This window comes from Bombina bombina, chromosome 6 (genome assembly GCF_027579735.1).
Source record: "Bombina bombina isolate aBomBom1 chromosome 6, aBomBom1.pri, whole genome shotgun sequence".
NCBI classification, from domain to species: Eukaryota; Metazoa; Chordata; class Amphibia; order Anura; family Bombinatoridae; genus Bombina; species Bombina bombina.
The window spans coordinates 417,118,727-417,407,084 of NC_069504.1; positions in this window are offsets into that span (position 1 = coordinate 417,118,727).

Sequence of the window (288,358 nt, forward strand, 5' to 3'; positions counted from 1 at the left end):
GCCGTGGCCATGATAGGTCGCAATGCTAGGAACTGGCACACGCCTACATTACGAGTTTTGCATTACGGTTTTAACACTGAAAAAAAATGCCCATTTCAGCTTAAAAACCGCAACACAGCCATTACGAGTCTTGTTGGTATAGCTATACCGCAAGCATTTTAGCCTGTAACGCAACGTCAATCCCGCACTCAAAAAATTACGTTTTTGCATGGTATTTCCATAGTGTCGGTATTACAGGTTGTGCAGTGAGGCTAAAATGATCTGTGGATTTCTAAAATCAATGCCTTTCCTGTAATCTTTTATTCAAAAGGATGACATATCTCCTCTTTCATGCTGTTGTTTCGGTTGAGGCTCCGGGACCCTCATATTAAAAAGGCCTGAGCATAAATAAGTGTCACGGCTGTGTAATCAATTTTTTTTTCTAAATTCACGGTTGCAAATAATGATCTGTGGGTTTCTAAAATCAATGCCTTTACTGTAATCTTTTATTCAAAAGGATGACAGTACTACCAAAATACAGCCAATGAAGGGCCTTAGGAAGACTGAGCCAAGGTTGGATTGTAGTATTTGGTTAGGCTAATCATGATGGCCATGTAGACCACCACCACCGAGAGTCCTGGAAGTAACAGGGATGATGAGATGAAAGAGCTAAGAATAGTAGAACTTGAAACAACAGAGTTAGCCATGGGTGTTAGTGCAAAACCGCTTGGCTTTTTTTTGGCTTTGGGTGCGGCTATTCATGCAGGCCATATAGAGCTGACAACATTCAGTGTTGTATCAGCTATTAAACTAATAAGAACAGTACTACCAAAATACAGCCAATGAAGGGCCTTAGGAAGACTGGGCCAAGGTTGGATTGTAGTATTTGGTTAGGCTAATCATGATGGCCATGTAGACCACCACCACCGAGAGTCCTGGAAGTAACAGGGATGATGAGATGAAAGAGCTAAGAATAGTAGAACTTGAAACAACAGAGTTAGCCATGGGTGTTAGTGCAAAACCGCTTGGCTTTTTTTTGGCTTTGGGTGCGGCTATTCATGCAGGCCATATAGAGCTGACAACATTCGGTGTCGTATCAGCTATTAAACTAATAAGAACAGTACTACCAAAATACAGCCAATGAAGGGCCTTAGGAAGACTGAGCCAAGGTTGGATTGTAGTATTTGGTTAGGCTAATCATGATGGCCATGTAGACCACCATAGTAATAAGAACAGTACTACCAAAATACAGCCAAAGAAGGGCCTTAGGAAGACTGAGCCAAGGTTGGATTGTAGTATTTGGTTAGGCTAATCATGATGGCCATGTAGACCACCACCACCGAGAGTCCTGGAAGTAACAGGGATGATGAGATGAAAGAGCTAAGAATAGTAGAACTTGAAACAACAGAGTTAGCCATGGGTGTTAGTGCAAAACCGCTTGGCTTTTTTTGGGCTTTGGGTGCGGCTATTCATGCAGGCCATATAGAGCTGACAACATTCGGTGTCGTATCAGCTATTAAACTAATAAGAACAGTACTACCAAAATACAGCCAATGAAGGGCCTTAGGAAGACTGGGCCAAGGTTGGATTGTAGTATTTGGTTAGGCTAATCATGATGGCCATGTAGACCACCATAGTATTAAGAACAGTACTACCAAAATACAGCCAAAGAAGGGCCTTAGGAAGACTGAGCCAAGGTTGGATTGTAGTATTTGGTTAGGCTAATCATGATGGCCATGTAGACCACCACCACCGAGAGTCCTGGAAGTAACAGGGATGATGAGATGAAAGTGCTAAGAATAGTACTACTTGAAACAACAGAGTTAGCCATGGGTGTTAATCCAAGACCGCTTGGATTTATTTTTGTATTGGGTGCAGCTAATCATGCAGGCCATATAGAGCTGACAACATTCGGTGTTGTATCAGCTATAAAAATAATAAGAACTGTACTATCAAAATACAGACAATGAAGGGCCTATGAAGACTGAGCAAAGGTTGGATTGTAGTATTTTGTTCGGCTAATCATGATGGCCATGTAGACCGCCCGTAACAGGGATGAAAGTGCTAAGAATAGTACTAATTGAAACAACAGAGTTAGCCATGGGTGTTAGTCTAAGAACACTCGGCTTTTTTTTTGGGTTTGGGTGCAGATAATCATGAAGGACAGATAGACCTGCCACCATTTGGTGTTGTAACAGGTATGAAAATGCAAAGAACAGTACTACATAACACAACCTACTTACTATGGGTCCCAGAACATATGTTTGGTTGTTATATTTTGTAAGGGTAATCATGCAGGCCATATAGACCTCCACCGATAGGGTGAGTATGAGTAACAGCTATTAAAATGCGAAGGACATTACTAATTAACACAACATAGTTACCATGGGTCGCAGACCAAGAGCAGATGTCTTATTATTATATTTTGTATGGGTAATCATCCAGGCCGTATAGACCTCACCAAATAGGGGGAGTTACAGAGATTAAAGTGCTAAGAATGGTAGTACTTAAAACACAACCTCGTTAAAATAGGTAGCAGACCACATGTCTTATTATTATAATTTTTCAGGGTAATCTGGCAGGCCATATAGAACTCCCACGATAGGGGGGGGAACAGGGATTAAAGTGCTAAGAAAAGTACTAATTGACACAAGCTAGTTGGGTCCAAGAACGCATGTTTGATTATTAGAATTTATTAGGGTAATTATATATCTAACAAATATATCTATTTCTCTTCTATCGATTCTATCTAACTATCAATCTATGTATATCTATCTATCCTATCTATCACTATCAATCTATCTTCTGTCCGGGATGTTTTGAGACAGCCACTTTGGGAATGTTAGTTGATTTAGACCCATTATGGCTTAAAAGCAGACTCTGCATCAACTATGTAATTTTCCATGGGAGTTTTGCCAGGGATCCCCCTCCAGCATGCAACAGTCCAGGTGTTAGGACCCTGGAAACAACTTTTCCATCACTATTGTGGCCAGAAAGAGTCCTTGTAGGTTTTAAAGTTCGCCTGCCTATTGAATTCAATGGTGGTTCGCGCGTTCGCGAACAATACCGGAAGTTCGAGTCTGCGGTTCGCAAACCGAAAATTTTAGGTTCGCGACATCACTAATTAGATATTGTTTGCATGTAGGTGTAGGCTGTTTCTTGAACAAAAGTCATGTAAGCTCTTAAGAATTTGAGAAAGTTGCAGAGCATAATTCATTTATCTGGTGAGTTGAGATCCTTTACATTGCGATTCAGGGTATAAACAATCCTACAATATGGGAGGGAGAATCAGGGAAGAAAAAAAAAAAAGGGAGAAGGTCCCTAATATCTGGGAACTTATAGAATAGAGCAACCTCTATCACTCACACTTCTGAGTAGAGCAATAGCAAAAACTTCTAGTAATATCTCTGTTAACCAAATGACAGGATATCGAAGGCAATACAGCTTTCCATTTATATATTGCAAATCTTTAAACGTATAAGTGAGCATAAATTGTAAGTACACAGAAAACATGTATCAAAAAAGAAGAGTGGAAATAACAGTAAAACCTACTGTAACAGGGGGAACTTCCGGGCCGTGGCCATGATAGGTCGCAATGCTAGGAACTGGCACACGCCTACATTACGAGTTTTGCATTACGGTTTTAACACTGAAAAAAAAAATGCCCATTTCAGCTTAAAAACCGCAACACAGCCATTACGAGTCTTGTTGGTATAGCTATACCGCAAGCATTTTAGTCTGTAACGCAACGTCAATCCCGCACTCAAAAAATTACGTTTTTGCATGGTATTTCCATAGTGTCGGTATTACAGGTTGTGCAGTGAGGCTAAAATGTTTGCGTTCCAGCCTATACCGACACGATCCGTTCTGCTATCTGAGATTAGTAGTTATGAGTTTTGCGCAACAAAACTGTTACACAAAACTCATAGCTAAAATGTTACAAAGTAAACTAACACCCATAAACTACCTATTTACCCCTATTCCCCTGCCCTCCCACATCGCAAACACTATAATAAAGTTATTATCCCCTAATCTGCCGCTCCCGACATTGCCGCCACTAATGAAAATTATTAACCCCTATTCCGCAGCTCCCCAACATCGCCACCACTATAATAAAGTAATTAACCCCTATTCCCCCGCACCCCAACATTGCCGCCACTATGATAAAGCTATTAACCCCTATTCCGCTGCTCCCCGACATCGCTGCCACTAAATAGTTTATTAACTCCTAAACCTCTGGCCTCCCACATCACCGCCACAAAAAAAAAAAACTATTAACCCATAAACCGCCAGCCCCCCACATCGCAAAAATTACAAGATCCCTATCTTAAAAGAAATAAAAACTTACCTGGGAAATTAAAAAAGTTTAAACTATACATTAAACTAACATTACTATTATACTAACATTAAAATAACTACAAATTAAATAAAATAAATTACACATTAAAAAAACCTAACACTGCTAAAGAATGTAAATCTACAATTACAAAAAATTAAAAATACTAGATTACAAAAAATAACTAACACTAAATTACAAAAAACAACAAAAACTAAATTATGAAATATAACAAATGAAATTATCCAAAATAAAAACAATTACACCTAATCTAACGGCCCTATCAAAGCCCCCCAAATAAAAAAAAACCCTAGCCTACAATAAACTACCAATAGCCCATAAAAAAAGCCATTTGTAGGGCATTGCCCTAAAGAAATCAGCTCTTTTCCCTGTAAAAAAAATACAAAGACCCCCCAACAGTAAAACCCACCACCCAACCAACCTGTCAGGGTTTTTTCCTGCTTTGTTTGCCACGTGCTGCTGGCAGCCATTTTACTCACCTCTCTTACTTAATCTGGTGCAGAGTGTGTGATGCTGCTCATTTCCTGCATGCACTCTTATGGCCAGACTGGTGAACATCATCCATGTGGGACAGGTTGCTGTCTCAGAATTGTGATGTCATCACTTATTATTTAAAGGGCCTCAGTTTAGTATGCTTTGCCCTTGCGTTGTCTTAGACCTGTTTGTGAGTTCCTGTGTTCTAGTTCCTGTGTATTACCTGGCTGTCTGATGTCCCTTCTGGTTCCTGATACATAGCTGGTTCCTGACTCTGCTGTTCTCCTTGTTCCTGATTCTGGCTTGTCTGACTACTCGTTTTTGCTCCTGACTCGGTTCGTCTCACTACCAGCTCTGGCTTTGTCTCCTGACTTTTTATTATTTTTTGTTATTAATAAAGGTGTGATTATTTTTGCACTTCTCATCTCAGTCTGATTCCTAGCACCCTGACATTACTTAAGGGCCATGAATCCTGATGGTTCTAATAATCCACCTTTACCTACCATAATTTCCAGAGTGGATGAACAGGATCACCGCTTGGATCAATTTGCACTAGCCCTGCAAACCCTGCTTATTCACACTGCACATTTGGACCAGAGTGTTCCACAAGTTATGGCTGCTCCTGTTTCCGCTGCTGAACCTAGTCCTACCAGCAGCATGTCCAGTTCTGCACCTCTACCTCAGCGATATGGAGGTGATCATATTCAGTACAGAGGGTTTTTGAACAAGGTGGGCATTTACTTTGAGATGTTACCTCAGGCGTTTCCCTCTGACAGAGCTAAGGTGGGATTTCTCATCTCGTTACTCTCTGACACAGCTCTTGCCTGGGCTAATCCCTTGTGGGAGACTAATAAACCTGTGATTTCAAATTACCCTGAATTTGTGACCTCCTTTCGAAGGGTATTTGATGTTCTGGCTTGCTCCTCCTCTGCTGCTAAATGACTCATGTCCATTCAGCAAGGTACTAGATCCATTGCTTAGTATGCCATTGAGCTCCGTAAGCTTGCCACAGAGGTAGGTTCGAACAATGAAGCCCTTGTTGCCACCTTCTTTCATGGGCTCTGATGCGATTAAAGATGAACTTGCTACCAGAGATTTACCAGAGGATCTCGAGGCATTGGTGTCTTTTTTAATCCTAATTGACATCATACTAAGTGAGAGGCCCTCTTTCAAGGAGCGCTTGCAGAAGCCTCCTGTTCTGTTGTCTCCTACGTGTTTATTCCCACCCATTCCTCCCTCTCCTCCCATTGCCCCTGGCCCTGAGTCACCAGGTACTGCTGAGCCGATGCAGTTGGGATTCACACTTCTCTCCGCGGCGGAGAGGGCCTTTAGGAGGAAGGAGGGGCTCTGCCTCTATTGTGGGTTACAGGGCCACCTTTTAAAGTCTTGTCCTACACGACCGGGAAACGATTGCATCTAAGGTCCTGTCGGGGGCAGACCTTGGGTTGTTTATCCTCATCCCTGGAACCGCTAAAGGAGAAACCTTTGGTCATGGTTGTCCTTTCCTGGGTGGACTCCTCCATAGTCACCCAGGCTCTTGTTGACTCCAGTGCTGCGGGCTATTTCACTGACAGTGCTTTTGTATCAAAGCACTCCATTCCTGTATTGCCTCGGTCCATTCCGCTTGCTATTGAGGAGATTGATGGCAGGCCCCTTCAGCCCACACTTGTTACTCACAAAACTGCTCTGTTATCTTTGGCTGTTGGGGCTCTCCATTTTGAAACCCTCCAGTTCCAGGTGATAAACTCTCCACATTTTCCGGTTGTTCTGGGTTATCCCTGGCTCCAAAAGCACAATCCCAGTCTCGACTGGTGCTGGGCCGAAATTTTGTCATTGTCTCGGAAATGTATTTCCACTTGTCTTCAGAAACCAGTAAAAGTCTTGTGCACTTATTTGGTATCTCAATTGCCAGAGGAGTACCGAAAGTTCCTAGACATTTTTTGACAGGGTGCGTGCCGGTATGTTGCCTCCTCACTGGTCTTACGATTGTGCCATAGAGCTGCAACCCGGAGCCATTCCTCCTCGGGGCTGGGTTTACCATCTTTCTGTTGTGGAGAATTGTGCTATGGAGGATTATGTTGCTGATACTCTGTTGTGGGGGATCATCTGCAAATTCTGCTCTCCTGCAGGGGCTGGCTTCTTTTTTGTGAAGAAAAAGGGTTGAAAGTTAAGACCATGCATCGATTATAGGGGTCTTAATTGTCTTACAATTAAGAATGCTGACCCTATTCCACCCATTACTTAACTCTTTGACCTCCTCAAGGGAGCTACAGTCTTTTTTAAACTTGTTTGAGAGGAGCGTACAATCTCATTAGGATTAAGGAGGGCCACGAATGGAAAACAACATTTTACACCAGGAGCGGGCATTATGAGTATCTTGTAATGCCCTTTGGCATATGCAATGCTCCTGCTGTTTTTCAGGAATTTATTAATGATGTCCTACGAGATATGTTGCAACAGTGTGTTGTGGTGTACTTAGACGACACCTCATACACTCACCCACCCTTGAGGCTCATCTTTCTGATGTCACACGGGTACTTCAGAGACTACGTAAGAACTGCCTGTTTTGTAAACTCAAGAAATGTGAGTTCCATCAGACTCAAGTAACCTTCCTAGGTTATGTAATCAAGTTGCAGGGTTCTCCATGGATCCTGACAAGTTGTCTGCAGTTCTGCAGTGGTCTCGTCCAGTTGGTCTTCGGTCTATTCAACATTTTTTGGGCTTCGCCAATTACTATAGAAAGTTTACTAAAAACTTTTCTTTCTTGGTAAAACCTATCACAGACATGACTCATAAGAATGATCCACTCAATTGGTCACCTACAGCCTTTAAGGCCTTTGATAGTCTTAAGACTCAGAAATAATAAGGGAGGCGCTTAAAGCCAAAGGTATCAACACTTAAATAGACTATAGAGTAGTTATCCAAGTGGATAAATAACAACAACAATGCCAGCACATACGACGCGTTTTGCCCACCTGTGGGCTTTATCAAGACTATCTTGATAAAGCCCACAGGTGGGCGAAACGCGTCGTATGTGCTGGCATCCAACTGGACTTGGATAACTACTCTATCTTTGGAATCTCATTCAATAACCCGGGTTATATTATTGGAACAATTTCTCTCTTACAAGGAGCAAAGCCTCTGTGTTTGGATATACAGCTTTTTGACATCTACTTTATCACCTTGTTATCCAGTCCCCTGCGTGCTATCAGCACTAAGTGCAGGGCTCATCAAAGAGGACCGTGATCATAGCGCATAGAAGGGAGCGCAGGAATCGGCCTCTTCCTATAGCCGGAACTCCTTTCTGTGACATCAGACGCCAAAGTTGCAGTTAGCCCCGCTCGAGGTGAGGACCGGGCGAGGGGGAAAGATCTTCACTTGACGAATCTTTATCTGGTAAAGTACATGGTTTTGGCATAGAATTATCTTACATAGTAAGAGAGCTTTGGATTTCAAACTGACTTTACACCTCACATTTGGCAGCTACGGTTTACTTTTTAAGGCAGCTTGGTGGTATTATTCAGTAACGGACACTGACTACTGATTAGTTTCTTTGGAGATAAGACTTTAACGATTGTATTAATTACCACGTAGGCACTTCTGATTATTATTGTTTTAACATCTGTGGAATTTTTTATCAATCTTTTCATTTTAGATTATAGTTTTAATAACAGCTTTATTTAAGGTTGGGGAGACGTCCCTTTATATATGTATCACTGTTTATGTATATGCTTTTATTAAATTGTTTTTAAGTGTTGATACCTTTGGCTTTAAGCGCCTCCCTTATTATTTCTGTATCTTTTTCACTTCTATTTAGACATTTGCAGGGATTTGTCTTTTAAGGGGGTGTATGGTGATCATTTGTCCTAGCGCACCTTTCTACCTTTCTTATTGATTAGTCTTAAGACTGCCTTTGCTGCCGCTCCAGTTCTAGCTCATCCTAACCCTGTCCTGCCTTTCGTTCTTGAGGTCGATGTGTCTGAGACTGGAGTAGGTGCCCTCTTGTCTCAACATCCTACGTCTGACAGTTCCTTGCATAAGTGGGGTTTCTTCTCTAAGAAATTGTCTGCAGTGGAGTGCAATTATGAAATTGATGACAGGGAATTACTGGCCATAATTTTGACACTCAAGGAATGGAGGCATCTTCTGGAGGGTACTAGTGTACCAGTGCTCATTCTTACTGACCACAAGAATTTAACTTATATATACAAAGTAAAACGTTTGTCCCCCAGACAGGCCAGATGGGTGTTTTTTTGTCTTGGTTTAATTATGTGGTCTCCTACTTGCCTGGTAGTAAGAATGTTAGGGCTGATGCCCTCTCTCGACAATTTTCGCCTCTGTCCAAGGAGGAGTCTGTACCTACTCCAGTTATACCTCCTGACCATATTTTGTCTACCATAAGTACTAATTTGACTTCTCCCGTGGGCGAGGAGATCCTGGCTGCACAAACCAATGCACCTCCTGAGAAACCTAGTGGTAAGTGTTTTGTTCCTGAGAATCTTCTAACTAAACTTTTGCACACTTGCCACTATCCTAAAGCCGGGCAAAAACCAAATGATTTGGTCTGTCACTCAACAATTCTGGTCGCCAGGTCATCGGTCTGATGTTGCTGCTTATGTTGCCTCCTGCTCAGTCTGTGCACAGAATAACATTTCTCAACATCTTCCTGTGGGTCTTCTTCAACCTATTGCTAATGGTGAGGGTCCTTGGACACATTTTCCCATGAACATCATTGTCGAGCTCCCTGTTTCCAATGGCAATACTGGTGGTTGACCGTTTTTCTAAAATGTCACTTTGTATTCCCTTGAAAAAGCTGCCTACCACTCAGGAGCTTGCTGTAATGCTCGTGGGATACTCCTTTATCAGACCGAACTCGGCCAGTAGTCTTGTTATCCCGGCGTCGAGCCGGAATGATAGGGAATATCCCAGAGCAGAGAAAGATAAAGAGATGAGGAGAGCGCCACTCACCACAGGCAGGACAGTCCTCAGCAGTAACAGAAGCAGTCCAAAGATAAACCACTTGAAAATTTAGGCAGGCAGGGTTTGGCAACAGTAAAGCAGTCCAATGGCACACCACTAGTATGGCCAGGCAGGCAGGGTTTGGCAACAGTAAAGCAATCCAGCAGTTTAAGGGTTAAGGAAGGTAGAGTAGTCAGGCAGGCAGGTTCAGCAACAGCAAACAATCCAGCAGTTCAAGGGTTAAGGCAGGTAGAGTAGTCAGGCAGGCAGGTTCAGTAACGATAAGAGGCGCAGGAGAGAACGATCTGTCACACCCAGGAGCACACAAGACAACACCTATACTTGGGCAGTGACAGATTGTTCCTCCCAGATTCAAATAGGCACAGATTCGTGCCTCAGAGGTCCGCCCGGCATCTGGAGCGTGCGGCGATGACGTCAGTGCTGCATGCATCCAGAGCCGACACTGCCCCTGACAATGAGCAGAGAAGGAGACGCAGCGCCCCTAGCAATGGCTAGAGTGGCACGGCGTGACATAACCCCTCCACAAGGGTTGCCTCCGGGAACCAGAGTCAGCCTCAAAGGATGAGCAGCATGGAATCTGGAAATCAAAGAAGGAGCATGCACATCACAGGCAGGAACCCAGGAACGATCTGCCACGGAGTAACCCTTCCAATGTATCAGATACTGCAGTTGTCTGCACCTGTATCTGGAGTTCAGAATCTTAGCTACTTCATATTCAGGGTCACCACGAACCAAGAGCGGAGGAGGAGGAGCACAGAGCTGGGTATATCTGTTCTTGATGTACGGTTTAAGTAGTGAGATGTGGAAGACTGGATGTATGCGTAGGGTTTTTGGCAAGGCCACTTGGTAGGCAACAGGAGACAGTCTTTTCAGGACCTTGTAAGGACCGATAAACCTAGGCCCTAATTTGTGACAGGGTTGATGTAGACAAATGTGTCGAGTGGAGATCGAAACATGTTCACCCACTGGGATGGCACATACAGAAGCCCTATGACGATCAGCAAACTTCTTATATCTAGAGACAGCTGAACATAGCTGAGAGCGAATACATTGCCAATGTGTGGTGAGTTCTGTGATGTGTCAGTCTGTGGCAGTGACACCAGTGGATTGAGCTGGAAGAGGGAAGACACGAGGTTGATACCCTGCTGCGGCTTGAAATGGAGAACATTGAAGGGAAGAGTGCCAATGTGTGTTTCTTGCCAGCTCAGCTAGTGGTAGCAATTCAGACCAGTTGGTATGGCGAACGTTGACAAAGGCTCTAAGGTAGGCTTCAAGATCCTGGTTTGTTCTTTCAGTTAGTCCATTGGTCTGAGGATGGTAGCCAGATGACAAGGAAACAGTGGTTCCAATCAACTTACAAAAGGCTCATGGAATGCCATGGAATGCTCATGGAATGCCATGAAGTCGTACCACATGCAAGAGAAAAAGGGACGACAATTCCTGAGCAGAAGGTAGTTTGGTTAAGGGTATGAAGTGAGCCAGTTTGGAAAAACGGTCCAATACAACACAGATAACTGTATGGTGGTTGGAAGAAGGAAGGTCCACAATGAAGTCCATTGTAATGTGTGTCCAGGGTCGTTTGGGAATGGACAGTTGTTGGAGCAAGCCAAGAGGCAAGGATTGGGGATTCTTGTTGGCCGCACAAATTGCGCAGGCTTTTACATAATCCTGAGCATCAGATTTCATAGTAGGCCACCATACATGTTGGGAAAGACACTTGAAAGTCTTTGTTGAACCAGGATGTCCTGAGAGTTTGCTATCATGAGCCCAGGCTAGCACAGGGATGCCTAGGTTCAGAGGTACAAAGAGGATATCAGAGGCCATGGGGGCACTAGACTAGACTGAGCTCATTGCAATCTTTGCAGAAGGGAGGTATTGAGTTGAGCAACCACACAGGAGAGGGGTATAATGTGTTCGATAGAAGCTTCTGAGGAATCATTTGAGTGAGGGAACTGACGGGAAAGGGTGTCCGCCTTCTTGTTATTGGTCCCAGGAAGATAAGAGACCACAAGGTTAAAACGGGAAAAGAATAAGGCCCACATGACCTGTCAATGAGCAGTCTCTAGATAAGTCAGATTCTTGTGGTCAGTGAGAATCTGAATAGGATTGGCGGTGCCCTCTAACCAGTGATGCCATTCAGTCAAGGCCATCTTAATGGCTAAGAGTTCACGATTACCCACATCGTAGTTCCTTTCAGCAGGTGTAAAGTGTTTAGAAAAAAGGCTACAGGGTGTGACTATCTGCTAAAGTAAACTGTAGGTCAGGGTCAGGATGGCAAAGCACAGGAGCTGAACAAAAAGCCTTTTTCAGACAAGAGAAGGCGTTTATGGCCTCAGGAGGCCAGTGTTGACAATCTTTGTTCCATTTTTTCAATTCAGTGAGAGGAGCTACTGTTTGAGAAAAGTTCCTTGCGGTAATAATTGGAGAATCCCAAGAACCTCTGCAATTCCTTTAAAGAGGTAGGTTGTGGCCACTCCAGTACTGCAGTGAGTTTAGCAGGATCCATGGCAAAACCCTCCTTGGAGATTACATAACCAAGGAATTGGATTTGCTCTTGATCAAACTTTTATAGCTTGGCTACCAAGGAATTCTCTCCAAGGTGAAGAAGCACCTGTCTCAGGTGCCTATGATGCTCCTCTAAAGTGGAAGAGAAAACAAGGCTATCATCCAGATACACGATGACAGTGTGGTTGAGGAGGTCACGGAAGACATCGTTGACAAATGTCTGGAATACTGCAGGGGCGTTACACAACCCAAAGGGCATTACTAGGTATTGCTAATGACCTGATCTTGTGTTAAAGGCGGTCTTCCATTCGTGGCCTGGAAAGATGCAAATCAGATTGTATGCCCCACGTAAGTCCAATTTGGTGAAAAAGCGAGCATCCTGAAGTGAGTCATACAGTTCGGTGATCAATGGTATAGGATAGCGATTCTTGATGGTTATGTTGTTCAAAGCCCTGTAGTCAATGCAGGGTCTGAGCCCACCATCCTTCTTACTGACAAAAAAGAAACCAGCCCCAGCATGAGAGGATGAAGGGTGAATGAACCCTTTAGCTAGGTTCCTAGATTTACTCCTCCATGGATTTGGTTTCAGCCTTGGAGAGAGGATAAGTCCTCCCTTTAGGAAGTGGGGCTCCAGGAAAGAGGTTGATCTTGCAGGACGGTGGGGTGGCAGCACGTTGCCTGCTTTTTTCTCAAAGACATCTGCAAAGTCTGTGTATACTGAAGGAAGGTTTAAAGGAGTCTGTATACTGGCTATGGGAATACAGGGCAGAGGAGTGACTTTAGCAAGGCAGGAGTGGAAACAGGAGGTACCCCAGGAGGCCAGTTGTCCTTCAGCCCAGTCAAACTGTGGATTGTGTAACCTAAGCCAAGGAAGAACAAAGATAACAGGCTGTGCTGGGGAATGAATGACCTCAAATTGAAGCTGTTCAGAGTGGAGGACTCCCACAGTCAGGGTCAGGTGTTCTGACTCAAAATAGATCACGCCTGAACCAAGGGGGGTGCTATCCAGGGTGGTTATTTTGAGACAATGTCTTTTTTGCAGAAGAGGCAAACCAGCTTGTATCAAAAAACGGTGATCCAGGAAGTTTCCAGCTGCCCCTGAAACAATGAAAGCTTGAGTGTGGACAGTATTCTAAAGAAAGGTAAGGGTAACGGGTATCAGGATTTGAGAGGAGTAAGGGGGGATTTGTTGAGACCATGCTTAGAGGTACCCCAGCATTATCCCCTAAGCATTGGCTTTTCCTGGCCGAATGTCACAGTCCTTCAGTTGATGGGTGTTAGATCTACAATAAAAACATAGTCTCAGTCTTCTTCTTCTCTGTCTTTCAGACTCTGAAGGTTTGAAGGAGGAGAGATCCATGGGTTCCTCTACTGTGGTAACTGGAGTAGCTGATAGGGTAGCAGTTTCTGCCGAAACTGGGCAAAAAGGAGGTCGGGAGGGAAGGACCCTCCTAGTTCTATCTCTCTCAGCTTGCCTTTCCTGAAAGCGAGAGTCCAGATTGATACAAAGCGCTATAAAATCGTCCAAAGAAGAAGGAATATCATGATAGGTGAGTTCATCTTTGATGCGTTCATGGAGATCTCTCCTAAAGGCGGTCTTGAGAGCACTGCCATCCCAAGTGGTTTCCAGTGCCAAGGTGCGGAACTCAATGGCAAACTGTGCCACAGTTTTACTGCCTTGGCAGAGATCCAGGAGCAAATATTCTGCAGCAGAGGTACGGCCAGAAGTCCCAAACACAAAGGACAAAGCAGAAATGAGCTCATCAGCATCATGTAGGAGTGTAGTGTTCTGTTCCAGAAGGGGAGAGACCCAGGCTAGAGCTCTGTCTTTTAGCAAGCAACTGACAAAGGTGGTCTTGACTGATGAAAATGGTAGGTGTGAGGATCATTGCGGAAGTGCAGCTTGCATTGGTTTACAAAGCCCCTACAGTCAGTGGTACTGTTATACTTGTCAGGCAAGGGTATCAGGGGTATGCTTCCAGAAGTGGAGGAAGAAGCCACAGCACTGGGAGCAGGGGCTGGTGGTGTAGCAATAGGAGCGGCATCCCTTGCTGCAACTAGTAGGGAGAGTTGAGCAGTAATAGCCTATAGCTTGGAATCCATATTCTGCAACTGTGTGGTATGGGTTCCCAACATCTGTCCCTGGAGATAAACAGCTCATGCCACCTTATCTGGCTGCGTGGCCCAAGTATAATGTAATGCTCGTGGGATACTCCTCTATCAGACCGAACTCGGCCAGTAGTCTTGTTATCCCGGCATCGAGCCGGAATGATAGGGAATATCCCAGAGCAGAAAAAGATAAAGAGATGAGGAGAGCGGCACTCACCACAGGCAGGACAGTCCCCAGTGGTAAAAGGAGAAGTCCAAAGATAAACCACTTGAAAAGTCAGGCAGGCAGGGTTTGGCAACAGTAAATCAGTCCAATGGCACACCACTAGAATTTTCAGGCAGGCAGGGTTTGGCAACATTAAAGCAATCCAGCAGTTTAAGGGTTAAGGAAGGTAGAGTAGTAAGGCAGGCAGGTTCAGCAACAGCAAACAATCCAGCAGTTCAAGGGTTAAGGCAGGTAGAGTAGTCAGGCAGGCAGGGTCAGCAACAGCAAACAATCCAGCAGTTCAAGGGTTAAGGCAGGTAGAGTAGTCAGGCAGGCAGGTTTAGTAACGATAAGAGGCACAGGAGAGAACGATCTGTCACAACCAGGAGCACACAAGGCAACACCTATACTTGGGCAGTGACAGATTGTTCCTTCTGATTCAAATAGGCGCAGATTCGCGCCTCAGAGTTCCGCCCGGTATCTGGAGTGAGTGGCAATGATGTCAGAGCTGCACGCATCCAGAGTCGACACTGCCCCAGACAACGAGCAGAGAAGGAGACCCCGCGCCCCTAGCAATGGCTAGAGCAGCGCGGCGTGACAATTGCTTCAATTTTTGCCCGGGAGGTCTTCCGTTTACATGAGTTACACAAGGAGATAGTCTCGGACCGGGGTAGCCAATTTGTCTTCAGATTTTGCCATTCCTTTTGTGCTCAAATGGGGATCCAGCTTTCCTTCTCCTCGGCATATCACCCTCAATCCAATGGGGCTGCGGAATGGTCAAATCAAGCTCTGAAACAGTTCCTCCATTGCTATGTCTCAGATCACCACAAGAATTGGTCTGAGCTGTTACCTTGGGCAGAGTTCGCTCGTGATAGTGCTATCAATGCTTCCTCCCAGTTATCCCCATTCATGGTGAATTATGGGTTTCAACCATCCTTGTTGCCCGATTAATTCATGTCTCAGGGTATTCTGGCTTTGGAGGAGCATTTCCGGCAACTCCGTCCCACGTGGGTGCAGATTCAGTATTTCCTTCATCATTCTATGCAGCGTCAAAAGTTCCAGACTGATTGTAGGCGTCTGCCTGCGCCTTCCTACCAGGTTGGTGAGAAGGTTTGGCTGTCCTCCCGAACTTGAACCTTCATGTGCCTTCCAATAAACTAACTCCCCGTTATGTTGGTCCTTTTCGAATATGGGTCAATCCTTCTATAGAGTAAAGAGAACAACAGATTGGTCTTTGTCTCCCAATATAACTCCCTCAGCAATGAAGTTGTTAGGATTATTAGGAAACACTGGGCTATTGTGAAGGATTTAAATCCCCACATTAAAGAATTTGAGGAGCCCCCTATGTCGGCCTACAAGAGATGTAAGAATCTTAAGGATACATTGGTAAGAGCTGATATGGGCTCAGAGAAGGGTATGAGACAGACCTTTATTTCCACCCCTAAATGTGGGTATTTTCTATGTCTTGGGTGCTGCAATTGCAATAATGTGATCAAAGGTGATTGTTTTGTTCATCCGTTAACTGGAAGAAAGTTTAAGATCTCTGGCTTTTTTACCTGTAATTCAGATTTTGTGATATACTTGATTAAGTGTCCGTGCTCTAAGATATATATCGGTGAGTCGTCACGTAGGGACAGGGATAGGATGAACGAACACAAGTCTAATATTCACCGTAAGAATATGGATGCTCCTGTGTCCAACCATTTTCTGCAAGCAGGCCACACTATCTCACAACTTAGATTCCAAGTTATTGAACAGGTTAGGAAACCAAGGGGTCGATCCGATATAAATCGTCGCCCGCAAAAGCCGGCGACGCCAATATTTACGCTGATTTGGTATCCTATATACGGCGTAACCTAGAAGTTACGCGCGTATATTTCTGCCGTCGCCCGTAGTTTTTTGGGCCATAGGCAGGTATACCAAACCAGCGCAGTTTGGTATCCAATATGCAGCGTAAGGACTTACGTGGCGAAAATGGAGAAAACTTACTCCATTTTCACCTCGCCACAAAAAGCAGCCGTAAGAAGCCTTACGCTGACTATTGGAGCCCCGTAACTCCCTAAACTAACTAGAAAATAAACCTAACACCTAACGCATGCGCAATGTCTATCTCCCTGTCAACCGCGATCTGCTAAATAAATCCTAACACCTAACGCATGCGCAATGTCTATCTCCCTGTCAACCGCGATCCCCCCCCCGAAATCCCTAATAAAGTTATTACCCCCTAAACCGCCGCTCCCGGACCCCGCCGCCATCTACATAAACTAACCCCCTACCTGTGAGCCTCTAAAACCGCCGCCATCTACCTTATACTATCCCCTAATCTGGACCCCTTACACCGCGCCACCTATATCAAAAACTAAGTAACTACCCCGAATCTAATCCCCCTATACCGCCGCCAGCTATAGTAATATTATCTAACCCCTAATGTAAGCCCCTTACACCGCCGCCATCTCCTATATAAATGGATTAACCCCTAATTTAATCTACCTACCCCCGCCGCTCCAGTATATTATCTATATTAACCCCTAAGTAGATTATAGTTAATATACGGTATTACATTATATTATTAACTATATTAACCCTAATTATATTAGGGTTAATATAGTTAATATAGTTACTATAGTATTTATATTAACTCTATCTAACCCTAACACCCCTAACTAAATTTATATTAAATTAATCTAATTCATTTATAAACTAAAATATTCCTATTTAAATCTAAATACTTACCTATAAAATAAACCCTAAGATAGCTACAATATAATTAATAATTACATTGTAGCTATGTTAGGGTTAATATTTATTTTACAGGTAAATTGTTAATTATTTTAACTAGGTATAATAGATATTAAATAGTTATTAACTATTTAATATCTACCTAGTTAAAATAATTACCCAATTACCTGTAAAATAAATCCTAACCTAAGTTACAAATACACCTACACTATCAATAAATTTAATAAACTACAAACATCTATCTAAAAATACAATTAAATTAATTAAACTAAATTACAAAAAAAAACAAACACTAAATTACAAAAAATAAAAAAAAGATTACAAGATTTTTAAGCTAATTACACCTATTCTAAGCCCCCTAATAAAATTATAAACCCCCAAAATAAAAAAAATTCCCTGCCCTATTCTAAATTAAACAAATTTCAAAGCTCTTTACCTTACCAGCCCTTAAAAGGGCCTTTTTGGGGGCATGCCCCAAAGAATTCAGCTCTTTTGCATACAACAACATACAATCCCCCCCCCCCCATTACAACCCCACCACCCACATACCCCCTATTCTAAAACCCACCCAAACCCCCCTTAAAAAAGCCTAACACTACCCCCCTGAAGATCTCCCTACCTTGTCTTCACACCACACCGGGCCCGAACTCCTGATCCGATCCGGGCGATGTCTTCCTCCAAGCGGCAAAGAAGACTTCTTCCTCCGGCGATGTCTTCCCTCCAAGCGGCAAAGAAGAATTCTTCCTCCGGCGACGTCTTCCTCCAAGCCGGCAGCAAAGTCTTCTTCTTCCGGCGGCATCTTCAATCTTCTTTCTTCGCTCCGCCGCCGCGGAGCATCCCATCCCCGGGGCCGACAGCTGTACTACGAATGAGGTACCTTTAAATGACGTCATCCAAGATGGCGTCCACCGAATTCCGATTGGCTGATAGGATTCTATCAGCCAATCGGAATTAAGTTAGAAAAATCTGATTGGCTGATTGAATCAGCCCAATCAGATTCAAGTTCAATCCGATTGGCTGATCCGAACAGCCAATCAGATTGAGCTCGCCATTCTATTGGCTGATCGGAACAGCAATAGAACGCGAGCTCAATCTGATTGGCTGATTGGATCAGGCCAATCGGAATTGAACTTGAATCTGATTGGCTGATTCAATCAGCCAATCAGATTTTTTCTAACTTAATTCCGATTGGCTGATAGAAATCATATCAGCCATTCGGAATTCGGTGGACGCCATCTTGGATGACGTCATTTAAAGGTACCTCATTCGTAGTACAGCAGTCGGCCGGGATGGTTGCTCCGCGGCGGCGGAGCGCAAAGATAGAAGATTGAAGATGACGCCGGAAGAATGAAGACTTTACTGCCGCTTGGAGGAAGACTCAGCCGGAGGAAGAATTCTTCTTTGCGCGCTTGGAGGAAGACATCGCCGGAGGAAGAATTCTTCTTTGCCGCTTGGAGGAAGACATCGCCCGGATCGGATCAGGAGTTCGGCCCGGTGTGTTGAAGACAAGGTAGGGAGATCTTCAGGGGGGTAGTGTTAGGCTTTTTTAAGGGGGTTTTGGGTGGTTTTAGAATAAGGGGTATGTGGGGGTGGTGGGTTGTTAAATGGGGGGGTGAGGGATTGTATTTGTTTGTATGCAAAAGAGCTGAATTCTTGGGGGCATGCCCCACAAAAGGCCCTTTTAAGGGCTGGTAAGGTAAAGAGCTTTGAAATTTGTTTAATTTAGAATAGGGCAGGGAATTTTTTTTATTTTTGGGGGTTTATTATTTTATTAGGGGGCTTAGAATAGGTTGTAATTAGCCTTAAAAATCTTGTATCTTTTTTTTATTTTTTGTAATTTAGTGTTTGTTTTTTTTTGTAATTTAGTTTAGTTAATTTAATGTATTTTTAGATAGATGTTTGTAGTTTATTAAATTTTTTGATAGTGTAGGTGTATTATGTAACTTAGGTTAGGATTTATTTTTACAGGTAATTGGGTAATTATTTTAACTAGGGTAGATATTAAATAGTTAATAACTATTTAATATCTATTATACCTAGTTAAAATAATTAACAATTTACCTGTAAAATAAAATAGTAACCCTAACTGAGCTACAATGTAATTATTAATTATATTGTAGCTATCTTAGGGTTTATTTTATAGGTAAGTATTAGATTTAAATAGGATATTTTGGTTTATAAATTGAATTAGATTAATTTAATATAAATTTAGTTAGGGGTTGTTAGGGTTAGATAGAGTTAATATAGTTAATATTAAATACTATAGTAACTATTATTAACCCTAATATAATTAGGGTTAATATAGTTAATATATATAATGTGAATACCTATATTAACTATAATATACTTAGGGTTAATATAGATAATATAGCTGGCGGGGGGTAGGTAGATTAAATTTAGGGGTTAATCATTTTAATAGAGATGGCGGCGGTGTAAGGGGCTTACATTAGTGGGTTAATAATTTTAATATAGATGGCGGCGGTGTTAGAGGGCTCACTTTAGGGGGTTATAGATATAATATAGCTGGCGGCGGGGGTACGGGAGCGGCGGTTTAGGGGTTAATAACTTTATAGGTTGCGGCGGGGTACGGGAGCGGCGGTTTAGGGGTTAATAGCTTTTTTATTGTTAGGCTAGTGAGGGGGGATAGCGGATAGAGGGGTTAGACGTGTCGGGCTATGTTAGGGAGGGCGTGTTAGACAGTGCGGGCTATGCTTAGGAGGCGTGTTAGACAGTGCGGGTGTTTTAGACTTTAGTCAGGTTTTATAGGCGCCGGCAGATTCTAACGTGGCGCAAGTCACTGGCGACGCCAGAAATTTGTACTTGCGCAGATTTCTGGACATCGCTGGTTTGTCAGACTTACGGCACGTTAGCATCTGACGGCGACTTATATGGGATAGCTCGAGTTGCGAGCTGAAACTGCGGGCGACGCCGGTTCCCTCGCTTGCGCCGCAAACTGCGATCTATATCGGATTGCGCCCCAAGGCGTTGTGGTGATAGAAAAAAACTCCTAAAGTCTAGGGAAACATTTTGGATCTATATCCTCCAGTCCCTCATCCCATTGGGGATGAATAAGGAGATTGACTGGAATGTCACCTTATAAACATAATATGACAAGGGGTGAATAGGTTTATTTAGTTGCGGTGATGTGGGAAGCAGTGGTTTAGGGGTTAATAACTTTATTTAGTAGCGGCGATATCGGGGAGCGGCGGAATAGGGGTTAATAGCTTTATTATAGTGTCGGTAAAGTTGGAGTGCGGGGCAATAGGGGTTAATAACTTTATTATAGTGGGTGTGATGTCGGGGAGCAGCGGAATAGGGGTTAATAACTTTTATTAGTGGCGGTGATGTCGGGAGCGGCAGATTAGGGGTTAATAACTTTATTTTGGTGTCAGCGATGTTGGAGGTAGCAGATTAAGGGTGTTAAGACTTGGGGTTTATGTCAGGGTTTTAGGTTTAAACTTACATTTTTTTCCCCATAAACATCAACGGGGTTGCGTTATGGCGATTGCCAGTCCATGCTTCAGGTGTTAGTGTTTTTTCTAACATTAATGTCTAGGGGGAAAGCATGCCCAAACACGTCTAAGCAGCCCTTGGATTTTGTGCAGTATGGAGCTCATCGCCACAATATCGCACGTACAAGGCGGCTTTTTAGAAACTTATCATGGTAGTGCTATGGAGGGTGAAATAACACAACTTTTGTTGAGTTTGTTTCGCACCCTCTATAGCGCAAAACTTATAATCTAGGCGACAGTGTTTTAAACTAATCTTCTAAATATCTTCAGACACTAGAGTCAGCCATGCTCACTATTGGAGATTTTGCTTAAACTAAGGTAAATCCAGAATTTACTAAATATGTATAGCTTAGCTCCTGCATTCCGGCTTTTAATTGAGGCAAGTGTCAGAGAAGGAGAATTCCTCATCCAAACCCCCCTCGGGGTCTACATCCCTGGAACCGTCAAGTGAGCAGTGTTCTCGTGTTTGTCACTGCAAAATCCCTTTTACCCGCTGTAAATATTGAAGTGGCATCGTTATTATACCTTACAAGCATGGGGGACATCAGCACATTTATCCTGAAGCTATACAAGACCCGATTGCCTATATACCTAAGAGTTTTGGCGACATCGGACAATTTCCCTACCAGAGAGGAAGCTGAGACCTCCAGATAGCTGCCAAATCAGAAACCTATCCCTTCCAATACTGGACAAGATTCCCTGTGAAACCCCCAGCTATTGAAACTTCAGAAAGAATGAAAAAGAACCTCTCATCGAGGACAAAGGAGATTCATACATAAGACAAATATTATGGACTTTGTAGATGCTTTGCAAAACCTTTACTTTTTTCTGTGTGCTCCAATATACCGTTAAAAAACTGAGGTTATCAGGTGAGACCCATGAGTGGTCTCCTTTATTTTAGATGCCTTTTGTCATTATAATGTCTTCATGATATCCAAAAGTGGTCTCCTGAGTTTATTGAAAACGCACAAAATACTGCATGACATGCTAAGTTGTTTTGTAGCCTATTGATTTATTCTACACTGCTGTACTGTAACCTGTGTTGCATTTTGATATTACATTTGTATGCCTTATAAAAAAAATCCTTAATACAAAGAATAAAAAAAAAAAATACTGTAACAAATTGGTGAAGATAGACATATATCCCAGTGTTAAACTAGTAAACTTCCCAGGCGGCGGATATGTATATAAACTTTGTTAATACCGAGAAAAAGAATGGAAATAGTGAACAGAGCCCTAGCCCCTTAGCTAGGTAAAAAGGAAAAATGTAACATATTGAAAAAAAAAAAATAGGACACTTTTTCGGGCCATGTTAAGGAGCTAGCAATATAAAAACTTATGAAAACATAAAATTAATAGTACATATTTAGCATATCTTCTGGGAACTATGAAACAAACTTGCCATCTGGGGTGGGACCTGAGCACTGGGGGTTACATTGGTATATATAAGGTTGCTACTTTTACTTGAATGTTTCTATAGCCCTGATGAAAGCAGTTGTTACTGTGAAAACGGCTTGCTAGCTTAAGTACATTGTGTATTTATCAATAAACAACCGAATGTACTTTACGCTTACATTACCTTTATAAATCGAGTAGTTTGCTGTATTTAAAGACTGCACCTTTAAACTCGTCTCTTGCTGCTGGGAGTCACTAACAACGACGCCATGGGAACGGGAGGCGAGTTAGCCGGATGACTCTTTTAAGGATCTGGTTGGTACAACTTTGACAATTCTGTGTGGAGGTTTTACACTATGAGGCACCCTTCTCTGAATTTTCATACGCCTAGATTTAGAGTTTTGTCAGTAGTTTTTTCCAGTGCACCCTTAAACAACACTGGTATTTAGAGTTGTCTGAGTGGCTGCGTTAGGCTCCAAAAAGGGAGCGTTAGAGCATAATTTACCGCCACTTCAACCCTCAATACCAGCGTGCTTACGGTAGCGGCTAGCTGGAATAAATGTGCTTGTGCACGATTCCCCCATAGGAAACAATGGGGCAAAAAAAGCAGCGTTAAGCTCCTAACGCAGCCCCATTGTTTCCTATGGGGAAAGAGTTTCTAAGTCTGCCACCTAACACCCTAACATGTACCCCGAGTCTAAACACCCCTAACCTTACACCTTATTAACCCCTAATCTGCTGCCCCCCGCTATCGCTGACACCTGCATTACACAATTAAACCCCTAAATCTGCCGCTCCGTACACCGGCCCACAACCTACATTATACTATGTGCCCCTAATCTGCTGCCCTAACATCGCCGACTCCTATATTATATTTATTAACACCCTAATCTGCCCCCCCCCAACGTCGCCGCCACCTACCTACAATTATTAAACCCCTAATCTGCCGACAGGACCCTCACCGCTACTATATATACCAGTTATTAACACCTAATCTGCCCCTCACTCTCCCCGCCTCAATAACCCTATAATAAATAGTATTAACCCCTAATCTGCCCTCCCTAACACCGCTGACACCTAACTTCAAGTATTTACCCCTAATCCTGCCGACGGACACTCACCGCTACTCTATTAAATTTATTAACCCCTAAAGCTAAGTCTAACCCCTAACACTAACAACCCCTAAGTTAAATATACTTTTTATCTAACTAAATATAAATTAACTCTTATTAAAAAATTAATCCTAATTAAAGCTAAATACTTACCTGTAAAATAAAACCCTAATATATCTACCAATATAAATTATAATTATATTATAGCTATTTTAGGATTAATATTTATTTTAGGCAGGCAACTTTGTATTTATTTTAACCAGGTACAATAGCTATTAAATAGTTAATAACTATTTAATAGCTACCTAGTATTAAAATAATTACAACATTTCCTGTAAAATAAATCCTAACCTATGTTACAATTAAACCTAACATTACACTATCATTAAATAAATTAATAAACCTACCTACAATTATCTACAATTAAACCTAACACTACACTATCAATAAATTAATGAAATAAAAATACCTACAAATAATATACAATTAAATACACTAACTAAAGTACAAAAAATAAAAAGAACTAACGGCTAGATTTAGAGTTTTGTCGGTAACGACCCGAAAAGCTAACGCCCGGCTTTTTTCTTGGCCGCCACCATAAAAATAACTCTGGTATTGAGAGCTCCACATAAAGGCTGCGTAGGCTCCAAAAAAGGAGCGTTAGAGCATATTTAACGCAGCTTCAACTCTCGATACCAGAGTTGCTTACGGACGCGGCCAGCCTCAAAAACGTGCTCGTGCACGATTCCCCCATAGAAAACAATGGGGCTGTTTGAGCTGAAAAAAAAACCTAACACCTGCAAAAAACGCGCGTTCAGCTCCTAACGCAGCCCCATTGTTTGCTATGCGGAAACACTTCCTACGTCTGCACCCTAACACTCTTAACATGTACCCCGAGTCTAAACACCCCTAACCTTACACTTATATAACCCCTAATCTGCCGCCCCCCCGCTATCGCTGACCCCTGCATATTATTATTAACCCCCTAATCTGCCGCTCTGTAAACGCCCGCTACTTACATTATCCCTATGTACCCCCTAATCTGCTGCCCCTAACACGCGCCGACCCCTATATTATATTTATTAACCCCTAATCTGCCCCCCACAACGTCGCCTCCACCCTGCCTACACTTATTCACCCCTAATCTGCCGAGCGGACCCGCACCGCTACTATAAATAAAAGTTATTAACCCCTAATCCGCCTCACTAACCCTAAATAAACTAGTATTAACCCCCTAATCTGCCCCTCCCTAACATCGCCGACACCTAACTTCAATTATTCAACCCCTAATCTGCCGACTGGAGCTCACCGCTATTCTAATAAATGTATTAACCCCTAAAGCTAATCTAACCCTAACACTAACACGCCCCTAAATTAAATAATAATTTTAATCTAACGAAATTAATTAACTCTTATTAAATAAATTATTCCTATTTAAGATAAATACTTACCTGTAAAATAATCCTAATATAGCTACAATATAAATTAATAATTACACTTGTAGCTATTTTAGGATTAATATTTATTTTACAGGCAACTTTGTAATTATTTTAACAGGTACACATAGCTATTAAATAGTTAAGAACTATTTAATAGTTACCTAGTTAAAATAATTACAACAAAATTACCTGTAAAATAAATCCCTAACCTAAGTTACAATTAAACCTAACACTATACTATCATTAAATTAATTAATAAAATACCTACAATTACCTACAATTAAAACTAACACTACACTATCAATACATTAATTAAATACAATATCTACAAATAAGCTACAATGAAATAAACTAGCTAAAGTACAAAAATAAAAAAATATTTACAAACATAAGAAAAATATTACAAACAATTTTTAAACTAATTACACCTACTCTAAGCCCCCTAATAAAATAACAAAGACCCCCAAAATAAAAAATGCCCTACCCTATTCTAAATTACTAAAGTTCAAAGCTCTTTTACCTTACCAGCCCTGAACGGGCCCTTTGCGGGGCATGCCCCAAGAAGTTCAGCTCTTTTGCCTGTAAAAAAAAAAATACAATACCCCCCCAACATTACACCCACCACCCACATACCCTAAGTCTAACCCAAACCCCCCTTAAATTAAACCTAACACTAAGCCCCTGAAGATCATCCTACCTTGTCTTCACCTCACCAGGTATCACCGATCCGTCCTGGCTCCAAATTCTTCATCCAACCCAAGCGGGGGCCTGGCGATCCATCATCCGGTGGCTGAAGAGGTCCAGAAGAGGCTCCAAAGTCTTCATCCTATCTGGGAAGAAGAGGCGATCCGGACGGCAACCATCTGATCCAAGCGGCATTCTTCTATCTTCATCCGATGGACGACCCGGCTCCATCCTGAAGACCTCCACCGCCGGACCCATCTTTTTCCCGGCGACGTCAACTGAAGAATGACGTTCCTTTAAGGGACGTCATCCAAGGATGGCGTCCCTCGAATTCCGATTGGCTGATAGGATTCTATCAGCCAATCGGAAATTAAGGTAAGGTAAGGTAGGAATATTCTGATTGGCTGATGGAATGAAAGTGCACAATTAGTCGAAGTTCTTCTTGTAATTCTGTTCTATACTATTAATAATAATGGCTTACTTCAGGACTCAAATATGACTAAATTTTACAGTGGTATTTTGGACAGCATTCAATTGTAAATCTTAACTTTGAATATTTGTTTTAAGCAATTTAGTATATTTTTCTAACTTTGAATGTTATAGGAGCATGGAAAGGTATGCAAGTGAAAATGGATGGAGAGTCTGAAAGATCTAGAAAAAAGAGTTCCACAGAGCAAGTGCAATACTGTAAAATTAATGTAAGCAGACATGACTGCAGGAGATAATTAGTACACTGAAGAAGTTCTGGCTGAGCAAACAGTTGAATTTTTAGAAAGTAGGTAAAATATGAGGTGTTAGTCTTTGTAGGGGCTTTGTTAGATTAGTGGCAGAATGTTGGAAATTATTTTGAGGCAGCTGATACAAAATTATTCATGAGGTTGATGTAGCTAAGCCAGTATTGTCAGTAAGTTTTTTGAATGATCACAATTTTACCTGCCCTAAAACAACACAGTATGAGTAATTAATCTCCCAAATTTGTAATTCATAAACCAAATATGTAAGATTATGTACAAACAAAATGGTGATTTTGGGTCTTTGACTGAAACACCACAGGTAAAGGGTCTTGTTATTGTGTGTAGTGATGGTAACAATCTTGGCCAAAAGTTTTGAGAATGACACTAATATTAATTTTCACAAAGTCTTTTGCTTCAGTGTTTTTAGATATTTTTGTCAGATGTTACTATGGTATACTGAAGTATTATACAAAGCATTTCATACGTGTTAAAGGCTTCTATTGTTAATTACATTAAGTTTATGCAAAGAGGCCTACTTATCAAGCCGTCAACTATGCTGCATTTGCCGGCACCAATACTCTCGCCTGACATCGCCTAACATCGCGGCCACAGACCTGAATACGCTCTCTATATTTATTAAAAAAGCTGTCTAAAAGCCACACACCAAGTACGGGGCGATGAGCAGCGGACTGTTGTTAACTAAACAGTCATCAATCTTGCTGCTATTCGGCTTTTTCCCAGCTTTTTTATATGCTGTCACTAAAACACTGCCACTATACTAAAATGTTTACCCCTATCCCGCCGCTCCCGGACCCCGCCACAACTAAATAAAGTTATTAACCCCTATCCAGTTGCTCCTGGAGCCCACCGCAACTCTAATAAACTTATTAACCCCTATTCCACCACTCCCCAACACCGCCACAACTAACTAAATGTATTAATCCCTATCCCTGCACTCCCGGAGCCTACCGCAACTCTATAAAGGTATTAACCCCTATCCCTCCGTTCCCGGAGGCCACCCGCAACTAAATAAATGTATTAACCCTAAACCTCTGGCCTCCCACATCACTACCACTTACTAAACCTATTAACCCCTAAACCACCAGCAGCCCACATCATCATAAACTAAATAAACCTATTAACCCCTAAACCTAACAACCCGCTAACTTTACATTAAAATTACATCATCCCTATCTTATAATAAATTTAAACTTACCTTTAGATTTAAATTAAATTATATTAAACTATTAATTCATCTACACTAACTATTATACTAAAATTACATTAAACTATATTAAACTATTAATTAAAATGCACAGCTGAAATCTTTGCACAGGGTACTCACAATTTTGATGAGCACACCAATGTGCTTGTAGACGCGGGCTGGTTATTAGAGCTAACCAGCTAGCTCACTCCAGTCTCCACTCTCTCCAAACCGAACGTATGGTAGCAACAGGCTCAGGCTCACAATAAGGATGTAAGGGCAATGGTATTAAAAACAAAGTCCTTAATTACAGAGGGCTGTATACAACAGCGTTACACAGCAATCCTTAAAGCGAGCATATAGCAATATACTCTGTTTGTTATGCTATGCGTTTCTCAGCCTCTCCTGGCCGTTTCATCAGGCCATATTTTATATTACGCCTCACTACCATACAATTGCAGACTCCTCCCCTAAAGGGGAGCGTGGTTTCTAACCTATTAACATTAAGTAAGCCATAGGTGTGCACTACAGGCTAGTGCCACACCCTTATTCACAAAATGTATTGCCTTGGAATAGATGCTAAGATTGTTAAGTGGGTAGAATGATGGCTTAAAGATAGAGGACAGAGGGTTTCAAATAATGCAGTACATTTAAATGAGGCGTCAGTTACTAGTGGTGTTCCCCAAGGGTCAGTTATTGGGCCTGTTTTGTTTAACATGTTCCTAAGTGATATTGGAAGTGGGCTTAAGGGGAAGGTTTGCTTGTTTGCTGATGATACAAAAATTTGTAACAGGGTAGATGTTCCAGGAGGAGTTGATCAAATGAACTGTGATATTAATAAACTAGAGGACTGGTCAAATAAATGGGATCTGAAATTTAATATTACCAAGAGCCAAAAATTATATTATATTTTATAGGATCCAAAAACCCAAAGGCCCAATTATAGTCTCAATGGTACATTATGACTGTAATTAAAAGAAGAAAGGGATTTGGGGAATTATTATTTCAGATGATTTAAAATTTGGTACACAATGCCGCAGTGCAGCTAGCAAGGCCAGTCAAATGCTTGGTTGCATTGGAAGAGGTTTTAGTAGCATAAATAGCAAGGTTCTTATGCCACTTTACAGATCATTAGTTAGTCCAAATCTGGAATACTGTTTACAGTTATGGAGAACATATCTTCAGAAAGATATAAATAAACTAGAAGCTGTCCAAAGGAGGGCTACTAAAATGGTACATGGTCTAAAATATAAAACGTACAAAGAAAGACTCTATGATCTAAATATGTATAGTTTAGAGGATAGAAGGGAAAGAGGTGACATGCTAGAAACCTTCAAATATATGAAGGGACTTAATAAAATAGAAGCTGAAAGCATTTTTAACAAAAGAATAAATGCCAAAACAAGGGGTCACAATCTAAAGTTAGAGGGTAGTAGATTCAGGAGAAATTTGAGGAAGCATTTTTTTACAGAAAGGGTGGTGGATTCATGGAATAAACTTCCATTTGAGGTGGTAAACACAAAGACTGTAAAGGAATTAGATATGTGCATGGCGAAAAAATTTAGCTCGGTTTGGATCGATTCAGAATTTTTCGAATTTCGGTTCGGATCGATTCAAATTCGGAAATTTTTGAATCGATTCGGATTCGTTTAGGATTCATTCGGATTCGAAGAAATTCGGCTGGATTCGGTTTCAATTCGGTTCGGAAATTCGGAATTTCGGTAAGTGTTTAGGTGGGATTAGACTAGTATTATGTACTGCATATTAGGTGTAACCCATAGCAGAGTGATATAACCTAATATAGTGTACAATACTAGTGTAATCCATGGCCATCCGAATTTACCGCATAAATCCGAACTAATTCGGATTTATTTGGTAAATTCAGCAGTATTTTAATTCGGAAATTCGGTTCGATCTGAATCTCCGAATTTGCCGAATTTTCCGAATCGATCTGAAATGAATTGCACATATCTAAAAGGAATTTAAAAATGCCTGGGACATGCATAAGGCTATCCTAAGGAAAAAGTAACATGTAATATGGGTAGACTGGCCTTTTTTGTTCTTATCTACCGTCAAATTCTATGTTTCTATGTTTCTAGAGCTAATGGGATGCTCCCTGTTAACTGTTTAACTACTTGAAAAAAACGCTGAACTGAAACCTAAGCTTAAAACACATATCAAATAAAGATCCGCTAACCCTGATATATACATTGATATGACTAGACAGACTTATGTGTAAGAGTCTTAACTTTATCCATGTTATGATACATATTCAACAATCGTTGCCAATTTTAGTTGATACAGTGATATTGATTTTGTTACGTATCAATAATAAAGGGGATACATAAAAAGGTTATAAATATAAATAAAGATAGAAAAGTGCTTTAGTGCAGATACAAGTTTTATATGAATTACTTAATAGTAATAGTTTTGGTTAAAATTTGCTCTATCGATAAAAGTTAATACATAATATGTGTTAAAATAGAATGGTGCTATAAATATAAAGACATTTTATGTGAATAACTTGATAGTAGTAGTTTCGCTTATAATTATCACTATCAAAAGATGTGAGCACCTAATATGATAATATAACACAATTGCACTTCTAGTATTATACTCACACTTAAGTATATATTCGCACTTGACGTGTGCATGCATTAATAGATTCAACACCTAGATAATACTTAGATATTACATGTATTCATATTAGGTGCTTACATCTTTTGGTAGTGATAGTGATAATTTATTTTTTATTTTGTGTAACTTAGTTGTTTTTTGTTTGTAACTTTGTAATTTTTTTTTAAGTTTTTAAATATATGATATATTTAATTTAATTTGTAATTTAATGTAATTTTAGTATAACAGTTAGGGTAGTTTAATTATTAGTTTAATATAGTTTAATGTAATTTTAGTATAATAGTTAGTGTATATTAATTAATACTTTAATATAATTTAATTTAAATCTAAAGGTAAGTTTAAATTTATTATAAGATAGTGATGATGTAATTTTAATGTACAGTTAGCGGGTTGTTAGGTTTAGGGGTTAATAGGTTAATTTAGTTTATTGCGATGTGGGGGGCTGGCAGTTTAGGAGTTAATAGGTTTAGTAACATTATGTAGGAGGCGGCGGGGTCCGGGAGTGGCAGAATAGGGGTTAATAACATTATGAAGGTTGCGGCGGGGTCCGGGAGCGGCGGAATAGGGGTTAATAATATTATGTAGGTGGTGGCGATTTTGGGGTGGCAGATTAGGGGTGTTTAGACTCAGGGGTTATGTTAGGGTGTTAGGTGTAAACATAACTTTTATTCTCCCATAGGAATCAATGGGATATCGGATAGCAGCGAACATAAGCTTTCGCTGCTTTCAGACTCCCATTGATTCCTATGGCATCTGCGGCCTCCAGGGTGGCGGATTTAAAAGCAGGTACGCTGGGCTGGAATAGTAGCGAGCGTACCTGTTAGATATTTGTTAACTAGCAAAAGTTGTCAGATAGTGCCAAATTTGAATTTGGAACATCTGTAATGACATAAGCATCGATCTGTGTCAGACTGAGACTGGTGGATCGTAAGTTACGTCACAGATTTCAACTTTTGCCGGTCTGTAGGCTTTGATAAATGAGGCGAATCAAGCTCACTACAATTATGCTGTAGAATTCCAGTGTATTTGCGGTTGCCGGCTTGATAAATAGGCCTCAAAGAGTCAATATTTGCAGTGTTGAACCTTCTTTTTCAAGACCTCTGCAATTTGCCTGGCCACATCCTGACTGATGGCAGCCCATTCTTGCATAATCAATGCTTGGAGTTTGTCAGAATATGTGGGGGGGGGGGGGGTTGGTTTACCCGCCTCTTGAGGATAGACCACAAGTTCTCAATGGGATTGAGGTCTGGGAAGTTTCCTGGCCATGGACCCAAAATGTAGGTGTTTTGTTCCCCAAGCCAATTAGTTATCACTTTTGCCTTATGGCAAGGTGCTCCATCATGCTGGAAAATGCATTGTTTGTCACCAAACTGTCCTTGGATGTTTGGGAAAAGTTTCTCTTGGAGGATGTTTCTGAAACATTCTTTATTCATGGCTGTGTTCTTAGGCAGAATTATGAGTGAGCCAATTCCCTTGACTGAGAAGCAACCCCACACATGAATGGTCTCAGGATGCTTTACTGTTGGCATGACACATGACTGATGGTAGTTCTCACCTTTTCTTCTCTGGACATGTTTTTTTCCGGATGCCCCAAAGAATTGGAAAGGGGATTCTTTTGTACCTTTTGCAGAATATCAGTCCATCCCTGATGTTTTTCCTGGAGAGAAGTACAAATTGTCATCATAAAAACTGAGGTAGCAGACTATGTGAAAATGAATATTTGTGTCTTTCTGAAAACTTTTGTCCAGTTCTGTACAATAAACCAGTTGGATGACAATATCCTAGAAATTTGTGTGGCTATTTCTGTTATTTCAACAGGGACATTTTTATTACTGTAAAAGTGCCTTTTATTATTTATTTAATTTTAATTGCATGAACAGGTAGCAATTGTTTGATGATGATGTTTTACAGCATCATCCAGTATGGCATCAGGTAATTTAACTTTATTTTACCCATGTACCAAACTAATGTTACATTTGAAAAACATTTTGGTGTACTCAACAATAAGTTGAAAAGTGTTATCTGGGGTTTATCAAGTCTTTTTACCTGTGGAATTTAATAAGTTAAAAATTGCTTTGTAAATGTGTCATTCACTCTGTGGCCCTCTATGCATCGGCAAGCGATGGTGCCGATTGTTGGTGGGTGGGAGCCATTGCAGGGAGACGGGTGGGTGGCCCATCGCTGGGGGAAATGCATCAGAGGGGAGCGGGATCATGCGCAAGGGCACCGAGAGCATGCACGGATGCGGGTGTGTGCATGGGGGCAGGGTGGGAGCATGCATGGGGGTGGGAGCAAGTGGGACGGCTATACTATGGATCTTGGAGGGAGTGGGGGGTAGGTTTTAGAGTGGGGGCAACTACACTACAGAAAAATTTGGACTTTAAAAAAAAAAAAAAGAATTATATGGCAAACTGGGTACTGGCAGACACCTGCCAGTACCCAAGATAAGTGCAAATAAACACAAACACTGCAGAGATGTAACAATTGCCCTGGTCCCAAACGGCCAACAAATGGAAAAGTGCTCTGGTCACTTTAATAAACAAAGAAAATGGAGGATTGGGATTGGGTCGACATTGAAAATGGCTAATCTATAGCCATTAACATGGGAATAATAATCAAATGATAGATTGTGATTAACCCTTTTATAAACTGCAACATATTACTCTCATGCTGTCAAATTACAAAATATTGACAAACTTTTGCACTGAATTTTACAGAAGGTGAAAACTGTGGTAATATAGAATCAGAAAATAAAGAAATAGGGTTCTGGGAACCCTTTTGTTAACAATATTAATAAATGGAAAAACTATTCAGTTCAAGTCACATATTCTTTCCATAAACTTTCTAGACATTTGGTTCACTGGTCATTTTTTTCAGTGCTCAGCCATAAATAATTATGAGTTATCCAATTCTTATAATTTGATGTCCTCATTTCATAAGCCTAACTAAATCAGAAAGCATTCACCCTCTCCTAGCGTGTTAATTATTTCAAGACTACACATAAAAAATGTAATTACTCTAGTCTTGGGGAACCTTTGTAGATAAATTCTGTGATACTATTTTCATCTTATATAGAATATATGGCTGAACATGTCATTAAAATAGCTTTTTACTCTGCATCTATCAAAATTAAACTAGTTTAAAAAACATACTAGCATGTTTTTAGCTTAAAGTCACATACATTGTACCTAGTTATTTAAATGGTTTCCTTTTAGTGAATATTCATAGAAATATACCTGTCGGCTTTTTTTTTGGGTAGAGGCCTGGAGTGGATAGATATTCCAGATTTATACAGTACATGAGATAATTTAAATTTAATTATTCAGTCTGTGTATTTATACTGCAATTGGTTTAACCATAATGAGTATGTTCTGTGAATTTATATAAAATATTTCTTATTTGCATTTGTTGTTTCTGAATATTATCAAGCTGGATTACTATCACCTAGATTACAAGTTTTGCATGCTTTCCCCATAGACATCAATGGGAAGAAAGTGTTCGAAAAAAACTAACACCTGCGATCGCAGAATGAAAAGCTCCGTAACGCAACTCCATTGATGTCTATGGGGAAAAAAAGTTCAGTTTAAACCTAACACCCTAACGTAAACCCCATGTCTAAACACCCCTAATCTGCCACCCTCAATATCGCCGACACCTACATAAAGTTATTAACCCCTAATTTGCCGGTCCCGATATCGCCACCACTATAATAAAGTTATTAACCCCTAAACCTCCGGCATCCCACAATACTGCCACTAAATAAATATATTAACCCCTAAACCGCCAGCCCCCTACATTGTAAAAAACTAAATTAAACGATTAAACCCTAAACCTAAAAAACCCCTAACTTTAAATTAAAATTACAAGATCCCTATCTTAAAATAAATAAAAACTTATTTGGGAGATTAAAAAAACTAAATTTAAACTATAAATTAAACTAACATTACTATTATACTAAAATTAAAATAACTATCAATTAAATTACTCATTTAAAAAACATAACACTACTAAAAAAAAATTATCTACAGTTACAAAAAATTAAAAATACTAAATTACAAAAAATACTAAATTACGAAAAATAACAAACGATTTATCTAAAATAAAAACAATTACACCTAATCTTAATTGTAAAATAAAAAACCCTAGCCTACAATAAACTACCAATAGCCCTTAAAATGGCCTTTTGTAGGGCATTGCCCTAAAGAAATCAGCTCTTTTCCCTTAAAAAAAAATACAAAGACCCCCCAACAGTAAAAACCCACCACCCAACCAACCCCCCAAAATAAATAACCTAACTCTAACAAAAACCTAAGCTATCCATTGCCCTGAGAAGGGCATTTGTAAGGGCATTGCCCTTAAAAGGGCATTTAGCTCTTTTTCTTGCCCTTGAAAGGGCATTTAATTCAAATCAGCCAATGGGATAAGAGCTACTGAAATCCTATTTACTGTTCAATTCAGCCAATAGGATGAGAGCTTTTGAAATTCTATTGGCTGATTTGAATAGCCAATAGAATTTCAGTAGCTCTCATCCTATTGGCTGATTTGAATTTCTAAAATCAAATCAGCCAATAGGAATGCAAAGGACGCCATTTTGAAATGGCTCCCTTGCATTGAAGATTCAGTGTACGGCGGTGACCGTATGAAGAGGATGCTCCGTGCCGGATGTCTTCAGGATGGACCCGCTCTGCGCCGCTCAAATGAAGATAGAAGATGTTGCCTGGATGAAGTTAGGAGATGCCGCCTGGATGCATGAAGACCTCGCCACCTGGATGAAGACTTCTTGCCGCCTGGATGTCCGGACTTCAGAAACTGTAAGTGGATCATAGGAGTTAGTGTTAGGTTTTTTAAAAAAAATTTGGGTGTTTTTTTTTTTTAGATTAGGGTTTGGGATTTTCTTAAAAGAGCTGAATTCCCTTTTCAGGGCAAGAAAAAGAGCTGAATGCTCACGTTTTTTTGATAGATTAGGGTTTGGGCTTGTCTTAAAAGAGCTAAGGGCAATGTCCACACAAATGTCATTTTCAGGGCAATGGGTAGCTTAGGTTTTGTTAGAATTAGGTTTTTTAATTTGGGGGGTTGGTTGGGTGGTGGGTTTTACTGTTGGGGGGTCTTTCTATTTTTTTTTCAGGAAAAAGAGCTGATTTCTTTAGGGCAATTTCCTACAAAAGGCCCTTTTAAGGGCTATTGGCAGTTTATAGAAAATCTCAGAGTTCAGCTGATTTCCTTCATTACAAGTTCATTTTGAATTCCTACTATTCTGCCCTTAACCTCTATAAGCAACATTACTTCTCTACACTTATCTCTAATCTTTCTTCAAACCCAAAACATCTGTTCTCCACTTTCAATATTCTTCTCTGCCCACCCCCACCCCCTATTACAACTTCTCTGACAGCTCAAGACTTTGCCAGCCTCTTCAATAACAAAATCTACTCCATCAAAAACGAAATACGCTCTCAACATACTTCCATTCTCTCACTCTCTCAAATGCTCGCAATCAAACACAACCCACATAGCCAGAAAATGTTGCTCTTTCTCCCCTGTTACTGAGGAAGAAGTTTAAGCATTTATACTGACCTCTCACCTCACTACCTGTCCTCTTGACCCTATCCCCTCAAAGCTGCTCCCCTCCCTCTCTTCTACCCTTAACCCTATTCTCACACACATTTTCAACCTCTCCCTCAGCACCGGTATATTTCCCTCATGTCTGAAACATGCACTAGTCACACCTATCCTCAAAAAAACCTTCTCTTGATCCAGCCTCCCTATCCAACTACCACCCTATTTCCCTACTCCCTCTTACCTCAAAGCTTCTCGAAAAGCTAGTATATGCACGCCTATCCCATTTCCTTACGTTAAATTCATTCCTCAACCCACTTCAATCTGGATTTCATTCTCATCACTCCACAGAGACAGGAATCGTTAAGGTTACCAGCGACCTACTTATAGCAAAATCAAAAGGCCACTTCTTTCTGCTTATCCTCCTTGATCTGTCTGCAGCCTTTGATACTGTTGACCACCCTCTTTTGCTCCAAACCATCCAATCCTTTGGCATTTGTGACACAGCCCTCTTGTGGTTCTCTTCCTACCTGTCAAACCATACCTTTAGTGTAGCCTTCTCTGGGGCCTCCTCTGCCCCCCGTCACCACTTTCTGTTGGGGTACCGCAAGGCTCTGTCCTCGGTCCCCTTCTCTTCTCAATCTACACAACATCATTAGGTTCCCTAATAAAGTCCCACGGGTTCCAATATAATTTGTATGCAGATGACACCCAAATCTACTTCTCTGCACCAGACCTATCTCCTTCCTTGCTAACCCATGTCACTAACTGTCTTTCTCACATCTCTTTCTGGATGTCCTCTTACTACCTCAAGCTAAATCTCTCCAAAACCGAGCTCCTTATTTTCCCTCCTTCTTCCAAAATCTCCACCCCCAATCTCTCTATAACCATTGACAACTGCATCATTACCCCTACAACACATGCCTGATGTCTTGGGGTCACACTTGACTCAGATCTTTCTTGGACTTCTCACATTCAGTCCTTGGCTAAATCCTGCCGCTTCCACCTTAAAAACATCTCTAAAATTTGACATTTCCTTATACAAGACACAACTAAGATTTTAATCCACTCTCTCAATCTTTCCCACCTCGATTAGTGCAACTCTGTCCTCTCTGGTCTCCCCAGCTGCCGCCTAGCTCCTTTACAATCCATAATGAATGCCTCTGCCAGGCTCATCTTCCTTACATGTCGCTCTTCATCTGCTGCACCTCTCTGCCAATCCCTTCACTGGCTTCCTCTTGACTCCAGGATTAAACACAAAATTCTCAATCTGACATTCAAAGCCCTCAACTGCACTGCTCCCCCCTATATCTCAGACCTTGTCTCCAGATACTCTCCCTCCTGTCCCCTTTTCTCATGACCTCCTACTCTCCTCCTCTCTTGTTACCTCCTCACACTCCCGCTTACAGGACTTCTCCAGACTGGCTCCCATCTTGTGGAACTCTTTGCCTCACTCCACAACACTCTTCCCTTGTTTTAAAAACTTCAAGAGCTCCCTAAAGACTGTACTGTTCAGGGATTAATACAACCTACACTAACCTTTCTTTATACAGTTTCCTCTTCTCCATTGCTATCCCCTTGAACCCCCTTAGCATGTAAGATCACCTTCTTTAGAGCTGCAACAGTGCGACTCTTGACAGGGTCCTCTACCCGTCTGATCCCTATAAATGTTTCATTGTATTCCGCCTATGTTTATAGCGCTGTGGAATCTGATGGCGCTCTACAAATAACCAATAATAATAAAATAATAATTATTGTAGGCTAGGATTTTTTATTTTTATTTTGAGGGGACTTTTTTATTTTTATAGGGCTGATTAGGTGTAATTGTTTTTATTTTGGATAATTTTGTTTATTTTTCGTAATTTAGTATTTTTTTTCTTTTTTGTAATTTAGTATTTTTTTCTGTTTTGAAATTTAGTATTTTGAATTTTTGTAACTGTAGATTTAATTTTTTTAGTAGTGTTAGTTTTTTTTAATGAGTAATTTAATTTATTTAATTAATAGTTATTTTAATTTTAGTATAATAGTAATGTTCATTTAATTTATAGTTTAAACTTGGGATTTTTTCATTTCCCAGGTAAGTTTTTATTTATTTTAAGAAAGGGATCTTGTAATTTTAATTTAAAGTTAAGGGTTTTTTAGGTTTAGGGGTTAATAGTTTAATTTCGTTTTTTGTGATGTGGGGGCTGGTGGTTTAGGGGTTAATAGGTTTATTTAGTGGTATTGATGTGGGAGGCCAGATGTTTAGGGGTTAATTACTTTATTTAGTGGCAGCGATGTCGGGAACTGTGGAATAGGGGTTAATATCTTTATTATAGTGTGGGCGATGTTGGGGTGCTGGGGAATAGGGGTTAATAACTTTAGTAAAGTGGTGACGATGTCGGGGAGCAGCGGAATAGGGATTAATACATTTTATTAGTTGCAGCGATGTCGGGAGTGGCAGATTAGAGGTTAATAACTTTAAAATAGTGTTTGCGATGCGGGAGGGCCTCAGTTTAGAGGTTAATAGGTAGTTTATGGGTGTTAGTGTACTTTGTAACAGTTTAGTTATGAGTTTTGTGTAACAGTTTTGTTGCATAAAGCTCATAACTACTGGTCTCAGATGGAAGTACGGATCGTGTCGGTATAGGGTGTAACGCAAGCTTTTTAGCCTCACCGCAAAACTTGTAATGGCAGGGCTATGGAAATCCCATGCAAAAACTTTATTTTTTTGAGTGCAGGACTGCCATCTTGCAATCTAGGTGTATGTTAATTAACATTATTTTAATAATTATTTAAATACCTATTTGTAATTATTTCATGGGTGTGAGTTTTTATAACCAATACACTAGTATACATTAGATATGCAGTCTTTCACAGGGAAATTGAGATTCTGTTGTAGTCCCTTCAGCACAAAAGTCAAAGTAGCACTAGACAAAAAGTTAAGACATTTTCAGCTAGATTACGAGTCTTGCTCTAGCCTTAAAAAGCAGTGTTAAGGGGTCCTAACCAGTGTTGCCTCTAAGGCCAGTTTTGTGTGCGGCCCAGCAGTGAAACAGTTAATTAGGTAACCACACCCTGCAATTACCAATGCAGACTGTAAGGTATGGTTCTCTTATTAACTGTTTCACTTCTGGGCCGCACACAAAACTGACCTTAGAGGGAACACTGGTCCTAACGCTGCTTTTTAACGCCCGCTGGTATTACGAGTCAGGCAGGAAAGGGTCTACCACTCACTTTTTTCCGCGATTTTAGCATACCGCAAATCCCCTTCTTTTTAATGGGATTTGCCTAACGCCAGTATTACGATTGCTTTAAAAAGTGAGCGGTACACCCTCTACCTCCAAGACTCCTACCACATTTAAAAGTCAGTAGTTAGGAGTTTTATGGGCTAACGCCATAACATAAAGCTCTTAACTAAAGTGCTACAAAGTACACTAACACCCATAAACTACCTTTTAACCCCTAAACTGCGGCCCCCCCACATCGCAAACACTATAATAAAATTATTTAACCCCTAATCTGCCGTCCCTAACATCGCCGACACCTACCTACATTTATTAACCCCTAATCTGCCGACCCCAACGCCGCCGCTACTATATTAAATTTATTAACCCCTAAACCTAAGTCTAACCCTAACACCCCCTAACAAATATAATTTAAATTAAACTAAATAAATTTACTATTACTACTATTAAATAAATTAATCCTATTTAAAACTAAATACTTAACGATAAAATAAACCCTAAGCTAGCTACAATTTAACTAATAGTTACATTGTATCTAGCTTAGGATTTATATTTATTTTACAGGCAACTTTGTATTTATTTTAACTATGTACAATAGTTATTAAATAGTTATTAATTATTTAATAACTACCTAGCTAAAATAAGTACAAAATTACCTGTAAAATACACACTAAAATAAGTTACAATTACACCTAACACTACACTATAATTAAACTAATTACCTAAACTAACTACAATTAATTACAATTAAATTAAATAAACTAAATTACGAAGAAAAAACCCCACTAAATTACAGGGAGAAAAAAAGAATTACAAGAATTTTAAACTAATTACACCTAATCTAATGCCCCTAATAAAATAAACAAGCCCCCCAAAATAATAAAATCCCCTACCCTATACTAAATTACAAATAGCCCTTAAAAGGGCTTTTTGCGGGGCATTGCCCCAAAGTAATCAGCTCTTTTACCTGTAAAAAAAATACAATACCCCTCAACATTAAAACCCACCACCCACATACCCAACCCTACTCTAAAACCCACCCAATCCCCCCTTAAAAAACCTAACACTACCCCCTTGAAGATCCTCCTACCTTGAGACGTCTTCACCCAGCTGGGCACAAGTGGACCTCCAGAGGGGCAGAAGTCTTCATCCGTTCCGGGCCGAAGAGGACATCCAGACCGGGAGAACTCTTCATCCAGACGGCATCTTCTATCTTCTTCCATCCGGAGCGGAGCGGGTCCATCTTGAAGACATCCGACACGGAACATCCTCTTCCTTCTTGATCCGATAACTGAATGAAGGTTCCTTTAAGTGACATCATCCAAGATAGCGTCCCTTGAATTCTGATTGGCTGATAGAATCCTATCAGCCAATCGGAATTAAGGTAGGAAAAATCCTATTGGCTGATGCAATCAGCCAATAGGATTGACCTCGCATTCTATTGGCTGTTTGGAACAGCCAATAGAATGTGAGCTCAATCCTATTGGCTGATTGTATCAGCAAATCGGATTGAACTTCAATCCTATTGGCTGATTGCATCAGCCAATAGGATTTTTCCTACCTTAATTCCGAATGGCTGATAGGATTCAGCCAATCGGAATTCAAGGGATGCCATCTTGGATGACGTCACTTAAAGGAACCTTCATTCAGTCGTCGGATCAAGAAGGAAGAGGATGCTCCGCATCGGATGTCTTCAAGATGAACCCGCTCCGGATGGAAGAAGATAGAAGATGCCGCCAGGATGAAGAGTTCTGCCGGTCTGGATGTCCTCTTCTTCCCGGATCGGATGAAGACTTCTGCCCCTCTGGATGTCCACTTGTACCCGGCTGGGTGAAGATGGCTCAAGGTAGAGTGATCTTCAAGGGGGTAGTGTTTTTTAAAGGGGAGATTGGGTGGGTTTTAGAGTACGGTTGGGTGTGTGGGTGATGGGCTTTAATGTTGGGGGGGTATTGTATTTTTTTTACAGGTAAAAGAGCTGATTACTTTGGGGCAATGCCCAGCAAAAATCCCTTTTAAGGGCTATTTGTAATTTAGTATAGGGTAGGGAATTTTATTATTTTGGGGGGCTTTTTTATTTTAATAGGGGGATTAGATTAGGTGTAATTAGTTTAAAATTCGTGTAATTCTTTTTTTTTCTGTAATTTAGTGTTTTTTCCATAATTTAGTTTATTTAATTTAATTGTAATTAATTGTAGTTAGTTTAGGTAATTAGTTTAATTATAGTGTAGTGTTAGGTGTAATTGTAACTTAGGTTAGGGTTTATTTTACAGGTAATTTTGTACTTATTTTAGCTAGGTAGTTATTAAATAGTTAATAACTATTTAATAACTATTGTACATAGTTAAAATAAATACAAAGTTGCCTGTAAAATAAAAATAAACCCTAAGATGGCTATAATGTAATTATTAGTTATATTGTAGCTAGCTTAGGGTTTATTTTATTGGTAAGTATTTAGTTTTAAATAGGATTAATTTATTTAATTATGTAAAATTTATTTTGTTTAATTTAATTTTTATTTAAGTTTGGGGGTTATAGACTTATAGTAGCGGCGACGTTGGGGTCAGAAGATTAGAGATTAATAAATGTAATATAGTTGCGGCGACGTTGGGGGTGGCAGATTTGGGATTAATAAATATAATGTAGGTGTCGGCGATGTTAGGGGCAGCAGATTAGGGGTTCATAAGTATAATGTAGGTGGCGGTGGTGTCCGGAGCGGCAGATTAGGGGTTAATAATATAATGTAGGTGACAGCGATAGCGGGGACGGCAGATTAGGGGTTAATAAGTGTAAGGGTGTTTAGACTCGGGGTTCATGTTAGGGTGTTAGGTGCAGACGTTTATTTCCCCATAGGAAACAATGGGGCTGCGTTAGGAGCTGAACGCTGCTTTTTTGCAGGTGTTAGGTTTTATTTCAGCAAGCTCAGCCCTATTGTTTCCTATGGGGAAATCGTGCACAAGCACGTTTTGGCAGCTTATCACTACCGTAAGCAGCGCTGGTATTACAGTGAGATGTGGAGCTAAATTTTGCTCAATGCTCACTGTTCTGAGGCTAATGCCGGCTTGAAGAAAACCTGTAATACCAGCGTTGTTTAAAGTGAGCGGTAAGAAAAAAAGGAGCGTTAGCACCTCACAACCTTACCGGCAAAACTCGTAATCTAGCTGAATGTATTTCCAAAAATTAAAACTCGCTGTTAGTGAGCTGGAACTCCTGGAGGGCATAAAATGTGTCAGGTGATGTAACCAGGAGTTCCGACTCAATCATCAGACACTCTTGTGTTCAGTAACAGCAAGTTTTATATTTTGGAAACAAAACAATGTTTTACCTTTTTGGTGAGTGCAACTTTGACTTTTGTGCTGAAGGGACTACAACAGAATCACCATTTCCCTGTGAAAACTGCTTATCATATGTACACATACAACCGCTGTTGTAGCATTAACACAGCATGTTTTGCTGGATGGACACTAGCAGGTTTCTTCACCAAATAGGGATGTGAAAGATTAATTAGAAGAAGCAATACAATTTATCTTTTTTTGCTGAATATACACTAGTATACATTTATGGAAGCTCTCCTACTTTATTTATATCAGATTGAGATGATGACTTTTTTTTCTAAAATGTGCACCATTATGTGAAAAACTTTCTGTTTTAATTATACTGGAAACTAATGCAAAAGTCTATAGATGTATAGATCTTATGTTCATGTTCATATGATTATTGTACAAGACATAACAGTAATGTTCTCAGTAAACATGTTATATAAAAGATAAAATAGACGGAACTGCTGGTCTAGAGAAACAAATAAATATAGCAACCATTATTTTGACAGAAATTCTTTATAACAGGGTTGTTCGAACTCAGACCCACAGGCTACAATGCACTACATTGATTTTTTTCCTGTCCTCTACTTTACAATACTATATAGATTTTATGTTTGAACTATGGAAGAATTTTGCAGAGCTTTTCCTGGGATTATATGCAACCCCAAGTTGTTTATATTTCACGCATGCTCATATACTATAGTAAATAATTTGGGTAATAACAAAACAGATATAGTCATGTTCAAAATTCAAATTAATGTTTAAAGTATTTAAGGAAAACAAAGAAATACTGATTTCCTTCCATTACTTAAATTAGGAGGTAAAAATAGTGCTCTGGAGAGCCTTGCTAATCCCTGGCCCTTCTTCACAGAACCCTGAGTACACTAATTGGAGATTTTGCCCAGCGGATCCCTGAGGCAGCACTAAAGGCAAAGGTCCTTTAGCCAGGCACTGGGATCCTCCGCACTAAGCCTATTAGCGTTCTCTGGGGCTCTTTGAAAAGGGTTGGGATTAGCGCAGCTCTTCAGCACGCTAGAGGTAAGTATGTAACACTACAGGTGAAAAGGGAACATATACATTTGTTTAACAAAAATGAATGTAAATGTTCCAAGATGTTTGCCAAATAATAGCAACAGTTTCTATATATTCAATCCGAAAGATTCGGCCAAACTAAAATTTTTGATTGTGCTCATGTCTTATAATAGCCATAAAAACCTGTTAATATGTATCAATCAGAGTTAAAAACAAAACACAGCTAAAAACTCACAATCTGGTCCTCTCAACACGAACCAGATATGAATGCTAAAAACATAAAAAAGAGGTAATGCATAAAAATGCAAATCAGATATAAAGAATCACAGAGCAATAAAAATATAATATTTTGAATAGAATCAATTAAATTACACATATGTTTAACGCATAAAATATGACAATCTAATAAATGTCCTTAAAAATAAGGGCCTAGATTACGAGTTGTGCGTTAGGGTTAAAAAGCAGCGTTGGCCGGTCCCAACGCTGCTTTTTAACACCCGTTGGTATTACGAGTATTGCAGGGACAGGTGTACAGCACACTTTTTTGGCCAGACTCGGAAATACCACAAATCCACTTACGTCAATTGCGTATCCTATATTTTCAATGGGACTTGCATAGCGCCGGTATTACGAGTCTGACCAGAAGTGAGCGGTAGATCCTCTCCTGTCAAGCCTGGTACCGCATTTAAAAGTCATAGTTTTACACTACAACGCCGTAGCATAAAACTCTTAACTAAAGTGGTAAAAAGTACACTAACACCCATAAACTACCTATTAACCCCTAAACCAAGGCCCCCCCACATCGCAAACACTAAAATAAATATTTTAACCCCTAATCTGCCGAAACGGATATCACCGCCACTATAATAAACATATTAACCCCTAAACCGCCGCACTCCCGCATCACAAACACTAGTTAAATATTATTAACCCCTAATCTGCCATCCCTAACATTGCCGCCACCTACATACATTTATTAACCCCTAATCTGCCACCCCCAACGTCGCCGCAACTATACTAAAGTTATTAACCCCTAAACCTAAGTCTAACCCTAACACCCCCTAATTTAAATATAATTTAAATAAATCTAAATAAAATCACTACAATTCACTAAATTATTCCTATTTAAAACTAAATACTTACCTATAAAATGAACCCTAAGCTAGCTACAATATAACTAATAGTTACATTGTAGCTAGCTTAGGGTTTATTTTTATTTTACAGGCAACTTTGTATTTATTTTAACTAGGTACAATAGTTACTAAATAGTTATTAACTATTTAATAACTACCTAGCTAAAATAAATACAAATTTACCTGTAAAAAAAACCTAACCTATGTTACAATTACACCTAACACTACACTACAATTAAATTAATTACCTAAATTAAATACAATTAATAACAATTAAAAAATTGTATCTAAAGTACAAAAAAACCCCACTAAATTACAGAAAATAATGAACAAATTACAAGATTTTTAAACTAATAACACCTAATCTAATCCCCCTAACAAAATAAAAAAGCCCTACCCTACACTAAATTACAAATAGCCATTAAAAGGGCCTTTTGCAGGGTATTGCCCAGCTCTTTTACCTGTAAAATAAATTACAATTCCCCCCAACATTATTACCCACCACCCAATCCCCCCTTAAAAAAAACTAACACTAAACCCCTGAAGATTGGATGGATGAAGATAGAAGATGCCGTCTGGATGAAGACTTCTGCCCATCTGGAGGACCACTTTTGCAAGATTCATTGAGGATTTCTGCCCGGTTGGGGGAAGACATTTCCCGGTAGGGTGATCTTCATGGGGTTAGTGTTAGGTTTTTTAAGGGGGGATTGGGTGGGTTTTAGAGTAGGGTTGATTGTGTGGGTAGTGGGTTTTAATGTAAGGGGGGTGGAATTGTAATTTTTTCACATGTAAAAGAACTGATTACTTTGGGGCAATGCCCCGCAAAAGGCCCTTTTAAGGGCTATTTGTAATTTAGTGTAGGGTAGGGGTTTTTTATTTTTGGGGGGGCTTTTTTATTTTGTTAGGGGGATTAGATTAGGTGTAATTAGTTTAAAAAATGTGTATTTCTGTAATTTAGTGGGGGGTTTTTTCGTACTTTAGATAAAAAAAATTAATTGTAATTAATTGTATTTTAATTTAGGTAATTAATTTAATTATAGTGTAGTGTTAGGTGTAATTGTAAATTAGGTTAGGTTTTATTTTACAGGTACATTTGTCTTTATTTTAACTAGGTAGTTATTAAATAGTTAATAACTATTTAATAACTATTGTACCTAGTTAAAATACATACAAAGTTTCCTGTAAAATAAAAATAAACCCTAATATAGCTACAATGTAACTATTAGTTCTATTTTAGCTAGCTTATGGTTTATTTTATAGGTAAGTATTTAGTTTTAAATAGGAATAATTTAGTTAATTGTAGTAATTTTATTTAGATTTATTTAAATTATATTTAAGCTAGGGGGTGTTAGGGTTAGGGTTAGACTTTATTATAGTGGCGGCAACATTGGGGGCGGAAGACTAGGGGTTAATAAATGTAGGTAGGTTGCAGCGACATTTGGGGCGGCAGATTAGGGGTTAATAAACAAAATGTAGGTGTCGGCGATGTTGGGGGCGGCAGAGGCAGATTAGGGGTTCATAAATATAATGTAGGTGGCGGCGGTGTCCGGAGCAGATTAGGGGTTAATAAAATAATGCAGGTGTCGGAGATGTCAGGGGTGGCAGATTAGGGGTTAATAAGTGTAATATTAGGAGTGTTTAGACTCAGGGTTCATGTTAGGGTGTTAGGTGTAGACATAAAATGTATTTCCCCATAGGAATCAATGGGGCTGCGTTAGGAGCTTTACGTTGCTTTTTTACAGGTGTTAACTTTTTTTTCAGACGGCTCTTCCCCATTGATTCCTATGGGGAAATCGTGCACGAACACGTTTTACCAGCTCACCGCTTACGTAAGCAGCGCTGGTATTGAGGTGAAATGTGGAGCAAAATTTTGCTCTTCGCTCACTTTTTTGCAGCTAATGCTGGGTTTGTAAAAACCCGTAATACCAGTGTTGTCTGCAAGTGAGCGGTGAGCATAAACTGCTCACTAGCACTGCACAGCCTCTAACGCAAAACTCGTAATCTAGGCGAAGATTTGCAGAGATGTTAATAGAAAGGAAAAAATGTATCAAAGATCTAATTGCTCTTCACAGATCTTTTCAGCATAACAAACTGTGTATTAAATGTGCTACTTAAAAGTAGTTTAGTGTTTCATTATTAGTGTTTTAATATTAAGCCTTGAAAGATCCAATATGCAATCATTAAGCCTGGGTACCTTAGTAGGTCACTCATCCACCACAACTATCTCCAAAATTCCAAACTAGGTGTTCCCCACTAGTGATGTTGTGAATTGTTCGCTGGCAAATAGTTCCCGGCGAACATAGCTTGTTCGCGTTCGCAACGGCGGGCGAACATATGCGATGTTCGATCCGCCCCATATTCGTCATCATTGAGTAAACTTTGACCCTGTATCTCACAGTCTGCAGACACATTCCAGCCAATCAGCAACAGACCCTCCCTCCCAGACCCTCCTACCTCCTGTACAGCAGCCATTCATTCGGAAGCTGCATTCTTAGTGAAAGGAGGGACAGTGTAGCTGCTGCTGATTTAATAGGGAAATTGATAGCTAGGCTAGTGTATTCAGTGTCCACTACTGTCCTGAAGGACTCATCTGATCTCTGCTGTAAGGACAGCACCCCAAAAAGCCCTTTTTAGGGTTAGAACATCAGTCTGTTTTTTTGTTTTTTTTCCCTGTGTAATCTAATTGCAGTTGCCTGCCTGCCAAGCCACTTGCCCAGTGCCACCACTCATATCTGGTGTAACAGTAGTGTAAATTTAAAAAAAAAAACTTTTTGGACTGTGAAACATCAGTCTGCTAGTGTAATCTAAATGCAGTTGCCTGCCTGCCTGCCAGCGTGTGTGCCAGGCCCACTTGCCCAGTGCCACCACTCATATCTGGTGTAACAGTAGTGTTAATTTAAAAAAAAAAACTTTTTTGACTGTGAAACATCAGTCTGCTTGTGTAATCTAATTGCAGTTGCCTGCCTGCCAGCATGTGTGTCAGGCTCACAGCGTATACTGTGCACACTTGCTCAGTGCCACCACTCATATCTGGTGTAACAGTAGTGTAAATTTAAAAAAAAAAAACTTTTATGACTGTGAAACATCAGTCTGCTTGTGTAATCTAATTGCAGTTGCCTGCCTGCCAGCGTGTGTGCCAGGCCCACTTGCCCAGTGCCACCACTCATATCTGGTGTAACAGTAGTGTAAATTTAAAAAAACAAAACTTTTTTGACTGTGAAACATCAGTCTGCTTGTGTAATCTAATTGCAGTTGCCTGCCTGCCTGCCAGCGTGTGTGCCAGGCCCACTGTTCTAATCAGAGCCTCGGGTGCCACAACTGCCTCTGGGAACCTTACCATGGGTCCCAGACCGCACGTCTTGTAATTCTCTGTCTGGGAAATTATCTACCTATCAAATCTATCTATTTATCTATCAAATCTATCTATCTAATCTATCAAATGTATCTATTGCATCTTTTGATCTATCAATCTAATCTATGTATCTATCTATCAAATCTATCTCGTGGCCGGACTGTTATCTGACAGCCACTTGTGTTTTGGCCAAATGTCCATTGGCCAAATGTCCGTCGGCCAAATGTCTGTCGGCCAAATGTCTATCGGCTAAAAGTCCGGCCAAGATTGCATGCGCAGTGCCCCAAATTTGAAGTAGGAGGACCGACCAAGCATCTTTTTCCATCTCCCGGTTCCTAAAATCCATGCCATATACACGTCCCCTGATAGGGGACGTAACAGGGATTAAACTGATAGAAATAGTACTACTTAACACACCTTATAATAATGCAGAGAGAGGCAATGCAGAGAGAGGAGTCTGAAGAAGAGGAGTCAGAGGAGGAAGGTCGCTTTGAGGAGGTGGAAGACCAAACACAGCAGGCATCCCAGGGGGCTTGTTGTCACCTTTCGGGGACCCTTGGTGTTGTACGTGGCTGGGTGGAGGAAGAGACCTTCAATGACATCAGTGAGGACAAGGAACGGGACATGGCTAGCTTGGTATCCAACCTTGTGCAAATGGGGAGTTTGCGGTTGTGCAAATGGACTGTTTGCGGTTGTTTGCGGTGCGTTAAATGGGGAGTTTGGTCTGTCACTGTGAAGCGGGCGTAACCCTTACACTACCTGATCAATACAACATCATACCTGATGTTTTAAAGCACGTTATTCCAAACAATTTAGGAATGTTAGGTGATTTATGCCCTTTATGGATTAAAACCAGACTCTGCATCAACTATGTAATTTTCCGTGGGAGTTTTGCCATGGATCCCCCTCCGGCATGCCACAGCCCAGGTGTTAGTACCCTTGAAACAACTTTTCCATCACTATTGTGGCCAGGAAGAGTCCCTGTGGGTTTTAAAATTCGCCTGCCTATTGAAGTCAATGGCGGTTCGCCCGGTTCGCCCGTTCACGAACATTTGCGGTAGTTCGCGTTCGCCGTTCGCAGATGGAAAATTTTAAGTTCGCGACATCACTATTCCCCACTGCTCTTTCCGTTTCAGTGATGTTCTTAATATATATCACATCACGTGATATATATCATACAATAGGTTTTTTTTTTTCCTAGCTTAGTTTAAATCCAAATTTGAAGTTAATTTTTTAAGATGGATTTTTTTTATAGATATATATATATATATATATATATATATATATATACAGTATATATATATAGGTCAGATCACCATACACATCTTTCTGCCAGTTCCATAGCAGAATGGAAGGTCCTATTTTAGACTCTCTTTTGGTCCTCCACCACCAGAGGGTTTAATTGATCAGGGGATCATGTTTTGGTTGTGATGTCTTTATCAAGATTTATATCTATTTGTATTACTTACTGTATATGAACAATTGTATTAACTGGCACTGTGCAAGTAATGTGTGGAATTAAATTAGGTGCGCCCTACCTCTAATAATCACATATATCAATTTACAAAAAAGAGAGAAGAGGAGGTTTAAGAAGAAAAAAATGAATAGAGGTTTAAGGGGCACTATCATCCACTATAAAATATATAACTTTAGTAATTTTATCATTAAATAATCCAGGTTAGGAAGAATAATTTCGATTCGCGGCTTATAAGGAGTATTACAGAAATGATAATTATATTGATACAATTTGAAATCAGACTGCAATAACTGCAGTTGCACATATAATGGTTACCCTAGTAACTTAATATGTACATGCTAAACTGTAGAAAGTAAAAAATATAATACGATTATTTACACTCGTAAACCAGTTAGCTCATAGTGATACACATTCCAAGCATGCCCGGACGATAATCAGGATACCTCGGCGTCGGTCTGGAAGTGTATATACGGCTTACTAACACTGATTACTGACAAACAAACAAAAATTAGCACAAATGCATTTCAGCCAGTAAATAGACCTTTGTCAATGTGATGTCTTAATTTTGGCAATACCTCTGCATATACATATTAAGGTACTAGGGTAACCATTATATGTGCAGCTGCAGTTATTAAAATTGTATCAAATTGTATCAGTATAATCATCATTTCTGTAATACTCCTTATTAGCCGAGAATCAAAATTATTCTTCCTAACCTGGATTATTTTAATGATAAAATGAATAAAGATATATGTGTTATAGTGGATGATAGTGCCCCTTAAACCTCTATTGGTTTGTTTTTCTTCTTAAACCTCCTCTCTTTTTTGTATATTGATATTTGTATTACTTATCATAAAAGTGTCTCTTTCTCGTGATCTACCTTTATAATAATTTTGCTCTATTGATCAATGAGATAACATTTTTAAGTAAATCTACTTTAAAAAAAATTATATTTACTATCGAAATAAGAAATAGATGTACAATTATGCCTCATTCTTGTGAATTGATTTATTGTATTTTTTTTCCAATGTACATTGAGACACCTAGAATAAATGTTATTGTCAACTGGTTAGAAATAGGTTTTTGTTGCAATATTTCCAGTTTCAATCCGCTGTAATTCAATATGTAGAAAATTAATTCATAAATATCATTCCTGTAAATGAAATGTAAAAGGTAAACCCATATGGCTATTATAGAGGAGATTGTTTCGTATATTAAATCTTCATCTTATCCTGTATATAGATTGTGGTATCAGCGAGCTAAGTTGTTTGTCAGTGCTTTTTATCCCTTGTTCTGCTCTGATACTATAATAAGCTATTATAAATATTAGATTTTACTCTGTATCGAGTTTTTCCAAATCCTTTTATTATTTTGACTACTAGTTGCAGCTATATTTAAAATGAGTCACAAGAAACTGAACACAGTGATTCCAGTTTTTTACTTTATAATTAATTCTTGGTTTCAGCATCATCAATAAACTTCTTTAGTAGTTTAATTACAAGTCTACATTAATTTGTTATGTGATTGGAGTTTGATATTTCACTGTGACACTTACATTTTTATTTAACAGAAAATGTATTAAAAGAAAATATCAACTAACGCATTCATTGTATTAGTTGATTCATTGAGTTCCTGTTTTAACGACAGTTATGATGAATGATGGCATGCAGGAAAATGACTTACATAGTACATTAGCACAATGCCACTTATATTATTAGGCTTTGTACACAGGCTCCAACACGTTGGAACATACAGTTGTAACAGCAATTAGATTAAAATCAATCTTCACAATAGAATCTCAAAGGTTAGTTTATGTATATATGACAAAAATCAATTAAATGGGCATAAGTTCAAACAGGAAATTCTCTACTGTGTTAGATAATTATTTTGTTTCCCTTTTGAATGCATATAACTTTGTGTTTAAAGCCTGTAAAAGGGTTAATCACTAAGTTAAAGTCATCCCCAGAGCAGCAATGCCCTACTGGGACCTAGCTGAACACATCTGGTGAGCCAATGACAGAGGTTATGTGCATTGCTATCAATCACCAGCTAGATTCCAATAGTGCATTGCATCTCCTAAGCCTATCAATGTAGCTTTTTAAAGGGACACTGAACCCAAATTTTTTCTTTTGTAATTCAGAAAGAGCATGCAATTTTAAGCAACTTTCTAATTTACTCCTATTATCAATTTTTATTCGTTCTCTTGCTATCATTATTTGAAAAAGAAGGCATCTAAGCTTTTTTTTTGGTTTCAGTACTATGGACAGCACTTTTTTATTGGTGGATGAATGTATCCACCAATCAGCAAGGACAACCCAGGTTGTTCACCAAAAATGGGCCGGCATCTAAACTTACATTTTTGCATTTCAAATAAAGATATCAAGAGAATGAAGAAAATTTGATAATAGGAGTAAATTCGAAAGTTGCTTAAAATGTCATGCTTAATCTGAATCACAAAAGAAAAATTTTGGGTACAGTGTCCCTTTAATAAAGGATACTAAGTAAATGTGATAACAGTATTATATTGGAAAGCCTCTTAGCATTGTACGATCCATGAAAACCATTAAAGCTTAAAGGGACATGAAACCCAAGTTTTTTCTTTCATGATTTAGAAAGAGAATGCAATTTTAAACCACTTTCTCATTTACCTCTGTTATATAATTTGTCTCATTCTTTGATATCCTTTGCTGAAAAGCATATCTAGATAGGCTCAGGAGCTGCTGATTGGTGGATGCACATAAATACCTTATGTGATTGGCTTACCCATGTGCATTGGTATTTCTTCAATAAAGGATTTCTAAAGAATGAAGGAAATTAGATAATAGAAGTAAATTGGAGTGTTTTTTAAAATTGTATTCTCTGTCTGAATCATGAATAAAAAAAAATTGGGGTTTAGTGTCCCTTTAATTTGTTCTTTCATATTGCTTTAAGAACATATTTTATTCAACAAATTGTTAAAAAAATGTTTTTCTTGATAATGAGCAATTTAATCACACATCCACTATTAGAGTTATAGTTTATATGTTCTTCATTTAGAAACAAGTTGAGCAGTATTAGAAACCTATGATTAAACTCAATGCTAACATGTTTTACTGGAATACATACCTTCTAAAATGTTCTAATAAACAAATAAAGTTAATAAACAAACTTACAGTACATAAAAAATCTACAAATATAAATATTTTTGATTATCTCAAATATTGCCCATTTCACTTTGAAGTCAACTTTTGAGCTTTTTGGCATCATTTTCTACTGTTTTAATTAGTTAATCCAAGTTGCATATGCACTATAACCAGAACATCTGTTTTCTATCTTTCTTTTCATATTGGGTATTTATGAAAACAAATCTTTAAGAAATAGGTTTTTCTCAAGCCTATAACTGTGTTTTCTCAAGATCTTACAGACCAAGCAATATATAAGCAAATGTTAACAGTACTTGTGCAGAAACATAAACAATTAACAAAGTCATGGAAAAAGTCAAGATACCGAAAAGACCGAAAAGACAGTTAAAAAGTTTCAAAAAGGCAAGGCCGTTAAATTTTTAAAAACAAAATAGAAAAGTGTTCTCTGAAGGACTTGGGATAAAATTGACTTTACTTGTTTGTATTTTAAGTTCTCAATAAATTTAAATTATTTAAAAAACACATTTGCTTTAGTAAAGTTTCTAATACTATTTTTTACCTTATATATGCTATTTTTTACATTTCAAATAGGTCTGGAACTTGATTGGTTGATATTTCTTCTTTGATGGAGGTTTCAAATAATGCCCATGATGTTCAGATGATTGATTAACTATATACTACATACTGTTTTCTTGTGAAAAGGGGGATTAAAATAATCTGTTAAATTGCTTTGGTTTCTGTTTGGTGGTAAAAGAATTAAACACCTTTGTGGAGAACTATTATGATTAAGGCTTAAATATAGTTAAAAGTGATTTTAAACAAACTTCTAATTATTACAAATGTTATTAGTGCACATGAAAGTAAAACAAACTTATAATTGTAGGGGTATATATTATTTAAGTATGTTGCACAATTGTTAATAAACAAATGTAAACACATTTTGCTTCACATCTGGCAAAACCATTTTGTGTCTATATTGTTTATATTACATAATAGTATAGGTAAATTGTGCTTTTTATGTCCGAAAGATAAGCAAGGAACAAACTGTGAATTATTGTGCAAAACACATAATTTCACATGCATAAGTAACAGAAAGATCTTGTTTCAGTTTACAGTAGGCATAATGATTCCTGTACATCAAGTTGCAATTAAATATCTTAGAAATTCAGAGAAAGAGAAGACATTTGATGATCACTTATTCAAAAAAGGGAAGAAAAGCCCATCCTTAGAAATAAGGTAGTCCAATTTATTAGTTAAGTAATACATTTTCCTGATGGCTAAAGGTGTATCTAAATAGCATCAGCGATTATAGAGCGATTGATCAAACAGTTTCAAAAGACTGGCATGAATATTTCTCTTGAAAAAAGAGATGCCACTCTTACAAACATGTCATATGCTTCTTATATACTGTATATTAAGATATCTAAAAAAAATTAAAGAGACAGTCTATTCCAGAATTGAAATTGTTAAAAAGATAGATAAACCCTTTATTACCCATTCCCCACTTTGGCATAACCAACACTGTTATATTAATACACCTTTTACCTCTGTAATTACCTTGTATCTTTGCAGACTGCCCCCTTATTTCAGTTCTTTTGGCAGACTTGCATTTTAGCCAATCAGTGCTGACTCCTAGGCAACTGCACGGGAGTGAGCATAATGTTGACTGTATGGCACACATGAACTAGTGCTGTCTAGCTGTCAAAAACTGTCAAAATGCCATAACATAAGATGAAGCGTTCAAGGCTAGGTTTAGCTTTACTTTTTTGTTAATTATTTTCTGTAATTTAGTGTTTGTTTGTTTTTATACTTTAGCTAATTTAATTTAATTGAGTTAATTGTTGTTAATTTAGTTAAGTTATTTAATTATAGTGTAGTGTTAGGTGTTAGTGTAACTTAGGTTAGGTTTTATTTTACAGGTACTTTTGTATTTATTTTAGCTAGGTAGTTATTTAATAACTATCCTACCTAGGTAAAATAAATACAAACTTGCCTGTAAAATAAAAATAAACCCTAAGCTAGCTAAAATGTAACTATTAGTTATATTGTAGCTAGCTTAAGGTTTATTTTATAGGTAAGTATTTAGTTTTAAATAGGAATAATTTAGTTAATGATAGGAATTTTATTTAGACTTATTTACATTATATTTAAGTTAGGGGGTGTTAGGGTTAGACTTAGATTTAGGGGTTAATAACTTTAATATAGTGGCGGCGACTTTGGGGGCGGCAGATTAGGGGTTAATAAATGTAGGTAGGTGGCGTCGATGTTAGGTCTGGCAGATTAGGGGTTAATAATATTTAACTAATGTTTGCGAGGCGGGAATGTGGCGGTTTAGGGGTTAATATGTTTATTATAGTAGCGGCGACGTTGGGGGTGGAAGATTAGAGGTTAATAAGTGTAGGTAGGTGGCGGCCACATTGGGGGCGGCAGATTAGGGGTTAATAAATATAATGTAGGTGTCTGCGATGTTAGGGGCAGCAGATTAGGGGTTCATAAATATAATGTAGGTGGCGGCGGTGTCCGGAGCAGCAGATTAGGGGTTGATAAATATAATGCAGGTGTCGGCGATGTCGGGGGCAGCAGATTAGGGTTAATAAGTGTAAGATTAGGGGTGTTTAAACTCAGGGTTCATGTTAGGGTGTTAGGTGTAGACATAACTTTTTTTCCCCATAGGAATCAATGGGACTGCGTTAAGGAGTTTTACACTGCTTTTTTGCAGGTGTTAGACTTTTTCTCAGCCGGCTCTCCCCATTGATTCCTATGGGGAAATCGTGCACGAGCACATACGACTAGCTCACGCTGACTTAAGCAGCGCTAGTATTGGAGTGCGTTAGCAAAATTTTGCTCAACGCTCACTTCATGTCTTTTAACAGCGGGTTTCTGAAAACTCGTAATACCAGCGCTGCAGGTAAGTGAGCAGTGAGGGAAAACTGCTCGTTAGCACCGCATAGCCTCTAACACAAAACTCGTAATCTGGGCCTTATTTTCTAAAAGCTGATTTTTACTTATCTACATGGATGTACAAAATCATAAATTCCGGTTTAATAGAAAGATAAAATGAAACTAAATTTGAAAAAAAACTTTGTTTTCTGATTTAAAATAAATAAATAATAATAATAAATATTCTCTGATGTTTCCTACAGAGCCCGAGTTTTTTTTTTTATTGTGTGCACAATTAAATAAATTATGCACACAGCTTAGCAAAATGTGCCCACAATCTTTAATTATCCCCACATTTGAGTGGAACCTGTCCTGTGAAACCGCTGTATAGTCTTGCCCCACGTGTTGCAGCTCAGTTTTATGGTCTTGGCAATCTTCCTACAGTCTAGGCCATCTTTATGTAGAGCAACGATTCTTTTCTTCAGATACTCAGACAGTTCTTTGCCATGAGGTGCCATGTTGAACTTCCAGTGACCAGTATTAGAGAGTGTGAGAGCAATAACACAAAATTTAACACACCTGCTCCAAATTCACACCTGAGACCTGGCAACACTAATGAGTCACATGACACGGGGGAGGGAAAATTGCTATTTGGGCCCAATTTATACATTTCCACTTAGGGGTGTACTCACCTTTGTTGCCAACGGTTTAGACATTAATGGCTGTGTGTTGAGTTATTTTGAGGGGACAGCAAATTTACACTGTTATACAGGCTGTACACTCACTACTTTACATTGTAGCAAAGTATCATTTCTTTAGTGTTATCATATGAAAAGATATAATAAAATATTTACAAAAATGTGAGGGGTGTACTCACTTTTGTGAGATACTGTATGTAAGCGTGCTGCTGTGCATGAGTACTCACCAACGAGTCATCCATAAGGAAACTGTCCCCCTTCAAATTGTCACTAGACAGATGACCGCCTGAGTATGTGGGAGTCGTGACTAGACCAAGGAAACGCAGCAAATACATTTATAATGTGCATATGTGCATCGCACACAAACTGCACATCAACAGAATAAAAGTGTTTGCAGTTATGATATACCTTTTCCTGGGCCCTTGGAGCAAGCAGATCAATATGCCCCTAACATATTAGGTATGCCACCCATAATATAGAAGCCTTCTTGAGGTCTCTCTACCCATCCTTAGTGTGAGAGAATCCTATAAAAAGATGCACTTGTTGGCGATGTCATTTAGAAATGTTCCAAATACCACAGAGAAAGTGCTTTGAGACAAATCATTGAAATACCCCTCTGTGGACTGAAAGTTTACGGATGCCAACACATGCATACAGCAGAGCAACTTTGATATGCCAGGAATAACAGTGCTCATACATTCTCTCGGCTCCAATTCATCCTTTATGACATTGTATAGGCTAACAAGATATTGCCTATTGAGCCTATACATGTAATAAGTCTGGGCATCACTTATAGCATCCAAGGTGAGCCTCAACCTGTGCATTGGAGGTGCCTGCATCTGAGGCAAAGGCCTCCCTACACTTTACACATCGCCTGTGCTTCTGTCCGAGATGCCGGGCACGCATGAGTCTGTTGAACAAAATTTGTTCAACACCCCCAACACAATCTAATTGAGGATCCATATTTGCAAAGCAAATTAGCACTGATAAGCAAGATAGAGCAATCTGATACACACTATCAGTCATCAGGGACATTTTGGCAATGACGTTTGTGTGATTTATAGTGCAATAGTCTAAAGGGAGACCGTAAGTAATGAGTGTTGACAGTATGCAGCTGAAATGCATTGAAAAGATAGAAGCGTGATTGGTTTACCAGAGCTTTGGTCTCTGGTAAATGAGTCACGTGATAATCGAGATTGCGCTTGAGTGCAATGGTTTAAAACTAACTTGTAATACAAAGGTAATTTTACGCTCAATGATCCCCATAGAAAGTACCTAGTGCAAATGAACCGCAGTAACTTAAACATCACTCCACTTGTAATACAGATTTGAATGCAAAATATACCGTGCATTCAATTGCGCAAAGTTGCGATAAATTGCGCTCCCCATAATTTCTATCAGCACCATCAAGCATAAAATTACCTTTCGTATTACAAGTAGTCTAGGCCTATGTAATCATTTAATAAGCTGTTGTCTTCTTTCTTTTGCTTCTTTCATGCAACTTAATATAATCAGCGGCATAATTGGTGGTGTCAAATGTCATGCTATGAATAATATCTTTGATCTTTTAGGAACATTGTTTGCTTGGTTAATATTTAGGTTGATACTATTCATTAAGCATTTATTTTTGGACCATTAACTATTTTTATACATTTTTCTAATGTTACTTGTACTTTTTAAATCTTAAAATGTTGTAATATACTTCTTACTGTGTAAAACAATTATAGGCACTATTTTATATTTTAGACAATTCTTCTTCCCCAGTACATGAAATTAGACCATTAAGCATGTGTGTCTGCAATAAAGGTAATGTGTAATTGGTTTTTAACACTACATTTAAAACATAGCTTTTTTCAATGGCCCTAAATATTAAAGCTGTGAATTTCCAGAAGCGATGATACTAAGGTGTCAAGGAATCTAAATGTTTAATGCATTTAGAACACTTTGTAGTGATTTGCAAATGATCATTGCATTGACTGAAATGAAAACCAAATTATTTTATTTAAAATATGTCTTTTTTTTATGAGTGAGTGACGAGAATAATACATTTCTTCATCTGTTAAAAAACTATTATGGTGAATAATATAGTGATAAATGAGTAGCTTTTACATGTATATAAACACCCATTAAATAGTTTAAATTGGATATGAGAATTAATTTTACATTTAATTCTTCAATATAATGTGAATTTAAAACAGATTGCAGAGCATAGTTTACCATTATATTGAAGAATTAATTTAAAGTTTTAACTTATGTAATAGTTGTTAGGATCTAGAGTTAAAATGTTCCATTATTGAATTGCAATATCTCATAAGGGATTAAAGGCCCAAGTTTTCATTAACGGTGCAGCCATCACTTAACTTTATGTCTAACATAACTTAGCATAACTAAAATAAACACAAGAGACAGATTGTTGGTGAAAGACCACAAGTGATCGCGTTTATTAAACATGACAACAGATAACCAGACTGTTAACTGGGATGGCGGCAAATTGAGTCACTGGTCTACTCAATTTAAATAAGAGGTCAAGGCCCCAACCGGAGTGTGCGATGGAGGCTTGCAGGGAGTTCACGTGACCCTTCTACTCGAGAAGGACACTATAGGCACACACCTAGAGCTAGTAGGTCCTTCCTTTAAGCCAGGTCATCATTCCACCCCGTTAGTTGTCGTAAGGTGGAAACAAGGGGTAAAGACCTCCTGCTATCAGAGTTCACGTTCCCTTACCCCTAGTGGGGACCCCCACTGAGGACAGCCGCTCGAGCCGATTCCCAGCTGTGAGGGAATAAGTTAAGCACACAGGCTTACAAAGGCTAGCTCGATTAACCCTACCCCAGCCGTGTCGCCCCCTAAAGCAGCCCATATGGGAGCCGCAAGACCCAAGTCGCCATCCGCATTCTGAGGAGGGAGGGATAAACAGGAATCTTCAACCAGTGCAGCAGGAAAAAGAGAGACCTGCTACTTCCTGCTGCCTCCTTATAGAGGTAAGTCCAGGACCTCCCAATACCCTGTAACATTGTTGCAAACACTGCAGCACACCTCCCATTCCACAACCCTTAAGGCTGCGACAAGCCCATGATTGGCTCTATATTAACCTAAGGAATTAAAGGCCCAAGTTGTCATTAACAGTGCAGCCATTACTTAACTTAATTACTAACATAACTTAGCATAAGTAAAATTAACATAAGAGACAGATTGTGGATGAAGGACTGCAAGTGGTCAGATTTATTCAAGATGGGATGGCGGCACATTGATTCACTGGTCTACTCAAGTTAAACAAGTGGTCAAGGCCCCAACTGGAGTGTGCAACGTAGCCTCTCAGCACTCCACCCACTGCAATGACACTAAAGGGCTACAAGACTTGTAATAACATTTGCAATCTCTCAAACGTAAATGGTTCCCTCAGGTCGACCCTCCTGACCTCAACTCCAGCTGCCACTCCTCCAAATGTCTTGTGTATGTAGACCAAGTTGTCGGAGCCAGGGAAGCCTTCACCAGGTGCCAAATGGGACCCCAACCTCTGCCAGCTGCCAAAACAAAGTAGGACAATTAGACCCCCACTCTCTCCACCCGGTGCAAGTTCCCTAAAGACCTCCCTGTACAAGCGAGACAATGCATCAGCAATTACATTATCCACCCCTGGCACATGCTCTAAACTGAATGTTTGCCTCTAAGCATCTTAGAACTAAGAACCTCAAGTACCTGACCACCAAGAGAGAGGAAGCTGACAAACTGTTGATAGCATGCACTACACTCAAGTTGTCAGACCAAAAAAACACCTTACGGGGTGAAGCCCACGCACACCACTCGCCACCGAAATATGCTCCAAAGTTAATAGCTCCAGACACATCAGTGAACATTTCCAGGTCTTCATTAGACACTTCCCCATCATGCCAGAGCCGCTCACCATTAAAGTCCCTCAAAAATCTTTCCCAGACAGCCAGATCTTCTGCCATGTCCCATGATACCTTAATCCTAGCCCATGCATCCCTATGCATCTGCAGAGGTGCCTACAACCATCTAATGAAGACACAACCCATGGGAATTACCCTGCATGCAAAATTAAGCAATCCTAGTCCAGATTGCAAATCCCTCAACAAAACTGCGCAGCAGTGGCCACTCAAACCACCACCAGCAGATTGCCTACTTTGTCGTCCGGTAGACGACAGATCTGAGCTTCAGTATCTATCTCAATCCCTAAAAACGTTAACCTTGTGCAGGGGCCCTGAGTCTTGTCATCCGCCAGCGGTACACTAAATTTGAGACCTGAAGTAAAGTGTTAGGGCTAGAATAAATGTTTAACAAAACACATAGAACACATATTAAAATAAAGTATTACACAGACACACACAGAGAATATGGATTACTAAATAATTGTATAGAGACATACAAATGAAAAGCATGCCAAGCCCCTGTATTGTAATTCAGAAATCGCAACCTTTTAAAGTGAAAATTAATTGGTTTGTACACTTACATATCCACATTCACATATATGTTTATAATATATACACAGTTGTGCAGTCACACACAAAAGAAAATTTAAAAACACTCAACCGATGCCATATTTACTATCGATATAAGGGAGTCAACAAATATTTTTCATTTTTAGAAAGGCATCTAGTGAATTTAAAAATAAAAGATGTAATTGGGCTGAAAGTGACCTTACAGGAAATACATTGGTAGGCTTTTTTCCTTGTACTTCAAGTTCAGCAGCAAAATGAAAGTAGTTACTTCAAGAACAGGATAAAAGAATTTTAAAATTGAGGAAGTTTTAAGATGCACTGATCACAATGTTATATACAGTATATGATTAAATGTTCATGCAATTTAATTTACATAGGTCAAGCCAGTAGAGCTTTATGAGATACGAGAACACCTTTGGAATGTTGAACATAAAGGTATAAATGTATTTTCTTGAAAAAGAGCTGATTATCTTGGGGCAATGCCCTGCAAAAAGCCATTTAGGGCTACTGGTAGTTTATTCTTAGAGTAGGGGGTGTTTTTATTTTGGGAGGTCTTTTATTTTCATAGGGATTAGGTTTAATTGTGTTAAATTTGGTAATATGTTTTTTTTAATTTTAATTTTCTGTAATGTTAGCCTTTTTTTATTTTTTTGTAACTTAGAATATATTATTTTAGGTAATTTGGGTTTATTTAATGAGGTGTTAGGTTAGGGGTTGTTACGTTAGGGGGTGTTATGTTAGTGTACTGTACTTAGTTATTTAAATAGTTATTTGCGTTGTGGGTTTTGGCTGTTTAAAGGGTTAATAAGTTAAATAGGTTTATTGCGATGAAGGGGTTTTGCAGTTTAGGGGTTAATAGGGAAAATAGGTTTATTGTGATGTAGGGGTTTTATGGTTTAGGGGTTAATAGGTTAAATAGATTTATTGTGATGTAGGGGTTTTGTGGTTTAGGGGTTAAAAGGGTAAATAGGTTTATTGCGATGTAGGGGTTTTGCAGTTTAGTGGTTAATAGGGTAAATAGGTTTATTGCGATATAGGGATTTTGCAGTTTAGGGGTTAATAGGGAAAATAGGTGTATTGCGATGTAGGGATTTTGCGGTTTAGGGGTTAATAAGTTAAATAGCTTTATTGCGATGTAGGATTGTGTAAGATTTTTTTGTTATATTTCATGCAGGCGGTTAGTTTTTCTTTTAAAATACTTTAATGTGGGCGATTAGGTGTTGCTTTTGTAATGCTCTGTTTGCCTTCGCTGCATCCCAGTGGATTCAGAAAATGGCATCCAGGTGAATTCTTTTGTCCTCGTGCTGCCAACATTCCATTGAGGATGCGTGCGCAACTGCCGACGGACATTACAAACGCAATTATAGTATAGATATATATATATACACACACACACACACACACACACATACAGTGGATATAAAAAGTCTACACACCCCTGTTAAAATGTCAGGTTTCTGTGGGTTTTTTTTCCACCTTTAATGTGACCTATAAACTGTACAATGCAATTGAAAAACAAACTGAAATCTTTTAGGTAAAGGGAAATAAAAATAAAAAACTAAAATAATATGGTTGCGTAAGTGTGAACACCCTTTTATAACTGGGGATGTAGCTGTGTTCAGAATTAAGCAATCACATTCAAAATCATGTTAAATAGGAGTCAGTACACACCTGTCATCATTTAAAGTGCCTCTGATAAAGTTCAGCTGTTCTAGTAGGTCTTTCCTGACATTTTGTTAGTCGCATCCTACAGCAAAAGCCATGGCCCGCAGAGAGCTTCTAAAGCATCAGAGGGATTTAATGGTAAAATGTATCAGTCAGGAGACGGGTACAAAAGAATTTCCAAGGCATTAGATATACCATGGAACACAGTGAAGACAGTCATCATCAAGTGAAGAAAATATGGTGCAACAGTGACATTACCAAGAACTGGATGTCCCTCCAAAATTGATGAAAAGACGAGAAAAAAACTGGTCTGGGAGGCTGCCAAGAGGCCTACAGCAACATTAAAGGAGCTGCAGGATTATCTGGCAAGTACTGGCTGTGTGGTACATGTGACAACAATCGCCCGTATTCTTCATATGTCTGGGCAATGGGGTAGAGTGGCAAGACGGAAGCCTTTTCTTACAAAAAAAAAATCCAAGCCCGGCTAAATTTTGCAAAAACACATCAGTGGCTCCTGGAGGCTGCAGAGCTGGACAGAGGGAGATTTGACCGGAGGAGGAAAGAGGCCGCTTTCTCTCCATTCCTCTCAGTGGTGGGTAGGCAGGGTGACAGGAGGGGCTTAATGGGAGGTGTTAAAAGGGACAGGCTGAGCGGGAAAATCAGCACAACAATTTGTTAAGAGGACGGAGAGCATCTTGTGTGCTGTTCTCCCACTCAGCCTGTGTCATGGCGGAGATTGAGCACTTACTGCTGCAGCTTAAGGAGGCTGCTTCTGAGTGGGGCCCTGCATGGCTCGAGGGTCAGGTCCGGTCACTTCTTGGCACTCCGGTGCCCGTTCCGGCGGTGGGGAGGAAGAGGTCAGAGGGGATCTCAAAGACTCCGTCGAGGTTCAGCCCAGAAGTGTGTGGGAAGGCTGGAGGTGGCAGGAAGGTGGCATCCGGTGCCCAGAGGAAGCATGTTGCTGGTGTGGTGGAGGCCGGTGAAGCGGGGCAGTCCAGGCCCGCGGCGGTGATGACGTCACCGGCTGAGAGGAGCGGCGGTGCTCCGGAGCAGAGGCCTAAGGCTATGACGGCAGCAGAATGCGGTACTGGGATAAGGGGGGTGGTTCACGGCCGGGAGAGGCCTGCTGGGTGGACAGGGTACTCTGGCTTGATTGTGGGCAGGTCTGGACCTAGTGGGTCTCAGGATGTGCATGGGGGAGTGGGTGGTTCTTGTAGGGAGGGGGGATTCTCTGCCCCTGTTCAGCATCCTGTGGAGGGTGGGGGGGATTAGCCCTGGGCCTTCTCTGTTAGGTGGTAGGAGGGAGATTACAGTTCAGGCAGAGGTACATAGGGAGCTGTCAGCAGGTAGCTGCCCCACATTAGTTGACCTGGAATATGGGTCTGGTGAGGAGGCTGAGGAGTTGGAGCTTGATCCTGGGGAGGTTGGGCTATTCCTTGATTCTTCAGATGAGGAGTTTGTTCCCCCCTCTCCTGGGGCCAGTGGGGAGCCTGTGGATGAAGTTGGTGTCTCACATGTGAGTTTTTCTTTTTCAGATACAGGCTCTAAAGGGCAACGGCCTGGCCCACGGCGGATTCTATGGACGGCCTAGAGGAGGACTCCTTTGGCCTGCACGGCTTTTGGACGGACTACATTCGCATAGAGCCCGATGACAGTGGTCAGCAGGATACGTTGCCCGTTGCTGAGGTTGAGGTGAGAGGAGGGGCAAAGGGGGTGGGGTTAGTTGGGTCTCTGGGTAGGGCCGGGGTGAACATGGGGCATATTCGGGGTGGTGGGGGAGGGAACAGACGGCCGGGTGCTTTGGTAGGCCGAGGGGGTGTTCCTAAGGGGAGGAGCTCGAAGACAGCCAGTGGCAGAGGCTGCATGGTCAGGGGGTGACGGGGGTTGGGCTCCTAAGAGGGGAAGGGGGACACACACGGCTAGGGGTGCCATCCAGCCACGAGGGAGGCGGGGGGGGGGGTTGCCACTTAATTTGTGTTCACGTGCTGCTGTTTTCCAGGAAACTACACGGCAGCCGGACCAACCTGCATGGACGGCTGCCATAGTACAGGAAGGTGTACAGCGAAGGACGGAGCCACACGAGGGCGGGCTCCAGGGTGCTATTGCTGAACCATCAGGATCGCAGGCGGAGGACACTTCTGCAGGTGAGGCTGGGATAGTGAATGTGAGGGGTAATGTTGTGGGGAGTGATAATGATTCGGTGGCTGTGAGGGTTGTTGCGGGCTTGCGGGATTTGTTGCTGCAGTTGGAAGGGGCTGCCCCTCCAAGGGAGATAATGGTTGAGAGGTCATGGGTTCCGACTCCGGTGGTGTCGGGTCCTATAGTGTCGGGCAGGGTTGAGGCTCCTGCGGTGGTGGGCCCACCGGCCCACGCTGGCAGGGTTCCTGTGGCGGTTCAGGGCCCTGGTCCATCCGTAGAGGTTCAGGGCCTTGGACCATTGGTGGTTTCTACCCCTGTGGCATCTAAAACGGTGGAGGGGGCGGAGTTGAGAGTGGTGGACATGGCGACGTCCCGTTCTTGCCTCTGCTCCATTGGGCCGCTGGGGATGCATCTGACTTCGGAAGTCAAGGATAAGATATGTAAGAGGGAGTTTATTGAACTGTTTTCCCTCCTTCCTCTTGAGCAGTCCTTCGAGATTCCGGAGGATTCGAAAAAGGATGTGGCCAAGAAGGAGAAAGAGGAAAGGAAGAAACATTATAGGAAATTACCTAAAATGTTTCCTAACTGGTTCCAATCCTTTGTGATTTATGCTAGTGTCTTTGCGAATAAGTTCCCGGAGCAGGGTGGTGCCTTGTTCTGTTACCTAGATGAAATCGCGGCGGCACAGCGGACATATGGCGGTATGGCTTGGTGGTCGTATGACGAGCACTTTCGTCAGCGGCTGTCAGTCAAGCCGGATATGAGGTGGGACGACCGGGACATGGGGTTGTGGCTAAACATAATGACACCTTTGAGAGCCTCTCAGTCCTTTCGGTCGGGAGCCGGTGGCTCCTCCACCGGAGGTTCCCCGGTATCGGTTAGAAAAGGGTGTTGCTTCGCATTTAATGACAAGTCATGTAAGTGGGGTGCCGCGTGTAAGTTCAAGCATGAGTGCTCCGGGTGTGGGGGAGCCCACCCCTATACAAGATGTTTTTCGGAAGGGAAAGGCTGGTGGAGCAGGAGATACGGCTGAAAAAGGGGGTGACCCCGGTGAGGCTAGACGTGATGGAGTGTTGGCTCATTCTGTACGCTAGGCGGCGGGGCTGTCGCAAGACAGCGGCTGTTTTTTACCATGGTTTTCAGTTTGGTTTCATCATTCCGTCGCAGGGGGGTAGTCGGGTGTTCCGGGAAAATTTGAAGTCGGCCCGCTTGTGGCCGGAGGTGGTACAGGAAAAATTGCTTAAGGAAGTGTCCTTGGGGCGTATGGCTGGTCCATTTGATTGTCCGCCCATTGCTGATTTGAGAATATCTCCGCTTGGGGTAGTTCCCAAGAGGGAACCTGGTAAGTTCCGGCTAATTCATCATCTCTCTTTTCCTAAAGGGGGATCGGTGAATGATGGGATCCCTGTTTGTCGGCCCGGCTGCGTGATGTTTGTTGCCAGGTGGCGCTGGATTTCGGAGTGCCAATCTCCAGTGAAAAATCAGAGGGGCCGGTGTTGACCCCAGATTTCCTGGGTATTACGATTGACTCCATAAACATGGAGTGCAGATTACCCGGTGATAAAGTGAAAGACTTGCTGGAAGTTGTGGACCGATGTTTTTTGGCGAAGAAGATCACGTTGCGTGATCTCCAGTCTTTGATTGGAAAGTTCAATTTCACGTGCAGGATCATCCCCATGGGGAGGGTTTTTTGCAGGCGGTTGTCCTTAGCAACGGTGGATGTCGTCAAGCCGCACCATTTCATGCGGTTGTCGAGGGAGCTAAAAGATGACTTGAGAGTGTGGCGGTGTTTCTTGTTGGGTTTCAATGGTTCCGCATTGATTCAGGAGCCTAGAGTGTCGAATTGGGACTGGTGACGGATTTAGCTGGTAGTTGTGGTTTTGGAGCTTACTTTATGGGCCATTGGTGTGCGGCTGGATGGCCAGACAAATGGTTGTCAGGTGACTTAGTGAAGAATTTGGTTTTCCTGGAGCTCTTCCCAATTGTGGTGTTGCTGTATGTTTGGGAGGTTGAATTGCGTAATAGGTCGGTGGTGTTCTCGACTGACAATATGGGGGTTGTTTTTGCTTTAAACACCTTGACTGCCTCATCATTGCTGGTGTTGTGTTTGTTGCATCTGTTGGTTTTGAAGTGTTTGAGGATGAACGTGTGCATTAAGGCTAAGCATATCCCAGGTGTTGATAATCCTATAGCCGATTCCCTCTCTCGCTTTCAGTGGCGGAGGTTCCGGGAGTTGGCCCCTCTGGCAGACGTGAACGGTTGCCAGTGTCCAGTTTTTCTGTGGAGGCTCGGTACGGAAGATTTTCTGGACTGGTGAAGGCCTCACTTGCTCCAGGTACTTGGGCTTCCTACTCCAGATTGTGGTGGGATTGAGAGTCCAGGCTGAGGGTGTGGGATATTTGGGAACAGGGTTCTGATCTTACTGGGGCTCTGTTGGACTGGATGTGGGAATGGGGGTCCCAAAGATTATAACCTTCGGCTATGGATAGGCGTATGGCAGCTTTGTCCTTTCATTTTAAACTGCTTGGTCTGCATGATGCTACCAGGGGTCTTGAAGAGTTTAAAAAAGGGGTTGGTTGGCCCGTCCCCGGATAGGAGGAGGCTGATTACTTTTTCATTGTTAGAAAAGTTGTATAATGTTCTTGAAGTTGTGTGCCTGTTGGTTTTTGAAACATGTTTGTTCAGGGTGGCTTATTTTCTGGCCTTTTTCGGGGCTTTTCGGGTCTCTGAATTAGTTAGCAAGAACCTAAATGTGATGGGTGGCTTGGGCGTTTCGGATGTGATTCTATTTGAATCTAGGGTGGAGATATTTCTGAGGAAAAGTAAGATGGACCAGCTGGGGAAGGGTAGGATGATTGTCCTTTTTCCCAGTGGTTCAGTGGTTTGTCCTTGGCATTGTGTTCAGGAGTACTTGACGGTCAGGCTGGGAATTGGAGGTTCATTGTTAGTTCATCTAGACGGGAGGCCACTGTCGCATTTTCAGTTCAGGGCGGTGGGAGTCAATCTGGCTGATTTTAGAACCCACTCTTTTCGGATTGGGGCCGCGACGGAAGCGTCCATGAGGTGGATTTCCGAAGCGGAAGTTAAGGGGATTGGCAGGTGGGGTTTGGGTCATTTTCGGTTGTATGTTCGCGCTGAATTGGGTTTTGAGGGGTGTTTTGTTCTTGTGATTCATTTCTTTTCTATGTTTTAGGTGTGGAGCGTTTGTGCTTGGTCGGCCACTCTTTTATTTATTGGGCCCGGAGGGCGGCCTCGGCAAAGGTGGATGGATTGCAGTTGGGTATTGCCAGATCTCGTAGTGAAGTAAAATATTTTGGTGTGAGGGGGCTCAGATGGGACGGATTACTGCATCTGGTGTTGGATTATTGCAGGTGTTTTCAGCCTCCAACTGTGTTGTTAATCCATGCTGGGAGGAATGATCTTGGGTTTTTGCCACAAAGAGTTGTTGAGAAACATGAAAAGGGACATTGGTAGATTGAAGAGCTTGTTCCCTTCTTTGTCAATTATATGGTCTGACATTTTGCCGAGGATAGTGTGGAGGGCGGCCTGGGACCCTGTACGTCTGGATAAGAGCAGACTTAAAGTGAATAAGATTATGGGTGCTTTTGTACGGAGGCTTGGTGGAGGTTGGTGAGGGTGAATTCTATTTGCCTGATGGGGTACATTTGAATGATTTTGGGCTGCAGTTTTTTATCCTCAATTTTAAGGAGGCGTTATGTGCGATTGGTGGTTTGGCAGGACTGGGCTGAGGTGTCAGGTCAGTCGGTGGCGGGGATGCTAGCCCTTAAATTACAGACAAATTATGGCCAATGGTTGGTGTGGTGGAAGTTTGCATTCCCATTGGGGAATTTAAGGTGGGGTTTTCTAAGGGCAAGGGTTTCCTTAGAAACTTGGATATGGAGGATCGCTGACGGGCCCAACCATTTGCACGGTTGGGTCCAGTAAACAAAGAGTTACAGTCATAGTTAAATTAGAAAATAACAGGGACTAGCACCGCTGTGGTTTAAGGTGTACTATGTTTACAATGGTTTGCACTCTTATTTATTAAGTTATTAAAAGTTTTACTAAGTTATTTATTATTAATAAAGGGGCTGTGGCCAATTTTGCACCAAAGCTAAGTCTGTTGTCTGTTATTCATAAATGTTTTATTTTGAAAGTTGTGGTATTGAGTATGTTAATGGTTAAGGGCCGGAGATTTGACGACAAAAAAGGTCAAGTGGCTCCTGGAGGCTGCAGAGCTGGACGGAGGGAGCTTTGACCGGAGGAGGAAAGAGGCCCCTCTCTCTCCATTCCTCTCGGTGGTGGGTAGGCAGGGTGATAGGAGGGGCTTAATTGGAGGTGTTAAAAGGGACAGGCTGAGCGGGAAAATCAGCACAACAATTTACAATTTACATTTTTCAGAATCAGTCTGTTATCAAATTAGTAGGTTTATAAATTATAAGAAGCACTAATACTAATTTTGATATTTTGAAATGAATTTTGATAACGAAAAACCGGAAACGAAACAAAGCAACTTCCAGTTTAGGGACTTTAAAAGGCTACAAAATTCACCTTACAATCAGTCTTGATAAAGGCCTGCTCCAGGGCCGAAACGCGTTGACCGATTGGTAAGCCTATTTCTATATCTCTTTAATGCTAAAAACATTATTGCACTATGTTTTTTTTTGTTTTCCTTCTAGGTTGGAAATCGTCTTTTAGGAATTCATTCTTAGAGGATTTTAGGAGTCCTCCCCCGCCAGCACCACTTTGCTGATACACAGTCACATATCTTCTATCAGCCAATCAGATTGAGCTCGCATTCTATTGGCTGATCGGAACAGCCAATAGAATGCAAGCTCAATCTGATTGGCTGATTGGATCAGCCAATCGGATTGAACTTGATTCTGATTGGCTGATTCCATCAGCCAATCAGAATATTCCTACCTTAATTCCGATTGGCTGATAGAATCCTATCAGCCAATCGGAATTCGAGGGACGCCATCTTGGATGACGTCCCTTAAAGGAACCGTCATTCTGCAGTTGGACGTCGCAGGAAGAAGATGGGTCCGCGGTGGAGGTCTTCAGGATGGAGCCGGTCGTCATCGGATGAAGATAGAAGATGCCGCTTGGATCAAGATGGTTGCCGGTCCGGATCGCCTCTTCTTCCAGGATAGGATGAAGACTTTGGAGCCTCTTCTGGACCTCTTCAGGCACCGGATGATGGATCGCCAACCCCCGCTTGGGTTGGATGAAGATTTTGGAGCCAGGACGGATCGGTGATACCTGGTGAGGTGAAGACAAGGTAGGATGATCTTCAAGGGCTTAGTGTTAGGTTTATTTAAGGGGGGTTTTGGTTAGATTAGGGGTATGTGGGTGGTGGGTTGTATGGTTGGGGGGGGTATTGTATGTTTTTTTTTTACAGGCAAAAGAGCTGAACTTCTTGGGGCATGCCCCGCAAAGGGCCCTGTTCAGGGCTGGTAAGGTAAAAGAGCTTTTAACTTTAGTAATTTAGAATAGGGTAGGGCATTTTTTATTTTGGGGGGCTTTGTTGTTTTATTAGGGGGCTTAGAGTAGGTGTAATTAGTTTAAAATTGTTGTAATATTTTTCTTATGTTTGTAGATATTTTTTTATTTTTTGTAACTTAGTTATTTTTTATTTTTTGTACTTTAGCAAGTTTATTTATTTGTAGGAATTGTATTTAATTAATTTATTGATAGTGTAGTGTTAGGTTAATTGTAGGTAGTTTATTTAATTAATTTATTGATAGTGTAGTGTTAGGTTAATTGTAGGTAATTGTAGGTATTTTATTTAATTAATTTATTGATAGTATAGTGTTAGTTTTAATTGTAACTTAGGTTAGGATTTATTTTACAGGTAAATTTGTAATTATTTTAACTATTTTAGCTATTAAATAGTTCTTAACTATTTAATAGCTATTGTACCTGGTTAAAATAAATACAAAGTTACCTGTAAAATAAATATAAATCCTAAAATAGCTATAATATAATTATAATTTATATTGTAGCTATATTAGGATTTATTTTACAGGTAAGTATTTAGCTTTAAATAGGAATAATTTATTTAATAAGAGTTAATTTATTTCGTTAGATTTAAATTATATTTAATTTAGGGGGGTGTTAGTGTTAGGGTTAGATTTAGCTTTAAGGGTTAATCCATTTATTAGAATAGCGGTGAGCTCCAGTCGGCAGATTAGGGGTTAATAATTGAAGTTAGGTGTCGGCGATGTTAGGGAGGGCAGATTAGGGGTTAATACTATTTAATATAGGGTTAGTGAGGCGGATTATGGGTTAATAACTTTATGATAGTAGCGCTCAGGTCCGGTCGGCAGATTAGGGGTTAATAAGTATAGGCAGGTGGAGGCGACGTTGTGGGGGGCAGATTAGGGGTTAATAAATATAATATTGGGGTCGGCGGTGTTAGGGGCAGCAGATTAGGGGTACATAAGGATAACGTAGGTGGCGGCGCTTTTTGGTCGGCAGATTAGGGGTTAATTATTGTAGGTAGGTGGAGGCGACGTTGTGGGGGGCAGATTAGGGGTTAATAAATATAATATAGGGGTCGGCGATGTTAGGGAACCAGATTAGGGGTACATAGGGATAATGTAAGTAGCGGCGGTTTACGGAGCGGCAGATTAGGGGTTAAAAATAATATGCAGGGGTCAGCGATAGCGGGGGCTGCAGATTAGGGGTTAATAAGTGTAAAGTTAGGGGTGTTTAGACTCGGGGTACATGTTAGAGTGTTATGTGCAGACGTAGGAAGGGTTACCGCATAGCAAACAATGGGGCTGCGTTAGGAGCTGAACGCGGCTTTTTTGCAGGTGTTAGGTTTTTTTCAGCTCAAACAGCCCCATTGTTTCCTATGGGAGAATCGTGCACGAGCACGTTTTTGAGGCTGGCCGCGTCAGTAAGCAACTCTGGTATCGAGAGTTGAAGCTGCATTAAAAATGCTCTACGCTCCTTTTTTGGAGCCTAACGCAGCCTTTATGTGGACTCTCGATACCAGAGTTATTTTTATGGTGCGGCCAGAAAAAAGCCGGCGTTAGTTTTTCGGGTCGTTACCGACAAAACTCCAAATCTAGGCCTTAGTGTTTTGGACAAACACGTATTATTTCTTCAGGTGAAACAATGTATTATTTTTGAACACACCTTTGACATAGGATTTTTTACACAGGATTTTATACACAGGATTTTTCAACACAGGATTTTCTTCACTACAGGATTTTTACACAGTCTGGACTCCATCTTTATTTCAATTTTATTTTTATTTTTACACATTTTATTTGGACACCTATCTTTGTGTCATTCACACGCAGGACTCTAGCACTCGATTTCATTTCATAGCCTCTCCACAAGATTGGCTATACCTTAAGGACATCCTTGCCAATTTCATTTACTCAAGTCATTTCATTTATTTATTTATAACGACTTAGTCAGTGCGGTACCATTGTAATATTGTTTTAATACTTAATTCATTTTTTATAGCTAATGTTTATCATGGATCCATGATATATATAATTTTGTATTTGCTTATTTTTGTAATTGTATGTATTTATGCTTTTAAGGTTTAGTGTGTTTTTATGATCAAAGTATTTTTAATCGTCCTTATTAAATTTCATTACATTGTATTATATATCGGATATTTTTGCACCCAGAACCGGGAATATTAATCCTTCCCCTGTACATCTGACACCTGAGTTTTCATCCAGTACTCACACATTCGGTCCAAGCACCGAAACATCTTGCAGTCCAGATTAGCCTGCCACATCTATCTTTTACCCTCTGCCATCTTTTGATAGGCGCCTCAAGGGACATTTTCACATGTACTATGTTTACAATGGTTTGCACTCTTATTTATTAAGTTATTAAACGTTTTACTAAGTTATTTATTATTAATAAAGGGGCTGTGGCCAATTTTGCACCAAAGCTAAGTCTGTTGTCTGTTATTCATAAATGTTTTATTTTGAAAGTTGTGGTATTGAGTATGTTAATGGTTAAGGGCCGGAGATTTGACGACAAAAAAGGTCAAGTGGCTCCTGGAGGCTGCAGAGCTGGACGGAGGGAGCTTTGACCGGAGGAGGAAAGAGGCCCCTCTCTCTCCATTCCTCTCGGTGGTGGGTAGGCAGGGTGACAGGAGGGGCTTAATGGGAGGTGTTAAAAGGGACAGGCTGAGCGGGAAAATCAGCACAACAATTTGTTAAGAGGACGGAGAGCATCTCCCTCCCACCCGTCCCTATTTTGTGTGGATTTGTGTTGTTTGGGTTTTTTCTTTTCTACAGGTTTCTGTCGCAGTCAGAAGGCGGGGCTATGCTAGCCCTTAAATTACAGACAAATTATGGCCAATGGTTGGTGTGGTGGAAGTTTTCATTCCCATTGGGGAATTTAAGGTGGGGTTTTCTAAGGGCAAGGGGTTCCTTAGAAACTTGGATATGGAGGATCGCTGACGGGCCCAACCATTTGCATGGTTGGGTCCAGTAAACAAAGAGTTACGGCCATAGTTAAATTAGAAAATAACAGGGACTAGCACCGCTGTGGTTTAAGGTGTACTATGTTTACAATGGTTTGCACTCTTATTTATTAAGTTATTAAAAGTTTTACTAAGTTATTTATTATTAATAAAGGGGCTGCGGCCAATTTTGCACCAAAGCTAAGTCTGTTGTCTGTTATTTATAAATGTTTAATTTTGAAAGTTGTGGTATTGAGTATGTTGATGGTTAAGGGCTGGAGATTTGACGACATAAAAGGTCATGAAGTTTCCCAAAAGCATGTTGCAAAAGGTGTTCTGGTCTAATGAAGCCAAAGTTGAACTTGTTGGCCATAATTCTAAAACATATGTTTGGCACAAAAACAACACAGCATATCACCAAAAGAACACCATACCCACAGCGAAGCATGGTGGTGTCAGTATCATGCTTTGGGGCTGTTTTTCTTCAGCTGGAACTGGGGCCTTAGTCAAGGTAGAGGGAATAATGAACAGTTCCAAATACCAGATAATACTGGCACAAGACCTTCAGGCTTCTGCTAGAAAGCTGAACATGAAGAGGAAGTTCATCTTTCAGCATGACAACGACCCAAAGCGCACATCCAAATCAACAAAGGAATGGCTTCACCAGAAGAAGATTAAAGTTTTGGGATGGCCCAGCCAGAGCCCAGACCTGAATCTGATTCAAAATCTGTGGGGTGATCTGAAGAGGGCTGTGCACAGGAGATGCCCTCGCATTCTGACAGATTTAGAGTGTTTTTGCAAAGAACAGTGGGCAAATCTTGCCAAGTCAAGATGTGCCATGCTGAAAATCTCATACCCAAAAAGAATGAGTGCTGTAATAAAATCAAAAGGTGCTTCAATAAAATATTAGTTTAAGGGTGTTCACACTTATGCAACCATATTACTTTATTTTTTTATTTTCCTTTACCTAAAAGATTTCAGTTTGTTTTTCAATTGAGTTGTACAGTTTATAGGTCACATTAAAGGTGGAAAAAGTTCTGAAATGATTTATCTTTGTCTCATTTTTTTACATCACAGAAACCTGACATTTTAACAGGGGTGTGTAGACTATACACACACACACACACATATATATATATATATATACACACACACACAAACTCTACATTTACAATTTATCACTGTAAAGAGCATATATTGATCGTAGTCTTTAAAATTATAATTTTCTAACATTTTATAATGTAATAAATTACATTCCTATCTATCAGATACTTCAAATGTAATGTGTGAAAAACATATATAAATTTATGTTAAATGTCACAAAAACAAATATATATACACACATACACATATTTCGGTATGTTAAGCACATAGTTTAAGTCACAATAATAAGTATTGTCATGATAGCAATAATATGCTACTTTTTTGTGAAAAAATTTAATACCATTCAGTATAGCATATAGATAAATTATTTATATTGAAATGACACATAGGTAAAAAAATGTATTCTATTTTTTGTGTGATATTAAGCACAGAGTTTAATTCTCATTAATAAGCATTGTCTTTAAAGGGATATTATTATAAACTTTTGTCAAAACATTGAATTTATTTCATTATTGCATACATATCAATTACTTATATTGATATGTATAAAAAAACATAGTAAAAAAATATTACACAAAATCTAATTGAATTTTTATTTTGTACTTTTTAAGCACATATTTTAATTCACAATAACGCTCATTGTTTGTAAAAAGGATATTATGAAAAAGTGTTGTCAGAACTTTAAAATAATTTAAAGGGATAGTCAACACCTGAATTTTTTTGTTTCAAGAGATACATAATCCATTTATTACACATTTGCCAGTTTTGCATAACAAACACAGTTATAATAATACATGTTATAACTCAGTAATTTGCTAGACTTGCATTTGAAGCCAATCAGTGCTCACTCCTAGTTAAATTCACGTGCGTGAGTTATACAGTGGGGCAAAAAAGTATTTAGTCAGCCACCAATTGTGCAAGTTCTCCCACTTAAGAAGACGAGAGAGGCCTGTAATTTTCATCTTAGGTATAACTCAACTATGAGAGACAAAATGTGGAAACAAATCCAGACATTCACATTGTCTGATTTGGAAAGAATTTATTTGCAAATTATGGTGAAAAATAAGTATTTGATGGTGAAAAATAAGTATTTGATCAATATCAAAAGTTCATCTCAATACTTTGTTATATATCCTTTGTTGGCAATGACAGAGGTCAAACGTTTTCTGTAAGTCTTCACAAGGTTGTCACACACTGTTGCTGGTATGTTGGCCCATTCCTGCATGCAGATCTCCTCTAGAGCAGTGATGTTTTGGGGCTGTCGCTGGGCAACACGGACTTTCAAATCCCTCCAAAGGTTTTCTATGGGTTTGAGATCTGGAGACTGGCTAGGCCACTCCAGGACCTTGAAATGCTTCTTACGAAGCCACTCCTTCATTTCCCGGGTGGTGTGTTTGGGATCCTTGTCATGCTGAAAGACCCAGCCACGTTTCATCTTCAATGCCCTTCTGATGGAAGGAGGTTTGCACTCAAAATCTCACGATACATGGCCCCATTCATTCTTTCATGTACACGGATCAGTCGTCCTGTTCCCTTTGCAGAGAAACAGCCCCAAAGCATGATGTTGCCACACCCATGCTTCACAGTAGGTATGGTGTTCTTTGATTGCAACTCAGCATTCTCTCTCCTCCAAACACGACGAGTTGTGTTTCTACCAAACAGTTCTATTTCAGTTTCATCTGAACTTATGACATTCTCCCAATCCACTTCTGGATCATCCAAATGCTCTCTAGCATACTTCAGATGGGCCTGGACATGTACTGGCTTAAGCAGGGGGACACGTCTGGCACTGCAGGATCTGAGTCCCTGGCGGCGTAGTGTGTTACTGATGGTAGCCTTTGTTAAGTTGGTCCAAGTTCTCTGCTGGTCATTCACTAGGTCCCCCCATTTGGTTCTGGGATGTTTGCTCACCGTTTTTGTGATAATTTTGACCCCACGGGGTGAGATCTTGCGTGGAGCCCAAGATCGAGGGAGATAATCAGTGGTCTTGTATGTCTTCCATTTTCTAATTATTGCTCACACAGTTGATTTCTTCACACCAAGCTGCTTGCCTATTGCAGCTTGGTGCATGTTTACAATTTTGTTTCTGGTGTCCTTTGACAGCTCTTTGGTCTTCACCGTAGTGGAGTTTGGAGTGTGACTGTTTGAGGTTTTGGACAGGTGTCTTTTATACTGATAACAAGTTCAAACAGGTGCCATTAATACAGGTAATGAGTGGAGGACAGAGGAGCCTCTTAAAGAAGAAGATACAGGTCTGTAAGAGCCAGAAATCTTGCTTGTTTGTAGGTGACCAAATACTTATTTTCCACCATAATATGCAAATAAATTATTTCCAAATCAGACAATGTGATTGTCTGGATTTGTTTCCACATTTTGTCTCTCATAGTTGAGGTATACCTATGATGAAAATTACAGGCCTCTCTCATCTTCTTAAGTGGGAGAACCTGCACAATTGGTGGCTGACTAAATACTTTTTTGCCCCACTGTATTTAGTGTCTACATTAAAAACACATGAAACAACATCCTCTAATGTTGAAATGCATTCAGATTAGATGCGGCCTTCAATTTCAAAGAAATTAGCATATGAACCTCCTAGTTTGATCTTTCAACTAATAATAACATAGCAAAGCATAATTGGTGATAAAAGTAAATTTGCAATCATCTTTTTAATAAATGCTCTATGTTAATCACAAATTATTTTATTGTAATTTGACTGTCCCTTGTAAGCATAGTATACTTATCAATTATATATATATTGATATTTTTTAAAGGGACAGTCAAGTCCAAAATAAAATTTCATGATTCAGATATGTCAAGCATTTATAAACAACTTTCACATTCAATTTTAACAACCATTTTTTTTTTCTTGGTATTATTATTTTAAAGTCAGATGCTAATTATGACCTTGAAGGCTGCCTCTCATCTGAATGACTTTTGACACTTTATCAATAATAGAGGGCATTATTTAATGTGTGTCATTTAGATAACATTTAGCTCACACACATGAATTACCTTTGAATCTGCAATGATTGTCTAAAATTTAAATTCTGTAAAAAAAACGTAATATAAGGGGCAGTTTGCAGTAAGCCTCTGCAAACTGCCCCCTTATTTCAGTTTTTTTTTACAGAATTTCAATTGATATATTTATATGTCTATGGTAATTACATAATCCTCGGCACACTTCACTTGTTCACAGTATGTTTGCTTGAGTGCTAGCATTTTTCTGCTGATTTAGGGACACAGGTTTTTTAAGGGACATTGACGTGGTACCCGGGCTTGTTCCATTTGGTCAGATGCCGTAACTAACCCTTTCATATCGTTATTTGAATCTTAGCTGAGAGCTTGTAAGTGAGTGCTGTACTTTCTATATTTGTTGTGTGTTGATATTTATCTATCTATCTATCTATCTATCTATCATCTATCTATCTATCTATCTATCTATAAATCTATCTATCTATCATCTATCTATCTATCTATCTATCTATCTATCTATATTAATTAATATATACAAATAAATAAATATATATATATATAAATATATTTATACAAAGTATTTCTGACATATATTTAAGTATAATTATTTTAATTTTTTTTCTTTTTATTTGACTATATATATCTTCAACCACTCCATCTACTTACAAACCATGGAAACAGCCATGGGCACCAAAATGGCACCACAGTACACAAACCTCTTCATGGCTGACTTAGAACAGAGATTCCTAGCCACTCACCCTCACAAACCCTTCAAATACTTTCGCTACATAGATGATATTTTCATCATATAGACAGAAGGAGAAAAAAACCTTGAACATTTTCATAAATCATTTAATCTATTTCATGCATCAATCAAGCTTAAAATTAACTTTTCTAGAGACTGTGTCAGCTTCCTGGATACAACAATATCCATTACAAATGGCAAACTGCACTCATCTGTATACAGGAAACCAACAGATAGATGCTACTACCTCCATAGCTCCAGCTCCCACCTCAATCACATTAAAAAATCCATAATCTACAGTCAGGCTACAAGATACCACAGAATTTGCTCAGATACCAAGGACCGTGACAAACACCTCATCACACTGTCCCAATCATTGAGAGAAAAAGGTTACAAAACAAGGATTATAAATAAAAAAATTAACTCTGCCCTCAATACTCCACGTGAACACTTACTACAATACAGGGAGAAGAAAAACATATCACGTATCCCACTAGTAGTCAAATACAACCCTGCTGTGGAAGGGATACGAAAAATCATAAAATACTTACAGCCACTACTCTTAGAGGATCCCACACTCAAAAAAATATTTCCAAAACCCCCAATCCTGGCATACAGACAACCACCTAACCTAAAGCATAAACTGGTACATAGGAAGCTACCCCTTGAGAAAAAGAACACTCAGAAAGCAGCACAGCAAATCACAATAATAAATCTTATAACATTAAAGGGGCATATTCATGTATATCTGCAAATGTGGTATACATGATACATTGCACTATATTGGAGAAACAAGCCAAAAACTGCACCTTTGAATGAACTTACACAGACACTCAATCAAAAGCCACTGTGAAACAAAATACTGCACCCCTGTTGGTCACCATTTCACCCAACCTGACCACTCCATCCAAAACCTCAAAATCAAAATTCTCAAAGGCAACTTCAAAAACACCATGGAAAGAAAACATTTGAAATGAAAATGATAATGCACTTCAACCTGTTTAATTCTGGACTAAATGTGGACTCTGGATTCTTAGCACATTATCAAATTTTTTTGTAATGTACTTTCATTTAGTCAATTACTTTGTATATTCCACATTCTTTATACATAGGTACACAGGTAAGCCTATATATATATATATATATATATATATATATATATATATATATATATATATATATATATAGGACTAAAACTTAATGATTATTTGTTGGAATGGCTGTCTATACTGTCCTTTCAATACATTATTTAAATATTTTATTTAAAATAGAAACAGTGGCTTTATTACAAATATAACATTTTGAAATCAACATCACTCTAATGCCATTACCTATTTTTTTGTAACAATTATTAATAAATGTATTCAGATACAATTTAATTATCCTGATAGGGCATCAACTATCAAGTGAGAAAAGTCTATCGTGACTCTCCTATTACCTGTATAACTGTACCTTTAGTGTTAAATTATAAAAGCACTAGTTATTTCGATAGAAATAGCTTAATAGGGGGTGCTAAAGAGCAAAGACTAGAAATAGCATAACATACAAAGAATATTTGGGACACAAACAAAATAAATAATGATAACAGTATAAAACAAACGTATTGCGAAAAGTCTCAGATGGTAATGGTAGCCAAAAGATAGAGTCACTTGTTAGTGAAAGTCCCAAACACAACCAGCTAGATGGAAATCACAGGGAATATTCCAGGAATCTGGAACGGCAGCAGCACTCTCCTCACATCAACAATAGCAGACTTCTGTACAAAGAAAAAGAGGAAAAGAGAGGCGCTATGTGTGTACCAGTATAAACGTACATGTAAGACAACAAGGCCCGCAACAGGGTACTCACATTCTGTAGAAGCACTCAGACAGTGCTATTAGGCATGGACTGGGTACTCAACAGCAACCCAGCTTGCTGAAAACAACCAGTATGTCTCCAGGGACAATCCGGACACCCCCTCCTGAGGATGGAAAGGTAGATGGCCCAGGTGATGAACTCCTAGCAAGTCAGGTAGAGAGTACAGGTGGCATCCAAGGTCTCCACAACAGGCGAGAGCAATCCCAATGTAGGAATTGTAGGTGGTGTGTTAAGTAGAATAGATCAGTAACAGTTCCAGGTTAAAATGTAGCAAAAGATAAATTTATTAAAACCAATTAAAAATACTGGAACAGAAGGGTAGGATATACAAGTCCCCCCTATAAAATCATGCAACGCGTTTCTCAGCTGTAGTGCTGTTTCATCAGGCATATATATCTTACTGATCATAACTCTACTATATATACACTTGCAAACACACCAAACAAACCAATTAAGCAATTAATCAGTGTAACAAACACCTGAAGTTCTCCAACAGGGGGAGGGAACCCAGGTAATTAACCCTTCCTCTATAGCATATACTTCACATCTCTAAGTTGAAAAACATTTTGTTAAAAAAACTTTAATATACATATATATATATATATATACATACACTAATTGCTTAATTGGTTCCATTTGGTTCCATTGAGCTGCAACGGGACATGGCAGCATCTTTAAATGGTATAGTCCAAAACCAGTCTCAGATGAAGAGAGTTATTTTGGATATGCAGATGCAGAAGCAGACAACAGATGGCGGGAAGAAAACCAACTGTTGGGTGTGTTGGTGGAGCATTTCACACACCAGCAGGACACTGCCTCCAGCCTCTCATCTGCGGCCAGCACTCCTGCAGAATCCTCTGAATCCACACAACCCAGGAGAACCAGGAGAGCCACTCCAGGCACCTCAGCCCCCTCATCTAAGAAGCCTAAAAAAATAATATATATTGTTATATTTCAGCCTAAATCTTGTCCTCTGTTATTTACCATATAATTGTCATCCACATCCATGTGAGGGGTGTTTTAGTACACTAATATTGTTGAAACATATAATAAGGCCTGTGTGGAAATGGCCCAAAAAAAGGTAATATCATCATGTTTATGACATATTCATGTTCTATAAACCACATCACATAGTTATTCTGAGAACTAGAAGGGTGCAAACGCACTACATAAATATTTGGGGGATGCCAGTAAAATGCCTATTGTCAGTAGACTTTATTTGTTGGCTGGAGTGCTTATGCATAAAACAATGGTTTTGAACACTATTAGTTAAAAAAAGGAATTGTAACTCGCTGCAGGATGCATCCTGCAGTGAGTTAAAATTCCTTTTTTTAACTAATAGTGTTCCACATCACATAGTTGTGTATGAAGGGTACATATAGAGATATTCAATAATAAGATGTAAATCAAGGTTTCTCACATCCAATAGAAATTGACACATGCAGGGATAGGCACGAGCCAAGGCTGTGGTGGACATTTTCTAAGGTAAAGACCTTTAGTGAAGGACACCTTGCCTATCCCTGCACATGGGTATATATATCTAAATAATAATGTTTTTACAGAATGTGTGAACATAAGGTATAAACATCCATTTTCATTTTTCTAAATGATAGTCAATAAATCATAGTGACCAAAACATGAATTAAACTAATGATATATTTTCAGTAATTAGGGTGGTTAAGGGAATGGGGGTGGGATGTTGTAGTTTCACTTACATGCAGTGGAAATTGGCAGTATGTAATTCGATGACCAGCTGCAGCAGGGGCAGCACCATGACCAGGGACCTCAGCAGCAACTATAGAATCAGCATGTGTAGACGGAACAACAGGGGATTGTAGAGCTTCCAGCACCCCTTGTGCCCCATGATGCACCCCTTGTGCCCAATGATGCACCCCTGGTGCCCCATGATGCACCCCTTTGTGATTGGTTTGACACACTTGCAGGGGCAGGAATAATAAATGCTTTGAAGAGGTTAACTATTTGTGATCAAGCTGCTGATGTGTATGTTGTTAAAGAAACACTCAATCAAAATTAAACTTTTATTATTCAGATAGAGCATGCCATTTTTTTTTTAATTGTTTTATTTATAATCCAAGTCACTGTCCAAAAACAATATCAACCATTTTGAAAACATGGCATAATCAAAAGATACAATAAATTTGACAACATAGTACTATGTTCATTTATACATGTAGTTAAATTTAGGCTAATCATCACATTAATGAACACAAACATTTTATTTTCCTACAATGCTTGGAGTTTTTGATTTTCAGTATAACCCCCCCCCTTGTTCCCCCCCCCCCATGCGAAGAGAAAACATAACAAAAAAAAAACCAAAAAAAAAAAACCAAAAAAAACAAAAAACAAAAAAAAAAAACCAAACGAAAACAGAAAAAAAAATTACCATCACTTTCTTCCTCCTGAAGCTTTACCAGTTCCCTAATAGAACAATTTCTGTATTTCTAAAGGGGAAGATTATATAATCTATTTCTGCAGCCGGAAAGATTTTTAAGAAGGCTGCCCATTTATCAAAGAACCTTTTAATGTCTTGTTCATTATTTATATCCGCGTTTCTCTGGTCTAAAATGCATTGTTTTTTCATGCAGTTTTTAATTTCAGTAATGCTTGGCATTGCATGACTTTTCCACTTCTTACAGATTAAATACCTGGTAGCAAGAATAGCGGAGATTATTATTTTTTCATCAGTTTGCTTACCAGGCTCTTCCTTAAGGCAGAGTATTATCTGATATATTGTCAAAGAGACATAGCCTATCTTAAGCACCTTTTTTAGCCAGTATTCGAGCCTAGCCCAGAGATTTTTAATCTTTGGACAATACCAAAACATATGTATTAAATCAGCTGCCTGATACGAACATTTAGGACATTTATTAAACCCTACATTCACACATTTGAAACCTCTCTCGGGGGTAAAATATGCCCCATGAAGGAGCTTAACATGTGCCTCCCTCCAAGTTGCAGAGAGCGTTACTTGTGCAATTTTTTTAATTGACAATTGAATAGTTTTAGACTCAATATTACTCTGAGGGATTGCTGTATTCCAGTAGAGGGCAATCTTTGCCAGTACCGGTTCTCCTTTATTTGTACCCAGAAGATGATAACATGGTGCAATTGACATATGACCATTTCTTGTTAGAGCAAGCCAATCATCGAGTTTACCTAGTCCCCATTCCCAACCAGCTTTCTTAACTAGGTCCTGTGCAAAATGCCTTAATTGCAAATACGCAAAGAAGTCTTTATTGGGCAAATCAAAATCTCTTTTTAATTCCTGGAATGTTTTGATATATTTTCTCTCTTTATCAATTATTTGGTATACCTTGGTTAACCCCCGATTATGCCATTTCCTAAAGACTTCGGAATGCAATCCTGATTGAAAAATAGGGTTACCTATTATAGGCAAAAGACAGGTAGCACTATTATTAATTGAAAGAAAGGTTACTATCTTGTGCCAAGCTTTAAGTGGGTTAAGAATTGTTTTAAATCGTTTAATTTCTGAGGGGATTTCTTTAGGTACTAAGTGTATTAATGCAGATAGAGAATATGGGTAGCAGACACTGGTCTCGAGATAATTATTCAAGACATAGTTATTAGATGAGATCCAGTCTGTTACGACACGAGCCAGAAAGGAGAGGTTATATAGCCTTATGTCTGGTAAGGCAAGACCACCATCCTTTCTTGGTATTGAAAGTTTCATAAGAGATATCTTTGACCTCTTATTCTGCCATAAGAACTGTATAAGTGAAGTATTGATTGAACGTATATCCTTACCTAATAGAATTATTGGTGTATTTTGAAGTATATATAAAAGTTTTGGAAGAAGAGCCATTTTAAAAAGGGCAATCCTTCCAGAAAGTGATATTGGGGGATTTTGCCATAACAAAAGCTTTTCTTTGATCATTTTTACTACTGGGGGTATATTCAATGTATAGAGATCTACGGACCTTGTCGGAATATGAATCCCTAGATATTTAAAAGAATCTTTTACTTGGCGAAAAGGAGTTTTTAATATTGAAGTTTTATTTTTCCTGAGCCACACTATCTCTGATTTTGTCATATTTACTTTGTATCCAGAGAATGTACCAAATTGTTCCAAGATCTGAAAAAGTTTTGGTAAGTTCAGTTTGGTGTTAGCCAAATAAAGCAGCAGATCATCAGCATACAGACCGATTTTTATTTCGCAGTTACGAATTTTTATACCATCCAAATGATGGCGTATTTTAATTGCCAGAGGTTCAATGGAAATATTAAATAAGAGCGGGGAAAGAGGACAGCCCTGCCTTGTTCCTCTACCTAACAAGATAGAGGGGGAAATGTTGTTATTCACTATCAATCTTGTAGATGGGTGTTTATATAGATTTTCGATAAATTCAAGAAAATTACCTCTGATGCCAAATTGTCTTAACGATGTTTTGATATGTTCGTAAAATATTGAATCAAAGGCTTTTTCAGCATCTAAGGAAATAATAGCAAGGTCAGGTATGTCCTCCCCCCCGCTAGTTAAATTAGATAGTACCTCAAAATATTCTGTCACCAATAGGGCTTCCCTAATTTTTGAGGCTGAGTTGCGGTTATTTAGAAAACCTGCTTGATCAGTATGTATAATTTCTGAGAGGGGTCTTTGAAGTCTAGATGCTAGAATTGCAGTAAGAATTTTGTAATCTGAATTTAACAGTGCAATTGGTCTGTAGGATTCCTTGTATTCAGGGTTTTTTCCGCCTTTTAATATCAAAGTTGTGTAAGAATTGGTAAATGAAGAGGGGATCATTTTACCACTAATAAAGAAGCTGTTAAAGAGCGTGCAAAGATGTGGGGTGGCTTCACCTATCAGGATCTTATAGAATTCACTAGGCAAGCCATCTGGACCTGCTGCTTTATTTGAGGCAAGCTTGGATATTACTTTCTCTATTTCTTCTATGGAAATAGGGACATTGAGGCTATCAGCCATTTCTGATGTGACAGTAGGATACGTGATATCTCTCCAAAAGTCATCAGATGTATGCGTATCACTTGTTTTAAATGAATATAATTCCTGGTAATATTCATTAAATGCAGCTAGTATGTCTTCGGCTTTAGAAAGCTGAAGACCTTTATTATACAATTTGTCTATGATTGGTTGTTTTTTCTCATTTTTTATTAATTTGGCCAGCATCTTACCTGATTTATTACCATATTTATATAGCTTAGCCTGCATTTTTAATTCCTTTTGAGTTTCTTGCAGTAAAACAAAAGTATCCCTTTCATTTTTTGCTTTAACGTATTTTGCCCAATTTAAGGGGGTTTTGTCAAGCAGATAATGATTATAAGTGTTAGTTAAACATTGGCATGATTCTCTTTCTCTAGATCGAATTTTCTTATGCAGGGCTGAGCTATATGAAATTATTTCGCCTCTCATTACTGCTTTTGCAGTGTCCCAAAATACTTCAGGGCGGTTTAAATAGTCTTTATTAAAATGTACAAATTCCTTATATCTATTTATAAGCCAGTTCTTGAATTTTACCTCAGTCGTCAGATAGTAGGGAAAAAAGAAACGTGTTGCAGCAGAATACAAATGTGAAAGCTGAAACTCAAGTACAATCGGTGCATGATCTGAAAGAAATATTGGTCCTATATCTGTTTTTACCCCTCTCATCACCATACGTTCATCAATTAGAAAAATGTCGATTCTGGAGAGCGTCTTATGCGCCTTGGAAAGACAGGTAAAATTTTGAGTAGAAGGATTTTGCTGTCTCCAGATATCCCGCAGTGCTAAGTTCTGCATTATTTTTTTAAACATCTTACCCTCTAGATTATCTTTTTTTTGTTTTAACTGTTTGACATTATGTCTTAGCCTATCAATCGGGCATTGTGGTGCCATATTGTAATCTCCTCCCATAATTAAAGAGCCTTCCGTGAAGGATAATAATTTGGTCTGCAAAGTGTTCCAAAATTTTGGATCAAATACATTAGGGCCGTATGTATTACATAATGTATACATCTTCTGGGCAATCTTTATTTTCAGTAGTACATATCTCCCCCCGATGTCAGCCTCAAAATGTGTGACTTCGGTATCAATTTTCTTTCCTATTAGAATTGCTACCCCCCTTTTCCTCTTAACACTAGGTGCAAAATAGATTTCTTTTACCCATGTTGATTTAAGTTTTAAAGATTCTTCAGCTGATAAATGGGTTTCTTGAATAAAACCTATGTCAGTCTGGATCTTTCGCAGGTGATTAAGGATTGCTTTTCTCTTTATAGGGGTAGATATACCACCTACATTCCAAGATACTATTTTACAATTTTTATTCAGCATATTCATTTATACATTAAGAAGGGAGAAAGAGAAGAGAGAAAGAGAAAAAAAATAAATAAATAAATAAATAAAAAAAAAAAAAAAAAAAAAAATAATAATAATAATAAAAAAAAAAAAAAAATAATAATAATAATTTAAAATTAGACACCTAAATTTTCTCCGCACAGGTGGGGGTTGGGTCCTAGGACTCACGTCTAGAAGAGACACGGTCTTTCCCATAAGCAAAAACCTATAGCTTACACTCAGTCTAATAATCAGATATTCAATATTGCTGTTATTAAGCTTAGGAACCCAGTGTGTTATAGAAGCTCTCAGCCAGTTGAGCTTCTTCAAAGAAGTGTGTGACTTCCCCAACTTTAACCTTTAATTTGTAGGGGTACATTATGGTTGCCTGGTACCCTTTTTGTATCAGTTTGGAACAAATAGGAGCAAGCTCCCTTCTCCTTGCTGCAGTGTCAGCGGAGAAATCTTGAAACATAAGGATTGTAGCGTCTCCAGTCTTAACAGGCTGTTGTTTGCGATAATGCTGGAATAAGGTAAGTTTGTCTTGAAAATTTAATATTCTAGCGATAACAGGCCTAGGCCTAGTTCTATCTTTATTGCTTGAGCGAGGTAGACCAAGTCTGTGCGCTCTCTCCACTGGGATGGGATATAGGGTAGATGGCATCTTTAAAATTGTAGGCAAGGTTTCTGATATAAAATTAACAAGATTGTCATATTGTTGTTCTTCCGGAAGGCCTATAATTCTTATATTATTTCTTCTAGAACGATTTTCTAGATCTTCTAATTTGTTTTGAATTTTCTGTACGTTATTATTTATACCTTCTAGATTAGAACTATGCGTTATTGTTAGATCTTCCAGGTCCGAAACTCTTTGTTCGGCTTCCTGCAGCCTATTGGAGAATTGACGAACCTCTTGTGTCAGAGAAAGAAAATCTTGTTTGATTTCAGCTCTAAGAGCCTCAAATTTAGGAGAGAGCGCATCAGATATACTAGCGACTAAGCTGTGAATATTGGTTACTTCTTGTACAACTGGTACATTTAACATAGTTGGTTGCGCTTCTGTGGGAGGCTCCTGATTACCCTTCAATTTTCTGTCTCTCTGTCTTGCTGCCATGGCTGGAGAAATATTCCGGGGTGAGGTGTGAAGGAATTTATCCATGTGCCAGAAAAGAAAAGAGAATTAAAAAAAATTGAAGTGAGGCAATTTATCTAAGTGAAGATCAATACAGGGAGTGAACTTAATTTTAGAGTTAAGTTTGAGAAGGTGAAGCGTTCTCAAATAGACAAGTGAGGATAGGGATGTGCACTATTGTGACCAAGTGAGGGAAAAGAAAAGGGGAGAGAGAAAAAAAAAAAAAAAGAAAGGAAAAATAATAAACTGTGAATTAAATCGTGTTATTTAGATCCAGCCAGGGATGCAGAGATCAGGGACGTTATTAATGTTAGGCAATTTTATGCCAATTTATTAATTGTCTTACTGTTGCTAATCTTCAAAAGACACAATAAAGGAAATGGTATCTCTGAAAGCAGCAACAGCAATTTCTTAATTAGATTTATATCCAAGAAAATATTATTCCAGCAATTATATACAGTATATTTTATAGGTAAGCAAACATATTCACAGTGACCTAGTTATATCCTGGTTCAGTCAGTTTCATTTGTATTTTATTTTCAGAGAAGTTAAAATATCTCTTCTTTAAAGAAAATTTATAAGGTAGTTTTAACTAATGATCTTTATATTTCTATATAAACTTTCTCCCTGTCCAATAGTAAGGGATAGTATTTTATTTTCAGGGAACGTAGGAGATTTATTCTTAGGAAAGAGTTATTAGATAATATAACTGAGGATCTTTTATCTCTATATAGCCCTTCCCTCCAAGCAGTAATAATGGGTAATATATCCTGAAAAAGGTTATAGTAAATTTCTCTGGTATTGAATTATTAATTCCTTATTCACACTCAATAACCTTTGATTTTTTTTTTTCCTCCCCTTCTCCCCTCCCTTCTCTCTCCCCTGAGAATGTTTCACTTTTTAGAGGAGAAAGTACAATGTCTTTTTACATACTATGCACATTTTACACATTCTTAAGCATTAACATTTTTGCCTAGATTTGCTCAATACATTGATATGACAAAAATTGTAGCGACAAGTAATATAGTTAAATAAAATTAAATGCGCCAAACAAATCATATGCAGAAAAAAGAATCATATAAGGAGCCAATGAAAAAAAAAAAAAAAAAAAAAAAAAGTTCCTTTATATAGTTAATAAAGTTCAGCTAGTTCTTGTATGTATGCAGCTCGTCACCTTACCTGGGTCATTCTATGCATCAGCGTTCAACTAATAGCCAGGTAGGTGGGCGGAAAGAGCCTTCAATATGAGAAAATGCCAAAATTGCTGATACCTATTAGAGGGGTTAATTATACAGCCATCTTCCATAGCATTTTTACCAGGATCCATACAGTGTTCCCCAGGACATGCAGCTCTGGTTGGTATCCCCAAAAAAAAGGTGAAGAGAGAAAAACATGCTCCCAGATTGAGCACCTCCTAATTTAGCGCTTACCCACAGCGTCTCGAGGAACCAGAGCAGAGATATGCAGAGGCGCTGCACAGGGAGATCTCAGCGGCAACTGCCAGGCTAGCTACACACAGCCCCGACCTCCCACACAGCACCGGTGGGGGAGGGGGGATTCTCCAGCAAGCTTTCAGTCCGGCACCGAGCAGAGCCGCTTCGAGTACTTATCGCTCCCTGCTTGAAGATGCGGCTCCGCCACCACACTTCAGCTCAGTCTCACGGATGATTTCTGTCTCCCTCGCAACTTCGGTGGGGGAGAGGAAGGTATGTGGGGGGTCCGCCGCACTGCTGTGGGTACTCAGGGCAGGAGTCAGGAAAAAAACATCAGGTCCTTTGTTAGTGCAGCAGTGTTGATATATGTAAATAGCCTTATCCTCCCACGCAGCACCGGTGGGGGAGGAAAGGGTATGGAGAGAATCTGCTGTTAACCTGCAGGTAAATAGGGCCAGGTTCGAGGCAGTTTATCAGTATAGCAGAGAGAGTGTATAAAGATAGCCTCAACCTCCCACCCAGCACCGGTGGGGGAGGGAGGCACTCTGTTCCTCTTTGAAGTTATATCACAAGTTCTAATATATATAAAAAGAGGAAGCCCAAGGTATAGGCTTTTTGCAAGCTGACTAATAATGTCAGCACAGTGGGATGTCTGTCCACTGTCTGGTTCCAGGAGCGTTGATACAGGCTATCCAAGAAGCTACCCAGGTCCCTGGGTTTGGCACGAGAAACTCCACCAGCAGCTGCAGGACTGGAAGGTAATCACACACAGGTGTGTGCAGTTAGCTCCTCCTCCGGAAACCACTCAGAGCATGCCATTTTAAACAACTTTCCAATTTACTTCCATAAAGAAAATATGCAAAGTCTTTTTATATTTAAACTTTTTGAGCCACCAGCTCCTACTGAGCATGTGCAAGAATAAGTGTGTATGCATTTGTGAATGGCTGATGGCTGTCACATGGTACGTGTATGCATTTGTGATTGGCTGATGGCTGTCACATGGCACAGGGGGAGTGGAAAAATGCATAACTTTTAAAATTGTCAGAAAAAAAATCTACTACTCATTTAAAGTTCAGACTAAGTGCTATTGCATTGTCTTGTTATCTTGCATTTGTTGCTTATGCAAATCTACTGTGTTGACTGGTCCTTTATGCATGCATTTGTTAGGCCTTCAGAGAGTTACGTTGGTTTCTAAGTCAGTGCAAGGGTTGCTGCGCCTGCAATTTGTGGCGAGATGAGAATGGAGTAGATTTTCTGAAATCTGCGCACGTAAGTCCTTACGCTGTATATTGGATACCAAACTGTGAGTGTTTTGTATGTCAGTCTTTGGGCCAAAAAACTACGGGCGAAGGCAGAAATATACGCACGTAACTTCTAAGTTATGCCGTATATAGGATACCAAACCCGCGTAAAATTTGGCGTTGCTGGCTTTTGCGGGCGACGATTTTTATCGGATCGCGACCCTGATAGATTTGCTTTGTAACCGGAGCTATCCCATTGACCATCCCCACACAATGTGATACCCCGGTCGTTCATACTGCTCAAGTTATGCTCTCTATCCTGAATCCAATGCATATCTATTATTGGGAAAAGGTATTTTTTGCAGTAATTGCCACTAAATAAAATTGAGGCTGAATACAGCAAATTACCCTGGCATTTGTCCAATAGTAGGCTGACTACGCCATAAGTTGTTTTCTTGTCCTCACAAACATTCACCAGATACAATTAGAAGACTGCCAAGTGTTCTCTTATTAATATGTATTATGGGTGCAATACAATTTGTGTATGTACATGGCAACAATTTAATAAGTTCATCTAGGCAATTTTCAAAATCTGTATCTTCAAATGATTTATTTTCAATAAGAAGGCTTTCATCCACTGTTTCAATACTCTTATCAGGGCTGTAATTTGGGTCCTTCAAAAAAGAGTTTTCTATTACATTAATAGTTGTCGAAGTTGCATTCAAATGTTCAATTTCTTCAGTAAGATCCATAATAGGTTGTTAACATTGTCCAATGGGAGATGATGGAAAAATGGGAGACATAAAAGATATTTGGTTATCTACTGGTATATTTTCGTAAAATTGTTCCTCAATAAAAATGTTCTCGAATGGTGTAGATGTGGCAGCTTATGTAGTTGAAACTTGACTTTGCATCTCTCCCATAGTCCAAATATAGGCACCCTTCACAGTAATTAGGCCTACACTAGAGGTTGATGCGTGTTTCTTCCCAAATAATGCTTTTGCTTGTGTGCAAGAAGTTACTTTTCCATGAAATCTATCAAATTCGGTTTGTTTATCCTCCAAAATGTAATCAGTATTAGTATACCGTGTTAATATGATGACCACACAAACGACTATAGATTTTTGATAAACCCATATAAGTTTGCGCTGCTGTATTTTCAACTTTATCTATATTTTCTATAACTTCATTGTTACTCAATGACACTATTATGTTCTTTGCTGCAGTTTGAGTGGTTGTCACAGAATGATTTAATTGATTAATTACTTTAATTTTCTTTGTTAAATTACTTCCAAATATACTTAGTATTGCATGTTTATATAAACACATCTGCAGACCATTTGAAGTTGTTCACCAAAAATGGTCCGGCTGCTAAAATTACATTCTTGCTTTTCAAATAAAGATACTAAGAGAATGAAGACAATTTGAGTAAATTAGTAAGTTGTTTAAAATTGCATGCTCTATCTAAATTACGAAAGAAAAAAATTTGGGTTCAGTGTCCCTTTAATAAAAAGGTTTAAAATAAAAGTATTTTTTTTCTCTGCTGGTTATGCAAAAATATGGAATTTGTTACTAAAGTGATTATCTCTATTTATAATTAAAAAAAAAATAATGGTGTTGACTCTACCTTTAAATGTGAATGTTCAATGATGTGAGAGAAAAAGATAGAATAGAATACTACAAAAAGAAAATTAGATATTATATATATATAGAGCGGAGATTAAAGGTAAAGTCAAGTACAAGAGAGAGACAAAGAAGAGATTGAATAGCAGCTATAGACAGATAGTAGAGTGAAAAATAGTCGCACCACTGTATTGCCAAAAGTTCACAGATTTATTGAGCCAATTACCAAAAATTCAACAACGTTTCGGACACAAGTCCTTAGTCATGTATCATACATGACTAAGGACTTGTGTCCGAAATGTTGTTGATTTTTTGGTAATTGGCTCAATAAATCTGTGACTGTGAACTTTTGGCAATACAGTGGTGCAACTATTTTTCACTCTACTACCTTTGTTTGGGGTGATGTGCAGTGCCCCTTAGTTTGCACACTGTGTATATCCCAGGTGCTGGATCTTTGGAATAGATATATACAGATAGGTGAGGGATAGGAGAGAGAGAGTGGAGGTATATAAGATAGAGACCGATAGGTGAGGGATGGAAGAGAGAGACAAATAAAGGAAAAGAAACAGAAAGGTGAGGGATAGGAGAGAGAGACAAATAAAAGAGATGTATGGGAAAAAGAGAGAGAAAGAGAGAGAGAGAGAGAGAGAGAGAGAGAGAGAGAGAGAGAGAAAGGGGAGGGATAGAAGAAAGAGAGGGAGAGAGAGAGGGGGATAGAAATGAGAGAACAATAAAAGAGAGGTATATGGTAAATGAAAGAGTGAGAGAGGGGAGGGATATAAGAAATAGAGAGAGCTTGGAAGATTAGAAGTGAGTGAGAAATGGGAGGGATGGAAGAGAGAGACAAATAAAAGAAAGGTAAATGGAAAAAAGAGAGATAGAGGGGAGGGGTAGAAGAAAGAGAGAGAGAGAGAGAGAGAGAGAGAGAGAGAGAGAGGTGGGGGAATAGAAGAGAGAGAAAATGAAAGATGTATATGGAAAAGAGAGAGTGAGAGAGGGGAGGGATAGAAGAATAGAGAGAGCTTGGAAGATTAGAAGTGAGTGAGAAATGGGAGGGATGGAAGAGAGAGACAAATAAAAGAAAGGTAAAGGGAAAAAAGAGAGATAGAGGGGAGGGGTAAAAGAAAGAGAGAGAAAGAGAGGGTGAGGGATAGAAGAGAGAGAAAAATAAAAGAGAGGTATATGGAAAAAAGAGAGAGAGAGGAGGGATAGAAGAAAGAGAGAGAGATGGGAAGAACAGAAGTGGTCGAATAATGTCAGGAATGGAAGAGAGAGACAATAAAAGAAAGGGAAAAGAGAGAGAGAGAGAGAGAGAGAGAGAGAGAGAGAGAGGGGAGGTATAGAAGAAAGAGAGAGAGGGGTAGAAGAGAGAAAAAAATAAAAGAGAGGTATATGGAAAAGATAGAGTGAGAGAGGGGAGGGATAGAAGAAAGAGAGAGATGGGAAGAACAGAAGTGAGTGAGAAATGGGAAGGATGGAGGAGAGAGACAAATAAAAGAAATGGAAAGGGAAAAGAGAGAGAGAGAGAGAGAGAGAGAGAGGGGAGGGATAGAAGAAAGAGAGAGTGAGAGAGGAAGGGATAGAAGACAGAGAAAAATGAAAGAAAGGTAAAGGGAAAAAAAAGAGAGATATAGAGGGGAGGGATAAAAGAAAGAGAGAGAGGGGGGATAGAAGAGACTAAAATAAACCACATTACATAGTTATTCTGAGAACTAGAAGGGTGCAAACGCACTACATAAATATTTGGGGGATGCCAGTAAAATGCCTACTGTCGGTAGACTTTATTTGTTGGCTGGAGTGCTTATGCATAAAACAATGGTTTTGAACACTATTAGTTAAAAAAAGGAATTGTAACTCGCTGCAGGATGCATCCTGCAGTGAGTTAAAATTACTTTTTTTAACTAATAGTGTTCCACATCACATAGTTGTGCATGAAGGGTACATATAGAGATATTCAAAAATAAGATGTAAATCAAGGTTTCTCACATCCAATAGAAATTGACACATGCAGGGATAGGCACGAGCCAAGGCTGTGGCGGACATTTTCTAAGGTAAAGACCTTTAGTGAAGGATACCTTGCCTATCCCTGCACATGGGTATATATATCTAAATAATAACGTTTTTACAGAAGGTGTGAACATAAGGTATAAACATCCATTTTCATTCTTCTAAATGATAGTCAATAAATCATAGTGACCAAAACATGAATTAAACTAATGATATATTTTCAGTAATTAGGGTGGTTAAGGGAATGGGGGTGGGATGTTGTAGTTTCACTTACATGCAGTGGAAATTGGCAGTATGTAATTCGATGACCAGCTGCAGCAGGGGCAGCACCATGACCAGGGACCTCAGCAGCAACTATAGAATCAGCATGTGTAGACGGAACAACAGGGGATTGTAGAGCCCCTGTTGCACCCCTTGTGCCCAATGATGCACCCCTTGTGCCCCATGATGCACCCCTTTGTGATTGGTTTGACACACTTGCAGGGGCAGGAATAATAAATGCTTTGAAGAGGTTAACTATTTGTGATCAAGCTGCTGATATGTATGTTGTTAAAGGGACACTCAATCAAAATTAAACTTTTATTATTCAGATAGAGCATGCCATTTTAAACAACTTTCCAATTTACTTCCATAAAGAAAATGTGCAAAGTCTTTTTATATTTAAACTTTTTGAGTCACCAGCTCCTACTGAGCATGTGCAAGAATAAGTGTGTATGCATTTGTGAATGGCTGATGGCTGTCACATGGTACGTGTATGCATTTGTGATTGGCTGATGGCTGTCACATGGTATAGGGGGAGTGGAAAAAGACATAACTTTTAAAATTGTCAGAAAAAAAATCTACTACTAATTTAAAGTTCAGACTAAGTGCTATTGCATTGTCTTGTTATCTTGCATTTGTTGCTTATGCAAATCTACTGTGTTGACTGGTCCTTTACGCATGCATTTGTTAGGCCTTCAGAGAGTTACGTTGGTTTCTAAGTCAGTGCAAGGGTTGCTGCACCTGCAATTTGTGGCGAGATGAGAATGGAGTAGATTTTCTGAAATCTGCGCGCGTAAGTCCTTACGCTGTATATTGGATACCAAACTGTGCGTGTTTTGTATGTCAGTGTATGGGCCAAAAAACTACGGGCGAAGGCAGAAATATACGCACGTAACTTCTAAGTTATGCCGTATATAGGATACCAAACCCGCGCAAAATTTGGCGTTGCTGGCTTTTGCGGGCGACGATTTTTATCGGATCGCGGCCCTGATAGATTTGCTTTGTAACCGGAGCTATCACATTGACCATCCCCACACAATGTGATACCCCGGTCGTTCATACTGCTCAAGTTATGCTCTCTATCCTGAATCCAATGCATATCTATTATTGGGAAAATGTATTTTTTGCAGTAATTGTCACTAAATATAATTGAGGCTGAATACAGCAAATTACCCATTGGCATTTGTCCAATAGTAGGCTGACTACGCCATCATTTGTTTTCATGTCCTCACAAACATTCACCAGATACAATTAGAAGACTGCCAAGTGTTCTCTTATTAATATGTATTATGGGTGCAATACAATTTGTGTATGTACATGGCAACAATTTAATAAGTTCATCTAGGCAATTTTCAAAATCTGTATCTTCAAATGATTTATTTTCAATAAGAAGGCTTTCATCCACTGTTTCAATACTCTTATCAGGGCTGTAATTTGGGTCCTTCAAAAAAGAGTTTTCTATTACATTAATAGTTGTCGAAGTTGCATTCAAATGTTCAATTTCTTCAATTAGATCCATAATAGGTTGTTAACATTGTCCAATGGGAGATGATGGAAAAATGGGAGACATAAAAGATATTTGGTTATCTACGGGTATATTTTCGTAAAATTGTTCCTCAATAAAAGTGTTCTCGAATGGTGTAGATGTGGCAGCTGATGTAGTTGAAACTTGACTTTGCATCTCTCCCATAGTCCAAATATAGGCACCCTTCACAGTAATTAGGCCTACACTAGAGGTTGATGCGTGTTTCTTCCCAAATAATGCTTTTGTTTGTGTGAAAGAAGTTACTTTTCCATGAAATCTAATAAATTCGGTTTGTTTATCCTCCAAAATGTAATCAGTATTAGTTGAAGCATCAGAGTATACCGTGTTAATATGATGACCACACATGACTATAGATTTTTGATAAACCCATATAAGTTTGCGCTGCTGTATTTTCAACTTTATCTATATTTTCTATAACTTCATTGTTACTCAATGACACTATTATGTTCTTTGCTGCAGTTTGAGTGGTTGTCACAGAATGATTTAATTGATTAATTACTTTAATTTTCTTTGTTAAATTACTTTCAAATATACTTGGTATTGCATGTTCATATAAACACATCTGCAGACCATTTGAAGTTGTTCACCAAAAATGGTCCGGCTGCTAAAATACATTCTTGCTTTTCAAATAAAGATACTAAGAGAATGAAGAAAATTTTAGTAAATTAGAAAGCTGTTTAAAATTGCATGCTCTATCTAAATTACGAAAGAAAACAATTTGGGTTCAGTGTCCCTTTAATAAAAAGGTTTTAAAAAAAGTATTTTTTTTCTCTGCTGGTTGTGCAAAAATATGGAATTTGTTACTAAAGTGATTATCTCTATTTATAATTAAAAAAAAAATAATGGTGTTGACTCTACCTTTAAATGTGAATGTTCAATGATGATAGAGAAAAAGATAGAATAGAATACTACAAAAAGAAAATTAGATATTATATATATAGAGAGCGGAGATTAAAGGTAAAGTCAAGTACAAGAGAGAGACAAAGAAGAGATGGAATAGCAGCTATAGACAGATAGTAGAGTGAAAAATAGTCGCACCACTGTATTGCCAAAAGTTCACAGATTTATTGAGCCAATTACGTGTCCGAAACGTTGTTGAATTTTTGGTAATTGGCTCAATAAATCTGTGACTGTGAACTTTTGGCAATACAGTGGTGCAACTATTTTTCACTCTACTACCTTTGTTTGGGGTAATGTGCAGTGCCCCTTAGTTTGCACACTGTGTATATCCCAGGTGCTGGATCTTTGGAATAGATATATACAGATAGGTGAGGGATAGGAGAGAGAGAGTGGAGGTATATAAGATAGAGACCGATGGAAGAGAGAGACAAATAAAGGAAAAGAAATAGAAAGGTGAGGGATAGGAGAGAGAGACAAATAAAAGAGATGTATGGGAAAAAGAGAGAGAAAGAGAGAGAGAGAGAGAGAGAGAGAGAGAGAGAGAAAGGGGAGGGATAGAAGAAGGAGAGGAAGAGAGAGAGGGGGATAGAAATGAGAGAACAATAAAAGAGAGGTATATGGTAAAAGAAAGAGTGAGAGAGGGGAGGGATAGAAGAAATAGAGAGAGCTTGGAAGATTAGAAGTGAGTGAGAAATGTGATGGATGGAAGAGAGAGACAAATAAAAGAAAGGTAAAGGGAAAAAAGAGAGATAGAGGGGAGGGGTAGAAGAAAGAGAGAGAGAGAGAGAGAGAGAGAGAGAGAGAGAGGTGGGGGAATAGAAGAGAGAGAAAATGAAAGATGTATATGGAAAAGAGAGAGTGAGAGAGGGGAGGGATAGAAGAATAGAGAGAGCTTGGAAGATTAGAAGTGAGTGAGAAATGGGAGGGATGGAAGAGAGAGACAAATAAAAGAAAGGTAAAGGGAAAAAAGAGAGATAGAGGGGAGGGGTAAAAGAAAGAGAGAGAAAGAGAGGGTGAGGGATAGAAGAGAGAGAAAAATAAAAGAGAGGTATATGGAAAAAAGAGAGAGAGAGGAGGGATAGAAGAAAGAGAGAGAGATGGGAAGAACAGAAGTGGTCGAATAATGTCAGGAATGGAAGAGAGAGACAATAAAAGAAAGGGAAAAGAGAGAGAGAGAGAGAGAGAGAGAGAGAGAGAGAGGGGAGGTATAGAAGAAAGAGAGAGAGGGGTAGAAGAGAGAAAAAAATAAAAGAGAGGTATATGGAAAAGAGAGAGTGAGAGAGGGGAGGGATAGAAGAAAGAGAGAGATGGGAAGAACAGAAGTGAGTGAGAAATGGGAAGGATGGAGGAGAGAGACAAATAAAAGAAATGGAAAGGGAAAAGAGAGAGAGAGAGAGAGAGAGAGAGAGAGAGGGGAGGGATAGAAGAAAGAGAGAGTGAGAGAGGAAGGGATAGAAGACAGAGAAAAATGAAAGAAAGGTAAAGGGAAAAAAAAGAGAGATATAGAGGGGAGGGATAAAAGAAAGAGAGAGAGGGGGGATAGAAGAGACTAAAATAAACCACATTACATAGTTATTCTGAGAACTAGAAGGGTGCAAACGCACTACATAAATATTTGGGGGATGCCAGTAAAATGCCTACTGTCGGTAGACTTTATTTGTTGGCTGGAGTGCTTATGCATAAAACAATGGTTTTGAACACTATTAGTTAAAAAAAGGAATTGTAACTCGCTGCAGGATGCATCCTGCAGTGAGTTAAAATTCCTTTTTTTAACTAATAGTGTTCCACATCACATAGTTGTGCATGAAGGGTACATATAGAGATATTCAAAAATAAGATGTAAATCAAGGTTTCTCACATCCAATAGAAATTGACACATGCAGGGATAGGCACGAGCCAAGGCTGTGGCGGACATTTTCTAAGGTAAAGACCTTTAGTGAAGGATACCTTGCCTATCCCTGCACATGGGTATATATATCTAAATAATAACGTTTTTACAGAAGGTGTGAACATAAGGTATAAACATCCATTTTCATTCTTCTAAATGATAGTCAATAAATCATAGTGACCAAAACATGAATTAAACTAATGATATATTTTCAGTAATTAGGGTGGTTAAGGGAATGGGGGTGGGATGTTGTAGTTTCACTTACATGCAGTGGAAATTGGCAGTATGTAATTCGATGACCAGCTGCAGCAGGGGCAGCACCATGACCAGGGACCTCAGCAGCAACTATAGAATCAGCATGTGTAGACGGAACAACAGGGGATTGTAGAGCCCCTGTTGCACCCCTTGTGCCCAATGATGCACCCCTTGTGCCCCATGATGCACCCCTTTGTGATTGGTTTGACACACTTGCAGGGGCAGGAATAATAAATGCTTTGAAGAGGTTAACTATTTGTGATCAAGCTGCTGATATGTATGTTGTTAAAGGGACACTCAATCAAAATTAAACTTTTATTATTCAGATAGAGCATGCCATTTTAAACAACTTTCCAATTTACTTCCATAAAGAAAATGTGCAAAGTCTTTTTATATTTAAACTTTTTGAGTCACCAGCTCCTACTGAGCATGTGCAAGAATAAGTGTGTATGCATTTGTGAATGGCTGATGGCTGTCACATGGTACGTGTATGCATTTGTGATTGGCTGATGGCTGTCACATGGTATAGGGGGAGTGGAAAAAGACATAACTTTTAAAATTGTCAGAAAAAAAATCTACTACTAATTTAAAGTTCAGACTAAGTGCTATTGCATTGTCTTGTTATCTTGCATTTGTTGCTTATGCAAATCTACTGTGTTGACTGGTCCTTTACGCATGCATTTGTTAGGCCTTCAGAGAGTTACGTTGGTTTCTAAGTCAGTGCAAGGGTTGCTGCACCTGCAATTTGTGGCGAGATGAGAATGGAGTAGATTTTCTGAAATCTGCGCGCGTAAGTCCTTACGCTGTATATTGGATACCAAACTGTGCGTGTTTTGTATGTCAGTGTATGGGCCAAAAAACTACGGGCGAAGGCAGAAATATACGCACGTAACTTCTAAGTTATGCCGTATATAGGATACCAAACCCGCGCAAAATTTGGCGTTGCTGGCTTTTGCGGGCGACAATTTTTATCGGATCGCGGCCCTGATAGATTTGCTTTGTAACCGGAGCTATCACATTGACCATCCCCACACAATGTGATACCCCGGTCGTTCATACTGCTCAAGTTATGCTCTCTATCCTGAATCCAATGCATATCTATTATTGGGAAAATGTATTTTTTGCAGTAATTGTCACTAAATAAAATTGAGGCTGAATACAGCAAATTACCCATTGGCATTTGTCCAATAGTAGGCTGACTACGCCATCATTTGTTTTCATGTCCTCACAAACATTCACCAGATACAATTAGAAGACTGCCAAGTGTTCTCTTATTAATATGTATTATGGGTGCAATACAATTTGTGTATGTACATGGCAACAATTTAATAAGTTCATCTAGGCAATTTTCAAAATCTGTATCTTCAAATGATTTGTTTTCAATAAGAAGGCTTTCATCCACTGTTTCAATACTCTTATCAGGGCTGTAATTTGGGTCCTTCAAAAAAGAGTTTTCTATTACATTAATAGTTGTCGAAGTTGCATTCAAATGTTCAATTTCTTCAATTAGATCCATAATAGGTTGTTAACATTGTCCAATGGGAGATGATGGAAAAATGGGAGACATAAAAGATATTTGGTTATCTACGGGTATATTTTCGTAAAATTGTTCCTCAATAAAAGTGTTCTCGAATGGTGTAGATGTGGCAGCTGATGTAGTTGAAACTTGACTTTGCATCTCTCCCATAGTCCAAATATAGGCACCCTTCACAGTAATTAGGCCTACACTAGAGGTTGATGCGTGTTTCTTCCCAAATAATGCTTTTGTTTGTGTGAAAGAAGTTACTTTTCCATGAAATCTAATAAATTCGGTTTGTTTATCCTCCAAAATGTAATCAGTATTAGTTGAAGCATCAGAGTATACCGTGTTAATATGATGACCACACAAATGACTATAGATTTTTGATAAACCCATATAAGTTTGCGCTGCTGTATTTTCAACTTTATCTATATTTTCTATAACTTCATTGTTACTCAATGACACTATTATGTTCTTTGCTGCAGTTTGAGTGGTTGTCACAGAATGATTTAATTGATTAATTACTTTAATTTTCTTTGTTAAATTACTTTCAAATATACTTGGTATTGCATGTTCATATAAACACATCTGCAGACCATTTGAAGTTGTTCACCAAAAATGGTCCGGCTGCTAAAATACATTCTTGCTTTTCAAATAAAGATACTAAGAGAATGAAGAAAATTTTAGTAAATTAGAAAGCTGTTTAAAATTGCATGCTCTATCTAAATTACGAAAGAAAACAATTTGGGTTCAGTGTCCCTTTAATAAAAAGGTTTTAAAAAAAGTATTTTTTTTCTCTGCTGGTTGTGCAAAAATATGGAATTTGTTACTAAAGTGATTATCTCTATTTATAATTAAAAAAAAAATAATGGTGTTGACTCTACCTTTAAATGTGAATGTTCAATGATGATAGAGAAAAAGATAGAATAGAATACTACAAAAAGAAAATTAGATATTATATATATAGAGAGCGGAGATTAAAGGTAAAGTCAAGTACAAGAGAGAGACAAAGAAGAGATGGAATAGCAGCTATAGACAGATAGTAGAGTGAAAAATAGTCGCACCACTGTATTGCCAAAAGTTCACAGATTTATTGAGCCAATTACGTGTCCGAAACGTTGTTGAATTTTTGGTAATTGGCTCAATAAATCTGTGACTGTGAACTTTTGGCAATACAGTGGTGCAACTATTTTTCACTCTACTACCTTTGTTTGGGGTAATGTGCAGTGCCCCTTAGTTTGCACACTGTGTATATCCCAGGTGCTGGATCTTTGGAATAGATATATACAGATAGGTGAGGGATAGGAGAGAGAGAGTGGAGGTATATAAGATAGAGACCGATGGAAGAGAGAGACAAATAAAGGAAAAGAAATAGAAAGGTGAGGGATAGGAGAGAGAGACAAATAAAAGAGATGTATGGGAAAAAGAGAGAGAAAGAGAGAGAGAGAGAGAGAGAGAGAGAGAGAAAGGGGAGGGATAGAAGAAGGAGAGGAAGAGAGAGAGGGGGATAGAAATGAGAGAACAATAAAAGAGAGGTATATGGTAAAAGAAAGAGTGAGAGAGGGGAGGGATAGAAGAAATAGAGAGAGCTTGGAAGATTAGAAGTGAGTGAGAAATGTGATGGATGGAAGAGAGAGACAAATAAAAGAAAGGTAAAGGGAAAAAAGAGAGATAGAGGGGAGGGGTAGAAGAAAGAGAGAGAGAGAGAGAGAGAGAGATAGAGAGGTGGGGAATAGAAGAGAGAGAAAAATCAAAGATGTATATGGAAAAGAGAGAGTAGAGAGGGGAGGGATAGAAGAATAGAGAGAGCTTGGAAGATTAGAAGTGAGTGAGAAATGGGAGGGATGGAAGAGAGAGACAAATAAACGAAAGGTAAAGGGAAAAAAGAGAGATAGAGGGGAGGGGTAAAAGAAAGAGAGAGAAAGAGAGGGAGAGGGATAGAAGAGAGAGAAAAATAAAAGAGAGGTATATGGAAAAAAGAGAGAGGGGAGGGATAGAAGAAAGAGAGAGAGATGGGAAGAACAGAAGTGAGTGAATAATGTCAGGAATGGAAGAGAGAGACAAATAAAAGAAAGTAAAAGGGAAAAGAGAGAGAGAGAGAGAGAGAGAGAGAGAGAGAGGGGAGGTATAGAAGAAAGAGAGAGAGGGGTAGAAGAGAGAGAAAAATAAAAGAGAGGTATATGGAAAAGAGAGAGTGAGAGAGGGGAGGGATAGAAGAAAGAGAGAGATGGGAAGAACAGAAGTGAGTGAGAAATGGGAAGGATGGAGGAGAGAGACAAATAAAAGAAATGGAAAGGGAAAAAAGAGAGAGAGATTGAGAGAGAGAGAGAGAGAGAGAGAGAGAGAGGGGGAGGGATAGAAGAAAGAGAGAGTGAGAGAGGAAGGGATAGAAGACAGAGAAAAATGAAAGAAAGGTAAAGGGAAAAAAAGAGAGATATAGAGGGGAGGGGAAATAGAGAGAAATGGGAAGAACAGAATGAGTGAGAAACGGGGGGATGGAAGAGAGAGTCAAATAAAAGAGAGGTGTATGAAAATGAGAGTGAGAGAGAGAGGGATATAAGAAAAAGAGATAGAGAGAGATAGAGAGATAGAGAGAGGGGAGGGATAGAAGAGAGAAACAATTAAAAAGCGAGGTATTTGAAAAAAATTATGTATGTATATAATGTGCTGGACAGTCTACTGCTGAGTCACAGGTAGCAGATGCACAGTGCACACTTGTAAATAATCATTTTCAGTGCTTATCAAATATCAATAGATGACTATAAATGTTATTTTTCTGTGTCCAATGAGTATTTATATCAATGTCTGTATAACAACACTTACATAGTACATGAAGAGGCACATTTACAATATATAGTAATTATACTTTTATTCAGCACTGTGCAGAGCGTGAAGTTATAGGCATCTATTTATCAAGCCGTCAACCGCAAATACGCTGGAATTTCGCAGCATATTTGTGGTGAGCCTGATTCGCCTTAGTTATCAAACCCTACAAACCGGCAAAAGTAGAATTTAGTGACGTAACATATGATCCGCCGGACTCAGTCCGACACAGATCGATGCTTATGTCACTACAGATGTTCCGAACGCAAGTTCGGCACAATCTGACTACTTTTGTAAGTTGTCAAATTTCTACCAGGTACGCTCGCCACTATTCTGGCCCAGCGTACCTGGTTTTCAATCCGCCGCCCTGGAGGCAGCGGATGCCATAGGAATCAATGGGAGTCGGAAAGCAGTGAAAGCTTATGTTCGCTGCTGCCCGATATCCCATTGATTCCTATGGGAATGTTGACACCTAACACCCTAACATGTACCCCGAGTCTAACCACCCCTAATCTTCCCCTCCCTACACTGACGCCACCTAAATAAAAGTTATTAACCCCTATCCTGCCACTCCCGGACCCCGCCGCAACTAAATAAACGTATTAACCCCTATCCGCCGCTCCTGGACCCCGCCGCAACTAAATAAACTTATTAACCCCTATCTGCCACTCCTGGACCCCGCCGCAACTAAATAAACTTATTAACCCCTAAACCGCCGCTCCCAGACTTCGCTGCAACTAAATAAACTTATTAACCCCTAAACCGCCACTCCCGGAGCCCACCGCTACCTACATTATATTTATTAACCCCTAATCTGCTGCCCCCAACGTTGCCGGCACTATATTTAATGTATTAACCCCTAAACCTAAGTCTAACCCTAACACCCCCTAACTTAAATATAATTTAAATAAATCTAAATAAATATTACTATCATTAAATAAATTATTCCTATTTAAAACTAAATACTTACCTTTAAAATAAACCCTAAAATAGCTACAATATAACTAATAGTTACATTGTAGCTATCTTAGGATTTATTTTTATTTTACAGGCAACTTTGTATTTATTTTAACTAGGTACAATAGTTATTAAATAGTTATTAACTATTTAATAACTTCCTAGTTAAAATAAATACAAAAGTACCTGTAAAATAAAACCTAACCTAAGTTACAATTACACCTAACACTACACTACAGTTAAATTAATTCCCTAAACGAAATACAATTAAATACAATTAAGAAAAATTATCTAAAGTACAAAAAAAAACCCCACTAAATTACAGAAAATAATAAAATAATTACAAGTTTTTTTAAACTAATTACACCTAATCTAATCCCCTAATAAAATAAAAAATCCCCCCAAAATAATTAAAAGCCATGCCCTATACTAAATTACAAATAGCCCTTAAAAGGGCCTTTTGCGGGGCATTGCCCCAAAGTAATCAGCTCTTTTACCTGTAAAAAAATGTACAATACCCCCCCAACATTAAAACCCACCACCCACACACCCAACCCTACTCTAAAACCCACCCAATCCCCATTAAAAAAAACTAACACTAACCCCTTGAAGATCACCCTACCTTTAGAAGTCTTCACCCAAGCGGGCCGAAGTTCTCAACGAAGCCGGGCGAAGTGGTCCTCCAGACGGCCAGAAGTCTTCATCCAAGCCGGCAGAAGAGGTCCTCCAGATGGGCAGAAGTCTTCATCCAGACGGCATATTCTATCTTCATCCATCCGGCGCGGAGCTGCTCCATCTTCAAGACATCCGACGCGGAGCATCCTTCCTGGCCGACGACTACCCGACGAATGAAGGTTCCTTTAAGTGACGTTATCCAAGATGACGTCCCTTCAATTCCAATTGGCTGATAGAATTCTATCAGCCAATCGGAATTAAGGTAGGAAAAATCCTATTGGTTGATGCAATCAGCCAATAGGATTGAAGTACCTTTGTCCAATCTGAGTATGATCCATTTACTAGTACTACTACTCGTTGCTCCCTATCTTTTATCCAGTTATTTATCCATGAGCTAACATTTTCAGCTATTCCCAGTCCCTTAATTTTGTGCATTAATCTCTCATGTGGCACTGTATCAAATGCATTTGCAAAATCTAAGTATATCACATCAACTGATTCCCCTTTATCTATATTTTTGCTTACTTCCTCGTAGAATCTAATTAGATTAGTTTGACATTATCTATTTCTTCTAAAGCCATGCTGATTAGAACTCATAATCTTCTGAAACCAAGTCAATCTTCCCCCTACCAGAAGAGCTTCTGGACAAGGAGACTTCTGGTTGGAGAGGGATTTTTGATCTCTAGGGGAGCCAAATGAACAAAAATGATTTGTTTGTTTGTGTTTCCCCTTAGATTTATTGTTCTAAAGTAGAAAAGCCCCTTTTACCCAGTGACATTTATAATAATAAAATCCAATTCTGATCAATAAAAGCATCTTTCCTTCAAAAGGGACTAGTTATAGCTTATTCCTAGAAACCATGTAAGCGGACCAACATTTAAGTCATCAAAGCTCTCCTTAAGAAAACAGCAATGGACAAGACTGCATCACAAATGAAATCATTAGCTATTTTAAAGACTTTAATGCAGTTGGTAATATCCTCAGAAGATTGACCAGAAACCATCTGAGAAAGAGAATCACACTAGAAGGAAGCCACAGCAACCACACAGGTGATTGCTACTGCAGGTCTACGCTGAAGAGCCAATTGGGAGAATAATTTCCTAAGCAAGGACTCTGATTTGTGATCCATTGGATCCCTTAGCAAATAACTACCCTCCAGTAGTGCATCCAGCTAAGGTGGAAATAGCTCCATCAACCTAAGGAACTACTTAATTTAAATCTTCTCTGAAAGTTGAATGCCTGGTTTCTTCCATTTTTTGGCTATATAGGATGTAAGTCTGATGCTTCAAAAGCCTTAGGAACTTTAGGTGGAGCTTTAAAAATTAGATTTAACTTATTTACAGGTTTGGAATTCTCTGGATTCAGTCCTGATAGCTCCAAGGTAATCAAACCTTCCTGAAGTAGAAAGCGGATTTAGTCCACTTTAAATCTAATCCTGGAATAAGCCTCAGGCTCTTGTATATGATTAATGTGCTCAGAGGAGACTTCACCATCAGAACCCTCAAACAGAGACTCAGCTGACTCAAGGCTTTGTAAGGTTGGTGGTAACTGAGCCTGAGGGATAGAACCCTGTGTGCTACAGGTAGTATAAGGTAAATCTCCTGATTTTTGCTTACGCTTACTTGGTTTGGGGATAGCCGCTAAAATCTCTGTCATAGTTTTTTAAAGACTGGATTTATACTCTGGAGAAAGTCAGTAGAATCCCCTGGGCCACAAAAACAAAAATGGGCACCAAATATCTGCGAGGTGTCAAACTGACAAGATTATGGCTTGCGAATTGGAGATATCGGACACATATCAAATTTCCAGCCACTGGAAGATCCAGTGAAGGAGAGAGAACGGGCATCAAAAGGGGTGGGAGCCTAAGTCAGGAATGAATTGCAGACTAAGGCCTGTGAAAAAAGACTCTAAAACAAACCATAAACATATTTTATTGAATAACCCTTCCCCCTTTGATCCCCCTTGTGTCCCCAATCCTAAACTCATTCATCATGAGCTGAACCAATAACTGCATAAGGCAATTAGCGGTTTTCTTAAAAAGACAGTGTAGCTTTTTTGTTCTATAAGGAAATAAAGTCAACCCAGGACTAAAACATACTAAGGGCTACTAAGAGGTAATAAGGAAAAAAAGAGGGATTTTAACTCTAAATTACCTATGGTTTGGTGTTAAACAAGTAGGTAAAGTGTTATGTGTAAAGGCTGAGAACCCCCATCTATGTAGTACCTATAAAAGGAGAGTACTAGGCATAGTTCCTGGGCTGTTTTTAGTGTCTGAGACACTTACCTGGACTGCAGCACCCCTCAACTGTAACTTACCAGCTTGCTGAGGTCTTTCTCCCTCGCAGAATGCTGATCAATTAGAGAGCCAATCCAGTGCAAGTAAATATTCTGCAGAGGATACTTGCGGATATAAGAGAAACCCCTCCGGTGGAGGCTAAGAGACGGGGTCCCGCAACCCCTGAGAGCAATTATGGCTGAAAGAATCTTGGAGAAATTATCTTGTAGTCTTCCCTGAGTGAAGATGGAAGAGAGGTATTGGGTTTCATGTCAGGTCTGAGCTCCGAATAAATGCTAAAAAAATCTTGCTTGCAGTGCACCTCTCAACCTCTTTCCCTCAAAGGCCAAGAACAAACTGAGTGGGGAGGGGAGGTGGGAGGGATTAAAGCTCTTGTGAGGGTTCTTGACCTCCTCCTAGTGGCATGAAATATATCCCACATGTTATGGACACCTATGGACTCTCCTCATTTTACAAAAGAAATGTACACTGCAGATTTCTGAACGTTAATTAGGCTACATATCTACAGTTCAAGGTCTAGCACATCTATGTCACTGTGCAGGCTGTTAGGGGATCGCCACCCACACAAATGAAACATTAGCAATGGCACAGCAGCACATGTAGAAAATGTGTTCATACAAGTGGTGTATGTGTTGCTTTATAATAAACTGAAGACATTTTTTTTTTTTAAATATTTATTTAATTGAAACCAAGAAAATACAAAACATCATAGTCTTTATATAATACATTAAAAAAAAAAACAACAGCAAGAAAAATAAAATTCTCAGCCGAGTCACGACCTAAATTAGTATAAGACTACAGGGAGTGCAGAATTATTAGGCAAGTTGTATTTTTGAGGATTAATTTTATTATTGAACAACAACCATGTTCTCAATGAACCCAAAAAAACTCATTAATATCAAAGCTAAATAGTTTTGGAAGTAGTTTTTAGTTTGTTTTTAGTTATAGCTATTTTAGGGGGATATCTGTGTGTGCAGGTGACTATTACTGTGCATAATTATTAGGCAACTTAACAAAAAACAAATATATACCCATTTCAATTATTTATTTTTACCAGTGAAACCAATATAACATCTCAACATTCACAAATATACATTTCTGACATTCAAAAACAAAACAAAAACAAATCAGTGACCAATATAGCCACCTTTCTTTGCAAGGACACTCAAAAGCCTGCCATCCATGGATTCTGTCAGTGTTTTGATCTGTTCACCATCAACATTGCGTGCAGCAGCAACCACAGCCTCCCAGACACTGTTCAGAGAGGTGTACTGTTTTCCCTCCTTGTAAATCTCACATTTGATGATGGACCACAGGTTCTCAATGGGGTTCAGATCAGGTGAACAAGGAGGCCATGTCATTAGATTTTCTTCTTTTATACCCTTTCTTGCCAGCCACGCTGTGGAGTACTTGGACGCGTGTGATGGAGCATTGTCCTGCATGAAAATCATGTTTTTCTTGAAGGATGCAGACTTCTTCCTGTACCACTGCTTGAAGAAGGTGTCTTCCAGAAACTGGCAGTAGGACTGGGAGTTGAGCTTGACTCCATCCTCAACCCGAAAAGGCCCCACAAGCTCATCTTTGATGATACCAGCCCAAACCAATACTCCACCTCCACCTTGCTGGTGTCTGAGTCGGACTGGAGCTCTCTGCTCTTTACCAATCCAGCCACGGGCCCATCCATCTGGCCCATCAAGACTCACTCTCATTTCATCAGTCCATAAAACCTTAGAAAAATCAGTCTTGAGATATTTCTTGGCCCAGTCTTGACGTTTCAGCTTGTGTGTCTTGTTCAGTGGTCGTCTTTCAGCCTTTCTTACCTTGGCCATGTCTCTGAGTATTGCACACCTTGTGCTTTTGGGCACTTCAGTGATGTTGCAGCTCTGAAATATGGCCAAACTGGTGGCAAGTGGCATCTTGGCAGCTGCACGCTTGACTTTTCTCAGTTCATGGGCAGTTATTTTGCGCCTTGGTTTTTCCACACGCTTCTTGCGACCCTGTTGACTATTTTGAATGAAACGCTTGATTGTTCGATGATCACGCTTCAGAAGCTTTGCAATTTTAAGAGTGCTGCATCCCTCTGCAAGATATCTCACTATTTTTGACTTTTCTGAGCCTGTCAAGTCCTTCTTTTGACCCATTTTGCCAAAGGAAAGGAAGTTGCCTAATAATTATGCACACCTGATATAGGGTGTTGATGTCATTAGACCACACCCCTTCTCATTACAGAGATGCACATCACCTAATATGCTTAATTGGTAGTAGGCTTTCGAGCCTATACAGCTTGGAGTAAGACAGCATGCATAAAGAGGATGATGTGGTCAAAATACTCATTTGCCTAATAATTCTGCACTCCCTGTATTCATGTATTTAAACCAGTAATTAAACTCCAAGGTGTACTGTTTTTTTTTTTTTTTTTAACCAGACACGTACCACGACGTGAAACAGGGAAAGAAAAAGAGAAAAAAGAAGAGAGGATAAAAAAAAAATAAAAATAAATAAATATAAAATGGACCCCGGTTTAATCACTGTTATCATGTCTATTATTAATCCATGATGAAGGGAAAGAGCCCATTAGGACCAATTCAGCAAAGCTGACAGATAAGAGGAAGGGGGAGAGGATCTGTTTTTGTAGGGGAAGGGAATAAGACTTAATCACAGGTAACCATATTGAAAGAAATTTTCCAACTCTCCTCTCTGACGCATCTTTCTTATTATAGGATTCAAAAACTATCTGTTCTTGTATAGTCTTGATTACTTGACTAAACCGTGGAGTTCTACCAGAAATCCAATATTTTAAAATAAGATATCTGACAGCCAAAATAATTGTATTAACCACATATATCCATTGACAATCTCTGGAGTCTGAAACTGAAATTAAAAATACAATATCTTGTGGTTTTAAAGACACAGAAGTTTTAAGATTTAGATTTAACCAGTAAGTAATTTTTGACCAGAGTTGGTTAATTTTGGAGCAGAACCAGAACATGTGCATAAGATCTGCACTTGTGTGCGCACATTTGGGGCAACTACTTGATCTTATAGGGTAGAATTTGGCAACTTTCTGCGGATACAAATAGAAATTATTTATCAGCTTAATGTGAGATTCTTTCCAGCCCACAGAAACCTTACATTTCTTTAAGATAAAAAAACTCTTTTCAATTGTCTCCTGGTCTATTTCCATTCCCAAATGGGACCAGAAATTACACATTCTATTTATATAACCTTGACTTTGTTTAGAGAGCATGATGTCATAAATTAGTGAGATTGAAGTATCTCTTCTAGTAAACTTCTGAATAATGACTCTGACTTCGGACCATGCAATTGAGGGAGGAAAGATCCAACCTTGAGCTGAAATAAAATGTCGGATCTGAAAAAATGCAAACAAATTAGACCTAGGAAGATCGAACAAATGAAAAAAAGATTCGACATCTAGCACTAGATAATTGCCATCTAAAGGCTGATTTACCATAGCTAAACCTTTTTCAGACCACAATTTAAAAACGTTCTGGGAGATTCCAGGAGTAAATTGTGGGTTACCCCTAATTGGTAAGAATTCTGAGAAAGAGGGATCTATGCCTAACATAATACAGAACTTGTGCCAAGCCACTACTATGTTCTTAAACGATATAAGAGAGAACACATTGGATGGCAACTGTCGCAACTTACAATGGAGGATAGCTTTTAAAGCAAAAGGTTGTATATAAAAAGTCTCCTCCTCCACTGATGTGACGCTATTCAAATCCGCTACCCAGTCAAGCACAAATTTAGCTAGGGTGACTATATTATAAAGCTTGATATCTGGCACAGATAGCCCACCGGAGGAGGACTTCTGCATCAGCCTTTTCAGTGCAATACGTGGTTTTTTATCTTTCCATAGGAATTTAGAAATATATCCATTTAATTTCTTGATATCTTTATTCGGTATAAAAACTGGTAAATTTTGTAGGGGATAGAGAAGGCGGGGAAAAACAATAGTTTTAATTAAATTCACCCTAGCAGTAATGGCTAGAGGAAATGAAGCCCATAATCGTAGATCATGTTTGATCTTTTGCAACAAGGGCATATAATTTGCCGAATGCCACAACTTAGGATTCCTATGTAATATTAACCCTAAATATTTAATGGCATCAACCGTTTTAAATGGAAGTTCAGCCTTTGCAGCAGTAACTTTCCCTACAAACATAAGTTCGCTTTTTTCCAAGTTGACTTTATATCCTGAAAAGGAACTAAACTCTTCAAGCAATAGCAATAGTGCTGGAAAAGATTGATAAACATCCTGCAGGAAAACTAAAATGTCATCAGCATATAACAGAAGCTTAAGGCTTTGGGACCCCAGAGGGACGCTGGATAGACCGTGCCTTAATCTAATTGCAAGAGGTTCAAGGGCAATATTAAACAGAGATGGTGATAGTGGACAGCCCTGTCTAGTACCCTGTTGCAAAGCAATAGGAGGGGAGCAAGCTCCATTTATCAATAAATATGAAATAGGCTTAGCATAGATCCTCTTGATAAAATGAACAAAATTTCCCTTGAACCCGAACTCATCAAACGATCTGAATAGATGTTCCCATATAATGGAGTCAAATGCTTTGACTGCATCTAGTGTAAGCACGGCCCTATCCGGAATCCCCCGCCCTGCATCAACCTGACTGCTGTTCCAAGCATAGTCTAAAAAGGTAATGAGCTTACGAAATTTTTTTATAGGATTTCTAGAAGTCATGAACCCCGACTGATCTGGATGTATAAGATCCTGTAGACAGCGAGATAGTCTAGCCGATAAAATAACTATTAATATCTTATAGTCGGTATTTAATACCGAAATTGGTCTATAGGAAGCTGGATCCTCCTGGTCTTTACCTTTCTTAAGAATGAGGGAAATATTAGCTGATGAAAAATAGACTGAAATAGGATTGTCCAAAGTATAATAGGAGTTAAATAGGTCTTCTAATATATCCAAGAGTTCTTCTTTCAGACATTTATAAAATTCAGCCGGAAACCCGTCCGGTCCTGCTGCTTTATTCAGTTTCAACTGATCAATTGCCTTGCTAATCTCTATAGTTGTTATAGGGTCATTCAATAAAACCAATTCCTCCGAGAGAATCTTTGGGGTTTTGATCTTGGACCAAAATGAATCTTGGATAGAGCGATTTATGCTAACCGAGGCATATAGTTTTTGGTAATAATTAAAAAATGCCTGACCGATATCCTGACTGTCCGTATACCTTACATCCTTGTATTTAATAGCTACTATAAAATGTCTTTTTTTCCTACTTCTGGTTAGTCTCGCAAGATATTTAGCAGAGCTCCCATTAAACCCTCTGTAGTGTCTATTAATTCTCAATTCTTCTTCCTGTGATCTTTGTTTTATAAAAACGTCCCTTTCCTTCCTGCTTTCTAAATATCTATCCCAATTAGCCAACGAGGGCTCCAACTGTAGATCATTATACGCATTCTTAACCCTGTTAGATAATTGGCGCTCCCTCATATTAATGGTCTTATCTCGTTTTTTTCAGATAAGCAGGAATCTCCCCCCGTAAGACCGCCTTTAATGTTTCCCAAAAAAATTCTACCTTATTTCTATAAGCAGCATTAAACCTACTGAAGTCAAACCATTTTTGTCTAATCCAAGAGCAAAATCTGGAATTTGTATACAGATGCCTGGGGAAGACAAAAACACAGTTACCGGGATTAGTCTTTCCAGATGGGGGAAAAGATAAAGAAATAATTGCATGGTTCGAAACCAGAATCTGACAGATTTCTGCTTGCAACTTCCAAATAGATAGAACTTCCGAAACTAAAAACAGATCGATTCTTGAAAAAGTTCTGTGGGCTTTGGACTCACACGTGAATTCCTGGGTATCTGGATTTTGCGTGCGCCAGATATCTACCAAATTTAATTTATAGCAAAATTTTTTAAAATACTTGGCATCTTTCTTATATATTAGCATATATTTTTTTTAAAATCTATCTAGTGCGGGTTGTAGCGTCATATTAAAATCTCCACAAAGCACCAGATTCTCAGCTTTAAGTGGATATATTTTGTCTTTAATATTTTCCCAGAATTCAAGAGAAAATCTGTTAGGAGCATAAATATTACAGAATGTAAATTTGATATTCTTAATACTAATTTGAAGTAAAATAAATCTGGCTGCTGGGTCGATATCAGTTTTGATAATCTTATAATCAAAATTCTTATGAATTAGTATAGCTACTCCTGCTTTCTTCGTAGAACCCGACGAAGAGATTAACTCTCCTACCCATTTAACTTTAAGCTTAGCAGCTTCCTGTTCATTTAAGTGTGTTTCCTGTAAGAAAACCAAATCTGGTTTATGCTTGGCCAGAATCTTAATAATTAATTTACGCTTAGCCGGCGAAGAAATCCCCCCCACGTTCCAAGATAAAGTCTTAAAACCTTCCACTAATGCACCCTTTCCTTAATTCCCTTGTTCCCCTTCCTATTACCTTGCCAATAAAACCGGGGAAAAAAGAGGAGAGAAAGAAGGGGAGAAAAAAAAAAGGGGGAAAAAAGGGAAGAATGGGGCAACCAAAATATCAAAATGAAACATAAACCTTTCCACTTGGAATACCTTCATCACAACAATCCAAACACAGAAAGAGCTTCTATGCTTAACAAATCTAACTGAGAGGATTATCTGGAAAGATAGATATTTGGTCCTGACTACCTTTATGCATCTTAATAAAATTTTTAACTTCCTCAATTTGATTAAAAATGTGTGTTACACCTCCGTCTTGTACTACAATTCTAGCTGGGTATAATAATCGCGCATTAAGGCCTCTATTTATTAACTGAGTGCAGTATGGTGCCATACCTTTCCTCCTGGAGGAGGTTTCTGAGGAAAAATCCTGAAACAAGAGGATCCTACTATTGCCAAATGTCAAGGGGCCAGAATTTTTAAAGCATCTTAATATTTCAATTTTATCCTGAAATTTAAAAAAATTACATATTGCCATCCTTGGTCTAGTGGACCCCATCTCTGCAACTCTCTTGGGGCCAACTCTGTGCGCCCTTTCGATTGTTAGTGGCAGAGAATGGGTTGGTATACCAAGGGCCTGTGGTAATGTGAATGATGCGAACTTAGCTATATCCTCAAATTCTGGTAATTCTGGTAAACCGATGATTCTAATGTTATTGCGTCTGGAGCGATCTTCAAGATCCTCCAGACGCAATTGCATAGCATTAATCTTGGCCTCCTGGCTGTGGGCGAAAATCTCCTGACTGTTCACCTGATCTTCCAGTGTGGAGATCCTATTCTCTGCCTCTATCATCCTCGAGGAAAATTGTTTGACTTCTAAAGAAAGAACCCCTATTTCAGATGATATAGACCCTAGCTCCTTTTTTATTATCTCAAACTGAGGAGAAAACAGGGCTGTAAGCTCACCAACAAGGGCCTGTGTATCAATGGCAGATGGATTAGTATCCACTACTATATCAGTACTGGTGTCAGCCATTTTAGCTTTTTTTGTCCTTGGACTTTACAGGCATCTTTGGGGAACTGGTTTTAACCTGGGATACAAACTTATCCATACAGTGTAGTGACAAAACAATAATATGAAAGTGAGAGAAATAAAAATAAAAAGGAAAAAAAACAGGCCAATGCCCTAACTAATACTCTAGGACCGGCAAGAAAGTGTAAAAAAAAACAAAAGAGAAGGAGAAAAGAGATATCCAACAGCCAGCATACATCATGGACCGTATAGGCCCCTTCAAATATTCTCCTTCTACTTGTGATTGTGGTATTTTTAGGTAAATAGTGATTGTGCAATTAAACTAATCTGTATAAAGTTGAGACAGTGACTCTGTCAAGTGATATATATATACAAGTGCTATGAGGATAGGTCAGGATCCAGGACTAATCTAAACTTCAGCCTGTAGCATAGATTACAATTTTGACACAAAAACATAGACAAATAGGACTCCAATGAGACAGTTTGACAATAATTTCAGCAGACTATTGTCTAGAACTGGATATACTCTAACAATACCTGGGCTTGCTCTAATAGCCTATAAATTTTAAACACATATTATCCTACTATTTAGCCCATATAACATCCTAGAGTCATTAGATACTATTAGCATCAAGAAAAGACAATATTTGGAAGGGACTAAAAAGCCCTTTCAATTTCTTCAATTGAGACAGTTCCTCTGGGGGTTTTTTTTTTTTAGATTTCTTTATCTCCAACACGAGTGTCCTGAGAATAGTTTTGCAGTTTGGCAAAAAATTACTTGCTAGACATCTTATGGTATAACAACATATGCTCCAACACAATTTTATAGCCCAAGGTCTTAGAAAGGACTATTATATCATATTGTTCCCAGTAGCCTTGGACCTTTAGAACATGAACAGACAGATTCTGGGCTCCCAGGAGTTATAAGGCCTCAGCTAGAAAAACATAATTTATGCTTACCTGATAAATTCCTTTCTTCTGTAGTGTGATCAGTCCACGGGTCATCATTACTTCTGGGATATTACTCCTCCCCAACAGGAAGTGCAAGAGGATTCACCCAGCAGAGCTGCATATAGCTCCTCCCCTCTACGTCACTCCCAGTCATTCGACCAAGGACCAACGAGAAAGGAAAAGCCAAGGGTGAAGTGGTGACTGGAGTATAAATTAAAAAATATTTACCTGCCTTAAAAACAGGGCGGGCCGTGGACTGATCACACTACAGAAGAAAGGAATTTATCAGGTAAGCATAAATTATGTTTTCTTCTGTTAAGTGTGATCAGTCCACGGGTCATCATTACTTCTGGGATACCAATACCAAAGCAAAAGTACACGGATGACGGGAGGGATAGGCAGGCTCTTTATACAGAAGGAACCACTGCCTGAAGAACCTTTCTCCCAAAAATAGCCTCCGATGAAGCAAAAGTGTCAAATTTGTAAAATTTGGAAAAAGTATGAAGCGAAGACCAAGTTGCAGCCTTGCAAATCTGTTCAACAGAGGCCTCATTCTTGAAGGCCCAAGTGGAAGCCACAGCTCTAGTAGAATGAGCTGTAATTCTTTCAGGAGGCTGCTGTCCAGCAGTCTCATAAGCTAAACGAATTATGCTACGAAGCCAAAAAGAAAGAGAGGTAGCGGAAGCTTTTTGACCTCTCCTCTGCCCAGAGTAAATGACAAACAGAGAAGACGTTTGTCGAAATTCCTTAGTTGCCTGTAAGTAAAATTTTAGAGCACGGACTACATCCAGGTTGTGCAGTAGACGTTCCTTCTTTGAAGAAGGATTTGGGCATAAAGAAGGAACAACAATCTCTTGATTGATATTCCTGTTAGTAACTACCTTAGGTAAGAACCCAGGTTTAGTACGCAGGACTACCTTATCCGAATGAAAAATCAAATAAGGAGAATCACAATGTAAGGCTGATAATTCAGAGACTCTTCGAGCCGAGGAAATAGCCATTAAAAATAGAACTTTCCAAGATAACAACTTTATATCAATGGAATGAAGGGGTTCAAACGGAACGCCCTGTAAAACATTAAGAACAAGGTTTAAACTCCATGGTGGAGCAACAGTTTTAAACACAGGCTTAATCCTGGCCAAAGCCTGACAAAAAGCCTGGACGTCAGGAACTTCTGACAGACGTTTGTGTAACAGAATGGACAGAGCTGAGATCTGTCCCTTTAATGAACTAGCAGATAAACCCTTTTCTAAACCTTCTTGTAGAAAAGACAATATCCTAGGAATCCTAACCTTACTCCAAGAGTAACCTTTGGATTCACACCAATATAGGTATTTACGCCATATCTTATGGTAAATCTTTCTGGTAACAGGTTTCCTAGCCTGTATTAAGGTATCAATAACTGACTCAGAAAACCCACGTCTTGATAAAATCAAGCGTTCAATTTCCAAGCAGTCAGCTTCAGAGAAGTTAGATTTTGATGTTTGAAGGGACCCTGTATCAGAAGGTCCTGTTTCAGAGGTAGAGACCAAGGTGGACAGGATGACATGTCCACCAGGTCTGCATACCAAGTCCTGCGTGGCCACGCAGGTGCTATTAGAATCACTGATGCTCTCTCTTGTTTGATTCTGGCAATCAATCGAGGAAGCAACGGGAAGGGTGGAAACACGTAAGCCATCCTGAAGTCCCAAGGTGCTGTCAGAGCATCTATCAGGACTGCTCCTGGATCCCTGGATCTGGACCCGTAACGAGGAAGCTTGGCGTTCTGTCGAGACGCCATGAGATCTATCTCTGGTTTGCCCCAACGTCGAAGTATTTGGGCAAAGACCTCCGGATGAAGTTCCCACTCCCCCGGATGAAAAGTCTGACGACTTAAGAAATCCGCCTCCCAGTTCTCCACTCCCGGGATGTGGATTGCTGACAGGTGGCAAGAGTGAGACTCTGCCCAGCGAATTATCTTTGATACTTCCATCATAGCTAGGGAGCTTCTTGTCCCTCCCTGATGGTTGATGTAAGCTACAGTCGTGATGTTGTCCGACTGAAACCTGATGAACCCCCGAGTTGTCAACTGGGGCCAAGCCAGGAGGGCATTGAGGACTGCTCTCAATTCCAGAATGTTTATTGGCAGGAGACTCTCCTCCTGACTCCATTGTCCCTGAGCCTTCAGAGAATTCCAGACGGCACCCCAACCTAGAAGGCTGGCGTCTGTTGTTACAATTGTCCAGTCTGGTCTGCTGAATGGCATCCCCCTGGACAGATGTGGCCGAGAAAGCCACCATAGAAGAGAATTTCTGGTCTCTTGATCCAGATTCAGAGAAGGGGATAAGTCTGAGTAATCCCCATTCCACTGACTTAGCATGCACAGTTGCAGTGGTCTGAGGTGTAAGCGTGCAAAGGGTACTATGTCCATTGCCGCTACCATTAAGCCGATTACCTCCATGCATTGAGCCACTGACGGGTGTTGAATGGAATGAATGGTGCGGCAAGCACTTTGAAGTCTTGTTAGCCTGTCCTCTGTCAGGTAAATCTTCATTTCTACAGAATCTATAAGAGTCCCCAGGAAGGGAACTCTTGTGAGTGGAACGAGTGAACTTTTCTTTTCGTTCACCTTCCATCCATGTGACCTTAGAAATGCCAGCACTAACTCTGTATGAGACTTGGCAGTTTGAAAGCTTGAAGCTTGTATCAGAATGTCGTCTAGGTATGGAGCTACCGAGATTCCCCGCGGTCTTAGTACCGCCAGAAGAGCACCCAGAACCTTTGTGAAGATTCTTGGAGCTGTAGCCAATCCGAATGGAAGAGCCACAAACTGGTAATGCCTGTCTAGGAAGGCAAACCTTAGGTACCGATAATGATCTTTGTGAATCGGTATGTGAAGGTAAGCATCTTTTAAATCTACAGTGGTCATGTACTGACCCTCTTGGATCATAGGTAAAATTGTCCGAATAGTCTCCATCTTGAACGATGGAACTCTTAGGAATTTGTTTAGGATCTTTAAGTCCAGGATTGGTCTGAAAGTTCCCTCTTTTTTGGGAACCACAAACAGATTTGAGTAAAACCCCTGTCCCTGTTCTGATCGTGGAACTGGATGGATTACTCCCATTAACAAGAGCTCTTGTACGCAGCGTAGAAACGCCTCTTTCTTTGTCTGGATTGTTGACAATCTTGACAGATGAAATCTCTCTCTTGGAGGAGAGTATTTGAAGTCCAGAAGGTATCCCTGAGATATTATCTCTAGCGCCCAGGGATCCTGAACTTCTCTTGCCCAAGCCTGGGCGAAGAGAGAAAGTCTGCCCCCCACTAGATCCGATCCCGGATCGGGGGCCCTCAATTCATGCTGTTTTAGGGGCAGCAGCAGGTTTCCTAGTCTGCTTGCCCTTGTTCCAGGACTGGTTAGGTTTCCAGCCTTGTCTGTAGCGAGCAACAGCTCCTTCCTGTTTTGGTGCAGAGGAAGTTGATGCTGCTCCTGCTTTGAAATTACGAAAGGAACGAAAATTAGACTGTCTAGTCTTGGCTTTGGCTTTGTCCTGAGGCAGGGCATGGCCTTTACCTCCTGTAATGTCAGCGATAATCTCTTTCAACCCGGGCCCGAATAAGGTCTGCCCTTTGAAAGGTATATTAAGCAATTTAGACTTAGAAGTAACATCAGCTGACCAGGATTTTAGCCACAGCGCCCTGCGTGCCTGAATGGCGAATCCTGAATTCTTCGCCGTAAGTTTAGTAAGATGTACTACGGCCTCCGAAATGAATGAATTAGCTAGTTTTTAGGACTCTAAGCCTGTCCGTAATGTCGTCCAGAGTAGCTGAACCAATGTTCTCTTCCAGAGACTCAATCCAAAATGCCGCTGCAGCCGTGATCGGCGCAATGCATGCAAGGGGTTGCAATATAAAACCTTGTTGAACAAACATTTTCTTAAGGTAACCCTCTAACTTTTTATCCATTGGATCTGAAAAAGCACAGCTATCCTCCACCGGGATAGTGGTACGCTTAGCTAAGGTAGAAACTGCTCCCTCCACCTTAGGGACCGTTTGCCATAAGTCCCTTGTGGTGGCGTCTATTGGAAACATTTTTCTAAATATCGGAGGGGGTGAGAACGGCACACCGGGTCTATCCCACTCCTTAGTAACAATTTCAGTAAGTCTCTTAGGTATAGGAAAAACCTCAGTACTCGTCGGTACCGCAAAATATTTATCCAACCTACACATTTTCTCTGGTATTGCAACTGTGTTACAATCATTCAGAGCTGCTAACACCTCCCCTAGTAATACACGGAGGTTTTCCAGTTTAAATTTAAAATTTGAAATATCTGAATCCAGTCTGTTTGGATCAGAACCGTCACCCACAGAATGAAGTTCTCCGTCCTCATGTTCTGCCACCTGTGACGCAGTGTCTGACATGGCCCTAATATTATCAGCGCACTCTGTTCTCACCCCAGAGTGATCACGCTTACCTCTTAGTTCTGGTAATTTAGCCAAAACCTCAGTCATAACAGTAGCCATATCCTGTAATGTGATTTGTAATGGCCGCCCAGATGTACTCGGCGCTACAATATCACGCACCTCCCTCTGAGCGGGAGATGTAGGTACTGACACGTGAGGCGAGTTAGTCGGCATAACTCTCCCCTCGTTGTTTGGTGAAATTTGTTCAATTTGTACAGATTGACTTTTATTTAAAGTAGCATCAATACAGTTAGTACATAAATTTCTATTGAGCTACACTTTTGCATTGCAACAAATGACACAGGTATCATCCTCTGAATCAGACATGTTTAACACACTAGCAAATAAACTTGTAACTTGGAAATACAATTCAATTAGAATAATATTAAAACGTACTGTGCCTTTAAGAAGCACAGAAGATCTATGACAGTTGAAAATTAATAAATTGAAACAGTTATAGCCTCAATCCTTGTAAATAACACAACTTTAGCAAAGGTTTAATCCCATTAGCAAAGATAACAAATTCTGAAAGCAGGAAACAAATTACAGAATAAACGTTTTTTATCTCAGTCAAACTATAATTCTCACAGCTCTGCTGAGAGAAATTACCTCCCTCAAAATAAGTTTTGAAGACCCCTGAGCTCTGTAGAGATGAACCGGATCATGCAGGGAATACAATGAGTTGCTGACTGAAATATTTGATGCGTAGTAAAAGCGCCAAAAAACGGCCCCTCCCCCTCACACACAGCAGTGAGGGAGAACAGAAACTGTCAGAAAACAGATTAAGCAACTGCCAAGTGGAAAAATAGTGCCCAAACATTTATTCACTCAGTACCTCAGTAAATGAAAACGATTTTACATTCCAGCAAAAACGTTAAACATAATCTCTAGTTATTAAACAGCTTTATGTATTTCTTACAGTGTAATTCCAGTGAAGTACCATTCCCCAGAATACTGAAGTGTAAAGTATACATACATGACATTATATCGGTATGGCAGGATTTTCTCATCAATTCCATTGTCAGAAAATAAAAACTGCTACATACCTCTATGCAGATTCATCTGCCCGCTGTCCCCTGATCTGAAGTTTACCTCTCCTCAGATGGCCGAGAAACAGCAATATGATCTTAACTACTCCGGCTAAAATCATAACAAAAACTCTGGTAGATTCTTCTTCAAACTCTGCCAGAGAGATAATAACACACTCCGGTGCTATTTTAAAATAACAAACTTTTGATTGAAGATATAAAACTAAGTATAATCACCATAGTCCTCTCACACATCCTATCTAGTCGTTGGGTGCAAGAGAATGACTGGGAGTGACGTAGAGGGGAGGAGCTATATGCAGCTCTGCTGGGTGAATCCTCTTGCACTTCCTGTTGGGGAGAAGTAATATCCCAGAAGTAATGATGACCCGTGGACTGATCACACTTAACAGAAGAAAAAACGTTTAGCTCTGCAGCAGCCCTTAGCTGTAACCTTAACAATGGTGAAACGGATGGCAATAGCTGCGGCAGATATAGCAAGCACCAAGACAGTCAGTATTATAAACACTTCAAGAGATACTCTGTATATTTGCGGTCTCTAGGGAAGCGGCAGTTGTCCACAGCTTTTCCGGTTGTTAATTTACCATTCCTTTCAGGATTCTGCAGCCACTTTACTGCACCAGCTTCTTAGGGTCCAAAAGGGAGAACTACCAACGGTCCTCCTGTCCCCCGATCCTCCAATCCTCAGGGCAATACTGCACCACCGATCCTCACAGCTGTAGGAGAGGAACACGATGCTCGGATCACTCTGCGTGCCGACAGCACCTCCCACCACAGCGTAGCCGGATCGCTGCACGTAGCTCTCTGAAGCTGCTGTATGCCAGGATACACCCTTCAATGCCGCTTCCCGGTCTGGACAGGAAAACTTCCATGAGTAACCATCAGTGTTGCTACGCCTCCGTAATAAGCTTGTCAAGGTAGTTTGCAGATCACCGGGTAATTTAGGCAGTTATACATCCAAGTTTCTTGGGATAAGTGGTAAAATGTTATTGAGCGGTTCCCCCGCTAGGCTATTTTAGCCAATCTGGTTTCCTCCTCTTGCTGACACTTGGCCATGCTACAGCCCACTGAACCCCTGGCAAGTAGGGGCTATGAGGCAAAGAGAGGGAGCAAGCTCTTTTTCTCGGTCGAACCAACACGCCGACATGGAGTGTGTAGCTGTTGCGCTCCGCCCCCTAACCGGAAAAACCCGTGCATTTTTTCCAAAACTGAAGACATTTTCTACACAAGCTGCTGTTTAATAGATATTGTTAATCTACATACAGAATATATCAGTATTTGGCTTTGGCAGATAATAATAAAACAATGCACTTTATATTTCAAACTTGCTGCAGCTGCTTTAAATAATGTGAGTAGTGTCTGACAACTGAAAACCTGTTGCAGCAAACAAAATGTAAATTTGTTTTAAAAATGTTTAGATTTGGCTACTATGTTAGTCTATAGAAAGACAACAGAAATGTAATTAGGTATTTACTATCCCTTTAAACAAAGTAGTTTTGATATGTAAAATTAGAAGACAAACAGTTGAGAAATTAGGTGTATATAGCATCTTGTAATGAAATAAATTATTTCTTGTACCTGGATTATTGCTAATTTCATCATTATGTAGTTATACTGGTTATGTTCAGTTTTTTATAAATATTAAATTCAGATGTTTTATCTGGGTCTTTTAAATAATATTGCTAATGCCCATATACATTAGTAGAAAGGACTGCTACTTAAAAAAAAACTTTTACATTGGAGCTTAGATTTGTTACCCATAATTTAATGATCTAATTTTTAGAACAGAATAATATTAGTAATAATACGGCAAGAATATGTACTGAAGTAAAATATGGCAATGAACGCTAAATAAGAAATTAATTTGTGAGCAACTGAACTGTATAAAAAATGTTCCGAACTTTCAGTCTGGCAATTGTGCTGTGGCAGCAAAAGAAATTCAAACAGCATGCTTGATTGCATTCCTAGAGCTACCGTACATTAATCAAACACTAAAAAGTTTAACTATGGCTTTGGAAAGGAACTGGTTTAAATCCCTTAGCATTATATATATAACACAATGTATGTTAAAAAGAAGACATTTCCACATAATTATTTTTTCGTTTTGTTATAGCAACATTTATCTGCAACCCTTTGCATTTGACTATTGGCTATAAATAGTACTGGCCTCTGACAATCAATCATACACTGAATTAGCTGCACATATATAGATTTGAAGCTTATACCTTCTTTGTATTAATATTCTTTATCCAATTTAAAAAGTGGTCTCCAATTTTCCAAGTAATGGGGGAGTGTAATGGTTGAGAGGCCTGTATGCTCTCTCTCACGAAGGTTCCACAAGACAAATGTTGCAGTCTCCAGGAACTGCCCCGGTTGCACCCATGATATGCTTTGACTCTAGCCGACCCTCCCTTATTGCATCACAACACTGTCACAGCACATTAAGGGCCCTACCTAAAATACACCATCAAGTCCCCCTCACCTCCATGTCCTGGGTAGCCTCTAGGAAATGCTGGGAGATATGCAGTGTTGCAGCTAGACAATAATGTTCCAATCTAACCGATTTTCAATTACCCATACAGAACCTACAGAAAGGAGTAGATTCATGCCATCCACCACGAATAAATAAATATCAGGTAGATTACGAGTTGTGCGTTCGTGTTTTTACACTGAAAACAATGGAGATTTCAGCGTTAAAACAGCAACGCAGCCATTTCAAGTCTTGTCGGTATACCTGTACCACAAGCCTTTTAGCCTGTAATGCAACATCAGTCACAGTACCTAAAAAGCTTGTGTTACACCCTATATCGACAAGATTCGTACCGCCATCTGAAAGCAGTAGTAAAAAACTGTTACATAAAACTCATAACTAAAGTGTTACAAAGTAAACTAACACCCATAAACTACCTATTAACCCCTAAACCAAGGCCCTCCCACATCGCAAAATACTATATTAAAGTTATTAACCGCTAATCTGCCGCTCCCGACATCGCCACCACTAAAAACATTTATTAACCCCTATTCCGCTGCTCCTCGACATCGTTGCCACTATACTAAAGTTATTAACCCCATTCCCCTGCACCCCAACATCACCCACACTATAATAAATATATTAACCCCTATTCCGCCGCTCTCCGACATCGCCGCCACTAAATAAAGTTATTGACCCCTAAACCTCTGGCCTCCCACATCACTACCACTAAATAAACCTATTAACCCCTAAACCACCAGCCCCCTACATCACAACAACCTAAATTAAACTATTAACTCCTAAACCTAACCCTAAACCTAAACCTAACACCCCTAACTTTAACATAATTAAAATAGAGCTAAATTAAAGTTACAAACATACTGTGAAATAAAACCTAAGATAGCTACAATATAACTATTAGTTATATTGTAGCAATCGTAGGTTTTATTTTTTTTAAATATTTTTTATTGAGGTTTTCAATAGGGTTTACAGACAATATGCATAGGAAAGAAGAAACATCAGAGTAATTGCATAATAATATAAAAATCACATTACAATGACAATGCAAACAGTTTAAATTTCAAGATGATATGTGTCACAAAGTTAATGCACTAACATAAACTCTGGTAACGTATATTTATATTTTCAATTTGTAAACCTTCTTAATGACAAATAGGAGGCCACTCTTGGAACTCTACTCTCTTAGTGATAATTGGGGCAATAGAAGGCATGGGTCCCGTATAAAAATCTCAGTTTTCTGTCAATTTTTCTTTCCCTTTGACCATATTAGGAAGCTTTCATTTGCATGGTTAATAGGTAAAAGAAATATACCATATAATAAAATGCTAAAGAAAAAGGAATGATAATTTTTTTTTGTATTAGCTAGTGTTATAAAAATAAATAAAGCTATGTCAATAGCGATACATTTAAGAGAACCGCTTAGTGAGTCTCTGGATATAATTAAGTGAAACCAAAGAACTATAAACTAGGGAGTGGGGGTACTAGGGTTATCCTCCATAAAAAAGAGATGATTATAAACATTGTGGCCAGCGCCATGTCTAATATAGTGATTAATATGGGGATTTTAGTGATATATGACTGCTTTCAGATACTTTTGCAACTTACAATAATGAGACTTGCAACTAGACCAGGGGGTAAGTTATATCTTGAGGCTATTTTTAGGTTTCACATGTCCTAGACATGTCTCTGCTAAGAAAGGGAATACACCATAATCTTTATGAGTGTACTTAAGGAAAGAAAATGGCTGTAATGGGGCAGATCTAAACCCGCAAAGTGAAAACCAATCTTGCCATAAGAGCATGGGCCCTATGCTCCCCAGTAGGTGATTAGGTAGTACCAGAGGCATAACTAGAAACCACAGGGCCCAGGTGCAAGAATCTAAGAAGGCCCCCCCCCAAAAAAATAAGTGAATTTGATACATTTTTTTTTTACATTTAACACAGAAAAAAATGTGAATCAGATTACATGTCTACAAAAGGAGGTACCCTGTGCCCAAAGTCTGTGAGATGGTCTGACCCCCCCATTAATAGTCACACTGTTTAACCCACCTGTACTGTATATAGTGAGTCAGTGACACAGTCTGTAATCTGCCGGTGAGATGGCTGGCCTGACCCTAGCCGCCCCAGTACTTTATAAAGTGACCACGGTAGTCTGTGACATGGTCCAGCCCCCCGTACTGTATATAGTGGTACTGTATAGACTGACACTGTTTACCATGCTGTAGTAACAAGGTCTGTAATTTGCTTGTTCCACAAACATACACACACATACATGCATAAATACACACACAGTCACAAACATACACACACACATAAACACCAATGGGTAAAATAGAAACACTAACCACAGTAGTCAGAGACACTAGTGAAGCATCATGTCACACTCACACTGCAGGCTGTGGCAGGTCAAGGTTTTTTTGTTTGTTTTGTTTTTAAGCTGGGCCCCCACCCTTGGGGGCCCAGTCGCAATTGTGTCCTCTGCACCCCCTGTAGTTTCGCCCCTGTGTATAATTATAACTGTGTTGGTTATGCAAAACTGGGGAATTGGTAATTAAGGGATTATCTATCTTTTAAAACAACAACAATTCTAGTGTTGACTGTCCCTTTAAATAGTGATCCACTTGTAATCTGGCCCTTAGTGTAGTTATATATTGCACCATGCTTATCATCAATGTATAGAAACAACACATTATTATATAGCATGATATGTTTATTACCAGCATATAGATTATGAAATGTCATTATACAAGGAGGCGTTTTCATTGTCTCTGCGTAGATACTCTATTGTACTAATATACAGCAGCACCATTTGTTCATTATCAGTATATTGGGGCACATTGATGGTGACTTACAGTGCTGACTCATTATGGTTATGCATCCCATTATACTGATTGCCAGTGTCTAGATATTAAGCATCATCATAGAGAGAAGTAATGCTTATTATCAGTGAAAATAGACCCTCCAAAACAATACAATGCAGCATGCTATCAGCATATAGATGTTCAACATTATTATAAATTACAATATAGTTTATAGCTATAAATCATATATAGTGCAAGTGCAACACATTTATTTTTTATTCTTCATTATCCCCCATTATTATGTTTACTTTGGAGATTCTTGGACCAGTAAATGATAACCTTGTGTTCTCCATATACCCTATAAAATCACAAACAGATCAACAGTTTGATCCTTACCAGAGCCCAAACTTTCTCACCTTCATCAAAGACTTTGGGAATCCCCCAGATTCAATCTGCAGGAGATTTCCCAGCAGGGGTATGGGGGCAGGTCCAGGGGGCAAGTTTCCTCCTCTTGTCTTGCTCCACCATGAGAACAAGTATAGTACAATGGTGAGAAAAATTACGAGCAGAATTGTTCCAGCAACTCCTAGGACCATTGTGATAGTGACAAACTGACTATCCCTGTCTCTCAATGTGTACTCTGCCCAGTATTTTATTAACTTTAACTCTCCTTGCTTTATATTGCAAGAACTTGAAGGTGTGTCTGAGATACACAAAAAATAGTAACATGTAATGCAAACATTGCAGTATGTTGCATTCGCTAAATTATAACAGGGAGAGACTCATCATTATTCTGCATTGCCATTTTCTCACAATGCCCCCGCGGCCCCCCTGGGCCCTCAGTCTGACTCTGAGCTTAGCCTGGCCCTGGCCGCCCTTACCTGATTCCTAGGACGTCTCTCTCCGTTCTCCTCCACAGTCCTGACTGTCCTGACTCACCACTCAGTCACTGGCTCAGTCGCGCTAACCAGAAGAGAAGAAGACTCCACGCCTGGAAGACCCACAGCCAGACCACAGTCCACGACGAAACGACGACTCCGGACTCAGTCGACTCCAGTCCTCACTCCTGTCTCCTGCTACTTAGGCTGCACAGCACGTGTAGTCACGAGACAATTGTTGAGATACACGTGCGTGCAGCCAGTTAGTGAGTCAGGAGGGAGGAGGGCCAAAATATACAGTTCCGGCCCGGGGCAGCCGGTGTCTTAAAATAAACAGTCACGCATTACTTTAGAACACCGGCAGCAGACTGGACTGTACAGTACAATCAATCATGATGAAGACAGTTACAATTTGTCAACAGTCAGTTAGTTAGCATGCACAACAATTAACAAACGGGGTAAAAAAAAAAAATGAATAAAAAAAAACAAAAAAACAAAAAAACGTCCACCTGCCTTGGGCCCCCCTTTGTGTGGGAGACCTGCTGGGCCCGGTCGCAATGGCGACCTTCGCATCACTGATAGTTACGCCCCTGGTAACATGTAATGCAAACATTGCAGTATGTTGCATTCGCTAAATTATAACAGGGAGAGACTCATCATTATTCTGCATTGCCATTTTCTCACAATGCCCCCGCGGCCCCCCTGGGCCCTCAGTCTGACTCTGAGCTTAGCCTGGCCCTGGCCGCCCTTACCTGATTCCTAGGACATCTCTCTCCGTTCTCCTCCACAGTCCTGACTGTCCTGACTCACCACTCAGTCACTGGCTCAGTCGCGCTAACCAGAAGAGAAGAAGACTCCACGCCAGGAAGACCCACAGCCAGACCACAGTCCACGACGAAACGATGACTCCGGACTCAGTCGACTCCAGTCCTCACTCCTGTCTCCTGCTACTTAGGCTGCACAGCACGTACAGTCACGAGACAATTGTTGAGATACACGTGCAGCCAGTCAGTGAGTCAGGAGGGCCAAAATATACAGTTCCGGCCCGGGGCAGCCGGTGTCTTAAAATAAACAGTCACGCATTACTTTAGAACACCGGCAGCAGACTGGACTGTACAGTACAATCAATCATGATGAAGACAGTTACAATTTGTCAACAGTCAGTTAGTTAGCATGCACAACAATTAACAAAGGGGGTTAAAAAAAAAAAAAAATGAATACAAAAAAAAAACAAAAAACGTCCACCTGCCTTGGGCCCCCCTTTGTGTGGGAGACCTGCTGGGCCCGGTCGCAATGGCGACCTTCGCATCACTGATAGTTACGCCCCTGGGTAGTACTTGTTGTTATAAATCAGTGAGGAAGAGCCCCCAGACCTTATATATATGATCCATTTTCTATCTCCCTCGTTTTATCTGTTACCACTATATACAGTACCCCACTGTCTCGGCCGCGGACAGAGAGGCACACGCCTCTGATCATAAAGGTGCTGAGGTATTGAGACCTCTAATATTTAGTACCGCCAGCAGTACTTGGATCAATTAAGGGAGCAGCTTGGGTTAACAAATGTTAATATTTATTTTCTCTTCTATACTCTCCCAATCCCCTTTCTAGTAGTTACACCCCCAGAGGAGTCTGCAATTGTTTACTAAAGATAAAAATGCAAGTTTTTTTTTTCTTATAGCAAGAACAATAAACACTAAATTATAGGTTCCCTAAAAGCTGAGATGTAGATCAATAATTACCAGCCTGCGTTAAGGCATTGGCACTAAATATATATATTATTAATTTTTACAAACATATTAACTGATTGTAAGAGCTTGATAAGTGAGAAATCTTCATAACATAGAGCAAATAACCAAGCAAGCAAACAAGAAGATCACACATAAGAGTATAGGAAGCAGTAACACATAGTACATAATTATCAATAGATATATATATTCTCCTCCATTCTCAAAGGAGATCAAGTGTTTTCAATGAAGGCAAAAGGAGAAAACAATGAGGCCCCTTATCATCCAAATATATCACCAATGTGAAGTAGGAGGAAATGTCCTAGCGACAGCAAAATTAACCTATACCTGACTTTAATCTCTGCATACAATTTCCATCACCGGAAAAATAAAGTGACTGTTTATCAGCGGAGTGACCTGCTGTCAGTAAGCATGTGGCCTAGTTGGTAGTATGATTGTGTCTCCTTAAACAGTTTAAGTGCGTCACGATACTTGCTCCCAGGATCTCTCTTAATCTTGGAAGACATATTTAGTGTAGGTGATTTAACAGATCGGTCTCCAATAAGGTTAGGCTCCATATGTTTATGCCCAGGAATGGCCGACCTAATCAGTCCACTGCTTATAGATGGTTCTAAAGATGAGCCAGAAAGTCCGGAATCCATCTTAGTTAAATAAATATTTTCCCCAACACAGTCGCCACATGTGTATAGCTGAGGTTGTACAGGAGATGGTAATGCAGCAACTGGCAGTGATTTTCCACATACTCCATGTTCTTGTTGGAGTATTGAAGTGAGTCGCAGTTCCAGGTTTAGAAAGTGTTCTTGCAGCAATTTTTTAATTTCTGACTCCCAGTTATTGATCCACCTCATTCTCAGAGTGACAGCGTGTAGACAGAGTAGATGGATTTTGTAGTTTCAATTCTCAAATCATAGCCATTCAGCACTCGCTACTGTTCACAGGTTACCAGAGGAGGTGATGTAGGAGAAACTCGGGGCCGCAGCTTGTATCCTCAGTGAGCCAAAGAAAGGTATCTGGCATAAAATAGTGGCATCAAAAAAACCAGCAAAGCTTCCTTAATTGTGAAGTGAAGGTAGTTATTGTGCATGGGTCAATAATCAGCAGATTTATTAGGGTGATGAACAGAGCTCCCAAAACTGAGTCCTAACATGGAGCTGCCCGGACACGCCCCTCCTCAGCTTAGGTTTTATTTTTATTTCACAGGTAAGTTTGTATTTATTTTAACTAGGTAGACTAGTTAGTAAATAGTTATTACAAGAACCGTGAACTCAATCACAAGAGGGCGCTAGATCTCAACAAAACATATATATACATGCATATTGGTGTGCTCGTCTAAAGTGTGAGTACCCTATGCTTAGATCAACAGCTGTGCACGTTGAATTTATATTACTGATACACACATTTGGGCGCCTCTCTGTGTTTGGAATATTTAGTTAAAATAAATACAAACTCACTTGTGAAATAAAATATAAGCTGCCTTATACTAAAACCTAAAATTACAAAAATAAAAAACACTAAAATAAAAAAAAATAAAAAAATACCATTACAAAAAATAACAAAAGAAATTATCCAAAATAATAAAAAATGACTCCTATTCTAATACCCTGTTTAAAAAAAATAAAAATCCAAAAAATACCCCAAAATAAAAAAAAACATAATCTATAATAAACTACCAAGGGCCCATAAAAGGGCCCTTTGTAGGGAATTGCCTTAAAGATAAAAGCTCTACAAAAGAAAAACAAACACCCCCTAACAGTATAAAACCCCCCACCCCACAAAATAAAGTAAAAACTAATATATACATTTCTCTGAAAAGGGCATTTATATGGTCATTACCCTTAAAAGGGCAATCAGCTCTTTTTATTGCCCTTAAAAGGGCATTCAGCTCTTTTAAGAGAAGCACAAACCCTAAAAAAACCCCACCCCAAAACAAAACCAAAAAAAATTACACAAAATAACAAACAAATTATTAAAGCTCTAAGAAATGCCCAACCCCTAATCTAAAAAAAAAACACCCCAAAAAAATTAAAAAAACCTAACACTAACCCCTCTTTAGGTACTCACAGTTGCTGAAGTCCGGCTTGAACGCTCTTCATCCCAGCGGCTCCATCTTCATCCAGGCGACTCCATCTTCATCCATCTTGGGACCAGCATCTTCTTCATCCCTGCAGAGGTGGAGCGGTCGATGCACAGAGGCGGAGGTCCAGGTGAAGGTCCATGGTGGAGGTTCATCGATCCGACGTGGAGGTCCACTTCATGCGATAGTCCACAGCACACTGAGGATTGAAATGCAAGGTACCCCTTTTATACTGTAGGTACCATTGCATTCCTACTTGTTGAAACTTTGAATCAGCCAATAGGAATAAGAGCTGCTAAAACCCTATTGGCTGTATTTTAACTAGGTAGTTAGTAAATAGTTAATAACTATTTACTAGCTAGTCTACCTAGTTAAAATAAATACAAACTAACATGTGAAATAAAAATAAAACCAAAGCTAGCTACAATTTAACTATTAGTTATATTGTAGCTAGCTTAGGTTTTATTTCACAGGTAAGTATGTATTTAGTTTTAAATAGGTATTATTTAGTTAATAATTGTAACTTTAATTTAGCTCTATTTTAATTATGTTAAAGTTAAGGGGTGTTAGGTTTAGGGTTAGGGTTACGGTTAGGGTTACGGTTAGGGTTAGGTTTAGGGGTTAATAGTTTAATTTAGGTTGTTGTGATGTGGGGGGCTGGTGGGTTAGCTCAATGCAACCATATTGCATGCACAAGGCGGGTTTTCTAAAACGTATAATGGCAGCGTTATAGATGGTGAAATAACACAACTTTTGTTGTGTTCGTTAAATACCCTCTATAGCACAAAACTTGTAATCTACCTGAATGTTAGTAAATGTAATAGTTAATACTCAATAGTTAATACAAATACAGGCATGCAATATAATAAACGAAGCCATCTGAGTTGGAACAGTGGGTTTGTTGTATACCATATTACCTGCACAATTTGTCACCTACAATATGTAGGAAGAACCATTAGACTGGTAATTAATGAGGAAAATACAAAAACTATTTGATGGATTTGGAATACACCAGTACACACTTGATAGTCAAAGTATATTTAAAGGTACATAAAACCCAACTATTTTAAACAACTTTCCAATTTACTTCTATTTTTTATTTGCTTTGTTCTCTTGTTTTACTGAAAGGTTTATCTAAATAAGTTCAGGAGCAGCATTGAACCTACTGTAGGTTCTAGCTACTGATTGGTGGCTGGAAATATATACCAATGTTCATTGGCTCACACATGTGTTTAGTTTGAAAACATTAGTGCATTGCTGCTCCTTTAACAAATAATACCAAGAGAATGAAGCACATTTGATAATAGAAGTAAACGGGAAAGTCGTTTAAAATTTTATGTTCTACCTAAATCATGAAATAAATTTTTTGGGTTTCATTTCCCTTTAATTAGAAAAAGAAAAAGTTATGATTTGGAAAAAGAAAATATATTAGATATCAATAGAGTATATTTAAGTTATATCCATTGGAAATAGGACCTTGGACATAGATTGAAAGACATTGAATGATAAAGCACAATTAAAGATTTGATTTTATTTGTATAGAATTCTAACGCCTAGATTTAGAGTTTGGCGGCAGCCGTCAAAACCAGCGTTAGAGGCTCCTAACGCTGGTTTTTACCGCCCGCTGGTATTTGGAGTCAGTCAGGAAAGGGTCTAACGCTCACTTTCCAGCCGCGACTTTTCCATACCGCAGATCCCCTTACGTCAATTGCGTGTCCTATCTTTTCAATGGGATCTTTCTAACGCCGGTATTTAGAGTTGTGGCTGAAGTGAGCGTTAGAAATCTAACGACAAAACTCCAGCCGCAGCAAAAAGTCAGGAGTTAAGAGCTTTCTGGGCTAACACCGGTTCATAAAGCTCTTAACTACTGTGCTCTAAAGTACACTAACACCCATAAACTACCCATGTACCCCTAAACCGAGGTCCCCCCACATCGCCGCCACTCTATTAAAATTTTTTAACCCCTAATCTGCCGACCGCACACCGCCGCCACCTACGTTATCCCTATGTACCCCTAATCTGCTTCCCCTAACACCGCCGACCCCTATATTATATTTATTAACCACTAATCTGCCGCCCCCAACATCGCCTCCACCTGCCTACACTTATTAACCCCTAATCTGCCGACCGGACCTCACCGCTACTATAATAAATGTATGAACCCCTAATCCGCCTCACTCCCGCCTCAATAACCCTATAATAAATAGTATTAACCCCTAATCTTCCCTCCCTAACATCGCCAACACCTAACTTCAAGCATTAACCCCTAATCTGCTGACCGGACCTCACCGCTACTCTAATAAATTTTTTAACCCCTAAACCTAATTCTAACCCTAACCCTAACACCCCCCTAAGTTAAATATAATTTAAATCTAACAAAATAAATTAACTCTTATTAAATAAATTATTCCTATTTAAAGCTAAATACTTACCTGTAAAATAAATCCTAATATAGCTACAATATAAATTATAATTATATTGTAGCTATTTTAGGATTAATATTTATTTTACAGGCAACTTTGTAATTATTTTAACCAGGTACAATAGCTATTAAATAGTTAAGAACTATTAGGGGGGCGGAGCCTAGCCACGGACTGAAATGGCTGCTTTCTAAACAAGCTCTGCAGTCCCTGCTATATCTACACTCAAACAAGTGCACACATGGCATAAACTAATATATAAAAAGTTTACCACTATGCTCTAAACATGTATCGCTAACTTTACACGAATTCTGAGACCAACTGGTGTGTCAGAGCAGCGACAGAGGAGAGCCGCGAGTTTGAGGCCTATCACACATACCGCACCGGACCTGACTTAACATCCCCAACCGGATCGCATGAACACTGTGTGGAAGAATCAGCACGGATATCCCTACAACTAATCCCAAGAGGTGAGAGCAGGAGTTTGCAGGACCGCAGCGAAGCACTTATACTTCAACACTGACCTTCTTCCCGAGCTGCGGTGAGGCCTACCACGTGGGGTCTGCAGAATCCGACCACCGCAGAGCTGATCTAAAGCAGATCGAACAGCTGGACCTCCACAGTGGACACTTTGAGCCTTGAGACCTAAGCGGAGGGGGCGAATATCCCCAGAAACGTTGCGGAGTACTCACCAACAGTGTAAATTCACCGGGCCTACACGGCAGAGGTAAAGCCGTGTAACAGGAGAGCGTAACAGCCAGATCCCACTACCGGACAGGTAATACACACCACCAGATAACACCGGACATTGGCCTAAGGGGTTACGAAGTAGTGAGACACACAAATAGGCCCGTCGCAGCTAGCCCACACTACGCCAAAACAGGGATCTATTAGTGAGATCATCCAAATATAGTTGGGCAATAACAACACAAGGGTGAACTAATTAAATAAATCTGCTCAGGACACAGTTACCCTAATAAACGCTCCTGGTCTCTACAGCACTACCCGGTGTCCCCCGGGGAGAAAATACAACTATATTGAGGACTGGTTGCTCCTTCAGCTCACAGATACCCCATAATAACATTCTATACTCCTGAGGAATAAGAGAAATAAGGTATTATCTGCCGGTAGACCCCAGCTATAGCAAACGGCCCATTCCATTACATGTAATGTCTAGTAAAAGAAATACTAGACCCCTTAAAAGCTCTCAGCCCACCACCTTGGAAAATTATTTGATAAATAACGAACCCACAGTTACAAAGCCAGATACTAATCAGAAAACCACAGCAGCGCAGGTTCATAACATAGACACAATGTCCTCTCATCAGGCCTGTGTTACTAAAGACGATCTTAAACTCCTCTCCTCTAAAGAGGATATAAAAGAGGCGATGAGAGATTTTAAATCTATGTTCCAGGAATTAAAAAATGACATCTCAGCGGTGGATCAAAGAGTAACACAGATTGAGGAAAAACAAGAGACACTTACCTCTGACTTACAGCATCAATCAAGTTTCCTTCAGGCCCAAGAAAACACTGTACACACTTTATTAGACAGAATCGAGGACCTCGAAAACCGCAGCAGGAGGAATAACCTCAGACTGCGCGGAATACCTGAATCGGTTGAACCTGCTGCTATTCAAGCATACATCCAAGATTTTGTAAAATACCTCAGAAATGAGGATTTTGGCCCAGACATTCAAATAGAAAGAGCACATAGGGCCCTACGCCCTAAACCCCCTGGAAGGGCCCCTCCTAGAGACATTATACTAAAACTTTTGTCTTTTAAAGAGAAAGAAGATATTCTACGTTTGGCCAGAAATAAACCACAGATTGAATTTAGAGGTGTGGAATTACAAGTTTACTCGGACTTATGTCCAACTACCCTCCAGAAAAGGAGAGAACTCAGATTTGTTACATCCACATTGAAAGCCAACAAAATCCCATACAGATGGGGCTTTCCTACAAGCCTCATTGTCTCTAAAAACAACACCACACACATCCTCAGGACTCCTGCTGACCTGCCTGCCTTCAGCCAAGCATTAGGCATCAACATCAGACTTCCCTCTCGGGCCCCTGCAGTGTCAGAGGGCCAGGCTATGGGGGAGCCTAACGAGGCACACCATCCGGAATGATCAATGGACACCTCCTGGTGCCCACCTTCACAGCTGCTCTAAATTGCCCAGCTCCTATAGTGAGCTGGTGGACTTAATTCTACTAAATGAACAGTGGAGTGACGACTCAGATAAGTTAATTCTCACAAAATGTGGACATCTTGTGTTGAAATAATGTATAACTTTACAATGACTTTAATTGAGATACATTAATTGTGCCCAAGTAGATAATTGTTACGAACAAATGCACCACCATAGCTAAGACACTTGTATGCATGTAGATGATAGGATAAGATAACAATATGATGGCTAAGGCCATTTCTTAGAAGCTCCCCATGAACTAATTAGGAAAACTAGGGACCCATGCAATACAATATAAGATCTTCTGATGTAATTGCAATAACCCCGTTGCTTTAACTTAAAATGTCTAATCGGATGTCAACATATTGACTAGGGCACACACCATGAGCTTTCCAACCAGTATCAAGAGACTCCCCATTTTTAATAGAATCCTTGGAAAGACTTAGTCCCAAGATAACCAAATTTACTTAATATTTACCCCATTTCCATTGTTTATGCTATATCTAATAGTGTCACAGGTGTATTAATATTAGACAAACTTAAGATGATAAAATAGTCTCCTGGGTCGCTCCATAGACCACTACAATTCTGTAGGTCTCAATTTAAGTAGTCACAAATGTTTCATATCACTATACTCCAAGCAGTTAACTTTCGTGAAAAATGTTTGATATTAGAGTTCTTTTCTTTGTTATGCATAGATAAAGAGTAAGTTGCAATAATGCAACTCCTTACTGCACTTGTTTTTATTTAACGTATTACAAAAGTTTTATGAAAAGTGTAGAATAGCAGGGAACACTACCCCTGCTTGTGTTTTACTTAGTTTGTATTTATTGTTTACCTCCCAGATACATACCTGTAGAATCATCTATTGAGATGGTTCCTGGCGTATAAACAGTCTATGTGACGAGTAATAGTAAGTATAAACAGTACGTGAGGGTTTTATACCTCATGTACCGGATGACATTCACTAGGCTGTGAGAATAGAATTATACATCTAGCACATCACGAAATGTATTTGAATAACTCTATCACCGCAAATGTTATATAATAATTTAATATTGTTTGGCAATGTACCTGTTCATATGTTTGCCTTTTTTCCTTTGTTATACCATTTCGATAATAAAGCTTATTTTGAAAATTAAATAGTTAAGAACTATTTAATAGCTAACTAGTTAAAATTATTACAAAATTACCTGTAAAATAAATCCTAACCTAAGTTACAATTAAACCTAACACTACACTATCAATAAATTAATTAAATACAATACCTACAAATAAATAGAATTAAATAAACTAACTAAAGTACAAAAAATAAAAAAGAACTAAGTTACAAAAAATAAAAAAATATTTACAAACATTAGAAAAATATTACAACAATTTTAAATTAATTACACCTACACTAAGCCCCCTAATAAAATAACAAAGCCCCCCAAAATAAAAAAAATGCCCCAAAGAATTCAGCTCCCCCCCCCAACATTACAACCCACCACCCACATACCCCTAATCTAACCCAAACCCCCCTTAAATAAACCTAACACTAAGCCCCTGAAGATCTCCCTACCTTGTCTTCACCACACCGGGTCCCGATCTGTCCAGAAGAGCCTCCGAAGTCTTGATCCAAGCCCAAGTGGGGGCTGAAGAGTGACGTCCATCCTCCGGCTGAAGTCTTGATCCAAGCGGTGGCTGAAGAATTCCATCTTCGGGCAGAAGAGTAGATCCGGACCGGGAAACATCTTTATCCAAGCCGCATCTTCTATGTTCTTCCATCCGATGACGAGCGGCTCCATCTTGAAGACCTCCAGCGCGGATCCATCCTCTTCTTCCAACGACTAGACGACGAATGAAGGTTCCTTTAAGGGACGTCATCCAAGATGGCGTCCCTCGAATTCCGATTGGCTGATAGGATTCTATCAGCCAATCGGAATTAAGGTAGGAAAATTCTGATTGGCTGATGGAATCAGCCAATCAGATTCAAGTTCAATCCGATTGGCTGATCCAATCAGCCAATCAGATTGAGCTTGCATTCTATTGGCTGTTCCGATCAGCCAATAGAATGTGAGCCCAATCTGATTGGCTGATCCAATCAGCCAATCGGATGGAACTTGAATCTGATTGGCTGACTCCACCAGCCAATCAGAATTTTCCTACCTTAATTCCGATTGGCTGATAGAATCCTATCAGCCAATCGGAATTCGAGGGACGCCATCTTGGATGACGTCCCTTAAAGGAACCTTCATTCGTCGTCTAGTCGTCGAAAGAAGAGGATGGATCCACGCTGGAGGTCTTGAAGATCAGCCACTCGTCATCGGATGGAAGAACATAGAAGATGCCGCCTGGATGAAGATGTTTGCCGGTCCGGATGTCCTCTTCTGCCCGCTTGGATCAAGACTTCAGCCGGAGGATGGATGTCTTCAGCCCCCCGCTTGGGCTTGGATCAAGACATCGGAGCCTGGACCGATCGCTGATACCCGTTGTGTGGTGAAGATAAGGTAGGAAGATCTTCAGGGGCTTAGTGTTAGGTTTATTTAAGGGGGGTTTGGGTTAGATTAGGGGTATGTGGGTGGTGGGTTGTAATGTTGGGGGGGGTATTGTATGTTTTTTTTTCCAGGCAAAAGAGCTGAATTCTTTGGGGCATGCCCCGCAAATGGCCCTTTAAGGGCTGGTAAGGTAAAATAGCTTTTCTATTTGTATTTTAGAATAGGGTAGGGCATTTTTTTATTTTGGGTGGCTTTGTTATTTTATTAGGGGGCTTAGAGTAGGTGTAATTAGTTTAAAATTGTTGTAATATTTTTCTAATGTTTGTAAATATTTTTTTTATTTTTTGTAACTTAGTTCTTTTTTATTTTTTGTACTTTAGCTAGTTTATTTAATTGTATTTATTTGTAGGTATTGTATTTAATTAATTTATTGTTAGTGTAGTGTTAGGTTTAATTGTATTTAATTGTAGGTATTTAATTTAATTAATTTATTGCTAGTGTTAGGTTTAATTGTAACAGGTCAGGATTTATTTTACAGGTAATTTTGTAATTATTTTAACTAGGTAGCTATTAAATAGTTATTAACAATTTAATAGCTATTATACCTGGTTAAAATAAATACAAAGTTGCCTGTAAAATAAATATTAGGGGTTTAGGGGTTAATACATTTATTAGAGTAGTGGCGAGGTCCGGTCGGCAGATTAGGGGTTAATAACTGAAGTTAGGTGTCGGCGATGTTAGGGAGGGCAGATTAGGGGTTAATACTATTTCTTATAGGGTTATTGAGGCGGGAGTGAGGCGGATTAGGGGTTAATAACTTTATTATAGTAGCGGTGAGGTCCGGTCGGCAGATTAGGGGTAAATAATTGTAGGTATCTGGCGGCGACATTGTGGGGGGCAGATTAGGGGTTAATAAATATAATATAGGGGTCGGCGGTGTTAGGGGCAGCAGATTAGGGGTACATAACTATAATGTAGGTTGCGGCGGTGTACGTAGCGGCAGATTAGGGGTTAAAAAATAATATGCTGGGGTCAGCTATAGCGGGGGCGGCAGATAAGGGGTTAATAAGTGTAAGGCTAGGGGTGTTTAGACTCGGGGTACATGTTAGGGTGTTAGGTGCAGACTTAGGAAGTGTTTTTCTCCATAGGAAACAATGGGGCTGCGTTAGGAGCTGAACGCTGCTTTTTTGCAGGTGTTAGGTTTTTTTTCAGCTCAAACTGTCCCATTGTTTCCTATGGGGGAATCGTGCACGAGCACGTTTTTGAAGCTGGCCGCGTCCGTAAGCACCGCTGGTATTGAGAGTTGCAGTGGCGGTAAATTATGCTCTATGCTCCCTTTTTGGAGCCTAACGCACTGAAAACGCAGCCATTCTGTGAACTCTAAATACCAGCGGTATTTAAAAGGTGCGGCCAAAAAAAAGCACACGTAGCTAACGCACCCCTTCTAGCGCAAAACTCCAAATCTAGGCCTAAGTGTTTAATAAGAAGTACACTATAATTCTTATTCACTAATGTAAGTACTGTATAATTTATTGTTTCTTAATTATTTATCACCAAGATTACGAGTTTTGCGTTAGAGGATATGCGGTGCTAACGAGCAGTTTTCCCTCACCGCTCACTTACCTGCAGCGCTGGTATTATGGGTTTTCAGAAACCCGTTGTTAAAAGACAAGAAGTGAATGTTGAGCAAAATTTTGCTCATTACCGCACTCCAATAGCAGCGCTGATTAAATCAGCGGTGAGCTGGTGTAACGTGCTCATGCACGATTTCCCCATAGGAATCAACGGGGAGAGCCAGCTGAAAAAAAGTCTAACACCTGCAAAAAAGCAGCGTAAAACTCCTTAATGCAGCCCCATTGATTCCTATGGGGAAATAAAATTTATGTCTACACCTAACACACTAACATGAACCCCGAGTCTAAACACCCCTAATATTACACTTATTAACCCCTAATCTGCCACCCCCGACATCTGCATTATATTATTAACCCCTAATCTGCCACTCTGGACGTCGCCGCCACCTATATTATACTTATGAACCCCTAATCTGCTGCCCCCAACGTCACCACCACTATAATAAACATATTAACCCCTAAACAGCCGCACTCCCACCTCGCAAACATTAGTTAAATATTATTAACCCCTAATCTGCCGCCCCTAACATCGCCGCCACCTACCTACATTTATTAACCCCTAATCTGCCGCCCCCAATGTCGCCGCCACTATTTTAAAGTTATTAATCCCTAAACCTAAGTCTAACCCTAAACCTAACACACCCTAACTTAAATATAATTAAAATAAATCTAAATAAATATTCCTATCATTAACTAAATAAATCCTATTTAAAACTAAATACTCACCTCTAAAATAAACCCTAAGATAGCTACAATATAACTAATAGTTACATTGTAGCTATCTTAGGTTTTATTTTTATTTTACAAGCAAGTTTGTATTTATTATTACTAGGTAGAATAGTTATTAAATAGTTATTAACTATTTAATAACTACCTACCTAAAATAAAGACAAATTTACCTGTAAAATAAAACCTAACCTAAGTTACACTAACACCTAACACTACACTATAATTAAATAAATGAACTGAATTAAATACAATTACCTAAATTAAATTAGGCTAAAGTACAAAACCCCCCACTAAATTACAGAAAATAACAAGCAAATTACAGAAATTTAAACTAATTACACCTAATCTAATAGCCCTATTAAAATAAAAAAGCCCCCCAAAATAAAAAAAAAACCTAGCCTAAACTAAACTACCAATAGCCCTTAAAATGGCCTTTTGCTGGGCATTGCCCCAAAAGTAATCAGCTCTTTTACCTGTTAAAAAAAATACAAACACCCCCCCAACAGTAAAACCCACCACCCACACAACCAACCCCCCAAATAAAATACTATCTAAAAAAACCTAAGCTCCCCATTGCCCTGAAAAGGGCAGTTAGCTCTTTTGCAGCCCAAAGTCCCTAACCTAAAAATAAAACCTACCCAATACACCCTTAAAATATCTAACACTAACCTCCTGAAGATCGATTTATCGGGAGACGTCTTCATCCAAGCCGGGCCGAAGTCCTCAACAAAGCTGGGAGAAGTCTTCATCCAAGCCGGGCGAAGTGGTCCTCCAGATGGGCAGAAGTCTTCATCCAGACGGCATCTTTTATCTTCATCTATTTGGCACAGAGCGGGTCCATCTTCAAGACATCTGACGCAGAGCATCCTCTTCAATCGATGACTAAAACAGAATGAAGGTACCTTTAAGTGATGTCATCCTAGATGGCGTCCCTTAGATTACGATTGGCTGATAGAATTCTATCAGCCAATCGGAATTAAGGTAGAATAAATCCTATTGGCTAATTCCAATCAGCCAATAGGATTGAGCTCGCATTCTATTAGCTGTTCCAATCAGCCAATAGAATGCAAACTCAATCCTATTGGCTGATTGGATCAGCCAATAGGATAAAACTTCAATCCTATTGGCTGATGAAGACATCTCCCAGTAAGTCGATCTTCAGGGGGTTAGTGTTAGGTTTTTTTAAGGGTGTATTGGGTGGGTTTTATTTTTAAGTTAGGGACTTTGGGCTGTAAAAGAGCTAACTGCCATTTTAAGGGCAATGCCCATCCAAATGCCCTTTTCAGGGCAATGGGGAGCTTAGGTTTTTTTAGATAGTATTTTATTTGGGGGGTTGGTTGTGTGGGTGGTGAGTTTTACTGTTGGGGGGTGTTTGTATTTTTTTTTTACAGGTAAAAGAGCTGATTACTTTGGGGAAATGCCCCGCAAAAGGCCCTTTTAAGGGCAATTGGTAGTTTAGTTTAGGCTAGGGTTTTTTATTTTTATTTTGGGGGGGCTTTTTTATTTTAATAGGGCAATTAGATTAGGTGTAATAAGTTTATATCTCTGTAATTTTTTTTGTACTTTAGCTAATTTAATTTAGGTAATTGTATTTAATTTAGTTAATTTATTTAATTATAGTGTATTGTTAGGTGTAACCTAGTGTAACTTAGGTTAGATTTTATTTTACAGGTAAATTTGTCTTTATTTTAGCTAGGTAGTTATTAAATAGTTAATAACTATTTAGTAACTATTCTATCAGGTTAAAATAAATACAAACTTGCCTGTAAAATAAAATAAACCCTAAGCTAGCTACAATGTAACTATTAGTTATATTGTAGCTAGCTTATGGTTTATTTTACAGGTAAGTATTTAGTTTTAAATAGGATTTATTTAGTTAATGATAGGAATATTTATTTAGATTTATTTTAATTATATTTAAGTTAGGGTGTGTTAGGTTTAGGGTTAGACTTAGGTTTAGGGGTTAATAACTTTAATATAGGGGTGGCGACATTGGGGGCAGCAGATTAGGGGTTAATAAATGTAGGTAGGCGGCGTTGATGTTAGGGACGGCAGATTAGGGGTTAATAATATTAAACTAATGTTTTGGAGGCGGGAGTGCGACGGTTTAGGGGTTAATATGTTTATTATAGTGGCAGCAACATTGGGGGCGGCAGATTAGGGGTTAATACGTGTAGATAGGTTGCGGCGACATCGGGGGCAGCAGATTAGGTGTTAATAAATATAATGTAGGTGTCGGTGATGTTGAGGTCAGCAGATTAGGGGTTCATAAATATAATGTAGGTGGCGGCAATGTCCGGAGCGGCAGATTAGGGGTTAAAAATTTTATTATAGTGTTTGCGATGCAGGAGGGCCTCGGTTTAGGGGTTAATAGGTAGTTTATGGGTGTTAGTGTACTTTTTAGCACTTTAGTTATGAGTTTTATGTTACGGCGTTGTACCATAAGACTCATACATACTGACTTTTAAATGCGTTAGGACTCTTGACAGGGTAGGGTGTACCGCTCACTTTTTGGCCTCCCAGGACAGACTCGTAATACCGGCGCTATGGAAGCCCCATAGAAAAAAGACTTTACTAAGTTTTCGTAAGTCATTTTGCAGTAAGGCCAAAGAGAAGGTAAAATATAGGGGCGCTTAGTGTAAGGAGCTAGTTACTGTGTCTATAATAAGACACATAAAGTACAAAAAGTTACAATAATTAACTGCTGATTAATATAGGGGGAATAGAAAAGTAGAAAAAAACAGATACATATATAAAACTATCACAGTGTTTACAATTATATTGTTTACAATTATATTGCTAATATCAAATACCTGCAGCTATCTGTATTATATATAGAGAGACTAGTCTAGCAGATAATATTGATATTGCTAGAACACCACAGGTGACAAAAAGGTTCGCAGTACATACAGTTGGTACAGGCAATTTACAAAAGAAAAGAAAAACCACAAAAATGTGCATGCAGTTAGAATCCTTATGTGATGCTGTTGTGCAAAAAAAGGAAAAGGTGGAAATCCCAAAGTGGCGGATCACACTGTCCCCTCAAGGGGTTCTACTTACTCTCCTTTACCTCAATCTGTATGAGGTAAGTGTCGCGTGGGGTAAGTAGAAAATCCTTCCTTGTAGTGGCAAGTATCCTATGGCTAGTTTCCTGTCTTCCAACGCTTTCACTCACATAGATGAAATGGGAAAAGCAGAAAAATAGTAATAGTGCAACCCTTCTATTTTACAAACAGTGCTTGTGCCTCTGATCAGAGGCACAAGCACTGTTTGTAAAATAGAAGGGTTGCACTATTACTATTTTTCTGTTTGTAAAATAGAAGGGTTGCACTATTACTATTTTTCTGTTTGTAAAATAGAAGGGTTGCACTATTACTATTTTTCTGTTTGTAAAATAGAAGGGTTGCATTATTACTATTTTTCTGCTTTTCCCATTTCATCTATGTGAGTGAAAGCGTTGGAAGACAGGAAACAAGCCATAGGATACTTGCCACTACAAGGAAGGATTTTCTACTTACCCCACGTGACACTTACCTCATACAGATTGAGGTAAAGGAGAGTAAGTAGAACCCCTTGAGGGGACAGTGTGATCCGCCACTTTGGGATTTCCACCTTTTCCTTTTTTTGCACAACAGCATCACATAAGGATTCTAACTGCATGCACATTTTTGTGGTTTTTCTTTTCTTTTGTAAATTGCTTGTACCAACTGTATGTACTGCGAAACTTTTTGTCACCTGTGGTGTTCTAGCAATATCAATATTATCTGCTAGACTAGTCTCTCTATATATAATACAGAAGGCTGCAGGTATTTGATATTAGCAATATAATTGTAAACAATATAATTGTAAACACTGTGATAGTTTTATATATGTATCTGGTTTTTTCTACTTTTCTATTCCCCCTATATTAATCAGCAGTTAATTATTGTAACTTTTAGTTTTTTCTAAACAGTAAAACAATGTTTTTTGTGCAGGCCCTGGGGCTCTGAAAAGAAGCGGACCTGGTTAGTGTCCCTCCAACGTGCTAAAAGTAGGTATAAAGATACAGGTGAACTTTTTAACCTGTAGCTTTGGAACATTTACATTTGTTTAATGAAAACAAATGTAAATGTTCTACGAATATATTCAGTATTCGTATTGTTTAAGAATGAATAGTGCAGCCAATGAATATACTGGCAACTAATTTTCCCGAATATTTATTCCAAAAAGTTTTGGTTTAACCAAATTTTTCCTGGCTGCACACGTCTAGATTTGAGTTTAATATCATTATATTCATGTTTAACCCCTTAACGACACGAGTCGTACAGGGTACGTCGCACACAACCTGGTCTTTAAAGACCAGCGACGTACCCTGTACGACTTTGGGGATTAAAGCGGCTGGAAGCGATCCTGATCGCTTCCAGCTGCTTTACGGTTATTGCAGTGATGCCTCGATATCGAGGCATCCTGCAATAACCTTTTTCCCCCATCCGATGCAGAGAGAGCCACTCTGTGGCCCTCTCTGCACCGGCATCGATGGCCGCAATCGTTGGTGGGTGGGAGCTGACCGTGGGAGGCGGGTGGGCGGCCATTGATGAAAAACTGAAGAGAGAGGGGGGCGGGATCGGGGGCGGGATAGTCGGGAGCGCGCACGGGAGCGCGCGCGTGCACAGGGGGTGGTGGGCGGGCGCGTGCACGGGGAGGGAGCGGGTGGGAACCGCTACACTACAGCAAATACATGCTATATGAGTGGCAGTAAGGGGGGATAAAATCCCCAACAAAAGTAAATCTAAGGGATCTGGGAGCGGGTGGGTAATTGGTCTGTAGGGGGGGGGGGGAAGCTACACTACAGAAAAAATAAAAAAAAATAAAAAAAATTAAAAAAAAACACATTTGTATTTGAAAACAGGGTACTGGCAGACAGCTGCCAGTAACCAAGATGGCTCCCAGTAAGGTAGAGGTGAAGGGTTAGAGAGCTGTTTGGGGGGGATCAGGGAGGTTGGGGGCTAAGGGGGGGTCCTACACAGCTGCATATGTAAATATGCAATACAATTTTTTTTTAAATTTTAAATATACCTTTTATTTTAGTACTGGCAGACTTTCTGCCAGTACTTAAGATGGCGGGGACAATTGTGGGGTGGGGGAGGGAAGGGAGCTGTTTGGGAGGGATCAGGGGGTCTGATGTGTCAGATGGGAGGCTAATCTCTACACTAAAGCTAAAATTAACCCTGCAAGCTCCCTACAAGCTCCCTAATTAACCCCTTAACTGCTAGCCATAATACACATGTGATGCGCAGCAGCATTTAGCAGCCTTATAATTACCAAAAAGCAACACCAAAGCCATATATGTCTGCTATTTCTGAACAAAGGGGATCCCAGAGAAGCATTTACAATCATTTATGCCATACTTTGAAAAGTTGTTTGTAAATAATTTCAGTGAGAAACCTAAAATTGTGAAAAATTTTACGTTTTTTTTTTATTTGATCGCATTTAGCGGTGAAATGGTAGCATGAAATATACCAAGATGGGCCTAGATCAATACTTGGGGTTGTCTACTACACTACACTAAAGCTAAAATTAACCCTAGATGCTCCCTACATGCTCCCTAATTAACCCCTTCACTGCTGGGCATAATACACGTGTGATGCTCAGTGGCATTTAGCGGCCTTCTAATTACCAAAAAGCAAAGCCAAAGTCATATATGTCTGCTATTTCTGAACAAAGGGGATCCCAGAGAAGCATTTACAACCATTTATGCCATAATTGCACAAGTTGTTTGTAAATAATTTCAGTGAGAAACCTAAAGTTTGTGAAAATATTTAGGAAAAAGTGAACAATTTTTTTTATTTGATTGCATTTGGTGGTGAAATGGTGGCATGAAATATACCAAAATTGGCCTAGATCAATACTTTGGGATGTCTTCTAAAAAAAAATATATACATGTCAAGGGTTAATCAGGGATTCCTGAAAGATATCAGTGTTCCAATGTAACTAGCGCTAATTTTGAAAAAAAGTGGTTTGGAAATAGCAAAGTGCTACTTGTATTTATGGCCCTATAAGTTGCAAAAAAAACAAAGAACATGTAAACATTGGGTATTTCTAAACTCAGGACAAAATTTAGAAACTATTTAGCATGGGTGTTTTTTGGTGATTGTAGATGTGTAACAGATTGTGGGGGTCAAAGTTAGAAAAAGTGTGTTTTTTTCCATTTTTTCCTAATATTTTATCATTTTTTTAAAGTAAATGATAAGATATGATGAAAAAAATGGTATCTTTAGAAAGTCCATTTAATGGCGAGAAAAACGGTATATAATATGTATGGGTACAGTAAATGAGTAAGAGGAAAATTACAGCTAAACACAAACACCGCAGAAATTTAAAAATAGCCCTGGTCCTTCAGGGAAAGAAATTGAAAAATGGCCTTGGTCCTTAAGGGGTTAAGATAGAGTGAACAATTAAAACATATATATATATATATATATATATATATATATAATTACTTCTATTATCAAATTGACTTCTTTCTCTTAGTATCTTTTCTAGAAAAGCAGGTAGGTAAGCTCAGTAGCGTGCACATGTCCGGAGCACTAAATAGCAACAGTTTTGCAAGGATACTTTTAACAATGTTATACATTTGCAAGAGCACTAGATTGCAGCTGTGCTTTCTGTTATATTGTGTGCCAGACGAATGCACATTACATGAAAGCTTTAATATTAAGTTATACCAAAGTAACAATATTTATGCTTTAGTTAATACAGCATATTGTAAGCAGTCTATTCAATTTTTGAAAAAGGCATAATAGTATTTAGCAATTTTACTGTTTTTATTTTCTCCATATTATAAAATCATTGCTGCACTACTTTGAAGATAATGATATTTCAGTTATAATTATTCTCTCGCCTTTTCACTTTATAAGGGTCTGACCAGTCAATTATTATACAGCCCCCTTTCTTTCCTCCTTTCAGTAGAAAAGATTGCAATTACAGTAGATGATACTACTTTAGATGAATGCATAACCATTGTTTGTTATTCACAATACCATAAAGCCATAAAAACAAGAAACTATTATGGTTTGACTGTTTATTACAAATTACTAAATGCATTAAAGACTTGTTTTTATTTCTCTTTTTTCCCATATTTTTATGTTTTTTAATTAAAAGTTAAGTTTTATCCACACAGCAACCTCTCCATTATTAGGGTGGGCAATGACTATTCCTATATGGATTTCTAAATATAAAGCATTGAATGGTGGTTATGTTGTTTTTGAGTGCTACACAGTATACTCTATCAGTACTGACTATTTCCAATAAGTAATTAGTATGCAGCACTTCTCCCCTTACTGGGCAATCATAACTAATCAAATGATTAAAACATTTTTATTTAAAATATATTAACAAAATAGGGAATTACAACTATTAGTACCATTGATGTACTCTTTTTTTCCTTAAACATGCACATTGCCTTCCCAGGGATGCTCTTTAACAAAGGATATTATGATAAATTAAGTGAATTTGATTATAGAAGTAAACTGGAAAGTTTTTTTTAATTGTTTGCTTTGTCTAAATCACAAAAGAAAAAAATTGGTTTCATGTCCCTTTAAGTGCAACAATACCATTTTTACTGATTTTTTTGTTTAATCAACACTTTTTTACATTTTCTTTATTTATATATTTTTAATTATTCTTTTTGAAGTAAAATATAGTATAGGAAACTGTTATTACCAAACTACATGAAATTATTTTACCAGAGATAGAATCGTCTGGATTAATCCCTCAAGACTTTTTTAGAATGATGTATTATTTTGCGTTGTGCATCAATTTCACATTAACTGCAGAGGCTTTGACTTGGCCAGGAGAAGCTACTATTATACGATTTACCACTCTAGCTTTTGAAAGGTGGCAAATTATAGCTTGGCATCTATTTTAAGCCTAGAATCCAGTAACAATCTGTTCCCTAACTATGAGCTATGTTTAATATGTCAAAAACAGTGCAACCTAGAATAATAACCATAAAAATAAATATTATCTATCTCTAGCATACTTTATTATTATTATTACTGTATTGACATGGTCTACTGAAAATACACCACTTTGACTTTAAGAATTTATTTGGAAAATCCTTTCTTGATGATATCTATTAAAATAAAATTGTTCACACTTTTACAAAAAATGTGTCACCTTGACTCTTGCATGCATTAACAATATTCATCTTCAATGAACACTAAAATAAATATGAATGCAGGAATTATGGAGCTTTAATAATATTATACTAAAAAAGCTTAATATTCATACAATATGAATGTGTTAATTTATTTTAGAACACTCAGGGAATAACCTGCTAAGACACACACACACACACACACACATATATATATATATATATATATATATATATATATATATATATATATATACATATATTTAATCATAGGCCTTGTTGACTCCTCTCCAAATGTAGTGTTTATGGTTGTGGCTGTTTAGGGACCCAGGTTTTGGAAGAGACCTTGACGTGGTACCTGGGCTTGTCCCATTTGGCCAGTTGCGGTAACTAACTCTTCCATTGTTACTTTTTATCTTAGTTGTGAGCTTGTAAGTGAGTGCTGGACTTTTTCTGTGTGCTATATTATCGTATATATTTTTTTGTAATTTACCCATTTGGGACGTGCACCCAGACCTGTCTGGGGTTAGCTGCCTGTGGCTCTGTGGACGGTGCAGCTTCCTGAGAGTGCTGTTTTTGCACCCAGGGCTGTGCATGTTGCAGGGTCATGGGATGTGTACCCAGTCCAGCCTGAGAGTGCTGTCCCCTTTCGTGTTTTGTATATGTCTGGGGAGATTGCAAAAGCCTGCGCACCCTTCATTTTTTCCCAGTTTGTTTGACTGTGAGCCTGCATTGTGTGGCTGTTTAGGGACCCAGGTTTTGGAAGAGACCTTGACGTGGTACCTGGGCTTGTCCCATTTGGCCAGTTGCGGTAACTAACTCTTCCATTGTTACTTTTTATCTTAGTTGTGAGCTTGTAAGTGAGTGCTGGACTTTTTCTGTGTGCTATATTATCGTATATATTTTTTTGTAATTTACCCATTTGGGACATGCACCCAGACCTGTCTGGGGTTAGCTGCCTGTGGCTCTGTGGACGGTGCAGCTTCCTGAGAGTGCTGTTTTTGCACCCAGGGCTGTGCATGTTGCAGGGTCATGGGATGTGTACCCAGTCCAGCCTGAGAGTGCTGTCCCCTTTCGTGTTTTGTATATGTCTGGGGAGATTACAAAAGCTTGCGCACCCTTCATTTTTTTCCCAGTTTGTTTGACTGTGAGCCTGCATTGTGTGGCTGTTTAGGGACCCAGGTTTTGGAAGAGACCTTGACGTGGTACCTGGGCTTGTCCCATTTGGCCAGATGCGGTAACTAACTCTTCCATTGTTACTTTTTATCTTAGTTGTGAGCTTGTAAGTGAGTGCTGGACTTTTTCTGTGTGCTATATTATCGTATATATTTTTTTGTAATTTACCCATTTGGGATGTGCACCCAGAACTGTCTGGGGTTAACTGCCTGTGGCTCTGTGGACGGTGCAGCTTCCTTAGAGTGCTGTTTTGCACCCAGGGCTGTGCATGTTGCAGGGTCATGGGATGTGTACCCAGTCCAGCCTGAGAGTGCTGTCCCCTTTCGTGTTTTGTTTTTGTTTTATATATATATATATATATATATATATATATATATATATATATATATACATACACATGTGAGTGCAAACATTTCTTGTCAATCTCACCAATATATAATAAGGTTATAATTTAACAACCATGTTTATAACATTTAATCCCAATATAATAATACTATTTAAACATGTTAAAAATAAGATTTGCATATAAAATAAGGCTGTTTACTTTGATTTAAGCAGCACATATCTGTGTATAACTGGGTCTGAAAGGATATTATGCTGCAAATCAAATAGCACTTTATGTAGTTTGCAGCATTTTGATAACCTTGGTTACAAATTTTGCTTTTTGGCTTCTCTAGGAAGTGTGGCTAATAAGCAGAATTGTATTATTAGTGGGAAATGACACATCTCAAAGACAAAAATAAGAGTTTATTTTCTTTTTTTCCCTCAGCACAAAGACATTAAATTTATAAAGTAGATATATTCATAAATAAAAAAAAAACTTTATAATTTTAAAAATAGCTTTAAAAGTTTTTAAGTAGCTAAAACTCATATACTAAACAATACAATATTATTACAGAATGTTTTTTCCATCAATGCAATGTCATGCAACAAAATGAATAAATGAGATTCCAACAGAACTGGAAAAACATGTACTATAGTACATTTTTATTTATTTTATTTTTATCAGCCACATCTTTCTAATGCTTTGCTTAACAATGAGGTCTATAAATTCAAATAAAGGTTATCATATTTTTTATCAATATGTTTTTTCATAGATATAAATTTGAAACCACCAGAACAGTTGTTATCAGTATACTTTATATTTTACTTGAGTAATGTAGAATGTGTTACATGAACTTAATTTTGCTTTACATTTCACCCTTGAAAATAAGGTCACAACGGTTTTCAAATGTTATTTAGAAATCAAATATACATTTGAAGACTATGTTTTCTTTTGAAGGTTGCTTGAAAATGTGACTTTAGTGACAAGAAAATAATAGCTTCTAATTTTGAGATTTTAAAATGCAGACATAGGACCCCATTTATGAAGATGTAATAGCAGCTTTGGGGCCCCAGCATTTCAGTCTCACCTGAAATGGCTATTTAGGTACCAAAGGTCTTAAGACAGCTGCTGCTTAACCTCACCACCACCTAAAATGTGACAGAGTGAAATCATCCCGATCCGATTATGATGATTGACAGCCCCTGCTCACAGCTGATTTGCCACCAGTGAGCAGGGGGCGGCATTGCATAAGCAACTGCTTTGCAACAAGGTCCAGTCGACATGTTAATGATGGTGAATCTTCTCTGCCCATCTTTTGATAAATGGAGACTATATGCCCCATGATCAAAAGTTTGCAAGCAAAATTGTGACAAACCACATTAAGACCCAAAGGGACAACCTTTGTGCAATTATCAAAGAAAATGGACTGTCCCTGTAAGTGGTGAGATGTTTCCCATATAAATAAAGAGATGTCTCTTCTATGTAAAAGTTTGCAGTGGAGGTTGAACCCGGCGTATGTTTAAGTACACTGTACCTTATATTTGCTGTTATTGTCATCTGCATAGGTTTTCCTTTCAGAGTAAATAGTAGTATTTTGATCAAAACTCACCACCTTTTAAGTGAGAAAAAACAGTGAGGCCTCTAGGACTAAAATGTTTAGATAAATACATTGGGATTTGAGGGACAGCTTCATACATGCCCATGGAACGCCCATGTTCAGCTCATTTTACAAAAAACAACAATTAAGCTTTATATTCTGTACTTAAAGGGACATTCAACACTGCCCACAACATTAATCTATGTTTCAAAACTAAATAAAAGGATAAAGCTGCAAGGTGCCCCCTTTCTCTTACTTACCACCTTCACTGTTGAATCGTCTTTCGCATCTTCCAAATTGTTGTCCTAATATGTCTTCCTAACTCCCCCCACCATGACGTCTTCGCCTTCTTTCTCAAACTAGCAGCCAATGAGAGCCCATTCCCCGGACTGAAATCCAAGCGCGTTCACGGCCGTTAGCGCATGCGCAATATACTAGGAACTGTAAAAGCAGGACCAAAATAATAGAAGTTGTTTCCGTTACGCTGATATTACTTGTTGTTGCGGATAGTGTATTTACCTAGAAAAACGTAATCAAGTACTATAAGTAAGATAATCGGAATGGAAACACTTTGGGTTATTATGGTTCCGCTTTTAAGGTTCCTATTGTATTGCGCATGGGCTAACGCCCGTGAACGCGCTGGGATTGAAGTTAGTGAAATGGGACAGAACTGCCGGCTAGTTTGAAGAAGACGAGCTGTACGTCACAGTGGGGGGAGTTAAGCAGCCATATTAGGAGACAAATTTTGACGATATCGATGAGGATTGAACAGTGAAGGCAGTAAGTAAGAGAAAGGGGGAACGTTGAAGCTTGCTCTTTAGACTTAGTTTAGAAACATAGATTAATGTTGTGGGCAGTGTTGAATGTCCCTTTAAAAGTACAAATGTATGTGCTTTTTTTCACATCCAGTGTACTCAAATTACAATTGGATTCGCTACAATTAGTGACACGGTAGCCTTACAGATTGAGTATAGCAATTAAAGCAATATCACAAACCAAAAATAGTTAAATCAACTCAAATCCCAGTTTGAATAAAAATACATTTTGAAAACTGGTATGTAAGTTTAGAAGCAAAGAAAACTAGAGTCTTAAGTATTTCAAACCAAAAAACAATCATTCATGTATATTTAAAGATAAGCTACATTTATTAAGTAACAAATAACATTCCACTTAAAACAATGACATGTGCCTGAGTATACCTAGGTATGCTATTTTAAAAAGGATATAAATTAAAAGAAGGAAATTCAATAATAGACATCATTTGGATATATATATTTTTTTAAATTGTACACTTTAATAACAGTGCACTTACAGGGCTATTTTTCACTCACCAAATATCACAGCTAAAAGGACTTGATAAACTGTGGACAGCACTTTTCAAATTATTACTGAGTTCCCCAAAAAGCACTTTAGTGCTAATAAAAATCTGTGAAATCTGTAACCCAATAAATACACATGCCCAGTATACGGATAATGCCGCTGTTTAAATCCTTTAAAATGATATGAACACTTGGTTTTAGAGCACAAGAGGTTAATAGCAGACATATCACCTATTAGCATCACTACGCACTTTTAAAAGAAATCAGTCAACATTCATGCCCTTCAATCTGCAATTGCTGAAAAAACATACTTTATGTAAGAACTTGCCTGATAAATACATTTCTTTCATATTGGCAAGAGTCCATGAGCTAGTGACGTCTGGGATATACAATCCTACCAGGAGGGGCAAAGTTTTCCAAACCTCAAAATGCCTATAAATACACCCCTCACCACACCCACAATTCAGTTTAATGAATAGCCAAGTAGTGGGGTAATAGAAAGAGGAGTACAAAAGCATACAAAAAGAGGAACTGGAAATATAATTGTGCTTTTATACAAAAAATCATAACCACCAGAAAAAGGGTGGGCCTCATGGACTCTTGCCAATATGAAAGAAATTAATTTATCAGGCAAGTTCTTATATAAATTATGTTTTCTTTCATGTAATTGGCAAGAGTCCATGAGCTAGTGACGTATGGGATAGAAATACCCAAGATGTGGAAGTCCACAGAAGAGTCACTAGAAAGGGAGGAATAAAATAAAGACAGCCATTTTCCTCTGAAAAATTTAAATCCACAAAAAAATAACAGCTAGATTACAAGTAGTGCGTTATAAGTGAAAAAACATTGTTATGGCTCTTTTTCACTACCGCTGGTATTACAGGTGTTGTAGATATAGCTGTACCGCACACCATTTTGGCCATCACGCAACGTAAGTACCGCACTTTTTAAAAAGTCCTTTTTCAATGGCGCCGGTAATATGAGTTTTGCCTGGGAGGCCAAAAAGTGAGCGGTACAGCCTATAACTACAAGATCCGTACTGCCATCTAAAGTCAGTAGTTATGAGTTTTACATTGCAAAGCTGTACCATAAAACTCATAACTAAAGTGTTACAAAGTGCACTAACACCCATAAACTACCTATTAACCCTTAAACCGAGGACCTCCCGCATCGCAAATACTAAAATGAAATTATTAACCCCTAATCTGCTGCTCCAGACATCGCTGCCACTATAATAAACATATTAACCTCTAAACCGCCACACTCCTGCATCGCAAACACTAGTTAAATATTATTAACCCCTAATCTGCTGCCCCGAATGTCGTCGCCACCTACATACACTTACTAACCCCTAATCTGCTGTCCATAACATCGCTGCAATCTACATTAGTGTTATTAACCCCTAATCTGCTGCCCCCAAAATCACTGCAACCTAACTACACTTATTAACCCCTAATCTACTGCCCCAATGTCGCCGCCACTATACTAAAGTTATTAAACCCTAAACCTAACCCTAAGTCTAACCCTAACCCTAAGTCTAACCCTAACCCTAACGTAACCCTAACACCCACTAACTTTAACATAATTATAATAATTTCAAATAAAAATTACAATTAATACCTAAATTATTCCTATTAAAAACTAAATAAATACTTACCTGTAAAATAAAACCTAATCTAGCTATACTAATCGTTATATTGTATCTAGCTTATGTTTTATTTTTATTTCACATGTAAGTTTTTATTTATTTTAACTAGGTAAATTAGTTATTAAATAGTTATTAACTATTTACTAACTACCTAGTTAAAATAAATACAAATTTATTGGAACAGCCAATAGAATGTGAGCTCAATCCCATTGGCTGATTGGGTCAGCCAATAGGATTGAAGCTCAATCCTATTGACTGATTGCATCAGCCAATAGGATTTTTTACACTTTAATTCCTATTGGCTGATAGAATTCTATCAGCCAATTGGAATTCAAGGGGCGCCATCTTGGATGACGTCCCTTATAGGGAACCTTCAGTGTACGGCTGGGACTGTATGAAGAGGATGCTCCGCGCTGGATGTCTTGAAGATGGAGCCACTCCACGCCGGAAGGATGAAGATAAAAGATGCCGTCTGAATGAAGACTTCTGCCCGCCTAGATAATGACTTCTTGCCGCTTGGATGAAGACTTCTCCCGGCTTCGTTGAGGACATCTTGCCGCTTGGATGAAGACTTCTCCCGGCTTTGTTGGGGACTTCTTGCCGCATGGAGGAGGACTTTGCCGGCTGGATGAGGATGGATGTCCGGTCTTCCAAAACTGTAAGTGGGTCTTCGGGGTTAGTGTTAGGTTTTATTAAGGGTTTATTGGGTGGGTTTTATATTTAGCTTAGGGTTTGGGCAATGTAAAAGAGCTGAATGCCCGGTTAAGGGCAATGCACATCCAAATACCATTTTCAGGGCAATGGGTAGCTTAGGTTTTTTAGATATAATTTTATTTGGGGGGTTGGTTGTGTGGGTGGTGGGTTTTACTGTTGGGGGGTATTTTTGTATTTTTATTTGCCAGTTAAAAAAGGTGATATCTTTGGGGCAATGACCTTTTAAGGGCTATTGGCAGTTTAGTTTAGGCTAGGGGTTTTATCTTTTCTTTTTTTTTTTTTTTTGATAGGGCTATTAGATTAGGAGTAATTAGTTTAAATATTTGATAATTTCTTTTTTATTTTTTGTAATTTAGTGTTTATTTTTTTGTAATTTAGTTAATTGTATTTGATTAATGTAATTTATTTAATTTTAGTGTAATGTTAGGTTTTACTGTAAGACAGGTTAGGATTTATTTATTTTATCTAGGTAGCTAGTAAATAGTTTATAACTATTTAATAACTAATCTACCTAGTTAAAATAAATACACACCTGTGAAATAAAAATAAAACCTAAGATAGCTACAATGAAACTATTAGTTATATTGTAGCTAGCTTAGGTTTTATTTTACAGATAAGTATTTAATTTTAAATAGGAATAATTTAGGTATTAATTGTAATTTTTATTTGGAATTATTTTAATTATGTTAAAGTAAGTGGGTGTTAGGGTTAGGGTTACGTTAGGGTTAGGTTTAGGGGTTAATAACTTTAGTATAGTGGCGGCAACATTAGGAGCAGTAGATTAGGGGTTAATAAGTGTAGTTAGGTTGCAGCAATTTTGGGGGCAGCAGATTAGGGGTTAATAACAGTAATGTAGGTCGCAGCGATTTTGGGGGCAGCAGATTAGGGGTTAATAACAGTAATGTAGGTTGTAGGTTGTGATTTTGGAGGCAGCAGATTAGGGGTTAATAACAGTAATGTAGGTTGCGGCGATGTTGGGGGCAGCAGATTAGGGGTGTTTAGACTCGGGGTTTATGTTAGGGTGTTAGGTTTAAACATAAAAATAAATTTCCCCATAGACATCAATGGGACTGCGTTATGGAGCTTTACACTCCGTGATTGCAGGTGTTAGGCTTTTTTTTAGCTGGCTCTCCCCATTGTTGTCTATGGGGAAATTGTGCACGAGCACATAACAGCAGCTCAAAGCAGCGCTGGTATTTGTGTGCGGTATGGAGCTCAATGCAACCATATTGCACACAAATGCTTTTTAAACTCATAATACCAGTGATATAGGGAGTAAAATACCGCCAATGCCGGCTTTTTTTAAATTCATAATACCGGCGCTATAGGGAGTAAAATACTGCTGAAAATGCTGCGGTCGTTAAATTCCCTATATCGCTCAAAACTCGTAATCTGGCTGTAAGTTTTTCTCATAAGCAGAATAATCAAACTGAAACAGCAACCTGAAGAACTTTTCTACCAAAAACTTCTTCAGAAGAAGCAAATACATCTAAATGGTAAAATTTAGTAAATGTATACAAAGAAGACCAAGTTGCTGCTTTGCAAATCTGATCAAATGAAGATTCATTCTTAAAAGCCCAAGAAGTGGAGACTAATCTAGTAGAATGAGCTGTGATCCTCTGAGGCGGGGACTGTCCAGCTTCTAAATAAGCTTTATGAATCAAAAGCTTTAACCAAGATGCCAAAGAAATGGCAGGAGCTTTCTGACCTTTTATAGAACCAGAGAAGACAACAAATAGACTAGAAGTCTTCCTGAAATCTTTAGTGGCTTCAACATAATATTTCAAAGCTCTTACAACATTCAAAGAATGTAAAAATCTGTCAACAGCATTCTTGGGATTAGGACACAAGATAGGAACAACAATTTCCCTACTAATGTTAGAATTCACAACCTTTGGAAGAAATTTAAACGAAGTCCGCCAAACAGCCTTATCCTGATGAAAAACCGGAAAAGGAGACTCACAAGAGAGAGCAGACAATTAGGAAACTCTTCTAGCTGAAGAGATAGCTTAAAGAAACAACACTTTCCAAGAAAGTAGTTTAATATCCAAAGAATGCATAGGCTCAAAAGGAGGAGCCTGCAAAGCCTTCAAAACCAAATTAAGACTCCAAGGAGGAGAGACTGATTTAACAACAGGCTTGATATGAACCAAAGCCTGAACAAAACAGTGAATATCAGCAAGCTTAGCAAAGAGCAGAGATTTGTCCCTTCAAAGTACTTGCAGACAAACTTTTATCGAAACCATCCTGAAGAAACTGTAAAATTCTAGGAATTCTAAAAGAATGCCAGGAGAATTTATGAAAAGAACACCATGAAATATAGGTCTTCCAAACTCAATAATAATTCTTCCTTGAAACAGACTTACGGGCCTGTAGCATAGTATTAATCACTGAGTCAGAGAAACCTCTATGACTAAGCACTAAGCGTTTAACTTCCATACCTTCAAATTTAACCTATCCTCCAACTCATTGCTTGACCCCCTGCAATCTGGCTTCCGTCCACAACACTCAACTGAGACTGCCCTCACCAAGGTTACTAACAATCTTCTTTCTGCTAAAAACAATGGCCACTATTCTATACTTATCTTTCTTGACCTGTCTGCTGCCTTTGACACTGTTGACCATCCCCTCCTCCTACGGACTCACAGCTCCCTTGGGCTCTGTGACATTGCCCTCTCCTGGATCCACTCTTATCTCTCTAATAGGTCCTTTTCTGTCTCATTTGCTGGCGACTCATCCTCTCCACTGCCTCTGTCTGTTGGAGTACCTCAAGGCTCTGTTCTAGGCCCTCTACTCTTCTCTATTTATACTTCCTCACTGGGTAAACTTATCAGTAGCTATGGCTTCAACTATCACCTCTATGCTGATGATACTCAGATCTACCTATCTACCCCTGCACTCTCTCTTTCTGTCCTTTCCCACATCAGCGACTGCTTATCTGGCATTTCTTCCTGGATGGCCTCTCACCACCTAAAAATCAACATGTCCAAGACTGAGCTTCTTCTAATCCCCCCAACTAATTCTACTCTAGTTTCTAACTTTATTATCACTGTCGGTGACACCACTATCTCCCCATCACCCCAAGTCCGCTGCCTAGGAGTTACGCTCGACTCCAATCTGTCCTTCATACACCACATCCAATTGCTCTCTTCATCCTGTCACAACCACCTATGCAATATCTCAAAAATCCGTCCTTTTCTGAGTTCTGAAACTACTACTAAACAGCTAATCCTTTCCCTAGTAATTTCCCGGCTTGACTACTGTAACAACCTACTAACTGGCCTTCCTCTCTCCCGCCTCTCCCCCCTTCAATCCATCCTAAATGCCTCTGCAAGGCTAATCCACCTCTCCCGATGCTCTGTATCTGCCGCACCCCTCTGTGAGTCCCTTCACTGGCTCCCCATTCACAGCAGAATTAAATTCAAAATTCTCACTCTGACCTACAAAGCCCTTACCAATGCACCCCCCCATACCTGTCCTCACTCATCAACATATATACTCCAGCCCGTCCCCTAAGATCCAACAATGATCTACTCCTTGCCTCTTCTACCATCACCTCCTCTCATGCTAGACTACAGGACTTCTCTCATGCGGCACCAACCCTCTGGAACGCACTTCCTCGAGCTGTCAGACTTTCCCCAACCTCTCCTCCTTTAAGCGCTCCCTGAAGATCTTCTTGTTCAGGGAAGCCTATAACCAAATCAATAACTAATGAATTCCACTTGCCTAATAGTTGCCCTCATCTAACTTCACACTAACATCATTCCCACCTTTGCAGTCCCCACCTCTTGTTTCTCACCCTCCTACCCATTTAGATTGTAAGTTCCCACGGGAACAGGGCTCCCAATTCCTCCTGTATTTGTTTGTTAAATGTTGTCTTGTGTCTCATATTGTACTGTCCTTTTATCTTTGTTACATATGAACAGCGCTGCGGAATCTGTTGGTGCTTTATAAATAAAGAATAATAATAATAATAATAATTTAACGATTTCAGATCTTGATGGAAAAAAAACGGCCCTTGAGACAGGTCTGGTCTTAAAGGAAGTGGCAAAGGCTGGCAACTGGACATCCGGACAAGATCCACATAACAAAACCTGTGAGGCCATGCTGGTGCTATCAGAAACACATACAATTTTCCATAATGATCTTGGAGATCACTCTTGGAAGAAGAACTAGAGGTGGAATGATATAAGCAGGTTGGTAAAACCAAGGAACTGCTAAAGCATCTACCATCTCCACCTGAGGATCCCTGGACCTGGATAGGTACCTGGGAAGTTTCTTGTTTAGGTGAGAAGCCATCAGATCTATTTCTGGAAGACCCCACATCTGTACAATCTGACAAAATACATCTGGATGGAGAGACCACTCCCCCAGATGTAAGGTCTGATGGCTGAGATAATCCGATTCCTAATTGTCTACACCTGGGATATGCACTGCTGAAATTAGACACTGATAGATACTGATATTTAACCAAAAATTCAATGAACCATACACCAGATAAAATGTAATGTTTATTAACTTACGGTACACAAAAATAATCTACCGGGTTTAAATAAGAGTTATTTAGGTCGAGGTTAATCAATAGACGGATAAGCAGTAGAAACTGCGATATCGAAAAATATAAACAGCACTCATAATTGCATTGCAGTTAAAGTTATATTGACCGGTTGGCTAAACACTGAGAAACAAATGACTATTCAGTAAGGATACAAGATTAAACTATACATATAACTGAGTGCATATACAAATGTGATTGTGTGACAACACGTTTGAGTGCACGTACATAAAATGATAACTAAATACTAAATAAAGTATATTTGACCATCATCTGCATGTGACAACCATGTATGTACAAGACAGAAAGAACTTTGCTAATATAATTTGAAATATAACCTGGTTCTACAACCAAAATTCATTAATTTATATTTTTATATGGCGACCAATGCTTGCCTACATATATAAAAAAATAGCAGAAATTCCCATGCATCACAAATAATAGTAGTTGCTGACAACTCAACTGTATCCACATATACAGGTGGATTAACACTGAGTTATTTAAGTATACCCTTGTGGGGTGATAGATTCACTTACACAGAAAATATACACACAGTGGTAATAAATATTCAATAGTAATATAAATTCAGAGGAATAAGTGCTGTGGATAAATAATAAGGGGGTATCCATATATAAGTCATTGAACTAGCCACCACACAAATATAGAGAAATAAATGTGGTGCATGAATAACAAAGGAAGTACCTATAGATAAGGAAACAAGTCAAACTGTTGACAAGATATACAATATATAGCCACATTAGGATTGAAAAGTAAAAGGAGATGACATATTTTATCAATAACCACCTTATATGTAAGGGAAAATCTAGATATATGTTACTTATATCTCACGATTAAAATAGTGGGAACACATATAAGCCAATCAGTCATCGAGTCATACAGTAACTCAAGAATTATATATCCCTGCATTTTATGAGTGCAAGTGAATATTAATAAATAGTATTGATTACTTAACCCCAATTATAATCTGGTTCTAAACCCAGAACCTGAGGAAACCTACATTTATAAGTATCGCAACAATATAGTGGTTAACATGATGTATTAACTATAGTGTCTCTGATATACTATACAAATAACAAAAAGGCTGTATCTGAATAATCGAGAAGACACTTTTGGAATAACAGTGGGATTTTCTGATAGGGATATTAATTTGTATGGTGTTTCCCATCTTGTAAATAGAATAATAAAAGTTATATTTTATTTAAAATAGTTCCTGCCTGTACAATAGTCTGGGCATAGAGTGCTACTATAGCATTTCTTTCTGTGGAACTTAGTTCCAATAGATTCTTGTATGTTGAATTAATGCTAGCACCACTCCTCACAACATAAAATCATAACAAACAGGGTAAAATGAATACCCAAAGTTATTTAAAAGATAAGAGGAACATGTCTTTATAGTGCCCTTGTCAAATTTGTGTGTAGATAAGAGTTGGATTCCGCCCAAGAAAGTATCCAAGATACTTCTTTCATAGCTAGGGGACTGGGAGTCCCACCCTGATGATTGACATGCCACAGTTGTGATATTGTCCGTCTGAAAACAAATGAATGGTTCTCTCTTTAATAGAGGCCAAACCTGAAGAACCCTGAAAATAGCACAGAGTTCTAAAATATTGATTGGTAACCTCACCTCTTGAGGTTTCCAAACCCCTTGTGCTGTCAGAGATCCCCAGACAGCTCCAACGTGAAAGACTTGCATCTGTTGTGATCACAGTACAGGTAGGATGAAGAAAATGAGTCCCTTGAACTATACGATGATGGTCTAGCCACTAAGTCGGGGAGAGTTGAATGTTGGGATTTAAGTATATCAATTGTGTATCTGAGTATAATCCCTGCACCATTAATTCAGCATACAAAGCTGTAGAGGTCTCATATGAAAATGAGCAAAGGGGATCACATGTGATGCTGCAGTCATGAAACCTAAAACTTCCATGCACATAGCCACTGAAGGGAATGATTGAGACTGAAGGTTTCGACAAGCTGAAACCAATTTCATTTGTCTCTTGTCTGTTAAAGACAGAGTCATGGACACTGAATCTTTCTGAAAACCTAAAAAGGTGACCCTTGTCTCAGCAATCAAGGAACTCTTTGGTAAATTGATCCTCCAACCATGTCTTTGAAGAAACAACACTAGTTGATTTGTGGGAGATTAAATGTAAATGTAAAGACTGAGCTAGTACCAAGATATTGTCCAAATAAGGAAACACTGCATTACCCTGTTCTCTGATTACAGATAGAAGGGCAACGAGAACCTTCGAAAAGATCCTTGGAGCTGTTGCTAGGCCAAATGGAAAAGCGACAAATTGGTAATGCTTGTCTAGAAAAGAGAATCTCAGAAACCGATAGTGGTCTGGATGAATCGGAATGTGAAGATATGCATCCTTTAAGTTTATCGTGAACATATAATGACCATGCAGAACAAAAGGCAAAATAGTCCTCATAGTCACCATCTTGAAAGTTAGGACTCTTACAAAACGATTAAAAAACTTCAGATCCAGAACTGGCCTGAATGAATTTTCATTCTTTTGGACAATGGATAGATTTGAAAAAAAAACAGACCCTGTTCCTGAAACAGAACTGGAATTATTACTCCTGAAAGCTATAGATCTGATACACACTTCAGAAAAGACTGAGCCTTCACTGGCACGTGAGAGAGAAAGAATCTTCTCAGGAGGTCTTACTCTGAATCATATTTGATACCCTTGAGATACAATGCTCTGAATCCACTGATTTTGAACAGAATCTGCCCAAATGTCTTGGAATAATTTCAATCTGCCCCCCAACAGCTGAACTGGATCGAGGGCCGCCACTTCATGCAGACTTGGGGACTGGCTTTGGTTTCTTAAAAGGCTTGGATTTATTCCAACTTGAAGAAGGTTTCCAATGGGAAACAGAATCTTTTTTTTAGATTTACTCATAGATCTTTTATCCTGAGGCAAAAAAACTCCCTTCCCCCAGTGATAGTTGAAATAATTGAATCCAACTGAGAACCAAATAAATTGTTACCTTGGAAAGAAAGAGATAGTAATCTAGACTTAGATACCATGTCAGCATTCCAATATTTGAGCCATAAACTATTCTAGCTAATGACATAGACTTAACATCAATGTTGATGATATCAAAAATAGCATCACAGATAAAATGATTAGCATGTTGAAGCAAACGAATGCTAGACATATCAGGATCTGTTTCCTGTTGCGCTAAGCTATCCAACCAAAAGGTTGATGCAGCCGCAACATCAGCCATAGAATTGGCAGGCCTGAGAATATAGCCAGAATATAAATAAGCTTTTCTTAGATAAAATTCAATTTTTCTATCTAAAGGAGCTTTAAAAGAAGTACTGTCTTCCATAGGAATAGTAATATGTTTGGCAAGAGTAGAATTAGCCCAATCAACTTTGGGGACTTTTTCCCAAAAGTCTAATCTTCCCACTGGCAAAGGGTACAACCTTTTAAACCTAGAAGAAGGAATGAAAGAAGTACCAGGCTTAATCCATTCCTTAGCAATCATCAGAAATAGCATCAGAAACTGGAAAAAACTCAGTAGTAATCACAGGAGGTTTATAAACAGAATTTAAACATTTACTAGTTTTGATATCAAGAGGACTAGATTCCTCAATATCCAAAGTAACCAACACTTCTTTTAACAAGGAACAAATATACTCAATCTTGAAAAGATAAGTAGATTTGTCAGTGTCAATGTCTGAGGTAGGATCTTCTGAATCAGAGAGATCCTCACCAGAGGAGGATATTTCAATATGTTGTCGCTCATTAGAAATTTCATCAATTTTATGAGAAGTTTTCAAAGACCATTTATGTTAATTAGAAGGCGGAATAGCAGACAAAGCCTTCTGTATCGCATCAGCAATATCATTTTTCATATCAACAGGGATATAATGTACATTATATGTTGAAGGAACAACAGAAACTGTACTAGTACAGATGGAAACATTTTCTGCATGCAAAAGCTTATGACAACTGTTACATACTACAGCTGGAGATATAATCTCAGCTAACTTACAATAGATACACTTAGCTTTGGTAGAACTGTGATCAGGCAACAGGGTTCCAACAGTTGCTTCTGAGGCAGGATCAGATTGAGACATCTTGCAAAATGTAAAAGAAAAAACAACATTAAAGCAAAATTTACAATTTCCTTATATGGCAGTTTCAGGAATGGTAAAAAAATGCAAACAGCATAGCCCTCTGAACATATAGAAGGCAAAAGGGATATAGGAAGTATGATGCACGATGCAAAAGGAAGTTGAAAAAATTTTCAACCACCAACAACATCCGGAAATGACGCAACTCGCATCGTAACAGACGCAACTCGCGTCGTAACAGACGCAATCAAAACAACTTATAATATCTGTGAAAGTTTTGGAATAGAAAATATATAGTGGGCCAGATTACAAGTGAAGTGCTAAATATCGCTTCAGCGTGCACTGGTATTACAAGTTAACAACAATGCGGAAGCGAGCTCCATAGGTTCCAATGGGAGCCTCGTTCTGATGCCGTCAGTGATGGCATCAGAGCCTCGCACAGCAAAAGGGGTAAGTCGAGCAGTGATGGCAGCAAATATAAAAAAATTGCTCATATACATATGTATTTATGTGTTAATATGTGTATATACACATATTAACACCTAAATATATAGGTATATAAGCATATACATATACTGTATATTTACTTGGAACACACAGTAAAAATTCTTTTCAGACCCACCAACTTTAGACCCCAAAAACTGCCTAGTGCAGTTGTTTTTTTATTTTAAAAACTACAATGCCTCTATTTTGAAGGCAATTGGGGCACTTTTAGAAAATTAACCAGAGATCTGAACTCTGAGAGCTAATTGCTACTGTGAGCTCAACAAACAACAGTGGGGGTTGCCATAATAATAAAAGAAGACAAAAAAGATCTAATAAGACAAAAAATGGGTTACTTTCTCTGAAACTGAGCTAGATCTCACTGACAATTATGGTTTATGCTCAGTATATGAAACCCAGTCAGATAATGACTTTTCAAGCTTAGACAAAGATAATTCTACCATATCTAAGGAACCCTTGATTTAGAATCACAATAACAGATTCTTGTACATCTGAATATGTTTCCTTAGATTTAGAAGCCAGACCTAAGGAGCTGTATAATGCCTCTCTTGTACCACAAAATGCAAGAGAATTGCAATATAGATCACCTCCTCAGGGAGGAAAGGTGTTGTTTTTTTAGAATGCCCAAAAGACAATTACAGGAGGAGGCACACGAAAACCATAAAAAAGATCAAAGGAAGGAGAGTACATAACAGATATCAGCTCAGGGTCCAGGAAAACAACAAATAAGTAATGTCATCGATTTATCTTCTTGTCACATCACCCAGGTAGATGAAACATTTCTTAATCTAGGGCTTAACTTTTGTCCAACATAAGATTTTAATTTGTTTGAGATTTGAGATTTTCCCATGTTGCAGAACTTGAGAAATTGTCATTTAAAGAACATTGCACCTTGGTAGATTTAGAATATCAAATGAAAGGCTTTGGTGGAAATAAAAATAACCTTACTTTGAGAAGTTTTAGACCCAATTCAATGTTCTATCCAGTATTATTGAGGGTTAAACATTTGGAAATCTTTCACAAAAGAGTAATGGAAGATTTGATTACCTCATCAAACACAAGAAAGAGAAGAATTAAAGGGACAATACATTTCTTATACTATGGCAAACAATATTGTGGACTCTGTTACACACTTTATTATAATGATTTCAATGATCTAAAATATAAAATATTTAAAAAAAAAAAAAAACACTAACCTAGCGGCACCTGTAAAAGATAAGGGTTTTTAAATATTTAATCCTCCCAAAATGTACTTACCAGCCTTTGTATGTACTGACTGTTTAGTTTAGAACTAATTCATTTTTTATGCTTTAATGTTACATATTGAGGTATTCTGGAATTCATTTTGTGTTTTTTTTTGTTTTTTTTTAAGTTTCAATTTTTTTTTATTGATAAATAATATTCTCAATTACAGAGATAACATAGTGAATGTTTTTGGAGCACGCAGGCTCCTGCAGGGTATATAAACAGAAACTTGAAACAATTTCAACATTTCAGGTTGGAATGTATTCATAAAATGGTGAGTGAGCGTGATATAGCTCTTATCATGAGAGGTAGGTTAGTTGGGATGGGAAAGGGGCTGGAGAGAAGAGGAGGGTGATAGTAGGGTTAGAGGTAGAAGGAAAGTTCTTATTCAGAGGATAGACATCACAGGTCATCTAATGTGTGTTTATTCTAGTATTCGGGGACCAAGTAGTGGTGTAGCAGGATTGCCAATCTGCCCACACTAGTTCAAATAGGTCCGACTTATTTAGGGAGTAGAAGATAGGTTCCTCCATGTTGTATATATATGCCATATAGTTTAGGATGCATGACCATTTTGGGGGCGTCTTGGTTTTCCATGCCTGGGCTATAGTCCTTTAGTAGCTGTTAACAAATAGATTGCCAGGTATGCTTGGTGCCTAGGTAGTTTAAGAATGCCTATGTGTAAAAGGGCATTGGAAGGAGTTGTGGGAAGCGCTATACCTAGTCCCGCTAGTGTAAGGAAACAAGTATTCCATAAGGGTCTCAACTTGGGACATTCCCACCATATGTGTAAAGAATCTCCTTTTAAACACAATTATGCCAACATAGAGGAGATGCAGAGTCAAACATTTTGTTTAGTCTAGCAGGGGTGAGGTACCAATGCGTTAAGAGTTTGTAATAAGTTTCCAAGAGTGTAACACAGTGTAGTGCTTTTTTGGTGAGGGAAATTACATGTTGCCATGCCTGTGGGGGTACGGTCACGTTCAGAAACGATTCCCATTTGAGTAAGTGAGGGAGCTTGTTCTCAGAGTCTGAGTTTCCTATTAAGGTGTAGTGTATTGATAGGGGCCTATGTAGTTTGCTGCCTTGTTGCCAAGTCATTTCCCAGAGTGTTCGGGGTCGGTGCAATTCGGGTTGGAAGCCCCAACTGAGAAGAAAGCTCTTTAGTCTCGTATATTCGAATGTCATATGTCTGGGTAGGTTGAAGTCAGCCTTTATTTCTGAGAGTGTCCTGTAGCACGGAGCTGGTGAAGTGACCCAAATGTCAGCTACTGTCTGTATTCCTACTCGTGTCCAGCCGTGAGGATGAGAGTCAGGTAGGCCTCAGAGGAGACCCGTCATGGAAGTGATAGGTGAGGGATGCGGGGCAATATGTGGATAATGTCTCAGCTTATCCCACATGGCGAGGCATTCTCGTATTATGGTGTTACTAATGTCTGTGGTCCGTCGTATGTGGGTAGGGATCCAAATCAAGTCAGGTAGAAATATGTGGTTTGGGAGTGAGGCTTGTTCTATGGTTTTCCATTTACTAGGAGAGTCCTTCGCACCCCATTGCGAAATGTGAGTGAGCATGGCTCCTTCATAATACTTTGTTATCGAAGGGGAGGCTATGCCTCCTCTACTGAGGGGACTTTGGAGAATTTTATGCGCCACTCTAGGGGGTTTATGCTGCCATATATATTTTGTGAATTCGCTCTGAAATTGATGGAGGAGATACCCCGGAATACGGAAAGGAAGGCATCTAAATAGATAAGTTATTTTGGGTAGGAATGACATCTTAAGGGCCGTTAGTCTGCCTATCCATGATATATAAGTGTAATCCCATTTGTCTTTCAGAGTGCGCAGTTCAGCTAAAAGGGGCAAATAATTGTCTTTGATCATCTGAGGGATATTGTTCGATATCTTGACTCCTAAGTGTGAGTTGAAGTTGTTGGCGCAGTGTACTCTATATTGTGTTTTTATTATACTATGATAAACAATATTGTGGACTCAGCTACACACTTTATTATAATGATTTGAATTATCTAAAATAAAAAATATTTAAAAAATACACTAACCTGTTCTTACCAGCTTCTTCTTCTTCTCTGTTTTTTTAAAAAGCGTGTCATGGCCTTGCTGTCCAATCACAACATGCCAATCACGCCACTGAACTAAATGTAGCTGTTGGCTGTTTTACCTAGTGTGGTAGCACACTGCATTTAGTTCAATGGCACAAACAGTTGGATAAAGAAGGAAGTATTGTTATCTTAAATCGAAAGGATTATTTAGCAGAGGATTGAGACAACTCAATCTGACTGTGAGATACCAGATGGCGTTAAAGAGCATGTCAAATGATGGTTTGATGGAGGGACTTATTGATAGGAACACATTTGATTATTTCTATGTGATATTTCCTAGAATCCCCATCTTTCATCATCTACCTAAAGTATATAAGAGCCTCCTTAACATACAAGGACAACCTATAGTTTATAGGATAGGTTTTCATTTTGAACCTTTAAAGGGCCAGTAAACATAGAAAATAATGTTATATAATTCTGCACATAGTGCAGAATTATATATCATTATATTAGTGCTATATTTATATAACCTAATATTGCCTGCAAAGTTTTGTTAAAAAATACTGTTTTCCAGACCCGCTCTCTGTGCTCTTCTGAGCGGGTCTGTTTTTTACACAGAGCGCATCTGGCCAGCTGTCTAGTCACAGTCCAGCCCGACCGCGCCATTACACTCATTGCAGCTTGCTCCCACTGTCAGACAGAGCAGGAGCGAGCTGCACTAAATGTAATGGCGCAGTCGGGCCGGGCTGTGACTAGACAGCTGGCCAGATGCACTCTGTGTAAAAAACAGACCCGCTCAGAAGAGCATAGAGAGCGGGTCTGAATAACAGTATTTTTTAATAAAGCTTTGCAGGCAATATTAGGTTATATAAATCTAGCACTAATATAATGTTATATAATTCTGCACTATGTGCAGAATTATATAACATTATTTCTCCTGTTAAGTGTGGTCAGTCCACGGGTCATCATTACTTCTGGGATATTAACTCCTCCCCAACAGGAAGTGCAAGAGGATTCACCCAGCAGAGCTGCTATATAGCTCCTCCCCTCTTCGTCACCCCCAGTCATTCTCTTGCACCCAACGAATAGATAGGATGTGTGAGAGGACTGTGGTGATTATACTTAGTTTCATACCTTCAATCAAAAGTTTGTTATTTTATAATAGCACCGGAGTGTGTTATTCCTTCTCTGGTAGAATTTGAAGAAGAATCTACCTGAGTTTTTTCTATGATTTTAGCCGGCGTAGTTAAGATCATATTGCTGTTTCTCGGCCATCTGAGGAGAGGTAAACTTCAGATCAGGGGACAGCGGGCAGATTAATCTGCAAAGAGGTATGTAGCAGCTTATTATTTTCTGACAATGGAATTGATGAGAAAATTTTGCCATACCGATATAATGTAAACTCAGCCTTAAATGCAGTAGCAGCAACTGGTATCAGGCTGTCATGTATGTATATTTTACACTTCAGTATTCTGGGGAATGGCACTTCACTGGAATTATACTGTATGCATAAGACTTTGGCCTAATTTGCAGGGACTAGCAACAGGCTTTTTAATAACACTTAATTTATTTAATGTTAAACGTTTTTTGCTGGCATGTAAAATCGTTTAATTTTCTGAGGTACTGGGTGAAAAAATGTTTGGGCACTATTTTTTTCCACTTGGCAGTCGTTTTATTTAATTTATGACAGTTTACTGATCTCTCTCACTGTTGTGTGTGAGGGGGAGGGGCCTTTTTTGGCGCTTTTGCTACGCATCAAAAAATTCAGTCAGAAGTTTATTGTCTTCCCTGCATGATCCGGTTCATCTCTACAGAACTCAGGGGTCTTCAAAACTTGTTTTGAGGGAGGTAATCACTCACAGCAGAGCTGTGAGATTGTAGTTGACTGTGATAAAAAACGTTTATTTCTGTATTTTTTTTCTGCTATCAGGGTTAGTTATCCTTTGCTAATGGGAGCAATCCTTTGCTAAAATTGTGTTTTTTACAAAGATTTGATGCTATAACTTTTCACTTTATTAATTTTCAACTGTCATAACTTTTCTGTGCTTCTTATAGGCACAGTATGTTTTCATATTATAGTAAATTACTTGAAAAGTATTTCCAAGTTGCTAGTTTATTTGCTAGTGTGTTAAACATGTCTGATTCAGAGGAAGATATCTGTGCTATATGTGCTAAAGCCAAAGTGGAGCCCAATAGAAATTTATGTACTAACTGCATTGATGCTACTTTAAATAAAAGTCAATCTGTACAAATTGAACATATTTCACCAAACAACAAGGGGAGAGTTATGCCGACTAACTCGCCTCACGTGTCAGTACCTGCATCTCCCGCTCGGGAGGTGCGTGATATTGTAGCGCCGAGTACATCTGGGCGGCCATTACAAATCACATTACGGGATATGGCTACTGTTATGACTGAAGTTTTGGCTAAATTACCAGAACTAAGAGGTAAGCGTGATCACTCTGGGGTGAGAACAGAGTGCGCTGATAATATTAGGGCCATGTCAGACACTGCGTCACAATTTGCAGAACATGAGGACGGAGAGCTTCATTCTGCGGGTGACGGTTCTGATCCAAACAAACTGGATTCAGATATTTCAAATTTTAAATTTAAGCTGGAAAACCTCCGTGTATTACTAGGGGAGGTGTTAGCGGCTCTGAATGATTGTAACACAGTTGCAATACCAGAGAAAATGTGTAGGTTGGATAAATATTTTGCGGTACCGTCGAGTACTGACATTTTTCCTATACCTAAGAGACTTACTGAAATTGTTACTAAGGAGTGGGATAGACCCGGTGTGCCGTTCTCACCCCCTCCGATATTTAGAAAGATGTTTCCAATAGACGCCACCACACGGGACTTATGGCAAACGGTCCCTAAGGTGGAGGGAGCAGTTTCTACTTTAGCTAAGCGTACCACTATCCCGGTGGAGGATAGCTGTGCCTTTTCAGATCCAATGGATAAAAAGTTAGAGGGTTACCTTAAGAAAATGTTTGTTCAACAAGGTTTTATATTGCAACCTCTTGCATGCATTGCGCCTGTCACGGCTGCAGCAGCATTTTGGTTTGAGTCTCTGGAAGAGACACTTGAATCAGCTCCATTAGATGAGATTACACACAAGCTTAAAGCCCTTAAGTTAGCTAACTCATTTATTTCGGATGCCGTAGTACATTTAACTAAACTTACGGCTAAGAATTCCGGATTCGCCATTCAGGCGCGCAGAGCACTGTGGCTAAAATCCTGGTCAGCTGACGTTACTTCTAAATCTAAATTGCTTAATATACCTTTCAAAGGGCAGACCTTATTCGGGCCCGGGTTGAAAGAAATTATCGCTGACATTACAGGAGGTAAAGGCCATGCCCTGCCTCAAGACAGAGCCAAACCTAAGGCTAGACAGTCTAATTTTCGTTCCTTTCGTAATTTCAAAGCAGGAGCAGCATCAACTTCCTCTGCACCAAAACAGGAAGGAGCTGTTGCTCGCTACAGACAAGGCTGGAGACCTAACCAGTCCTGGAACAAGGGAAAGCAGGCCAGGAAACCTGCTGCTGCCCCTAAGACAGCATGAATTGAGGGCCCCCGATCCGGGAATGGATCTAGTGGGGGGCAGACTTTCTCTCTTCGCCCAGGCTTGGACAAGAGATGTCCAGGATCCCTGGGCGTTAGAGATCATATCTCAGGGATACCTTCTGGACTTCAAATCCTCTCCCCCAAGAGGGAGATTTCATCTGTCAAGGTTGTCAACAAACCAAATAAAGAAAGAGGCGTTTCTACGCTGCGTACAAGATCTTTTATTAATGGGAGTGATCCATCCGGTTCCGCGGTCGGAACAAGGACAAGGGTTTTACTCAAATCTGTTTGTGGTTCCCAAAAAAGAGGGAACTTTCAGGCCAATCTTGGATTTAAAGATCCTAAACAAATTCCTAAGAGTTCCATCGTTCAAAATGGAAACTATTCGGACAATTTTACCCATGATCCAAAAGGGTCAGTACATGACCACAGTGGATTTAAAGGATGCTTACCTTCACATACCGATTCACAAAGATCATTACCGGTATCTAAGGTTTGCCTTTCTAGACAGGCATTACCAGTTTGTAGCTCTTCCATTCGGATTGGCTACGGCTCCAAGAATCTTCACAAAGGTTCTGGGTGCTCTTCTGGTGGTACTAAGACCGCGAGGAATTTCGGTAGCTCCGTACCTAGATGACATTCTGATACAAGCTTCAAGCTTTCAAACTGCCAAGTCTCATACAGAGTTAGTACTGGCATTTCTAAGGTCGCATGGATGGAAGGTGAACGAAAAGAAGAGTTCTCTCTTTCCACTCACAAGAGTTCCCTTCTTGGGGACTCTTATAGATTCTGTAGAAATGAAGATTTACCTGACAGAAGACAGGTTAACAAAGCTTCAAAATGCATGCCGTGTCCTTCATTCCATTCAACACCCGTCAGTAGCTCAATGCATGGAGGTGATCGGCTTAATGGTAGCGGCAATGGACATAGTACCCTTTGCACGACTACATCTCAGACCGCTGCAATTGTGCATGCTAAGTCAGTGGAATGGGGATTACTCAGACTTGTCCCCTACTCTGAATCTGGTTCAAGAGACCAGAAATTCTCTTCTATGGTGGCTTTCTCGGCCACATCTGTCCAGGGGGATGCCATTCAGCAGGCCGGACTGGACAATTGTAACAACAGACGCCAGCCTACTAGGTTGGGGCGCTGTCTGGAATTCTCTGAAGGCTCAGGGACAATGGAATCAGGAGGAGAGTCTCCTACCAATAAACATTCTGGAATTGAGAGCAGTTCTCAATGCCCTTCTGGCTTGGCCCCAGTTAACAACTCGGGGGTTCATCAGGTTTCAGTCGGACAACATCACGACTGTAGCTTACATCAACCATCAGGGAGGGACAAGAAGCTCCCTAGCAATGATGGAAGTATCAAAGATAATTCGCTGGGCAGAGTCTCACTCTTGCCACCTGTCAGCAATCCACATCCCGGGAGTGGAGAACTGGGAGGCGGATTTCTTAAGTCGTCAGACTTTTCATCCAGGGGAGTGGGAACTTCATCCGGAGGTCTTTGCCCAAATACTTCGACGTTGGGGCAAACCAGAGATAGATCTCATGGCGTCTCGACAGAACGCCAAGCTTCCTCGTTACGGGTCCAGATCCAGGGATCCGGGAGCGGTTCTGATAGATGCTTTGACAGCACCTTGGACGTTCGGGATGGCTTATGTGTTTCCACCCTTCCCGATGCTTCCTCGATTGATTGCCAGAATCAAACAGGAGAGAGCATCAGTGATTCTAATAGCGCCTGCATGGCCACGCAGGACTTGGTATGCAGATATAGTGGACATGTCATCCTGTCCACCTTGGTCTCTACCTCTGAAACAGGACCTTCTGATCCAGGGTCCCTTCAAACATCAAAATCTAATTTCTCTGAAGCTGACTGCTTGGAAATTGAACGCTTGATTTTATCAAAACGTGGTTTTTCTGAGTCAGTTATTGATACCTTAATACAGGCTAGGAAGCCTGTTACCAGAAAGATTTACCATAAGATATGGCGCAAATACTTATATTGGTGCGAATCCAAGAGTTACTCATGGAGTAAGGTTAGGATTCCGAGGATATTGTCTTTTCTACAAGAAGGTTTAGAAAAGGGTTTATCCGCTAGTTCCTTAAAGGGACAGATTTCAGCTCTGTCCATTCTTTTACACAAACGTCTGTCAGAAGTTCCGGACGTTCAAGCTTTTTGTCAGGCTTTAGCTAGGATCAAGCCTGTGTTCAAAACTGTTGCTCCACCATGGAGTTTGAACTTAGTTCTTAATGTTTTACAGGGTGTTCCGTTTGAACCCCTTCATTCCATTGATATCAAGCTGTTATCTTGGGAAGTTCTGTTTTTAATGGCGATTTCCTCGGCTCGAAGAGTCTCTGAGTTATCTGCCTTACATTGTGATTCTCCTTATCTGATTTTTCATTCAGACAAGGTAGTTCTGCGTACTAAACCTGGGTTCCTACCTAAGGTGGTCACTAACAGGAATATCAATCAAGAGATTGTGGTTCCATCTTTGTGTCCTAATCCTTCTTCGAAGAAGGAACGTCTGCTACACAATCTAGATGTAGTCCGTGCCCTGAAATTTTATCTACAGGCAACTAAGGATTTTCGACAAACGTCTTCCCTGTTTGTCGTTTATTCTGGTCAGAGGAGAGGTCAAAAAGCTTCGGCTACCTCTCTCTCTTTTTGGCTTCGTAGCATAATACGGTTAGCCTATGAGACTGCTGGACAGCAGCCTCCTGAAAGAATTACAGCACATTCTACTAGAGCTGTGGCTTCCACTTGGGCCTTTAAGAATGAGGCTTCTGTTGAACAGATTTGCAAGGCTGCAACTTGGTCTTCTCTTCATACTTTTTCCAAATTTTACAAATTTGACACTTTTGCTTCTTCGGAGGCTGTTTTTGGGAGAAAGGTTCTTCAGGCAGTGGTTCCTTCCGTATAAAGAGCCTGCCTGTCCCTCCCGTCATCTGTGTACTTTAGCTTTGGTATTGGTATCCCAGAAGTAATGATGACCCGTGGACTGACCACACTTAACAGGAGAAAACAAAATTTATGCTTACCTGATAAATTCCTTTCTCCTGTAGTGTGGTCAGTCCACGGCCCGCCCTGTTTTTTATGGCAGGTAAAAATTTTTTGAATTATACTCCAGTCACCACTACACCCTTTGGCTTCTCCTTTCTCGTTGGTCCTTGGTCGAATGACTGGGGGTGACGTAGAGGGGAGGAGCTATATAGCAGCTCTGCTGGGTGAATCCTCTTGCACTTCCTGTTGGGTAGGAGTTAATATCCCAGAAGTAACGATGACCCGTGGACTGACCACACTACAGGAGAAAGGAATTTATCAGGTAAGCATAAATTTTGTTTTTCTATGTTTACTGACCCTTTAAGTATCTGGCTTGATGATGTATAACCACTGGTCTTCAGATTAGCGAGTTATATATTGAAATATATATTTGAAAATAAACAGATCATTTTCTTGTATGTGCAGAACATTGGAATGTAAAATATTCATAATTACCTTTGAGTTAGCGCTGTAGGTTTAACTCCTGACAGGTTAGCATGCAAGCCATAAGTGTTAGTTTTTTTCAGTTTGCACTCTTCATTAAAGTCTATTGGGAGAATGATATCCAAAGACCTGAAGTTAGTGCACATTGGCTTTCGCTCATGTCCATTTTTACTTTAATATTAAAAATGTACTAAATCACTAAATAACGCGCCACTTGTAATTTGGCCATGAATGTACAAAACGATTTCTGCAGTATGTAGATCTCACTAATAGGGATATTAGGTGCTGAACCAATGATTATTTGGGCAACATTCACAGAAAAAAAGTAATGCTTTTAATTGTTTGAGTAACTATAAGAATTTTTTCTTTGTTTTTTTGTTTTTTTTGTTTCAATCTTGTAATCATTTGATGTAATAAAATACAGTCATGTTTATAAATCATAGTTATGGCCCATTTTAGATTGAAGAAAACATTGAAGCAGATGTGTTTAATTACATCCAATGCATAAATTAGTCCTTTGTAAATTATAGTTTTTCATTACTAATAAATAAAGATCTAGAAAAAATATACTTCTCTTAAGGAAAGAGAAAAATACATTCTAAATCTGCAATTTTTACTGTCTGCTTGAAAATATGGATTAATGTGTCTTTTAATGTACATCTTTAATTTAATTTTTATATTATGACTTCCTTTAGTACAATGTTATTTAGTTGTAACACAACTGGTACTACACAGCAATTTCATGTAAAGTAGCAGTGCTCTTCCTTTTTTTATTTCATTTGAATGGATTGCAGAAATATTATATGCAGAAAAAAAATAAACAAGGATTTATTCTATCAATATAATAAACATGATTTACTGTTTCACTGCCACTAAGAGAAGAGGACCCCAGGAAAACAAAAATACAACACAGTTTTGACTTCATTCTCTATTTCAATTTATGAGTAGCTAAAGTGTGCTCCAAATTAGCTCCAGGCACTATCTTTTATTACCACTTAATTTAGGTTATTCCCATGATGTCCATCTTATAGCACTGTAAACCTAACAAATCTATATTTTCCATTCCTCTGCCACAAATCAGATATGCAGCTGTTTCTTTCTCAGCAGGAATGGCTCATATTAAAATGTAGCTCTGTAAAATCACCACCAACTGCAAGAAACAAAGCAATGAAATACTTGATCTCATATTAGCAAAGTGCTCTATCACAATGCACATTCACATTTTCAGTTCTTTATTCTATAATGACATGACAAAAATATGCGACAATCATTAGCAAAAAATAAGGGCTAGATTACAAGTGGCGCGCTATCCATTGTTCTCAAGCAATATTGTTTTTTTTGTGTGTAATGGAGAGTTTGTATCACAAGTTGAAAGTAAACGCGATCACAAGAGCGTTATCCCATTTTACGTTTGTCAGTTTAGTGTGACTGAACACCTTGTGTAAATGGTAGTGCATTAAAAAAAAAGTTACACCAAACACAACAAAAATACATTACAATTTACAGTTACACTCATATAAACACTATCTGATGAAAATAGTATTATAAATATAAAAAAAAAAAAAAGTTATGAGTGTTAAAGGGTATATGGTCTAAATATGTATATGTATGTGTGTGTGTGTACATATGAATTTGTGTTTTACTGTATATTTACTGTACATTTTTCACATTTCAATGTTCTTTACATATAGGAAAATGTTATTTATATACAGTATAATATACTGTATGTGCTTATATATATCTATATACCTATGCCTATATATCTATACCTAGGAATAGATATACAGGTATAGGTACATACAGATATATATATATATATATATGAATATATATTTACAATAAAAAAAAATTCTGTATGTGAAGAACATTGAAATGTGAAATATTCATAACTCCTGTAGGGTTAGTACAGGAGCGATAAGTGTTAGCTTTTATTCTTCTGTGCTCTCTATTGAAGTCTATGGGGGAAAATAAATTAACGTGGTGGCGATATTCAACGTCCTTTGGTTGGAGCTTTTTTTTTCAACTTGTAATATGCATGCTACCCAACATGCACAAAAAGCTTACTTCTAGCAAAGCTTACGCTCGAGCAAAAGCGCTAAATAGTGCACCACTTGCAATCTAGCCCTAAATGCATTATAAAATACAAGTAGGGGCAATCACACAAAAAATGTGAGCTCCCAATATAGATTTTCTAATTCTGAAGCTTCTATTATTTCTATTGTAACATAAAAAGGTTTATATAAAAATAAAAAGAAAGAGTGCTATGCTCTCTGGTGCAAATAAACCCACTCTTTATTTTTTGTGTGTGTATTTATAACATTAAAGGTACAGTGTATCTTATTTTTTGTTCCCAATTATCCATTTTTCCTGCTGAAGTTTATTAAATTGTTTACAAATAGATTATTTACCTTTATTTCTGCATTTTGAATAGCTGATTTTGCCTATGGTATCCCTACCTACTCTTAAAGTTTCTATGCTTAAAGAGATAGGAAAGTCAAAATTAAACTTGCATGATTCAGATAGAGCTTATCATTTGAAGGCACTTTTAAATATACTTCTCTTTTCAAATTTACTTTATTCTCTTTGTATCATTTGTTGAAATAATATGTACAAATCATACACTACTGGGAACAAGTTAGTGATTGGTGGCTAAACACATTTGTCTCTTGTCATTGGGTTACTAGGTATATTTAGCTAGCTCACAGTAGTTTATTGCTGATCATTCAGCAAAGGATACTAGAAGAATGAAGCAAATTTAATAATGAAGTAAATTAAAATGTTGTTTACAATAGTATGCTTTATCTAAAGCATGCACTTTAAGTATAGGTTATAGAAAAGCTATATAAACATAGCTAGCAGAAGAAATTACATTCACAGTGGGGTTTAGGAGATATAAGTAATAAAATGTTACTTTTCAATTGTTCTCTCTAAGTATTGGGCTTTGGTATACAGACAGATATAATATAAAACAGCATATAGGTGTACAAAAAAAGTGATAAAATAAGATGTCCATGCAAGCTCAACCCATATTTTAGGCTAGATTACAAGTGGTACACTACTCAATGTTCCTACTCGAGCATAAACATAGCTAGAAGTAATCTATTTGCAGGCAATGGTTAGCATTCATATTACAAATTGAAAATAAAACATTTGTGGGTGAGCGAAACCCGTATATATTGTATAATAAATATATAAGTATATATTGTATAATAACATTTTTAAAAAGTTCTATGTGAATAATATTGGAGCTTGATGCCCCTGTTTTGGTGTGAGCCTACAGGTTTACCAGAAAAAGCAGTTATGAAGCAGCGGTCTAAAGGCTGAGGCTGAGGCTGCGGACATCAATCTGCCCGATCCTATGCACAGGGGGCGGCATTGCACAAGCAGTTCACAAGAACTGCTTGTGCAATGATAAATGCTGACAGGGTATGCTGTCTGAATTTATCTATGTGCGGCAGACATGATACGCTACATCTTATCATGTCTGTCCGCACTTAAATAAATCAGCCCCATAATGTGCATTATTTAGAATTTATTTTCATTATTTATTGATATTTTATATTTAATAAATACGTAACCCACCTTAAGATAACTCATGCCGGGTTAGCACACATGAAGAATTAATGTACTTCTGTTGGTTTGCGCATATATAACCCGACAGGAGTATATTAATTCTTCATGTGCGCTAACGCCACATGAGTTATCTTTAAAAATATAAGTAAATATGAAAATAATTATTATAGATGCACTAATATATATTTTTATATATCTATAATTATTATTAATATGTATTGTTTATGTGTTTTACAAATTTCATATTTAATATTTCAATAATGCGCCTAAGATAACTAATTGTTTATGTGACCTAAAAACTTTGGGGTTTCCTGTTCCTTTAAATAGTATAGAGTTATTATTTAGACAAGCACGCACACACACACACACACACACACACACAGACACACACACATATATATATATATATATATATATATATATATATATACACTGTAATGATAGTTGTGGGATAAACACTCTCACCTCCTCAATAAACGGCAAGGGTGACAGGAACAGTGGTTATCTATAGTATAAAGTAGATCCGCATTCACTGGACTTTGAAGAAACAAAACGTGGTTTATTGTTGTGACGTTTCGAAGATCAAACCGTCACCCATCATCAGACCAAGAGGATGGTTTGATCTCCAAAACTTCACAACAATAAACCACGTTTTGTTTTTTCAAAGTACAGTGAGTGTGGACCTACTTTATACTATATATATATATATATATATATATATATATATATATAAGTAACAAGAGCAAATTGCAGCAGACGAGTAAGTTAAAAGTTCCAAATTTTATTCCATAGTTTTAAAATATATCCACAACATCCATGGAGACAGTGAGCAAACACAGTCACTTGTGCAAAACGGCTATATATATATATATATATATACACATACACACACACACACATACTTTTATTTATATATATATATATATATATATATATATATATATTAGCACTCTCATTTCAACAATCAGATAGCCAGGGTGCTAGTAACAAATTAAGTACAGGTAACAAAAAACTTGCACTCACTGGTCTTCTATTAAAAAACACACTTTACTGTGACGTTTCGGAGACAGAGTATCCCCTTCCTCAGGTAGGGGATACTCTGCCTCCGAAATGTCACAGTAAAGGGTGTTTTTGAATAGAAGACCAGCAAGTGCAAGTTTTTTGTTACCTATATATATATATATATATATATATATATATATACATATATCTAAAGTCTGTCTGTCTGTTATTCGGCAAAGTGTGTATTTATATAAAGACTTCAAATGACTGTAGCTTGCCCTTTTTTATATATGGAAGGAATTGAATCGCCTATAGGTGTTAACCCCTTGCTTTAAATGCTTAAAGGGACAATAAACACCAGAATGTTTGTTGTTTAAGAAAGTAGATAATCCCTTTATTACCCATTCCCCAATTTTGCATAGCCAACACTGTTATAATAATATACTTTCTACCTCTTTGATTACCTTGTATCTAAGCCTCTGCAAACTGCCCCCTTATTTCAGTTCTTTTGACAGACTTGCATTTTTAGCCAATCAGTGCTGACTACAAGAAGCTTCACGTGCCTGAGCTCAATGTTATCTATATGAAACACATTAACTAACGCCATCTAGTGGTGAAAAACTGTTGAAATGCTTTCAGATTAGAGGCAGTCTTCAAGGTCTAAGAAATTAGCACATGAACCTCCAAGATTTAGCTTTCAACTAAGAATACCAAGAGAACAAAGCAAAATTGGTAATAAAAGTAAATTGGAACGTTGTTTAAAATTACATGCCCTATTTAAATCATGAAAGATATTTTTTTACTTTACTCGGGGTCACACTTGACTCAGATCTTTCCTTCACTCCTCACATTCAGTCCTTGGCTAAAGCCTGCCGCTTCCACCTTAAAAACATCTCCAAAATTAGACACTTCCTTACACAAGACACAACTAAGATTTTAATCCACTCTCTCATTCTTTCCCCCCTTGATTACTGCAACTCTGTCCTCTCTGGTCTCCCCACCTGCAGCCTAGCTCCCTTACACTCCATAATGAATGCCTCTGCCAGACTCATCTTCCTTACACATCGCTCTTCGTCTGCTGCTCCTCTCTGCCAATCCCGTCACTGGCTTCCTCTTGCCTCTAGGATCAAACACAAAATTCTCACTCTGACATACAAAGCCGTCAACTGCACTGCCCCCCCCCCCATATCTCAGACCTTGTCTCCAGATACTCTCCCTCCCGTCCCCTTCGCTCTGCTCATGACCTCCTACTCTCCTACTCTCTGGTTACCTCATTGCACTCCTGTTTACAGGACTTCTCCAGACTGGCTCCCATCTTGTGGAACTCTCTGCCTCGCCCCACAAGACTCTCCCCTAGTTTTGAATGCTTCAAGCGCTCCCTAAAGACTCTACTGTTCAGGGATGCATACAACCTATGCTAACCTTAATTTATACCAGTTCCACTCCTCCATTGCTATCCCCTGAACCCCCTTAAGTCCAGCTGTTTGTAGATCACCTTCTTAAGAGCTAATTACAACAGTGCAACTCTTGGCAGGGCCCTCCACCCATCTGATCCCTTTAATTGTTTTGTTTTACTACCCTCTGTTTACAGCGCTGTGGAATCTGTTGGCGCTCTACAAATAACCGATAATAATAATAATAATAATAATAATAATAATAATACTGTCCATTTAATGTGCTTACACAGGGCTAGATTACAAGTAAAGCGCTATTTAGCACTCCCGCTGTGTGTTAACATCGCCAGATCAATACTTTTTATGTGTGTCGGGTTGCACTCATATTAAAAATTGAAAGGAAAAAGTTTGCACACAAGCAAAAACCTAACACACACATAGAGTTGGACTTAGAATATGCGATTGCTTTAACATAATCTCCCATTGAATTCAAAGGAGCGAGAAAACTGCAAAAAACAAATAAAAACCTAACACCCACACTCACGTGGTTACATAATCGTTTTTATTCAAGTATGCTATACCATAAATGAATTATTAATATTTCACATTCCAATGTTATTTATATACAGAACAATGTAATATATATATATATATATATATATATATATATATATAAACACATTTGTGTCCTTTCTAGTCAAACACCTTGCCATATAAGATTTTCCTTTTAACCCTTTTAAAACCTTTTTTATTAATATTAATACGAGATATTTTTTATTATGAAAGTGTATATATGTGTTGAATATTTTTAAACATATTTTACATGTGTTTTGTTCAACTTTGCTTTTAAGCCTTACAGTTTACTTCAGGTCTGAAGTTCCGCTAAATATTCAAGCATAGTTTTTTTTTTTAAATTTAATGGCTTTCGTGCCTTTTTGAAATTACTTTAGTAACATCAATGAATAAACTTAAAATAAATGGAATGCTTAATAATAATAATAAAATGTATGTTTTAAGTGTCATTATTAATGTTAACTCTATTGAATTTACTGGTCTATGTACTATTAAAGTATTTTTTGGTGGAATGTTATTACATGTTTTATTATATACGTGTCTTTTGGCCTAATCAGTTCTGTGAGCAATATAAACAATACAAAAGTGGAGTGCTTGAAGTATTATTAGATATAGATCTTCATGATCTTGATCCATGCAGAGCAGAAATTGGTAGTGGATTAGGTTTAGAAGCCTTTTTAGCTAAGAGATAAGACTTGATTGACAGAGTTAGGAATTTTGCCATATTCGTTTATTGTATAATTCTAATTCTTGTGGGTAAAAGTGTTGTGGTTAATGCCAGAGAAACAAAAGTAAAAAAAATAATAACAGAAGATCTTGAAGGAGTTAAAGGAATAGTATAGTCAAAATTAAACTTTCATGATTCAGCTAGAGCATGCAACTTTAAGCACATTTCTAATTTACTGCAATTATCAATTTTTTCTTTCTTCTCTTTATTTCAATTTAAAGATTAGGAGCCAGTTCATTTTTGGTTCAGCACCTGGGTAGAGCTTGCTGATTGGTGGTTACATTTAAACACAGAAAGTGTACCCAGGTGCTGAACCAAAAATGGGCCGACTCCTATGCTTACCTTCTTGCATTTTCAAATGAAGATACCAAGAGAACGAAGCAAAATTGATTATAGGAGTAAATTAGAAAGTTGCTTAAAATTGCCTGCTCTATCTGAATAATGAAAGTTTAATTTTGACTAGATGATTCCTTTAATATTTATCAAAACAGTGTTGGGGTTATTAGCAATGATAAACTCATCAAGATTGATTTTTGAGCAGGGAAACCATCAGATGAACCATAATGTAACAATCTTTTAAGAAGATTTAACCAGCTCCTGCCGCCTGAAAAGGTTGTAATAATGTAATTCATCAATGAAATTTCAATGAAATAGTTTTGTTTTTATATTTTTATTTTATTCTTTCTATTGTTTTCTTTTGTCTATTGCTTAAGGAAAGTTGGAAGTAAAACTGTACTGTGTGATAAAAAAAAGCTTTACACTATATGCCATTTACTTTGGTGTTGTCATGTAAACCTATAAATCCAGTTTGAAATAGGATGAATTAGTTCCATGACAGATTATAGTAGGCGACAGATGATTTATAGCAGTGCTAGTCAAAGCAGAAAAATCTACTACCATTGTTAATACCATTTCACATTACTGTACAAATCCAGAATGTAACAAAATATAACAGTTTTAGAAACCGATATAAAGTTAATCAAAAGTATTAAAAAAATTGTACAAAACTATGTTAAAATTGTATGAATATGAAAACAATTCATTTAGTCCATCTTTCAAAATATAAATGAAACAGGAAAGTTAAAGGAAATATTAGCTCCAATTTAATGTAATTCTTATCAGTAACAGAATAGTGTCTGCATAATAGCTTTATTATAAAAGAATACTAGATAAAACCCATAAATCTTGTTGAAATAGTTGAACTGTAATTTAATACTACAGCCTCGGAAGAACTTTCATGTGCTGCTCAGAAAGTGAGGTGACAATAATGATTCCTATCCCAGTACAGAGGATTTCTTTGTTGTATTAACCAAATGTACTTTCTTAATAACCATGTTCTAAATTGGGTGAATGAAAATGATATATTTAATATAAAAAAAGAAAAACCTTTTAACTTCAGAAATTGTTTTACATACTTTTTCACCCCAGAGATGTATTAAATTACTAATTGCTATTATGTCACTTTTTTCAAGATAAGATCTTAAACAAGACGATTGCCTTGCCTTTACTACTGTTTGAAATATCCCTGGGAAAAAAGGTTCTACTCTAAAACATGTTTGCCCAACTAAAGAGCTGGGGGATAGATTTTCAACTTTATGATGCTTACAACATGACCCACAATTTACCATCCCCTAAGCATCATCTACCTATGCTCATTTGCAACACACATATTGCATTTCCACTCTACAAATGAAATGAATTTTGTCTTGATCAAATATAGATGCTTTTGCATCTGACAAATGGGGGTTTCTCTAAGTTTAATCAATAAATATATTCTACGCTTAAGTAATAGAATTTCTAAAAATGTGATTGCCAGCCATGAGAAAAAAATCAATGTGGCCTCCTAATTATATTGGATAGACATATTTGAACATATAATAAATAAATAATTGTGCATGTGTGCATAGCATGTAATATACTGTATGTGTGTGTTTATGTATTTTGGGGTGTTGTCTGTTCCAACTTGCCTGGCCCTCTTTCATCAATTTTAGCTATATAGTTGAAGTTTATCTAATTAATATTATCTTACTTACGGTACAACAATGTTTACAATTTTTTATTCATGCACTTTTATATCTTTATTTACCTAACTTTAAGCAAAACACTTTTGAATGGTTACCCAAATATAAATGCAAATAACGAATTTGAATGACTAAAGAAATGAAAACATCTTCAGACTAGCAATAGCTGTTTTACTGTCATGGATTAGAATGTGTGCTGTTAGGTCAAATATCTGTAATAACTGTGTCCTGGTAAGACATTTATATGGTTTATAAAGATGTTTTTAATTGAATTAATTAAGAATCAGTGCAGCATTTGTCCTTCAACTTTTATATATGTCTATTATGTAATTTTAATACATTCAATTTCTATTGCTTTGGAAGATACAAATTCATAGTTCAAAGTTGTAAAATTATGCATTCGGCATTAATCAAACTTTAGGCCACACATAGTGATATGGAAAGTACCTAATTATTTCTAGCACGGTTAGTTATGCAACAAATTAAGGTAGGCTTTGCATGAGTGTTTTGTTTATATATACTGTATATAGATAGATGATACATAGATAGATAGATAGATAGATAGATAGATAGATAGATAGATAATTACTTTATTTCCCTTCTTAGTTTAAGGAGGTTTACTATTAAATATTGTGAGATTTCAGTTAAATTCCTTAAAATCACAGTAAAGCTTATGGTAGACTCCCCTGGTGACAGACTCCTGCACTGCAGCTGCATTGATAATGTGCTAATAAGGACTCTACTAAACATATCAAGTGGTGAAATAACTGATAGGGATGAGCGAACATTTGAAAAACTAAAATCATTTTAACACATTCATTTGTTTTGAATTTAGAATTTTTGTTCAACATTCCAACATTCATTTAACGTAAAAGTATTTCTAGTGCTATCTTTAAATGTAATTTTCAAATTAAGCAATATTCCAATTAGAAAAATTCAAATCAATATATTTTAATAGTATTTATAATGCTATTTTTAAATATATCAAAATTAAGCAATATTCAAATTAATATATATGTATCTATTATTATCAATTTACTGATTCACGCCCAAATGAACTATTGAACTTAAACTATTTGTTAAATCTAATGTTACATTTGAAATTTCGAATCTGGATTTTTGATCTGATTATGAACACTAAAGAAACATTTGAAATGTGTTTAATGAATTTTAAGAGTCTTTCATCCTTATCGACATTCTTTTCAACATATTCGCCTATCCCTAATAACTGACCAACTGTAAAGCACTGTGGACTAAAAGCTAATTATGAAAATAATACAAGTTATAAACATCAATCTACCATAGGGCATAAGATCAAACAAAAGCCACCAGCATGCTATGTTTCATGAAAATGCTTCCGGCCATGTCAGATGTAGAACTGGACACAAATCCCAATTATAAGTCAATGGATTTTTTTCTGAAACACAGCCCTTTTTTTTTATTTATTAAATAACTTTAAAATGGCATGACCAAGTTTTGCAGTTGCTTGTAATAGGTAGAAATCTGACAAATTTCAGCACAATTTAATTTTTTGTTTCAAATATATATATTAGACATGTGCAAATGCTATTTTTAACAAAAACAAAATTGTTAATAAAGTGAAGGTAAACTTTGATGAATGAAAGCCCGGTTTTTAAAAATACTATTAAAAACAGGGGCACTTTCATTCATCAAAGTTTAGAAATCAGCCGTTTTGTTTAAAAACTTACCTTTCTTCTTTTTCACAACTGGAGCAGCTTCCCCCACCCAGACATCCTCTCTTCACACGTCAGCAATGACTAATCTGGCTTCCTCCAATCACGGCTTTCCCCCCAGGGGAGTCATTGCCTGAGGCCATGCCATGATTGGAGGAAGTTGGATTAGTCATTGCTGACGAGGGTCTTTTATTTTTTAATTTTTTTTTTTACTGCTAGTGTTCTTTTTTAACTTAGGGGATATTAGGTTAAGGGTCTTGGGGGCTTAGCTGCTAGAGGATTGATTTCGATGGGAGTTGTGGCAATTTAGGTGTTAATAGTGTATAGGTTTTATTGTGATGGGGTTTGTGGAGGTTTAGGGATCAATAGTGTTAGGAGTCTTGGAAATTAGCTGTTATGGTGTTTATTGTGATGGTGATTGTTGGTGTTTAGGGATTAATAATATGAGGGGTCTTGGGGGAATTAACTGTTAGGGGGTTTATTTGATGGGGTAGTGGAAGTTTAGGGGTTAATAGAGTAGGGGGTTTATTGCAATCAAAGTTGTGGAATTTAAGGGGTTAATAGTATAGGTGGTTTATGCAATGGGGGTTGTGTCAGTTTAGGGGTTAAGTAGTGTATTGGGAGGTTTTGCCATGGGGGCTTTGGTGGTTTGATGCAGAGGGTATTTTCAATGAGGGTTTGTGGCAGTTTAGTGGTTAAATAGCATAAGGGTTAAATAGTACATTTTTAAATTATTTAAGGCATTTAATTTGTTTTTGACATGTATATATATATATATATATATATATATATATATATACAGTTGTGCTCATAAGTTTACATACCCTGGCAGAATTTATGATGTCTTGGCCATTTTCAGAGAATATGAATGATAACACAAAAAAACTTTTCTTTCACTCATGGTTAGTGTTTGGCTGAAGCCATTTATTATCAATCAACTGTGTTTACTCTTTTTAAATCATAATGACAACAGAAACTACCCAAATAAAAAGTTTACATACCCTGGTGATTTTGGCCTGATAACATGCACACAAGTTGACACAAAGGGGTTTGAATGGTTATTAAAGGTAACATCCTCACCTGTGATCTGTTTGCTTGTAATTAGTGTGTGTGTGTATAAAAGGTCAATGAGTTTCTGGACTCCTGACAGACCCTTGCATCTTTCATCCAGTGCTGCACTGACATTTCTGGATTCTGAGTCATGGGGAAAGCAAAAGAATTGTCAAAGGATCTGCAGGAAAAGGTAGTTGAACTGTATAAAACAGGAAAGGGATATAAAAAGATATCCAAGGAATTGAGAATGCAAATCAGCAGTGTTCAAACTCTAATCAAGAAGTGGAAAATGAGGGGTTCTGTTGAAACCAAACCACGGTCAGGTAGACCAACTACAATTTCAGCCACAACTGCCAGGAAAATTGTTCGGGATGCAAAGACAAACCCACAAATAACTTCAGGTGAAATACAGGACATGTGTTGTGGCTGTTTCAAGATGCACAATAAGGAGGCACTTGAAGAAAGATGGGTTGCATGGTCGAGTTGCTAGAAGAAAGCCATTTCTATGCAAATGCCAAGAAGTATCCTGCTTACAATATGCCAAACAACATAGAGACAAGCCTCAAACCTTCTGGCACAAAGTCATTTGACGTGGTGAGACCAAAGTTGAGCTTTTTGGCCACAACCATAAATGCTACATTTGGAGAGGAGTCAACAAGGCCTATAATAAAAGGTACACCATTCCTACTGTGAAACACGGAGGTGGATCACTGATGTTTTGGGGATGTGTGAGCTACAAAGGCACAGGAAATTTGGTCAGAATTGATGGCAAGATGAATGCTGTATGTTCTCAAACAGAACCCCTCATTTTCCACTTCTTGATTAGAGTTTGAACACTGCTGTTTTGCATTCTCAATTCCCTGGATATATTTTTATATCACTTTCCTGTTTTATACAGTTCCTTTGACAATTCTTTTGTTTTCCCCATGACTCAGAATCCAGAAACGTCAGTGCAGCACTGGATGAAAGATGCAAGGGTCTGTCAGGAGTCCAGAAACTCATTGACCTTTTTATACACACACCCTAATTACAAACAAACAGATCACAGGGGAGGATGGTTACCTTTAATAGCCATTAAAACCCCTTTTGTGTCAACTTGTGTGCATGTTATCAGTTTAAAATCACTAGGGTATGTAAACTTTTGATCAGGGTCATTTGGGTAGTTTCTGTTGTCATTATGATTTAAAAAGAGTAAACAAAGTTGATTGATAATAAATGGCTTCAGGCAAATACTAACCATGAGTGAAAGAAAAGTCTTTTTGTTATCATTCATATTCTCTGAAAAATGGCCAAAAAATCATAAATTCTGCCAGGGTATGTAAACTTATGGAGAACAACTATATATATATTATATTGGAGTCACTTAGACATTTACTTGTTTTTGTACGAAAAATAAAAAAAAATGTCCATTAAAATAACATAAAATTGATCAGAAATACAATGTAGACATTTTTAATGACTATTGTAGCTGGAAACGGATGATTTTTAATGGAATATCTACATAAGTGAACAGAGGCCCATTATCAGCAGCTATCTGTCCTGTGTTCCAATGGCACGTTGTGTTTGCTAATACAAGTTTATAATTTAAAAAGGCTATTTGATCATTAGAAAACCATTTTGCAATTATGTTAGCACAGCTCCAAATTATACAACAACTATTTAGAGAATAAGCAGTCAGCTCGTATTCTGTCTTTAATGGACACAGTCACCAAATCTCAACCCTATTTAGGTGTTGTGGAAGCAGCTTGACTGTATGGTACGTAAGAAGTGCCCATCAAGCCAATCCAACTTGTGGGTGGTGCTTCAGGATGCAGGGTGAGAAATCTCTTTAGATTACCTAAAACAACTGACAAATAGAATGCCAAAGGTCTGTAAGATTGCAATTGCTGCATATGGAGGATTTTTTGAAGGACACAATTGTTATTTCCCTTAAAATTAATTATTTCTAACCTTTTTATTGACTATATTTCCTATTCAAACCCATTTCATGTATGTTTTCATGAATAAATGATATATATATATATATATATATATATATATAGAGAGAGAGAGAGAGAGAGAGAGAGACAGAGACAGAGAGAGAGACACCCCTATATATACTGTAGATATATAAATATCTATACAGTTTACCATTAAGGGGGAAAAAATATTAACTCACTCAAACACATATACTTGGGTGCAAAGCGTAGAGATTTCTCATTAATTCAGTATGTTTGTGTGTCTGTGTGTATAAGATATAATTATTAACTGTGAAAAATGTAAAAGCTTGCTAAGAGGAAAAAATGTTAGGGCCTAGATTTTGCTGAGAAATATTGTTATATTGTATGCCTTTGTTAATAAACGTGCCCCTGTATGTGCAAATAAATTGGTCTGTCTGGGTTATATCTTCAATAGTTCAAAAACTTCTAGTCTTCCCATAGATTGATTTGAATACAGCTGGTTTCAATGCAAGATGAGCTGATGGGTTTATTGTGTACAAAAGTCAACTGAAAACCATTTAAAAACCTGTGTATTAAAAACTGGTTGCAGCTTATGCTAGAAAGTCTCTAAACCTAGATGTTCAATATATATATATATATATATATATATATATATATATATATATATATATATATATAGTGTCCAAAAGAGAACCAAAATAAGCGCTCAAAGCCCAAAGTTGAAAGATAAAAAATTATGTTTATTAGGACATGTAAAATCAAAAAATGTCCAAAAAGGACTATTAGTAATCCAGGTTAAAGTTGCAGGCACACAGAGCAGACATGTTTCGTGCTCAGGTAGCACTTGATCACTGCTTACCTGTGCACCTGCAAAGGCCTGCCTTTAAATTACAAAAATTTAAAGTGATACATTACACATTTTATTTGAGTAACCTGAATGAAAAATATCAAGAGTTAAACTGCATAGTTAGTCTATATAGTATATATGGGAACATAACAAACTTCAAAAAGATGTATATTATAATAGAGTACATAGAAGTAGGACAGAATTAATTAAGAAAGAGAGTACACTTAAAAAAGATTATATGAATCCTAGTCTTATACTTGTCATTGTTTTAAATGCAGTTAGTCACTGTCTCATGTTATAGTAACAGAACCTCAGCTATTCAATATCTACATTTTTACCATTAGTTAATTGAGAAGTTATACAAATAAATCTAGATCTCTCCTTTTATTTATCCCTAAAGGATAGCTAGTTTGTAAAGTCAGTATCCAAAAGACTTCTCTTTTGTCTAGCATCATTTCCCTGTTTCCTCCTCTACTCCAGATGGGAACAAAATCTATACCCTGCACCATTAGGGCATTAACATCTGCATTGTGTTTCTCCTTAAAATGTCTCGCTACTGGAGTATCTGAACTATCATTCTCAATGCTGCGAAGGTGTTCTAAAAACCTTTCCTTGAGCGGCCTAGTGGTCTTTCCTGTCTACTGCATGGAACAAATTTTACAGGTTAACAAATATATCACATGAGTAGTTGAACAATTTATTGAGTAGTTGATTTTATGTTGTTTATGAGTTACTGACGATAATATTTCTTCTCCTTCTTTTACAAAGTTACAAGTCCTACATATAGGCCTCCTGCACTTATAGAATCCCTTCTTTCTTTGTAGCCAATTTTTGTTGGAAATAGGTTTTAGCTCAGAAGGTGATAAATAGTTAGATAGAGTTTTACCTCTTTTAGATATGAAGTTACACCCTTCCTGCATAATTTCTTTCAGAATAGGATCTGAATATAATATTGGTATAGAACTTTGCACAATTTTGCATATCTTATTATATTCCAAGCTGTAGTTTGTAATGAATTTGAGTTTATTTTGTTTTTTATCAGTATTTATTTGTTGTTTCTTTCTATTTAAAAGATGTTTTCTAGGTATGTGGTCAACAGTATTTTTAGCTTTTATTAATACCTCTTTTTTGTAGCCTCTATCTTTAAGTCTCTCTAAGGCAATCTCTGCATGTTTCTGATACTCATCCTCTGTTGTACAGTTTCTTTTGAGTCTAATTAGTTCTCCTTTGGGTATGGCTTCAATGACATGTTTAGGATGACATGAGTCATATTTTAAAGTAGTATTTCCTGCTGTCGGTTTCCTAAATAATGTAGTATTTATGTTATGAGAATTTTCATCAGTGAAAATAGTTAAGTCAAGAAAATTGACATTGGTTGCACTATATTGGCTTGTAAATTCAATGCCACATTCATTAAAATTTAAGTATTGACAAAATTCCTCTGTCTCTGAAGCACTTCCATCATATATAAATAATAGATCATCTATGTATCGAAAAAATGATACAATTCTTTGTTTGTGTGGGTTTCTATCTCCAAAGACGTGGGACAGCTCCCACCAACCCATAAAAAGGTTGGCGTAGGAGGGGGCAAACTTGGCCCCCATGGCTGTCCCACGTTTCTGGAGATAGAAACTAGTTCCAAATTTAAAAAAATTATGTGTAAGCAAATATTCTATTGCATTGATAAGAAAAATCTTAGTAGATGCTTCATAGTTGCTATAATTGTCCAGAAAGAATTCTATTGCTGTTAAACCCTTTTCGTGTACTATCGATGTATATAAGGATGAGACATCCACTGTGATCAATCTGTAAGTTGGTTTCCATTGTATATTATCTAGCTTTCTCAATAGTGCTGTTGTATCTTGAATGTAAGATGGCAAGTTACACACTAGCGGTTGCAAGAAGGAGTCAACTAATTCTGAGAGTGATTCATTAAGTGAATTAATGCCTGCTATAATGGGCCTTCCTGGAGGTAATATGGGATCTTTGTGAATCTTTGGAAAATAATGAAAGATGGGAGTAACTGGAAATTCAGGGACAAGTGCTTCTTGTATCGATTGATTTATTATATTGTTACTTCTAGCATAATATACTAGATTCATCAGTTGTTCTTTAAATTTTTTAGTTGGATTATCCTTTAGTTTTGTGTACACATTTGTATCAGTTAGTTGTCTAGCAGCTTCAGCTAAATAGTCTTTTCTATTTAACACGACCACATTGCCGCCCTTGTCTGATTGTCTAATGATTAATTCCTCATTTTTAGTTAAGGACGTCATTGCTTCCTTCTCTGCATGTGTGAGATTAGATTTTTGTCTATATTTTAATTTAGTTTTATCTCTGTTATTTTCATCTAAAACTCTCAATTTATTTTCTATGGTTTTTTGAAAAATATCTAGGACTTTGGGTCTCATTTGTGTAGGATAAAAAGAACTTTTGTTCTTACTATGTTTAAGTCAAATCCCTTTTGTGTCAGGTAGCCCTATTTTAGTTGCACGATTTTCCTGTTCAAGTGTTTGAAGATCATATACACTACACCAATCAGAGAAATGCATCTTATCCATTTCAGAATCATCCGTGCTATCTATACCTTCCCTAATATCACTAGTTTGTAACCTATCTTCATCCTGAGTAGAGTAAAAATGCCTGCGCAATGTAATTTTGCGTACAAATCTATTGATATCTAAAATTGTATCATACATGTTAAAATGACTTGTGGGAACAAAGTTAAGTCCTTTAGATAGAACTGATGTCTCTAAACTAGTCAGATTTTTAGAAGATAAATTAATAACATCTGAGTTCATGCATATTTCTTCTGTGTTTTTTGCGATCTGGTTGTATATGTCTTGCGCAGGTTTCCTTTCTTGATTTTGTTTGGTACTTGAGTGGATACACGTTCTCCTTCTTCCTTTTCCTCTTGCCCCTCTATGTGTTTTTTTATTCTTCCTGGGGCTTGGGATCTGTCCTGCCCGTTTTTTGAGGCCTGAAATGTAGATTCAGACGCTGGTATTACATCCATGGTTCGCAAGACTGTAGGAACATCACTTTCTTCTGTCACGTCTCCATCAGACGAGTCGAACTCGTATTCTGTATCAGAAAATGTTACTGTTTTTTCCTTCTTTTCTGATCTTTTGTTTTGATAGTGACGTTTAAAGTACCTAGGTTTAGAACTTTCCTCACTACTCCATCTGTACACTTGCTTCGATTCATAGTCCTTTTTATCACGTACCATCTTTCTAGACTTAAACTGCCACAGCTCCTGTTTAAACTTATTCATATTTTTTTCAAATTGAATATCATATTTCTTGAAATCCACATTATCTTGATGACTTTTTAGATTTTCTTGAATATCTTTTAATTCTACCAAAAGATCTTTTCTTTGTTGATTTTTATATTCAATCAAAAGATTGATTAAAGCAAAAGAGCATGTGTCCAGAATATTATTCCACTTATTAGTAAACTCTAGGTCATTGACTAAGAAAGAGGGAAATTTTTTTATCCTCAGTCCTCTGGGTATGCGTTTTTCTTGTATATAGATCCTAAAAGCTTTAATGTCAAGATCCAATTTAATATCCCTCTTTCTTAATGTATCAATGTCAAAAAATAAACTATCCAATGTATGTTCTATGCACTCATACATATCATCATGTTCATTTTGAAAATCTCCCAATACATATGATTGTTCACTGTTTTCTTCCATATTGTCTACTTAGGATAAACTCTTGATAACGATGTAGTATTAAAGTCCTTGTAAAGAAGATATATATGTATATATATCCCTCCCCTAGAGCCGTTTGAATTTAGTTGATAGGTGTATTATATATTATAGGGCCATTAGACAAAAGTAGGGTCTATATATTTGTAGCTTTCAATAAAGTGCTTTCTTTAAATATTGTCCATACATATGGTGTATTTGTCACCCCTTATTAAGTGTGTCTTACTGGTCCCTATATATTAATATCACTTTAATATTCACTGTAACAACAGTCTCTTACCCGGATCAGCTTGATTCAATGCGGTGACTAGTTCCTAGTTGTTTCATCCGCTATACTCTGCTGTACTCCGCTGTACTCTGCTGTTTCGCTTGGCAAGCACATATGTGTAAATCCTGTGCTGAGACAGGAGCGTGCTCAAAAGCTCCCCACCTGAATGCGGCAATATTCACTCCGTCTCACCCAGTATATGTGGTTCCGTGCGGTTTCTCCCTCGAAAGCCGACAGCATATGTTGTTACGTAGTCCGGTGCTGATGTTTCACTCGATATCCAACTAAAAAGTAAGTCCTGTATTTAGACAGCAGCGTACTCGGGAACTCCTAGATCAGCTGTTTAGATGCGGCAATATTTCTTCCGTCTCACCCGGTAAATGCTGATATCACTTTGTCCCGTACAGCTGTCTCATTTAAAGATTGACAGCATATTTGGCAGCTTCTAGGCAGGTAAAAACAGAAAACACAAAAATCCAACGATAACCTGCACAGCGGAGCGCACAAATAGTCCTCTGTTCACAGTAAGTAGGTAAAAGGCTCTATGTGAGGGGAGGGCGGGATATTTGAATCCCTTAATCACAGGCTATGGCAGCTGTTTGTTCAGCGTGTCTGTTCCACACGCTAAATGTAAAATCCAGTGTCCAAAAGAGAACCAAAATAAGCGCTCAAAGCCCAAAGTTGAAAGATAAAAAATTATGTTTATTAGGACATGTAAAAGCAAAAAATGTCCAAAAAGGACTATTAGTAATCCAGGTTAAAGTTGCAGGCACACAGAGCAGACACAGTATATACTGTGTATATATATATATATATATATATATAATCAAAAAGGTAAACTGATTTCAGTAGTAGGTGCATTTGATAGTCTATTTATAGCTCTCCTACTAGCAGGCTAACTGCACTCCCCTTCAGCTTTTTGCTCACATCGGATACCACGTGTATTACAAGTTCAAAGTAAAAAGTATTAGCTTAAGTGCTGACCCAAAGTGCGTAAAAAGTCAAAGTTACAATGTCGCGACTGTGTTAATGTATACCCTCTTCAATTGAGCATGAACAGTGGAAAAAAAACACCCGTCACGCAAACCCAATATCAATATTTCACATTCCAAAGTTCTTCACATAGCAGAATATATATATATATAAAGAAAAACAAGTGCAAGCAGGTATCTCCAATTCCAACCTCGATTTATTAGTTTAAAAATCCATGTTGTACATGATCAATGGAGAATCACAAGTATTACTTGACAAACAATGGCTGCTGCTAAATATATATATAATAAATTAACAAATGGGGAGAGGAAAAAAAAGTATATCATAAATATTCAAGTTGTATAAGGTGCAGACCCTGAAGAAAACACATTTAAACATTACAAACAAGAAAGATAGTAGAGAATACGTATATTCACTTAAAAAGACAGGGATTTCTGCACTCATTTATATTATTTAAAAAATGAAGGCATGACACCAATTCAATTCAAAAATGCTTATTTTATTTGGCTATGTCTACACACGTCCAAAATCTGCAGGTAAACCGTCTAAAAACAGTGTCCTAGCCACAATAAAGATCCAATTACATAACAAAGGAACATGTGTATATACAAAATAAGAAACAATTAAAATAAAAAAGCATGGCAAGCTTACAACCAGTATGTGGAAAGTAGGGTGCAGAAAAACCCTAGATGCAACACCTCCTCCAGAGGGTAACCCTGTACTCCGCCAGGAATCTGCTAACTTGGAATAAAGTGAGGATCTATGCAAATGCATAGGTACAGATATACTCTTAGTAAGAGAAGAAAGGAGCAACACCTCTCCCAGAGGGTGACCCAGAAACATACACTGGAAACTGTCACCTTGGGAAAAATACCTGAGGATCTATGACAGAGGAGTGAGGAACATAATTAACAAACATATATGTATATATGTAATAAAAAAACACGGAAGGGGACTGCACTCTCATACCGGACCGGGTACATATCCCATGACCCTGCAACATGCTCAGCCCTGGGTGCTCACCGGCACTCACAGGAAGCTGTGCTGTCCCCAGAGTCACAGGCAGTTAACCCCAGACAGGTCTGGGTGCAAGAACCATACGGAAAATGACAAAACAAATTAATACAGGGTGGCCCATTTGGCCAGATGCAGTAACTAACCTTTCCATTATTGCTTTTAAATCTTAGCTGGGAGCTTGTGAGTGCTGGACTTTCTCTGTGTGTTGTATTAATTTGTTTTGTAATTTTCCCTATGGTTCTTGCACCCAGATCTGTCTGGGGTTAACTGCTTGTGACTCTGGGGACAGCACAGCTTCCTGTGAGTGCCAGTGAGCACCCAGGGCTGAGCATGTTGCAGGGTCATGGGATGTGTACCCAGACCAGTATGAGAGTGCAGTCCCCTTCCATGTTTTGTATATGTCTAGGGGGATTACATAAGCCTGTGCACCCTTCCCTTGTTCCCAGATTGTTTGTATTTGAGAGCTTGCATTGTGTGGCTGTTTTAGGGTCCCAGGTATTCGAAAGGACCTTGATGGGGTACCTGGGCTTGTCCCATTTGACTAGATGCAGTAACTAACCTTTCCCTTTTTGCTTATAAATCTTAGCTGAGAATTTGTAAGTGAGTGCTGGACTTTCTCTGTGTGTTGTATATATGTAATGATATAAACAATGCTAACTGGATGAACAACACCTATACTAGAGGATAGCACCACCCATACAGTGGCTCCGGCTATCATAGATAATAATTAGGATCTATGTTCATCCATAGCAAACACATGGTGAAAGTACATAGTCATATTCACATATAGTATAAGGTGGTTTGAATATAGGCATAGAAGTATAAAATGCTGCTAATACAACCATTCAAAAATGCTGTAACAAACACTGATTTAACATAGGGAAAGATAATTTGCTAGTATAATGACAGAGTCCAGCAAAAATCGTCACTTTATCGCGAATGTGGTACATATGATCGCACCACCATCTCAGTATAGCCGTATGACAGTCAGCATGAAAAACCGCAATACTTTATTGAAGTGAGTGATCACCATTAGAATCCGCCGGTCTCAGATTCAGAAGCAAAACATGTTCCTCATTGAACTGCACCTTTGTAATCCACATGCATTGGAAAGCCAGTCCAGGCACACAAAGATGACCGCCCTGAGGAAGCCCCTAAAATGCTTGGTCACCTGGGGAGTGAAACGGGTGTGTGACGTCATCTTTGTGTGCCTGGACCGACTTTCCAATGCATGTGGATTACAAATGTGCAGTTCAATGAGGGACATGTTTTGCTTCTGAATCTCAGACCGGTGGATTCTAATGGTGATCGTTCACTTCAGTAAGGTATTGTGGTTTTCCTTGTTATCATGCTGACTGTCATACGGCTATACTGAGATGGTATTATGCAAACATATGTACCACATTCACGATAAAGTGATTATTTTTTCTGGCCTCTGTCATTATACTAGCATTTGCATAGATCCTCACCTTATTTCAAGGTAGCAAATTCTTGGCGGAGTACAGGGTTACCCTCTGGAAGAGGTGTTGCATCTAGCGTTTTTCTTCACTCTACTTTCCATATACTGGTTGTAAGCTGGCCATGCTTTTTAAATTTTTATTGTTTCTTATTTTGTATATACACATGTTTCTTTGCTATTATGTAATTGGATCTTTATTGTGGCTAGGACACTAGGCGCCATGTACTAAGGCATCAATTTTTTCGCACAGACCGTATCGAAATAACCCGCCGGCATTCGCACCATGCGGATGGCACTTCGTTACATGAATGTACTAAAAACCAAGCCGTAAAATTTCGCGTCTATTGTGTGTCGAAGACAATCGGATTATTGATAACTTTGAAGCTTCGTTCGGCGCGAAAGAGCAAAGTTAAGAAGCAGTCTGCGACCTGATTGGTTTAGTTCTTTACCCACGTGACGATCTAGGTGTCATAACCGTAAGACAAGCGGCAATGTCTGGCTGCTGACATGTATAAGAATGTGCATTTTCCCAGAAATCTTATAATATTGTTTATTTACTTTTCGGTATTCACTTTGACAAGATGGCTTGATCCGGAGATTCTGCTACTTCTAAGAAGACTCGCAACCCTAACTTCTCGCATCAACAGATGCGAGAACGCGCTTGTGAACGCGCTGTCATAGGTTCCAGGTATTCTGCTATTTCATAGTAAAGTTCCATAATAGCTTCTCTGTCCAAACAGAATCTCTGGATAATCTCTCGATCAGAAATGCTTTCCAAACCCATACGTGGAAGGAAAACTCTAGGGACTCTGATTCTTCTACCTCTCCTTCTTTGCAAGTTGTCAACCGGTGCCTGTATAGCCCTTCTTCCTCGTAATTGAATTAATCGGAAAAGAAACATGTGTAAAAGTGTCTCCATCTTCATTCAGTGATCCAAAAACCAATAATGCTACAATAGTAGTCTAGTCCTTTCACTTAAGTACTTCTACCTGGCGTCTGGTTGAGACGCCCTATAGTTTTCTATTGTATTCGCTACCTAAATGGTCGCGAAGCAAATCACGCGAAGTTACAGTGAAAGTTGGAGCGGACGGATTAGTTGTAACATTCATAATTTCCGATTACAGCGAATTTACGCGCAATCGAACATGTAGTAAGTGGAAAAAGGCTTCGGAACGATCAGTTGCGTAAAATTACGATCGCTGATGAAAATAGTGGTTTTTCGACCAGATCGCAGATTGGTACATACGAGAAGCAGATCGTGAGCGAATTTTGACGCGGAAATACAGACAGACGGTCACTTCGAAGCTTAGTACATGGCGCCCGCTGTCTTTAGATGGTTTACCTGCGGATTATGGACGTGTGTGGACATAGCCAAATAAAATAAGCATTTTGAATTGAATTGGTGTCATACCTTCTTTTTTAAATAATATAAGTGAGTGCTGAAATCCCTTTATTTTTAAGTGAATATACATATTCCCTACTCTCTTTCTTGTTTGTAACATTTAATATATATATATATATATATATATATATATATATATATACATACAGTATATCCCCTTAATGACAGCGACGTACACTGTACGTTGCTGGTCGTTAAGGGATCATGTGACTATAATAACGAGGGTCTTGCCGCAAGCGCCAAGAGTGCGCTATTAGACCACCCTCCCACCGGGAGGCTTGCTAAAATAGTGAGACCGCATATTGAAAGCGGCACCCCCATAGAAAGACCAGCGGCATACAGGGTACGTCGTCAGTCATTAAGGGGTTAAATATATATATATAAATAAATACAAATTTTGGTAAGATACTGTATATATCTATACCTATATATATTAGATTATACACATATATATATAGGAATATATATTCAAAATACTTAGATGGTATTCACCTATGTGAAGAAAATTGGAATGTTAAAAAAATATTTACAGTACAAACACAGTTAAACAATTTATTAAATATGAATATTGCATAAATATAATTTTATGTTTTGACTGCTGGAGCGAACGTGTTTACTTTCAACTTGCTATACATACGCTACTTCTAACGTGCACAAACAGCCGCAATAAACCTGAAATCACTTGGTTCAACTGTTAGCTTGCCACTGGTAATGTAGCCTATATGAATCATTTTACTAAGCATTCATGTTTTGCCACAATATTTGTTGTTTTTCTCAAATTTATGTATTATTATAAAATATAATTTAAAAAAATGTATAAAAATTATTTGTTCAGTTCAGCATTTGGTCCATCTTTTTTGTTTTACACATTTTCAAAGCATTGTTTAAAATCATTTTACTGGGTAACACATTTTTCCAAAGAACTGTGGAATGTGGATTTTTTTTCTCCTTTAATTTAGAAAAATGTCTTTTGTATACATTATTTTAGAAATAAAGATAAAGACATCAATGATTTTCAGCCATTACTGGCAACAGATTAGAAAGCTCCCAAAAGAACAATCGTTACATGCGGATCCTCTGAGAGTATTCACTTGTACAAAATTTGAATAACATATTTGTACAGCTGTGTGGCATGAGGAATACTTTCTACTGATGCATTGTAATGCTTGTCCCTTTAATTTTGTCAGAGTCCATGTTAGCTTTGTCTTTTTACTGGCAAATTTAATGAACTCAACTTTGAGTAAAATAATAAAAATAATAATTAATTTATACATGCAGTAATGGATTTTATATCACCTATTTCCATGCTGAAAAGCTCCTGTCTGAAGACATCATGGTGCATGCATGTGAGTTTTGAATACATTTGAATGATTTTTTTGTATTATTTCTTAATCCTATGCGTTATTGCATTCTTGTCATGCAGTGTAACTTTCTAAAGAATGAAGCTAATTATATAAGATTTATCTGAAAGAATACACGAGGATTAGACAGGCATTGAAAGTTGTTAAAATTTATTTAGCAGTCTTATTTAATGAAAAGGTAATGAAAACATGGATTTACAGAGAAAATAATAATTTGAGAAACAAATATCAAACAGGAATAAAAGAAGTCATTACTGTGACCTTATTTTTGTATTCACAGTATTTAAAGACACAGTACTTGTGCTTGCACACAAGACTAATCTCCTTTATAATAGATGGCACTCATTCCAAAGGTGGTTATTAAAGTGCCATGATAACCACATTTGTTTCTTTCATAATTCAGATAAAGAATACCATTTTTTTTCCAATTTACTACTATTATCAAAATTGCGTTGTTCTCATGTTATTCTTTGTTCTAAGAGATATCTAGCGGTACTACATGACAGGAAATAGTGCTGCCATCTAGTGTTCTTGCTAATGTATAACAGTTTTGCAGTACTGCTGCCATATAGTGCTGCAGACACGTGCATGCTCCTTCACTTACCTTTCTGATTTTCAACAAAGGATAACAAGAAAACAAAGAAAATGGGATAATAGAAGAAAATTGTAAAGTTGTTAAAAAATGAAGTTTAATTCATCGAAATTTTAAATTGGCTGCTGAAAAAGAAATATATAATTATTTACCTTCTATTATTATCGGCGATTCCTCCGCCCGCCATTTTGGTCCCACATTTATTCTCTGATTGACACTTCTGTATTGAAATCTTGTTTTCACCCCCGGGGCGTCAGGCCACTTGTTTGACACGTCACGTGATGTTACTGCGCATGCGTGAACTGCACGATGACGTTGCATACTCAATGCTCGTCCGCGAATTGCGCATGCGCAATACGAAGAAGCAGTCATTTAGTCAACAATCGGAGAAATTTGCAAGTAAGTATCGCTGCTCCTATTGTGATTTCAATGGCACTGAAAATATGATATTTAAAGTAACACGAAAAGCTATAATACAATAATACTCTGTTTCTAAAATATTTACAGACTTTCAACGCATGCGCAATGTGAGGCGAGGTGCCGATGTTGATAGCATATTGATTTATGTACGCATGCGCGTATTGTCATGAACATTTAAAACGCATGCGCTAATCGCTAATTGACTCCTGATCGTGAACGCGCTTCAAAGATACAGCTCTAAATGATGCAGGGGAAATACAGGAAGAAGACGGTTTGGAGGAGTTTAACATTATAACGGAGATAAGTTTCATTTGATAAAATAACTAAAAATAAGTTTTATTTTAAAATAATATTATTGCGGTTTGACTAACTAGAAGATTGTGAACAAGTAGGTAACATGTATTACCAAAAAATTTACATTCACTTTAAGTTTTAGAGCTGAGGTTACTAGACACAGGTCTTTGTAGGAACAACTGCAGGAGATAGGCTTATGGAAATATAGCTGAGCTTTAGAAATAACAAGGATACACAGGTTTACATATAAGATAACTGAATATTGAATGACAAGGCTTTTGATGACAAGGCTCTAAATAACAAGTCACTGAGCAGCAAAACACTCAACAACAAAGTATGGAATATCAGTGTACTTATCAGTAATGCACTAGTCAGCAAAATACTGGGCAGCAGGATACTAAGTTGCAAGATAATGTTGTTATTTTCACAAAGGAAACAGGTTCTTTTATTTCAACACATTTATTGAACCACAACATACAAGCAATTGAATTGCAGGGAGAATCAGATGTGATTCTGCCTTCCACTGAAAAGCTGTGTGTATACACCTAAAGAGTGCTTGCACACAGCCTTTTATGACTATACCTTTAAAAATAACATATATTTATACATATCTTGGTAAAAGATTTTATGTTACAAGTCATGTCAAATGGTCCAGTATGTATATCTATCTTCTATACTCCAAAGAAAAGTCTACCAACTTGCAAAAGCTCATACGTATTCATTCACAGGAATTTCACATGAAAAAAAGCGTCAGCAATTTCCCACTCTGTAGAATTCAAAACAACTCCCAGTAGCATTGCATAGTTTAACCCCTTATGGTATTTAAAGGGACAATAAACAACTTGAAATTTTACCCCTTAAGCCAAATTTACATAGATCTATGTCACGCGGTACAAAGCCCATTGTACCGCATAACATAGATCTACGTTGCAGCTTCAGGTAGCTCCAGCAGTCACTTGACAGCCGAGAGCTGCTGTTCCTGAGCTGCAGGCATCTGTCTTTTTAATATGGAGATGAAGCATGATCAATTTGGGAGGGATCAGGGAGTAGGAGGTGTCAGGTGGGCGAGTAATCTCTATTCTGCATCAAAACATTAACTTTACAAGCTAACTGATCAACCCCTTCACTGCCAGGAATTTTAAGTAAATTGCGCAGCTGCACGTAGAGGCACTCTAATTACCAAAAAGCAATGGCAAAGCTATTTCTGCTATTTCTGAACAAGGGGGATTCTGAAGTGTTTACAACCATTTGTCATATGACTGCAGTAGTTGCGTGTAAATAATTTCAGTGAGAAACCCAAAGTTTGTGAAAAAGTTAATGATGGGCCCAGATCAACGTCTAGAGGTCAATCAAAAAATCAAGAGCTCTATTTCTGTTTAAACTAAGTAATGGCAAAAATGCTAAAAAAAAATTCTCCTGTGCTTTGGCAAATTTTCTTTGAAATTCACAGTAGTAAAGAGGTTAATTTAAAATGTTTAGTTATTTATATTAAAGTAACTTTACTGATTGTTCCCTACACACACAATTTATTTTTTCTCAGTATGTAAGAGAGAACATGGGAAGAAAAACAAAAGATGGATTAGTCTCAATCTACAGGTCTGAAGTCTCCAAAAGAAGAGAAGGAAATTAAACCAATGGGATGATTATAAACCCTCAGTGGAAGAAATATATCTGTTTTTTGTTTGTTTTTTGTAAAAACATTTCAGAATTCTATATAAACATCTGGCATTGACACTTTATGAGTTCCAACCTATTTTAGGCTAAAGGGTAAACTGAACCCTATTTAAGAAGAGGAATATGGTGTTTGAGCAAAGACAACCCTAACCTAAAAGAAAAAAGTTGCCTAAATAAATGCAAAAAGGTGTAATTTCTGAAACCAATTTGAAAAAGGGTTTGATTCTCAAAAACTTGCTGTCGTGGAGAAAATTATCAGATTATTTTACTGAGCATTATATTGTAAAATAAGTTTCTCTTCTTAACATAAAACCTTCCCTTAATGATTTAAAAATTCCTTTAAAACAATCCATGAGGGGCTTCGTAATTCTGATACTTATACAATCTCACCAGACCAGAGAGTTTTAGAGAACTGGCCCCTCGAAAGAATATGTCATATGTATAGCTTTTAAGGTAGTGACTAGTAAAATAAATACATACATATTTGGAAGGGATTAACAACAGGAAAGTAATTGACAAGACACTGGACAACAGATAAATGAAAAGCAAGTCACTGAACAGAATAATTTTGGAATTAGGATATGACATAGCTTATCAGTAATGTATTGGTCAATAAGATACTGGGTTACAGGATAGTGCAGTAAGGATACTAAGTAAATGTATACTACTGGACAGCAGCATACTATTTTACAGGATACTAAACAACATTAAAATGGAAAGCACAATGCTACACAGGAGGTTATCAAGCTGCTGAATACAAAGTATAGATATTAGAAATACAAAGGTCACACAAGAAAAATATTGCTTGCTTTTATAGGTATTTGGAAAAATACACAGAGTAACGTCCATGCATGGCAATACAACATTGTGCTCAAGCAAAACAAAGCATATGCAAACAAGGAGACAGCATCTCAAGGATCATTTTATCAATACCCTTTAGAGAATCACATAGATTTTTGTTTATACATACTTACTGGTGCCCAACATTTATAGAAGGAACTGATTTGATTATATTGCAAGGGACCATAATATGTACCATGCCTTTAACACTATGAGTTCCAGGGGCTTATAGGGACATTGAAATCTAAATAGTGGATAGATTTTGTGATGCATATACCTGTATACTGTAGGGGTGATTTTATTTTCTTGCATACCCAAACTATCTTATAAACTATTTCTTTAATAAGTCAAACATTTAATATTTCTGTTATAGGTGGTCTCAAATTAAAATATCTTTACTATAGCTACCCCTCCTATGAAACAGCCAAGACATGCTAGAAATACACATAGGAATAGATTTACTAAAGGTTTAGTGGATATGATTAGCTCATACGCTCTCAGCATTTAACATTGCACAATCATTTCTTGTGAAATGCTTGTGCAATGCCGCCCCCTGCACACTCGTGGCCGCTAGCCAGGGGTGTCAATCATCCCAATCGTATTCGGGATGATTTCACTCCGCCACCTAAAAGGTGGTGGAGAAGTTAAAGAGCAGCGGTCTTGCGACCGTGCTTCTTAACTTTCTTTTTAGGCGAGCCTTAAAATGATGGGTGTAGAATGCAGCATCCGCTACATAATAAATCTACCCCTTAGAATCAACCCATTCTATTTGCACATTGATTTCTAAATGGACTCTCAGGAATGCTGCAACAAGATGCACAAAGAAAAATTGCAGATTTCCTGAAACAACCGTAACCCTAAAAATGCTATAACCAAAAAGTGTATTGTCCTTTTAAATTTTCTTTTCCATAGGTATAAGTGTGATTTCTGATATAAACCAATTTTCTATTGTATTTATATTGTAATCTATAATAATTGTGTTTATAAAGATTAAACATTTTTTCCATTGACATTGGCATTATTAATTTCCTTTGTTATGGACTCCGATAAAATCTAGTTACATTAATTCTTATGCATTTAATTTTGTTTAAAAATCACTTCTGCCATTGAGCAATACAGTGCTAAGAACAACATTTATTTTCTAACAATGTCTATATTGATATATTATTAACTGAAAATAAATTGCAAAGAATCATAGAATGCTTTTCTTAATGTGCAAGTATTATAAACTATTCCCCATTATCAAAAGAAGTGAAGAAATAAAGAAACTAAAAAATATCACATAGTAAATACATTTATTTGAGCATTGTTTTGTTTACAAATTTCCATGCACTATTTTTTTAATATACAGGATGTTAAACTTCTGATAATATTTATCTTTGTTTCTATTATGAAGAAAACAATGCTACGTTATACAACTAAAAAGGTTAAATGTGTGCATTATGTTATTTATATCATTAAGAAGTAAGCAGCTAGATTACAAGTTTTGAGAGCTATAGGGAAATTAACGATCGCAAGAAGAGTTGCGTTATTTAACTCCTATAGCGCAGCAATTACAAGTATTTCAAAATCAGGCTTGTGCGTGCGATATTGGGTTTTTAAGCACCATACCACACACAAAACAAGCGCTGTTTTGACGGGCTCGTGCACGCTTCCCCCATAGACATCAATGGGGAGAAGGTGTCTGAAAAAACACCTACGATCGCGGAAAGAAAAGCTCCGTATCGCAGCCCCATTGAAGTCTATGGGGAAAAGAAAAGTTATGTTTAAATCTAACACCCTAACATAAACCCTACGTCTAAACACCCCTAATCTGCTGCTCCCGACATCGCCGACACCTACCTACAGTTATTAACCCCTAATCTGCCGCTCCCGATATCGCAGCCACCTAAATAAAGTTATTAACCACTCGCTGCTCTAAATGTAAGTTACAATTATTAACTAAATAATACCTATTTAAAATTAAATAGACATGTGCGGTTCGTTTCGGATTAATTCAGAAATTCGGTAAATTCCGAATCGATTCGGATTTCCGAATTAAAATACTTCCGAATCTACCGAATGAATCCGAAATAGCTGCCGTATCTCCGAATAAATCCGAATTAGCTCGTTAAAATTCGGCATTTCCCCATAGGAAACAATGGGAGTTTCGGCTGAAAAAAAACTAACACTGCAGCCCCATTGTTTCCTATGGGGAAACACTAAGTCTGCACCTAACACCCTAACATGTACCCCGAGTCTCTAAACACCCCTAATCTAACACTTATTAACCCCTAATCTGCCGCCCCCGCTATCGCTGACACCTGCATTATTTTATTAACCCCTAATCTGCCGACCCGATATCGCCGCCACCTACATTATAACTATTAACCCCTAATCTGCTGTCCCTAACACCGCCGACCCCTACATTATAGTTATTAACCCCTAATCTGCCCCCCCCAACGTCGCCGCAATCTAACTACAAGTATTAACCCCTAATCTGCCGACCCGATATCGCCGCCACCTACATTATAACTATTAACCCCTAATCTGCTGTCCCTAACACCGCCGACCCCTACATTATAGTTATTAACCCCTAATCTGCCTCCCCCAACGTCGCCGCAATCTAACTACAAGTATTAACCCCTAATCTGCCGACCGAATATCGCCGCCGCCTACATTATAGCTATTAACCCCTAATCTGCTGTCCCTAACACCGCCGACCCCTACATTATAGTTATTAAGCCCTAATCTGCCCCCCCCCCACGTCGCCGCAATCTAACTACAAGTATTAACCCCTAGTCTGCCGACCCGATATCGCCGCTGCCTACATTATAGCTATTAACCCCTAACCTGCTGTCCCTAACACCGCCGACCCCTACATTATAGTTATTAACCCCTAATCTGCCCCCCTCAACGTCGCCACAATCTAACTACAAGTATTAACCCCTAATCTGCCGACCGCAAATCGCTGCCACTATAATAAATGTATTAACCCCTAAACCGCCGCACTCCCGCCTCGCAAACACTATAATACATTTTATTAACCCCTAATCTGCCCTCCCTAACATCGCCGCCACCTACCTACAATTATTAACCCCTAATCTCCTGCTCCCAACGTCGCCGCTACTATAATAAGGTTATTAACCCCTAAACCTAAGTCTAACCCTAACACTAACACCCCCTAACTTAAATATAATTTAAATAAAACGAAATAAATTTACTATAGTTAAATAAATGAATCCTATTTAAAACTAAAGACTTACCTGTAAAATAAACCCTAAGATAGCTGCAATATAACTAATAGTTACATTGTAGCTATTTTAGGATTTATTTTTATTTTACAGGCAACTTTGTATTTATTTTAACTAGGTACAATAGTTATTAAATAGTTATTGACTAATTAATAGCTACCTAGTTAAAATAATTACAAAATTACCTGTAAAATAAATCCTAACCTAAGTTACAATAAAACCTAACACTACACTATCATTAAATAAATTAACTACAAGTACCTACAATTATCTACAATTAAATAAACTAAAGTACAAAACCCCCCCACTAAATTACAAAAAATAAAAAACCACTAAATTACAAAAAATAAAAAAATATTACAAGAATTTTAAACTAATTACACCTAATCTAAGCCCCCTAATAAAATAACAAAGCCCCCCAAAATAAAAAAAAATGCCCTACCCTATACTAAATTACAAAAGTTAACAGCTCTATTACCTTACCAGCCCTGAACAGGGCCCTTTGCGGGGCATGCCCCAAAGAAAACAGCTCTTTTGCCTGTAAAAAAAAAAACACAATCCCCCCCCCCCACTTTACAACCCACCACCCACATACCCCTACTCTAACCCAAACCCCCCTTAAATAAACCTAACACTACCCCCCTCAAGATCTCCCTACCTTGAGTCGTGTTCACCCAGCCGGGCCGAAGTCTTCATCCGATGGGGCAGAAGAGGACATCCAGACCGGCAGAAGTCTTCATCCAAGCGGGGCAAGAAGAGGTCTTCCATCCATCATACAAGTACCAAAATACAAACAAACACTAAATTACCAAAAATAATAAAATATTACAATAATTTTAAACTAATTACACCTAATCTAAGCCCCTACTAGCTATTAATATAGCTTCAATATAACTAATAGTTACATTGTAGCTATTTTAGGATTTATATGTATTTTACAGGCAAGTTTGTATTTATTTTAACTAGGTACAATAGTTATTAAATAGTTAATAACTATTTAATAACTACCTAGCTAAAATAAATACAAATTTACCTGTAAAATAAATCATAACCTAAGTTACAATTACACCTAACACTACACTATCATTAAATTAACTAAATAAATGAATCCTATATAAAACTAAAGACTTACCTGTAAAATAAACCCTAATATAGCTGCAATATAACTAATAGTTACATTGTAGCTATTTTAGCATTTATATTTATTGTACAGGCAACTTTGTATTCATTTTAACTAGGTTCAATAGCTATTAAATAGATATTGACTATTTAATAGCTACCTAGTTAAAATAATTACAAAATTACCTGTAAAATAAACCCTAACCTAAGTTACAATTAAACCTAACACTACACTATCATTAAATAAATTAACTACAAGTACCTACAATTAAATACAATTAAAAAAACTAAACTAAAGTACAAACCCCCCCCCACTAAATTACAAAAAATAAAAAAATATTACAAGAATTTTAAACTAATTACACCTAATCTAAGCCCCCTAATAAAATAACAAAGCCCCCCAAAATAAAAAAAATGCCCTAACCTATACTAAATTACAAAAGTTAACAGCTCTATTACCTTACCAGACCTGAACAGGGCCCTTTGCGGGGCATGCCCCAAAGAAAACAGCTCTTTTGCCTGTAAAAAAAAAAACACAATCCCCCCCCACATTACAACCCACCACCCACATACCCCTACTCTAACCCAAACCCCCCTTAAATAAACCTAACACTACCCCCCTGAAGATCTCCCTACCTTGAGTCGTGTTCACCCAGCCGGGCCGAAGTCTTCATCCGATGGGGCAGAAGAGGACATCCAGACCGGCAGAAGTATTCATCCAAGCGGGGCAAGAAGAGGTCTTTCATCCATCAGAAAGGTACAAAAAAACAAACAAACACTAAATTAGCAAAAATAATAAAATATTACAATAATTTTAAACTAATTACACCTAATCTAAGCCCCCTACCAGCTATTAATATAGCTACAATATAACTAATAGTTACATTGTAGCTATTTTAGGATTTATATTTATTTTACAGGCAACTTTGTATTTATTTTAACTAGGTACAATAGCTATTAAATAGTTAATAACTATTTAATAACTACCTAGCTAAAATAAATACAAATTTACCTGTAAAATAAACCCTAACCTAAGTTACAATTACACCTAACACTACACTGTCATTAAATTAACTAAATAAATTAATCCTATATAAAACTAAATACTTACCTGTAAAATAAACCCTAATATAGCTACAATATAACTAATAGTTACATTGTAGCTATTTTAGCATTTATATTTATTTTACAGGCAACTTTGTATTTATTTTAACTAGGTATAATAGCTATTAAATAGATATTTACTGTTTAATAGCTACCTAGTTAAAATAATTACAAAATTACCTGTAAAATAAATCCTAACCTAAGTTACTATTAAACCTAACACTACACTATCATTAAATAAATTAACTACAAGTACCTACAATTAAATACAATGAAATAAACTAAACTAAAGTACAAAAAAACAAACACTAAATTACAAAAAATAAAAAAAATTACAAGAATTTTAAACTAATTACACCTAATCTAAGCCCCCTAATAAAATAACAAAGCCCCCCAAAATAAAAAAATGCCCTACCCTATACTAAATTACAAAAGTAATCAGCTCTATTACCTTACCAGCCCTGAACAGGGCCTTTTGCGGGGCATGCCCCAAAGAAAACAGCTCTTTTGCCTGTAAAAAAAAACACAATACCCCCCCCACATTACAACCCACCACCCACATACCCCTACTCTAACCCAAACCCCCCTTAAATAAACCTAACACTACCCCCCTAAAGATCTCTCTACCGTGTCTTCACCCAGCGGGCCGAAGTCTTCATCCGATCGGGCAGAAGAGGACATCCAGACCGGCAGAAGTCTTCATACAAGCGGGGCAAGAAGAGGTCTTCCATCCATCAGAAGTCTTGATCCAGGCGGCATCTTCTCTGTTCATCCATCGGGAGCGGAGCGGCAGCATCCTGAAGACATCCCACGCAGAGCATCCTCTTCTTTCTTGATCCGACGACTAGGTGACTGTACCTTTAAGTGACGTCATCCAAGATGGCGTCCCTTGAATTCCGATTGGCTGATAGGATTCTATCAGCCAATCGGAATTAAGGTAGGAAAAATCTGATTGGCTGATTCAATCAGCCAATCAGATTCAAGTTCAATCCGATTGGCTGATGGAATCAGCCAATCAGATTGACCTCGCATTCTATTGGCTGTTCCGATCAGCCAATAGAATGCGAGCTCAATCTGATTGGCTGATTGGATCAGCCAATCGGCTTGAACTTGAATCTGATTGGCTGATTGAATCAGCCAATCAGATTTTTCCTACCTTAATTCCGATTGGCTGATAGAATCCTATCAGCCAATCGGAATTCAAGGGACGCCATCTTGGATGACGTCACTTAAAGGTACAGTCACCTAGTCGTCGGATCAAGAAAGAAGAGGATGCTCTGCGTGGGATGTCTTCAGGATGCTGCCGCTCCGCTCCCGATGGATGAACAGAGAAGATGCCGCCTGGATCAAGACTTCTGATGGATGGAAGACCTCTTCTTGCCCGGCTTGGATGAAGACTTCTGCCGGTCTGGATGTCCTCTTCTGCCCGATCGGATGAAGACTTCGGCCCGCTGGGTGAAGACACGGTAGAGAGATCTTCAGGGGGGTAGTGTTAGGTTTATTTAAGGGGGGTTTGGGTTAGATTAGGGGTATGTGGGTGGTGGGTTGCAATGTGGGGGGGGGTATTGTGTTTTTTTTTACAGGCAAAAGAGCTGTTTTCTTTGGGGCATGCCCCGCAAAAGGCCCTGTTCAGGGCTGGTAAGGTAATAGAGCTGATTACTTTTGTAATTTAGTATAGGGTAGGGCATTTTTTTATTTTGGGGGGCTTTGTTATTTTATTAGGGGGCTTAGATTAGGTGTAATTAGTTTAAAATTCTTGTAATTTTTTTTATTTTTTGTAATTTAGTGTTTGTTTTTTTTGTACTTTAGTTTAGTTTATTTCATTGTATTTAATTGTAGGTACTTGTAGTTAATTTATTTAATGATAGTGTAGTGTTAGGTTTAATAGTAACTTAGGTTAGGATTTATTTTACAGGTAATTTTGTAATTATTTTAACTAGGTAGCTATTAAACAGTAAATATCTATTTAATAGCTATTGTACCTAGTTAAAATAAATACAAAGTTGCCTGTAAAATAAATATAAATGCTAAAATAGCTACAATGTAACTATTAGTTATATTGTAGCTATATTAGGGTTTATTTTACAGGTAAGTATTTAGTTTTATATAGGATTAATTTATTTAGTTAATTTAATGACAGTGTAGTTTTAGGTGTAATTGTAACTTAGGTTAGGGTTTATTTTACAGGTAAATTTGTATTTATTTTAGCTAGGTAGTTATTAAATAGTTATTAACTATTTAATAGCTATTGTACCTAGTTAAAATAAATACAAAGTTGCCTGTAAAATAAATATAAATCCTAAAATAGCTACAATGTAACTATTAGTTATATTGTAGCTATATTAATAGCTAGTAGGGGGCTTAGATTAGGTGTAATTAGTTTAAAATTATTGTAATATTTTATTATTCTTGCTAATTTAGTGTTTGTTTGTTTTTTTGTACTTTTCTGATGGATGGAAGACCTCTTCTTGCCCCGCTTGGATGAAGACTTCTGCCGGTCTGGATGTCCTCTTCTGCCCCATCGGATGAAGACTTCGGCCCGGCTGGGTGAACACGACTCAAGGTAGGGAGATCTTCAGGGGGGTAGTGTTAGGTTTATTTATGGGGGGTTTGGGTTAGAGTAGGGGTATGTGGGTGGTGGGTTGTAATATGGGGGGGGGGGTATTGTGTTTTTTTTTACAGGCAAAAGAGCTGTTTTATTTGGGGCATGCCCCGCAAAAGGCCCTGTTCAGGGCTGGTAAGGTAATAGAGCTGTTAACTTTTGTAATTTAGTATAGGGTAGGGCATTTTTTTTTTATTTTGGGGGGCTTTGTTATTTTATTAGGGGGCTTAGATTAGGTGTAATTAGTTTAAAATTCTTGTAATATTTTTTTATTTTTTGTAATTTAGTGGGGGGGGGTTTGTACTTTAGTTTAGTTTTTTTAATTGTATTTAATTGTAGGTACTTGTAGTTAATTTATTTAATGATAGTGTAGTGTTAGGTTTAATTGTAACTTAGGTTAGGATTTATTTTACAGGTAATTTTGTAATTATTTTAACTAGGTAGCTATTAAATAGTCAATATCTATTTAATAGCTATTGAACCTAGTTAAAATAAATACAAAGTTGCCTGTACAATAAATATAAATGCTAAAATAGCTACAATGTAACTATTAGTTATATTGCAGCTATATTAGGGTTTATTTTACAGGTAAGTCTTTAGTTTTATATAGGATTCATTTATTTAGTTAATTTAATGATAGTGTAGTGTTAGGTGTAATTGTAACTTAGGTTATGATTTATTTTACAGGTAAATTTGTATTTATTTTAGCTAGGTAGTTATTAAATAGTTATTAACTATTTAATAGCTATTGTACCTAGTTAAAATAAATACAAAGTTGCCTGTAAAATAAATATAAATCCTAAAATAGCTACAATGTAACTATTAGTTATATTGAAGCTATATTAATAGCTAGTCGGGGGCTTAGATTAGGTGTAATTAGTTTAAAATTATTGTAAGATTTTATTATTTTTGGTAATTTAGTGTTTGTTTGTATTTTGGTACTTGTATGATGGATGGAAGACCTCTTCTTGCCCCGCTTGGATGAAGACCTGCCGGTCTGGATGTCCTCTTCTGCCCCATCGGATGAAGACTTCGGCCCGGCTGGGTGAACACGACTCAAGGTAGGGAGATCTTCAGGGGGGTAGTGTTAGGTTTATTTAAGGGGGGTTTGGGTTAGAGTAGGGGTATGTGGGTGGTGGGTTGTAATGTGGGGGGGGGGATTGTGTTTTTTTTTTACAGGCAAAAGAGCTGTTTTCTTTGGGGCATGCCCCGCAAAGGGCCCTGTTCAGGGCTGGTAAGGTAATAGAGCTGTTAACTTTTGTAATTTAGTATAGGGTAGGGCATTTTTTTTATTTTGGGGGGCTTTGTTATTTTATTAGGGGGCTTAGATTAGGTGTAATTAGTTTAAAATTCTTGTAATATTATTTTATTTTTTGTAATTTAGTGTTTGTTTTTTTTGTAATTTAGTGGGGGGTTTTTGTACTTTAGTTTATTTAATTGTAGATAATTGTAGGTACTTGTAGTTAATTTATTTAATGACAGTGTAGTGTTAGGTTTAATTGTAACTTAGGTTAGGATTTATTTTACAGGTAATTTTGTAATTATTTTAACTAGGTAGCTATTAATTAGTCAATAACTATTTAATAGCTTTTGTACCTAGTTAAAATAAATACAAAGTTGCCTGTAAAATAAATATAAATGCTAAAATAGCTACAATTTAACTATTAGTTATATTGCAGCTATATTAGGGTTTATTTTACAGGTAAGTATTTTGTTTTAAATATGATTAATTTATTTAGTTAATTTAATGATAGTGTAGTGTTAGGTGTAATTGTAACTTAGGTTAGGATTTATTTTACAGGTAAATTTGTATTTATTTTAGCTAGGTAGTTATTAAATAGTTATTAACTATTTAATAACTATTGTACCTAGTTAAAATAAATACAAAGTTGCCTGTAAAATAAAAATAAATCCTAAAATAGCTACAATGTAACTATTAGTTATATTGTAGCTATATTAGGGTTTATTTTACAGGTAAGTCTTTAGTTTTAAATAGGATTCATTTATTTAACTATAGTAAACTTATTTCGTTTTATTTAAATTATATTTAAGTTAGGGGGTGTTAGTGTTAGGGTTAGACTTAGGTTTAGGGGTTAATAACCTTATTATAGTAGCGGCGACGTTGGGGGCGGGAGATTAGGGGTTAATAATTGTAGGTAGGTGGCGGCGATGTTAGGGAGGGCAGATTAGGGGTTTATAAAATGTATTATAGTGTTTGCGAGGCGGGAGTGCGGCGGTTTAGGGGTTAATACATTTATTATAGTGGCGGCGATTTGCGGTCGGCAGATTAGGGGTTAATACTTGTAGTTAGATTGTGGCGACGTTGGGGGGAGGCAGATTAGGGGTTAATAACTATAATGTAGGGGTCGGCGGTGTTAGGGACACCAGCTTAGGGGTTAATAGCTATAATGTAGGCGGCGGCGATATCGGGTCGGCAGATTAGGGGTTAATACTTGTAGTTAGATTGCGGCGACGTTGGGGGGGGGGGCAGATTAGGGGTTAATAACTATAATGTAGGGGTCGGCGGTGTTAGGGACACCAGATTAGGGGTTAATAGCTATAATGTAGGCGGCGGCGATATCGGGTCGGCAGATTAGGGGTTAATACTTGTAGTTAGATTGCGGCGACGTTGGGGGGGGCAGATTAGGGGTTAATAACTATAATGTAGGGGTCGGCGGTGTTAGGGACAGCAGATTAGGGGTTAATAGATATAATGTAGGCGGCGATATTCGGTCGGCAGATTAGGGGTTAATACTTGTAGTTAGATTGCGGCGACGTTGGGGGGGCAGATTAGGGGTTAATAACTATAATGTAGGGGTCGGCGGTGTTAGGGACAGCAGATTAGGGGTTAATAGCTATAATGTAGGCAGCGGCGATATCGGGTCGGCAGATTAGGGGTTAATACTTGTAGTTAGATTGCGGCGACGTTGGGGGAGGCAGGTTAGGGGTTAATAACTATAATGTAGGGGTCGGCGGTGTTAGGGACAGCAGATTAGGGGTTAATAGTTATAATGTAGGTGGCGGCGATATCGGGTCGGCAGATTAGGGGTTAATACTTGTAGTTAGATTGCGGCGACGTTGGGGGGGGCAGATTAGGGGTTAATAACTATAATGTAGGGGTCGGCGGTGTTAGGGACAGCAGATTAGGGGTTAATAGCTATAATGTAGGTTGCGGCGATATCCGATCGGCAGATTAGGGGTTAAATAATGTTATTATAGGGTTTGCGATGTGGGGGGGCCTCGGTTTAGTGGTTCATAGGTAGTTTATGGGTGTTAGTGACTTAGTGTACTAAATGGGTGTTAGTGTACTAAAAACATACCGAATTTCGGAACGGAATAGAACTGAATTCAGCCGAATCCGAATAAATCCGAAACGAATTTATTCGGATCCGAATAAATCCGAAACAAATTTATTCAAATTTTGCCGAATCCGATTCGATCCGAAACGAAATTCGAAAAGTCCGAATCGATCCGAACCGAAAACGAACCAAATTTTTTAGCCGTGCACATGTCTAAAATTAAATACATACTTACCTGTGAAATAAAACCTAAGCAAGCTACAATATAACATTGTAGTAAGCTTAGGTTTTATTTTTATTTCACAGGTAAGTTTGTATTGATTTAACTAGGTAGACTAGTTAGTAAATAGTTATTAACTATTTACTAACTACCTAGAAAAAATAAATACAAACTTACCTGTGAAATAAAACCTAAGCTGCCTTACACTAAAACCTAACGTTACATAAAATAAAAAAACACTAAAATCACAAAAAATAAAAAACCTACCATTACAAAAACGAAAATATCCAAAAAAATAAAAATTATTCCTATTCTAATGCCCTTTAAAAAAAACAAAAAAATAGGATATTTGATAGGAATTAGAGCTGCTAAAATCCTATTGGCTGATTTGAACAGCCAATAGGATTTTAGCAACTTTAATTCCTATTGGCTGATTCAAATGTTTCATTGATTGCGTACCTTGCATTGAAGATTCAGTGTACGGCAGCGATCGTATGAAGAGGTTACTCTGCGCCAGATGTCTTCAGGGTGGAGCACTCTGCGCCGCCGGGTTCAAGATGCCGCCTGGATGAAGATTAAAGAGGCCGCCTCGATGAAAACTTCTCGCCGCTTGGATGAAGATTGTTTTCTAAGGGTTTTTTTGGTGTGTTTTTTTTTTAGTTTAGGGTTTGGGCATGTAAAAGAGCTAAATACCCTTTTAAGGGCAATGCCCATCCAAATGCCCTTTTCAGGGCAATGGGTAGCTTAGGTTTTTGTTAGAGTTAGGTTTTTCTATTTTGGGGGGTTGGTTGGCTGGTGGGTTTTACTGTTGGGGGGGTCTTTGTATTTTTTTTACAGGTAAAAGAGCTGTTTGACTTAGGGCAATGCCCTACAAAAGGCCCTTTTAAGGGCCATTGGTAGTTTATTGTAGGCTAGGGTTTTTTATTTTGAGTGGGCTTTTTTATTTTAATAGGGCTATTAGATTTTGTTTGTTATTTTTTGTAATTTAGTGTTTGTTATTTTTCGTAATTTAGTCTTTTTTATTTTTTTGTAATTAGATACTTTGTCATTTTTAAAGTAGTGTTAGGTTTTTGTTAATGTGTAGTTTAGTTTAATTTAATTGGTAGTTAGTTTAATTTTGGTTTAATAGTTGTATTAGTTTAATTGTTAGTTTAAACTTAGTTTTTTTAATTTGACAGTTAGTTTTAATTTAATTTAAGGTAGGGAAATTGTAATATTAATCTAAGTTTAGGGAGGCGTTAGGTTTAGGGGTTACTAGTTTAATTTAGTTTATTGCGATGTGGGGGGCTTTCGGTTTAGGGGTTAATAGTTTACTTTAGTATATTTCATTGTGGAGGGCTCACAGTTACGGCAGTGTAGGGCTTAATAACTTTAGTATAGTGGGGCGATGTTGGTGGTAAGATTAGGGTTTAATAATATTTAAATAGTGTTTGCGATGTGGGAAGGCAGCGGTTTAGGGGTTAATAAGTTTATTATAGTGCTGATGATGTCGGGGAGCAGCGGAATAGGGGTTAATAATTATTTTTAAGGGCAGCTATTTCGGGAGCGGCAGATTAGGGGTTAATAAATTTATTATAGTATTTGCAATGCGTGAACGCCTCGGTTTAGGGGTTAATAGGTAGTGTATGGGTGTTTAGTGTACTTTTTAGCAGTTTAGTTATGAGTTTTATGTAACAGATTTGTAGCGTAAAACTCATAACTACTGCTTTTAGATGGCATTACGGATCTTGCCGTTTTAAGCTGTAATGCCATTTTTTTAGCCAGAACGCAAAACTCATCATACCAGCGCTATGGGAATCCCATAAGAAAATGTAATTATTAAGAGTGCGGTACTGACGTTGCGTTACAGGCTAAAAGGCTTGCGGTACACCTATACCGACAAGACACGTAATGGCTGCGGTGCTGTTTTAACGCTGAAATGACCATATTTTCAGCGTTAAAAGACGAACGCGCAACTCGTAATCTAGGTGATTGTCCCTTATGAATGGTAAAACTAAGAAATGAATTGCTCTTCAAAGAATAGTATCCTCCACAGACAAGAAACTAAAAGGTGCACACAAAGATTGTAATATTGATTTTAAAGCAAGTGGAATTGTTTGCAATACACACTTTTGTTGTTGTATCTAAAATAAAACATATTTATATGTGTTAGAGCTTTTGTTTATTTTATAAAGAGATGTTCCTTTATGGAAAAAAAAAGTTTGAGGTTTTAGCTCACTGCCCATCAGAATGAACCAAAGTTGTAAAGAAGTAAAAGCACCAATTATTGTTCAACACTAGACATGTGCAGCGCTAAAAATTTAGTTTAATTTCGTTTTGTTTTCATTAGTTAAATAAATCATTTTGTTTTAGCAAATTAGCGGCCAGATTACGAGTTTTGCGTTATGAGCGGCTCGGTAATAACTTGCAAGTTATTTCCACCGCTCACCTTTAATAGCGCTGCTATGACAGGTTTGCAAAAACCCGGTGTTAGCAGGCAATATGGCAGCGTTGAGCTCCATATCGCACACAAATACCAGCACTGGTTTTACGTGCTCGTGCAAGATTTCCCCATAGACATCAATGGGGAGAGCCAGCTAAAAAAAAAACTAACACCTGCTATAAAGGAGCGTAAACCTCTGTAACGCAGCCCCATTGATTCCTATGGGGAAAGAAAATTCTAACACCCTAAAATAAACTCTGAGTCTAAACACCCCTAATCTGCCACCCCTGACATCGCCGCCACCTACTTACACTTATTAACCCCTAATCTGCTGCCTCCAATGTCGCCGACACCTACATAAATTTATTAACCCCTAATCTGCCACCCCAACGTCGCCACTATACCAAAGTTATTAACCCTAAACCTCTGGCCTCCCACATCACTAACACTAAACAAATATATTAACCCCTAAACCTAAGTCTAACCCTAACACTCCTAACTTTAATATAATTAAAATAAATCTAAATAAAAAATACTATCGTTAACTAAATAATTCCTATTTAAAATTAAATATTTACCTATAAAATAAACCCTAAGCTAGCTTCAATATAACTAACAGTTACATTGTAACTAGCTTAGGTTTTATTTGTATTTCACAGCTAAGTTTGTATTTATTTTAACTAGGTAGACTAGTTAATAAATAGTTATTAACTATTTACTAACTATCTAGTTAAAATAAATACAAATTTACCTGTAAATTAAAACCTAACCTGTCTTACATTAGCACCTAACATTACACTAAAATTAAATAAATTACATTAATTAAATACAATTAACTAAATTACAAAAAACAATAAACACTAAATTACACAAAATACAAAAGAAATAATCAAATATTTAAACTAATTACACCTAATATAATAGCCCTATCAAAATTAAACCCCCCCAAATGAAAAAAACCCTAGCCTAAACTAAACTGCCAATAGCCCTTAAAAGGGACTTTTGCGGGGCATTGCCCCAAAGAAATCAGCTCTTTTACCTGTAAAAGAAAAAATACAAACAACCCCCCAACAGTAAAACCCACCACCCACACAACCAAACCCCCAAATAAAATCCTATCTAAAAAACCTAAGCTCCCCATTGTCCTGAAAAGGGCATTTGTATGGGCATTGCCCTTAAAAGGGCATTTAGCTCTTGTTTGTCTCCCAAACCCCTAATCTAAAAATAAAACCCACGCAATAAACCCTTAATAAAACCTAACACTAACCCCCAAAGATCCACTTAAAGTTTTGAAGACCAGACATCCATCCTCATCAAGCCGGGAGAAGTCTTCATCCAAGCGGGCAGAAGTCCTCAACATAACCGAGAGAAGTCTTCATCCAAGTGGCAAGAAGTGGTCCTCCAGGCGGGCAGAAGTCTTCATCCAGACGGCATCTTCTATTTTCATCCTTCTGACGTGGAGCGGCTTAATCTTCAAGACATCTGGCATGGAGCATCCTCTTCTTTCGAAACCTCTTGAAGAATGAAGGTTCCTTTAAGGGACCTCATCCAAGATGGTGTCCCTTGAATTCTGATTGGCTGATAGAATTCTATCAGCCAATCGGAATTAAAGTTGAAAAAATACTATTGGCTGATCCAATCAGCCAATAGGATTGAGCTTGCATTCTATGGGCTGACTGAGCTCTGCAGGGATGAAGAAGATAGAAGATGCCAGTCTTACGATGGATGAAGATGGAGCCACCTTGATGAAGATGCTTAGCCGCTAGGATGAAGATCTTTAGCCGGATTTCAGATTAAGATTATAGATTAAGGCTTTTTTATTTTAATGGGCCAAAAAAGAGCTGAAAGCCCTTTCAAAGGCAGTAAAAGAGGTGAATGCCCTTTTAATGGCAATGCTCATACAAATGCCCTTTTCAGGGCAATGGGTAGATTAGTTTTTTTTTAGTTAGGTTTTTTTTATTTTGTGGGTTTGGGAGGTTAGGGGTTTGTAATGTTAGGGGGTGCTTGTTTTAATTTTTTACAAAAGAGCTGTTAACTTTAGGGCAATGCTCTACAAAAGGCCCTTTTAAGGGCTATTGGTAGTTTATTATAGATTACGTTTTTTGGGGAGGGTGTTTTTTTAAACAGGGGATTAGAATAGGAATAATTTTATTATTTTGGATAATTTCGTTTGTTATTTTTTGTAATGGTAGTTTTTAAAAAAAATTTTTTTATTTTAGTGTTTATTATTTTTTTGTAATTGTAGTTTTAATTTTTTTTGTAATGTTAGGTTTTTTATTTTTATAATGTTAGGTTTTTTATTTTTAGTAAAGTTAGGTTTTATTAGTTTAAGCTTAGGTTTTAGTTTTATTTCACAGGTAAGTTTGTATTTATTTTAATTAGGTAGTTAGAAAATAGTTATATTGTAGCTAGCTTAGGTTTTATTTTTATTTCACAGGTATTTTTGTTTTTATTTTTAAATAAGTAGTTAGTTAATAATGGTAACTTTAATTTAGGTCTATTTTAATTATGTTACAGTTAGGGGGTTTTAGGTTTAGGGGTTAATATAGTTTAAATTAGGTAGTTGCGATGTGGGGGGCAGCAGTTTAGGGTTTAAAAGGTTTAGTTGGTGTTGGCGATATGGGGGGTACGGCAGTTTAGGGGTTTATAACTTTATTTAGTGTTTTAGTTAGTGCCGGCAATGTTGGGGAACGGCGGTTTAGAGGTTAATAGGTTTAGTTAGTGTTTTAGTTAGTGTCTGCGATGTCGGGGAATGGTGATTTAGGGGTTAATAGCTTTAGTTAGTGTTGGTGATGTTTGGGAACTGCGGTTTAGGGGTTAATAGGTTTAGTTAGTGTCAGTGATGTTGTGGAATGGCGGTTTAGGGGTTAATAGATGTATTTAATGTTTTAGTTAGTGTTGGCGATGTCGGAGAACGGCGGTTTAGGGGTTTATAGGTTTAGTTAGTGTCAGCAATGTCGGGGAATGGTGGTTTAGGGGTTAATAGCTTTATTTAGTGTTTTAGATAGTGTTGGCGATGTCGGGGAACTGCGGTTTAGATTAGAACAATGAAAAATTCTGAATATGAATAAAGAATGGATCCGAAAATTTGGAAAATGATATACTCATTTTCGGAATTTTAGTTATGATGCCTATTTGGAAATTCGGTTTTATTCGAATCTCTGAATCGGCCAATATTCAACCGAAACTAATTGCAAATGTCTTTTTAGCACATTTAAATAAACTGAGGATGACATAATAACAGGAAAAATACAGACTTACATAAGAAACAGCCTTTGTCAGTGATTATATTAAAAGTAAAGAAATTAAAGGGACAGTACACTGTAAAATTGTTTTTATATTAATGTATTTTCAGTTACTTGCTATACCAGCTGCAGATTCTAAAATGTATGCGAAATTGCATTTTCAGGTTTATTTGTGTATATGAAGTAGCTGGTTTTGGGCTTTTAAACCACAGCCTATTACAATGGGTTGAACTTCAGGTAATTTAATATCTCATTATGTTATCACTTTGCGTACACACACTTGCTTCCTTATCTTATATTTGTATGAAAAACTAAAGCTCAATACATAGAGAGAACAATGGAAAATTATCATGTTATTACTTAACTAACCTGCACCCCACTGGGAGTGTAATTTCTTCTGCTGGCTGTGTTTACTTAGGCTATTCAATAGCTGAGACACAAGTATCAAAACTTTCAGTATAGGTTGGGATACCACACGCAAAATCAGCATGTAATACTCTCCAGCAGGTAAAATGAATAATTGGGAACAATTTAAATGGGAGAAAAGTTTTGGGTGAATTGTCCCTTTAATGAAATGCTATATATAGTCTCCAGAAAATGGAAGATTGCTAGACCTGACTAGATGCAAGTGACTTATCACTGATTAGAAGCTAGAGTCAAATATATTAAGAGAAAAACATTTTTAAAAATATTTCTAAAACCATTAAGGACTAGATTACAAGTGGTGCACAATTTAGCTTTCCTGCTCAAGCTTAAACGCCGCCAAAAGTAATATTTCTGAGCATGTAGGTTAGCGTGCATATTATAAGTTGAAAGTAAAAGTTTTGCACACAGGTGAAACTTCAAGACGTGCTAACTTCAGGACCTTGGATATTAGACTGTGCTTACTTTTTCTCCCCATAGATTTTAATGAAGAGCACAGATGAAAAAAATCTAACACTTATCACTTGCAGGCTAACCCAACAGGAGTTATTGATATTTCACATTCCAATGTTCTTCACATACAGGACAATATTATTTTTATTTTAAATACATATTTCTATTTATATCTGTATATAGCCATACCTATATATCTATTCATATATATATATATATATATATATATATATATTAACATTATCACATATACTGTATATAGAAATATATATTTAATGATAAAAATGTAACTATTCTATGTAAAAAACATACGGCCAGATTACGAGTTTTGCGTTATGAGGGGTGCGGTGCTAACTTGCACGTTATTGTCACCGCTCACTTACCTACAGTGCTGGTATTACAGGTTTTTATAAATCGAGCATTGAAAGGCAAGAAGTGAGCGTAGAGCAAAATTGAGCTCCATACCGCACTCCAATACCAGCGCTGCTTAAGTCAGGGGTGAGCTGGTTGTACGTGCTCGTGCACGATTTCCCTATAGACATCAATGCGGAGAGCTGGCTGAGAAAAAGTCTGCAAAAAGCAGTGTCACTCTCTGTAACGCAGCCCCATTGATTCCTATGGGGAAACTAAATTTATGTTTACACCTTACACCCTAACATGAACCCCAAGTCTAAACACCCCTAATCTTACACTTATTAACCCCTAATCTTCTGCCCCTGACATCGCCGACACCTACATTATATTTATTAACCTCTAATCTGCTGCTCCGGACATTGCCGCCACCTACATTATACAGTGGGGCAAAAAAGTATTTAGTCAGCCACCAATTGTGCAAGTTCTCCCACTTAAGAAGATGAGAGAGGCCTGTAATTCTCATCATAGGTATACCTCAACTATGAGAGGCAAAATGTGGAAACAAATCCAGACAATCACATTGTCTGATTTGGAAATAATTTATTTGCATATTATGGTGGAAAATAAGTATTTGGTCACCTACAAACAAGCAAGATTTCTGGCTCTCACAGACCTGTATCTTCTTCTTTAAGAGGCTCATCCATCCTGTATTAATGGCACCTGTTTGAACTTGTTATCAATATAAAAGACACCTGTCCACAACCTCAAACAGTCACACTCCAAACTCCACTATGGTGAAAACCAAAGAGCTGTCGAAGGACACCAGAAACAAAATTGTAGACCTGCACCAGGCTGGGAAGACTGAACCTGCAATAGGCAAGCAGCTTGGTGTGAAGAATCAACTGTGGGAGCAATAATTAGAAAATGGAAGACATACAAGACCACTGATAATTTCCCTTGATCTGGGGCTTCACGCAAGATCTCACCCTGTGGGGTCAAAATGATCACAAGAACGGTGAGCAAACATCCCAGAACCACACGGGGGGACCTAGTGAATGACCTGCAGAGAGCTGGGACCAACATAACAAAAGCTACCATCAGTAACACACTACGTCACCAGGGACTCAGATCCTGCAGTGCCAGACGTGTCCCCCTGCTTAAGCCAGTACATGTCCTGGTCCATCTGAAGTATGCTAGAGAGCATTTGGATGATCCAGAAGTGGATTGGGAGAATGTCATATGGTCAGATGAAACCAAAGTAGAACTGTTTGGTAGAAACACAACTCATCATGTTTGGAGGAGAGAGAATGCTGAGTTGCAATCAAAGAACACCATACCTACTGTGAAGCATTGGGGTGGCAACATCATGCTTTGGGGCTGTTTCTCTGCAAAGGGAACAGGATGACTGATCCGTGTACATGAAAGAATGAATGGGGCCATGTATCGTGAGGTTTTGAGTGCAATGAAGGAGTAGCTTCATAAGAAGCATTTCAAGGTCCTGGAGTGGTCTAGCCAGTCTCCAGATCTCAACCCCATAGAAAACCTTTGGAGGGAGTTGAAAGTCTGTGTTGCCCAGCGACAGCCCCAAAACATCACTGCTCTAGAGGAGATCCACATGCACTAATGGGCCAACATACCAGCAACAGTGTGTGACAACCTTGTGAAGACTTACAGAAAATGATTGACCTCTGTCATTGCCAACAAAGGATATATAACAAAGTATTGAGATTAACTTTTGATATTGACCAAATACTTATTTTCCACCATAATTTGCAAATAAATTCTTTCCAAATCAGACAATGTGATTGTCTGGATTTGTTTCCACATTTTGTCTCTCATAGTTGAGGTATACCTATGATGAAAATTACAGGCCTCTCTCATCTTCTTAAGTGGGAGAACTTGCACAATTGGTGGCTGACTAAATACTTTTTTACCCCACTGTACTTATTACCCCCTAATCTGCTGCCCCCAACATCGTCGACACCTACATTATATTTATTAACCCCTAATCTCCCTCCCCCAATGGCGCCGCAACCTACCTATACTTATTAACCCCTAATTTGCTGCCCCCAACATCGCTGCCACTATAATAAACATATTAACCCCTAAACTGCTGCACTCCTGCCTTGCAAACACTAGTTAAATATTATTAACCCCTAATCTGCCACCCTCAACTTCGCCACCACTATTCTAAATGTATTAACCCCTAAGCCTAAGTCTAACCCTAACACCCTCTAACTTAAATATAATTAAAATAAATCTAACTAAAAATTCCTATCATTAACTAAATAATTTCTATTTAAAACTAAATACTTACCTATAAAATAAACCCTTAGCTAGCTACAATATAACTAATAGTTACATTGTATCTAGCTTAGGGTTTATTTTACAGGCAAGTTTGTATTTATTTTAACTAGGTAGAATAGTTACTAAATAGTTATTAACTATTTACTAACTACCTAGCTAAAATAAATACATTTTGAGGCCTAGTTATCAACGTGTCAACTTACCTGCCTTCGCCGGCCCAATACGCCCGCCTAAGCTCGCCTACCATCGCCGCCGCGGACCTGCAAAATTTCACCTAAGTTATCAAAAATCTGTCAAAAAGACGCGCACCAAGTACGGGGCGATGAGCAGCGGACTGTGAGAGTTATCACTCATCCGATCTCGTTGCTCTTCGGCTTTTTGACAGCTTTATTGCTAGCCTGTCACTAAGCACCCACACTAACTACACTATTCTACCCCCTATACCGGTGTCCCCAGAGCCTCCCGCAACTAAATAAAGTTAGTAACCCCTAAGCCGCTGCTCCTAGACCCCGCCGCAACTCTTATAAATGTATTAACCCCTAAACCTCCGCTCCCGGACCCCGCCGCAACCTACATTATACCTAGTAACCCCTATCCTGCCTGCCCATACCGCCGCAACCTATAATACATTTATTAACCCCTATCCTGCCCCCCACTACACCGCCGCCACTGTAATAAATTTATTAACCCCCTAAACCTAAGTCTAACACTAACCCTAAAACCCCACTAACTTAAATATTAATTAAATAAATCTAAATAATATTTCTCTTATTAACTAAGTTAATCATATTTAAAACTAAATACTTACCTTTAAAATAAACCCTAATATAGCTACAATATAAATAATAATTATATTGTTGCTATCTTAGGATTTATTTTTATTTTACAGGTAAATTTAAATTTATTTTAACTAGGTACAATAGCTATTAAATAGTTATTAACTATTTAATAGCTTACCTAGCTAAAATAAAGAGAAATTTACCTGTGAAATAAAAACTAACCTAAGTTACAATTACACCTAACACTACACTGTACTTTAATAAATTATTCCTATTTAAAACTATATACTTACCTGTAAAATAAACCCTAAGATAGCTACAATGTAATTAATAATTACATTGTAGCTATTTTAGGATTTATATTTATTTTACAGGTAACTTTGTATTTATTTTAGCTAGTTAGAATAGTTATTAAATAGTTATTAACTATTTAATAACTACCTAGCTAAAAGAAATACAAAATTACCTGTAAAATAAATCCTAACCTAAGTTACAATTAAACCTAACACTACACTATCATTACATTAATTAAATAAATTAACTATAAATAACTACAATTAATACAATTACATAAACTAACTAAAGTACAAAAAATACAAAAAGCTAAGTTACAAAAAATAAATAAAAAAAATAAGTTACAAACATTTAAAAAATATTACAACAATTTTAAGCTAATTACACCTAATCTAAGCCCCCTAATAAAATAACAAAGCCCCCCATAAAAAATTTCCCTACCCTATTCTAAATTAAAAAAGTTCAAAGCTCTTTTACCTTACCAGCCCTTAATAGGGCCATTTGCGGGGCATGCCCCAAAGAAAACTGCTCTTTTGCCTGTAAAAGAAAAATACAACCCCCCCAACATTAAAACCCTCCACCCACATCCCCCTAATCTAACCCAAACCCCCCTTAAATAAACCTAACACTACCCCCCTGAAGATCATCCTACCTTGAGTTGTCTTCAGCCAGCCGACCCACCGATGGAACCAAAGAGGAGATCCGGAGCGGCAGAAGTGATCCTCCAAGTGGCGCTGAAGAAGTTTTCAATCCGATGAAGTCATCATCCAGGCGGCGCTGAAGAAGTCTTCCATCCGGGTGATGTCATCTTCCAAGCGGGGTCTTCAATCTTCTTTTTTCAGGATCCATCTTCATCCCGCCGACACTGAACATCCTTCTTTCCCGACGGACTACCGACGAATGAAGGCTCCTTTAAGGGACGTCATCCAAGATGGCGTCCCTTCAATTCCGATTGGCTGATAGGATTCTATCAGCCAATCGGAATTAAGGTAGGAAAAATCTGATTGGCTGATTGAAACAGCCAATCAGATTGAAGTTCAATCCGATTGGCTGATCCAATCAGCCAATCAGATTGAGCTTGCATTCTATTGGCTGATCGGAACAAGGGCTATTGGTAGTTTAGTTTAGGATAGGGTTTTTTTTTTATTTTGGGGGGGCTTTTTTATTTTGATAGGGCTATTAGATTAGGTGTAATTAGTTTAAATATCTTGTAATTAGTTTTTTTATTTTGTGTAATTTAGTGTGTTTTTTTTGTAATTTAGGTAATTGTATTTAATTTATTTAATTTTATTTCATTTAGGTAATTTATTTAATTGTAGTGTAGTGTTAGGTGTTAGTGTAACTTAGGTTAGGTTTTATTTTACAGGTAAATTGTTATTTATTTTAGCTAGGTAGTTAGTAAATAGTTAATAACTATTTAGTAACTATTCTACCTAGTTAAAATAAATACAAACTTGTCTGTAAAATAAAAATAAACCCCAAGCTAGATACAATGTAACTATTAGTTATATTGTAGCTAGCTTAGGGTTTATTTTATAGGTAAGTATTTTGTTTTAAATAGGAATTATTTAGTTATTAATAGTAGGTTTGATTTAGATTTAATTTAATTATATTTAATTTTTGGGGTGTTAGGGTTAGACTTAGGTTTAGGGGTTAATATATTTAGTTATAGTGGCGGCGACGTTGGGGGCGGAAGATTAGGGGTTAATAACTGTAATGTAGGTTGTGGCGATTAGGGGTTAATAATATTTAACTAGTGTTTGCAAGGCGGGGGTTAATATGTTTATTATAGTGGCGGCAATGTCGAGAGCGGCAGATTAGGGGTTAATAATTTTATTTCAGTGTTTGCGATGCGGGAGGGCCTGGGTTTAGGGGTTAATAGGTAGTTTATGGGTGTTAGTGTACTTTTTAGCACTTTAGTTATGAGTTTTATGCTACAGTTCTGTAGTGAAAAACTCATAACTACTCACTTTAGAATACGTTACGAATCTTGCGGGATAGGCTGTACCACTCACTTTTAGGCCTAAAAAAAAGCTTGTAATACCAGCACAATGGAAGTCCCATTGAAAATAGACTATACGCAAATTGCGTAAGTTGATTTGCGGTAAGGCCAAAAAAATGTGCGGAAAAGCTGTACCTACAAGACTCGTAATAGCAGCGGTAATAAAAAAGCAGCATTATGAGGCTTAACGCTGCTTTTTTACTCATAACACAAAACACGTGATCTAGCTGATAGGTATGTAAAATATGCTTAACACGCTTTAGGTCTATAACGGAGTTGGTTTAGCACACATAAAAAATGATTTGTCTCAAGGCACGTTACTGAAATATTAAATATAAAATATTAATATTAATTATTAAAAAAAATATTAATATTCATTATTTAAAATTATTATAGATGTACTAAAATTCTAAATAATTTATAGAATATATATATATATATATATATATATATATATATAACAGTTTCTTTAATCATTTGAAGTCTATGGAGAGAAGTTAACATGGTCCTAAATTTAACTAGTCCACCCTAGTTAAAATGTTAGTGTACAAGTGAAAAAATATTAAGTGCACCACTTCAATTTTCAAGAATTTGTTTTAGTAACTTTATTACCCCTCATCATAGGAATATATCTTAAAACTCCTCATTTGAAAGAGAGAAGGTCTCAAAATTCATATTAGGGGTTTCAGGTCCTCATAGCTGCACAGTGATTGTTTTAGTAATAATGATTTGCCTCTTTATATTGTGTTGTTGATGTAAGGGTTCATAGATCCATGTTTCTCTGAACTAATAAAAACAAATGCCGGGAATCATATTAAATGGGGATATTTTGTGAAATTCTATATTAAATTATTTTTGGTTCAACTATTTTAAGCATGGTGTCTTTTTTTGAAAATATTTTGTTACATTGAGTTATTTTTACATGTATCTAATATTTTATAGTTAGATATTTTATACATACTAATTTGCTGCATACATTTTTTGATAATTCATGCTTGAGCATAATTCTTTTATAATTAAAATATATAAAGAAAGTTCTGAGAAATGGGTAACACTAAAATGCAGAGATGGTGTCAAAGTCACACTCCAGCTAGAACGAAGGATTGCATTATTCTAGCGCATATTAAACATAAAACCAATAATGAAAACAATGCAGGTTTAATATAAAACTGGTTGTTCTGAGAAGGAGTACAATTTCAAAGTAGAAAAGTACATGTATGTAATTTAATGGGGAAAAAAACAACAAATACACCATGAGTAGCAGAATGCATTAGTCAATCTTATTTTTAATTTCTGCTGTTGCAGCTCTGTCTACTTAGGTGTCTCTAATCTGTAAGGTAACATGACGGCTTGCAATTAGTGTGCTCCCGTAGTGTACCATGGCTCCAAAAGCAATAAATAAACCCAAACTTGAAAAAAAAAGTGTTCTTAAAAATACCAAGGCCCTGCACTGCTCATTCCGGACGCCAGTAAAAAACAAACTGCTCCCGCTCTTGTGTCTTCCCTAATGTGATATGGTGCCCCCCTGGTGCCCCCTGGCAATGCACTCCCCACAGTTTGAAAACCACCGGTATAAAGGGATTCATGTCCTCATATACATAGTGATTGTATTAGTAATATTGATTAGCCTCTTTTCATTGTGTTGGTTATGTTAGGGCCCAACAAAAAATAAAAAAAGGGCCAGATTATGAGTAGAGCACTATCAGTTGGACGCGCATGTCAAAAGGGGTTTATTGAGGGTGTTTACACGTGTCAGGTTTTACAAGTTGAAAGAAAACAAGATCGCTTGAAGTTAATGCTCATAGCGCATCCTCAGAGCATTGATTAATTGTTTCATGAAACAAAAAAGTGTCACAAAATACATAAAAAATCCATTACAAAGTACAGTTACACTCATAATAACATCAGCTAATAAAAACTATATAAAAAATTATTGCAAAAAATAGTTATAAGGGTTCAAAGATATGAGGTCTCAGGAGTTAGAAAGAAAAAAGAGGAGGCTTTAGAACTGATATGCATACACATACATGTCTAAAGATAATATATATATATATATATATATATATATATATATATATATATATATATATATATATATATGTTTATATGTGTGTACATATGTATTTATATGTGTATATATGTATTTACAGACATATACACACATATAAATACATAATTACATATGTACACACATATAGATATACAGTATATAGAAGTGCATTGGAGCCCTTTGCAGTTGAAGGGATAGGAAAGTCAAAATTAATCTTGCATGATTCAGATAGAGCATGTAATTTTTGAGACTCTCTTAAATTCACTTCTATTTTCAAATGTGCTTTGTTCTCTTGGTATCCCTTGTTGAAAAAGAATACGCACATATCCTACACTGGTGGGAGCTGCTGCTAATTGGTGCCTGCATCCATTTGTATTTTGTGATTGGCTAACTAGATTTGTTCATCTTGCTGCAAGTAGTGCAATGCTGTTCCTTCAGCAAAGGCTAACAAGAAAATTAAGCAAATTTGATAATGGAAGTAAATTGGATAGTTGTTTAAAATTGTATGTTTTATCCAAACCATGATAGAAAATTCTGGGGTTTCCTGTCCCTTTAAGTAAATGAAAACATGTAAAAACATATTTATGCACTATTCATATTTAATAAAGTGTTATACTGTGCATTTACTGTAAATATTTCACATTCCATTCATGGAGGCCCATTTATCAAGCTATGAATGGAGCTTGAGGGCCCCTGTTTCTGGCAAGTTACTTTCAACTCAAAATAGGAGAGCTATCCAACATGTGTAAAACTTTTTACTTCTTAAGTACAATCGGGTTGATTGACACCCCCTGCTGGTGGCCGATTGGCCACAAATCTGCAGGGTGTGGCGTTGCAGTGAGCTGCTGGTGCAATGCTGAATACGGGGAGCGTATTGCTCTCCGCATTCAGCGATGTCTGTCGGACCTGATCCCCACTGTTGGATCAGGTCCGACAGACATTTGATAAATAGGCCTCCAAATGTTCTGCAAATAGCAGAATATGTTCTATGTATTTTTTAATAGATATCCCTATATTATACATTATTGAGAGCAATATTCTAAATACAGCTTTTTACGCGTGTCAGGTTAGCGCATTAAGTTTACTTTCAACTCAAAACAGGAGAGCTATCTGACGCGTGTAAAAAGCTTACTTCTAGGGATGTTAGTGCTTGAGCTGGACCCTTAAATACCACTCCACTCATAAGCCCTAAATGGGTTATTTTATTTTTTTTATTTATTTTTTAAAATTATTTTTTATTAGTTTACCAGGCATACAATTTGAATACATAGTCAAGCCAATAATAAATAAAAATACATCTATTAGGACACTAGAATGGGAATTCTGCTATTTCCTTTCTATAGAAAGTCTTTTCCTGGCAGTCTGGTTGTTAGAAGCGGCAAGGAGGAAGCTTTTTGATGTTTCGCTGCTTTCTGAGAGCGGTGGTGAATCAGTAGATTTTTTCAAATCAATGAGCTCAAGGGGTGATTGCTGCTTGAGATGGAGTATGCAGATAGTAACAAGGTTTTCGTTTGAATATTCAAACAAATTAAACATAATAGCTTTGGGCACTCTTTTTATTAATTTTGAGAGATGAACATTGTAGATTTTATTTTTATTTAATTTTTTTTCATTTCAAAATGTTCTTTATTTTAGTTACATATAAATTATATACAAGTCATAAGCTGTAGTACAGCAAAATATGTTACGTCAACAATATAACACTATGCAGGGTGAGTACAAAGAATTAGGTGTGTAGATCAGTTTGTGTATCGAGTTGCTCCGTGCCTCAGAACTGGGAGCAGAGGGACTGACCTTAAAGGGACACTGTATCGAAAAATTTTCTTTCGTGATTCAGATTGAGCATGACATTTTAAGCAACTTTCTAATTTACTCTTATTATCAAATTTTCTTCATTCTTTTGGTATCTTTATTTGAAATGCAAGAATGTAAGTTTAGATGCCGGCCCATTTTTGGTGAACAACCTGGGTTGTCCTTGCTGATTGGTGAATAAATTCATCCACCAATAAAAAAGTGCTGTCCATAGTACTGAAACAAAAAAAAGTATAGATGCCTTCTTTTTCAAATAATGATAGCAAGAGAATGAAGAAAAATTGATAATAGGAGTAAATTAGAAAGTTGATTAAAATTGCATGCTTTTTCTGAATTACAAAAGAAAAAAATTGGGTTCAGTGTCCCTTTAAAGAAAGTTTGGCATATTAGTTTTCTTCTGCATGATCTACAAAGTCTCTGTGTTACACCCCTTTCAAAAATTCTACTTGTACATTATGCGAAAAAGATACAAACTGGACATAACTGTTTAACTTATATATCATATTTAAAGTTAATATAGTTGTGAAGAAAAGGTAAACAAAGAAAAAAGGAAAGAAAAGCACTCTGGTGTCAAGGATTTGTCTGTGTGTTCATTTTTCTAGCTCTACTTGTAGAGTGTAGGACTCCATAGGAGTGTAAAAGGAAAAGTAAGAAGGAAGAGAGAAAGGAAGAGGTGGGAGGGAGTGGAAGTAATAGCTATGCAGTGTCAAATAATATTGTGCTTACGGACCAGTCACTTAGTGGTGGGATACACCAATTGTTAGTTGACTTACGAATGTTATTGTTTTCAAGTCTCTAGCATTAATTCATGAATATCAATTGTATCAGCTTTAATGTGATGATATCTCTCTAATTGTAGCAATGTGTCTACCTGTGTTTTCCATTCCTCTATGGTAGGAGTTAAGCGTGACTTCCAATATTTTGACATTATTTAACATTATCAAAATCAACTCATCATATGCTTTGTTTTCTAATTTAGGGAGTGAAAGAAATAAAAATATTTTGGGATCATTAGGTATTGGCCTTCCTATCACTTCTGCCATGCAGTTTGAGATATCTGTCCAAAATGTGTCAAGTCTAGTGCAGTCCCACCAAATATGTATAGTTGTTCCGTCTTCCCCACAATCTCTCCAACATTTACCATTTGCTGATTAATATATTGTTTGTAATCTATTGGGAGTGAGATACCATCTAGTGAGGAATTTATAATTGGTTTCTTGGATTTTCATTGATACATATGCTTTTTTTGTTATTGAGAAGGCTGCTTTCTATTCTTGGAATGAAATATCTGATTGTAACACTCTTTTACATGATTTAGTGTATGACAGAAGTTTATGGATGTCATCTAGAAGCAGTAGTTTATATAGTATAGATATTGCATATTTTGAGGGAGATTCAAGACATCACAATTTCTCAAAGGGCCTCAGGTATCTTGTTAGATGTTTGTTAGGGTGCGTGAGTACTTTGAGTTTATTCTCTTTATAAAGGGTAAATAATATTCTGTTTTTTATGTGATAGTTCATGTTGTGTTTCTTTATGATACCACGGCAATGCTGGGTTGTTGCAAATGGTTATCATTAGGGACACGGCAGTGGAGATGTTGGATGAAGTCTTCAGTATTTTGTCCCAACTCAGGTAAAAATCTGTCAATATCGGCTATTGTGAAGCGGTTAATGGTCTATATTTAGTTGGGGGGGCATGCAAATATCTGTGCATTACCATTCCCAAAATATTTTTGTCTAATTAGACCCATGTCTTATTGGGCTGTTGGAGCATCAATCTAGCAACCTATGAAGGGTTATAGCTTTTTTATACAATGTTATATTCTGTACTCCTAGGGATGTACATTGTTGGTTTGGAACTCTAGGTTTTACACCTTGCCATATATATTGTTTTATTAATGATTGTATCTGATGCATATTATTTAATGGGAGAGGTATGGGAGTGGTCTGCAGAAGGTTTAGTAGTCTTGAGAGTACATTTATTTTTATAACATTTATTCTGACTAGCCAGGAGATGAATTTGTTCTTCCAACTGGAAAGGTCGTTTAGCAAGATTCCTTCCATACTCTTGTAATTTGCACAAAAAACTCCTTGCGTGTCTGGAGATAAGTAAATGCCTAAATATTTCATTTTGCTTTTTGTTGCTTTATGGGCAGTTTGTGATTAACTGGGAAAGTAGTTTTGGGTCATAGTAAATATTAATTTATTCTGATTTTGATAGGTTAAGCTGAATGTTGAATTGAATGCCCCAATCCATCCCCTAGAGGTCAGTTGATGCACTCCCGCTAGAAAAAACCCAGGACCTGATGGACTACCAGGGGAATTGTACAAAATGCTCAAGGTGGAGACTTCAGATACCCTAGCGTTATTATACAATGCAATCCTAGAAGGGAGGGCCAACTTATCCAATAGGTTTACGGAAGCAAATGTGACAGTTATCCCCAAGCAGGACAGAGACTCACTACTGACGTCATCTTACCGACCGATCTCCCTACTAAACTCAGACTACAAACTATTCACCAAAATACTAGCCAACAGACTGGCAGAAGTGCTCCCTTTTTTAATCCACAATGACCAAACCGGGTTTGTGAAGGGTAGGTCCGCAGTCAAAAACATGAGACAACTCCAATTAGTGGATTAATTTAGGGAATAGCTAGTGCTGGTTAAGGTTTAGTTTAGTTTGAGACGATCATATTCCAGGGTATCATTAAGACTTTCTCAAATAACAAATATTTTTGTTTTATATTTCTATTAAATTTCTGTTAAAACTGGTTCTTCAGGTGACCTGTAGCCTAGCCTATGCATTCTTCTCTCAGGAACATATTTTTTATTTGATCAATCTCGGCCATATTCTCATTAAAGTAGATCTCATTTTAAACAGCCAAAGTTACAGCTGTTACTTAGCTCTAATCATTGCTTATGATATTTGTTAATTTGCATATTCAAGAACCACTAGAAATACATGCTGCATTCCATATATATTAGTGAAAGAGAAGAATTTACAGTAGCGTTTGAAATGTTTAATCTTCTTGTGAATTTGACTGCTGTAACCATGGAAACCCAGCTATAACACATGATTGAGCTTTTCCATTTTGGGCCAAAAAATAAAAAATGACAGAACTTTATGACTGATTTGTAACTAAGGATTCTTTATTATCTCTTGTGCTTAATCTTGATCTCTAACAGACTGCTAAAACCAGTCTTACATTTTTTGTAACAGTCTAATTAGGTTTTCCCTTTCAGTGTATATTAATAAATACATGTAGATATCAAATACATAACACAACTGAACTGTGCATCATGTATATATAAACACAAACACACACACATAAACACACATATATATATATATATATAATGTATGTGCAAATGTGTGTGTGTATATATAAATATATATTATATATATATAAATACACATATATATAAATACATATATATATATATATATATATATATATATATATGAATACATTTCATTTGCATGCATTGCTTAAAAGTAGGATCCTGTAGTCTGTTTGCCATATCTCTACCTTGTAATTCTGGCTTCAAATAGCAAATGGTTTTCTATCAAAATCTCAAATTGCTGGCATTTCCAGATAAATAGAAAAACAGCTAATTCTCATCTTTACTAGCAAGAATTTTGATTACAGCTCGCTTTTAAGATGTCTATCCACGCTGCTATAGCACAGAGATATGTCAGAAATAAAGCAGCGTTAATAAAAAAGACAGCGTCACACTTTGCATGTCAACCAGTCAAAAGCGAGAGAAGGTTAAGAAAATGCACAGCACATGTAAAATCCTATTAACTCTACTCACATTTGAAGCTTCAGCTTAAAACCACAGTCAAAGCTCATTCTCCAAACAGATTACAGTTTTGTGAGACACTTTTATCCCTGAGGGCTTGAAGATTGCTTTTGCTTTGCAGTCTTGAATAAAAACCCTATTTCTTTTATATAACACCATGACTTTACATGTAAAGGTTATTTGGCATTCAAACATGTAGTACAACCATACAGTTTATTAAAAAAATACTCCTTGTGGCAGGAATAAAAATTGTACTAACTGTACAAAAAAGCAACTAGCCAGGGATCTCTTTAAAAGTGTTTTTTGGAAAACAGTTAAAAAAAGGTGATAAGAATACAAGCTGTTTTACATACTACAATAAGACTCAGGCCCTGATATTCAAAACCTCTCTGCTCAGGTGAGATATTCTAAAATTATCCTCTAGCACTGCGAGATCCCTAGTGAAATTTTGAAAGGCAGATTTTGCTTTACTTCTCCAACGGACGTTCCCTGCATTTCTATATGTTAAGGAGAGACACGCCCTATGCAATAAAGCACTGCATGGCATTACAATTCTGCTGCACTTCCACTTCGTGCTTTCTATTTTATATCACTTTATACTTCAGATTACATTTTATTATATTTCAACTTTCAATTTTGTATACAGCAGTGTATTTAGGATCGGGATTTTACAAATTCTGATTATGCTTTCACAGTTTCTGTGTAATTTTAACAAATTAGGCTCATATTTTGTATATTTATGTGTATCTTTTACAAATTAGATTGCACTTTCCATGACATTTATTTAAATTACATCTGTCAGCCTCAGTTTCACAGAGAGCGTCATTACTTTCTATGGGCCAGATAATCAAACATTCTATTCTTTTCTCTTATTTTGCTTAATACTTGTGTTTGGAAAGGTATATACATTGCATTCAGCTTTATTGTAGAATTTAAAATATCCAGTTCAATTACATACATTATATTGCTGATAAAAAAGTTACAAACTAACATAGTAGATGAGGTTGAAAAAAGACAGAAGTCCATCAAGTTCAACCTATACAAATCTCAATATAATTACAATAAAAGCTCCACTTGATCATAAATGAATCCCATTACAAAGGTGACCCATTTTTCACAAGAAATCATATCCCTGAATTCTGTTTCTAGTCAGAAATGTAACTAAACAATTTTTAAATGTATTCCACAATTTGATTGCTCTTACAGTGATACAATTTTTAAATTGCTGGAGATTACATTTTCCTTCCTCCAGCCTAAAATTGTGAACTCTTGTCACAAATAATTTTCTTGGAATAAATAGAGCTTCTGCTATATCTGTATATGAGCCTTGAATATATGTATATAAAGTAGTCATGTGATCATGTCACCTCTCAAGCACCTTTTTTCTAGAGAAAACAGACCCAATTTAGCTAACCTCTCCTCAGAGCTTAAATTCTCCATTCCCTTTATTAGCTTTGTGTCCCTTTGCTGAATTTTTTCTAAGTCTGCACTGTATTTTTATGAGATTGGTCCTCAAATCTGCACTCCAAACTCAAGGTGAGGTCTTACCAGGGATTTATATAGTGACAGAATAATGCTTTCCTACCTTGCATCAATGCCTCTTTAAATACATGCTTGTATCATATTAGCCTTAAAAGCCACTGCCCTGCATTTTGCACCCATCTTTAGCTTGTTATCTAAAAGTACTCACAAATCCCTTTCCTCTTCTGTTTTGCCAAGTCTAGACCCATTTAAATAAAAGGTGTCCTGCTTATTTTTACTTTCAAAATGTAGAATTTGCACTTTCCAGTAGAAATCTAATTTTCCATGTACCTGCCCATTATTCTAATTTTTATAGATCCCCTTGTAAAGCAATTCATCCTGCACTGACCTAATGACCTTACACAACTTTGTGTCATCTGCAAAAATAGAGATGTTTCTATTTAATCCTTGTTCCAAGTCATTAATAAAAATATTAAAAAGAACAGGACTAGGTTCTGATCCCTGGGGGACACCACTGATTACATTTGTCTAATTTAAGGATGATCTTTTTACTACTACTCGTTGCTCCCTGTCATTTATCCAGTTTTTTATCCATGAGCTAACATTTTCAGCTATTCACAGTCCCTTAATTTTGTACATTAATCTCCCATGTGGCACTCTATTGCATATTCCAAGTATATCACATCAACTGATTCCCCTTTATCTATATTTTTACTTACTTACTCTTAGAAGAATTAGATTAGTTTGACATGATCTATTTATCATAAAACCATGCTGATTTTAACTCATAATTTTGGTTATACAAATATACTCATAAATATAATCCCTTATAATCCATTCAAGTATCTTACCCACTATTGATATCAGACTAACTGTTCTTTAGCTTCCTAAATCAGTCCTGCCACCCTTTTTAAAAAGTTGCAGCTTTATGCCTGAGGATGAGTTTTGAAAAAATAGAGTAGAGGTTTAGCTATAACAGTGCTAAATTCCCATAAAAGCCCTTGGGTGTATTCTATCTGGGCATGGAGTTTTACTTACCTAAATATTGTCCAGTTTTTTTCCTGATTATCCTCTAGAGATAACACAGTTAATGGTATGGGCTTGTATGTTCTAGTTTTTTTTTTTTTTAAACGTTAGTTCCTCTCTTGCGTATACTGAGGAAAAGAACTGGTTTAGTACATAAGCCTTCTCCCTGTCACTGTTAATCATGCTTCCCTTCACACATTTTAATAAAACTATATTGTCCTTCTTATATTTATGCCATATATGTACTTAAAAAAAAAACTTGACTTCCGGTGGGCGGGCGCTGAGAGTGGAAGCAAGAGAAAGAGCTCCTACAGTAAAGGCTCTTAAACTTGCTCCAAATCGTAAGCAATAACCCAAAAATAATGCTGATATCCTTGGTAGAGGGGAGAGGTGTCTACCTGGATTTAAATCAGTAAGGAATCTGACATCCGATTACCTCACCGCAAAAGCCAGCTGACAGAAGGAGAGTAGAGCGGCCACGGCTGTGACCGCGGAAGGAAACGCTACATACCAAATCTGAACTGGATCCAGAGAATAGTGACAGGCTCCGGACTACTCTGCAGAGGTATCAGGCAAAGAGGGAGTCGGTGGTGGATACAGGAGGGTGAGTCTGATCAGAGGCGGGAAACCGCCATCTTGCCTGTACTGAGGGGAAAAGAACTGAAGCGGGGCAAATAAAACATAATGCAGTGGTTACTCTAGCAACACACCTTGCTTGCGAGGGTACAGCTAATTGTGAGGACCCCAAACAACACTCACAAACGGAGCTTAAAGGGACACTGTAACCAAAATTTTTCTTTTGTGATTCAGATTGAGCATGGAATTTTAAGCAACTTTCTAATTTACTCCTATTTTCAATTTTTCTTCGTTCTCTTGCTAGGCATCAAAGCTTTTTTTGGTTTCAGTACTTTGGACAGCACTTTTTTATTGGTGGATGAATTTATCCACCAATCAGAAAGGACAACCCAGGTTGTTCACCAAAAATGGGCCGGCATCTAAACTTACATTCTAGCATTTCAAATAAAGATACCAAGAGAATGAAGAAAATTTGATAATAGGAGTAAATTAGAAAGTTGCTTAAAATTTCATGCTCAATCTGAATCACGAAAGAAAAATTTTGGTTACAGTGTCCCTTTAAGATAGATAAGACACTGGGCAAAGAACACCCCTCACATAGAAGGCATTAGAAATATAAAACGAGCTAGGAATAAACAGCTCCTATTCAGGCCAGTACTGATCCGCATGGAACAGAGACACAAACAGTAATAAAGCACACAACCTGACTGGGGAAGACAGCACAAGAGAGAGACATAATTCCCAGGCCTTAATATATTAAACGCTTGCTGGCTTTAAACAAACAGAGGCCGCATGGTAGAAAATTTATTTGGGAGACGCTCCTGGAAATATACATAACTTCAGTATCGCGCACCGCAAAGGGAGTACATTGGCAGGGACAGATTCATTGACACCATTTACTCCCATATCCCAAGAACTCCCATTGCCTCAGGGAGAATACGGATTAAAAAAAAAACAATTGCTCTGCTAGACTTTTATGTGTGAAACCCAATTTGATAGGCCCAGCTACCTATATGATAATAACCCTGCTCACTGGTAACATGCAGGGCTAAACAACACGGGTCCATGCCCCCCACTCACCCACTGCTTATTAAGTTTGTGGTTCTCTGATGGACCTGGTAATCTGTGACCTTACAGACCCTTAAATCAAGCCTCTAAATCTATAGTGGAACAAATACATCATTATTGCTCAGCTGGAATTAGCAGCTGTGAGACTCTCTGACCTGTATGCAAAAGTATTATGACCCTTACATTAAAACAACAGTCACTATGGAGAACAGATTAAAAAATGCTGACAAGAAAAAGAACCAGGTGGAGACACAACAGGCCTCAGTACTTGCTGAGGACACGCCATCCAATAACCTTATAGACACACACCCAATTGTCTCTCCGATTTCAGCTTTGTTTCTGTCAAAGATAGACCAGCTTCAAACAGGAATGGATTCACTCACAGCTGAAGTAAAATCCTTCAATGGCAGACTGACACAGGTGGAACAAAAAGTTATGGATGGTGAAATCTGTCATAGAGAGACTGAATCTAATGTACAAACACTACAGCAACAGAACAAGCAGTTATGGGTTAAGATTGATGACTTGGAAAACAGTTCGAGAAAAAATAACCTGTGCATAATAGGAGTTCCAGAGTCGCTTCCGAGCATACAACTGGTGGAGTTTGCAGAAAACATCCTGCCAAAGTTATTAAGTGTCTCACAAGAGTGTTTGCCATGCACGGTGGAAAGAGCGCACAGAGTCGGTGATCCAAGAAAGCAAGGAGAAAACAATCAACAACCACGCCAAGTCATGGTGAAGTACCTTAATTTCAAGGATAAAATAACCATCCTACAAGCCTACAGGAAGATATGTCCGTTGGAATATGAAGGAAAGAGAATCTATCTGTCCCAGTATTACTCAGCGACAGTGGCAGCCAGGATAAGAGAATTCTCACCCTATTGCAAACAGCTAATGGATCAAGGCAGAATGGCCACTTTACTATTCCCAGCAAGGCTAAGACTCCAAACAGCGAGAGGACCGCTGTTCTTTGAATCACCAGAACAACTTAAACTTCATCTACAGAGAGAAAGCAAACGCCAACAAGCTGAAGATGACAAAGATACAGCTTCACAAACCTGAGACTCAATCCAGGTTCACAGAGGACAGAAATAAACGCTGCTTAAACACTTGGTCACACAGACCTGTATCCTTATAATTAAAAGGGGGGGGGGGGACTTCTCTTTAACAGAAGTTTTGTTTGTTATTAATCAGTTGGAGATTTAAAGGGAGGGAAAGTTTTTCCTTTTGTGTTTGTTATCTGTTACTGTACTGTTCAATATTTACATTGATTGTATGCACTAGGATTAGAATTGGGATGATTAACCTTAGGGCTTCACTCCGGGGAGAAGGGGAAAGGTGAACCTGGTTAAATCTAAGAGCAAGTAAGTACTAACCATCTGGGGGAGTTCTAGAAATTACTTTCCACACAAGACAGGACCCAACGCCTTCAGAAAAAAACAGACGCATTAGACAGACACTCATACCAGTATAGAATGAAGTTGACCACATGGAACGTGGGGGGGATTATGTCCCCAATCAAGAGAAAGACGATACAAAGACAATTAAAAACTAAGAAAGTTTTCATTGTGATATTAGAGGAAATCCACCTTTCACAAAAAGAACATCAGAAACTCAGACAGAGTTGGGAGGGGGAAGTATTATATACCCCATACGAGGAGAAAAGAGCGAAAGGCATTGCAATCCTCTTCCGAAAAGGCCTAAACTACACTATATCACAGATGGTAGCTGACACAGAGGGTAGGTATCTAATTGTCAAACTGAAAATTGAGGCACTACATTTGGTACTATGTGGAGTATATGGCGCTCATACTGAAAAGAAAAAATTTCTGACCCAACTACAAGCCCAGCTTATACAGTTCTCCGAATTTCCTATCATAGTAGGGGGTGACTATAACATTCCACCACACACACCAGCGGACAGATTACACAACCCAAACCTTGCTACACAACAACCCCAAATATGGCCAAGCTCAAAGAGAGAAACACTCATCCTAAAGAATTTCAGAAACACTCTCTCTCTCTCAGACATCTGGAGAGATAGGAACCCAGAATCGAGAGATTACACCTGCCTACACCCGTCCAAAACTACATTACCCCGCATAGACTATTTCTTAGTCACAAACTTTCGGACCATGCTCCAGTCTCATTAATAATACACACTACCGCATCACATAGACAGGCCCGCAGATGGAAGTTCCCCGTCCACCTATACCATGATCTAAATCTACGCAAGTACCTAATTGGGGAATGGCTAGCGTATAAGGAACTATATATTCAACATTTAAGTGATGTCTCCTTATTTTGGGAGTCAGCAAAAACAGTGCTGAGAGGAGTAGTGACAGCATATGAAGCTAAGTTAACAAAAACCTGCAGAATGAGAGGGGAATTACTATTGAGCCAGCTCTTAAATGCTAGAAACAAATACCTGAGAAACCCCATAGAACTGAATAGAATAAAGTATAGAGATACTAAAAGCCTTAGAGACACGTATCTCATTCAGTCTTCTGTCAATGCCCAAAATAGATTGCAAACCAAGTACTACTGTTTTTGGAATTCGTACCGGAAAACTTACCAAACTTGACAGAAAACCAAACACTATAGTAGCCATTAGAGAGGGAGATAAGATACTCACAAAAGACTCAGACATACACAAAGCATTCACTGACTACTGCTCTACTCTATACAGCTCCCAAGAAATACATCCAGAAAAGAAAGGAAATTTCTGGAAAGACTTACATCTTCCACAGTTAGATGAGGAGCAATCACAGAAATTGAATGTCCCAATCCATCCCCTAGAGGTCAGTAAGGCAGTTAATGCACTCCCGCTAGAAAAAACCCAAGGACCTGACCGACAACCAGAGGAATTTTACAAAATGCTCAAGGTGGAGACTTCAGATACCCTAGCGTTATTATACAATGCAATCCTAGAAGGGAGGGCCAACTTATCCAATAGGTTTACGGAAGCAAATGTGACAGTTATACCCAAGCAGGACAGAGACCCACTACTGACGTCATCTTACCGATCGATCTCCCTACTAAACTCGGACTACAAACTATTCACCAAAATACTAGCCAACAGACTGGCAAAAGTGCTCCCTTTTTTAATCCACGAAGACCAAACCGGGTTTGTGAAGGGTAGGTCCGCAGTCAAAAACATGAGACAACTCCAATTAGTGCTTACACATTTCTGGGGAATGGGTAGTAACGATCAGTATCAGAATGCTGAAGACACCTGCTTGATTCTAGTAGACGCTGAAAAAGTATTCAATAAGATGCTCTGGGACCATCTATTTACTGCCCTGGAAAAATTTGGTATACAGGGATCCTTCATGAGGGCTATTAGAACTATTTACAGTATGCCTTAAGCAGTGGTCCTGATAAATGGAGAGCCATCTAAACCCTTTCCGCTTCTGAGATGCATGAGACAGGGGTGTTCTCTCTCACAACTTCTTTTTGATCTTGCTTTGCAGCCCCTATCGATTAGAATTATGAAAGACACACTAGGTCTAAGCATAGGCAAAGAGGTCATTCATCTATCACTTTTTGCTGATGACATGGTCTTATACATACGGGAGCCTAGGGAAAACATCCCCATCATTATCAGGATTATTGCTGAGTTTAGCGACATCTCAGGGTACCGGATAAACAAAGACAAGTCTGAACTGTTATGATTACTTGACAAAAACCCCTCTATACCCCTGAAAGACAACTTTAAAATAATCTCCAACACTTTTAAATATCTAGGCATTACTCTGATTAAGAACCTTGCCCAATGGTATGGAGCCAACCTTAAACCGATACTGAAAGACTTGAAACAATTGTTAGTGAATTGGTCCGGTTTACTGCAAACGTTGTCAGGGAGAGTAGGGTTAATTAAAATTATACTATTTCCCAAATTGTTATACACACTACAGATGCTACCACAACAAGATCTCAAAACATTAAATAGGGAGATCATGCACTTTTTGTGGAGGGGGAAAAAGCATAGAATAAGTTATCAAAAAATGACATGCCCCCCTGCGATGGGAGGTTTTGGCCTCCCAAATATTGAACACTATAATTGGGCAGCCCTGGCCAAATATGTGATAGACTGGTTGTTAGATAAAAAACATTTCACTAATAGCACACTTGAATCAGAGATCATTAAGCCATGATCACTGAAGATGCTTCCACACATGACACATACACAGGTGGAGTCCATTGTTGGAGACGCAACCCTATAAAGGCCTGGTGGAAGATCTGCAAAGCTCTAGGAGTCTCGCATAAACATACAATCTATTTACCTCTGCCGGGTAACCCCGACTTCCCTGTTGGATTCACCACAATACCCTTCAAACAATGGGAGGGATGGGGGATTACGACTATGCGACAAATACTGATGGAGGATGGGAAAACAATACAGTCTTTCAAAGACCTGCAAAAGGACTTCAACATTCCCAACACTCACCACTTTGCCTTCCTCCAGAAGAGACACTATGTGCAAAACCTATTGAAAACCGGAACCGTGCCAGACTGTGACATCTGCAGACTTCTGACTTTAACAAAAGGGGGGATGACGTCCATTTCTCACACTTACAACACCCTTCAAACTAAATCGAATAACGCACTCAAAACACACCTCCAGAACACCTGGAACACACTAACTGGACAAAACTCTATAGATCAATGCGTGGAACAGAGTTTTGTAAAGGTGAGGGGGGCGAGTCACATATAAAACTGGCCCATAATGCATACATAACACCTAAAATGTTCCACAAGTGGGTACAAGACACCTCGGGTCTATGTCCAAAATGCTCACATGCCAATCCAAATATCTTACAAATGATATGGGATTGTCCGAAACTAACCAAATTCTGGGGTATGGCACAGAGATGGATGGAGAATAGTACTGGGGAAATAATCAGACTAACGACAGAAATGGTAATATTACTACAATCACAGTCAAGGATAGGGAAACACATAGAGTTCATTCATAATGTAGTACTACATGCTAGGAAACTCATTCTCCAACAGTGGATGTTACCTATACCACCTAGATTGACACAACTCAAAGAGACAGTGAGGAAACAGATGATATATGAACAACTTGACACACAAGGAGACATAATACGGAGGACGAAAATTTTTATGACTAAGTGGGAACCCTTTATCAGTACTCTAGACCTCACACACCAAAAACAGATCATTTACCCATTCAAAGAATCCGAGTACATATTAAACACTCAATTACATGGAAAATGGAACATTTTTACCTAGAGGTTCTGAGAAAACAGTTGACCTTGGGCTTGACATGGTGGCTGGAGCGGAGAGACCCTGGGAGTGACGCCCCGAGGAGGGATGGGGGAGTGCAAACTTTTAAAGGAGGAGAGGAAGACATAGGTAGGGTGGAAGAAGAGAGGTTTAGGATCAGTAGATATATGTGCAAAGACCATCTCCTAATGAAAAGACAACCTGTTAGAATCTAAGAGACATGACTGGCCCAATGGATATAAGAGATTTCTGTAAGAATTTAAAGGAGATACTGGAATATTAAAAAATGTAGGAGGAGGAGACGGTAATAATCTGATAGAGAGATTATCTAGATCAACAGTTCAATGTTAATGGGGATGATGCACAGTCTTGGGATAGTAGTAGGGGAGAGACAGGGATAGTGGGAGTGCGGAGAATGAGGAGATTTGAAGAGGTTTAACTAAAAGAAAACCCAGTGTTGTTGCAGGGACAATGTTAGTTGTTATACCTTACAATGGTTGATTTTTAATTTTTACCGTTTGTTGCTGTATACTGCACTGGGGAAAAAAAAAGTATTAAAAAAACAAAAAAACATTTAGTGTTTGACTTGGAATCCTTTTTCATTTCTTTTATTTTGAACCAACAGGGGGTACAGCATATCAGAAACATGATTGGCGTCAGGCAGGACAAAAGTAAAATGTAAAATTGCAGATCATAAATGAGTAAACCAAATACAGAACCATGTATATTAAACTTATTGTATCCAAACTGTTGTTTTTTTTTAAACTTATTTTTAAAAGATTTTGCTTCTTTTGTTGTTACTATTAAATCCAATATTCTAGGGTAAAAGAAAGATTACATCATCAAAACACAATAAGGGTAGTACAGCTAAGTAGACTAAAGAGGCAGCAATAAAGAAAAATAACCAAGATAGTGGGGCATTCATTTGTTACCGGAGAGGGGAGAAAGATAGAGAAAAAGGGAAGAAAGAAAAAGAGAAAAAAAAGGGGGGGGGGGGGGAAATGTAGGATAAGCAATCAGGGATATCCTTCATTAACCTAACCAGGCATTGGGAAGATGCCCGGCGTATATATTCAGTTGGACATAAGCTGAGTTTATCAGTGGTTTCACTAGTTAAATTTGTGCTGTCTCAGGGAGGGTATAGATAAGCCCAATCCATTTTTTAAAGTATGCAGCCAATTGTGTGTCATTAAGATTTTGTAATCTATACTGTTCTGACGTGCATTGTGTAATCAGAGCTTGTTTAAGATCTGAGAACTTAGGACTTGAGTGTCCTATCCAGGTTCTTAGAATAAGGTTACGAACTAGAAATACTATCGTGTTCATTAGGCTAAAGTTCTTATATAAACCCTGAAATTTAACTAGAAAGAAAGCATCATGTGGTCGGATAGAAAAATCTAAGAGTAGTACTGTATTCATCCAGTAGCTATTTTTTGCCCAAACATCTTGAACAACAAATGTTTGATTTGTACCATCTAGATAAATCGTCTGGTGTTAAATAGGCCATATAAATCAATTTTAAGTGAGTCTCCCGCCAAGTCGTCAAAACCTAGGGTTTATCTGCTATTTTAAAAATATCTAAAATATCCTGAGTACTGGTATGTTTGGGAAATATTTTAGCCATGTAATTTTTACATATTCTAGTTGATCAGTGGAGGAGGGACAATTCAGAATAGAATATAAGGAGGAGATGGATTATACCTCATTATGGTATAATTTGATTCTACTGAGTAGGGCACCCAGAGACCAGTCTGGACCATATCTCTGTTTCAATTCAGAGAGATCATGGGGGATATGTATCAATGCATCAATCTCAGTGCATTCGCCGGCATCAATACTCTCGCCTAACATCACCAAACATCGCGGCCGCGGACCTGAATATGATCTCCATATTTATAAAAAAGCCATCAAAAACATGCACACCAAGTATGGGATGATGAGCATCGGACTGTTGTTAACTAACAGTCATCGATGACACTGTTATTCGTGTTTTTCCCAACTTTATTTAAACCAACTAAACTGCTACAAAGTACACTAACACCCATAAACTAGCTATTAACCCTTAAACTGCCGCCCTCCCGCATCGCCGCCACTATAAAAAACCTATTAACCCCTAATCTGCCGCACTAATATAAATATTAACCCCTATTCCGCCGCTTCCCAAAATCGCCGCCACTAAATAAACTTATTAACCCCTAAACCTCTGGCCTCCCCCATCACCACCACTAACAATCTATTAACCCCTAAATCATCAGCCCCCACATCGCCAAAAACTAAATTAAGCTATTAACCCCTAAACCTAACAACCCCTTAACTTTATATTAAAATTACAAGATCCCTAACTTAAAATAAATTAAAACTTACCTGTAAAATTAAAATAAACTAATTTTAAACTATAAAATAACCCTACCCTAATTTTTATACTAAAATTAAATTAAGCTACCAATTAAATAAACTAAATTACATATTAAAAAACCTAACACTACTAAAATTATTTAAATATACAATTAAACATTATTACAAAGTCCTAAATTACCAAAAAAACAAACACTAAGTTACAAAAAATAACAAACACTAAATTACGAAAAATAAACAAAATTATCCAAAATATTTTTTTACACCTAATCTAATAGCCCTATCAAAATAAAAAAGCCCCCCCCCAAAAAAAAACCCCTAGCCTACAATAAACTACCAATGGCCCTTAAAGGGCCTTTTGTGGGGCATTGCCCCAAAGATATCAGCTCTTTTACCTGTAAAAAAAAATAGAAACACCCCCAACAGTAAAACCCAACCAACCCCCCAAAAAAAACTAAGCTACTCATTGCCCTGAAAAGGGTATTTGGATGCTTATTGCTCTTAAAAGGGCATTTCGCTCTTTTACAAGCCCAAACCCTAATCTAAAATAAAAATCCACCCCAAAAAATGTAAAAAATCCTAACACTAACCCCGAAGATCCACTTACAGTTCTGAAGTCCCGACATTAAGGCGGAGAAGTCTTCATACAGGTGGCGATGTCTTCATCCATCCAGGCGAAAGAAGTCTTCATCCAAGCGGCATCTTCTATCTTCATCCCTGCGGCGCGGAGTGGGTCCCATCTTGAAGCCATCCGACATGGAGCTCCTCTTCTTACGGTCGTCACCGTAAACTGAAGCTTCAATGCAAGGGACGAGATTCAAGATGGTGTCCCTTGCATACCTATTAGCTGATTTGAGTATTAAATTCAAATCAGCCAATAGGAGGCAAGCTTCTGAAATCCTATTGGCTGTTCAAATCAGCCAATAGGATGAAAGCTACTGAAATTCTATTGGCTGATTTAAACAGCTTAGAATAAGGGTGAATAGTGGTAGCCACGATTGTCTATACCACTTTTACTTCTACTTCACAGGGCATGGGACCAGTACCATGTCAGTTAGTCTTGCCTTAACAGCCACAAGTGTGGTTGGTAGCCTAGATGAAGGAATGGGGGAGAATGGGAGAGAGAGGAGAGAGAGAATTTTTTTTTATAGTGTCATTCATAATCCTACTCATTCTACTGAATATTGATCCAGTCATAACAGGTCTCCCAGTAAACATCCATCCTGTCTTGTTACCTAGCAACAAATCTCTCCATCTTTGCGAAATAGTTTACTAAATCGCACAAATTACTAAGATGAGGCCGTTCCAGACTCTTCCAAGCCCTCGCAATGCAGAGCTTAGCTACTGCCAGAATATAAATCAAGAGTCTTCTAGTGGAGACTGGAATTTCATCCTCTATGCCATTTCAATAGCACCTTGATATACACTTCCAAAACTGTCACACAATGTAGGGTCTTCTTCATTATAGATATTGCATTACCAAGGTCCTGTTCCATTATTACTATGTTGAGTTCACTTCCCCAAGCCCTTATCTGCCACGGGAGACCTTGGGAATGATCCTTAAGTAAAGTTTCATAGTGGAACAAAAGAGGTCTAATCTTATTCCTACCCTTTACCCATCACTCCTCCCATTTAGTACCCTGTCTAAGACCTGTTTTGGGGAAACCCTATGATTTAATTACGTTCAAAATCCTCAAAACTAAGCCATCGGGGACTCTCACTCTGGGAAACACTCGAGAGTGCAGTGCTGCTAAGAGTCCCATCCGAATATAAGTCCAAAGCTTGGGTCTTCCCCAAGGTGCTCCAGTACTCTTTATGTATACTCTGAAAGTCTCATGGAAGACCTCTCAGTCTATGGATAGGTGAAGGATGCGGCGATACGCCTGAATAATGGTGTATATCATGCCATAATATAATATTCTGCTGGTCTATAGGATTATTGATCTGTTTGGCTAAATATTTGTGTTTTGGGACCCAGATAGCCTCAGTTAACTTTACTCCCTGTGGTAAAGAAGCTTCTTCCAATCTGTACCACCCTGGATTTTCTCCCACCATGCTCCAGGTTGAAATCTGGGATAGCCTAGATGCCTCGTAATATAAGAATATGTAAGGGAAGGCTATGCCTGCCTTGAAAAATGGTCTCTGTAGAGTTTTATATGCTATCCTTGATGTCTTGTTTTTCCAGACATACTTGATAAACAGCTGATGTATCAATTGCTGAGTTCTGTGTGGAATGTTAAAAGGTATACATCTGAGCAGGTACAGGCCTTTTGGCAGTATGGACATTTTAATAGTAGCCACCCTCCCCAGCCATGATATCTCCCTAAGGTCCCACCTGAGAGTTAACACCTTGATATCGGAGATTAGGCTATCAAAGTTTAATTTCAAGGTAGTTTCTCTCTCCGCACTTAACTAGACCCCTAAGTGCTTAAGATGCATAGTGGACCACTTAAAGTCATATGCTTGTTGCAAATCTTCGAGCTCGGCTTGCGGTATATTGATTGCATAGCCTTCAGTCTTAGAGACATTAGTATTATAATAACTGAGTCTGCCAAATCATTCAATTAGGTTGAACATCGATGGAATAGACACCCCCGGATCAGTCAAGAGGAGAGTAACATCGTCTGAAAATAGCCCAATTGTTTCTTCACTTGTGCCTTAAGAAATTCCCGATATCAGGGGAGAATTTCTGATTGTCTGAGCAAGAGGTTCCATTACCAAGGCAAATATCAAAGGGGACAAGGGGCAACCCTGTCTTGTGCCGTTCGTAATAGCTATGTTTGGTGAACAGAATCCCACGCCCTTAACTTTGGCAAAAGGTGAAGAGTATAATACTTTAATCACTGATATTATCGGTACGGGGATTCAAAATATCGTAAGCACCTCCCAGGGATAATCCCATCGGACCCTGTCGAAGGGCTTCTCAGCAACCAACAACAGGGTCATCATTGGGACCCCTCTACAGTTGGCATCCGTAAACACACTGAGAAGCCTCCTAGTGTTATCTGGCTCCTCCTTGATTTCGTTGAACATCCACTGAAACACCGGCACCGACTGTGGGCTTAGCCTCTTATATAAGGATCCTGGAAAACCATCTGGGCCTGACACTTTATTGTTCTGTAAATTCTTAACAGCCATTGACACTTCCTTCACACTGAATGGTTCTAGCAGGATATTCTTTGCCTCGTCTGACAAAGTGGGTAGATTTAGTGCCTGAAGGAAAGAAGAGATCTCTGCTACCGGAGCTTCCTCCGGTTTCTCACATTTTGCAATATTATATAGATTACCGTAAAAACCGCAAAATCCTCTCCAATTTCAGCCGGTGAGTATACTCTCTTACCCCTGTGTTCAATATAAGGAATTCTAGTTACCGCAGCCCTGTTTTTAAATTTGTTTGCTAACAGATTATCCGCTTTGTTACTTTTGTAGTACATCAGCTGTTTGAATTTAGAAAAGGCGTACTGGATTCTTTGGATCTCGAGCTCTTTAATCAACCCTTTCAAACGAGTGATCTCATTAGCCCTGTCCAGCATTGGAACCTCTTTGTTGAGTTTTTCCATGGAGCATAGCTCACAGATAAGCCTTTCATGGGGGACCTTTCTGTTTTTTCTCAAGGAAGCTACCTTGGAAATACAGAATCCCCTCAAGTAGGATTTTAGTGCCGCCCATCTAATTTGGTGTGAAGTTTGGCCTTCTAAATTGGTCTGCAGGAATTTTCCTATCTCTGCTTTCAAATCTTTTGTAAAGGTTGGATCTTCCCAAAAAAATTCTGGGAGCCTCCACGCAGGTTTAGCCGGGAACTCGCCCGTCCCTTTGAGTCTAAAGGAGACTGCGTCATGGTCTGACCACAAGCATGAATGGAGTTTAGACTCCTGAACTTCATTCAAAAATCAAGATTCGACAACAAAAAAAGTCCAGTCGGGAATATGACCGGTGAAGAATCGAATAGTACGAATAGTCTCTAGCATTTGGGTGGCAGGACCGCCATATATCTTTTAAAGAGTGCTGAAAATTTGGAAGCCAAGGTTCTGGAGAAAGAATCAATGATTTTATTAGGGGGGAGTCTTTTATTAATGATTGGATCCCACACGAGGTTGAAGTCTCGACCCAAGACTATGGTTCCCTGTTTAATCCTTTTTACAAATGTAAGTGTCTTCCTTAGAAATGCTGTCTGTCCCTGATTAGGGGCGTATATGTTGACTAATGTAAACGGCCTATTGTTCAATTTACATATCATGACTAGAAAGTGTCCTTCCTCATCTCATTCAACATGAACTGGATGAAAGACCACGTTTTTATTGCTCAGCACAGAGACCCCTCTGCTTTTGTCTTGGTAGGTGGAGCTATAAACCACTGGAAAATTAGGAAATGTAATTGTTGGAGTACGAGTGGTCACCCAGTGGGTTTCTTGCAGGTATACTACCTCAGTCTTTAAAGTTTTCAGAAAATTCTGCAGCAGACTACGTTTTGTGGAGGAATTCAGTCCTTTAGTATTTAGGGTCGTAAAGTGCAATGAAGAAGAATCGGCCATGGTAAAAAAAAAAAAGAATGAAGGGAGGAGGAGGAAAACGGGAGGGGTGAATGGTATTCCTTGGACACCAAAATAACACACACTCTGAAAAGGCAGGATATTACAAGTTAAATGTTAACGGCATTCCTTTCCGTCTGGAAAGGGACCAAATGGTATTATTTCAATATGATAAGGGAAATGAGTATTATGAATCTGTGTTTACTAGGTAAACTATTTTACAGGGGGGGTAAGTTATTTGTTACCATCTAAGAATCGAGTGGACATGTTATTGGCCAGGGTACTCTTAGGAACGCTAAGGCTCTGGTTTTGAGCTGTGAACAAGAAAATATGTGATGGGTCACAGGAATAATATTCCTAGTGCGAGAGGGAGGTGAGCCATATAGAATGCCAAGTGTAGGGGAATCTACTCATTATCTAGTTCTTTAGACTAGGGAAACTCAAGGGGTAGTGTTCAGTTTATATTTTACTCTGTAAACTTGAGGTTGCTAATGCATTTAGGTTTCGATTAGAGCCAACCTCAGGGCTAACATATAGCAATATTAAATCAGAACTATCTGTAAGAATTTATAGTATATGGACCATCTAATAGCGTTACTCACACATTAGCGTACCTTCAGTGCATATCTGCTTAACTTAAGCCCTCTGGATTCTAGATAAGTAATTGTGGGCTCTTCCTAGGGGTCTAAAACATAACTACTAACATCAAATTATACACAGCAAACATGAACAACCATATAACTGTTGACATTACATAACTAAGGTTTGTCAAACTTTGTTAAAAATGTACAAGATATAGCTTTGAACTATAAAATACTTGGAGGGTCGCAAGAGGCATAATCTTAGTGTGAGGGACTGGTAAATCATATAGAATGCCTAGTGCAGGGGGATCTACTCCTTGACTAATTATGTAGACTAAAAACTTCGGGAGTAGTGCTCAACTTATATGATACCCTTTAACCCTAAAGTTGCTAAGGGATTTAAGATCCGATTAGACATAACCTCGGGGGGCAAACATATAGCAATGGCAAATCAAAGCTGTCTTTGTGAATTTGCAGTATATGGTCCATCTAAAAACATTAATTATAAAGTAGCATATGGGTTTAGAAAATAGTTAGATAGGAGCGCCAAAAGTAGGCGAGGTCTGGGGGGGGTAGAGAAATAGGTGTATTGTTAGATCACATGTAGGAGTGACACTTTATGCTTGATATAGTACTATTGATGAACCACAGAGGTGGTGATGGTCCTATCATGTGCGTGGATGAGATCGGAATGTGTATAGCACAGATAAATTCTAAAATTCTAAAATTCTAAGTACATGTATCCCAGAACTTTAATACTGAGGTCGATGCTACCAAAAGGTGGTGGTGGCACTAACTGAATAGTGGGCAAAGTGCAAAATAAGTACAAATTAAATGTATAGCACATAAAAGATTCTAAAATAGTCTTTACAAAAATATCACAAAGTTTAATACTGATTACATTAATACATATGGATCCATATAAACATTAAAATTGGAATTAGTGTTACCTAAAAACAATTCCCACTGTCTGAAATAAATAATATGGCGTCTAAACATGAGCCTCACATGTACAAATGAGGATGACAGTAGGAACGTGAGTGCGCTGTCAGATGAACGCTAACAGATTAACCTGCTATAATTATGACATAAAAACGCAAGCCCATATAGTGGTGCAAATGAGCTAGAGAATAATGCAAGTAATAACAACAGCGTTTAGTTATAAAACAACCTAGATAAAATCATATGGAAAACAACATGAAAAGATAGAAAAAATAATAATAATATTGTGGAAATGGTGATAGTTCCAAAAAAAACGTTATCTCCAAAGAATGATAATGATAAAGCAACAATCCAATCAAGTGAGAAACAGTCCAAATTAGTGAAAACGATGTATCCACAGAATGTTATTCAATCAAAAATTAAAAATTGTGAAAAAATGTATAAAAAAGGGGAAAACGTGAACAACTAGTGTGTGCACAAAACTAGTGAAAGTGATCACAGAAAAAAATCATATAAAACTTAGTATTCCTGGATGTTATTCAGTGAATTTAAATGTCCCTTCAGTTGTAACCCTAACAGTGAGGGATATGTGGAGATAAAAATTATAACTTTATAAAAATAAAAACAAAAATGATGATAATAAAAAGAAGAATCTGGGAAGTCCTCAAAACCTGTAAATAAAGGATAACAACATAGTGTGATACTGTTAAAATATTCAATAGTTAAAAGGAATATTGCTCACCATATACTTGTCAACGCGTTTCGGCCCACAAAAGAGGCCTTTTTCAAGACTAGACAAGAATAGTCTTGAAAAAGGCCTCTTTTGTGGGCCGAAACGCGTTGACATGTATATGGTGAGCAATATTCCTTTTAACTATTGAATATTTTAACAGTATCACACTATGTTGTTATCCTTTATTTACAGGTTTTGAGGACTTCCCAGATTCTTCTTTTTATTATCATCATTTTTGTTTTTATTTTTATAAAGTTATAATTTTTATCTCCACATATCCCTCACTGTTAGGGTTACAACTGAAGGGACATTTAAATTCACGGAATAACATCCAGGAATACTAAGTTTTATATGATTTTTTCTGTGATCACTTTCACTAGTTTTGTGCACACACTAGTTGTTCACGTTTTCCCCTTTTTTATACATTTTTTCACAATTTTTAATTTTTGATTGAATAACATTGTGTGGATATATCGTTTTCACTAATTTGGACTGTTTCTCACTTGATTGGATTGTTGCTTTATCATTATCATTCTTTGGAGATAACGTTTTTTTTTTTTGAACTATCACCATTTCCACAATATTATTATTATTTTTTCTATCTTTTCATGTTGTTTTCCATATGATTTTATCTAGGTTGTTTTATAACTAAACGCTGTTGTTATTACTTGCATTATTCTCTAGCTCATTTGCACCACTATATGGGCTTGCGTTTTTATGTCATAATTATAGCAGGTTAATCTGTTAGCGTTCATCTGACAGCGCACTCACGTTCCTACTGTCATCCTCATTTGTACATGTGAGGCTCATGTTTAGACGCCATATTAATTATTTCAGACAGTGGGAATTGTTTTTAGGTAACACTAATTCCAATTTTAATGTTTATATGGATCCATATTTATTAATGTAATCAGTATTAAACTTTGTGCTATTTTTGTAAAGACTATTTTAGAATCTTTTCTGTGCTATACATTTAATTTGTACTTATTTTGCACTTTGCCCACTATTCAGTTAGTGCCACCACCACCTTATGGTAGCATCGACCTCAGTATTAAAGTTCTGGGATACATGTATTTAGAATTTTAGAATTTTAGAATTTATCTGTGCTATACACATTCCGATCTCATCCACGCACATGATAGGACCATCACCACCTCTGTGGTTCATCAATAGTACTATATCAAGCATATAGTGTCACTCCTACATGTGATCTAACAATACACCTATTTCTCTACCCCCGAGACCTCGCCTACTTTTGGCGCTCCTATCTAACTATTTTCTAAACCCATATTTCGATCTGCGGGTATTTTGGGACCTGCTTTGGACAGGAGCCATAGGTCTTCCATACGTAGCGCTGTAAGATTACACCACATTTTTCTTATAAAGTAGCATACCCTCATTACATATTTCCTAAACTTAAATCCTAAGTTCTAGGTAGTTGTTTATGGGGTTTTGCTGCGGGGCTAATACATAACCACTAACATCAGATTTTACGTAACAAATATGAACAACCTTATAGCTTTTGATATTGTGTATTCGTTATTCACCATACATATGTAGAGGGTCACAGATACTATACTTCTATTGTAAAGAGGCAATGGGCCATATAGACTGTCAGGTGTCAGGGAATCTATCATTTATCTAGTTCCACAAGCTATAAAAATTAGGAAATGGTTATTGGGTTTCTGTATTACGTTTATAAACATGATATTGCTGAGGTTTGAGGTCCCAGTTGTGTAGAAGGACTATAGTATTTGGGGACGAGTCTTAGAAAGTTACATGCAGGCTCTTCCCAAGGGGCTAAAACATAATCCCTAGCTCCAAGGCTTAACCCAACAAATATGAACAACCTTTTAACTGTTGGCATTGCATATCTTTAAATTTTCCATGCTTTGCTAGAGACAAACATGAAATATTTCTGGCAGTCCATTGTAAGTCCTTCCTGTGGAATGAAATCTTACCCAGTTTCATAAATTTGACCTAAATCAAGTATATACCTCTTATTAATTAGTACATTAAAAACTAGAAAGTAAGGAATGGGTGTTATAAGTGTATCAAGAATGCTAGTCTGTCCCCCTCAACTCGATATATAGCGCCCTGACCCAAAATCAGTCAGGTTTCGGAGATAAGTTGCTCACTTATTTCAAGAAAGCCACATAGCCGGGACAGAGCAGCATGCCCCCCAGTCAAAGCAACCTGATGTCTACTAAACCCCTCAGACTTTATATTGGGCAGGGTTCTCTTGCAAATGCTAAGGCTTTTCCCTCTAGCCTTGAACTACAGAATATGTAAGGAGTCACAGAAACTATAATTCCAAAGTAGACAGGTTATGTACCATAAAAAAAGTTGGATAAACCTGGAGAGTGGCCCCAGTGGAGTAGAAAACGACCCTCCTTGTGAACAACCACATAATATTAACAATTCAGAAGCCCTTATAGTAATTATGAAGTGTATAAACCATGTAGTAATAATCATTACATATAAGCATACATTTGTGGTGTGCTACTTTAACTTAACCTCCCTATATCTCAGAGAGATTTTTTTATTTCTTCCTGAGGGACCGAAGTATGTCCACTAACACCCAGTTTAGCAGATACTTTATTAGAGGCAACCCTGCATTTAAAGCATGGTGTGTCTTCAGCGATCAGTCCACAGTCCCTCCTGCGTAAAAAAAAATCTTAACCAACCTCATACAATAAACACAAGTCATATATAAACCCTTTAGAAAATGTAACAATAATAACTAGAGAAGAAAAAAGTAATATTTCAAAGGAAACAGGACTGCAAGTCTGTCCCCCCGATGTCGGCATGTGGTACCCTGACTCAAAATCGATCAGGTCCCGGGTATCACTTACCCTCCTGGGAAAATAAAGCCGTTTGGTTGGGACAGAGCAGCACCCCCAACAGGGAGAACAACATAGATTCCCACAATACATTATATTATGACTGTTCCCATTGCAACAGACGATTAGAAGGGAAGCAGGGGAAGAAGAGACAAAAAAAAGAGGAGACAAAAGGGAAATGGGGGATTTAAGGGAAATTAAAAAAGGTGCACGTATTGTAACTCCATTGCTTGACTAGTCAGTGGACTAGAAGAGGGAGATGTAACTTAATCAATTAGCCTTAACCTGCTAAATTATAAAAAGAGGACGCCTCTGTGGCATTATTTAGAGTATGAGAGTTCCCTTCCCTTATCACAACCAGCTTTGATGGATAGATCAGTCTGACATTAAAGTCAGCTTCCATCAACTTGACAAAGAAAGGGGACATCATTCTTCTCTTTGTCAAGGTTTCAGAGGAGAAATCCTGAAACATCATGACCTTATGTGGCCCCAGCAGAAAGGGATTAAACTTCCTATAATCTCAGTCTCAGAAAGAAGACCTTCTCTTGGAAATTCACAAATTTGAAAATGACAAGTGTAGGTTTCTTATTAACATCCACATTCCCTCTAATTGAGCCTATTCAGTTAGCTCTTTCAATCTGAAATGTAGGAATTGGGGGTTGTATTTGCAGTCGCTGTGGGAGGGTGACAGAGACAAAGTGCATTACATCCTGAAATTCAGGCGTTTCCGGGAGGACATTAATTCTGAGATTGTTACACCTGGAGCGATCCTCCAGGTCTTCTATTCTAGCCTGCAATGTCGCTAACATATTACTATGAGTTGAGTATTAGGTTCTTGTAAGTTAAGCCTATCCTCCAATTCAAAGACTCTTGTCTCGACTTCAGCTCACCTGGAGGAGAATTGCCTAACTTCATTTGTAAGACAATTGATTTCTAATTTGATCTCCTGCTTAACCAAATCAAATTGAGGTGTAATCATTTTTATAATTTCAGAGACTAATTCTGACATATCATATTTAGCAAGGTTAGAGGCCTCATGATCATGGGATGTATCAGGGCAGGAATCTGAATTTGTATTGCCTTTTTTTCCCTTTGTTTAGGTGGCATACTTGGAGAGCTACCCTCAGCTTGTGTAATATATCTTTCCATGGCCCCTACCCTAAAGGGGGAGATAAAAGTACAATAATCAACAAGCGAATGCACACAGTGAAATATTATGAGTGAGTGACAACAGACAATCAATATTTCAGTAAGCAGTAAGGACTCTTATCAAAGGTGTGTGAGAGAGGGGGAAGAGAAAATTTCCCCCATAAATATTATAGTATGATAATGTGCTAGGCAGTAGGAAGCACGCCTAGAGAGTGCTTCAGTAAATACAAGGCCTGGAAAACAGAATCAAGAATTAAATCAGATTTATTCCAAGTCAAATCTAGACTAAATTGTATGTGCTAGATCGAAAAACATAATTTATGTAAGAACTACCTGATAAATTAATTTCTTTCATATTAGCAAGAGTCCATGAGCTAGTGATGTATGGGATATACATTCCTACCAGGAGGGGCAAAGTTTCCCAAACCTCAAAATGCCTACAAATACACCCCTCACCACACCCACAATTCAGTTTAACGAATAGCCAAGAAGTGGGGTGATAAGAAAGGAGCGAAAGCGTCAAAATAAGGAATTGGAATAATTGTGCTTTATACAAAAAAATCATAACCACCACAAAAAAGGGTGGGCCTCATGGACTCTTGCTAATATGAAAGAAATGAATGTATCAGGTAAGTTCTTACATAAAATATGTTTTCTTTCATGTAATTAGCAAGAGTGCATGAGCTAGTGACGTATGGGATAATAAATACCCAAGATGTGGAACTTCCACGCAAGAGTCACTAGACAGGGAGGGATAAAATAAAGACAACCAATTCCACTGAAAAATAATAATCCACAACCCAAAACAAAAGTTTTAATCTTAATAATGAAAAAAACTGAAATTATAAGCAGAAGAATCAAACTGAAGCAGCTGCCTGAAGTACTTTTATACCAAAAACTGCTTCAGAAGAGAAAACATCAAAATGGTAGAATTTAGTAAAAGTATGCAAAGAAGACCAAGTTGCTGCTTTGCAAATCTGATCAACAGAAGCTTCATTCCTAAACGCCCAGGAAGTAGAAACTGACCTAGTAGAATGAGCTGTAATCCTTTGAGGCGGGGATTTACCCGACTCCACATAAGCATGATGAATCAAAGACTTTAACCAAGACGCCAAAGAAATGGCGGAGGCCTTCTGACCTTTTCTGGAACCAGAAAAGATAACAAATAGACTAGAAGTCTTTCTAAAATCTTTAGTAGCTTCAACATAATATTTTAAAGCTCTTACTACATCCAAAGAATGTAAAGATCTCTCCAGAGAATTCTTAGGATTAGGACACAATGAAGGAACAACACTTTCTCTACTAATGTTGTTAGAATTCACAACCTTAGGTAAAAATTTAAATGAAGTCCGCAACACTGCCTTATCCTGGTGAAAAATCAGAAAAGGAGATTCACAAGAAAGAGCAGATAACTCAGAAACTCTTCTAGCAGAAGAGATGGCCAAAAGGAACAGAACTTTCCAAGAAAGTAATTTAATATCCAGAGAATGCATAGGTTCAAACGGAGGAGCTTGTAAAGCCCTCAGAACCAAATTAAGACTCCAAGGAGGAGAGATTGACTTAATGACAGGTTTGATATGAACCAAAGCCTGTACAAAACAATGAATATCAGGAAGATTAGCAATCTTTCTGTGAAAAAGAACAGAAAGAGCAGAAATTTGTCCTTTCAAGGAACTTGCAGACAAACCTTTATCCAAATCATCCTGAAGAAACTGTAAAATTCTAGGAATTCTAAAAGAATGGCAGGAGAATTTATGAGAAGAACACCAAGAAATGTATGTCTTCCAGACTCGATAATAAATCTTCCTAGACACAGATTTACGAGCCTGTAACATAGTATTAATTACTGAGTCAGAGAAACCTCAATAACTAATAATCAAACGTTCAATTTCCATACCTTCAAATTTAATGAATTGAGATCCTGATGGAAAAAAGGGCCTTGAGATAGAAGGTCTGGTCTTAACGGAAGAGTCCAAGGTTGGCAACTGGCCATCCGAATGAGATCCGCATACCAAAACCTGTGAGGCCATGCTGGAGCCACCAGCAGTACAAACGAACATTCCATTAGAATTTTGGAAATCACTTTTGGAAGAAGAACTAGAGGCGGAAAGATATAAGCAGGATGATAATTCCAAGGAGGCGACAACGCGTCCACTGCCTCCACCTGAGGATCCCTGGATCTGGACAGATACCTGGGAAGTTTCTTGTTTAGATGAGAGGCCATCAGATCTATTTCTGGAAGTCCCCAGATTTGAACAATCTGAAGAAATACCTCTGGGTGAAGGGACCATTCGCCCGGATGTAACGTCTGGCGACTGAGATAATCCGCTTCCCAATTGTCTACACCTGGGATGTGAACCGCAGAGATTAGACAGGAGCTGGATTCCGCCCATACAAGTATCCGAGATACTTCTTTCATAGCCTGAGGACTGTGAGTCCCACCTTGATGATTGACATATGCCACGGTTGTGACATTGTCTGTCTGAAAACAAATAAACGATTCTCTCTTCAGAAGAGGCCAGAACTAAAGTGCTCTGAAAATCGCACGGAGTTCCAAAATGTTGATTGGTAATCTTGCCTCCTGAGATTCCCAAACCCCCTGCGCTGTCAGAGATCCCCATACAGCTCCCCAACCTGACAGACTCGCATCTGTTGAGATCACAGTCCAGGTTGGACGAACAAAAGAAGCCCCTTGGACTAAACGATGGTGATCTATCCACCACGTCAGAGAGTGTAGTACATTGGGATTTAAAGATATTAATTGTGATATCTTTGTATAATCCCTGCACCACTGTTTCAGCATACAAAGCTGAATAGGTCGCATGTGAAAACGAGCAAAGGGGATCGCTTCCGATGCAGCAGTCATGAGACCTAGAATTTCCATGCACAAAGCTACCGAAGGGAATGATTGAGACTGAAGGTTTCGACAGGCTGAAACCAATTTCAGACGTCTCTTTTCTGTTAGAGACAAGGTCATGGACACTGAATCTATTTGAAAACTCAAAAAGGTTACCTTTGTCTGAGGAATCAACGAACTCTTTGGTAAATTGATCCTCCAACCATGTCTTTGAAGAAACGACACAAGTTGATTCGTATGAGATTCTGCAGAATGTGAAGACTGAGCAAGTACCAAGATATCGTCCAAATAAGGAAATACCGCAATACCCTGTTCTCTGATTACAGAGAGAAGGGCACTGAGAACCTTTGAAAAGATCCTTGGAGCTGTTGCTAGGTCAAACGGAAGGGCCACAAACTGGTAATGCTTGTCTAGAAAAGAGAATCTCAGAAACTGATAATGAGCTGGATGAATTGGAATATGAAGGTATGCATCCTGTAAATCTATTGTGGACATATAATGCCCTTGCTGAACAAAAGGCAGAATAGTCCTTATAGTTACCATTTTGAATGTTGGTATCCTTACATAAAGATTCAATATTTTTAGATCCAGAACTGGTCTGAAGGAATTTTCCTTCTTTGGTGTAATGAATAGATTTGAGTAAAACCCCAGACCCCGTTTCAGAACTGAAACTGGCACAATTACCCCAGCCAACTCTAGATCTGAAACACATTTCAGAAACGCCTGACCCTTCACTGGGTTTATTGGAATGCGAGAGAGAAAAAATCTTCTCGCAGGCGGCCTTACTTTGAAACCTATTCTGTACCCTTGTGAAACAATGTTCTGAATCCAAAGACTGTGAATCGAATAGATCCAAATATCTTTGAAAAATCGTAACCTGCCCCCTACCAGCTGTGCTGGAATGAGGGCCGCACATTCATGTGGACTTGGAAGCTGGCTTTGACTTTCTAAAAGGCTTGGATTTATTCCAGACTGGAGAAGGTTCCAAACGGAAACTGTTCCTTTAGAGGAAGGGTCAGGCTTCTGTTCCTTATTCTGACGAAAGGAACGAAAACGATTAGCAGCCCTGTATTTACCTTTAGATTTTTTGTCCTGAGGCAAAAAGGTTCCTTTCCCCCCAGTAACAGTTGAAATAATAGAATCCAACTGAGAACCAAATAATTTATTACCTTGTAAAGAAAGAGAAAGCAAAGTTGACTTAGAAGTCATATCTGCATTCCAAGTTTTAAGCCATAAAGCTCTTCTAGCTAAAATAGCTAAAGACATATACCTGACATCAATTCTAATGATATCAAAGATGGCATCACAAATTAAGTTATTAGCATGTTGAAGAAGTTTAACAATGCTATGCGTATTATGGTCTGACACTTGTTGCGCTAAAGCCTCCAACCAGAAAGTGGAAGCAGCAGCAACATCAGCCAAAGAAATAGCAGGTCTAAGAAGATTACCTGAACATAAATAAGCTCTCCTTAGAAAGGATTCAAGTTTCCTATCTAAAGGATCCTTAAAGGAAGTACTATCCGCCGTAGGAATAGAAGTACGTTTAGCAAGAGTAGAGATAGCCCCATCAACTTTAGGGATTTTGTCCCAAAACTCTAATCTATCAGATGGCACAGGGTACAATTTCTTAAACCTTTGAGAAGGAGTAAATGAAGTACCCAGATTATTCCATTCCCTAGAAATTACTTCAGAATAGCATCAGGGACAGGAAAAACTTCTGGAATAACTATATGAGGTTTGAAAACTGAATTTAAACGCTTAGTAGATTTAGTATCAAGAGGACTAGACTCCTCAATATCTAATGCGATTAACACTTCTTTAAGTAAAGAACAAATAAATTCCATTTTAAATAAATATGAAGATTTATCAGTGTCAATATCTGAGACAGAATCTTCTGAACCAGATAGATCCTCATCAGAAACAGACAAGTCAGAATGATGACGGTCACTTAAAAATTCATCTGAAATATGAGAAGTTTTAACAGACATTTTACGTTTACTGGAAGGAGGAATAACAGACAGAGCCTTCCTAATAGGTTTAGAAAAAAATTATTTTACATTAACAGGAACATCCTGAGCATTAGATGTTGAGGGAACAACAACAGGTAATGGATTATTACTAATGGAAATACTATCTGCATTAGCAAGTTTATCATGACATTCATCACAAACTACAGCCAGAGGAACAGTTACCACAAGTTTACAACAAATACACTTAACTTTGGTAGAACCAGCATCAGGCAGCGTCTTTCCAGAAGTAGATTCTGATCCAGGGTCAAGTTGAGACATCTTGCAATATGTAAAAGAAAAAAACAACATATAAAGCAAAATTATCAAATTCCTTAAATGACAGTTTCAGGAATGGGAAAAAATGCCAATGATCAAGCCTCTAGCAACCAGAAGCAATGAAAAATGAGACTGAAATAATGTGAAAAAAAGATGGAGACAAGAATGACGCCCACATTTTTTGGCGCCAAAAATGACGCCCACATTATTGGCGCTAACGCGTATATTTTTTGGCGCTAAGTATGACGCCACATCCGGTGACGCCAAAAAAAATAACGCCCACATTTTTGGCGCAAAAAAACGTCTGAACACAAAAAACGTAAAAAAAATGACGCAACCACGAACAACTTCCGGCGTCAATTAGGGCGCCGGAAATGACAACATTTTTGCGCCAAAAAAAACTGCGCCAAAAATGACGCAATAAATTGAAGCATTTTCAGCCCACAGGGAAAAAAGTCAATTGAAAAAATTTTAAGGTAAGAAAAAATAATCATTCATATGCATTATCCCAAATAATGAAACTGACTGTCTGAATTAAGGAATACTGATTACCCTGAATCATGGCAAATATAAGTTTAAACACATATATTTAGAACTTTAGAAATAAAGTGCCCAACCATAGCTTAAGAGTGTCCTAATAAAATAAGACTTACTTACCCCAAGACACTCATCTACATATAGTAGATAGCCAAACCAGTACTGAAACGAGAATCAGTAGAGGTAATGGTATATTAGAGTATATCGTCAATCTGAAAAGGGAGGTAGGAGAAGAAATCTCTACGACCGATAACAGAGAACCTATGAAATAGATCCCGTAGAAGGAGACCATGGTATTCAAATAGGCAATACTCTCTTCACATCCCTCTGACATTCACTGCAGTCTGAGAGGAAAACCAAGCTCCAGCCTACTGTGAAGCGCATATCAACGAAGAATCTAGCACAAACTTACTTTACCACCTCCACGGGAGGCAAAGTTTGTAAAACTGAATTGTGGGTGTGGTGAGGGGTGTATTTGTAGGCATTTTGAGGTTTGGGAAACTTTGCCCCTCCTGGTAGGAATGTATATCCCATACGTCACTAGCTCATGGACTCTTGCTAATTACATGAAAGAAAACCTAATTAGGTTTGATTGTGAACATATAAGTGAATTGTGTAAACACGGATACAAATATATATATGTGTATAAAATACATGTGCAATTAACAAAAAATATTGTAGGGCCATGCAGGGTAAATTCACCATCAATTAGTAAAAATCCATTAAAAAGGGCTAGGTAAAAGCAATGATCAGCCCTTGCAAAAGTGGGGTAAAAATAGAGGTGTGTCTCATAATAGGAGTATAAGATACTTATAAATTAGGCCTGAGTAAAAAGACAAGCGTAATGTACAGCAAAGTCCCTTTAATTAAACCCCAGTCAGGTCTTGAGCTGTCATATTACTGTAAATGAAAATGTCTATATATGCTGACTGGAGCAAACTTTTCCACCGGTAGTCAGTATGCAGTCAGACGGCATTAGGTATTCTACATGTTCATATAGCCCAGGCTGCATTAAAAGACAACTGTAAGCCGGATATTTAGAGGCAAGTTATGTAGATCTACAGTGGCTGTTACTTGTGCTTGTTCATGGGAGCCGACCTTGCAATAAGTGTCCAAAGACTATTCCTTCCCTTGATGCAAGCAAACAGGAGGCAAGAAACAAAGGAAAAAGAAAAAAAAAGTACCTTTTGTTCTGCGATAGACACGGTCCAATCAGTGTCCGATGGGAGCTGTGGGATTTGCCCGTCTCCCAAGCTGAGCTAGTGAAGATGACTTGCAGCTGCTGTGGGGCAACTGTTTGCCTATAGAGCTGGTTGTAGGGCGCCTATCAGGCGTTGCTCCGGGAGTAACGGCTTCCGACGCGCTCTTTTAGTGTCTACGCCAAAAGAAATGAGCCAAATGGAGTGGACGAGACCAGTCGCTGCAGAGGAGCAAAGAACTTGGTTACTGACCTCTTGATGTACTGGGGTCCATTGTGGATGCTTGCCTCCCGAAGCGGTGGCGAACTCCCAGGACCAGGATCTCAGGATCACAGCTGATCAGCAGGTCTGTATGGCAGGGGGCCACGGGAGTTGCCCATCCCCTTGCTAGACCATAAGAATTGCAGGGAGGCTGGAGAAGCACCGATTACCAGGCACAGCAGAACTCCAGTTGCTTCCAGGGAGGCTGGTAGGAGGCTGGGTACAGAGAGGTAGCATGTGTACCGGAGATACACTGACGTGTCAGGTTAGGCTGTGGGCATAGGAGTTTGCTTTAGCTATAAAGCCACATGTTGCCAGTTCAGGACTTCCAAATCGAGGATCTGTAGATCCAGAGTCTAGGCCAGTTGCGAGCAAACTGGCTAAAGAGCACTATGATATCGGTAGTTGGAAAGATTCTCAAACACAGAGAGACACTTAGCTGCAGCACCTTGCTTGCTCCTCCCTCGGCTGGAAGTTTGGAATCCTTTGCAATTAATCTTTCATTTTACATTTTGTCTACTTTGATTGCTTTTTTGCATGCTTTCTTACAGTCCTTATGTATTTGGAATGTTGAGTCTGTACTATTTTCTTTGAAAAATTAAAATGCCCTACATTTTTTCCTAATTTTTCTTAACACATTTTTATTTATCTAAATTTGCTTAAATTTATTTTGTTTACCTTTATAACCATGTGTTGATGTGTATATTTATTTAGCAAATTTTTTGTCTTCTGTATTTTTATTAGAGAATACTTTGTCCCAATGAATGTTATTTAATGATTTCCTTAAAGGGATAGTCAACACCAGAATTTTTGTTGTTTTAAAATATAGATAATCCCTTAATTACCCATTACCCAGTTTTGCATACCCAACACAGTTATAATAATACACATTTTACCTCTGTGATTACCTTGTATCTAAGCCTCTACAGACTACCCCCTTATTTTAGTTCTTTTGACAGACTTGCATTTTAGTCAATCAGTGCTCACTCCTCAGTAAATTTCATGTGCATGAACTTAATGTTATCTATATGAAACACATGAACTAATACACTCTAGTGGTGAAAAACTGTCAAATGCAGAGGCGGCCTTCAAGGTCTAGAAAATTAGCCTAGGTTTAGCTTTGAACTAAGAATACCAAGAGAACAAAGCAAATTTGGTGGTAAAAGTAATTTGGAAAGTTATTGAAAATTACATGCCCTATTTGAATCTTGAAAGTTTTTTGGACTTGACTGTCCCTTTAAATCATTGAATTTTGCTTCTAAACACTAAAAGTCTTAGCTGAACCTTTATAACACTGCTTATGGAAAGTGACTTCAAACATGACCATGTTATGATCACTGTTACCCAAATGTTCTTTGACTTCTATGTTTGATATTATATCTGTATAGTTTGATAGCATTAAATTCAATATAGCTTTATTTCTAGTTGCCTCCTATATTAATTGTGATATGAAGTTATTCTTGAGAACATTAAAAAAAAAAAATACATCTCCCTTAGCTGTATTACTAGTTTCATTGGCAAAGTTCATGTTGGGATAGTTAAAATATCCCATAATTACAGCACTGGTATTATTAGCAGGCTTTTCTATTTGCATTAGCAGTTGATTTTCCTCCATGTCACTAATGTTGGGGGGGCATGTAGCATGTTCCTAGTAATATTTCCACACTATTGCCAGCTGGCCGCAATGTTTGGCTCTTTTTTCCACTCACAGACACTGATGCCATGCATGATGTGTCCACCACGTAACACAGTCATTAGGTAGGACAGGACTCAGACAAGAGAGATGCTCAGTCACTTTCAGATGCCAATTCTTCCTGGTCAACCGAGACAGAGAGCAGAGAAGAGGTCAGTCGGCCAGGCCTGCTACCAAAAAAGTTCCTCTGACCAGGTCAGGGGATCTTTTTTGGTAGCAGCCTGCAGGCTGGCCCAGTGTTATTCTTCTGGGGCTGTAGGGAGTTGACATGCGCCAAATGGTGCCATGTCCCGCCTCACAATCTCCTCTTGGATGGGGTGGGCGGGATTCAGGGAAAACTACCACATGACATCTCAGGCTGCAGTAGCACTGAAGAGAGAGAGACACAGTGGCCTCTAGTTATCAAGCCGTAAACCTCAAATACGCTGGAATTCCGCAGCGTATTTGTGGCGAGGCTGATTCGCCTAAGTTATCAAGCCCTACACACCGGCAAAAGTAGAATTTTGTGACGTAAGCTACGATCCGCCGGACTCAGTCCGACACAGATCGATTCTTACATCACTCCAGATGTGCCGAACGCAAGTTCGGCACAATCTGACTACTTTTGGAAGTTATCAAATGACTACCAGGTACGCTCTGCACTTCTCCGGCCCAGCGTACCTGGTTTTCAATGCCATAGGAATCAATGGGAGTCTGACCATAGCGAAAGTTCATGTTCGCTGCTGCCCGACATCCCATTGATTCCTATGGCATCCGCCACCCTGGAGGCGGCGGATGCGATAGGAATCAATGGGAGTCTGACGATAGCGAAAGTTCATGTTCGCTGCTGCCAGACATCCCATTGATTCCTATGGGAGCTGTCTACACCTAACACCCTAACATGTACCCTGAGTCTAATCTGCCCCCCTACACTGCCGCCACCTATATTAAACATGTTAACCCCTAAACCGCCGCCCCCGGAGCCCACCGCCACTCTAATAAACTTATTAACCCCTAAACCGCCGCTCCCGGACCCTGCCGCAACTATAATAAATAAGTTAACCCCTAAACCGCCACTCCTGGACCCCGCCGCCACCTACATAATACCTATTAACCCCTATCCTTCCCCCCTACACCGTCGCGACCTATAATAAATTTATTAACCCCTATCCTGCCCCCCCTATACCGCCACCATCTATATTAAACTCATTAACCCCTAAAGCTATTTTAGGATTTATTTTTATTTTACAGACAAATTTAAATTTATTTTAACTAGGTACAATAACTATTAAATAGTTATTAACTATTTAATAGCTACCTAGATAAAATAAAGACAAATTTACCTGTAAAATAAAAACTAACCTAAGTTACAACTACACCTCACACTACACTATAATTAAATTAATTATTCCTATTTAAAACTAAATACTTACCTGTAAAATAAACCCTAAGATAGCTACAATGTAATTAATAATTACATTGTTGCTATCTTAGGATTTATATTTATTTTACAGGCAACTTTGTATTTATTTTAACTAGGTAAAATAGTTATTAAATAGTTATTAACTATTTAATAACCACCTAGCTAAAATAAATACAAAATTACCTGTAAAATAAATCATAACCTAAGTTACAATTAAACCTAACACTACACTATCATTAAATAAATTAAATTATTTAACTACAAGTAGCTACAATTAAATACAATTAAATAAACTAACTAAAGTACAATAAAAAGAAACACTAAATTACAGAAGATAAAAAAAGATTACAAGAATTTTAAACTAATTACACCTAATCTAAGCCCCCTAATAAAATAAAAAAACAAAATAATTAAAGTCCCTACCCTATACTACATTACAAAGTAACCAGCTCTATTACCATCCCTTAAAAGGGCTTTTTGCGGGGCATGCCTCAAAGTAATCAGCTCTTTTGCCTGTAAAAAAAAAATACAACCCCCCCAACATTAAAACCCACCACCTACATGCCCCTACTCTAACCCACCCAAACCCCCCTTAAATAAACCTAACACTACTATCCAAGGGGCACTGAAGAGGTCTTCCATCCGATAGAAGTCTTCATCCAGGCGGCGTCTTCAATCTTCATCCATCCGGAGCGGAGCCATCTTCAAAGCAGGCGACGCGGATCCATCCTCTTCAACTGACGCCTACTCGCCGAATGAATATTCCTTTAAGTGACGTCATCCAAGATGGCATCCCTCGAATTCCGATTGGCTGATAGGATTCTATCAGCCAATCGGAATTAAGGTAGGAAAAATCTGATTGGCTGATTCATTCAGCCAATCAGATTGAAGTTCATTCCGATTGGCTGATCCAATCAGCCAATCAGATTGAGCTTGCATTCTATTGGCTGTTCCAGAGCAGAGCCTTCTTCAAATGACCCGACGCAGAGCCATCCTCTTCCAACAACGCCTACCCGACGAATGGATATTCCTTTAAGTGACGTCATCCAAGATGGCGTCCCTCGAATTCCGATTGGCTGATAGGATTCTATCAGCCAATCGGAATTAAGGTAGGAAAAATCTGATTGGCTGATCCAATAAGCCAATCAGATTGAGCTCACATTCTATTGGCTGATCGGAACAGCCAATAGAATGCGAGCTCAATCTGATTGGCTGATTGGATCAGCCAATAAGATTGAACTTGAATCTGATTGGCTGATTGGATCAGCCAATCAAATGTTTTCTACCTTAATTCCGATTGGCTGATAGAATCTTGTAATATTTTTATTTTGTAACTTAGTTTTTTTATTTTTTGTACTTTAGTTAGTTTATTTAATTGTATTTAATTGTAGGTATTTGTAGTTAATTAATTTAATTTATTTAATGATAGTGTAGAGTTAGGTTTAATTGTAACTTAGGTTAGGATTTATTTTACAGGTAATTTTGTATTTCTTTTAGCTAGGAAGTTATTAAATAGTTAATAACTATTTAATAACTATTCTACCTAGTTAAAATAAATACAAAGTTACCTGTAAAATAAATATAAATCCTAAAATAGCTACAATGTAATTATTAATTACATTGTAGCTATCTTAGGGTTTATTTTACAGGTAAGTATTTATTTTTAAATAGGAATAATTTAGTTATCGCAAAAGTTATGAAAAAAGCTGTCAAAAAGCCGCGCACCAAGTACGGAGTGATCTCGCAGCGGACTGTGATAGTTATCACTCATCCGATCTCGCTGCTCTTCGGCTTCTCTACAGCTTTATTGATTAGCTGTCACTAAGCACTCACACTATACTATACTGTTCTACCCCCTATACCGCCACCCCCGGAGCCCCCGGCAACTAAATAAAGTTATTAACCCCTAAACCGCCGCTCCTAGACCCCTCCGCAACTATAATAAATGTATTAACCCCTAAATCGCCGCTACCGGACCCCTCCGCCACCTACATAATACCTATTAAACTCTATCCTGCCCCCCCTACACCGTTGCCACCTATAATAAAGTTATTAACCCCTATCCTGCCCCCTATACCACCGCCATCAATATTTAACTAATTAACCCCTATCCTGCCCCCCCTATACCTCCGCCATCTATATTAAACTAATTAACCCCTAAACCTAAGTCTAACACTATCCCTAACACCCCCTAACTTAAATATTATTTTAATAAATCTAAATAAAAATTACTCTTATTAACTAAATTAATCCTATTTAAAAGTAAATACCTATAAAATAAACCCTAATATAGCTACAATATTACTAATAATTATATTGTAGCTATTTTAGGATTTATTTTTATTTTACAGGCAAATTTAAATTTATTTTAACTAGGTACAATAGCTATTAAATAGTTATTAACTATTTAATAGCTACCTAGATAAAATAAAGACAAATTTACCTGTAAAATAAAAACTAACCTAAGTTGCAATTACACCTAACACTACACTATCATTAAATGAATTATTCCTATTTAAAACTAAATACTTACCTGTAAAATAAACCCTAAGATAGCTACAATGTAATTAATAATTACATTGTAGCTATCTTAGGATTTATATTTATTTTACAGGCAACTTTGTATTTATTTTAACTAGGTACAATAGTTATTAAATAGTTATTAACTATTTAATAACCACCTAGCTAAAATAAATACAAAATTACCTGTAAAATAAATCCTAACCTAAGTTACAATTAAACCTAACACTACAGTATCATTAAATAAATTAAATTAATTAACTACAAGTAGCTATAATTAAATACAATTAAATAAACTAACTAAAGTACAATATAAAGAAACACTAAATTACAGAAGATAAAAAAAGATTACAAGAATTGTAAACTAATTACACCTAATCTAAGCCCCCTAATAAAATAAAAAAAAAACAAAATAATAAAAGTCCCTACCCTATACTACATTACAAAGTAACCAGCTATTTTACCATCCCTTAAAAGGGCTTTTTGCGGGGCATGCCTCAAAGTAATCAGCTCTTTTGTCTGTAAAAAAAAAATACAACCCCCCCCCCAACATTAAAACCCACCACCTACATACCCCTACTCTAACCCACCCCCTTAAATAAACCTAACACTACTATCCAAGGGGCACTGAAGAGGTCTTCCATCCGATAGAAGTCTTCATCCAGGCGGCGTCTTCAATCTTCATCCATCCGGAGCGGAGCCATCTTCAAAGCAGGCGACACGGATCCATCCTCTTCAACCGACGCCTACTCGCCGAATGAATATTCCTTTAAGTGACGTCATCCAAGATGGCATCCCTTGAATTCCGATTGGCTGATAGGATTCTATCAGCCAATCAGAATTAAGGTAGGAAAAATCTGATTGGCTGATTCATTCAGCCAATCAGATTGAAGTTCATTCCGATTGGCTGATCCAATCAGCCAATCAGATTGAGCTTGCATTCTATTGGCTGTTCCAGAGCGGAGCCTTCTTCAAATGAGCCGACACAGAGCCATCCTCTTCCAACAACGCCTACCCGACGAATGGATATTCCTTTAAGTGACGTCATCCAAGATGGCGTCCCTCGAATTCCGATTGGCTGATAGGATTCTATCAGCCAATCGGAATTAAGGTAGGAAAAATCTGATTGGCTGATCCAATAAGCCAATCAGATTGAGCTCGCATTCTATTGGCTGATCGGAACAGCCAATAGAATGCGAGCTCAATCTGATTGGCTGATTGGATCAGCCAATGGGATTGAACTTGAATCTGATTGGCTGATTGGATCAGCCAATCAAATGTTTTCTACCTTAATTCCGATTGGCTGATAGAATCTTGTAATATTTTTTTTTTGTAACTTAGTTTTTTTATTTTTTGTACTTTAGTTAGTTTATTTAATTGTATTTAATTGTAGGTATTTGTAGTTAATTAATTTAATTTATTAAATGATACTGTAGAGTTAGGTTTAATTGTAACTTAGGTTAGGATTTATTTTACAGGTAATTTTGTATTTCTTTTAGCTAGGAAGTTATTAAATAGTTAATAACTATTTAATAACTATTCTACCTAGTTAAAATAAATACAAAGTTACCTGTAAAATAAATATAAATCCTAAAATAGCTACAATGTAATTATTAATTACATTGTAGCTATCTTAGGGTTTATTTTACAGGTAAGTATTTATTTTTAAATAGGAATAATTTAGTTATCGCAAAAGTTATGAAAAAAGCTGTCAAAAAGCCGCGCACCAAGTACGGGGCGATCTCGCAGCGGACTGTGATAGTTATCACTCATCCGATCTCGCTGCTCTTCGGCTTCTCTACAGCTTTATTGATTAGCTGTCACTAAGCACTCACACTATACTATACTGTTCTACCCCCTATACCGCCACCCCCGGAGCCCCCGGCAACTAAATAAAGTTATTAACCCCTAAACCGCCGCTCCTAGACCCCTCCGCAACTATAATAAATGTATTAACCCCTAAATCGCCGCTACCGGACCCCTCCGCCACCTACATAATACCTATTAAACTCTATCCTGCCCCCCCTACACTGTCGCCACCTATAATAAAGTTATTAACCCCTATCCTGCCCCCTATACCACCGCCATCAATATTTAACTAATTAACCCCTATCCTGCCCCCCCTATACCTCCGCCATCTATATTAAACTAATTAACCCCTAAACCTAAGTCTAACACTAACCCTAACACCCCCTAACTTAAATATTATTTTAATAAATCTAAATAAAAATTACTCTTATTAACTAAATTAATCCTATTTAAAAGTAAATACCTATAAAATAAACCCTAATATAGCTACAATATTACTAATAATTATATTGTAGCTATTTTAGGATTTATTTTTATTTTACAGGCAAATTTAAATTTATTTTAACTAGGTACAATAGCTATTAAATAGTTATTAACTATTTAATAGCTACCTAGATAAAATAAAGACAAATTTACCTGTAAAATAAAAACTAACCTAAGTTGCAATTACACCTAACACTACACTATCATTAAATGAATTATTCCTATTTAAAACTAAATACTTACCTGTAAAATAAACCCTAAGATAGCTACAATGTAATTAATAATTACATTGTAGCTATCTTAGGATTTATATTTATTTTACAGGCAACTTTGTATTTATTTTAACTAGGTACAATAGTTATTAAATAGTTATTAACTATTTAATAACCACCTAGCTAAAATAAATACAAAATTACCTGTAAAATAAATCCTAACCTGTTACAATTAAACCTAACACTACAGTATCATTAAATAAATTAAATTAATTAACTACAAGTAGCTACAATTAAATACAATTAAATAAACTAACTAAAGTACAAAAAAAAGAAACACTAAATTACAGAAAATAAAAAAAGATTACGATCTTGGATGTCGTCACTTAAAGGAATATTCATTCGGCGAGTAGGCGTCGGTTGAAGAGGATGGATCCTTGTCGGCTGCTTTGAAGATGGCTCCGCTCCGGATGGATGAAGATTGAAGACGCCACATGGATGAAGACTTCTATCGGATGGAAGACTGCTTCAGCGCCCCTTGGATGATGACTTCGGCTGCTGTGGATGTCCTCTTCTGTTCCATCGGTGGTCGGCTGGCTGAAGACGGCTAAAGGTAGGATGATCTTCAGGGAGTTAGTGTTTTTTTAAGGGGGATTTGGGTGGGTAGAGTAGGGGTATGTGGGTGGTGGGTTTTAATGTTGGGTGGGGGTTGTATTGTTTTGTACATGCAAAAGAGCCGATTACTTTGGGGCATGCCCCGCAAAGGCCCTTTTAAGGGCTGGTAAGGTAATAGAGCTGTTAACTTTCGTAATTTAGAATAGGGTAGGGCATTTTTTTATTTTGGGGGGCTTTGTTATTTTATTAGGTGGCTTAGATTAGGTGTAATTAGCTTAAAAATCTTTTAATATTTTTTATTTTTTGTACTTTAGTTTATTTAATTGTATTTAATTGTAGGTATTTGTAGTTAATTAATTTAATTTATTTAATGATAGTGTAGTGTTAGGTTTAATTGTAACTTAGGTTAGGATTTATTTTACAGGTAATTTTGTATTTCTTTTAGCTAGGTAGTTATTAAATAGTTAATATCTATTTAATAACTATTCTACCTAGTTAAAATAAATACAAAGTTACCTGTAAAAAAAATATAAATCCTAAAATAGCTACAATGTAATTATTAATTACATTGTAGCAATCTTAGGGTTTATTTTACAGGTAAGTATTTAGTTTTAAATAGGAATAATTTATTTAATGATAGTGTAGTGTTAGGTGTAATTGTAACTTAGGTTAGTTTTTATTTTACAGTAAATTTGTCTTTATTTTAACTAGGTAGCTATTAAATAGTTAATAACTATTTAATAGCTATTGTACCTAGTTAAAATAAATTGAAATTTGCCTGTAAAATAAAAATAAATCCTAAAATAGCTACAATATAAGTATTAGTTATATTGTAGCTATATTAGGTTTAATTTTATAGGTAAGTATTTAGTTTTAAATAGGAATAATTTAGTTAATAATAGTAATTTTATTTAGATTTATTAAAATACTATTTAAGTTAGGGGGGTGTTAGGGTTAGTGTTAGACTTAGGTTTAGGGGTTAATTAGTTTAATATAGATGGCGGCGGAATAGTAGGTGGGCAGATTAGGGGTTAATAAGTTTAATATAGGTGGTGGTGGGGTCTGGGAGCAGTGGTTTAGGGGTTAAACAATTTATTTAGTTGGGGCGAGGTACGGGATCGGCAGAATAGGGGTTAATAAATTTATTATAGGTGGCGGCCGTATAGGGGGGGCAGGATAGGGGTTAATAGGTATTATGTAGGTGGCGGTTTAGGGGTTAGCATGTTTAATATAAGTGGCGGCGGTTTAGAGCGGCAGATTAGGGGTGTTTAGACTCGGGGTACATGTTAGGGTGTTAGGTGTAGACAGCTCCCATAGGAATCAATGGGATGTCGGGCAGCAGCGAACATGAACTTTCGCTATGGTCAGACTCCCATTGATTCCTATGGGATCTGCCGCCTCCAGGGCGGCGGATTGAAAACCAGGTACGCTGGGCTGGAAAAGTGCAGAGCATACCTGGTAGTCATTTTATAACTCCCAAAAGTAGTCAGATTGTGCCGAACGTGCATTCGGAACATCTGGAGTTACGTAAGAATCGATCTGTGTCGGACTGAGTCCGCCGGATCGAAGCTTACGTCACTATATTCTACTTTTGCCGGGCAGCAGGGCTTGATAACTTAGGCGAATCAGCCTCGCCACAAATACGCTGCGGAATTCCAGCGTATTTGAGGATGACAGCTTGATAACTAGAGGCTCATGTCTGTAGTGTGCAGCCGTTTCTTTTTTCTTGCTCAGTATGTAATCCCTAATCTGATTATCAGAAGAATATAAGTATTTTTGACTGATAATAATTCACTTGTTTATCATTGCTGTGCCCTTGTATAATCATTAATAATCATGTATAATCATTAATAATTAATTAATCTCTGTGATTATAGGGTGCTGGAAATTTTAAGAGCTAGATTACAAGTGGAGTGATAAATTATCCCGCACCCGCAAAAGGGCAAATTTTCCCTTTTTCCTGTTTCGAGCTTGCGATAATTAACCAGCAGAATGAAGGTTCCTTTAAATGACGTCATCCAAGATGGCGTCCCTTGAATTATGATTGGCTGATATAATTCTATCAGCCAATCAGAATTCAAGGGACGCCATCTTGGATGATGTCATTTAAAAGGAACCTTCATTCTGCAAGAAGACTTTGATTGAAGAGGATGCTCTGCACTGGAAGTCTTGAAGATGGAGCCTCTCCACGCCAGATGGATGAAGATAGAAGATGCCGTCTGGATGAAGACTTCTGCGGGCTTGGATGAAGACTTTGGCCGCTTGGATGAAGACTTCTGCCGGCTTCGATGAGGACTTCTGCCGCTTCGTTGAGGATGGATGTCGGGTCTTCAAAAATTGTAAGTGGATCTTCGGGGGTTCGTGTTAGGCTTTTTTAAGGGTTTATTGGGTGTGTTTTATTTTTAGATTAGGGGTTTGGGCATCTGAAAAAAAGCTAAATGCCTTTTTAAGGGCAATGCCCAATCAAATGCCCTTTTCAGGGCAATGGGGATCTTAGGTTTTTTTTAGTTAAGATTTTATTTGGGGGGTTGGTTGTGTGGGTGGTGGGTTTTACTGTTGGGGGGTTGTTTGTATTTTTTTTTTACAGGTAAAAGAGCTGATTTCTTTGGGGCAATGCCCTGCAAAAGGCCCTTTTAAGGGCTATTAATAGTTTAGTTTAGGCTAGGTTTTTTATTTTTATTTTGGGGGGGCTTTTTTATTTTGATAGGGCTATTAGATTAGGTGTAATTAGTTTAAATATCTTGTAATTTGTTTTTTATTTTCTGTAATTTAGTGGGGGGGTTTTGGGATTAAGGTAATTGTATTTAATTTAGGTAATTGAAATAATTGTAGTGTAAGGTTAGGTGTTAATGTAAGACAGTTTAGGTTTTATTTAACAGATAAACTTGTATTTATTTTAACTAGGTAGCTAGTAAATAGTTAATAACTATTTAGTAACTATTCTACCTTGTTAAAATAAATACAAACTTGTCTGTGAGATAAAAATAAAACTTATGATAGATACAATGTAACTATTAGTTATATTGTAGCTAGCTTAGGGTTTATTTTACAGGTATTATTTAGTTATTAATAGTAGGTTTTATTTAGATTTATTTTAATTACATTAAAGTTAGTGGGTATTAGGGTTAGATTTAGGGTTAGGTTTAGGGGTTAATAAATTTAGTATTGTGGCGGAGACGTTGGGGGAGGAAGATTAGGGGTTAATAAATGTAGGTAGGTGGCGGCGTTGTTAGGGATGGCAGATTAGGGGTTAATAATATTTAACTAGTACGGCTGTTTAGGGGTTAATATGTTTATTATAGTGGTGGTGACGTTGGGGACAGCAGATTAGGAGTTAATAAATGTAGGTAGGTTGCAGCGACATTGGGGGCTGGAGATTAAGGGTTAATAAATATAATGTAGGTGTCGGCGATGTTGGGGCCAGCAGATTAGGGGTTAATAAGAATAATGTAGGTGCCGGCGATGTCGGGAGTGGCAGATTAGGGGTTAATAAATATAATGTAGGTGTTGGCATTGTCAGGGACGGCAGATTAGGGGTTAATACATGTAAGATTGGGGTGTTTAGACTTGGGGTTTATGTTAGGGTGTTAGGTGTAAACATAAATTTAGTTTCCCCATAGGAATCAATAGGGCTGCTTTACGGAGCTTTACGCTGCTTTATTGCAGGTGTTAGGCTTTTTTTCAGCCAGCTCTCCCCATTGATGTCTATGGGGAAATTGTGCACGAGCATGTAAAACCAGCTCACCGCAGCTTTCAGCAGCACTGGTATTGGAGTGCGGTATGGATCACAATTTTGCTTTATGATCACTTCTTGCCTGATAACGCCGTTTTTTTTTTAAACCTGTAATACCAGCGCGGTAGTGAAGTGAGCAGTGACAATTACTTGCAAGTTAGTACCGCACCCCTCATAACGCAAAACTCGTAATCTAGCCGAAAAATAGTAATAAATGATGCCTGTTAGCAAGTCATATATATATATATATATATATATATAAATATATATAAAACTGTGTGTGTGTGTGATACTGTCCATATCAATGATGGCATAAGCTATTCTCTCTCTGATATAATTCTAAAACTAATGAGAGTACAATGATACTAAATATATGTCCTGTTTATGCACTAAGTCAGATCAACTGCGTGTTTGCTCCTTAGAGTAACAATTCTTACAGGATTCTAACAGTAAAGGTGATGATGAGTAAATAATTACTTGATCGAAATAAACACATGCATGTGGCAGATCAAGACATATATAAATCTTCCAGTTGCCTATCAAAAACAATAATAACAAATAAATGATGCATTTTAGTAAGTCTAACTACATTACACAGAATATATGGACAATTTACTCCACAACAGTTGATTATATCGTATATGGAATTGTACCCTTTATGTACCCTGGTACACAGAGTGAAAATCCAATATGCTTCTCTTTTGTGAAGAAGTTTTATCATACTGCCACCCCTTTTGGGTACAATTACCTTCTCAATGATCATCCACCTAAACGTAGAGTTGTCATTGCTGTGATCATTTATAAAGTGTTTAGCAAGTTCTGAAGAATGTACAGAATGTTTTATATCCAGCAGGTGCTGTCTCCTCCTTTCTCTGGCCTCACGTGTAGTGCAACCTACATAACATCCGTCATTACAAGTACACCAGATCAAATAGACCACATTTTTGCTCCTACAGTTAACAACTCTATCAAGGTTGTATGTTTTGCCTGTTGCATTGCATACAAAATGGTCACTTCTGTTTATAAAACTGCACGGGATGCATGGACCATATCCACACCTATACATTCCTCTGGTTTTGAGCCATGTTCTATGTGCTCTTTGTGGGCGGAGCTCACTAGGTGAGAGTATGTTACCCAATGTGACACCCCGTCTGTAAGAGAAGCAATAGCCCTCTCTAGTTAGTTTTTGTCATACTCTGCAAGGGAGTAGGTTCAGGAATTGGGAGCTGTTGTGTAGAGGTGTCAGGTTCTGGGGTTAAAGTTGTGTTTTGTCTGCTGAGTCTTTCCTTTGTGACATAATTAAACAGGTACAAGGTTTTAGGAAATAAAGGTGATGGTTTTATTGATAGGATAATTAGCAATGCAGAGATATGCAAATTAGATAAGGCAAAGTCTATAGGCTGTATACTGGAACTCTGTAGTATAAGGCAGGAATGCAGATCTTTGTAATAACAGACAGGATACTTGCATATGCTGTAGACTGGAACTCGGTAGTAACAGGCAGGAATGCAGATCCTTGTAATAACAGGCAGGATACTTGCATATGCTGTAAACTGGAACTATAGGCTGTAGACTGGAACCATATGGTGTAGGCTGGAACTCTGTAACAACAGGCAGGAATGCAGATCTTTTGTAATAACAGGCAGGATACTTGCATATGCTGTAGACTGGAACTCTGTAATAACAGGCAGGAATGCAGGTCTTTGTAATAACAGGCAGGATACTTGTATATGCTGTAGACTGGAACTCTGTAATAACATGCAGGAATGCAGATCCTTGTAATAACAGACAGGATACTTGCATATGATGTAGACTGGAACTCTGTAGTATCAGGTAACAAGCAAGCAAAAGTACCTGAGTTAGTCCTTAGGAAATAGAGAATTAGCCAAGATCAATTGCCAGGAAATCAGTCCAAAAATGAAACACAGTACCAAGGGAATATTGAGAAGAGTAGTCACAAAATGACAAAAACAAATAATCAAGCTGCGCTTCTTTCCACATGCAAGATAAAAAAACATATAAATGTAAAATGTATTTTTGTAAAAGTTATTCTATAAAAACAAATTCATATAGCAGAGTACCGTCATTGGTTATATACATAAAACACAATTAATCATACATACATGATCAGTGGGTCAGACGTGAATGTGGTATAGATGCCCAATATACCATATATATGTACATATAATGCTAAATATAACCATATGTGCTGTTTATAACCCAAAAGTGCAAGAGTGTATGTAAAGTACTATTAGGTACTTTACTTCCCAAATGATGTTGGGATCTGTGGGTGCTGCTCTCATGTAACGATCAGGGCTGTGCTCCAGATTCCCATAAACACTGTAGAAAAAGAAAAAGACAGAGAGCGCAACCCACTCTAAGAGTAATACAGTTTTTAATAATCCAATGTAAAACGTTGAAGTGAATACACATACAATGTTAAAATTATAAAAAAGCACAATCACCACTCCACCGTCTATTTCACCGGCATCTGTATGTGTCAAGTTGGTAACTAACTTCCACGCTCCTTCATTCGACTTCCGGAAAGCCTCAGGATGTTGTGTCAGCCAGAAGAGTACACTGCAGTATGTCCGGTATCGTCAGACTCTGGTGGGCGAAAGAAAGGCTGTCTCTACGCGTTTCGTCAGGTACCAGCCTGACTTTCTCAAGAGTTAGTGTTTAATCCTCAAAAGAGCTGTTCATTTCAAGTCCCAGAGCTGGTGCACCCCTGTATACTGTGCCCCTTCTAAGATGCAGAACTTTTTTCACTTTCTGTGATGAGATTTAAATGTTTTCTGGAGGTCCCTTATAGCATAAGCAGTCATTGACAGCTCTCCAGGGCAGCTTTTACTGTAAAACATCACAGCCCAGTATTTACAAAGTCACAAAATGAAGTAGAAATCAGGCACCAGGAAATCCAACAAATCTGTATTTCACTCAGGAAACAGGACCAGAGGGTCTGTCAGAGTATAACATTCAATGTCAAGGCCCAGAACTGAAAGCAAACCTCCCAGATGTAGCAGGCTGCTGATTATATGATTTGTTTCAGCTGGTAAGCAGGTGGAGCCAGAGAGCCAAAGTTGCAGCAAACAGAACACCCAATATTCTTAGCCAGTGATCAAGCCATCTGGTGGCAAAGTGGTAAAACAACAGGCTGGGGAAGAACAGCAGCAGAAATAGAGACAGGTCCCAGGTTCAATTCTAGGCTGGATCATGACAGTACCCCAGGGGGTATTTTTTTTTTAAAGGGTTCTCCATAAAAGGATTATGAGGACTAGAATTAATATAGAGGCCCCCAACAGGACTGATCTTTGGTTTCTGTGCAGTTCTAGGCTTGTAGGTTCTGAAGAGGTGGGTCTGAGGAAGAGGAGGTAAAGGACCATTTTTCCGAACAGCAGTTTGAAGCACCGTCCCTTCAGTGTCAGAATCAGTATCAACTTCAATGGTAGAATAGTTAGACATTTCTTCTGAAAGGCACAAAGATAAGAATGTAGCTGCATTTTGTAGGCAAGTCTCTGGATTAGTAGTACTAGGATTCTGTGGATGACATGTTAGTACTTCACAGGAATCAGAGTCTTTGGAAGATGCAATCAGAAGTGGGATTAAAGTTTGACTTCCTCTCTGTAGCCTGTCCATTTGATGACTCAGGATTCAGAGGTGGAGACCCCTAGACTTCTTAGGGAGTCTCACTGGACAAAAAGATATTACATACCCAGTAGCTCCACAATAGAAACATAAGCCATTAGTTCTCCTTCTGGCCATTTCATGAGTGGTAAGAGCGGTTGTTATCCTCCTTTGGATTGGTAAGGTTACAGTCTTTGGGGTAGTGGACACAGGAGTAGGAGTGCCCAACCCAGAATTTTTTTTATTGATGAAGTTTTTCAGGCTTACTCAGGAAACAGGACCACATGGTCTGTCAGAGTATAACACTCAATGTCAAGACCCAGAACTGAAAGCAAACCTCCCAGATATAGCAGGCTGCTGATTATATGATTTGTTTCAGCTGGTAAGCAGGTGGAGCCAGAGTGCCAAAGTTGCAGCAAACAGAAAACCCAATATTCTTAGCCAGCAATCAATACATCTGGTGGCATAGTGGTAAAGCAACAGGCTGGGGAAGAACAGCAGCAGAAATAGAGACAGGACCCAGGTTCAATTCTAGGCTGGATCATGACAGTTTTTGAAGTTTGTCATCAGCTAAGAGCATAGGTATATGTCTCCTAATGATGTTACAAATTTCCTCATAATCAGATGAGTACTGTGTTAAAAAGGTTATCGGTTGTCTGTGTTTTTGTTTGTGTTCTGTATCTCGTTTGTTATTATTTTTATTTGAATCCTTTAGAAGGCCACTTCTATCTATATGGTCAACGTCATCTTTTGCCTTAAGTATGACCTCTTCCCTGTATCCACTGTCGATTAGTCTATTAGTCAGGTCTATACTCTGGTTTTCATAATAATTTTTTTCAGAACAATTACGCTTGGTTCTGATGAACTGACCCTTCGCAATAGAGTAAGGGACATTTTTCGGGTGATTACTCTTGCCTTGGAGAATAGTGTTACCACTAATGTAGCAGAATCAACACTTTTCTTAGTTTGATTAACCACCAGGGTCATATCTAGATAGTTGATTTTAATTTGGTCAAACTCATACGTGAAACTCAGTCCCCATGGATTATTATTAAAATAGCCTACAAAACGTTCTATTTTGTCAGTATCTCCCACCCAAATGAAAATCCAATCGTCAAGGAAGTGCTGATAAAAATTTAGATTTTGTGCATATGGGTTACCCTCTCCAAACACTTAGGTATCCTCCCACCATACCATGACCAAATTTGCATAGGAGGGGGCAAATTTTGTCCCCTTGGCTGTACCCCGCGTTTGGAGATAGTAATTCTGCTCAAATTCAAAGTAGTTGTGAGTCAGCAAAAAATGTGTGGCGTTTAGTAAAAAATCAACTAACTGAGGAGTGAAATTAGTTTGTGAACCTAGGTAATGTTTGATTGCTTGTATACCCATGTCATGCAGAATTGATGAGTAAAGTGAAACAACATCAATTGTTAACCAGCAATACTGTTTTTCCCAAATAATACTGTCCAGTTTCTGTAGTAAATGCTTGATATCTCTCAGAAAACTGTCTAATTTGAAAACTAGTGACTGGAGTATACTATCAACCCATGCTGATAGTAGTTCGCAAAGGGACCCTATTCCGGATACAATTGATCGTCCCTTAACCTTAGTAAGAGATTTGTGGACTTTCGGCAATATGTGAAAAATTGGTATTACCGGGTTGCTGACAAACAAATAATCAAAAGTCGGGCAATCAATATGTCCCATATGTAAACCATCATCAAGTAACGATTTGAGTTCCATTTGAAATTTGGTAGTAGGATTGACTGGTAACGTCTGGTAATCACTGGTGTTATTGACCTGTCTCAGTATTTCATTTACATATGACTGTCTGTCCCACACAACCATGCTTCCACCTTTATATACTGTTTTTATGATAATTTCTTTGTTAGATTTCAATTTTTCAACAGCCAATCTCTCCTGCTTTGATAAATTAGGGGGGTGTTTGCTCGGTTGTGTGGACAAGACAGCCAAGTCATACTCTATTCTCTTCTGAAATTTCAGTAGAATGTCATCCCTGCACTGCACCGGTACTTTCTGATATTAAAGAAGCAAGTCTGTGTACATCCCTAATTTCACAAAAACCCAAAACTTGGTAATCTACTTGTGTGGCTTCTTTGGATTCATCGGTCCCTTCTATATTCGAATCCTGGGTCATATTAAAGTAATTTTTTAAGGTGAGGAGGCGAATGAACTTATTTACATCAATTAGTGTTTGAAACATATTAAATCTGGAGCTAGGTACAAAGTCTAAGCCATAGCCTAGAACCTTAATCTCTATATCACTAAGTGCATAATCAGTTAGATTGATAACATTCATAACACTAGGCTCCCCTACTTCCATTATTGGTGTTATTTGTTAGTTTTTTTGGCCTGCCCCAGGGGATAACATGTCTGATGTCCTCTTAGATTTGTTCCTCTTCCTGCCCCACCCTCCTATGCCTACGGGGATTACTTGGGGTAGCAGAAAAACTTTATCCATATCCACCAGATCTGTGTCTATCCACAAGATCTGTGTCTATACCTGCTGATACTGTAGAACTTTGCATATCCTTATGATATTCATTAGCTTTATTGTCTGTTTTCAAGGGGTTGTGCAGTGTTTGTTCACAATTAAATGCTACAACTTTCTTCGGTGGTTGTTGTGGCTTAAGTATAGACCTCAACGCATTGTCTGCGTATTCTGTTTGGTGTGTTCTAAGACTTTCACCATTAGAGCTACAGTTACCCCCAGAGTTTGTGTCATGTCTAGTGTTGTCTGTCAGTCTGTGGTCCCTGAGAGATTTTTGTCTAGCATAATGCCCATGTGACCTGCTTCTTGACCTTTTCTGCCCTATGTAAACCTTGCCTGTGCTTAAATCATTTTGATCTCTCAAATACTTATCATATTTGGTTTGGATAAGATCTTTTTTTAGGGCTGCTATCGTGTCTTTAAGTATTGTATCATATACTTTATACTTTTGTTCTAATTTACAAAAATCAAGTCCACTTATCCCATTCCAGCTTTGTTTCTTTTTTCATCAAATTTTCCACACAATGGAAATTATCTCCCAAAGGGTTAACATCTGTTGTATCTTTGAATATTTTTTCTAAATCCTGCTCCAATTCATCTAAGTCTGTTTGTGAAGTGAGTGAATAAAAGTCAGTTTGTTCAACCGAATTAGCAGGCTCCATTTAAAAAAACCAGAAGAAGTATTATCAAAGCGCCAAATAACAATGGCAGGGTCTAAATGGTAAACAATGAGTATAATTCAAGCACTTGCTTTTGAATAAAATATATCAATGTAACAGTTTAGATAATTTAATGTGACAATATAAAATGATGTGACATTTGTAATTAAAACTTGTTACAATAAAACAATAATCGAGGATCCAAGATTTTACAATATTTTACAATATTTAAAATACCAAACTCCTTGGGAGATGGCAAGAGTTGCAATGCAAAATACAAAATACAAATAACAAAATGACTTCTGAAAGTTTGCCTATGGGCGTGTTGGAGCGGTGTTCTTAGTACCTTGAATCTAAGAAATGTGTCTTCACCGTGTGGTGAAAGATTGTAAGCTTAAATATTATGTGTCAAAGTCGGTAGTGTATTGATTAAAAACAAACAGATTAAATATATTTTTGAAAAATAGTGAAAAAATATATATTTGAAAAATAGTGAAAAAACTGCACGAAAAAAGGATTAGCAGAGAACAGTGTAAACGGAAAAAAAATCCAGTAAAAAATCCAAAACCGGTGCTTATCTAAGTGCAACCCGTCTTCATAGCTGGTTGACAATAAAAATAATAACAGTAAAAATATATAATAGTGCAAATGTGGTCTGCACAAATGTGTTCAAATATAATCCGGTGATCAAAATTAAAAAAGAAAGAGAATTGTGATCAAAAAGTCAAGTGAAAAAAGGAAGAAGAAAAGAATGTCTGTTCAAATTAGTGTAAAACAGTCACACAGCCAAAAATGTGTATGTGATGATTATCCTCCAAGATTGAGGGTGCAATGTGTCTTCTAAGCAAAGAATTCAACTCGCTGCAGATAAAAGTCCTTCTGCCAAAAAAAGAAATAAACAATAGTGTAGATGGTTTAAAAAGGATAATAATATTAGAATGTCACTCACCAGTCGACGCGCTTCGGTCATCCACTGACCTTTATCAAGACTCTTGATAAAGGTCAGTGGATGACCGAAACGCGTCGACTGGTGAGTGACATTCTAATATTATTATCCTTTTTAAACCATCTACACTATTGTTTATTTCTTTTTTTGGCAGAAGGACTTTTATCTGCAGCGAGTTGAATTCTTTGCTTAGAAGACACATTGCACCCTCAATCTTGGAGGATAATCATCACATACACATTTTTGGCTGTGTGACTGTTTTACACTAATTTGAACAGACATTCTTTTCTTCTTCCTTTTTTCACTTGACTTTTTGATCACAATTCTCTTTCTTTTTTAATTTTGATCACCGGATTATATTTGAACACATTTGTGCAGACCACATTTGCACTATTATATATTTTTACTGTCATTATTTTTATTGTCAACCAGCTATGAAGACGGGTTGCACTTAGATAAGCACCGGTTTTGGATTTTTTACTGGATTTTTTTTCCGTTTACACTGTTCTCTGCTAATCCTTTTTTCGTGCAGTTTTTTCACTATTTTTCAAATATATATTTTTTCACTATTTTTCAAAAATATATTTAATCTGTTCGTTTTTAATCAATACACTACCGACTTTGACACATAATATTTAAGCTTACAATCTTTCACCACACGGTGAAGACACATTTCTTAGATTCAAGGTACTAAGAACACCGCTCCAACACGCCCATAGGCCTACTTTCAGAAGTCATTTTGTTATTTGTATTTTGTATTTTGTATTGCAACTCTTGCCATCTCCCAAGGAGTTTGGTATTTTAAATATTGTAAAATATTGTAAAACCTTGGATCCTCGATTATTGTTTTATTGTAACAAGTTTTAATTACAAATGTCACATCATTTTATATTGTCACATTAAATTATCTAAACTGTTACATTGTTATATTTTATTCAAAAGCAAGTGCTTGAATTATACTCATTGTTTACCATTTAGACCCTGCCATTGTTATTTGGCGCTTTGATAATACTTCTTCTGATTCTCCATACATTTTCTGACCGCTAGGGGTCATTTTATTAGAGCTAAGGGTCATCTTTGTAGTAGGCGCTCAGTGACACACTTTTTCCATTTAAAAAAACCTTTTGTTAAATGCAGAAGGAAAAGACAAAAGGAAACACACCAGGGAATAAGCAGATATTATCCAAAAAAGTACAATATAGATTCCCAGGCAAATATATCTTCTCATCAGTGTCCTTATTTATGTATTTAAATTGCATCCAAGGTGTTGTGTGCATAATAAATGAACCTTGGACTTTGCTTCAAAATATGCATAAGATTGGGCAAAAAGCAGCGGTTCTATTTTTGTGAGCTTCGCTCAAATGTAAAGCACACAAGTTCCTCTAGCTTTTAAAGTCCATAGACAAAATCACAAAAAGGAGCTTCACACTGCTAATTCGGTTGAACAAACTGACTTTTATTCACTAACTTCACAAACAGACTTAGATGAATTGGAGCAGGATTTCGAAAAAATATTCAATGATACCACAGATGTTAACCCTTTGGGAGATAATTTCCAGTGTATGGAAAATTTGATAAAAAAATAAACAAAGCTGAAATAGGATAAGTGGACTTTAGAGAGATATACTGTACTTGCAATCATACCAAGAGGATTGAAAATATGCAAGTTCCCTACATTTATGACTGAAGACAAAGCTTTTATTGATAAATGAAATGATACATTATCTAAATGTTCATTTAAGCTAATGTCTTTGATCATTGAATTTAAGGATAATCAACTTATGTTAGTTAGGGAACAAATAGAAATGTTACAGAGAGAACTTGATTTGTGTAAATTTGAACAAAAGTATAAAGTATATGATACAATACTTAAAGACACAATAGCAGCCCTAAAAAAAAAAAGATATTTTCCAAGCCAAACATGGTAAGTATTTGAGAGATCAAAATGATTTTAGCACAGGCAAAGTTTACATATGGCAGAAAAGGTTAACACAAGAGTTTGGAGAGGGTAACCCATAGGCACAAAATCTAAATTTTTATCAGCTCTTCATTGACGATTTGATTTTCATTTGGGTGGGAGATACTGACAACATAGAAAGTTTTGTAGGCTATCTTTATAATAATCCATGGGGACTGAGTTTCACGTATGAGTTTGACCAAATTAAAAACTCTCTAGATATGACCCTGGTGGTTAATCAAACTAAGAAAAGTGTTGATTCTACTATATATCGCAAACCCATTAGTGGTAACACTATTCTCCACAGCAAGAATAGTCACCCAAAATATGTCCCTTACTCTATTGCGAAGGGTCAGTTCATCAGAACCAAGCGTAATTGTTCTGAAAAAATGATTATGAAAACCAGACTATAGACCTGACTAATAGACTACTCAACAGAGGATACAGGAAAGAGGTCATATTTAAGGTAAAAGATGAGGTTGAAAATATAGATAGAAGTGACCTTCTAAAGGATTCAAATAAAATAATAACAAACGAGATACAGAACACAAACAAAAACACAGACAACCGATAACCTTTGTAACACAGTACTCATCTGATTATGAGGAAATTTGTAACATCATTAGGAGACATAAACCTATGCTCTCAGCTGATGACAAACTTCAAAACTAACTAAAGAGGGCTATCGCTTCTCTTACACATGAGGTGCCACTTTGGGTAACATACTCTCACCTAATGAGCTCCGCCCACAAACAGCACAAAGAACATAGATCGAAACCAGAGGAATGTATAGGTGTGGATATGGTCATGCATCCCATGCAGTTTTATAAACAGAAGTGACCATTTTGTATGCAATGCAATAGACAAAACATACAACCTTGATAGAGTTGTTAACTGTAGGAGCAAAAATGTGGTCTATTTGATCTGGTGTACTTGTAATGACAGATGTTATGTAGGTTGCACTACACGTGAGGCTGGAGAAAGGATAAGACAGCACCTGTTGGATATAAAAAGTTCTGTACATCCTTCAGAACTTGCTAAACACTTTATAAATGATCACAACAATGACAACTCTACGTTTAGGTGGATGATCATTGAGAAGGTAATTGCACCCAAAAGGGGTGGCGGTATGATAAAACTTCTTCAAAAAAAAGAAGCAAATTGGATTTTCACTCTGTGTACCAGGCTACCTAAAGGGTACAGATCCATATATACGATATAATCAACTACTGGGAGGAAATTGTCCATATATTCTGTGTGACGTAGTTAGACTTACTAAAAGGCATCATTTATTTGTTATTATTGTTTTTGATAGGCAACTGGAAGATTGTTTATTTTGATCAAGTATTTATTTACTCATCACCATTACTGTTAGAATCCTGTAAGAATTTTTCTTTTAAGGAGGAAACACGCAGTTGATCAGACTTAGTGCACATAACAGGACATATATTTAGTATCATTGTACTCTCATTAGTTTTAGAATTATATCAGAGAGAGAATTGCTTATGCCATCATTGATGTGGACAGTATCACTCATATATATATATATATATATATATATAGGAGGGAAACGGCACACGCTAATTTCACAGCCACCTGGTGCTCAGCCAAAAGCAGTACATTCAGTGAAACGGAACTGGATCCAACGGACAGACTCCGTTGTCTAGTAAGATCCAAGAACAGCCGGCACACAGGAATTTTTCAATAATCCGATTTATTCAATAAGCAAAAAAACAGACGTTTCGGCTCTACCGTGCCGAAACGTCTGTTTTTTTGCTTATTGAATGAATCGGATTATTGAAAAATTCCTGTGTGCCGGCTGTTCTTGGATCTTACTAGACAACGGAGTCCGTCCGTTGGATCCAGTTCCATTTCACTATATATATATATATATATATATATATATATATCTTACTAACAGGCATCATTTATTACTATTTTTGTTAGGCAACTGGAAGATTTATACATGTTTTGATCTGCCACATGCATTTACCTATGTGTTTAATTTGATCAAGTTTTTATTTACTTATCACCTTCACTGTCGGTATCCTTTAAGAATTGTTATTCTAAGGAGCTTATCCGCAGTTGAACTGATTTAGTGCACATTATAGGACATATTTTTAGTATCCTTAGCCTATCATAATTTATAGTATGATACCAGAAAGAGTCATTGCTCATGCTAGTATTGACATATACAGTATCATATGTTCTAATTTCACCATTCCACCTATAC